General features: G+C 30.8%; 25 protein-coding genes, 2 long non-coding RNA genes, 4 other non-coding genes and 3 pseudogenes across 54 annotated transcripts in view; 20 read left to right on the forward strand and 14 right to left on the reverse strand.

Moving 5' to 3' along the window:
* The window catches only part of LOC137814585 (P-loop containing nucleoside triphosphate hydrolases superfamily protein), a 7,071-nt gene extending 4,185 nt beyond the window's left edge, over nucleotides 1–2,886 (forward strand). The window contains exons 15-23 of the mRNA XM_068617398.2: nucleotides 1–150; nucleotides 244–351; nucleotides 477–635; nucleotides 723–806; nucleotides 909–1,114; nucleotides 1,185–1,286; nucleotides 1,906–2,015; nucleotides 2,230–2,381; nucleotides 2,465–2,886. The exon at nucleotides 1–150 is cut by the window's left edge and continues 12 nt beyond it. Of these exons, the coding sequence (XP_068473499.1) occupies nucleotides 1–150; nucleotides 244–351; nucleotides 477–635; nucleotides 723–806; nucleotides 909–1,114; nucleotides 1,185–1,286; nucleotides 1,906–2,015; nucleotides 2,230–2,381; nucleotides 2,465–2,662 (1,269 nt within the window). The 3' untranslated portion in view covers nucleotides 2,663–2,886. The remainder of the gene's footprint in view (nucleotides 151–243; nucleotides 352–476; nucleotides 636–722; nucleotides 807–908; nucleotides 1,115–1,184; nucleotides 1,287–1,905; nucleotides 2,016–2,229; nucleotides 2,382–2,464) is intronic.
* Nucleotides 2,887–12,069: 9,183 nt separating this feature from the next.
* Nucleotides 12,070–14,271, forward strand: LOC137814586 (beta-fructofuranosidase, insoluble isoenzyme 1). The gene is made up of 5 exons (XM_068617399.2): nucleotides 12,070–12,926; nucleotides 13,049–13,207; nucleotides 13,279–13,517; nucleotides 13,606–13,699; nucleotides 13,809–14,271. The coding sequence occupies exons 1-5, from the start codon at nucleotides 12,075–12,077 to the stop codon at nucleotides 13,986–13,988; spliced, it is 1,524 nt and encodes a 507-aa protein (XP_068473500.2). The 5' UTR covers nucleotides 12,070–12,074; the 3' UTR covers nucleotides 13,989–14,271.
* A 2,368-nt stretch (nucleotides 14,272–16,639) lies between these two features.
* On the reverse strand, nucleotides 16,640–17,674 carry LOC137814587 (60S ribosomal protein L40-1). Its single transcript, XM_068617400.2, has 4 exons — nucleotides 17,530–17,674; nucleotides 17,255–17,444; nucleotides 16,924–16,990; nucleotides 16,640–16,834 (listed from the first exon to the last, which is right to left on the reverse strand). The coding sequence occupies exons 1-4, from the start codon at nucleotides 17,630–17,632 to the stop codon at nucleotides 16,808–16,810; spliced, it is 387 nt and encodes a 128-aa protein (XP_068473501.1). The 5' UTR covers nucleotides 17,633–17,674; the 3' UTR covers nucleotides 16,640–16,807.
* A 1,390-nt stretch (nucleotides 17,675–19,064) lies between these two features.
* Nucleotides 19,065–22,117, reverse strand: LOC137814588 (alpha/beta-Hydrolases superfamily protein). 2 transcript variants are annotated; one of them, XR_016523194.1, is made up of 5 exons: nucleotides 21,649–22,099; nucleotides 21,337–21,572; nucleotides 20,509–20,626; nucleotides 19,772–19,912; nucleotides 19,065–19,541 (listed from the first exon to the last, which is right to left on the reverse strand). XR_016523194.1 is itself a non-coding variant. In XM_068617402.2 (5 exons), the coding sequence occupies exons 1-5, from the start codon at nucleotides 21,887–21,889 to the stop codon at nucleotides 19,292–19,294; spliced, it is 981 nt and encodes a 326-aa protein (XP_068473503.1). In that variant the 5' UTR covers nucleotides 21,890–22,117; the 3' UTR covers nucleotides 19,065–19,291. The 2 variants fall into 2 exon arrangements, 1 of the variants encoding a protein (XP_068473503.1); XM_068617402.2 differs by having other exon boundaries at nucleotides 20,509–20,621; nucleotides 21,649–22,117.
* On the reverse strand, nucleotides 22,046–22,125 carry TRNAL-UAG (transfer RNA leucine (anticodon UAG)). The gene has a single exon. It is a non-coding gene; the product is annotated as a tRNA-Leu (tRNA).
* Nucleotides 22,126–31,095: 8,970 nt separating this feature from the next.
* LOC137814589 (protein S40-7) lies at nucleotides 31,096–32,195 on the forward strand. Its single transcript, XM_068617403.2, has one exon. It carries the CDS (start codon nucleotides 31,358–31,360, stop codon nucleotides 31,988–31,990), a length of 633 nt encoding a protein of 210 aa, XP_068473504.1. The 5' UTR covers nucleotides 31,096–31,357; the 3' UTR covers nucleotides 31,991–32,195.
* Nucleotides 32,196–37,787: 5,592 nt separating this feature from the next.
* On the forward strand, nucleotides 37,788–39,943 carry LOC150029674 (histone deacetylase HDT1 pseudogene; annotated as a pseudogene).
* A 1,492-nt stretch (nucleotides 39,944–41,435) lies between these two features.
* On the forward strand, nucleotides 41,436–42,289 carry LOC137816215 (histone deacetylase HDT1 pseudogene; annotated as a pseudogene).
* Nucleotides 42,290–45,035: 2,746 nt separating this feature from the next.
* LOC137816749 (small nucleolar RNA Z266) lies at nucleotides 45,036–45,135 on the reverse strand. The gene has a single exon (XR_011081864.1). It is a non-coding gene; the product is annotated as a small nucleolar RNA Z266 (small nucleolar RNA).
* A 209-nt stretch (nucleotides 45,136–45,344) lies between these two features.
* LOC137816750 (small nucleolar RNA Z266) lies at nucleotides 45,345–45,443 on the reverse strand. The gene has a single exon (XR_011081865.1). It is a non-coding gene; the product is annotated as a small nucleolar RNA Z266 (small nucleolar RNA).
* Nucleotides 45,444–57,680: 12,237 nt separating this feature from the next.
* LOC137814590 (NAC domain-containing protein 90) lies at nucleotides 57,681–60,096 on the forward strand. The gene is made up of 3 exons (XM_068617404.2): nucleotides 57,681–57,953; nucleotides 58,278–58,546; nucleotides 59,429–60,096. Exons 1-3 carry the CDS (start codon nucleotides 57,800–57,802, stop codon nucleotides 59,762–59,764), a joined length of 759 nt encoding a protein of 252 aa, XP_068473505.1. The 5' UTR covers nucleotides 57,681–57,799; the 3' UTR covers nucleotides 59,765–60,096.
* A 13,795-nt stretch (nucleotides 60,097–73,891) lies between these two features.
* On the reverse strand, nucleotides 73,892–76,476 carry LOC137814591 (Vacuolar protein sorting 55 (VPS55) family protein). The gene is made up of 5 exons (XM_068617405.2): nucleotides 76,286–76,476; nucleotides 75,191–75,242; nucleotides 74,726–74,765; nucleotides 74,566–74,650; nucleotides 73,892–74,332 (listed from the first exon to the last, which is right to left on the reverse strand). The coding sequence occupies exons 2-5, from the start codon at nucleotides 75,221–75,223 to the stop codon at nucleotides 74,149–74,151; spliced, it is 342 nt and encodes a 113-aa protein (XP_068473506.2). The 5' UTR covers nucleotides 75,224–75,242; nucleotides 76,286–76,476; the 3' UTR covers nucleotides 73,892–74,148.
* Nucleotides 76,477–78,168: 1,692 nt separating this feature from the next.
* Nucleotides 78,169–81,207, reverse strand: LOC137814596 (WD repeat-containing protein LWD2). Of its 2 annotated transcripts, XM_068617410.2 has the most exons (3): nucleotides 81,079–81,207; nucleotides 80,444–80,486; nucleotides 78,169–79,406 (listed from the first exon to the last, which is right to left on the reverse strand). In XM_068617410.2, exon 3 carries the CDS (start codon nucleotides 79,381–79,383, stop codon nucleotides 78,361–78,363), a length of 1,023 nt encoding a protein of 340 aa, XP_068473511.1. In that variant the 5' UTR covers nucleotides 79,384–79,406; nucleotides 80,444–80,486; nucleotides 81,079–81,207; the 3' UTR covers nucleotides 78,169–78,360. The 2 variants fall into 2 exon arrangements, with proteins under 2 accessions (XP_068473511.1, XP_090160924.1); XM_090304798.1 differs by lacking the exons at nucleotides 80,444–80,486; nucleotides 81,079–81,207 and adding an exon at nucleotides 79,495–79,614 and having other exon boundaries at nucleotides 78,235–79,406.
* Nucleotides 81,208–87,487: 6,280 nt separating this feature from the next.
* Nucleotides 87,488–109,098, forward strand: LOC137814597 (putative UDP-N-acetylglucosamine--peptide N-acetylglucosaminyltransferase SPINDLY). 10 transcript variants are annotated; one of them, XR_016523195.1, is made up of 19 exons: nucleotides 87,488–87,917; nucleotides 88,060–88,431; nucleotides 90,055–90,216; nucleotides 90,324–90,499; nucleotides 90,635–90,710; nucleotides 91,342–91,470; nucleotides 91,570–91,689; nucleotides 91,772–91,840; nucleotides 91,920–92,001; nucleotides 93,888–93,982; nucleotides 94,718–94,782; nucleotides 95,783–95,981; nucleotides 99,077–99,271; nucleotides 100,298–100,414; nucleotides 100,504–100,639; nucleotides 100,750–100,967; nucleotides 103,156–103,283; nucleotides 108,219–108,632; nucleotides 108,733–109,098. XR_016523195.1 is itself a non-coding variant. In XM_068617412.1 (19 exons), exons 2-19 carry the CDS (start codon nucleotides 88,060–88,062, stop codon nucleotides 108,750–108,752), a joined length of 2,751 nt encoding a protein of 916 aa, XP_068473513.1. In that variant the 5' UTR covers nucleotides 87,488–87,917; the 3' UTR covers nucleotides 108,753–109,098. The 10 variants fall into 10 exon arrangements, 6 of the variants coding, with proteins under 6 accessions (XP_068473513.1, XP_068473512.1, XP_090160930.1 ...); XM_068617412.1 differs by having other exon boundaries at nucleotides 100,298–100,392; XR_016523197.1 differs by lacking the exon at nucleotides 108,733–109,098 and having other exon boundaries at nucleotides 99,081–99,271; nucleotides 100,298–100,392; nucleotides 108,219–108,546.
* A 1,554-nt stretch (nucleotides 109,099–110,652) lies between these two features.
* Nucleotides 110,653–114,343, reverse strand: LOC137814599 (Cyclophilin-like peptidyl-prolyl cis-trans isomerase family protein). Its single transcript, XM_068617415.2, has 6 exons — nucleotides 113,419–114,343; nucleotides 113,208–113,303; nucleotides 113,055–113,116; nucleotides 112,651–112,784; nucleotides 111,281–111,365; nucleotides 110,653–110,942 (listed from the first exon to the last, which is right to left on the reverse strand). The coding sequence occupies exons 1-6, from the start codon at nucleotides 113,518–113,520 to the stop codon at nucleotides 110,897–110,899; spliced, it is 525 nt and encodes a 174-aa protein (XP_068473516.1). The 5' UTR covers nucleotides 113,521–114,343; the 3' UTR covers nucleotides 110,653–110,896.
* On the forward strand, nucleotides 113,666–118,431 carry LOC137814598 (fission ELM1-like protein (DUF1022)). 2 transcript variants are annotated; one of them, XR_011081659.2, is made up of 11 exons: nucleotides 113,666–113,801; nucleotides 113,881–114,010; nucleotides 114,082–114,148; nucleotides 114,240–114,336; nucleotides 114,902–115,051; nucleotides 115,179–115,305; nucleotides 115,803–115,915; nucleotides 116,151–116,214; nucleotides 116,306–116,399; nucleotides 116,533–117,782; nucleotides 117,931–118,431. XR_011081659.2 is itself a non-coding variant. In XM_068617414.2 (11 exons), the coding sequence occupies exons 1-11, from the start codon at nucleotides 113,676–113,678 to the stop codon at nucleotides 118,030–118,032; spliced, it is 1,179 nt and encodes a 392-aa protein (XP_068473515.1). In that variant the 5' UTR covers nucleotides 113,666–113,675; the 3' UTR covers nucleotides 118,033–118,431. The 2 variants fall into 2 exon arrangements, 1 of the variants encoding a protein (XP_068473515.1); XM_068617414.2 differs by having other exon boundaries at nucleotides 116,533–116,641.
* Nucleotides 118,432–121,247: 2,816 nt separating this feature from the next.
* Nucleotides 121,248–127,686, forward strand: LOC137814600 (mRNA-decapping enzyme-like protein). The gene is made up of 8 exons (XM_068617416.2): nucleotides 121,248–121,618; nucleotides 121,693–121,733; nucleotides 121,836–121,885; nucleotides 122,120–122,261; nucleotides 122,463–122,519; nucleotides 123,000–123,117; nucleotides 123,252–123,704; nucleotides 127,017–127,686. Exons 1-8 carry the CDS (start codon nucleotides 121,460–121,462, stop codon nucleotides 127,071–127,073), a joined length of 1,077 nt encoding a protein of 358 aa, XP_068473517.1. The 5' UTR covers nucleotides 121,248–121,459; the 3' UTR covers nucleotides 127,074–127,686.
* A 1,270-nt stretch (nucleotides 127,687–128,956) lies between these two features.
* On the reverse strand, nucleotides 128,957–133,933 carry LOC137814601 (sister chromatid cohesion 1 protein 1-like; annotated as a pseudogene). Its single transcript, XR_016523200.1, has 15 exons — nucleotides 133,196–133,933; nucleotides 133,040–133,097; nucleotides 132,884–132,928; nucleotides 132,285–132,666; nucleotides 132,096–132,202; nucleotides 131,522–131,592; nucleotides 131,303–131,455; nucleotides 130,947–131,112; nucleotides 130,777–130,856; nucleotides 130,610–130,687; nucleotides 130,443–130,518; nucleotides 130,177–130,295; nucleotides 129,989–130,070; nucleotides 129,792–129,904; nucleotides 128,957–129,201 (listed from the first exon to the last, which is right to left on the reverse strand). The product of XR_016523200.1 is annotated as a sister chromatid cohesion 1 protein 1-like (transcript).
* A 59-nt stretch (nucleotides 133,934–133,992) lies between these two features.
* Nucleotides 133,993–135,938, forward strand: LOC137814602 (RNA binding (RRM/RBD/RNP motifs) family protein). The gene is made up of 4 exons (XM_068617417.2): nucleotides 133,993–134,677; nucleotides 135,101–135,169; nucleotides 135,274–135,380; nucleotides 135,622–135,938. The coding sequence occupies exons 1-4, from the start codon at nucleotides 134,512–134,514 to the stop codon at nucleotides 135,727–135,729; spliced, it is 450 nt and encodes a 149-aa protein (XP_068473518.1). The 5' UTR covers nucleotides 133,993–134,511; the 3' UTR covers nucleotides 135,730–135,938.
* A 641-nt stretch (nucleotides 135,939–136,579) lies between these two features.
* TRNAK-UUU (transfer RNA lysine (anticodon UUU)) lies at nucleotides 136,580–136,651 on the reverse strand. Its single transcript has one exon. It is a non-coding gene; the product is annotated as a tRNA-Lys (tRNA).
* Nucleotides 136,652–139,906: 3,255 nt separating this feature from the next.
* LOC137816216 (uncharacterized) lies at nucleotides 139,907–140,503 on the forward strand. Its single transcript, XR_011081784.2, has 2 exons — nucleotides 139,907–140,039; nucleotides 140,134–140,503. It is a non-coding gene; the product is annotated as an uncharacterized LOC137816216 (long non-coding RNA).
* Nucleotides 140,504–141,301: 798 nt separating this feature from the next.
* LOC137814603 (F-box family protein) lies at nucleotides 141,302–142,973 on the reverse strand. The gene has a single exon (XM_068617418.2). It carries the CDS (start codon nucleotides 142,511–142,513, stop codon nucleotides 141,530–141,532), a length of 984 nt encoding a protein of 327 aa, XP_068473519.1. The 5' UTR covers nucleotides 142,514–142,973; the 3' UTR covers nucleotides 141,302–141,529.
* A 2,716-nt stretch (nucleotides 142,974–145,689) lies between these two features.
* On the forward strand, nucleotides 145,690–152,707 carry EMB2735 (embryo defective 2735). Of its 6 annotated transcripts, none has more exons than XM_068617421.2 (5): nucleotides 145,690–146,001; nucleotides 146,135–146,191; nucleotides 150,889–151,127; nucleotides 151,383–151,542; nucleotides 152,153–152,707. In XM_068617421.2, exons 3-5 carry the CDS (start codon nucleotides 150,990–150,992, stop codon nucleotides 152,347–152,349), a joined length of 495 nt encoding a protein of 164 aa, XP_068473522.2. In that variant the 5' UTR covers nucleotides 145,690–146,001; nucleotides 146,135–146,191; nucleotides 150,889–150,989; the 3' UTR covers nucleotides 152,350–152,707. The 6 variants fall into 6 exon arrangements, with proteins under 6 accessions (XP_068473522.2, XP_068473525.2, XP_068473521.2 ...); XM_068617420.2 differs by having other exon boundaries at nucleotides 145,702–146,001; nucleotides 150,918–151,127; XM_068617423.2 differs by having other exon boundaries at nucleotides 145,703–146,001; nucleotides 151,013–151,127.
* A 604-nt stretch (nucleotides 152,708–153,311) lies between these two features.
* On the forward strand, nucleotides 153,312–154,321 carry LOC137814606 (uncharacterized). 2 transcript variants are annotated; one of them, XR_011081660.2, is made up of 3 exons: nucleotides 153,312–153,435; nucleotides 153,696–153,847; nucleotides 153,991–154,321. It is a non-coding gene; the product is annotated as an uncharacterized LOC137814606 (long non-coding RNA). The 2 variants fall into 2 exon arrangements; XR_016523201.1 differs by having other exon boundaries at nucleotides 153,330–153,435; nucleotides 153,696–153,873.
* Nucleotides 154,322–157,448: 3,127 nt separating this feature from the next.
* On the reverse strand, nucleotides 157,449–159,461 carry LOC137814604 (B3 domain-containing protein At2g36080). The gene is made up of 2 exons (XM_068617419.2): nucleotides 158,408–159,461; nucleotides 157,449–158,068 (listed from the first exon to the last, which is right to left on the reverse strand). Exons 1-2 carry the CDS (start codon nucleotides 159,063–159,065, stop codon nucleotides 157,833–157,835), a joined length of 894 nt encoding a protein of 297 aa, XP_068473520.1. The 5' UTR covers nucleotides 159,066–159,461; the 3' UTR covers nucleotides 157,449–157,832.
* Nucleotides 159,462–166,928: 7,467 nt separating this feature from the next.
* Nucleotides 166,929–171,683, reverse strand: LOC137814607 (uncharacterized). The gene is made up of 10 exons (XM_068617425.2): nucleotides 171,141–171,683; nucleotides 170,805–170,994; nucleotides 170,532–170,665; nucleotides 170,335–170,447; nucleotides 170,124–170,250; nucleotides 169,319–169,468; nucleotides 167,604–167,759; nucleotides 167,439–167,518; nucleotides 167,296–167,345; nucleotides 166,929–167,223 (listed from the first exon to the last, which is right to left on the reverse strand). The coding sequence occupies exons 1-10, from the start codon at nucleotides 171,525–171,527 to the stop codon at nucleotides 167,090–167,092; spliced, it is 1,521 nt and encodes a 506-aa protein (XP_068473526.1). The 5' UTR covers nucleotides 171,528–171,683; the 3' UTR covers nucleotides 166,929–167,089.
* A 9,309-nt stretch (nucleotides 171,684–180,992) lies between these two features.
* Nucleotides 180,993–184,750, forward strand: LOC137814608 (golgin family A protein). The gene is made up of 3 exons (XM_068617426.2): nucleotides 180,993–181,751; nucleotides 181,849–181,971; nucleotides 182,954–184,750. The coding sequence occupies exons 1-3, from the start codon at nucleotides 181,320–181,322 to the stop codon at nucleotides 184,370–184,372; spliced, it is 1,974 nt and encodes a 657-aa protein (XP_068473527.2). The 5' UTR covers nucleotides 180,993–181,319; the 3' UTR covers nucleotides 184,373–184,750.
* Nucleotides 184,751–189,165: 4,415 nt separating this feature from the next.
* On the forward strand, nucleotides 189,166–191,355 carry LOC137814609 (secoisolariciresinol dehydrogenase). Of its 3 annotated transcripts, none has more exons than XM_068617428.2 (3): nucleotides 189,166–189,255; nucleotides 189,320–189,660; nucleotides 190,792–191,355. In XM_068617428.2, the coding sequence occupies exons 1-3, from the start codon at nucleotides 189,224–189,226 to the stop codon at nucleotides 191,238–191,240; spliced, it is 822 nt and encodes a 273-aa protein (XP_068473529.1). In that variant the 5' UTR covers nucleotides 189,166–189,223; the 3' UTR covers nucleotides 191,241–191,355. The 3 variants fall into 3 exon arrangements, with proteins under 3 accessions (XP_068473529.1, XP_090160963.1, XP_090160961.1); XM_090304837.1 differs by having other exon boundaries at nucleotides 189,167–189,255; nucleotides 190,785–191,355; XM_090304835.1 differs by lacking the exon at nucleotides 189,166–189,255 and having other exon boundaries at nucleotides 190,785–191,355.
* A 5,258-nt stretch (nucleotides 191,356–196,613) lies between these two features.
* On the forward strand, nucleotides 196,614–197,963 carry LOC137816217 (short chain aldehyde dehydrogenase 1). The gene is made up of 2 exons (XM_068619293.1): nucleotides 196,614–196,687; nucleotides 196,927–197,963. Exons 1-2 carry the CDS (start codon nucleotides 196,668–196,670, stop codon nucleotides 197,744–197,746), a joined length of 840 nt encoding a protein of 279 aa, XP_068475394.1. The 5' UTR covers nucleotides 196,614–196,667; the 3' UTR covers nucleotides 197,747–197,963.
* A 7,413-nt stretch (nucleotides 197,964–205,376) lies between these two features.
* LOC137814610 (TLD-domain containing nucleolar protein) lies at nucleotides 205,377–210,171 on the reverse strand. Of its 3 annotated transcripts, none has more exons than XR_016523202.1 (8): nucleotides 209,950–210,170; nucleotides 209,774–209,876; nucleotides 209,574–209,678; nucleotides 209,378–209,463; nucleotides 208,734–208,975; nucleotides 207,293–207,482; nucleotides 206,537–206,725; nucleotides 205,377–205,805 (listed from the first exon to the last, which is right to left on the reverse strand). XR_016523202.1 is itself a non-coding variant. In XM_068617429.2 (8 exons), exons 1-8 carry the CDS (start codon nucleotides 210,003–210,005, stop codon nucleotides 205,503–205,505), a joined length of 1,269 nt encoding a protein of 422 aa, XP_068473530.2. In that variant the 5' UTR covers nucleotides 210,006–210,171; the 3' UTR covers nucleotides 205,377–205,502. The 3 variants fall into 3 exon arrangements, 1 of the variants encoding a protein (XP_068473530.2); XM_068617429.2 differs by having other exon boundaries at nucleotides 206,537–206,720; nucleotides 209,950–210,171; XR_016523203.1 differs by lacking the exon at nucleotides 207,293–207,482 and having other exon boundaries at nucleotides 206,537–206,720.
* Nucleotides 210,172–235,210: 25,039 nt separating this feature from the next.
* On the forward strand, nucleotides 235,211–236,669 carry LOC137814612 (protein GL2-INTERACTING REPRESSOR 1). The gene is made up of 2 exons (XM_068617431.2): nucleotides 235,211–235,736; nucleotides 235,870–236,669. The coding sequence occupies exons 1-2, from the start codon at nucleotides 235,624–235,626 to the stop codon at nucleotides 236,213–236,215; spliced, it is 459 nt and encodes a 152-aa protein (XP_068473532.2). The 5' UTR covers nucleotides 235,211–235,623; the 3' UTR covers nucleotides 236,216–236,669.
* A 13,084-nt stretch (nucleotides 236,670–249,753) lies between these two features.
* Nucleotides 249,754–253,904, forward strand: LOC137814613 (ubiquitin-conjugating enzyme E2 variant 1D). Its single transcript, XM_068617433.2, has 5 exons — nucleotides 249,754–249,870; nucleotides 249,983–250,058; nucleotides 251,423–251,562; nucleotides 252,194–252,319; nucleotides 253,528–253,904. The coding sequence occupies exons 2-5, from the start codon at nucleotides 250,025–250,027 to the stop codon at nucleotides 253,666–253,668; spliced, it is 441 nt and encodes a 146-aa protein (XP_068473534.1). The 5' UTR covers nucleotides 249,754–249,870; nucleotides 249,983–250,024; the 3' UTR covers nucleotides 253,669–253,904.
* Nucleotides 253,905–258,518: 4,614 nt separating this feature from the next.
* On the forward strand, nucleotides 258,519–259,801 carry LOC137814614 (putative CCR4-associated factor 1 homolog 9). The gene has a single exon (XM_068617434.2). The coding sequence runs from the start codon at nucleotides 258,873–258,875 to the stop codon at nucleotides 259,695–259,697; it is 825 nt and encodes a 274-aa protein (XP_068473535.2). The 5' UTR covers nucleotides 258,519–258,872; the 3' UTR covers nucleotides 259,698–259,801.
* Nucleotides 259,802–269,961: 10,160 nt separating this feature from the next.
* LOC137814615 (transcription repressor OFP13) lies at nucleotides 269,962–271,087 on the forward strand. The gene has a single exon (XM_068617436.2). The coding sequence runs from the start codon at nucleotides 270,139–270,141 to the stop codon at nucleotides 270,994–270,996; it is 858 nt and encodes a 285-aa protein (XP_068473537.1). The 5' UTR covers nucleotides 269,962–270,138; the 3' UTR covers nucleotides 270,997–271,087.
* Nucleotides 271,088–288,358: the final 17,271 nt, after the last annotated feature.

Consider the following 288,358-nt stretch of genomic DNA (forward strand, 5'->3'; position numbering starts at 1 on the left):
TTTAAAAAGAAAGTGACATCTCTGAGGGCCTTGTATATATCTCATGTCGAGGCAGTGCAAAATGTTGTGCGCTTGCATAAAGCGAGCTCTGATGCTGCCTTTGAGGAGCTTACTTCTGTTATATCCTCCAATGGTGATTCAATTGAAAAAGTGTGTTTTACTTGTTTCTACTTTTATCTAGTGTCATGCGCATCTTTTATGCTTTTCAATACTAATATAGGACTGTAATTCATGGTGAATCAGTTTCTTGTATCTGAGGCTACCGAAGCTGGTTCAATATTTGATGATCTTCAGGGTTCCCTTTCAACTCAGCAGGGTGAATTGGCATTTTTTGCGAGCGAGTTACGGAATGTATGTACTGCAAGTTATGCTTTTCTGTTCTGTACAGAACCATTGTTACTTCATTTTTCTGTGTTCAGACTGATTTTTTTTAATCTTCTTCTAACTGTTATATTATTGGGTATTGTAAATCAAAGAAATTCAATCTCAGCCTTGAACAAATAAAGGATATCTCTGAGCGCTCTCAAGAATTTGTGGATAAGCTTTTTGAAGAATCAAAAAAGCTTGAAGATTACGCATCCCAGGCAGACCAAGTGCAAATGAAGAGTATTGACGAGTTTAAAAAGGCTTACGAGGTTGTAACTTAACATCAACTATCATTTTTTGAAAGATGGTTATGGCTGTTGACATCTGATGTGGACATCTTGTTCTATTCTGTTCAGGAGCAATCAATATCGGATACAGAGAAACTTATTGCTAATATGACTAGTTTAGTTTCTGATCACATTCGGCGACAAATGGATCTGGTCAGTTTTGGGTGTTCCTTTTTTGTGGGTGGTGGTTGAGGGGCAAGGCCTGCCAATTTAGTTTGTCGTTTATATAGATATGAAATGATGTTCGGCTTGCAGGTAGACTCAAAGCTTGTTGATCTTAGGGAAAACGGAATGAAGAACAAGTCCTTCTTGGATGGGCATTTGTCATCAATGGGAGATATTGTTACCAATGCAAAAAGGAAATGGCAGGCCTTTTGCGTGCAAGCAGAAAAAGATGCTAAAGACACCTCGGATTTTTCTGCTGCTAGGCATTGTCGTATGGAGTTACTCATGCAGCAGAGGTAAATGTTCTTTCTCTAAATTTTATATATCCAGATGCACTCACAATCTAACATTCTTTTAAATCCCTAGTTTTAAGACTGCTAAGTCGGCTTTTGAACATACAAAGAAGACACATGAGGCTCTGAATGAGATGGGGACCAAACATATTTCTGCAACAGAATCAATTGTCAGGTGCGTGGCAAACTGATTGTACCTTTGTAGAATAACGTGTCACTATGTATTATACGGCTTCGTGTCCCACAATTCTTAATCGTATTACATTTAAAAAACATTTTTTCCAACTGAGATACCACTTTAACATATTTTGGACATCTCTTCCCCACAATTTGAACATAAGTAAATATTGAACCGACACCACTGAGCACTTTCTAAAAACGTAAGAATAAATTAAAAGAAAACATGTAAACTTTGCGAGACTCATTATATTTTTGTGTGATGCTTGTTTCACTAGACTTATCTAGTTATTTTAACTATTAAGAGATATGTTTCTTACTTTTTTTTTTATGAGAACCATTATTTTAGAAAAACAGCAAAACTTTGTAAATTTGTTTCTACAGTGACTTTATATGAATTTTAATTGTGTTGAGATTTTTTTTCATGCAAATCATACACAGTCACCATATTTTATAATTTGGACATTAACCGTGTGTCGTGTCGGAGTCAATGCTTCGTATAATGAGTTTGTCTGTGCAGCCGATCTTTAAATGAGAGGCGGGAGGAGGGAGTGTTGCACTAATGTCGTTATTGTCTCTGTTTTTATTGACCCATTTTACCGATTACTTTGGTTCAGGAATGCTACTGATAGCAATGTGCAACATGTCGTTGAGGTCAATTCTGCACGAGTTGCAGCCGAAGAAGATGTGGCAAAGAATAGTGAGGATCTTATTGAGCGGTTTGATGGTGAGTTATGAGTTGGATCATGGTCCTTAGATTAACAACATCCAGCAAATTTACGTCTAGAGCTTGGGTTGTTTGATCATGATTTTTTCTTTAAGTGAATGCAAATACCGAAGCTAAAACAGGGCATGCACCACCAATATCTCTCACCCTTTTCTGTCAAAATGTGTTTGCATATGCATTTATCTTTTTTTTTCTTGGGTTACGTTTTTTGCAGTCACTTCAGCACAAGAGCGGGAGTGCATATCTGGCGTATTAAATGTGGTGAGAACTCATGAAAATACACTTGAGACGCTACGAGAGGATCACGGTGGCCAAGCTGCTTCGATTGAACACAGAGCAAGTGACGCTTTTCAACAGCAATTCAGGGTATGTCGACTCGGTTTGTACTTTGTTTTTAAGTTCAAATATAATCATTGTATAACATCATTACTTCTTCTGATGTCTTGCAGGACTATGAACCTACCGGTACAACACCAATAAGATGTGAACCTGATGTTCCGACAAAGGTGACAATAGAGTCTCTTCGATCCTTGCCAATGGAATCCTTACTCGAGGAATTCCGGGAAAACAATCCATATGAATCTTCTGATGTAAAAGAGTTGAAACCATCTCTTATTCCACGTTCGCCTCTTAGTCAGCTGAACTAATGGTGTTATAAAGTTACTCGGTTGGGTCCTTTATTGTGACAAATTTGTATTTCTATTGTAACATCACATTGCTTTTGTTACCCATATTGTTCGAAGAATGCATCCTTGGCATATAGGATTGTAATGTGATATTTAGAGCAATGTACTCTGTAAATCCCATCTTGGGATGAAGTATAGGTCAAAATAATGTTTAATTTTAATTAAGGCTCTCGCTTGTGGTTTAAGTTTTTTATTCTTGTCATATTTAGAGCATACTTGTATTGTTTGTGTGCAATCTGTGGATCTTCAAAAACATTTCCTTGCTGTCTAAAATTTGAAATATTTATTTTTGTTATTGTAATCAAACTGTTTAATTATTTATTAGTTCTATTATGGGGCCAAGAATATAAGTGATTGATGCGACGTGATTCGTCAGGTTTGCAAAATGTGATACCATTTTGCTGATGGTGAAGAAATGTTGATAATAAGAGTACAAGTTCAAGAAGACTTCATAATTATGCCAGAAAGAACAGTAGTTAAACATTTATCATTTGTTACTAATGTCTAATTCCAGTAAAGTGCATTGGATCAACTTGTTGTAGCAGCAGTAAGCCTGTACCGTAAGAAAATGGTGCTTATCTTCGTATAAATTCGCTTTTGAAAAAGATAAAGATAATATATATTTTCACTTTATAAACACAGCCATTAGGATGTTAAAAAATAATCTACGTTTATGGATTTTCGCAAGTAAATCTCCAATACATAGATTTATCCATAATATTCAGTGTGTGGATATTCGTTTGCTTATTTGAAAATTTCTAAAAAAGTCATATGATCAAAATAAAATTACTAATAAAAAATATTAAGAATTAAAGAAATTTAAAATTTAATTTTATATATTGATGTTTTTTAATTAAATTTACGAAATTAAATATTTTTTTAAAGAGATAAATTTTATTTAAATTTATTCTTTTCATTAAATTTGATTTTTTCAAAGATTAAATTTATTTATATTAATATTTTATTGTATAACTTTCTTTAGATTATATTTTAAGATTAACGTTTTGATTGATTTTCTATTTTAAAAAAATATTTTAAACTAATCTTACTTAAAATTAAAAATAATAAAGTATGTATATTTATCTATGGATGTTTGCAAATATAAAAAAAAATTCTTAATATGTTTCATGTGAGTATAATGAATCATTATGTTTTAGATGAAACAGAGATATTATTCACGTTGGCTCCGAGCTGTTTCATCTATAATGAAGATTATGATATATAGTTTCTTATCTAATAAACCATCTATTGTTTTTTTCGTTTATATATATCATTAAATCCAAATGTTAAGCGAAAAATAAAAGCTTAAATTAAATAGAAAGAGCCAATCTCATTTCGGTTTCTCGTATTTGAGGTCTCTTAATTTTTTTTTCTCAAAAAAGTTAATTTTCTTTTGGTCCATAATTTGTAAACAAAATTTAACTATATTTAGCAACTTTTTTTTCATGTTTACACGAACTTTAAATTGTAATTAAATATAGTAAACTAGGCTTATTTTAAACCTATTTATTTTTTATAATTAATTTATAAATTTTGTTTATAAATTTGAACTGAAAAGTTTAGAATAAATTTAACACAAAATTTAAAAGACATAAGCTGAGAATTTTGAAAAGATTGAATGAAATATGCGAAAGAACTTTAATACTGTATATAAATGTATTAAATATTAAATTCAAGAATTTGTATCTAACCTATTTTTTATGTTTTAAAAATAACTAATTTATTTTAATATTTTATATCTAATTTAAAGTGTTACTGGCCTTTTCATTGTTTATTATTTGTTTTTTAAATAAAAAAATTTATGTTAGGTATTACTATACAACTTCACATCTCAGCTATGTGACACCTCAAGTAACAACAATCGTTTATCATCAAATGAAAAAAGAAAAAGTATTATTAAAAAAGAAAAAAAAAAGAACGAAAATATAAAAAATATGAAATTAGACCAAAACCTATAACTAGAGTATATCTATTCATAAAGAATTCTAAGAACAGACTATTATACCAATGAAAAAATTCTCTACGAAAAAAAATCTTAAATTAGCCAACTTATCAGTACACGCATTATCTCCACGAAAAATAAAATATTAGTAACCCTAAACCTGATTTTCCCACAGTAATTGAGACAAGTATTTCATCGATTACGAAGCATCTAAGGAATATTGTTATGAGAATAAACGCAGCACAAACCAAAGAAGAATCACATTGCAGCCAGATATTAGTAAGTCTCATCTTTTGAGCTTCCTTCATAGTATATATAACCCCATAAAACTCAGGAACCAAAACAGTCCGAACTTTAATAAACATAGAGAAAACTCCAATAAATTTTTTCATACACTTCCACGTAAAATACCTCCACAAGTAGCAAGACTAGGATATCTCCTAGCAGCCTCAATATCAGTGTTAATTTTAGCTAATTTTTATTTAAAACATCTCTTTTATTAATTCAAATTATAATTTAGAGAAAAATTATAAAATTAGAATGAATATGCAAATCACAATAAATACTTCTAATTCTATTAATTTAGTGGGCACAGATAATAATTTGTTCAAAAAAAGTTACAAGTCATTAATGTATCCAAAAGTAGTCTTTATGAGCTGTTGACTTCGAACACAACTTTTATACATTTCATATATTACACGAGTTGCACACAACCATCGTTTAAGTTATTCTACATAATATATTTTTATTTATTTACAAGTACACATATAAAAAAAATATTTGAAAGTATATAATACTTTTTATCGTTCTATTTCTTTTTTATCATAGTTACATAGCTCAATTTTAAAAAATAAAAAATAAAAAGTCATGCCGCATAATATATTTTCAAGTACACATGTTAAAAAATATATTTAAAATTGTAAAATATAAATTTTGATTGAAGAGATGAACATATCAGTATAGAACAAAGAAATCTAGTTTTTGCGAACATTGAAAAAAATCATTTGCTTTTATGTCATAAAGAAAATAGTAGGTACAAGAATCTTCGGAATATACTTATTTTAAACTATCTTTATATATGTAGAAATTGATTTTTGTTTGTTTGTGGTAAAAAGGTATTTTTTTTTAATTAAAAGTGAGAACAATGAAAATTAGAAGAAAATTTTATACGAGGAAGAGACATAGAATAAAATGAGACCAAGTATAATAACATTATTAGATCCTACAAAATTTGAAGGATAACTTGTTAAACAAAATTGCACATCTCAATGCTTTTTTAATTCTATCTTTTCTTTTCACACTTTTTTTTTTGTCAGAAACAACTCTAAATTGTTTTTTAAAAAACATAAAACCCACTTTTTTCCTGTTCCTCTTTTTTAATAAATTTAACCAAAGTGACATGTTAAGAATAATAACGAGTAATTACTTTATTAGAATATCTTTTAAACTAATTTTTTTCCTGGTCTACTAATCATTTTTCACGTCTATATTGGAAATACTGAAAAGATTTTATGATACAATACGTTTCTAGTTTTTACAGAACACTTTTTTTTTTGTTTTTTAAATCTTTATAAATTTTTCTTTGCTTTCATTTCCGTTTAATTTGTTTTTTAATTTCTATAAAATAAATGAACTTTGTTTTCTGAGTCTGTAAAGTATTTCTACGGATTTTCATTTATTTTGAGTCGGAAATCACAAGTCGACACATACACGGACAGATGTTATTAAAGATAATTATTTAATTATTTTATTAAATTTATAAACAAAATATCATATAATAAAAAATTATAAATATATTTTAACTTTTCTACCAATGAAAAGTTATTGGGTCGGGAAGGACACCAACTTTAATTGTATGTTAATTTCTTTTTTTTTTGCAGTCTTTCTGTAATTAGTATTCCCTTTTTAATTATTGAATATAATAAATATTAATAAATTTGTATTTTGGGATGATTTTTGTTAACTTATTTATAGAAATGAAATGCGTTAGATTCTTATATTTTATAGATTTTTATTAATACGATTTTTATGATTTATTTTTTATATTATGTATGATTTTAGAATGAGATTTAGTAATATAGTTATTTGTGGTCGAGAGAGTCTTCACAGTGAGTGATACAATTTATTGTGAGTGATAAATTTATAAAAAGAAAAAAACTAAAATTAAAATCTTCTAAACTATATAGAAATGACAAATATTTTTAAATCTTACTCTTTTTAAATTAATCATCAATAAATGGAATTCTTAATTGTCTACTTTACAATACTGGACCACGTGGATAAAAAAAAAAGTTATCATTAAACTTAGAAAATGAAAATGGTAAATGTGTCTAGTTTTCAACGGAAACAAGGTACAAGGTGGGTGTTCTTTATTTTCTAAACTAAATATACAAAAAAAAAAAAAAACAAAACTATGACAACATTTTGGCTATGATTTTGTGGAAAGAGCACACTATAGTAAGTGGGTGCAGTGTCATATACCATTTTCACTTTAATCCTATGTGTTTTGAACTTGCCATGTGTTCAAACTTTTTATGAATGCCAATTTCAAATGTGAGTTATGCTGTTGTTAAATCTTTTTTATTATTATCATTATGTACCATTCAACATATATATCTTAAGTGCTCACGTATAATAATTTAATCATACTTTATGCCTTTTCTTTATATCCTTTCCATTTTTTTTCTCACATTCAAGTGAGATGATATTGTATAATAACATAACAACTTAAGTTCCTTTCACCTTTTCTTTAACTCAAAATATAACTTATAAAAACGTTTGTGTTGCAATGTCATCCAAATTTGCAAGCATTGTGTTGAGAATTTAAGCTAATTTAAAACCCTAATGATTAAGACATATATAATATTTAAGTAAAATAGATGTTGAAAATTTTGATAGTATTTTAAAATATAAATTTTTTTGGTCGTTATTGATTATATATAAATTTTAAAACTATTTTATAAATTTTTATTAATAAAAGAAATATATTTTTAATATTAATAATTTTTAATTTAATCAAATAATAAGTAATTATTTTAATTTCTAATTTTTTTTTATTTAATAATTTTTTAATTAATTTTTATTTTTTATTGTATATGATCGACATTATATTATGGATTTAATATATATATATATATATATATATATAATTTGTAAATACTGACAAATTAATAATAATTTTTAAATTATTTATTAATGTTTTGAGTTAGAGAATACATTATTCAAAACATAACTAATTAGATTATAAATTTAGTAACCAAAATTTTAATAGCTAATTATATATAAAAAATATTTATTAATAATAAAATTTAATTTAAATATTTTTTTAAATTTTATTTAATGGGTTTTTAGTGACAAGATTAAAAAATATAATATTCTATAATTATGTCGAGAAATAATATTATTTATTTATTTATTTATAGCAATGTTTTTATCAATCACTTAATTTATAATCGTCATAAATAAAGTCTCCGTGTTTTTTGTAATTGTCGGTAACATAAAATTTGACAAGCCAAACTGTTGACTTAATATTTTAATTGAATAAATCAAGTTTACGAGTTTTAATGTCGATAAAAATCTATTTAATAAACTCAAATTAACATATACTATTTTTCCCCAAAATAATAGTAGTTATTGATTACAAAATTATATAATTATAGATATATAAATTGGTTTGCTTAATCGTTGTGATTCTATCAAAATATTTATGGATCAGAAATGAAGTTAATAAGCAAAATAGTTTGCAAACTAAAAATATTGGGATTGAATTGATTTTCGAAACTAAACATCGAAACTCAGTTCATATCCAATTGATTGAGTCACATCAATTTGCCTTAATTACACTCTTAAGGTCAAAACAATTTGTGGTGTCTTGCAAATATGTTGTTTTCATAGACTTGATAGTTAAGTATACTTTTGCATATTGTAATAAATACAATTTTTATTTTATTTTACATGCAAATTATTAAAATAGATAAAATTTTAAAAAATTATTAAAGTAAATTATTAACATGATATGATTTCAGTTAATATTTGATTATAATTAAAATTGTCTCATCTTAACTTGATTTTAGTTCAAGTATGTTGACATGATTTCTATATTTTAATATTTTTTTAAATTTTCATATACTTTGATAATTAATGTGTAGAATTATACCTAAAGTGAAAGATAAATAATATGATTAATAACTTTTAATGAAATAGTTTTGAGGTTTTAAGTCAATTACCTTAATAAAAAATTATGTTAGAGTAGTATTGAACCTTTTCAATAATAGAACCTTTATCATTTCATTTCAATAGTATTATTTGTACACTACTAACAATTTTTTATATTTAGTGAAGCTTTTCAGATAAATGTTTTGTTGGAGTTTACAAAATTTACAGAAATTTATTTTTTGTACGAATTTTAAATTTTTTCACAAAATATAAAAATGTTATAGTAATGATATTGTATTTTAAAGTTTAGGATTTTTTTTACACGAATTATTTGAATGTTAGTTTTCATGTAAAGTCTATCTTAATAGGATTGTTCAACAATAAATATAATTTTTAATGTCATTTTACATGAAATGAATTAAAATACTGATATATTTTAAGTAAGCACTACTCTAATTAAGAAATCGCACCAATAGAGCAAGTGCTCATGATATAAACAAATTTAATTATATTAATGAAATTAATTAAAATATGTAACAACTCACTTGATCTTATGTACATAGAACATTTTTTTTTTTAAATTAAAATTTTAAAAATATAATCATCTTAATATTCTTAAATTTGTCTTAACCTAATATATATCTTGATGTCCGTAATTAAAAACTTAATCATGTATGGTATGTGAATTAAAGATATATATTTACAAAAATCTTTCTCGACATGTTATAATATATATATATATATATATATATATATGTGTGTCCTCTAATATTATTATATTTTGAGGCCTGTAATAAGTCCATAATTACTAATAATCTGTTTTATATATTTTTATGATTTTGGGACTGGAAAAGAATTTTTGTAACCTTATTTTTTTTTTAATTTGTGTAATATTATTATTATTTATGTAATTGTTGTAATTATTAATTCATGATACCATTATTACAGCGTATAACAACTTGAATTTATTGTTTTAATCATTAATCAAAGAAAATAATAAATGTAGTTGTCAGAAAACATTTACCTAAGTTACGTAATGACATAATTATCTTTTCCATTAACATATATGCATAGATAGATTTGCATATTTATTCTTCTTAACTACCTATTTTTTTAATTTAAAAAGAGTCATATCTTATAAATTTTAATCATAATATAATTTATACATAAAGTTTAAAATATATATAAATTTAGTTTTGTTACATGAATTAAAATAAGTATTTGGTCTCTATTTGTAGAGAGAGAGAATATGCGAAAATAATGAATATAGAAAAACAAGTGGAATTTTGTTTTAGCATATATTTTTGTTCCTATTTTTTATCTGAGTCAGCCACCTTATTCCATTGGAATCTCAATCTATAAATAATGGAATTCACCTTACCTCTCTTCACTCTTCTGTTTCCATATTTTTGTTTTCTGTTTTATTTCTCATGGTTTCCCCCAACTCTAGCACCATTTTTCTCTTCCTTTTATCCCTTCTGTTACTCATTAACAATGGCGTTCAAGCTTTTCATAAAGTATATCCCCATCTTCAATCTGTTTCAGTACTTTCCATTGGTGCACAGCACAGAACTGGATACCATTTTCAACCTCCTAAAAACTGGATCAATGGTACGTACCTTTAAAACTACTTTTTCCCTTCATATTGAGTGCAATTTTCCTTTTTTCTGTAATTATTTAATGTGATTTTGTCTTAGGTTTTTATGGCTGTTTTGACTTAAACATAATTAACAAGCACTTAATACTGGACAATCAATGCACTGCTTTCATAATATGAAAAAAAAATGATTTAAAAGTATCTTTACACCACTAGTATGATACCATATTATAAAGTGAACTTTAAGTCTAATTCAAACCCATAAAACCGGCTCATGAGATTGAGGTTTGCACCAACTTATATACCATGTCGATGTGAGATTTCTAACCGCATGGCTTGACGTGAAATAATAAGCATGGAAGGAACTCTTTTCTAAATAGAATTCAATATTTCTGCATTGAAGATGTCTTAGTTTAACCAAAATTATGGTAACAGTTTCTATTATATATCATCTCTATTTTTATATATCATAGTTAGGTATGATTGAGTAAAACCTAACAACGTGTTTATTTGCTTTTGATATCTCCATACTTTTATCATCGCCATAGGGTATTTAAACCAAAATTTTGATGCGAAAAAAAATCTGTTATAAATTATAATCTTTGGGTGTCTTTGTTGTAAATGATTTTGGAACATCCCTTTGAAGCTTTAATAATCATTTCTCATGCATTAAGTGGTTGTTGATACAGTTAGGTTTAAAGGTATTTGCTTCGTGACGTAGAATCATTGAAATGTACATATGCATGCGTGTGCCTCTTTGCATGGTTTTCTAATGGTTAAAAATGATGCATGCCAAACTATTCTATTAGACATCAAGGAAGGCATATAAAGCTATTTGGGAAAAGTTTGAACGATCTGATCTGACTTATTGAAAAAAGAAAGAAAAAAGTTAAATAAATATTTTTATAAATATTTGTGATATCTCATTATCACAATCTTATTGAACCAACCATAATAATATAAGTCACTACAAAATTCATAGTTTTATATGAGATTGAACCAGTTCTTAATAAAAGTTAAATCCCATACGATCTCTAGTTTGGAGAATATCAGTTTTTGTCCCAACACATCCATGTCGATCATATTCTATCATTCATCCAGTACAACTTCTTAATCATTCTATGGATATCATAATCAGATTACCTGGGAGTAAATACAAACTCATGGTATAAGTAGGTGATACCCCATTTCTACTATAAAAAAATTCTCATGATATATTTATTAGATGGCAAACAGTAGTTTGAAATAATGAGTATTTCTGCATACTCGAATTCCATGCAAACTCTCTGATATGCCTTTCTACAAATTCGCATAAAATTATCCATCAAAGCTGAGAATCCCTTTCTGATATGATTTAAAGCTTAGTAGTTTTTTAATTCGCATCGAATTTAGCAGAATAATGCATAATTGCAACCATTTATACAGTACAATAAAGGGAATGCATGATAGATGTTTGTTTAAAGATCTGATTACATTAACGTGCAATCATAAACATGTTGTACAAAATCTTGCTTAAAAAGCGCTAACTTACTTTGTTTTCATGATTCCTCAATCGCCGGGACGAACGCAACTATGGCAAATAGATCCAAATGGTAAGGCAAAACAAAATCTGATTTTTATTTTATGATTTTTGAGCAACAGCATGTTAAATTTGCAATTTTGCGAACAACACAGGACCCATGTACTACAATGGAATCTACCATTTTTTCTATCAGTACAATCCAAAGGGTTCGGTGTGGGGTAACATAGTGTGGGCCCACTCAGTATCAAAGGATCTGATAAACTGGGAAGCTGTAGAACACGCGATTTATCCATCGAAGCCCTTCGACAAATACGGGTGTTGGTCGGGCTCAGCGACAGTAGTCCCAGGTAAGGGACCCATAATTCTCTACACTGGAGTCAAGGACGAGGCACAAAATCAAGTCCAATGTTACGCTGTACCCGAAGACCCCAAGGACCCGTACCTCCGAAAATGGGTAAAACCCGACAATTTGAACCCGATTTTGGTCCCCGACAAAGAAGTAAACGGCAGTGCGTTTAGGGATCCGACAACGGCTTGGTGGAGCAAAGATGGGCACTGGAGAATATTGGTGGGTAGTAGAAGGAAGGAAAGAGGAGTGGCTTATTTGTACAGAAGCAAAGACTTTAAGACATGGGTTCGGGCCAAACACCCGCTCCATTCCAAGGGCGACACGGGTATGTGGGAGTGCCCCGATTTTTACCCTGTTCCGCTAAAAAACAATTTGGGGTTGGACAGTGTGGTGGACGGAAAACAAGTGAAATTCGTGTTGAAAAATAGTCTTGATTTGACTAGGTATGACTACTACACTATAGGAAGCTATGACAAGGATAAGTATGTTCCTGACAACACTTCCGAAGATGGTTGGGGTGGATTAAGGTATGATTATGGCAATTTTTATGCTTCCAAGTCCTTTTTTGATCCGAGCAAGAAAAGAAGAGTGATATGGGGTTGGGCAAACGAGTCTGATACCACAGATGACGATGTTCTTAAAGGATGGGCAGGGATTCAGGTACTCAATTTAATTGCCTTTCTACTGATTTATTCTTTAAGAACTTAAGATCCTATTGATTTGATGTGGAAATAGTTTATACACCATGTAATTTCAGTGTTTTTGTGTGTTAAACTAATCAGGCGATTCCGCGAACAGTGTGGCTGGATCCAAATGGGAGGCAATTGTTACAATGGCCAGTTGAAGAATTAGATAGTCTTAGAGGGAAAGAAGTTAACATGAAGAGTCAGAAGCTTGAGAAGGGAGTTAATGTTGAAGTAAAAGGAATCACTGCTGCACAGGTCAGATTATGTGTGTTTTTTCAATTGTTTATGAACAAAAGGATATAAAACTATATTATGTAACATTGCAGGCAGATGTGGAAGTTAAATTTTCATTCTCGAGTTTGGACAAGGCAGAGCCATATGATCCTAAGTGGGTTCATGCACAGGATGCTTGTGACCATAAAGGTTCAAAAGAACAAGGTGGTGTTGGACCATTTGGGCTTTTGACTTTAGCTACTGAAAAACTAGAGGAGTTTACTCCTGTGTTTTTCAGAATTTTCAAAGATCAAAATAAGCATGTGATTCTCATGTGCTCTGATGCAAGAAGGTTGGTCTAATTCAATTTTGGGATAAGGACTAATTTTGTATCCATTTTCACTCTTTCATTTAAAAGCTAATTGGTTATTTTGGTGCAGTTCCTCTTTGAAGAGTAAATTGTACAAGCCTGCATTTGCAGGTTTTGTAGACTTGGATTTGACAACTAACAAGAAAATTTCTCTTAGGAGTTTGGTATGTGCAAATGTAACCATTGCTGAATTTGGTCTTTGCGTATGACATTTGTTAGCACCAAGACACTAATAATCGATTAATGTTTTTCATTCTGTTAACTAAATGACAGATTGATCACTCAGTAGTGGAAAGTTTTGGAGAAGGAGGAAAGACAAACATATTGTCTCGAGTTTATCCACAGCTTGCAGTGGCAAGTCAAGCTCATCTTTTTGTGTTCAACAATGGCACTGAACCAATCACCGTGGAAAATCTAAAAGCATGGAACATGAAATCTGCTAATATAAAATGATAAAGTATAAATTAATTAGTTTGCAGGAAATAATATACTTTACCACAAAGTTTGTAAATAATTAAAAAAAAGTAAAAACAGTATCATTGTCACATCTTTTTATCACGCAGTGAATTCGCATTCATCCTATCTTAATAAGTATGAATGGGATCATGATAAAAGAAATTGTGATTAGAAGATACTGTGTTAGGTTTTTTATTTTATTCTACTTTGGTAGATTATTAGTTCCAAATTGTACTACCACTCTAGATGGGTATTAAATGACATTAAAGTTTGATTATCTGAATATAAAATAGTTGATATTAAAAACTCGGATCCTACAAATTTAAAAAGAATTACTTTTTCCCTAGCTCAAAAAAGACATAGATTGGACTTAAGTTATTATAAATATTCATAACTATCTTTTACATGTATTCAATAACTAAGAATAAAAACATCTGATCAATTATAACCTAAAATTGTATTAAAATAATTACAAAAATTTAAGAGAAGAGAGTGTGTAATAATATCATTGATCTAAAATATAGTTGTATAATTTTTGTGGGTATAAATTTTTTTTTCCTTGAAACATCTATCATTTGTTTTTAATCTCTATCAAATATTGTTTTAAACTAATTTAAAATTTACAAAATAATATAGAACTACTTTCATTTTATTTTCGAAAGTACAGTGTGTTTGTTTCCATCAATTTGAGTTAATTTATGGATGTGAAAAGGGCAGAGTATTTGTAAAATGATTTCCATCCAACCGTAGATAGAAATGCGAAATAAATCACGATTCTTTCCATCAATTTGAGTTAATTTATGGATGTGAAAAGGCAGAGTATTTGTAAAATGATTTCCATCAAAGAAAGACAAAGCAAACGAGTATGTTATTGATTTATCAGTGCATTTTCTAACTTTCAAAATATATCAAAATTTGAAAGATAAATAAATTTTTATAAATTTCAATTTTTAAAGTATAAATATTTAATTATGTTTTCATTATATATTTGATTAACAATTATACATAATAAAAATAAGTAAAAATTATTTTTAAAAAATTTCAACTAATAAAAATGAATCACATTTTATATATATTTTTATAAATAATTATTCAACAGTAGAAATAATTTAAAAATTAGAATTAAATCAATACACAATATTTCATATTTTATTATTCAAATAAATTTCATATTTTAAATTTAAAAATATACGTTTTATATCTTTAAATATAATTAATCACAATCATCCTATTTTACATAACTTTCCCCATCCTCAAATTATCACACTTCAACTCATTAATCCAAATATAACATTCAAATTCTCACACTTCAACTCATTAATCCAAATATAACATTCAAATTCTCACACTTCAACTCATTAATCCAAATATAACATTAGCTTTTATGTGAGAACTTTATTTCCAAAAAGATTTATGGGTCAAATTTTAAGAACGGTTTTGAATTTTTATTTCGAATAGTAAAGAAATGTAAGTTTTTCGGTGAGATTTAAATTTGAATTTTATGAGTTCAATTTCACTTGTTTTATAGTTTCTTAAAAGAAATAGTCCAGAAATTTAGGACAACTTTTAAGAACTTTATTTATTACCAGTGTTAGAGCAGAACTGACAGTATAAACTGTGGGGTTCATGAACCGTTTGGAAAGGAATTCTGAATTGTATTTGCTTTGTATAGGTGATAATGAATAAAAGAAGATTTTCAATGATGGAGTGTGTTTACTTTCAAATTATACTTAATTCTATTTACAAATTTTAAAATATTTTAACTCAACAAAATCGTATTCAACCCAACACAAATAATTTTTTCTCACATCTAAAATTTATATTCCCAATTTTTAATTAAATTACACATGCGCACAGCCACTATCTATCATCCGACATAAGAATTTCAGAACTTAGCATGCAGGAAGTGCCTTAAGATCTTTCAATGAAAGAAATTAAAAAACTGAGGTCAAATATTAATTTGAGTTATAATTACCACGTATAAAAATGAATGAAATTTGTAATTTAAAACCATTTCTAGTTGAGATAACAAATTTCATAATTAGATATAAAAAAGCTTTCAAACGAATCAAATCACTCATTGAAGAAAAACTAACATTTCAGATAAAACATATATAGGATTATTGAGTACAAAATAGATAAAAAAAGATTTATGCGGTACGATCAATTACGGTTTATTTAAGAATTTCATCAATTTGTTGTTTTGTTTTACATTATAATAATAACACATTTAAGGCTTTTTACATAGAAAAATATGTTGAATTAAAATTTTATAATAAAATACTTCCTCATTGAATTAAAAACGACATAAAGGATATCTCATTTGTTAAAAAAAAATTAACTATACATTTTAACTAGAAAAGAGATTATTTATATCGATACATATACCCAGTACAGTTCGTCATCTTGAACAAGATGTACAAAAAAATGTTCTGGATGTTATTCAAGAATAATTAACAAAATGGAACAAACCATTGCTTCATCTTTCAAACACAAAAAAGAGGCATCTATGAAACAAAAGGATGCAGCATAATTGTTTTAAGGGTTAAATTATAAAACACTTAAAAAATTATAATCTTCCCTTTCGTTGATCATGCAAACATTTAATGTAAAAAGAACACGAAAACAATGTAAAATGGAAACGGAGCTAATTTAATGTCATCATCATAGCAATATAACTGGCCACTACAAAAATATCCATCAAAACATTTAAAATTAACAATAAGCAAAAACAATTAAGGATAAGTATATAAATCAACAAACCAGTCCCTGTCCCAAATCCAAAACGAAAAGAGACCAACAACCTCAACCAAGATTTACTTGATCTTCTTCTTTGGCCTCAACTGAAAGCGTGAAACAATGTTCAAAACAAATAAGACTTAACCATTCAGAATAATAAAGGTTCAATTGAGAAAAAAGAACACAGACTTACCTGATTACTATGACCACACTTCTTCTTGCGGCAGTTCACAGCCCTTGGGTGCAGACGAGCATAACATCTAACAAACCAAAAACAAAGATTTAAGTAAAAACAAAACTACAATATTATAAGAAAAAGAACAATATGAAAAAACAATTTCAGTATTAACAACAAATAGGAATTTAAGTAGAATGTACCACCCATGAAAATCAACTGTGAATAAGACACAGTCAACAAAGTAGAGATGGATTTAATATAGGGAACAATTATAACCCCTCTTGCATGGTAAAGAAATAGGGGATAAGTTATTGTCCCATAAAAATATAGATAATAGAGCCCATACTTGCGGCAAATCATCTTGTCTTGGTTGTACTTGCGCGCCAAAGCCATAAGCGAAGGCTCAATGATGCCACCGCGAAGCCTGAGGACAAGGTGAAGGGTGGATTCCTTCTGAATGTTGTAATCGGCCAAGGTCCTTCCATCTTCCAGCTGCTTCCCAGCGAAAATCAAACGCTGCTGATCCGGTGGAATACCTGAGAATTTATTAAATGAGGATTTTTTAGGTTACGGAAAATTGAAGTTGGGATGCGATGAAAGGATTTTGGAATGGTGTGTTACCTTCCTTGTCTTGAATCTTGGCCTTGACATTGTCGATGGTGTCACTGCTCTCAACCTCGAGGGTTATGGTCTTCCCCGTTAGGGTTTTCACGAAAATCTGCATTTTTGCTGCTCCCCTGCTCTGCTGCTGCTGTTTCACTATCTTGCTGAGGAAATGCTAAAACAAAGATTTTATACTATCCTTTCTAGGGTTTCAAATTACTGAGCCTGGGCCTTGGTTTTTATGGACTGAGGCCCATTGGTGCTAGATGTTGTGTTTTGTTGGGCTGCAATTTAGTTAGCCTGATTAGTGACTAAATTGTTAGGCAGTCAATCAATAAAAAGTATTACAAATATTTATTCATATAAAAATTAGCAATCTTATCATGGCAATACTTAATTAGATAATGATTTAAAAACAATTACACTGTTGATCATTATTTGGTTTAATTCTGTTTGTCTTGTTTTCAACAATTTTTTTTTCATTTTTTTAAATATAAACTTCAGGAAACATGAAATAAATTGAATATAAAAAATGACTCTTTCAGGTTAAGTGATTTTTTTTCAAAGTATTTTTGGTCTATCATTTTTAAAAATTGGATGTTAGCCGCTGGATTTTGTCATTTATAAAAAAGAATTCCAATATATTAGAACGTAAAAAGTGGGTGTCACTTATTACTTTAGTCTCATTGACCCCTGTTCGAACCCAAAAGGAACACTTTTTTCTAGGGCATTCCAAATTTTGTAAGCTTGTTAAAGTGCATGCCCGCAAAGTTCCTGAGTTCAATACTTGTTTCATGAATATTATACGATTGAAAATGACATAAATAGGATGAGAATAAAAATATGATGTAATAGATAGGATAATAATAATAATACTATTATAATATAAATTATGTTTAAATGTGATTTTTTATTAAAATTATACAAACATATATATATATATAAAATTATTATTTAATTTTAATACAAGAATAAATAATATAATTTGAATTTATGAGTCACAATAATTATAAATATAAATGCATACAAAATGATATGTTAAATAAAAATTTATGATATAATATTTCATGTATATTAATATAATAAAATTTTACAAAATTTTTTTATTTTATATATTTAGTAACATTTTCTTAAAAATTATAGATAAATTATTCAAGTTTTGTAAAGTTAATATTATGATTCAAATACTTTTTAAATTATATAAATAATGAAAGATATTTTAAAATTTTAATTATCATTACAATTTAAATGAAATATATATATATATATGTATATATATATGTGTATATATATATATATATGTGTATATATATATATGTGTATATATATATATAGAGAGAGAGAGAGAGAGGATTGACACAACAAGTAATAAATTACAACGAGATATTATAATTATCATAATATATCCAGTCCAATAAATGAATTTTTAAAGTTTTAAAACTAATGACACTAATTTTTAAAATAACAGCAAATTTAAAAATGAACATGCATACATATATCATAACAATTAATTATCAATTAAAACACCTAAAATAAGAGTTGGGAAGTGGACATGACAGATATGATTCCTTATAGGTCTTATTTAGTAGTGTGTGGTTTCAAAATCTGGTCCAAGATATTCGCATATACAATGAATTGTATGAAAATTATTTGGTACTTGATAAAATTGTACATAACTAATTTTATTACCCGCCAACCTTTTGTGCTTATTGTTAAGATTTTCCACTCTGGAAGTAACAATTTTCAACCACGAAGGCCTCGAGCTCAACTAAAGCAGGAACTAGAGGGATGCTATCTTGGGAGCCATAATCTCAAGAAGTCCTTTTGGGTTGTCCACATGAACCCAATGACCAGAATTTGGAAGAACACAGAAGGAAACTTTTCCACAAGAGTCGGCTCCATGCTTACTGGCTAGTTTCTGGATTCTCTCAATAGCATCTTGGTCCCATCTATCACTTTTTTCAGCACGCAAAATTACTATCTCCATACCTTTGGGAGGCTTCTCCAAAAGATTCCAGTAAGACTTTTCACTGCATAATCGTAACGTCGGAGATTTGTTACTTTTGGCTGTGGAGGAAGATCGCAGAAAACACTCAAGAAAACAAAAGGTTTAAATGAAGTTTTAATGCATCTTTGTTTCAAAAATGGTTAAGTTGCTAGATATTCGAATAATTATCTTCTATTTCTATTCCTTATTTCAAATATTTGTGTAAAAGATCATTTGAAATGTTTTACTCAAATTCAACGAAGCTTCATTTACCAGTAAGAATCGAACATATCTTTAGCATTTTCAAGATCAAATATCCACGTCTCATGATCACCAACTTTTTTGATATTGGTGCCTATCCAGTCCGACAGTGCTTTAGAATAACCAAGTCCCATAAGATGACTCACAAGCCACCTGAAAGAAGGTTCAGTGTATATTTTAGTCCAACTGCAATATTAGATTGGCACGAGGAAGATTGCATATCGTACATCTTTTATAGTGTTTGGTAATTGACTTGACACACTGCATTTTCATCAAATTTTAAGACAGGTACTTTTAGACATTGGACAACCAATCAGATCATCAAAAGAAAATGAAGAAAGAACCTAGAATGTCCTTCCTTCGGCCATATAAATTACCTCAATCTCTTTGCTTAAAATGTCTAACAAGCATTTGTACATTTACACTGTCCATCAAACGCAATATCCAAAACTATGACCGGCACTTTATTTCATTATAAAAAAAAAGCAGATCATATGCATGAAATTGGGAAAATGAATAATTCTCTACCTACAGTCTCTAAGATTCCTTGGAAAACGTAAAATTTGCTTCAAACATATTGTTTAGAATGTATTCATCATATATCTTGTACTCCCAAAATGCTATTTGGGGAAGAAGAAACATATATCATGACATAGATAATGTCCACTCGGTACACCAAAAGTTATTATTGGTCCACTGCCAAACTACTAGCATCATAAGAGAAAAGGTTCAGGGATATAGAGTCTCACTTGCGAGATGGGAATTGTGATGGTAAACTTTGCAAGGTTGCTAGAACATCCCGGACTTCATCGTTTCTGTTTCCAGGGTTCACTTCTCCAGGCACAGAATCCAATACCCAGAGCTGTTCTTCAGGAGGGATAAAAAGAGAAACATAAAGAGGACGACTTCAGGCCTAGAGTACAAAAGCTTCATTTTAAAAATCCATCATATGATTCTTGAGAATTGTAGAATTTCAGACGGAGAGAGAAAGTGAGAGATTTTATTAAACTGAATTTTTTTATCCAAATCAATTTTTTCTAACTTGCACCATATGTCTGCGACATTACTATCCTCTATTTGATATAGCAGATTATCCACTATATGATATCTGCAAACTGATAGCACTGCAGTCCTCTAAAAGGAAGAGTTGTGTAGCTTAAGTATGACATCAATTAGTGTATTCTACTCAATATAAGACTCCAAACTCCTCTAATATGTGGTATAACAGCATATTTTGTCCCTCTTTAACATTTTACCATATAGGTGCTATACCTATTTCACCATAGACATAGGCATGTGCATACACTCACAACAATATAAAGCACGAATAAAATCAACTGCTGAATAACTTATCGTGTTATTAGGAACCGTTTTCTGTGTAGTTAGCTATAGATAGTTTAGAGTTTGTTATTCTGCTTTTTTGTATCATGAGCTCATATACAAGGCTGCTCCGTGTACCTTCTTTAGGTGTGAAAAAATGAAACATTTTCATCTTTCCGAGTTCAATACATCTTATTGTATTCAACTGTTAAAATTATAAATAGCTATTACAATAGAGAAGAGAAGAGAAGAGAAACCTGTTTAGGAGACAGAACAGAATGGCCATAGTCACCGTGGCTACAACTCTCAGCAAACTGCAAAGCCATTTTTCCACCCATGGAGTGACCTACGACAACCTCAGGCCAAGGCCAACCTTCAGCCTTCACCAAATCGGCCAAATCTTTGGCCGCAGATTCAATATTGTGAGGCGGATTCAATTCTCTCTCCGTCGATTTCCCGTGGTTCCGCATGTCCAACATCACCGCCCTCCAATCTGCACGGAAAGAAAATCGGAAAATGATAATTCGATTCAGGGTTACAAATAAAAAAATGAGAGTCGAGCGAGGTACTGGAAGAGGGCGAGGAATTGGAGAGAGCGGCCAAGAGATTGCGAGAGAAGGAGCGCCAGTTTCTGGAGGATCCCAAAAAGCCATGGACGAAAACGGCCGTTGAAGTGTAAGGCTTCTCCGGATGCGCTCGCAATTCTTCGTAGGCTACAGTTTCGAGCCACCTTGGACGGTGGAGAGTCGCTGAGTTGAGGAAGCGAGTTAGCCGGAGGGAGCTGTTTCTGATTCCCAGAGATGCTGCCATTCTCTGCTTTGCTTTTACTTTGACTGGGCTTTTAGTTCTGCTGTGACTTAACAGTTACGGGCACCTTAGCCCAATGGTGCCACCGAAGACGGAGGGTAACGGTACAGCCCTAGTTTAGGGTAGATGAAAAAAAAAATGATAGATAAAAAAAAAAATTGACAGCTGTGGGATTTGAACCCACGCCCTTTCGGACCAGAGCCTAAATCTGGCGCCTTAGACCACTCGGCCAAACTGTCACATTTGAACAGTCTGTACGCATTTTAATACTAGTCACTTAAGACAATAACTTGAAGTTGAAAATGGCTTACCTATGCTTCCAAATAATTATTTATGAAAAATGATGTTTTGATAATCTTTGAAATTGTATATAATTTTTTATGTGATGGATTAAAAATAAATATACATTAAAAATTAAATTTGTAATTAAATTATATGAAAAAAATATTAAAATAATAATTTTGAGAGCTATAATGTTATTATATATAAAATGGTTTGGAAGTGTATCATTATCTATTATTTATATAATATAACTCTACAAGAGAAGGTGTTGATAAACAGGTCTGAATAAAGAGAATTTGGAGTAATTTTTTTTATATAGAATAATGTTGGATTTTAATTTTTATAAGGACAAAAAAAAGTCATTTCAAATATAAAACTCATATGTTCAAGCTCAGTTTCTAAGAATATTGGTGACTTTATTTTCTTGTATATTTCTTTAAATATGTATGACTAAAATAAATTTTATTGTGTTTTCTTGTGGATCTTGACTGATAAATGAGGGTGTTTTCTCTTTATGTTAAAAGATTAAACTAAATTTTAAAAATAAAAATGATCACTGTCTGACAGAGTTTCAAACACAAAGTAATGGTGAAATCTTTTATATTTTTATTTTGTCTCTATAATTAAAAAATAATAATCATCCTTGTGCATAAAATAGTGGTATCTTTATGGATAAATGGTAATTTTTATGTAAAATTTATATTATCTATCCTTATTTTATTCTAACATTATTTTATGAATAAACTAGTTATATTTCAATAATATTATTCTAAACTGTCATGATGAGATTTTGATTTTCATTAAAATCTTAGTTGAGTTTCCAATTTAAAAAATTAGAGACTATTATAAACCAATATACATAATATTAATTTCTTTAAAAAGTCAAGAAAAATTCATCGTGCTTCCCCTAAATATGATGCTAGAACTCCATTAAATATATATATATATATATATATATATAATTTAGCACAATCTCTATACCATAATTAAGACTTGTGTTAATAGCTCCTTATAGAATGTCATCCATAGACATCTATAGAGTTAGCAAAGTTGAAAAATTAAATAGTGAATAATTCACGAGACTTTATGTTTTTTTTTTTTTCTATTGTTAGTTAATGAAAAAATAAACACACGAGGAGGTTGTGTGGGAATTAACATTAATGTTGGAGATCCCACATCGACTAGAGATTAGAGTTTTCATCGTATATAAGTGGGTGCAAACCTTAGCCTATGAACCGGTTTTATGGGGTTGAGTTAGGCTTAAAGTCCACTTCGTAATAATTAATCATAAAATTATCATTAAAAAAATGTACTCCCCATAATGATTGTTGCTTTAAGGAATCAACTAAAAGGTGTTGTGTTATATGTCAAAATTGACTTAAAATTTGTTTATCATTGTAAAAAAATGGAATAAGATACAATGGTTTTTTAATATATTCCAAAAGTCACAAAAAACATGAAAGACATTCGAGAATTGTGCTAAAAATTCTTATAGAAATAGTATAGTATAGGAGATGGTCAACATATGTATTGTGGTTGAAACAAGTTCAAATTTCAAGACATGTAATTATAATAAAGTGACATGGTTGTTGCCCAAGTTAAAGTTTTGTTACATTGGGAACAACTAAAAAAATATAACAGAAATACATGAGTTCTTAGTGTTAGGTGACTATTATAAAAAGGTGACTGAAGTTTATTTTTTTCAAAATTAGCATTTGAAAGAAATGAAATACATGAAGTTAGTTATAAAAATTGAAAAAATAAATTACTATATCCATTTGTCTTGGTTCTTTGTGACCTTACCAACGAGTTTGAGGTTTATTGTAATGCTTTTAAGGTAAGGATTAGAATGCATACTTGTGCAAGATGGGAGAGTGACAAGTTATGCTTAGGGACAACTCATACAACATGAAGTTAATTACCCTATGCATGATTTAGAATTTCAATCTATTTATATCTGCATTAAAGACTAAGGAGACATTAGTCATATACAAAAATATTTGAAGTTTTCACTAATCCTAAAAGTTTGAAATGCTTATTTGATCATAAACATGAGACAAGATAGATTGATGAAATTTGTTAAAAATGATGACTTTGAGTTGCAATATCATCTTGGGGAGACAAATATTGTGATAAATATTTTAAGTAAAAAATCTACAGGCATCTATGATGATGGTAAAAGAATTATATTTAAGAATAAACTTGAACTTAGTTATGGAACTAAGACCAAATAAACTATTTTTAGGTGTATTAAAAATCTTTTGTTGGAATAAAAGTTAACAACATGAATAAAAGGAAAATAATATGAATTTCACAATAATTCTAGTGGGATCATCAAATTTAGAGGTAAAAAAAGTTCTATTTAAGAAATAAGGTATGAAAAAACTAATACTAGGGGTGGTTCGTAAGGGTAACTTAAGCATTCATCCAAGTGTCATAAGGGTCTATCAAGACTTGAAGAAGATATTTTGATGGTATATGGTGAAAAAAGTAATGATAAAGTTTGTTGTTTGTTGCATGTTGTTTAGTGTGTCAACAAAAAAAAATTAGGACATAAAAATCACTATGTTGAAATAAGGTTTTATTGACATTATGACAAGTTTACCAGTTATTATGTCTACTTATCATGCAATGCGAGTAATTGTGGACATATTATCAAAATATGCTCACCTTTGATCTATTAACAACATATTTTTCTTACAAAATTAGTTCAATTGTGCATGAAAGAAATTATTAGGTTACATAGTGTACTTTCTAGTATAATTTCTTATGGAAATCTCATTTTACCTACAAATTTTGGAATAGTTTGCAAAGAATCTTATGAACAAAAGTTAGATTTGGTTCAACTTGCTACCCTTATATTGACGGACAATTTGGAAGGATTATCCAATCGTTAGATAACTTGTTAAAAGTTTGTCTTAAAACAAATTAGAAACTAAAATCAATTTATATTTTGTATAGAGTTTAATTATGATGTGAGTTGATTTTAGGATTGCACATTTTGTGGGTTACTCTTTTGTTTATGACTTTTGAGATTAACAATTATGGTGAAAAACCCAAAGAAGATTTTTACTGAACACAAACTTAACAAAGTGGTTAAGTGTGAAGGTTCACTTTTAGAGGTCAAAGATAAGACATAATTATATGGTGTTGACGATGAAGAGGTGTGGAATTAAAGAGCATATAAGGGAAATGAAGGAATGGAAAATAAAAAAGATGAAAGGAAAGAGAAGCTTAGGATGATGAAGGTGTAGCCACGCCACTTAGAGGGGGAGGAGACTCCAAGATGAGTGGTGTAGAGTCGCCACTTGAAGTGTAGTTCACTCAAGATAAGACCCAAGAATAATAGGAAACTCAGCTCACTAAACACTCTGACAGAGTTTCCTTACTTTCAAAATTTAATGTGTCAAATACATGAGGCAAGACACTCTATTTATAGGAGAGAGTATCTTGGAGAGCAAGATAGAGGGGTATAGGTGTCATTTGCGATAAACTTTCTAGAAGGTAGGTCAAAGAAACCTTAAACCTAGATGCACATGTCATGAAAGGTTTGACACAAACTCAAATTACTAAGCACACCATACTCAAATTACTAAGCACAGCCTAATATAGTTTATTCTTTTATTTGAATCCCCAAACTGAGTCCAATTTATTTACATAAACTTGTCTTTTAAAAAGACCAAAAGAAAGAACATTTGATGTTCTGGTCTGTCTCCAATTCTTCTTTTGTTGAGGTCCTTCTAAAGTTTGGTGTGACCTTATCTTAAATGCTGAGATGACTGACTTAATTGTGAAGTATTTGTTGTGTCATTAATCATCTGTTTGTATCAAATTATAACAATAATTTCGACAGACAAACATGAATGACTCAACATGAGGTTCTATATTAGAGAAGGTGTAGAACCTGTAATGTTGGTGTGAGAATGAAAATTGTTTAACTTTGGATAAATAAACAATTCACAATACATCTTATAAGATTAAAATAATTAGAAAAAAAAATATTTCATTTCTAAATAATAAAAGAAGTTATCATGACAAAAATGAAGGAAACCTTTGAGTTTTAAGAAAAGAGTAATGTTTTCATGAAAGAAAGTTACACATGTAACTCAGGTTGGTAGAGTTCTCAAATACTTACATCCAAATGCTTTGGTCCTTATTAATTCATTAATCATATTGATTGTTTCACCTTAAATTCTTCTTTACCTCCTTACATTTCAAAACTTCACAATATGTTTTATGTATCACAACTTTGTAAATATATTCCAATTCCTTTTCATTTAGTAAAACTTTATATAATACAAATAAATAAAAAATTATGTAGTGAAGATTGGATATTAGAAAATTAATTAACTTTGAGAAAAATAAATACTTCTAATCAAGGTATTGTGAAATTAACAAGAAAGCAATGATGCAAGTTAGAAATTTAAAAGTAATATAAAAAAAAAATTGTATAGTCTCTTTACAATTTCACAATAAAAAATTTAAAACAATACAAATGTGTATCATCTTTGTTTTTAAATAACTATATTATTTATTTATTTTATCTTTATTTTAAATATAAAAATTAAAATAAAATCCTAAGTTACAGTGTCTATTATAAAATTTATATTTTAAGATTTCTACACATGTTATACATTTCGTATTTCTACAGTGATAATGATAAAAATATTAATTAGTCTCTTTATGAATAAATATAATGAAATAAAAAAAAATCATGTTTAAAAAGTTAAATATTTTTTTAAAAAATTACTATTTTTTAAAATAATTGATATTTATATAAATAAATCTACTCTCATATCAAATTTAAAATTAAAATTTTAATAAGAAGAAGAATATGAAATTTCTTGCACAACGAGTTTTGTATTAAAAATAAAATATAACAAAATAATAATATCTTTAAAAATTAAAAAAAGAGATAAGGTTGAAGAGTGTCGGACAAGCACCACCGTCTCACCGAAAACTAAATTAAAAAAAAAATATTAAAATAATAATATAAAAATTATATAAATATTTATGGCACCTTTTTCTATTTTTTTATTGTGCGGTTATATTTTTAATACATATTCTTAAATAGCTGAAAATATGTTATTTACTCTTTCATTTAAATTTAGTAAATATATGTATATTTTATTAATCTTTTATAAACATTCTGTCTATTTTTTATTTTATTATTAAATTTATTTTTTTCTTGCATTTTATATTTTAATGATTTAAATTATTTATAGTACACTGCAGTTCTTTTTTTTTTTACGTTTTTGTTGTTTAGTTTTCTTATAGTTATCTATTGGTTCTCTTATTATTATTATTATTATTGTCATTATTTTTATATGTTTTATTATTTATTTTTACGATAATATACTATTTATTTTATTTTTTTATATTCTAATTATTTAATTATTTATTATTAATATATTATTTTTAATTAATTAAATTATTTATATTTTTGTTATTTAATATTTTATCTATTTTTTATGTTTATTTTTTCTAAATTATTTCTTGTGGTAATGGTACATGTACAAATATTTATTTAAAGTTTTTTGGTTTAAATTACTTTGTATTTTGTATTATGTAAAAAAATTTAAATATTATTTTTAAAACTCATAAATTTATGTAGAGAAGGAAGATAAGAAGTAAATAAATTTTGTTTAAAGAACTTAAATAAATAAAATTGTTATTTTCTGATGAATTGCTTAAGTTTAGGATTTAAGTTTTTCTTACATTATTTTTATTGTTTTTATTTTTGTTATAATATATAATTTGATAATTAAAAATTGTATGACATATTTTCAGTACTCATTAAGTTTTATAATTCTTTAATTTATATTAAGATGTCTCATAATATGTCATTTGAATAAAAATGTATCTTATGTTTACTTATCATGAGTTAATAACAATTCTAATAAATGAGCATATATATTTGAAAAATCATGGTGGAGTCTAAGGAAATAAATGTCAAATAGGTGAATATATGAATGGATTAAGGTAGCACCATGAAATGATATATTTATATTTCAAATTTAAGACTAAATGATACAAGCTCAACACTGTAAAAATTAGGCAGCGATTGTGAATTGAAAGATGTTGATGTTCTTAATAGAAAGAAATGTGAAAATACCAATATTTTTAGTAAAAAATATTCAACTAGTTAATTACTTTTCAAGTAACTTTTGATATTCATAGTAGATCATTAAAAATGATATATGAATCCACATGTTTGATAAAGTGAGATTGAGATTTACAATTGGAGGTTAAATGCCTAAGCCCTCATTGTTTGTTATTATATGTTAAGTTTACTAAGATTAATGTTTGAAACTTACAAAGACCTTATTATTTGCTATATTTTTCGTTTATATGTATGGTAGAAGCAAAAAATGAGTATGTTTAATCAAAGTTGTACTTTCACATTATTTTTTCTAAGATGTTGACTATTTGATGACTTAAATTTTAATATTATTGACTGGATTAAATATGTCGACAATCTCTTATCTTAATATATGGATTTTAATGACATGACTGATTCAGTAACATATATTTGTATTTTCTTATTATATACATTACACATAAAATATGTTATGGTTAATGTTCCTTATAGATATTATTAGAACAAAATTACTCCCACCTTCTAATTAAATAATATTTTCTAATATCAAGGGTGTTATAACAAATTGAAATTTGTACGGGTTTCATATATTTATAAACTTGGAGAGATCCACATGCATAGTAACTTGTATAGATGTCCAATGGTGCACACCGCCATAATTTGTTTCGCATTTGTTGAATGATACCAGTTTGAAAGGGTAAGATTACAATTTCATTTGTTTTAAGAATTTTCTCTCCTCCCTTACAATATTTGTCTTTGCAAAATTTTGATGATATAATAGATAATATCCAATTGAACATTGTTACGTGCTTTATTATAATAAATTAACATGTGATGGAAGAATCTTTTATTTCAAAATAGATTTCAACACATTAACCATACTAGTGATTAATACACATTTACATAATGTAATTAACTATATATAAATACAATAAATATTGCTAAGTAGACATGTTTCACATTAGATGATAAAATCACACTTTAAACATATAATTGTATCAGTTCTCATGATATTAGTGTTTACATGTGATGAATCTGAATGTAATGTAGAACATTTTTTGTGGCAGTAGTACAAAAGAGTTTTCCACAATACATCGATTGATGTGTCAACCATAAATTTATTGAATTTTGTGACTGTATTATTTATGTGTGGGGAATCACGATAGAATGTAATTCACCTTACTCACATGTCAATATTAAATGTTTTTATTCTCATGACGTTATTGTTCACACGAGACGAATCATACTACAATACAAAGTGTTATTTGTGATATTTCAAAACAATAGTCGAAAATGGATTCATTGACCAATGACCATTAATGCATCAGTTACCGTAATATGACTATTCATATGTCATAAATCATACTTTAAATTTTTTGTTTTCTGACATTACAAATAAACAATATAAATTATCATGTTCTTCTTATAAATAAATCATGAATGACATTAGTATACATAAACACACTAAAAAAGTTATAATTTAACACATTCTCTCGTTATCTCTAAACATCATCATGTATGGTGAGTTCTTCTAAAAACCCCAATCATATATGACTTTCACTATAGTACTAGATTATAGTGACAAAAAAAAAAAGCCATCAAAATAAAATATCAACATCTACTTCAAATCAGTTATGAAAAGTTCGTTCATAACCAAATTAGTTAAAATTAATATGGTGTATTCAATTCTTCCAATCTTAAATCAAGACACAACTTTCAAGAAATTGTGTAAATAATTCGTTTATAATGTTAATGTAATAATTTATTTTATAACTTGAATGACTTTTGTTACTAACAAAGAAAAAAAAAGTAATCAATATATAATATCTCATCCAGAATATAATATTTATTTCATTCTTATTTAATCGAGTATCCTGAGTATAATATTTATTTCATTCTTATTAAATGGAGTATCTAGTTAATGTTATACCTAATTTTCAATTAAACTACTTAAATTTGTTACCAATAAGTTTATCTTCTATACACAATCAATTACAAAATTTAGTCATGCCACTAATAATAAAATATAATTCACTTCAATATTTTAAATATTAATTAATATTAATATCATTATCAAATTTACTTTATACAAAATTATATTTTTGTATAAAATCATTGCTAATAATTTTACTCCAAATAAAATTTAAGAACAACATTTAATATTACTTTGTATTAAAATATTTATTTTAAAAGATTACAAGATCTAATGTTAATTTATATTTAGTTTAGTACAATATTTAATATTAGTTTTATATTTGTATTAAATTATTAAATTTATTAATCTATTAATTTATATCCAAATACATAAATATATCGAGACATGATCATTCAAATAAATTTGCTGACATTCGGGTATGTTTGAAAAAAAAAATCTTACAATTCACTATATATTAATTTAAAACAACTTTTGAAACTTGTATTAATAATGTTATATTAAAATAATTTTAAAGGTATATTTTTTAACAATATTTAAAAAATAAATTAAATATTAATAATTATTAATTACAAACTCGTAGTCTTATTAAAAATGTAAATAATAATTAATTATTCTATAAATAATTTGTAAACTCATATTAATTGGAACAGTGCGAATACGTCAAGTTCAATATATAAATTGACCAAAAGTTTATTGAATACTTAGAGAGAAAAAAAGTACCTTTTATGGAAAAAAAACTAGGAGAATTAAGAGTAACTTTTGGAAAAAGTATTAATCGAATTGAAAAATATATAAAATTACAGAAAAAAAAAAAAAATGAGTAGAAAGAAATTGAGTGTAGTTTGTTTGAAGTGGTAGGGTGGACCCTGTTGTTTGATTGAATGAGTGACTTGAATTTTTGAATTCTTGTGTTTGAATTTCAATGAAGGACCTAAACTAGGTAGGAGGAGAAAATAGGACACGTCTTTTGCCACGTCAGCGATGAAGAAGAGGTTACCCATTTTGTCATTCTTTTCGTTGTATTTACCACTCTGCTGCGACCCTCCGCCACATCACCCACATTATTCACCATCTCTCATTTTCTTTCCCATTCACTCTCTTTCACTCTTCCACTCTTTCCTATCCCCACACCAACCAAACAAAATAACAACTAATGGACCCCACACCCTCCTTCCACCGCCGATCCTCCTCCTCTTCCTCCGACCGCTTCCTCGGTCCCTATCCCGCCACCGCCACCGCTTCCCCCTCCCCTGCCGACGAGCTCAGCGAGGCTGAGCTGTTCTGGTCCGCCGATTCATCTGAATCGGAACCCCAACACCACGCGCCCTCGTCCAAACCCCGCCTCCGCAACTTCGATCGCCCCGTCGACTCCGGAATTCTCGTTGTGCTCACGGAGCCCGATTCCCGTGGCGGTGTGTTCCGCGGCAAGTCCCCTGTTCAAACCTCCTCGCGCATGATGATTCCGTCGCTGCCGAGGCCGCCGGCCTCGGACTACCTCGCGCAGTCCGCGCCTTCCAGGAAGTTCCAGCAATCGGCGCCCGTCAAGGTCCCTATTCTGATTGCGGCCGGCGCCTCCAGGCGCCGCAACACCGACGATTTCGCGCGCGTGATCGATGACGATGACGATGAGGAGATGCTGCCGCCGCACGAAATCGTGGCGAGAGGCTCTGGCGTTTCGCCCAAAACCACTTTTTCGGTGCTGGAAGGAGTTGGGAGAACCCTCAAAGGGAGGGATCTCCGTCAGGTTAGAAACGCCGTTTTGCGCCAAACCGGTTTTCTCGATTGATTAATTTAATTTGACCTATTTTCCATTTCTATCTCTCCTCCTGCTTAGGCGGCGAAGTTAAATTTTGATAGCTTCTCTGCTCTATCGATGATCGTTCCATGTAACTTCATTTTCGGATGCTCTTTTTGTTCTGTGTTTTATATAGAATCTGGAAACAATGTAAGTTGCTGGACCAAACTTGGATAAAGTTGATCTTTTTTTTCTCCCTCTTCCTCTCTCCATTTTTGTATTGGATTAGCGGTTTTGCCTTCGATTAAGTTGAGACATTTAAATGGCTAAACTTTGATGTCCCCTGTTTTTTACCACACTTCATTTGCACTGTATCTGAAAGTCGAATCTCCAGAGTTAAATTAATGAAACAATCCTGTGTTGATGAATGGAGTGAATACTCATCACATAATTGGTGCTTTTCATGTGATTGTAAACATCTTCTACTTGCTTTGAAAGGAGGTGAAGTACAATGATTGTGCTTTGAAAAGCTTGGAGAGTTGGTGAGATTGTTGTCCGTATTCGTGTTAACATGTTCCATTATGAATATTACACCAGGGATTAGATTCTTATTAAGTTTAATAAAGAACCATGATTACTGGTTGTTAGAATCTAAATGCCACTTATTTGGTTTGTAATTTTCTGATCTGGAATAGTTCTGATTGTTAATGGCATTCCATTTTTCTGCATGTTCTGTTTCTCTCTCTGCTTTCAGCCGAATTACGTATCGTACAATGCAGATGTTTATGGTGTAGGTAAATTGATTGGGTAAAATGTTCTTGGGGAATGCAGTATAGAATATTGGCATTGCTTGGGGAATGTACAAGTTGAAGATTTGGTTCATTGACTTGTGTTGGATAGATCATGAATTTTGCCCAGGTGAAATTCATTGTTTGGCCCACATAGGACAAAGTTGTGGGCAACTACATCGATTCACGGCCTCGGGAAGTTGCGTGTTGAAGTGGTATTACCAGTCATGGAAAATGGACAAATCGTTTTCATAATTTAAACTGTTTTATTTCTTCTTCAACCAAGGAAGCAAGTTCGACAAAAGTTTCATCGTCAATTAATCTAAACACATGTTCTGTGTTGTTTTACAGAAAAATAGAATGTTGTGTCACAAGATTAAATTTATAATACTGCCCCGTGATCATCAAACGGCTTAATGGAATAAATTGGATCTCAAGTTGCTCGCAAAAGGATACTTAAATTATTTTAGTTTGAAAAAGGTATATTTAGATTTAGATAATTCTCAAACCTCCAATAGTTAGATATATATTTGCACACACTTAAGCATTTGTTTTAAGGTACTTCTTGATTGTCGTTTAAGATTTAGGGATTTATTAAGTATCCGATTAAGATTCTTTTACACAAATTACAAAACGTGATATACTTTTTTTTTCAATTTTTCTCTCGTAAAAATCTTTTTTTAAGAAAAAATGTATAGAAAACACAACTTATTCACAATATATTTACCAAAGCCCAAACATTTTTTCGAAGTCCAAAATCAGGCTCCACAGTGCTGAATTATGACTTTTTTTAAATAATGTTTTGAAAATTATTTTCAAAAGTATATCAATATAAAATTAATAAATGAAAAATATTCCTTTTATAAGTTAAATCTATAATAGTTATTTTAATGTCAGACTGAAATTAATAAATTGGAAAAATACTATTATTATTTGTTTTAATTTTGAACATTTTATTATTATTGTTAATAAATTGTAGTTTAGTATATCTTTTTAAAGATTTTTTATTTAAGTTGTATTAAATTAGTTGATTGACAAAAAAAATCTGTTTTTATAAGTATGTATAGTTTTTTAACCTTAGTTTGATATTGTACTATTTATGTTATTCAATCTAACAAAACTATTTATGGAATGTATGGTGTCTCAAAACTGGAATAAATAAAAATTTAAAAAAAGTTTCTTGAGTATGTCACTTGTTTTGTTCTCTTTTAAGTATACTAGTGTTACTTTTTTCTGGTCTTGATTGCTTTTTTAGTATTTATGTAACTAAGTCTAACGATATCATTTATGAGTCTATAATTTTTGTACATAAACTTGTGAACGATGCATAAAATTTGAAAAACTAAGTTAAAGGTTTTATTGATTAAATAATGATTAATAATATACGAAAAATTATTTTGTTCTTATACTTAGGTTGACTTTTACAACTTATTTGTATTTTTATTGGAATATAATTGTGATCCTTAATATAGTGGCCAATAATATTTATGTCTTAATTTTTTAAACAAATTGTTATCGACCTTTAAAAATTAATCTAATGTGTGAATTAAATTATGGACATCTTGTAAATATGTTTGCATGTAACAATTACCTGTAATTATGATAAGTAAATCTTTTGAAACATTTCACAATCACACTATATTTAATATAGTTTTAGTGCAAATTTATCTTATGGGTTACACCTTTTTTAAATTTATCATTTTTTGTTTGAAATATTGTATCACATTAATCAAAGAAAGTAAATTTAAGTTTTCATCTTTTTATTGTACATCCTCACTCCATTGCTTGCAATTTTAGAATAGATATGTCAACTCTAATAATTGTGGTCACCTTCACTTTTGTCTTTTCACGAAGAATTTGTCACATTTTTTTTTTCATATAAAAATTACCAAGAAAAATATTGGGAGATTTCTGGTGGATTTTAGCACCAATTTGATTAAATTTTCAAGGTAAGTCATTATGTGTTTCTATTATTGTCTAATAAAACAAATATTTTTTTATTTATGACATGTATTTTATGCACATGTTATAAAGTACAATACTTACCAATGTATAAAAACTCTATTAAGAAGGGTATTATTGAATTTTTATATAAACAACTCATCATGATTCAAAATTAGACACATATCATCTTGTTGTTAGTGTAGCATACTTATGTAATAAATGATATCACCTTTTACTATAATAAACAATGGAAAGTATAAAATTCTTTTGTATTTAGCATAAAAAAAATTCTGTTAGAAGTGACTTCTAATACCAAAAATCATCACATAATTTAAAAGTTCAAAACAACTTATTAAGAGAAACTCTATCCTAAACTAACTTCCTCGAATGATATGTAAGCGTTTGTCTTTCACTAAAATTATAAATACAATTTGAGGTCGTTCAATAAAGCTGTAAGTTTGTGGAATGATTATTCTCAATTGTGATACATGTTTTCCATGATGCCATTACATTTAGTAACGTGCATATTACAACATGAAACCAGGATTAGGAATCAACATACAACAAAAAAAATGAAATTCTTAATAACTAAAAATGAATTAAAAAAATGTTTATTTAATAAAATAATGAAATAAGTTTAATGTTTTGTTTGGATGATTGAGTGAATTTGAGACATTTGAAGAAAAATGTGAGGAAAGTTTAGTAGTTGGGATTAAGGTAAATTAGTGAAAAATTATGAAAATTTGGGAGTGATGTGATGAGTGTAATCGAAATTTTAATTTTTTAATTGATAAAAAATGATTTTTTAAAAAATAATGTAAAAAATAATTTTAAAATGTAAAGAAAATTAAAATAAATAATTATATTTTAAAATGATAATAAATTAATTTAAATCTTAATATTAAATAAAATAATTTATTTAAATATATTGTTAAAATAAAATATTAATATTAATTTATTATTTTAATATTTATTTTAATTAGTTATTTACAAAATGTAATCATTAATAAAAGTAAATTATATTATACAAGATTAATATATTAAAAATAGTTTTTTAAACTTTCTTTACCGTTTTAAACAGATAGTTTAAGTCTTAGTTTTTTTATCAATTAATGTGTTTATTCTTCTTAAATTTTAAGTTTTTTTTCTCATCTCTTACTAAACAATATTTTTGCGTATTTTTATCCGCAAAAACAAACAATTTATGAAAGTTAATAAACAACTATAATTTATTAAATTAATTATCATAATTTTATTTTTCTTTTCTTTTTATATAAATCACATTAGGCATATATATATAAAGTAAAAGTAAATATAAGGGATCAAACCAAACTCACTGCAAAGAGAATGACTTCTACCCAAAAGGCTAAGGAAACCTAAATTATGAGAGGTTGTAACAATTCATAAAAAATATCCAACTTTTGGACCACGGGTAAAAAAAAAATAATAATAATAATTTATTTCAATATTAGCTAAAAGATAAGCATACCTATTACTTTCACAAAATATGTGAGACACTCTAACCTTCAAATACGTGAGACACTTTATTTCAAGAGACTTTAGAAGTCAAGGCACAATAGAGAAATTACGAAAAGTTTGAAATACTAATAAGGAATAACCAAATTTAGAATAATTATTTTGCTGTGAAATTTCCACAACAAGAATTGTTGCATTCAACTCAACATATAACATATTTGAATTTCCATATAACAAAAAAAATACAATGTGTTATCCTACGCTACCCTTGAATATACCCTCATTGGTAACATACCCCAAATTGCCTCTAACTCCATCCATATTATTTTGAATAGCCTTTTTTGCACTGGTCTGAATGTAAAAAAAAACTTAAAACAAACATATGAGCAATACCATTATTCATACTTTAGTAGAACTATTATCAGTCTTTTGAATATGTCATTTAACCAAATATAAAGCAAAATGAAAGGAATGCATTGCTTGATCTCTCATTATTACTAAGCTTCTAAATAATCCAAAAATGTAAGTAATATTGGCAAATCTAATATCCTTAACAATATGACTACTTGAAGTAGAATTAAAAACAATTATATGATCGATAGAATGATAAGTAAAGTCAGGAGAACCCTGATAAATCTAAGTCTATAACTTATTAGCTTAAGCACAATCAAAGAATAAGTGATATTTACTCTATTGAGCAACTCTACAAAGGCTACACATAGAATTGGATATGATTATCAATAATAATCATATGATTAAGAAGTTTCTAGAGAATCATAATACATGAGTTATATTAAAAGACCAAGCAACTGAGTCACTCAGAGGAGTTTTTCATCCCATATGTCTGCAGATAATACTCTCCAGCTGTGCATGCTTCTGATTTGAAAATTTTGTATCTTTAGTGAATTCGAATTCAATGCAACTGCTAGAAATTTGTTTCATTTTGATATACCTGCCAAAGTACGTGTCTGAATCTCCATTGTTCCCTCTTCCTCGTTAGCTGCATTAATAGCTTATCAACCACCCTAACGAATACATTTTTTATTAACTTGGTACTAAAATATTTACAATGATCAAAAACCAATAATACAATAATATTTACTAAAATATTTACAATTTCAATTTTTATTAATCATTAAAAACCAATAATCAAACAATTGCAAAAAGAGACACCCCATATTATAACAATGAGATTGCGAAAACTGGCATCAATCCACTAGTAACACAAAAGATCTCAAAATAAACATTTCTAAGAAATTTGTCAATGATACATAATAAAACCCATGTAACCAAAGTAAACTAATTGAAAGAAACTCATAACATCTATATACACGATTTTCAAAAATTTCAATATTCACACGTATAATATTAATTCACAAATCTCGTGCTTTGGCCAAATCTCCATCGTATAGAGGAAGTAAGATTTGTGACGAAAAACCTCTTGCTCGTTCTCCTGATCGTTCTCGTGAAGGGTTTGACATTTTTTAGAAAATCGGTAGTGGGGTTGCTGGGAGAGTGGAGGAGAAAGGGAATGAATGGTAAGAAGAATGGAATGATTAGAGCCTTCTTCCCCGCCAATACTTCTGATTTCTTTTACTCCTCAAACCCTACTTCTACTGCTTCTTTCAATTGTTCTTTGAATGGAGTTTTGGGGTGCTGAGGTTAAGGTTGGGGAGTCTGTTAAGGTAGACCCAACTGAATTTGAGGCATGCATACACCTTTCTCAGGTTGCTCTTGGTGAGGCAAAGAAGGAAAAACTAATAATCAAACAATTGCAAAAAGAGGCACTCCATATTATAACAATGAGATTGCAAAAACTGGCATCAATCCACTAGTAACACAAAAGATCTCAAAATAAACATTTCTAGGAAATTTGTCAATGATACATAATAAAACCCATGTAACCAAAGTAAACTAATTGAAAGAAACTCATAACAGAATTAGGAAATTGCACATGGAAGTATGGCTAAGCACTCTTTTTCAGCTTAGCAAGCTCTTGCCTAACAACTGCTGCCCTCTGCACAAATTGAAACAAAAATTGAAACAAAAAATTATATGTCAACACAATAGTACAAACACTTGGATTTTCCTATGCATAAAAGCCATTTCACAAACTATTAGAAGAGCAATACCAAAATCAAAAGAGTGAGAATAGCCATGTAGAATGAAACCAACTTTGATCTTTGCCAACATAATCTCTCTTCCCCTAGCCGGGTGGAAACACTACTACGGGTAGGTCTTTATATTGGCCACCATCATCATGGCCTTTGTATCTGTACTTCGGGTAACGAATTGACCTTGGATGTAATGATGAATTAAAAATCATGTTTTTGATCAATAAATTTTGTCTCATTTTCCTCACAAACCCGCACAATATAATAGCTTATAGTTATTGATTGATGATATTAGGGGATTATAAAAATAATATAAAATAAGATGTATCAAACCTTGAATTGTCTTCATGTGCTAACTGTGTCAATGTGTATACGATACATGATCGAATATATTTAGGAAATCTTCCCCCAGGAAAACATACTTCTTGTTGAGAAGTATATCAACAATTAAGGGTACCGTTAACAAAAATACCTCCTGGGGCAAATATTTCGTACCGATAATATTCACCCTGAGAGCCTGGTGGGAGTATAGCAGTGGAAGGCGTTGGTACCCAAGAATTGTTGGAAGTTGTACTAACAAAAACATATCTGGTAGATGGAATACCAAGAGGACCACATCCACGATGAACAAGTCCTTCAAATCATAGTAATTGGAGTTGGAAGTATGACCATCCCATCTATATACACGATTTTCAAAATTTGTACTCCTTTCCTGTACAAAACTTTTCTCAACCCTTTTTCTTCAATATTCACACGCTTGATATTAATTCACAAATCTCGTGCTTTGGCCAAATCTCCATCGTATAGAGGAAGTAAGATTTGTGATGAACAACCTCTTGCTCGTTCTCGTGAAGGGTTTGACATTTTTTATAAAATCGGTAGTGGGGTTGCTGGGAGAGTGGAGGAGAAAGGGAATGAATGGTAAGAAGAATGGAATGATTAGAGCCTTCTTCCCCACCAATACCTCTGATTTCTTTTAGTCCTCGAACCCTACTTCTACTGCTTCTTTCAATTGTTCTTTGAATGGAGTTTTGGGGTGTTGAGGTTAAGGTTGGGGAGTCTGTTAAAGTAGACCTAACTGAATTTTAGGCATGCATACACCTTTCTCAGGTTGCTCTTGGTGAGGCAAAGAAGGAAAAACCAAATGAGCTTGTGGTTGTGTACTTGAAGGTTGGTGAACAGAAGTTTGTCCTGGAAACCTCTCCAGAGAGAAAATTCCTCAAATTTCTTTGGAATTGGTTATGGAGAAGGAGTTTGAATTATCCCACAGTTCAAAGAATGCCAGCGTTCATTTATGTGGATACAAGGCTTATTACTCTGGCGATGATAGTGAGGAGCATGAATTTACTGATAGCGATGAAGATATCCCATTGGTTAACACAAAGAATGGAAAACCTGAAAAAAAAAAAGCTAAGGAAGTGAAGGCAGTTCGATCTAAAAAGCTAGATGCCAGAGCTAGTGCTCCAACAAAAAAAGTCAAGGTTGTTGAGCCAGAGAAATACAACCAGAGAAAATCGGTAGTGGGGTTGCTGGAAGAGTGGAGGAGAAAGGGAATGAATGGTAAGAAGAATGGAATGATTAGAGCCTTCTTCCCCGCCAATACTTCTGATTTCTTTTACTCCTCAAACCCTACTTCTACTGCTTCTTTCAATTGTTCTTTGAATGGAGTTTTGGGGTGCTGAGGTTAAGGTTGGGGAGTCTGTTAAGGTAGACCCAACTGAATTTGAGGCATGCATAAACCTTTCTCAGGCTGCTCTTGGTGAGGCAAAGAAGGAAAAACCAATAATCAAACAATTGCAAAAAGAGGCACCCTATATTATAACAATGAGATTGCGAAAACTGGCATTAATCCACTAGTAACACAAAAGATCTCAAAATAAACATTTCTAGGAAATTTGTCAATGATACATAATAAAACCCATGTAACCAAAGTAAACTAATTGAAAGAAACTCATAACAGAATTAGGAAATTGCACATGGAAGTATGCCTAAGCACTGTTTTTCAGCTTAGCAAGCTCTTGCCTAACAACTGCTGCCCTCTGCACAAATTGAAACAAAAATTGAAACCAAAAATTATATGTCAACACAACAGTACAAACACTTGAATTTTGCTATGCATAAAAGACATTTCACAAACTATTAGAAGAGTAATACCCAAATCAAAAGAGTGAGAATAGCCATGTAGAATGAAACCAACTTTGATCTCTGCCAACATAATCTCTCTTCTTCCCCTAGCCGGGTGGAAACACTACTACGGGTAGGTCTTTATATTGACCACCATCATCATGGCCTTTGTATCTGTACTTCGGGTAACGAATTGACCTTGGATGTAATGATGAATTAAAAATCATGTTTTTGATCAATAAATTTTGTCTCATTTTCCTCACAAACCCGTACAATATAATAGCTTATAGTTATTGATTGATGATATTAGGGGATTATAAAAATAATAAAAAATAAGATGTATCAAACCTTGAATTGTCTTCACGTGCTAACTGTGTCAATGTGTATACGATACATGATCGAATATATTTAGGAAATATTCCCCCAGGAAAACATACTTCTTGTTGAGAAGTATATCAACAATTAAGGGTACCGTTAACTAAAACACCTCTCGGGGCAAATATTTCGTACCGATAATATTCACCCTGAGAGCCTGGTGGGAGTATAGCAGTGGAAGGCGTTGGTACCCAAGAATTGTTGGAAGTTGTACTAAGAAAAGCATATCTGGTAGATGGAATACCAAGAGGACCACATCCACGATGAACAAGTCCTTCAAATCATAGTAATTGGAGTTGGAAGTATGACCATCCCATCTATATACACGATTTTCAAAATTTGTACCCCTTTCCTGTACAAAACTTTTCTCAACCCTTTATCTTCAATATTCACACGCTTGATATTAATTCACAAATCTCGTGCTTTGGCCAAATCTCCATCGTATAGAGGAAGTAAGATTTGTAATGAACAACCTCTTGCTCGTTCTCTTGATCGTTCTCGTGAAGGTTTTGACATTTTTTAGAAAATCGATAGTGGGGTTGCTGGGAGAGTGGAAGAGAAAGGGAATGATTGGTAAGAAGAATGGAATGATTAGAGCCTTCTTCCCCGCCAATACCTCTGATTTCTTTTACTCCTCGAACCCTACTTCTACTGCTTCTTTCAATTGTTCTTTGAATGGAGTTTTGGGGTGCTGAGATTAAGGTTGGGGAGTCTGTTAAGGTAGACCCAACTGAATTTGAGGCATGCATACACCTTTCTCAGGCTACTCTTGGTGAGGCAAAGAAGGAAAAACCAAATGAGCTTGTGGTTGTGTACTTGAAGGTTGGTGAGCAGAAGTTTGTCCTGGGAACCCTCTCCAAGGAGAAAATTACTCAAATTTCTCTGGAATTGGTTATGGAGAAGGAGTTTGAATTATCCCACAGTTCAAAGAATGTCAGCGTTCATTTATGTGGATACAAGGCTTATTACTCTGGCGATGATAGTGAGGAGCATGAATTTACTGATAGCGATGAAGATATCCCATTGGTTAACACAAAGAATGGAAAACCTGGAAAAAAAAAGCTGAGGAAGTGAAGGCCGTTGGATCTAAAAAGCCAGATGCCAAAGTTAGTGCTCCAATAAAAAAAGTCAAGGTTGTTGAGCCATAGAAATACAACGAGGACTCTGATGATGATTCTGATGAAGAGATGGATGATGTTGACAGTGACGAGGAGTCTGACAGTGATAAAGATGATGATGAAGAAACCCCTCTTAAAAAGGCGGATATAGGAAAGAAAAAACCAAATGAGTCTGCATAAAAAACTCTTGTTTCCTCCAAGAAAGCAAAAAATGCTACTCTAGAAAAGACTAATGGTAAGAAAACAGGAAATGCAGGAACTCCACACTCCGCGAAGAAAGGTGGAAAGGCTCCCAATAGTGAAGCCAAGAGTCCTAAGTCTGGTGGGCTCAGTTGCAAAATCTGCAACAAGAGTTTCAACTTCGATAATGGTCGGCAACAACATAACAAGGCAAAGCGCAATGGTCAGTGATATTTTTGCAGTTTGTTAGCTTATTCTTCATTATTTTTTCGCTATGTAATAAAGTATTTTAAGGACATGATACAACGCAACAATATGGCCAAAATGAAAATACACCTTAGCATAAACATGTGGGCCAGAAGGGCATAACAAACCTCTCAAAAGTGGATGGATTGAGGAGATCCAAAAGAAAACGGTTGGAGCCCAAATGGAAAAAGGACTACGTGAATATAAGGGGTGGGGAGCAAGAGAAAAGGCAGGCAAAAAGTGAGTCCCTTCCTTCCCTCAGAATATTCTACTGCATTACTTGTTTCTTCCTCTGTTTCTGAATGCTTAACCTTTTTCACAGGTGATTGAAATTATGATCCATGGGCATCTGCGTGCTAGCGGCTGCATATAATAGGAACCACTTGTTTTGTTTCCTTTAAATTTTGTTGGAACTTTTGGAATTTGCCAATAGACAGTGGTGGACGATTTCTTCATTGAAATAAACATTTCCAATTTGTTCTTTGTTCCCTGTTTTCCAGTATTGGTATTGGTTTTACAGGGTTGTTTCAGTGGTGCTTTCATTGACCCATCATGGCAGAAAACACACGGATGAAGGACATGCAAGCAAATGTAAAACGCATGATAGAGGTCCTAATGAACCATTCTACGCAGTTTCTCAAAGTTAGTCAAACCTTTGAAGCGTTGCAGACGCTTTTCCAAGGACACAATGATCGATTTGTGAAAGTTGAACAAGCACTAGACTCTATTTTATCTTTGCTACATCAAAGCGGCGACGCAACCACTTCGCAGTCGCTCTGCTCCGATGGGTCGAACTCTCAGTCCAATGTGGCTTCCCGTCAGCTATTTTCGGTGTTGCAGCCCCAACCTCACATGACCGTGGATATTCCTATATTTTCCACCGATGATGTCATCCAATGGTTATATAGCGTTTCTTTCTGGTATACTCCATTCCTGACGATCAAAAGGTTTCTATAGCATCGTTCCAATTTGATGGTAAGGAGCTGGCATGGTTTCAAATGTTGGAACGGTCCAATCAAATTCCAAATTGGGGTTCCATGATACGACCCAAATGTTAAGATCACTAATAGGAAGAACTTCAAGTGCTTTGGTCCTTGACCATTCCTCCTATTGATGGCATCTTCTTTTGCTTGTTGAGATGACCCTTCAAGGTTGACATTTATGGTCATCTTTTAATGGATTTGGGTAGTATCAGTTCCTTAGCGACAACGATTCACCTTCAATTTGCGCAAAATTACTTAAATTTACTCAAAATATTGCGGTAGGTGCATGCTGTGATACTTTCATTGAGCTTGCTAATCGAGTTGTTGGTATGGATGACTCGCTACTCATGGATTGTTTTGTGGCCAGTTTAATTCTACAACTGCGAAAGGAGGTTAATGCACGGATACCTTAATCCTTATCCCAGGCAGTGACGTTAGCCAAACTATTTGAGAAAAAATTTGTTCCTCTTTTGCCTTCACCTCAACCTCATTACCCATCATTCACCACGAAATCAACTTATCAACCTATATTTTCCCCATCCCAAAGTCAGGAGAAACCGTTCATATCTCCTTCCACATCCAACATTAATTCCTACACCACCAAAACCCAGTCACCTTAAAAAATTATCACCAACAGATATACAATTTCGTAGAGAAAAGGACTTGTGTTTTACATGTGATAGAAAAATATTCTCTATCATCAAAAGAAATGGACGGCCTTGTTGCTGAGTTAAACTACCCTCACTTAGCCACGACCACTCCACCAGATAATGGCTTCCATCACCACCTCTCGTACAATGCTTTGAAAGACGCATCAGCAAGAGGAACAATCCATTTTACAAGGTATATTAATGGCATCGAAACCCAAATTCCTCTGGAGACAACTGGATAATTTCGTACAACCTAAACTTATCAAATCTCTCAAGTTACCAGTTAATCCAACACCTACATTTCAATTGGGAATGGGAAAATTGGCTTGTCATGGTCAAGTTCATAACATTCCAATTCATATCAAGGTCATTGCTTATAGATTTCAGCATATTGTTGTTACAGATTTGGTTTTGGGCACCCACTAGCTACGTTAGACACATATTTGGTTACTATAATCAACGCTTCATTACCTGGTGCAATTGCAGAATTATTCACATTAGAACACTTACTTGGCTGACTAATGCAATTGCAAAATTATACACATTAGAACTTGGTTCGCTTAGTGCAATTAAGCTTCTGTGTTCTTAACAAAGATTTACTTATCTAAATTCTAATTTGATCAAGAACATTTACGCTTTATAAATGTTCAAATGTTCTTGAAAGGAATTTGCTTCACTGAATTCTACCTTAATCGCTGACCAGAAACATTTTACTTTCCTTTTAGTTATTAGTCATTATTGACAGTCGAGAGCATTTTCCTTTTACTAAAAGGATATGAATGTAATTATTTCACTATTATGAGTTCCTCATTAAAACCTCACTGACCAATACTACTATCATAATTAGGCTGACCCAACATAATTTCAAACATTCTTATGAAAAAAATATTTTCAGCAAATAATAGTTAAGAATCTGAAAAAAATATACTTACATTAGTTAGTTGGTAAAAGAGTAAAAGTAAAAATAAACCTTTAACCACAATGACTTAATTTCTACATCATTATATTACTGAAAATGAAAACAATAAAATGATTTCAACGAATTTAGGAAAATATAAAACATGTTTGTGAATTCTTTGGACTAGTGTCATTTTTTATTGAAGGCAAGTCAGGTATATGAATGGATTGCCTCAAGATTTTGAATTCAGAAAGGAATTTTCCTTTCATACATCTAATTGAATCATCATCCTTGCCTTATGAAATTTACTTAAATTGTTTAATCAAACAAACACAAGTTTAAATTCAACCAAAACCCATTTTAAAAAATCTTAATCTTCTAGAAAAGAAAGTAACACAGATGGTTTTCAGATCAGTTATATTACAAGCAGTATCGAAGAACACAAACCCAAGGAGAATTACGTTAACATCGAATTAATTGAATCATACCTTATCTAAGAAAAGTTAGAATATAGGCAAGTCAGGTATATGAATGGATTGCCTCAAGATTTTGAATTCAAAAAGGAATTTTCCTTTCATACATCTAATTGAATCATCATCCTTGCCTTATGCTTCCTTTGAAATAAATATATAAATAAACCGAACACAATAATAAACAACTCTAGAACAAACAAAAAACGAGTCGTGAAATGTTCCCACCAGAGACAGAAGCACTGATATAAGACCCAACAAAGGAGTTGAACTCACATTAGTTGAATCTAAAGAGGGCATACTGGGAAATTCCCAGTAGCCATAGAGATCAACAAAAATGGAGATTCAAACTCCAGTGTAATACAAAGGGTTCAATGAATCTTGATAAGAAAAAGGTGGAAGAAAGATGACTCAAAGGGAAACCCCAAAGAGAAACCTCAAAGCGTGTTGATATGGCGCTGCTATGACTCGACACGCTTCCATGGATAAATTGGGAAGGCGATCTTAAGGGCAGCGCTTATAGAAAATAGATTCACCAAACAATTACATTATTAGAAAACAAAAATGTTGTCTGAAAAGCCGTAAAGAACGAAGAACCCTAATGACTGTGGAAACGAAACGAGGGTATATATAGTCTCATGGATATTCTGAAAGACCAGATTACCCTTTTTGGGCTTTCTATATCATGGTTTGGCAAATGCTCCCCGCACATTTTAACCTGCACCCAACACAATTTTTAAAGTTCCAAAAATGCCCTTTATTCCGAAAATAAAAATCCGGAATTAAAAATAATATATTCCGGAAAAATATATCCGGAAGTTGTTATTGAGTTTTGGAAATAAAAATCCGGAAATAAAATTTAAAATTCTATTCCAGACAAAAAAATCCGGAATTGATAAATAATACATTCTGGAAAAAAAAATCTGGAAAAGAGATTATTGTGTTTCGGAAATAAAAATCCAGAAACAAAAATGAGAAACTCATTCTGGATAAAAAAATTCATAATATAAAATTTTGTTCCGGAAAAAAAGATCCGGAACACATATTTCGGAAATTTTTTTTAAGGATAGTTTCGTCTTTTCCACTGAAATCGGGTGCAGTGATATGGTGCAAGAAGCAATTGCCTCATGGTTTTGGTATATATGGGCCGCAACTAATTTTGGTTTCCTGTAATTTTAATAAATTTTAAGAAAATATATGTGGGAATTTTGTTCAGTAAAAATAATTTCCAGATAAAAATTAAAATTTTAGGAATTTATTTAATAAAATACATATTTTTTTAAAATATATAAATGGATCATGTTTTAGAAATTAATCAGTGAGCATTAAAATTAAGGCAAATTCTTCCTGCACCATATCAGTTTTAACCTCCACCATATCAATTTTATAAATTTCCAAAACTACCCTCCTGCACCATATCAATTTTATAAATTTTCAAAACTACCCTCCTGCACCATATCAATTTTAACCTCCACCACCATATCAATTTTTTAAATTTTCAAAACTACCCTTATTCCAAATTAAAAAATCCAAAATAATAATGATAATTGAGAAATAAAAAAATACATGCTGGAAAAAAAATTCTGAACACAACTAAACTGGATAAAAAAATTCAGAATTCAAAAATATGTTCCGAAAATTGAAATCCAAAATATTTTAGATAAAAATTTCAAAAATAATTTTTCCCATTTTTGTGTAAGGTTATTTTCACCATTTAGAAGGGTATTTTTGTCATCTTCTAGAGCTGATTAGGTGCATGCTGAAATTCATATGGTGGAGGGAGAAATTGCCATAACTCTTTAGTATTTATTTTTGCAGAATGTATTATTATCTATTCTGGATTTTGATTTCTGGAATAAAGGGTATTTTCGAAATTTTAAAATTGTATTGGGTGCAGGTTCAAAAATGTTGGGTGTAGGAAGAATTTGCCTAAAATTAAAATTTGAATACATTTCGAAATCTGGTTTTGGTATATATTAAATGCTCGTTTGGAATGGAACTAAATTTCAGAACCTGTAATCAAAATATGGTTTCAAGAATAAATATTTAAAACAGATATTTTAAACATTTTTAAGAAATAAAGAAGAATGTATATGTAAAACCATTTTTTAAAATAGATATTTTTTATTCAATCTCTGAGACACTGGTTTCAAGTTTTTCCCCATTTTTTATTGGCTTACAGTGTCTTTGTTTTTTCTCTTTTGGGTGAGTCATGATACCCTTCAAATTCCTGGACTGTTTCTTCTTGCCCATAGATTTTTCTTTCATTTTCATATATTTTCGTATTTTCTAAAATATCTGTATGTAATATTTTGAATTACATAATTCATAAGTCTTTTTTCGTATGCAATGATTAGTTTTCGGATTATATAATTTAGAAGTTTTTTTTAGTTTTTGAATTATGTAATCCAGAAGAGTTTTTTCAAATGCGTATCCAGATTACATAATTCGAAAACTACTCTACGGGACTGACACAAGAAGGATAAAAAAGTATTTTCACATTTTATATGGGGTGACAGAAGAAGATATGGAGGTGCAGGGAGAAACAGACTTCCGCCTCCTATGTTTAGCCCAAAATTTGTCTCTGGGCTTATTCGAGTTCTGCCTACTTGGATCTACTACTACCTCGTCCATTGAGTATAACAGAGCAAATGATGGTATAGCAATGAACATCGGGATGATACTAGGAAATATGGTCCGAAGAATCACGAATGCTTTAACAAAATGATAAATTTTACCATACTCCTTTGAGTTTTAAGAGTTTTCATACGATTAAATTTACTGTACTGGTAATTATGAAGTCATTCATATTTTAATTTAGTCTCTAATGGACTAAAAAGACTTTTTTTTATTTTAAATTATAGTTATTTCATTAAAAAACTTACTATTTTTTTTAAAATATCACAAGACAAGGGTTGGAGTTTGAAAACTAAAATATGAATAATACAACTCAATGAAAAATATATCTAAGCATATAAATAATAATAATATACGGTTCAGAAGTTTTGAAATATTTTTAAAACAATAATCTAAGTTTCAATTCGAAAATATATATATTTTTTTAATTAACTAGAGACTAATTTAAAATGAGCAAGTTATTTTAAATAAGGTGACGACATTATCCATAACTTAAAAATGATCGGTAAAAAGCTAGAAAGTTTCAAAACAGTTAAATTTGTAAGGATAGTGTCGCAATGCTAAAAATTGCTATAGAAGACTTGGAAATGAGATTGCGATGAAATGCAAGGTAAATTATGTTGTAATTAAATTTTCAGGTATTAATTTGATTGAATAACTAAAATAGATGTTCTGTAGTAAACTCTATTGACCAAAAAGACTTATATCCAGATTGTAGTTGATTCAGTCTATCCATCGTTAAAAAATAAAACGTCACGTTGTTTTCGACCGCTAAATGGTATAACTTGTTGCGGAAGAAAAAAAGTACTTCTCGGTCTATTTGAAAGAGACTCACTCAAACTTTCCAAGAAGATGAATGCATTTTGGTAAAGAAATTCAATGTAAAGAAAACAATTATAAAGATTAAAATTAAAATTTATTCAATTTATGAACAAAAATTATATTTAAATATAAAGGTATAAAACTTAAGAATAAATGCAACATAATGTATGTGAGAAAATACGGGTTCTTTTGACACCAACGAGTCATGATCATTTTATATAAAAAAATCAGTACATCACTTTCAATCCAAAATTTTTAAGATATTGAATATGCGAGTCTTCTTTCTTATACATTGTTTTCTAGACACATTCCTACTCAATTTGAGACAAATTCACTTACAATTATAGTAATAAATTTATAATATTGTTGTGATAGTTTATTCACTTAGTTTTTTTTTTTTTTTAAATCGTGATCTCGAATTATCAATTGATAGTAAAAATCATGTTACTTTTATTAAGCCATGTTTACTCCTTTTATTGCACTCTAACCATAATTTACAATTTTAATATGCCTAATAATACTAATTTCAATTTTTTCTTCTTCAAGTATTGTCTTCATGGTGCACCTTATAGAGCTTCGTATAGACTACCGCAGAACTTGTAGAGTGCCACTGCGTTGAATATGTATAACTGCAAGTCTTACAGTTTTCTTATATTAAAATATCAATTCATTACTACAATTTACAATAACTCATTTTTCTTTTCACTCGTAAATGTATTCTCATCCGATTTTTCTTATCAATGGGTGAGTGTATCTATAGAGACATCGAGTTACCTTAAAGAATAAATTAAAATAATAAATATATAATAAATTAATGGGGTATGTATTGAGATTGACTTTTGTCTATTCAACAAACTCCTCTTTTATAATTGGCTAATAGTAGTACATTCTCAACACGCTTATGAACATTGTCTCCCTTCACTATAAAATTTACATATATTTTTGTGTAGTTTTTCCATGAAGTACTTGACTTGTGATTGTGTAATGCATTTTAGAAAGAGTGCCAATGAGCCTCTTTTTTAAAAAGTTCCCTCCTGTGACGAGAAATCGGGAGACTTTTATCTTTATTGCCTTTTCTTCCTTTTCTTTGCTATTGATGCACCCCCTTCTTTGTAAGAAGTTAAATATTGGATTCATCAAGGTGTCATTGTGCTCTATTGTGAGACATTCATTTGTATCAACAGTTGGTGACACAAAATTTCGTCTAATCATATATGATTGTTGACCTTTCTTCTTTATGCTTGCCAATTTTGACAATAGATCAACCCTTGAATTATCTTATCGATAAATATATTTCACTATTCTTTCTTCTAAGTCCAGTAACATTCCAAATGATTTGTGGTAGTATTTGAGTAAGACTGTGTCATTTGCTCGAAACTCTCTTAACAAAATCTATTATGAGTTGGGAATCACTTTGACATAAAAGTTTGCATGCTGACATATCCCAAGTTATGACTATCCCGACTATTAATACTTCATATTGTGTTTTAAACATGACACCTACACTAGCACATTTTTTTGTTGAACGAATCGTCAATATGTGTTTCCGCCTCTATCTTAGTTGGACGTAACTCATTTGCAATCCATGCAACTAAATCAACATTTTTTCAATGGATTTCAAGAGTCATCTTTTCATTTTTCATCCGACAATGATGACCCTAACTTCCTATTTTGCTATGATTTGCCCAATTGGAGAAGGGTTGTGTCATCACTCGAATTTACACATACATATTGTTAACATAGGCCTTAAGGTTGATCATCACAATCATATTGTCATTTGCAGCTGGTTGTGGATTACAATGGACTTGGTAGTGGAATCATGTTCATAATGATTTTGTAGCATTCTTTAGTCATTTTTTGGTCAACATGTACCATGACTTTGTCTCCCAAGACTAAAGGGTGAATGTCATGGCTAGATGAAGTGTGAAAAAATGTGAAGAAGTATTAGCTGACAATGAGACATCCAATAATATATCAACCGAGCTTCCTTAATCAACCAATGTTTTTATTAAAAAAAATCATGTCAAGGGTGATAACCATAAACATCTTTCTTTTCATAGTGACTATACAACAATTGTATAAATAAATAAAATTTAAAAAATTAATTCATGCAATAACTATTTTTAAAAATATATATAATTTCTTAAAACAAATATATATAAAATTACTTTTTATCTTATAAAAAAAAATCAATTTTTTCCTCAATTTATACATTCCCATTACAACTTTATTTATTATTATTTTATTGTTATATAATATTTTATTAGAAAAATTAGTTGTTAATTAGATGTATTTAATGAAGGATAATGTTAAAGAAAACTTTTCATATCGAAAATGTTTATAGAATACTAATAAAAAAATTATTAAATAGAAATCAATTTTAGAAATTAAAAATAATTAATTGTTATATTGATAAAATTAAATACTATTTTAAAGATTAAAAAAATTATTAATTTTTAAATTAATTTATATTATTAATAAATAATTTTTAAATTAATATTATCTATAAAAAAATTGTTACCAAAATTTAGAATTTAAAATAGTATCTAAATTCCTATTGAAAACTGCAAAAACACGTATATTTGTCTTGTTTCACACTAAACAGTTCAGACACAGAAGAATTCAGGTCCCCATTCAAAATATTTATGGACAACACAACACAGAGTTTCCAAGTCAAAATTTCAACCCAAGTCATCAATAATTTCGTGGACAAAGTGCCATTGTCCACCACAATGACCAAACCCGTTATCAAGTTTTCTATTACACTTTTCATCTCTTTTGATTCATTTAACTTATCAAGCAGGTAATTCTTAATTCACATTTAACTTTCTAGACGTCACACTAACACGCCAAAATAACACTCAAACAGAGTTTTGAAAATTGAATAAAAAGTGTCTAATGTAGAATTCAAACTCACTATGCCTCATACCTACACACGACACTATTACAATACTAATTAGTTATGAAAGAACTAGAACTGAATATATACGATTTTTTGTATATTATAAATTCTATAATATTATAAATAAATAAATAAAATATATAATAATATTTTTAATATTATATCATTTATTTGTAATCATAACTGTATGTTCAATTTTTATTCACTTTATTTATATATATAACTAAAATATAATATGAGGAATAATAATATAATATAAAACAATAAACATTAATTTTATTTAGTGTTTAGGATGTATATTACGATAAAAACTAAATAAAAATATGTTGTGATAATGATAATATGATAATGAAAAATATAATAATGAACAAACCCTAAACTCTAATTGTGATGTAGAGATGGAGATTGAGATAAACCGTCAATCTTGTAGTGGAAATTGACGTATCTATTGGCCACATTAAAACAAAATCATTTAATAAAAATTAAATTTAGATACTAAAAATAAATAATTATTGATTAGATATTATTTTAAAAATTATTAATACATAAAGTATTTTTTATTATTAATAAAATTTATAAAATATTTTTTAAATTGTATTTAAATTAGTTATTAAAATTTTAACTGTTAATATTTTAAATTTTAAATTAGTTTCTAATTAAAAATATAAAATAATTAATAATTAAAATTTTGATAACTAATGATTAAATATAAAAAAAATTAATATTTAAAATTAATTTTTATTTCATAATTTTTCTTATTGAAGATGCTTTTACCATCACTTACATGGCGGTGGAGGTTGAAGTCACATTGAGTAATAAATTTTCTTGCTCTTTACCTAGTCCTATTCAAAATACACTGGAGGAGGGGTGGTGACACTGTCGTGGGCTCATCACAAAAGTTTTATTATTATTTTTTTTTCAAAATAATATTGTTTGCAAAAGTTTTATAATTAAATATTCTTCTTCTTTTTTATGTTCATTTGACAGACGCTACTAGTGTTCCAATGCACGCTAAATTACAAAAACATTTAGCTTTTTAAAACATTTTGACTACTTGAATGCAAATAACACATTAACGTATACTTCTTTCTTCATTTTATCCATTTTTTACCGACTTTAATATGTTACTTTTTGTCTTGTAGTGAATATAAAAAAAAGAGACACATACTAATTAAGATATCTTTAACATACATCTTTGTTTAACCTTTTGAAAATATATTTTTAACTCATGTATTTTATATAATAAACTTTGATCATTAGACTTGACTTAGTCACCAATATTTAATTGAACTCCATTGAATGTATTTTTATAAAAAAAAAATAACTTGAACTTAAATATTTGATAAACAAAATTAACTTGGACTTAAATATTTTATCAAAATAAAAAATTATACTCGGTGATAAAAATTTAAATCAGAAATAAATACTTATAATTTGTTAAGATTCCTCTTATGTTATATTATACAAAATCATTTTCAAAAGGGTTTTCTCTTTTGCAATACATCAACCTAAAAGGAATATATATAATAACTCCTGCGCACATGTTTTTGCAAGCATTTGTAGAGTTTATATTCAGTGATGATTAACAAAAGTCATAACTATCCAAGAGATAATTATGTTAATCACTTTTGTATTTTAATTAACCACAACAAAGTCTTTTATTTTCATAAGCTACACTACAAAATAATTAACAGGGATTAACGTCCAAGTTGGGACTACAATTTCAGATAGGTAAGTCTCTTTTTTGGTCAACAATACAAAATATCATTGAAGTGCATATAGGATAAAGATAGAAGGTACATATCCACCTAATAGAACAATTTGTAATAAGCTAGTTTAAGTGATGACCCATATACACTTTTCTAATGCAATTAAAAATAAGCAAAAAAGTTTCACATTAACACCACACATAATATCGATTTCGTATTTTAAAGTTTAGCTTCAAAATTTGTTTCATTTTTGTTGTGACGCAGCATAATGTCAATCACAATGAATGAATGTAAAACTAGTCAAATTTTATAATATAAAGTGCTATCCATGGAAAATTTGTTTTAGATAAAATGAACATAATTACATATAAATTAAGACTCTAATATAAACTTTAACTAAAGCCCCTAGATAATTTTAAATATAACTGTGTTCATTCAATGGTTTTTTTTCATTAAAAATTCAAAACACTTCCTCAGTAATCAAATCACAGCATAAAAGAAAATAAATTTTGAATAAACTAATTAAATCATTTTCAGAAGCATAATTGACGTCGCAATTACCGCCCCAAACGCACGAACATGGGAGATGAATGATGACGCGATAAATTATGGCCATGCCCAAGTAATAAACATAGTTATGTTATTGTACAGAGAAAATTATATTTAACTTTTACAAACTAAAGGAATATAATTTACTATTAGATATTTCTTTTAATAGATATTATACTCGGGCAATCGAATCGACTTCCGTGAGTCGGTCAAGAACTTAACCATTCAATCAATCAAATATCATGAGAAGGTCACATGATGACATGTGATCGACCGACTTATGGCGACAATCCATGAGTTGACCAAGTCAGCAGGATTAATATACAATTAAAGGTTATTTAACACAATCCTAAACATAAATCAACCCCATAATCTTGTCCACCAACAAAGAGTCATTAAGGTAATATAAATAGTACAAACCCCAAGAACCAGGTACGTCATTATCTATAGTACTCTGACATCCGAGTGTCGACACCCTGACCGAGTTGAGTGTTGAAGTGCCTTTTGCAGGTACCATCCCCGTCTATGAGATCAGACGACCGAGAAAAGAAAGAAGAAACATGAAACTTAGAATGATAACAACTTACCCAAAATAGAAACAGAATAGTCGTTCTCTATACCCCTACACTCGTTCCAGAACAAATATATATTTGAATTAAAAAAAAAAATATGTAATATGTTGTGCCATTTGTTGTACTTTCAAGTCTTTAAGATTTTTACGAAAAAATACTAAACGACCGGTAATGCATTTAGTTTATATTTATGTCAACATGAGAATGTAAAATTGAAACATAATAAAAGTAATTTGTTATAAAAAAATATGAAATCATGCTAAGTTAAATATATATGTTTGAGTTTTTTTTTATCATATGATAATTTTATAGGTTAATTATTAAAATGAAAAAATAGATTCTATATCACATTTATAATATCAATTAAGCAATGTTTGTTTTTAGCGCAGTAATGTTTCAGAATAAAGAAATGCACGGATACTATACATCTGTATCCACTTATCTTCTAGAAATTGTGAGCGTGGAAAGACGTGGAAGTTGTTTTTCTCCATTCTCCTATGTGCCTAACAAATTGCGAAGAAAAAAATAGATAACTTAATGTTCTTAGTTGTTATCCTTACTACTTGTGTATGATAATAATTGTTAATTATTTATAAATATATAAAATATTTTATTTATATTATTGATTCAAATTTCATAATACTTTTTAAATATAATATTTTTATTTATAATTTAATATTAAATTAATTTAAAAATATTATTTTTATATATATACAAATATAATCAATTATATATAATTTATTATATAATATAATATAATAAAATAATATTTAATAATATTATTAATAAAAATAAATATTAACAATTAATAATAATAAATATACATAATTATTTATAATAAAAACATAAATTTATACAATGATAATAATATAAAAAATTATTTTTAATTATTTTTTTATAATTATGATTATTTAAGTATTATTCATTTTTATTTAATAATTTTTCAGATATAAACAATTAATAATTTATATTTTTAAATATTAAAGTTATATATTAATCTTGATAATATTTATGAGTAGTGACATGCAATCAAGCATGACAAGAGGAGATGTAAATTGTCAAAATATCATATTATTATATTTGTCAGTTATTTATTTATTTTATTCTAAAAAAATGTATTTAATATATTTTTTATTATACTTTAAATGTTTTTTTAATGTTTTTTATAATTTTTAATATTATAATTTAATTTATAGCGAAACAATTTACTCTTATAAAAACTTTTCGTGTTTGGACAATGATAAACAATTTGTATTCCTAAAAAAAATATTTTTTCAACTATAAAAAAAAATTTACAAAATTTTAATTAACTTAAATCTACACAAAAATATCTTATATTTTATTATTCAATTATTTTTAAAGATAATGATAAATTTATAAACTTATATTTTAAATTTCTTAAAAAATTAAAAATTTTCTCACAATATTGTTGCATCACTGGCAAACTTAAATAATTTTTTTCTCATAACATACCTTAATTTAAACAATCACTTTATTCACACTTTTCTCTCAAATCGGTATAAATTGTTACACATTCTCTTTCCAATCTAAACATATCCTTAACCTTATTAGAACATATCTCAACTATTATTATTGAAAGATGGCAAATATAATTCACCTTAGTAAATTACAATTTTGCACGTAAATTTTTAGCTTTCCATAAACAAAATACACAATTCTTAAATGTGTAGTAATAGAAATAATTAAAAATATAATACAACAAATCAATTAAATATTGTAAGATTATAATTGATGAAAACTATTTAAAAATAATTTTTTTATTTTTAAATTTAAATATTGTAACAGATTACAATTCTAAATAAAAAGTGAATAAATTTAATATTTTTTTAACTCAACAAATTATCATTTAACATTACACAAAATTTAATTTTTTAATAAAATTAAATATAAATTTCGTAAATAAGTAATAATAAAAATAATAATTGAAAAATAATATACAATAAAATAATTCTATATATAAAAATGTAACTGATGAAAAATATTTGAACAAATTCAAATATTAAAACAAATATAGAAACAAAGATATTAGTAAAATATCATTTATCACTACATTAAATTTTTAGTTTTCAATAAAATCAACATATAATTCATAAATAAGTAATAATAATAAAAATAATTAAATACTTTAAAATAGTAATTGATGTAAAAATATTTATAAATAAATTTACTATTTTTATATTAAAATATTAAAACATACTTCAATAATTAAAAAATTAAATAAATATAACATTAGTCCACAAATTATCATTTATTTTTCACTTATTTTCACTTATACTTATTTAATTTTGGTTATAAAGATATCCTCGATGAAATACTTGTCTTAATTTTTGTGGGACAATCAGGTTTAAGGTAACTCATTTTTCGTCAAAGGAATGTGTGTGCTGATAAGTTGGCTAATTTAGGATTTATTTATAGAGAATCATTTCATTGGTATAAAGACTCCCAGCTAGTCTGTTCTTAGAATTCTTTATGAATAGGTATAATCTACATCGTTTTTGTTAACATATGAGTTTTGGTCTAGTCTTCCATATTTTTGTTTTTTCTTTTTTTTTCTTTCTTTTAATAATATTTTTTTCATGTGATGGCAGATGATTGTTGTTACATGAGGTGTTAGTTTAACTGAGATGTCAAGTTGCATAATGATGCCTAACACGAAAACTTTATATAAAAAAAAAAAAAACTGAACTATAAAAGAAAAATAAAAAATGGAATGCACCTAGCAGCATCTGAATTTTCAAAAGTACGGAAGCAGAATAATGGCAACGCGGTGTAAGCGCGTGGAGTGGAAATTTCCTGGCAAATTAACCAAAGTACGCTACTTCCTTTTCTTCTTCCTTTCACCCCGACGCCCCTTCTTGTCTTTTACTACCACCTTTGCCTAACTTTCTCCAGGCCACGTGCTTTAATTTTCACACATATAGCAAGTCAAATATAAAAAATATTTTATTTTTTATTTTTTAAATAATAAATAAAATCCCATTTATACAAATTTAAATTTTAATATAATAAAAATAATTCCCATTTTTTCAATTAACAATTTTTTTTTATTAGACTTCTCACATTTGTGGCTCAGCACCATGTTACTTCTATAGCACCTACCCTGTTAATTCTCTAAAACCGCTAGCAGTACCTGTTAATCTCTCTCTATATATATAACATCACTGAGAGGTGTAGTGCTTGAGAATGGGTCTACACCAATAAAGAAGAAAACAAATTTTCTCCTTGTTGGTACGGCACATATCGGTGAGAGAGAATACAAGTGTATGATAAAGTGATCGAAAGATGGAAATTATGCCACCAGGTTATCGTTTCTACCCTACAGAAGAGGAGCTGATTTCGTTCTATCTTCATAATAAACTCGAAGGAGAAAGAGATGACATGAATCGTGTTATTCCAGTGGTTGATATATACGATTACAACCCCACCCAACTCCCACGTAAAATCCTTATACTCTTCTTATCTTTCTCTTTTTTTTTTCCTCATTTTCTTTCTCCTTTCAATCAAAATGGAGCTAAGATTCTACAAAGGAAGATATACTTTAGTTTTGGCAAGTGAATTTGATTCACTAACATTAAGAAAGGTGCAAGTCAAGGATGTTTTTGGGTTTCCTCTGTCAAACATTATTTTCACATGCATAATTCTCGTTTAACTTCTTTTTTTATATCAATTGCATACTCACATACTTACCTTCCGGGTCAAATATGTATTGTGATTGGTTTATTAATACTTTGATTTTGAATTTTGGTGTTGGGTTTTGCAGAAATCTCAGGAGAGGCGAGTCTGAGAGACACGGCGGAACAATGGTTTTTTTTCATTCCGAGGCAAGAGAGTGAAGCTCGAGGAGGAAGACCAAGACGTCTGACAACCACAGGGTACTGGAAAGCCACAGGGTCTCCAAATCATGTTTATTCTTCCGACAATCGCATCATAGGCATTAAAAGAACAATGGTTTTCTACAGTGGAAGGGCTCCAAACGGAGCCAAAACTGATTGGAAGATGAACGAGTATACGGCCATCAAAGATTCACAGGTGAACCATCTTCCTCTAAAAACTAACCATTAGGGTATTATAATTCTTGCCTTTGCTTATTTAATTTCTTCTCTCGTTAATTCAATTTTCAACTTTTTCTTCTCTACTCTCTGCATTAATGTCTTCATCCTCCTCAATCACCAATACTCCACCCTTCTAAACCAAATATACAAAACAAATCGAGCATCCTTATTTCTTTCGAAAATAATCTTAGGAAACCAGCTGCACACACATAGGCCTTTCACTGAATTTTTTCAAGTAATAAAAAGAGAAGTGATACTCCATAATCCCATTTATTTGTCTAAAATTTCAGTTTTTTCATGAAATAAAATGATGAAAATATCTTCTTCTTTTTTCATATTATTAAGAGATTGTACAGTCAAGTAGGTTCTCATGATAAAATATGGTGATGAACTAACCGTACATTAAAAAAATCTGATCATAGCACGCCATATTTTTCTCACTGGGTAATTAGTCTACAATTATCAACCATTCAACAGGGGTTAAGGTGAAGTTTACACACACTTATTAATACATCTCTGAGGCTACCAACTCGTGCCGTGCGTGAAAATATATGTTATGGATGATCCGATAATGACCCGATAACGGGTGGCATGATAAACCCAACAAATTCTCGTTAAGAAAATGACTCTAATACCATGTTAAGAAATGAACTTTAAGCCTAACTCAACCTCATAAAATCAACCAACTTATAAAGTGAGGTTTGCACCACTTATATACAATAAAATGTACTCATTTATAGATATACAACATTATGTGTTACGTACATGATATGTAATGCAGTTTTTATATTATACACATTAAATAATATATATACATAACTAATCTTTTCACTGTATTATACATGTTAATTACTTGCAGTTAAGGAAGGAATTCAGTTTATGCAGAGTGTACAAAAAATCGAAGTGTTTGCGTGCGTTTGATAGAAGACCACCAGCGAGGAGGAACAAAGTGAGGTATTTCACTGGTCAAAGTGGTGAAGAGCAAGAAAAGGGTTCGATCTCAACGTCTTTTGATGATCATAAGCATCAAATGTTAGAGAGAAGTGCAACATGTTCTCCAGAGAGTTCTTCCTCCGGAGACCTTGACCATGACCAACCCCTCCTGCACGGTCAGGGAGAAACCCAAATGGATGTCGACAAGGACCCTTTTTTGGATTGGGAGAAAGTGGATTTGTTCTTGGGATCGGAACTATGAAGGGTTCGAATTAAGTGCAATTTATCAGGTATCTATGCCTTCTGCTACAACAAAGTTGACTCAACTAAACACAAGGAAGAAGTAGGGGTTTTTTTTTTTTTTTTACTACGATGAGTTATTTTTTTTTTGCTTTTTACTAAAATGGGATCCGTTTAAAAAAAATACAAATTTAGCAAGTCGTGCCGAATTGGCACGACTTCATATATACAAATCGTTTCAATTTGACATGACTCTGCCATGTTATACTGAAGTCGTGCCAACTTGGCACGACTTCTGCCACGTCATATTTTTGTATTTTTTAAAAATTTTATTGTTTATATATTGGGTAGTAAGTTATGTAATGTTAAAAATTAATTTGATACATAACTTTCTAAGAGTGTTAGTTTTAAGGAAAAAAAATTGGATAATCGTGTATGGATCATTCGGCGCCATTAAATATCAAAATATCAAAAAAATTGCATACATGATACATTAAATATTAAAATATATTTTTTGGCTAGTGGGAAACCATGTCCGGCGGCAATATCCTCAGGAGTTAATGGCTCAAAGTTTGAATAAGCTGATTATCCAAACATGATCCATACACAATTATCCATTTTTTTTTCTTTAAAACTAACACTCTTATAAAATTATGTATCAAATTAATTTTTAACATTACATAACTTACTACCCAATATATAAACAATAAAATTAAAAAAAAAATATGACGCGCCAGAAGTCGTGTCAGGTTGACACGACTTCAGTATGACATGGCAGAATCGTATCTAATTGGGATGATTTGTGCATATGAAGTCGTGCTGAATTGGCACGACTTGCTTAAATTTATAAATTTTTTTAAACAAACCCTATTTTGATAAAAAAAATAAAAAAAATAACCACATGATCAAAATCCCGAATAAGCACAACAAGGCTTATTATGTTAATTACAAATCTTGCAGAACCACTACTTTAATTTGTTTATGTTCTTGCTGGTTTTGTATAGATGTACGTAGTCCTACTAGTGACTAATTTTTCTGATAAAATATCTCAAGCTCTTCGTTCTTTGATCAATCGCACCGTCTTCATGCAAATCTTCATGAACATGTAATATTATGAAAGCTAATTTCGTTTTCTTCTAAATAATTTAATTAATGAAATCTTAAAAAATTTAAAAAATGATGAAAATAAATAAGTTATGACAAGTTGATATAAATTGTTGAAACTAAAATCGTGACAATGTGATATTACTCTAATGTAATAATAGTTTATGAAGACTATATAGTGTGACAATTTTTTTTATAAGTGTTGGAGTATCAATCAAATACTTTATATTATATTTAATTAATTTTTACTGATAAAAATAAGAAAAAAATTCTTTATTGTTTGAAACTAAACGGGTAATATTCTGAGTTTGGATTTATAAAAATAGATTACCTTAATTTATATCCATTTGTAGGATGAGATGAGATTAGTGTTACAATAAGAAAAATGTACCGGTACGGGGCGAGGTCGAGACCCATCTGGCTGACCGATGCCCAGTCAACCTGATCGAGACCAGGGGAACCTGGCCGAGACCTTAGAAGACTTGGCCAACAGGCCGAGAGACTTAGACCTTAGAAGACTTGGCCGACAGGCCGAGAGGCTTAGACCTTAGAAGACTTGGCCGAGAGGCCGAGAGGCTGAGACCTTAGAAGACTTGGCCGACAGGCCGACAGGCTGAGACCTTAGAAGACTTGGCCGAGGGGCCAAGAGGCTGAGACCTTAGAAGACTTGGCCGAGAGGCCAAGAGGCCGAGACCTTGGGAGACTTGTGCCGAGAGACCAAGAGGCCGAGACCTTTGGAGACTTGTGCCGAGAGACCAAGAGGCCGAGACCTTTGGAGACTTGTGCCGAGAGGCCGAGACCTTAGAAGACTTAACTAAGACGACCGAGACCACAAGGATTTGGTCGATGGCCGACCCGCATCAAGGGAACTTGGCCGATGGCCGAACCCTATCACAATTAACGCTCAAACCGATATCAGTGAAGCTAATCCACCATCAAGAATTAGGTAATGCAACCCTAAGCGGTATCCACCTCGATAAACGGGCCCAACAAGGTAGGCCCATTAGAATAATATAAATAGCGCGCATCCCAAGGAGTAAGGTATGTCATTTATTACTGTTCACCTACCTTAGAGTTGACCACCCGCTTTACTGACTTGAGCGTTGGAGTGACTTCGCAGGTACCCCCACCATCCGGTGTTCACCCGACGAGCGAGTGTCGAGTGTCGAAGGATAAGTAGGAGGACGAGAAGAATCCCAGTTCATCACCCAGTCACCTGCCCGACCGAAGGAAGGAGAATAAGGCTTCAATAGTTCTCTAGATCCCATCTCCATAGCAGGAAAAAAAAACATCATCACTTTTACTTTAAAATTCCTATGATTTTGTTTGCAAGTTTTTCATATGTGGATAATTAATTATAGGACAAAAGGATGGGATGCGAATTAATTGAAACAATTGCTTCACTGTAATTAATTGTGTGGTTATAACTTATACATTTAAATTTTAGATATATATATATATATATATATATTTATATGAATAAATATTGAAGGAAAGACTTTAATAATTTAAATAATTTTTGTCTCGAGACAATTCGTCTCATAAACAATACCTATATATATATATATATATATATATATATATATGAAAAAAAGCTTTAGTATAAATTCCATTTCACAATTTCAAACTCTAAATCTGACAATGATTTATATATATGTATTACAGCATTCTTTTATTCATTAATATAGAAAATATAAAATAATTTTATTATTTCAATGCATTGTGAAATTACCTTTTTATAAATTTTTAATAGAATTAATACAAAGTTCCTCGTGTACAATAATGATGTGATCTTACTTATATACTGAAATTTAATACAGATGATATTCACCGACAGATTAATAGCGATAAAACTAGTAATTAATACAGCGCAGTAATTTAATAGAAAGAATGGAATTTCATAGCGTGGTCTACTACTACTTTTCATTTTTATTTTGAAATAAACAAAATCTAAATCGAAAGAAAAAAAAAGTTGCAAAACAGAAGAATTATAAAGTGTTGTTTTATGATTTAATCTTCTCCTTTGTACTTAATTAGATTTCTTTCCAATTCTTTAACATAAGCTTTTTCTTTTCATTCCATTAATAAGGTTTTTTTTTATAAAATATCTTAATTTTAATTAATGTATAATTTATAAATAGTTAATAGTAGTAAGATGTGAATAGAAGAAAAAATGGAGCATATTAATTGACATGACACATAGCTAGGTACTGACCCAAAGCCACAACTCCATCCACCAGAAGTCTTTAGAAAGAAATTCAAAAATATTTATTGACTTCCCTAAAAAACGCCATTAGTATGCACCTCAAAACCCTAATTCCTATCTCCAATTGACCATAAATCAAGTTCAACAAACACCTTAAGGACCACCAGTCTTAAATGCAGTGGGAAGACTTGTGCATGACGAGCAATAATGTCAACACTGTTGCTAATATTTTATGAAAGGAAAATACAACTTTTCTTAGTATAAGTTAATGGTTTGAGTTTCTTACTAATAAAATAATATTTTAACACTAAAAGGAGGGTTATGGAACGTAAAATGATCACTTGAATATCCAACGACGAAGTTTGAAAAACAGCAGAACCAAGATTTTCGAGGAGATTGCCGAAAAACATAAAAACACATTTATAATAAAAGTAGCAAATTTGTTTTATATATATGTCTCACACGGACTCATCTGTCACAGCCTTTAAATTTGTGAAGTTTGGATAAGGACCAAAGTGAAAAGACAACATAGAACATGACATTGATGCATTAACGCGTTGCACTTTGAATATTTGATCATTGATTGACAGAGAAGAATAAAGAGGTGCAGGAAAATAGTTGTGGGGAATATATCATAGATAAAACAATCGCTTTTAAAGAATTTCTGAGTAGTTACTAGCTATACTGTCTCAATATATATCTGTAGAAATTTAGTGTTGACTCAAAGATCTAGTTGACTCACCTCATTGAGGTCCCTCTTGCAATTAGAAGGATGATTCTTCATTTGCAGAACGATATGTTACATTAATCATTGAAGAACTTAAAGAATATATACAATACCTGCCGTACCAGGTCAAAACAGATTAGTCATAAGAGTTCCATACATGTAGCAACACACTCTATTCACTTCAAGATACTGAAAATTATCTCAGATTTTGATATCTTCAAGAAGTTATAATGTTTCATCAAATATTGAAATATTATAACCATGGAAAAAATTATACATAGGCAAAAGCAAGATTAAGTAAATTTAGAACAAATGTGTTACCAAAATATCCTGCCATATTACGTTTTGACCAGTTTCACACAAACGATGAAAATACTAAAATATAAATTGCTTAGGTTGTATTTATCCATATATTATCAAAATATGATAAAATATAATTGCTTGTATTTTTTTTTTTTTCAGTTTTGTTCTGTTTGAGCTTTTTCTGTTTGGGCTGTCCAACACTGCTTGTTTTTCTTTTTTATACTCATTTTGTAACATACTTCCAGTAGATAGAATAATAATATCATTTTCTCCTTCTCTTTCCTTTCACGTTTCTTTTCTGTTATTCTCTGCTCTTACCGCTATTGGGTTTTTCTTTTCTAGTTCCTCTGTTCTCCCTTTTTCAATCAAGGGTTGCATATTCTTTTTCATCTCTTTTCTCTTTTCCGCAGGATCGGTGCCTACCTTGTTATGGTATCAGAGCTCTTCCTTTGAAGAGCTCTGCTGCGCGCTCTCTCTTCCTCCTTTTCTTCATCTTTATACCTATTTTCTACTTACGTTCCTTTCTTGTTTTTTTTTTCTTTCAGCAAAATCGGCTACAATGGAACCATCTGCAAACAGCTACCTTTATCTTCATCCTGGTGAAAACCCTGCGGCTTCACTGGTTTCACCGGTTCTTGACGCGACGAATTATCATTCTTGGAGTCGGTCTATCATAACAGCGCTAAGTGCGAAGAATAAAGTCTAATTCGTCCTGGGCACCCATCCCTGCCCACCAACGAGCGATTCCAACTATTCGTCCTGGGTCAGATGCAACAATATGGTATTGTCCTGGTTAGTGAATTCGGTATCCCTTCCAATTAGACAAAGTGTGATTTGGATGGATATTGTTGTAGATGTGTGGAATGATTTGAAAACAAGATATTCTCAAGGTGATCTCTCTAGGATTTCCGATTTGCAATTAGAGGCATCTTCTTTAAATCAGAACGATTTGTGAGTGACTGATTATTTTACGAAACTCAGAATTATTTGGGATGAGCTTGATAACTTTCGACCTAACCCTATCTGTCTTTGTCAACATAAGCCCTCTTGTTCTTTAGCCTCTGTTATTAGTCAAAGGAAATGCGAGGATCAAGCCATGCAGTTTCTTCGAGGGCTTAATGATCAATTCAACAATATTCGGTCCCACGTACTCCTCATGGAACCGATTCTACCTATTTCAAAAATTTTCTCTCTTATGGCACAGCAAGAACGTCAATTGGCAAGCAATTTTTTACTTACAAATATTAATCATACTAGTGTGAATCGTAATTCTGTTAAATGTTCTTTTTGTGGAAGATTGGGTCATGCTGAGAATGTCTTTTATAGAAAAGTGGGTTTTCCAAATCAAGAAAATAAGAATTTCAAATTCAACAACAATAAGAAAATTTGTACTCATTGTGGTAGGAATGGTCACACCATAGATACATGTTACAGGAAACATGGTTTTCCTCTCGGTTATAATCCTCCAAACAGTAGGACCGCTCCTTCGCTTAATGTTGTTTTAACTGATGATATTCCTTTTAAGAATTGTCAACAAGAACAGGATTCTGGAGACATGCGTTCTGCCTTCACAGCTCAGCAATATCAAGTCTTATCTGCCTTGATCAAGCAAAATGCAACAAACAATATTGCCACTCAGCCACCTGTGCAAGTAAATCAAGTGGGCTCTCTTACTGTTGATACCAATCACAAGGATTCTACAACTGATAATGTTACTATTTCAAACCTTTATACTAGTATTAAAGGCTCTTGGATCTTAGATTCAGGAGCGACTGATCATGTTTGCACCTGTTTGTCTGATTTCACCTCTTATAAAAGTATAAAACATGTTCTTATCAGTTTGCCAATGGACATCGTTTCTATACTAGTTGTTCTGGAACTGTGGCTTTCAGTAATAAGTTTTACCTAAATAATGTTTTGTATGTGCCTGAATTCACTTTTAACCTGATTTCCACTTCCAAACTTGCTTCTAATTTGAACTGTCACTTGATTTTCTCATCCAAGGATTGTGTGATACAGGACAATCTAACGAAAGAGAAGATTGGTATAGTTGAAGCCAAAGATGGCTTGTACATTTTTCATGCTTCTGTTTTTCAAAGACATACTACCAACAGATCTGTTCATTCTTTTCATTCTGTTTTGAAAGACACGAATGTGTGGCACAATAGACTGGGACATCTTTCTGATGAACGATTACATGTTTTGAGATATCGATACTCTTTTATTTCTGCCCATAAACCATATATGTGTGATACTTGTCATAGAGCAAAGCAAAGAAAACTTCCGTTTGCTTTAAGTGATTCCATTACTTCTAAATTTTTTTAGATTTTACATATGGATATATGGGGTCCTTGTTCTGTTATTTCTATGCATGGTTTTCGGTATTTTTTAACTATTGTAGATTATTTTTCTCGCTATACTTAGGTGATATCTATGCGCACAAAATCTGAAGTGAGAAATCACATATCTAATTTTTTATCTTATGCTGAAAACCACTTTCAAACCACTGTCAAAATTATACGTTCTGATAATGAGGCTGAATTTGCTATGACAAATCTGTTTTCTTCAAAAGGCATTATTCATCAAAAAACTTGTATAGAAACACCCGAACAGAATGGTATTGCAGAACGCAAACACCAGCATATTCTTAATATAACGCGTGCTTTGCTTTTTCAAGCCAATTTACCCCCTATTTTTTGGCATTTTGCTGTTTTACATGTTGTTCTTCTCATCAACTGTATTCCTACTCCTTTGTTGCAGAACATGACTCCTTATGAAAAATTAAATGGTACTTTGTATGATATCTCATCTTTACGTGTTTTTGGTTGTCTTTGCTACTCTAGCACTATTACTTCTCACAGAAAGAAACTAGATGATAGGGTTGTATCTGGTATTTTTCTTGGCTTTCAACCACACACTAAAGGTTATCTTTTTCTTAATCTTCAAAATCATAAAATCGAGATCTCTAGACATACTGTTTTCTATGAACATCACTTTCCTTATAAAATGAAAGATGATGAGAATGAGGGTCCCAACAATTTATCTTTGCCTGTTCCTCAACCTTATGTTTCTACCTATGATTTTTTCTCTGACAATAACAACACTGCTACTGAGATCATGATTCCTCCTGAAACTGCGGAACATACATCGCCACGGAGATCCACTCGGGTTAGGAGAATTCCTACCCACCTTGCAGATTTTCATACTGACATGTCATTTGCACATACTGTAAGTTCTAAATATCCTGTTAATAATTTTGTGTCCTATCATGCTCTATCTTCTAATTTTCAACATACTATTGCTTCTTTTTCTTCTTCAACTGAACCTCAAAATTATGAGGATGCTTCCAAACATGACTGTTGGAAAGAAGCAATGGCAGAAGAACTTACTGCTCTCTCTGCAAACAACACTTGGACACTGGTGCCCCTTCCCTTGGGAAAGAAAGCCATTGGCTGTCGCTGGGTGTACAAGGTAAAGCATAGATCAGACGGTACAACCGAACGCTACAAGGCACGTCTCGTTGCAAAAGGCTATGCGCAACTTGAAGGACTAGACTTTCTTGATACTTTTGCTCCAGTTGCAAAGCTGACCACCTTACGCCTGCTTCTCGCCCTTGCTGCATCACACAAATGGTTCCTCAAACAACTGGATGTTAACAACGCCTTTCTACATGGAGACCTTCTTGAAGAAGTATACATGAAGCCACCTCCTGGAATTGATGTCCCTAATCCACAAATTGTTTGCAAACTGCAATGTTCGCTCTATGGCCTACGCCAAGCAAGTCGACAATGGTATGCCAAACTATCTCAATTCTTACTTTCTAATGGTTATGTTTTGTATGCTGATGATCATTCGTTATTTATAAAAACACAAAACACTCACATAACTGCCCTTCTTGTGTATGTTGACAACATCGTCCTTACTGGAAATAATTTTGAGGAAATTACCCACATCACTACACTGCTGCATCAACATTTCAAGATAAAAAATCTGGGTGACCTAACTTTCTTTCTGGGACTTGAAGTAGCCCGCAACAACACTGGTATTCACCTCTCACAACGGAAGTATACCATGGATCTTCTACATGAGACAGGGATGCTTGATTGTGCACCTGTCCTAACACCCATGGTTCATTCTTCGCAGCTTTCAAGTACTCAAGGTGATCTCCTATCTGCTGCAGAATCCTCTTCATACCGACGCCTAATAGGAAGACTCATCTACTTGACCAACACCAGACCAGACATTGCCTTTAGCGTGAACAAACTGAGTCAATTTGTTTCGGCACCTACAACAATACATCGTCAAGCCGCTTTTCGCATCCTTCGATACCTCAAGAATGCACCTGGTCATGGTCTATTTCTGTCAGCAACAAGCACTTTTCAACTCAAAGCATATAGTGACTCAGATTGGGCCACTTGCCCTGAGACAAGAAAATCTGTAACCGGCTTCTCTATTTTTCTTGGTGAATCACTCATTTCCTGGAAATCCAAGAAGCAACAGACGATCTCCAGAAGCTCTTCAGAAGCCGAATATAGAACGTTAGCTGCAACCACCTGTGAAATCCAATGGTTAACCTACTTATTACAAGACTTCCATATTCATTTCACTCAACCTGCCATCCTTTATTGCGACAACCAGTCTGCAATACATATTGCATCCAATCAGGTTTTCCACGAACGAACCAAACATATAGAGATCGACTGCCATCTTGTTCGAGACAAACTCAGTGCTGGCCTCATCAAAATACTCCCCATCTCTTTCTCAATGCAAACTGCTGACATCCTCACAAAGCCTCTCCCTCCATCTACCTTCAAAGTTCTTCACTCCAAGCTGGGAATGAAGAACCTGTACTCCCAGCTTGAGGGGGGGTGATAAAATATAATTGCTTGTATTTTTTCTTTTTGGTTCAGTTTTGTTATGTTTGGGCTTTTCGTGTTTGGGTTGTCCAACACTGTTTGTTTTTCTTTTTTATACCCCTTTTGTAACATACTTCCAGTAGATAGAATAATAATATCATTTTCTCCTTCTCTTTCCTTTCACGTTTCTTTTCTGTTATTCTCTGCTCTCACCGCTACTGGGTTTTTCTTTTCTGGTTCCTCTGTTCTCCCTTTTTCAATCAAGGGTTGCATATTCTTTTTCATCTCTTTTCTCTTTTTCGCAGGATTGGTACCTACCTTGTTAAAATATCATGTCATCGTGTTTTTTTTATCAATCTCATACACATAATCTCATAAATGTACTAAAATATAAATCACTTTTGTTTTTATCCATATATTTCTTTAAAATTAGGTTTGTCAAGAGTTTACTTATTCAAGACTTTTCATTCTTAACAAACATCTTTCTGATTTTTACAAAGAACTCCTTAGTTATTTATGTTTTCAGAAATTATGTATTGGAATGCTTATGGAATGGATTTCAAGATCATTTTCATACAATTTGATTTCTTCCATAGTTTTATTTTCCTCTTATTTTCGGAGGTACTTTCATATGCAAGAGATGAAATGAGTCTTAACATAAGATCAAGATCCATTACACCAAAAAATATTAAGACATTATCTTGTTGGGACTTGAAGTTTAAGTTATCCAAAACAAAAATAGTGTCGATAATAACAATAATATTGATATGATGATTTTGAACTAAATTGAGAATAACAAACACAAAATACATTCACATGTCTCAATAAATTTCATTTTAAAATATCGTTAGTACATTAAAATTTTATTTTTGGATGAGTAATATGTTGACACAATAATAAAATACTAATAATAAGAATCTATAAAATAATAAACCTTATGTAATAACTGCTAACAAAAGTCAAATAATTATTACAAAGTTAACACTACTACTCCACACATGTAATACTAATTCTCCTTTAGACTAATTAATATGTACACATATTTTAAGTTTATAATCTTTTTATATTTTAAAATAAATTAATTTACACAAGAAAGGTCACTTTAGTGACATGTTATTTTAATTAATTAATTTAAAAAAAATAAGAAATAAACATATAATCATGATTGAGTAATTCATTTTTTTTATCATATTCTTTGTATTTCAATTGAAAACATAGACAGATATATATTTAAATATAATTATGTTATATCAAAATACATCCAAAATAAAATAAAATCAACCATCCAATTATTATTAAAATTAAAGTTCTATTTATTTATTCTAAAATTAAAAATTAGTTAAATTTAAAATTTTAATTAAAAATCAAATCCGATATTATTTTAACAAACAACATTATTCCACATATTTCACCTACTATAATTTTAGGTGAAGACTAACTTCAAGTTGAGTTAACAATTTGATAGTAAAAGTCACACAAAACAAAGCTTAAGTTTAAGTTAGAACTGAACGGCGTGATGAGGGTAAATTACCAAAAAACAAAATTATACTTAAATAAAATCATTCAATAAAAACTAATTTAAAAAATAAAAATAATTAATTACTATACTAATTAAATTAAATATTATTTTATAAATTAAAATTATTTAAAATAATTTTTAGTATTAATAAATAGTTTTTAAATTTATATATAATTAACTATCAAAATGTTTTAAATATAAAAAAAATTAATTACTATATTAACTAAATTATATATTGTTTTAAAGATTGAAAAATTATTAATATTTAAATTATTTTTTATTATTAATAAATAGTTTTTAAGTTATCAATTCTAACTATAAACTATTGTATATTTTAGAATTGATAGTTAAAATTTTTGTAACTAAATATTAATTTAAAAATTATTTATTAATAATAAAAATTAGTTTAAAAACTAATAATTTTTTGTAATTTGTAAAATAATATAATAATGAGGAGTGGAGAAGGAAAGTGAGTGCGAAGACCTAAGAATTAGAGTTGAAATATTGCACGAATTGGGTTGAGTGTGTCTATTAACGCGTGGAAATCATCATGAAATCATCATGAAATGATCTTTTGTTCTCACCTAATTCACTTCCAACTTACTGCGACCTTCTCTGCAAACTCTGTTTATGCTTGACAGCACTGCACCATTTTATAAGTAGTCTAATACTTTTTTTTTTCAAAGAAGAAGAAATAGACACTCTCTGGTATGCAGATGAAAAAAATATGAATCGTGCTTATTTTCTCAGAATTTGAATGAACAATTTTTTTAACTTTAGGATTTATTAACTTCATTCTCTTGTGACTACCTTATCAGTTATAACTGTTATCAGTTGTAACTTCCTTATCAACCGTTTTATTAACAAGTTTCACTTGTAACTACCTTATCAGTTATAACTGTTATCAGTTGTAACTTCCTTATCAACCGTTTTATTAACTATAATTACTTTATTAGTTATAAGTGGTCTATCAGTATTTTTTTTTTTTTTATCTTTTATCTTGTTATGTGCTATATAAATATAGCACTTATGGAAGTGAGTAACAATTCTTAATTAATAAAATATATAATTTTCTCCATTTTATCTTATCTCTCTAAATGAGATATATAAAACTAATATGGTATGTATCAGAGTCAGTACTAGAATAGCGAAGAGTATTAAGGTTTTTTTATACTACATGAGTAAGGCCTGCGGGAATGCTTGGTTGATATATGTTGATGACATTATGTTGGTTGACAATAATCTTCAGAAAATCCAGCGTGTTAAAACTCATCTGCATAACTCATTTAGTATCATACACCTTAGTACTCTTCGTTATTTTTTGGAATTTGGGATAAGTCGCTCACCTTATGGGATTGTTCTCAATCAACGAAAATATTGTTTAGATTTTCTGATAGTGGTTTATTGGCTTGCAAACCTGCCTCTTCTCCCATAGACCCATCATGTCCTTGTCCTCTCTCTGAGAGTGAAAGTACATTACTTTTTGAATCCAGGTGAATATAGAAGATTGATTAGACGTTAAAGAATCCCATATTTAATGAGAGAACGAAACACATTGAAATTGATTGTCATTTCTCTCATATTCATTTATTTTCGGTTTCTTCCTCTAATCAAGTGGCTGATATGTTTCTTTAGGAAAAAAAAAAGTGTGAGTCGTAAGAAAACAATGAACTTAAGATATGTGACAATATTTATTTTATAAAAAAAATTTGTTTTGACTTTTATTTAACAAATAACGTGAAAGTAAAAGGTTCGTGTCATTAATTTAAGTCATTAGTGTTGATGATGCCAATACAAAGAAGATTTTATTAATCCCTTTTTTATGACTCATTAGGAGAAAGATTAGTGAAATTTTCTTTTTCTATTATATTTGTTTCATTCACAAATATTTGAATATGAGAGATTGTTTAAGATATTTGGACCCAATTCTTCTTAAAACAATGACTTCAAGAAAAATTACATTTTAATTTTGAACTAAAAAGAACAAAAAAAAAAACATGACCATAAAAGATGTATTCAATTTATTTTTTGTAACTATAAAAGAACACAATATAAAATACGTACTTAAACTTTTTATTTATGAGAGCAGAATTCTTTTATTACAAAAGATAATTTTCTTTTATTTCTCTTTGGTCAAAGATTTATTTTTTATTAATAATTTTTCATTTACTTTTCAATTAAAATAATACTTTCTTACAAAATAAATTTTTTTAATTTGAACCATATAACCCTACATATGGTCAATATTATAAGTCAACTTGTGGTCACATGACTACTTATAAACATGTATCTTTTAATTTTTAATTTTAACCCTTCAAATGCATTTAACTGTGAAGATTTATAATACTCATTTCGCATTTTAAAATATAAAATTATAAATGTGTTTTAATTTATTAAATATTAAAATTAAACTTGTAAGCATTTTTAAATTTTTAATTATTAAAAATAATCAAAACATTAAGTAAAAATATTATTATTGAAACATTCAAGAAATATTTTAATAGAAACCATAAAAGGTTCAAGGTATAGAGGATGAAAAATTCTACGATAAAGGTGAATACAAATAATCATAATGATACAGTTTTATAATTTTGACATTTATGAAAAATATTTTACAATAAAACTTGTCCAACTTATACAATTAATAAAGTAACTTACAAGAAGATAGTATGATAAATTATTTATAAATAGTTTGAAATACTAAAATTTAAACAGTACATGTGAAAACATTAAATTTAATTTATAAAAAAAACAAAATAAAATACTAAAAAAATTCTTAAATTTAACTATTTTAAAATAATTTAATCATTATCACATTAGTATTAAATAATTTATCAACATTTTAGATTTTATTTATTATTACATAATACTCGTGTTTTGGGAAAACTTAAGTCATTGTAACTTGAACATTCTGACTTCTATGAAGTTTTTAAAAATTAACTTGTTAATAATGGCAATTTTGAATTCACTTTCTCTTATTCATATAAGAGATTTAGATGAGCTGAATTAACTACAGTCTCAAAGATTTAGAATTCCTTGTAAGACAGAAAGTGCATTAAAATCTTTCTGCTACAATAATGGTTTTATTAATATAGTCAAAAGTTGTTATCAAAGTGGTCAACATCCTGCACTAAGTTGTACAAGTCCTGAAAACATAGAACTATTTCTTTCTAGAATAGAAGAGAGCTATTTCTTCCGACTCTCAAACACAGCAGCAGACTTGCGTTGCAAATTACACCTAATAATCACAGTAGATAATAATCACAGTAGAACCATCTCCGAGATGTCCCTTCATATTTAATTGGTTTAATTTAAATGTTTCACACGTCTAATTTATCAGAAATTTTGAAACATTGCTATATAAGATAACAGATCACAATAAAATGGAATCATGTCACCACAAAGATAGGTTTATCTGCTGTCACAAGAGCATGGGCGAGCAAAAACATATACATAATGTTAACAGAATGTTATACATGAACATTATAGACACCCTATGAAGAATAAAGAAACCAAGAAAGTCAAAAGTCATGTGTTCTCCACCAAAAAAATCACAAATAACTTACTATATCAAGAATACAAATTGACAATAAAAGTAATTACTGCAGAGCTTTACAGAGGTTTGAACTCCCTTATATGGTAAGGAACCCTAGTGACTAGCAGGATGTCAGAACATTGTGAAATTTCCTATTTACCAATCATCGTCAAGGTTGGCTTGGTGGAAACATAAAACAGTACATATAAATATGAAGAACGATGCAAGCTCAATGACCATTGCGCCTGTCTCAATCATATGTGCGTGTTTGAGGATTATAGGAATGGCTATGCTCCCAACTGCTGATGCTCCAGTCAAAAATTTTGCAGCATCTATCCAACTGCAACACAAGAGCAGGTGTTACATTTACTGTTGCAACAAATAATATTTAAATATAACTCTCCATGCATTCATATTGAATTGCAAAAAGGTTATATAAACAGGAGCAGCACCGATTGCATTGCATACAGGTATACAACAGAATAGTAGTAACCCAAAAGCCAATGGCATGGAAATTATTTCTACATAAAATCAGACAGCTTTTCTGAGCTCTAAATGGCAACAGATACTTACCCCCCACCATCACGGCTCATTAGAAATTGAGTAGATCCACCTCCAAAGAATAAGCAAGGCATAGGTACCAGCACATACATCAGAGCTGCAGGTGCAACGTTCTGACCGTTAAACTTTTTTAATATACAAGACATTTCCAGATTAAAAGACTCAAATTTACCTGATAACATGGGCCACCAATTGTTATATATTACACATGCCTGCCACAGCAAACAGAAAGTAAATGGGATTACATTTAAGACTTGCTCTCTCAACAGATTGGATGACTAATATTTCAATTAGATCGTGTATCAATCGCATATAAAAAATAACTATTTGAATAAATCATCATCTTTTTTTCCATGTTTAACAAATTTGGCCCATAGATTATGGACTCGACCAGTATGTATTCCATTACATCCCACTGCATCCACAGCACTACAATCTTTTTTTCAGACTTATAAATAGCAATGTGTAACAATCAAAACCAAGCATAGAATAATCAAAAAACAAATTAAAGACCTCAAAATTGATCAAACCAAAGTTGGAGGAAACCTAATTGTGAACGAAAAAAAAAAAAACAGTCATTATTCATTTCATAACAAGCATAGGGCATACACAATCAGCCTTATGGTGAAAAACATACCAGAATCTGAAGCAAAATGCTAGCCGAGAACATAAAAGCCAGCCCAGCAAGGCTGCAAGTGTAGGAAAGAGAAATTTAAAAGTTGATTTAGCTTAGTTTGCACTATAATCAATCATCATGGTACAAAACTCAAGAGAGTTTAGTTTACACTTACACTGTGAAGACGAGAATAGTCCCAGAACACCAATTTGTAACATCAGATGCAGGACAGAGTCAGTAACATAATTTAAAGTATAAATTGAGAAATAAAACAATTAAAAAATAAAAGTAAAGGAACAGAAAAAAGGCAAGAAAACAGAAATCCTTAGTTGGAAAAGTGTTGCATGAATTTGGCCATATCCCATGGCAGTATATAATCCCCAAAAGACTAAATGAAATGAAAATAAATATACTGTGAGTGGGATTTATCTTTTCAAACTGGTACCCCAAAAAAATTGAGATTTTAACAACTTTTTTATAGTTTGTTATATGTGTATGAGTATACCTATCAGAATCTCCTAACTCCTGATAAACAGATATATCCTCTAAAAATGCACTCCTCTCACTTTGGAGGAGCCAATTCCCTTGAGGGTGATGGCGACACACACATACGCAGGTTACTATTTTGGACCTCTAACCTTACCATCCAAGCTACCCTGCAGCATGTGTTTTGCATTCTTACTTTTTTGGACTTGAACTCAATATTGCAATGGAAAAATCATCATTGATTTCTATAAGCAAACACGCAAGCACAAAGTCCCAATTTTATTACAGCCTGGACCATTTGCTGCTAACAAATTTGATGTTTAATTGTATGCTCTTAAAAATTTTCATAAACCATCGTTTCTGTGTGAAGAGACTGTCTTGGTATGCCCTAATCCCCATTCCCACCAGGATCATACGAAAACCCAATAAATGAATTGCTACCGAAATTTACTATTCATAACCCTAAGCAAATTGTGAACGAGTTAAGTTTTATCCGTTTGTTGTGGAGAAACCTGTTGCAACAATCGGTAGTGGAAGCGAAAGTAATTGCGACCTAATTAGAGTAATAAAGAGAATTCCAGTGAGGAGAATCGGTAGTGTGAGGAGAAAGTTGAAATAGAGATCAGTTACCGTGTATTGTCATTGCCATGCTCAAGAAGGGACTTTATCTCTGTCTCCGATTGCAATCCACAGAACAGAGATTTTTTCTGACGGAAAAAAGTGCAGAGCTGAGATGGGACTTGCTCCCAATTTTGACCCACCCACTCTTTCTCGCCTTAATTTTAATCAACGTTTTTGGACTTTCCAGTGATTCCAATATATTAGTAGCTACTGTGTCACAAGCAATTGCTAATAGCTAAAAAGATAATATATTTTCACCATCTCGTGATTTACTATTTATTATTTATAGGAATAGGATTAGGATTTAGTATGTTTATTTCACCTAATAAATGCTTATTTAAAACTGAAAATAATATTTGTAAATATAAAGATTATATTTTAATTAAATTTTATATCAACTAGATAGATATATATATTTGCATATAAAAGTTGTGTTCAAAATTTCTAACTAGAATTTAATAGGTATAAGTTGACAATGTAAAAAAGTATACTGTTAACTTATCGAAAGTATTTTTCTATAACTTTTTAAGATAATTATTATAATAGTATATACAATAGCTGCTGCTTATGATTGAATGTATAATTGAAAAAGTGAAAATAGTGAAAGTTTTGTTTTTCTATAATATAAAAAAAAGTAAGCACGGCATTAATTACATTTTAATTTTTCATCTCATGTTTAAGAAAAATCTTTATTTTAAGTGAATTAATATCACAGGCAATTTTATCGCGATAAATTGATGATAGCTATTTGAAGAAAAAAACTGTTGACACTCTTCCAAAAAATAACATTCACTAACAACTCGCTTTAATAATATAATAATATATATTAGAATTTTAAATTAAAAACTAAAACAGATATTATTAAACTATTATTATTTAGAAATATTAAGAGAGTGTTTTTTTTTTATGGGGTCAATGCATCCTCATCCCTATTTTAAATACCTGCTTATATTGTTTCTCAATATCAAAGCAATGATGTATAAATATTCATGTAATATAAATTTATTGATGTTATGCTATATTTTTTTCTAAGTATCTATGTCACATTCAATGTTTAATGTATGAATTTTATGGTGTTCATGCTATATTTTAAAAATTAATTGTATTTTAAGAAAAGGTCTAAAATGCAATATTGAAAGAATAACATCACAACTTTGTTTTATAGTGTTATTATATATTACGAAAATGTTTTATTAACACTTTTGTCCACTAACATATACTTGCCCTACACGTGTCATCAAGTAAAGATGTGGTAGTAGGGTTTTTTTGTAATTATGATGAGTAAGAAGCAGCGGTCTCGTCTAACATATACTTGCCCTACACGTGTCATTAGGTGAAGATGTGGTAGTAGGGTTTTTTTGTAATTATGATGAGTAAGAAGCAGCGGTCTCGTCTAACATATACTTGCCCTACACGTGTCATTAGGTGAAGATGTGGTAGTAGGGTTTTTTGTAATTCTGATGAGAAAGAAGTAACGACCTTCTCGTCGTAGAGAGAAAAAAAAGAAGGAACGACCTTCTCGAAGGAAGGTAGAAAGAAACATTGAGAAGCACAGAGCAAGCAAGCAAGCAAGCGAAGCACAAAGCATACTTTTTTTTGGTGTTGGACGTTGGAAATCAAGAAACGTCTTTCTTGTATAGTCGTCATTGCTTTGGGTGTTGGATAACTTAACCGGTATAATATATTGCACCAAACAAAAAACACAGTACCACCACGGATAACACATCACATCGACGACTACGTCAACGAACAAACCAACAACAACAAACACGATAACGGAAGAACGTCAGTATCACAAAACAAATGAACTGAAAACGGAATTTGAGGGGGACCAACCACTAAGAACTCGAACAAAACGGAGGCACCGAGAACAACGGCTGCACGGATAACTTGAACAAGAAAGTAAAAGGCAGTGAGATTCAATTTAAGCTAAAATTTTATTATTTCATACATTTCAACCAAACTTGCCACATCGCGAATACAATCTCACTGACCTCGGAAGCCTCAAAGTATCTTAGTGTAAATATATCGAGACTCTATATATTAAGTTTCACTCAACACATTACACATAAAAGAAAGAAAAACTAGACTTTGAGTAGTTGTAAGTTGTTGAAGAAAGCAAGGGCAATCCAATCCAGCTGCATTGGAGACCAACGTACGTGGTTGATTTCAGCTGATGATCCGTACCACATCACCGGCTCCACCTCACAGCCATTCCTTGAGTCCTTAACGTCCCAGATGAAGGCCCTTGCATCATCGCCAACAGAGCACAAATGTCGTCCAAAATCTGGGGACCATGACATCGCATTAACACATGTTCTATGTTTACTCAACTCCATAAATGGTGTGGTTGGAAGCCTGATATCCAATATCACCACCTTGTTGCTGTCCAATCCCACTGTGGCCATAAATCTTGGATCACTTTTATTCCATTCCAATCGGAGCAAAGGACAATCCTGCACAGGATTTTCATAAATTATAGTAGATTTCTCCTTGTCTCTTAAGTCAAACACCCTCACAGAACCATCACCTGACACGGAAGCAAAGACATTGAACCCACCCCATGAAATGTCATACACTTCTTTGTCATGTGCCACTAGCTGTGCCTTCATGACTTCCCTTTCAATGTCCCAGATGGTGCATGTGGTGTCTACACTAGAAGTGGCTATTAGACGAGTATCAAACACAGCCCAATCAAACGAGGTAATAGCCGAGTGATCACTAACTTTGTTACCAATGAGGGGGGACTTTAGTTGAATATGATCTTCGTGGATTTCCCATAATCTAAGGTTGTCACCTGAGGTGGCAATGAGGTCTGGATTGGTGTCATCCTCGGAGGGAAAGAACATGATGTTTGTTGGTGCATAAGGGTGGTCAAACGCAAAACGAGGGTCGGTGGTGAAATTGAAGGTGTCGTAGTTGAAGTGCACAAGTTCAACCTTGTTGGTGTAATCTTCCAAGTAACTGCCAATGGCAAGACGAGGGCTTCTGTCACGACGCATTGACCATGCTAGAGAGGAAATAGGCCACTGAGCAACATAGGTGTGCACACCTTGTTTTTCCTCTGTATGGCTTTGCATGGTGAAGTTTGCTTCAATGGAATCCATAAGAAAGCCAAGAAGCTACAATTCTGCAGGTTAGATTGACATGTGCAAGTCAGAAACTGTTCCATTTTTTGCTTTAAGTGATGCTTATCATGTTAGACATATGATATGTACCAGAATCAAATAACTTATAGCATTGAGTTGGCTTCATTCAACTGTTGTATTTTTCTTCAAAATTAGTTAGTGACATGTTTGCTGACTTAACAAGAAAGAGGATTTTACTGTAAAAAAACTAACAAAAGAACTTGTTCTCAGTAAGATAAGAATATCACTAAGTAATCTTAACGAAATTACCATCTATATAGGTAATTTGAAATTCTTTTAATTGATTCTCAAAATTTCATAATGACCATAATTGTATTTAATAAAAAATTAAATTCTTAACATTAATAAACATATACATATATATTTTTTATTATTAATTGTTATTTATAATTTTAGTAACAGATAAATTTTATATATAACTTTAATGTTTAATACTATATAATAATAATTATGTTAAATATCATGTTAATAATTATTTTCAACAATTTAAAACTTCAACAATATCACATTTTCTTATTCATCTTTAACCATATCACATAATTAAAATTAATATCTTCAAAATAATTTGAAATAAGATAAAAATATGTTTCTAATCATTCTAAAACTATTTAAATTTACTATTAGTCCCTCATTTTTTTACTAGCTTCATTTTTTATTTGATTGAAGAGAAAAAACAAAAGAAAGACCAAAAAATCCTATTCTCTCAGTTTAGACCCACATATTAAAAAAAATACACAAAAATAGTTATTATATAACTCTCCATTTCAATCCCTGTCTCTTAGAGGTCAGGGATCATCATCTATTCACCATCAACTTGCCACCTTCCTCTATTAATACACACTAATGGAATTAAAATAATAAATTCAAAGACACTTTTTCATGGCCTCTCAGAACAATGTCAACAGGAAAAGTAGAAATAAAGAACCGATTGTATAATCAGAGTTAGCCCAAGATGAGAAACAAAATGGCTTGTAAAATAATATAACCTTTGCCACTAGATGATAAGCAATGAACTTACATTGAAACTGGTGTTATTAGCTCAGCAGAAACTTGGTGAGGCTCTGCACATGCATCCAAAGCATTAGTAAAGTTAATTAGGATAACAAAAAATATTTAGGATCACAAACACTACTGCATAAGATGGTAGGCGATTTTGGATAGTAAAAGAGACTTAACATGATTTTCTACAGCTAAATGCTACAGCTTTAGTCTACAAATTCCTAGTATCAGAGGTTTTTCCCATTGGTCAGGCTATCCAATTACACATATCTACTGATAAATTAAGAATATGAAAAAACTTGTGATGATAGAAAACATATATTAATTTAAAAGGTATATACAAAAAAAAATACTATTCAGTGTGAAAGAAAGCATGTAATTTTTGGGGCAAAAATAAGTGGATGATGTCCAAAAAGGAATCTGTGTTTTAAGACTTTTGTAAGAGTAGAGACAGTAAAATGGTTTTAAGAAACTAAGAATGTTAGAATATTTAATAAATTTGAGTGATGATTTTTTGAGAAAACAGTGAGAAGAAATGAAGGGAAAAACTTGAGGAGCATAGGTATATAGAAGATGAAAGGAGGTAGATGATATATAGAAGAGACAGAGAGTAAACATTTTTCTCTTAAAAGAGAAGTTAGAAAAGGGGCTTACATTGCTCAGATCCCAAAGCCTCCGGTGCTAACTTGGTGCAGTGTGGAGTACAATTGCGATCTGTGGCAAAGCAAATAAATATCAGAGCACCACCAGCAGTTTGAGAAGGGAAGGGAAGGTGAAACTAATAGTCAATATTGTTTGGTCAGCTTTTGTAAGTAAGTTGTTCAAGAACTCACACGTTTGTAAAATCATTTTGTCCCTGTACTTGAGACAACTGTGAGATAGGTACTAGTTGATTCAGAGTTAAGAATATCTAACAATAAACACTGTGAGGGCCAAGGAATCTGTTCATGAATGGAATTCAAATACAATAAAGATGAATGGAAACTTCTCTAGAGATAAAATTATAAGCATAATATATGATATAATAATGAGATAAAAAGAAAACTCACTCAAATATTATTAGAAGGATGACATGTGCTCATATTATAACTAAAAAGATAATATTTTGTTAAAATATTTGTTAACTCACATTTGTAAAGGAGTATTTTTAATGTTGAGTTGTTTAAGTAACTTTTTTTTATCTCTTTATATAAGAGAGGAGTTGAAAGCTTCATCCCAATGAACATCATATATATATATATATAAAAGCGCTAACATTGATGATGAAAAAATACTAACAATGACCAAAAAAATGTTAGTATTGACGATACCTTAAAGAACATCATAAATATCATACGCGGTCATCAATGTTAGCGTTTTCTTCATCAATGATTGCTCAGACACATCACTATCATCTTCAATAATTGTCTCTGTATTGCAATTTTCGTTTGTTTACGGCGCTTTCATTAGTCTGATATTTTTTTATTTGTAGAAGACATTGTTGTTTCCGCAGATATGGAGGATTAAAAATAAGAAGATGCTGGTGATGGAGGATATGGAGGGGAATTGGTTGACGATGATAGTAAAAGATAAAACAATTTGACTAAGTCTCTATGCAAGTTCAAGACAAAGAAAAGATAAACATATTTAATTATATTTTCTTCTTTTATATATAATATTTTTCATTATTAATACTGATTGAACAATTAAAGATGAATTTTTTATTTATTAATTGTGTAAGATGTATTACATGTGTTATAATAATAGAAATAAAAAATCTTTCCCGCTAGTACACATAAAACTTTTTTAGAATCAAAGCTAAAACCCTCTTCTAACTTTCAACGTCGCAGGGTGTTACTTGTATTAGTTGAACCTGCACTTCTATTTAAATGCGCATAAGTTTAAATCTTTATGGAAGCCCCAATAATTGAAACCTTTTTTACCAAACTTTTAAATTTTTAGTTAAGCGTCAAAAAATACAAAAAAAAATTAAGTTGTTTCTTTCAATAAACTTATTCTTATGACTCTGTTTTAAATTAATGATAAAATTAGTTTTGGAATAATTAATATAGACTATAGAGTATTTTAAAATTTTATTTCAAATAAAAAAATGTAGTTAAAAAATGAAGTATAATTACTTTTAACTTTTAAATATCAAGTTATTTTTTGTAAGTTTTCAATAACAATTTGTATAATAAATTTTGCAATTTAACGGAAAGAATATTCGTAATAAAATATTAATTATTTGATGAAACTCGCGCAAGACCCATTAAGTAAAATATACCCATGTAAATTTCACTAAATAAATAAATATATGTATATATACTAATATTCTTTATGAAAAATACTATAAAAAACACCTTCATAAATTTGATTTCTCTTATAAACTAATGGGAACTAGTAACCAATTTGCCATATACAATTGGATTTATTTAGTCTAAAACGTGATTTTGTAAATATCCAATATTTTAAATAATTTAAAATTCCACGTTTTTTTATTAGAAACTTACAAAAACCGTCATAAATATTAGTTTTATATTATCATTTTTGTGTTTTTTTATTTTTATTTTATTTAACATATTTAATTACCCCTGCCAAAGTGAATGTTGACAAAAAAAAAATAAAGAATAACTTTTCTTTGACAACAAACTTACGAAGAATAAGATGTTTTCTTTTGTTTTTAGGCAAACTAATCATCCAGTAAAAAATTATTTAGTAGGGTTTTTATATGTTGAAAATCCAAATCCAATAAATATATAACGGATATAAATGTTAGATTCATTTTAATTCGATCAAATCAATTTGATTTTTTTCAATTCAATTTTAAATTAGATTAAATTTAAATTTAAATTATTTTGTCAATTAGATTAAATTTGATGTATGATTGACTTAATCGATTTTATGTGTATTGATCAGACATAAGTTGAACTTGACTTGCTTTGATTTGACCTGTCCGTCTTGATCTCACTTCAACCCTATTCGATCTACATCAAGTTGAACTCAACTTGATCTTGGTTTGACCTAACCTAATCTCAAACAAATTCTACACGACCTAAACCCAACACAACTCGATTAAATATGAGGCCAAAATGACTTAGTTCGACTTGGGAATAGTTTGACTCAACTTGACTTGACATAGATCGATTTAACTTAGCTTGACATGACCTCATCCTGATATGAGCTTGATGTCTTGGCCAAAAATAACCCTAACTTGACTTGGCCTAACCTTAGAAAATTCATCTTAATCCCACCTTATCCCACCTATACTTAGATTTTACCCGACTCGACTTGACCTACAGTTAGTCTAACCATACTTGGTCTTACCTAGGTCTTGCCTAACTCTATTGGACATGACCCACCCCGATGTAGGCTCGACGTCGCAGGTTAATAAGAGACCAGTAACTCGAATTGATCATACCTAACCTCATTTGTCCAAACATGGGACTGAGTTAACTCTACTCAATGATGGTTTGTGTTAGACTTAAGCCTGAGTTGACTTTGATTAAACTCAACTTGACTTAGGTATGGGTTGACTCGATCTATGTATGTGTTGGACTTTAGTTCGAGTTGACTTTAACTCCACTTAACTTGAGCTTGGGCTTAATCGGTTCAACTCGGGTATGAGTTATCCCTTAAGCTCGAGTCGACTGTAACTCGACTCGACCCGGTCCCAAGTTGTCTCGACTTGACTTAAGCCCAGTCTGACTCTAACTCGACATGTCCTAGGCTCAGGCTAACTTAACTTGACTTGGGTACGGGCCAAATTGACTTGACCTAAGCCAAGGTCGACTCTACTCGACCTGAGTTTGGGTCGAATTGATTCAACTTACTCCCAGGTTGACTCGACTCAATCTCAACTTGACTGACATGTGTCAATCTTGGCCTCTAATTGACTTAGCTCAATCTAGGAAGCTTGGGATGACTCGTCTTGACTTGAACCGAGGCTGAATTGGCTCAACCTAGTCTCAGACTCACTTAGCTTAACTTATGCTCGGGTTGACTTAGCACGACCTGGACTCAGATTGACAAAACTTTATCTGGATCAGGGATTACTTAACTTAACTTGTGCCCATGCCCACTTAGCTTGATTTGGGCCCAAACCACCCAGCTTGACCTTGGCTAGGTTGACTCAACTAGACCTGGGTTGAGATGACTTATTTAAAAGTCCGACTCAGTGTCACCTTACTTGGGTTTGGCTCAACCTACCATTTTATAATTTGAAACGATCGGGAGAAATCTTGATTTTAGATTTTTAAAATCCAAAAAATTATCTAATCTATATCTCTGACTCAAATTTAGTTAAATGGATTAGATTGAAAATCCAAAAATATAATTTTGAATTTAAGATAAATCCATTTAAATATACTTAAATTAATATCACAATTTGAATTTTTTATTTACCTTAAACTTCGAGTAAAAGTGAATAAAATATCTAATTGGGTCAAAACTGGTTCATTTTAATATTACTTAATATTTTCAAATTAAATTTCCATTTTATTTATACATAATATTGAAAATTATAAATTTTGAATTTCCAATCTTAAAATTTTTAAGATGGAGCACGAGAACCAAAAGCGTTAATCTCTCACGATACTAGACAAAGTGACTCTAGTGAGTTTCCATTTTCCAAACCATTATATCATTATATTATATGGTTTGTTTTTGTTACCTTTATTTTCACTTCCCCTCCATTTTTCGTTTGTTTTATTTTTAGGTTAAATCACAGTGTCACTACTCTTTAATTCATCACGAACAATTTTAATCAATTTTTTAATATCTTTTTATACTTAATCAATTAATTTGTTTTTTGTTATATCTTAAAGATACATGTTGGGATCTAAAATTCAATCAAATCAAAATAAAATAATAAAATATATGCCAAATTGAGAATAGGACAAATCATTAGTTTTTTATATTATGAAGAAATAAAATCACTTGAAAATATAAAATATCAAAATTATTATTTAACTATTTTTTGTCAGATAAATGTATGTTACCCAGTTCCATCTGATTTTAAGAAATTCTAAGGAAAATATTTTATTAAAGATATCATTAATGCATCTGCAAAATTTAATGTATTTGGCATGTGAATTTGATGATTTTTTATTTATTTATTTTACTTTATTTGTTTTACCATGTGTGTTTTAATAAAAAATACTTTTCTTTATCAAGAAACAAACACACCTACCTTTAAAAACATTGGTTATAATAATCCATACCATGTCTTAGTCGGTTATAAGACTAGTTCTTTATATCGAATCTCTAGTAAATGTAGAAATGTAAAAAATATCCATATTAATTTTGTTTATAGTAGTGCATAACTTTGATGAGAGGAAGGTAGATTATATAGAAGAGTGTAGTTTTGAATGGTTTGTTCCAGTGGTGGAGACAAGGAAAAGAAAAAAAAAATGAATGTGTTTTTCTTTTTATGAAGAAAAATATTTTTTAATAATTTTTTCATATTAAATATTATTATAAAATTTGATATTTCAATTAAGGAAGTGCGTTGAAAATTTTATATCAATTAAAAATAAATATATTTAATAGTATATAAATCTTCTCTTATAAATTGGTTCTATAAGTTATCAGATTAAATTAATTTTTTTTTTAATATTATAATTTTTTAATCTAAAAATATATACTGCATATATTTCAAATTTTATCATACTTGAAGAAATATGTTAACTTGTGTATTCTATAAATATATTTTAAATTACCAGATCTATAATAAATAAATAAAAAATATTACATACAGATAAAAATTTAATAATTTTGTAAATTAAATTTTTTATTACTTCAATGTTTAGATAATTCGAAACTTAAAAATTGAAATAATTTCAAAGAGCTTCATAAAATAAGGTTGAAACATTATAGAAATATATTTATTCTTTTGTCATGGATCTAATACAGTAGAATCCGTCGTCTCTAATAAAACACTGTCATATTTAAAAGGAATCTTTAAAAAAATTGCCAAAAAAATATATTAAACAAAATCTTATATTTTTAACTAGCAAGCATCCGTTTTCATTCCTTGACCTTCAAGAAATAGGAGGTTGTAGGTAGATATTTGAGATTTTTTTAGTTACATTTGTTAATAAAGTTTATTGAATACATTAATCATTTCTACTCAGTCGATTACTTACTAATTATGTTACTTAAATGTGTGTTTTCTTTTAGGAGTGATGGAGGTTAAAGATGGAGTGAATGAATGTCACCCTTATTTGTTTATATGAAAGAGAGATGTTGAGGGTGAGAGTGAATGGAAAGTTAAAGGTATTTAGGATCCTCTAATAATTAAAGAGAAATGAGAGTAAAATGAGATGAAAAGACCATAATGCCCTTCATACAATTAGTATTAATAATAAAAATTATTATTAATAATAATTTTGTATATATATATATATATATATAACATAACATAATTTAAAGAATCATAAATAATATTAAAATTATCTAAATAAATTAACTTAAGTAACAAAATTAATTTAAACTAATAAAATGAAAAATAATAAAATTATATTATTTAATTATTTCTTTGAATTTAATATATGTTTTTCTTTTATTTATAAATAAAACTTTAAATTATTTTGATTAACTAAAATATGCACAAAATTAATAATAATTTATTATTATTTTTATATATAAGGGTAAAATTGTAATCTTACAAATTATCCTATTTAAAATAATTTTAAATACTCTTACAACCATCACATCACTCACGTATCTTAATAAACTTTTTTCACACATCCACTATAACATACCATACTTCAAACACACTCACTTTTTTTCACATTTTCTTCTCACACTCTCTCTCCCACACCCTTAACTTTCCACTATCCAGTTCAAAAAAATATGAGCAACTAGTGTATCATATTTATCTTTTCTTATCCTCTTTTTTCTAATTATTCTTGTGTTAATTTTCAGATGATAGCAATGATTGGATGTAAGGTGATTTTCATGCAATTATCTGAAAAAAAACATCTTTTTCAAATTGAATTTGACCAGAACAACCAGTACAAACTCCATAGTTATTATATGACATCATTAGCATTATATAAAACTAGGGACATCCAAAAAAATAGAAATCCAAAGACCAATCTACCACCTCTTGAATATTTGTAAGAGAAAGTTTTATACTATTCCTTCTAATAAGATGAAAAGGGAAGAAAGCTTGAACGTGTATTTGTAGAAAGGGGCAGTGAGTTTGTGACATGTCCAAGTTGGCTTGTTGGAGGCAGAGAGAGTTACTTTCTATGCTGAGTTGCCAACTTTGACTACCTCTTTCTCTCTCTCCAATCGATTAAGTTCTTGATCACGCTTTACCCTTAGTTTTACTCATTTGAAAAAACAACACTCACTGTGTTTTGCTACGCTGTTTCTATTAACTCTTCTCCCTCACACGAACTCGCAAAACCCTAATCGCTTCCTCAAAACATTCGCTTCTTCAATCTTCCCGGTTCTGGCTCCCTCCTCTGCCGCCTCCGGACAGTTCCACCGCTTCTTTCATCGCTAGGGTACGTCCTCTCACCTTCCGCTGCGATCAATTTTGTGTCGATGATTTCTCACTATTTTCCTATAGACTCACACTGGTGATTCTTCAATTTCTTGACGTAGTTGCTGCAATTGCGAATTCTGTTACCTGCTTTGTTTGTGCAGATGACAGGGGCGGAGAATAGTGAGGGGAGCGGGAGTGAATGGGAATTAGCGGGAAATGGCGATAACGGTTTTTTGGAGTCTAGTGGTTCTGCTGGTTGTGAAGGGAACGACAGCGTTTCTTATGCGAACGTCTTGCGTTCGAGGAACAAGTTTGCTGATGCTCTTGCTATCTACGAGCGTGTCTTGGAGAACGACGGTGCAAATGTAGAGGCGCTCATCGGGAAAGGCATATGCCTCCAGATGCAGAATAAGGGAAGGCTCGCGTTTGAGAGTTTTTTTGAGGCTATCAAGCTGGATCCTCAAAATGCGCGTGCTCTCACACATTGCGGCATTTTGTACAAGGACGATGGTCGCCTAATGGAGGCGGCTGAGGTATGCCTATCTCTGTTTAATAACTTTGGTTGCTGAAATTGTTACTTCGCATTTTTCTTTTCTTTTGTATTATTTATTCAGAATGATTAACTGTTCGCGATGTGGATGATGTGTTTATCACAATAAAATTTTCCTTTTCTTTTTTGAGCCTGTATTTTTACTAGTCTGAAGTTGAGGTTGTAAAAGGTTTTATTTGTTGATTTCACGCCGTCTCTCTTCATATGTCGGGTTATTTATTGTAGTGGATTCACTGTGGCTTATAATATAGCTTTGTTTATGACCAGTCTTATTGTTTTCTGGATATGTGCTTGTTTCTCAAAGTCGTAGATGCCGCATATAAGTGTTATACTGAATGAAGTTCTCAATGAAGTTCTACTGAATGTAAGTGTTATATATATTGATGGAGATGCCCCATAAACTAGAGATATAACCAAATTGTAGTATATAAATGGGTGTAAACCTCATTTTATAAATTAGTTTTGCAAGTTTGAATTAGACTTAAAAGTTATTTTTCTAAATTAGTACTAAAGCGTATCCTAGTGAGGTTTGTTGAACTTATCTAGCCACCTTCTAAGAGGTTATTATTGGACCATTCATAAATATATATTCTCGTGAGACGAGATGTCCAATTTTTGGCATAAAAGAGTGTGTTGGAGATTTCTCGTTGACTAGAGACGTGACTAAATAATAATATACAAGTGAGTGTAAACCTCATTTGATAAACTAGTTTTGTGAGATTGAATTAGTCTTAAAGTTCATTTATTAAGATATACATACATACATATTAGTGGGAAGAAAATGTTGTGTTCTATGAACTAGGATAATTATGGCAGTTTATGCTAACATAACATAACTGAAATTATTGTCTGCTACTAGGCTGGGCTGTTATATACCTCAATTGCAAATGATTATTTTTCGAACTGTTAACTGTAGCAAATTATAATTTTCAATGACATGTTCAAATATAGTTTGAACTATATCATATATGCATGATAATATATTGTTCAATGTCATAATTTCAAATTACTTAATACAGTGCATAGAATAAGTTAGTAATGGAGTGAAATGAAACCCCTGTTGCAGAAGAATAAAAAAGGGCAGTGGAATATCAAATAGGGTGTGTATAGTAGTACTCTTCCAGTTCCTTTTTCATTTAATAATTTGTTTGTTGGGAATCCAAGGGTGAACGGGTAAAATACCGGGAATATCTCCACTAGCAAGCCACTAGCAAACTACACGGGTGAACTTGATGCCACACTCAATCCAAAATCTTAAGGCATAGATTTGCAAGTTTTTCTTTTTCTCACTTTCATGTTACCCAAGTTGCTTACTTTTACCCAATTTTGTTTGTATTCTCACTTGCACTGCAACAATGTACTCATATGGCTTTCAATTATTTTAATGAAAATTAGAATTGATGAAAGAAAAAAAAAACTAATGAATTGCTGAATCATGTGATTCTCATGAAGGACACTGAACTACACTTATTCATCCATGTATCTCATGATTCAAAGTCAAATCTTCATCACAATATACAAATTGATCTTTACCATGCTAGTGTTCATACAAGTTGAAATTTATGTGGAATTTATTACTGTTAATGAAATTATTTACTTGGAACAGTCATATCAGAGGGCTTTACGAGTGGATCCTTCATACAGAGCAGCTGCTGAATGCCTTGCCATTGTGTTAACAGATATTGGCACCAACACAAAGCTTGCTGGATTCACTCAGGATGGAATTAAAAAATACTTTGAAGCGCTCAAAGTAGATCCGCACTATGCTGTAATTTTCTTGTATTCTGAATACTTTGCTTTTATCACTAAAGCTATCAATTTTGTATAGATTTCAGTTTGCAAGAAATATATTTTTATTCTATATGGACTTTGCAGCCTGCATACTACAATCTTGGTGTGGTGTATTCAGAAATGATGCAATACGACATGGCCCTCACTTTCTATGAAAAAGCTGCAGCAGAGAGGCCAGTTTATGCTGAGGCATATTGCAATATGGGTGTTATTTTTAAAAATCGCGGTGATTTGGATTCAGCTATTTCTTGTTATGATAGGTACTCTATATATATATATTCAGTCATGTGTTCTTTTCTGAGCCAAGAACCTGTAGATAATTTTAATTTAATTTGTTATTTTAATGACTTGACTTCTACTGTTGGGTCTTATAATCAGGTGATGTTTTGTGGCAGGTGTTTAACTGTTTCACCTAACTTTGAGATTGCAAAGAATAATATGGCTATAGCTTTGACAGATTTAGGAACGAAGGTGACGCATCTGAAATTCTATATTATGATAATTATGCAATAGCTATTTTTTTACATCCTCTTTATTTTCCAACTATAAAAGGTAAAATACTTTAATCATCATCTTGCTTTTATAGAATTTGTATAGTCATTTTATTATCGATATCTTAATGCAATATTGGTAAATTTATAATGGAGATTGTCATATAAAAAAACGATTCCCATGCAATGTAAAGTTGTGTGTTTGGTAGGGTTGGAATGGAAACATTGGGTTTGTTGCTTAAGGGCTAGCACTTTTAACTTATTTCATCTTAATTTTAAAGGGGCTTTGAGGAACTACAAATAATTGTTTTGTTTGTTGTGGATTGAGAAACAATTTTGGTAAAATCCAAAGTTATGGCTTGAGACCATTAATTACTGCTTGCCAATTAATGTTCCTACTTCCTATTTTCCCTTGTGACTTGGTCTCTTAAACAGCCTCTTCACTTGCTTTTTTGTTTTTTTTTTTGGGGTTGGAGGCTGCAGTTTGGACCCTTGTAGAATCCTACAGTGGTCACATAATTGCAGCTCCATTCTGTTGTTCTCCTTGTTTCCCATCCTTAATACACTTTGGATCATTTCTATCTTGCTAAGATTATTATTTTGGTTTATAGGTTAAACTGGAGGGCGACATCAACCAAGGTGTGGCTTTGTATAAGAAAGCTTTGTATTACAACTGGCATTATGCTGATGCCATGTATAATCTTGGGGTTGCTTATGGTGAGATGCTTAAGTTTGATATGGTACGTTGAATACAGGCATGCCTATATTCTATCACACCTCTGATATGTTCATATTAGTCTAAACTAATTATATTGTTGGAAATTCAATCTACAAATTAGGCCATTGTATTCTATGAACTCGCCTTTCACTTCAATCCACATTGTGCGGAAGCATGTAACAATCTCGGTGTTATATATAAAGACCGTGAAAACCTTGATAAAGCTGTAGAATGCTACCAGGTAGCAATGATGACCCTCTCATTTTGTTTTGGCATTGGTGGATTGCATACATTTTTAACAATTTATTATTCTTGTTATGCAGCTTGCTTTGTCAATCAAACCTAATTTTTCACAGTCATTAAATAATCTTGGTGTTGTATACACTGTCCAGGTTAAGTATTTCACCATTCCTGAACTTTGTGAGTTGTCAAATATCTACAGTAAGTGATAATGTTTTCTTTCTTCTCCAGGGTAAAGTGGATGCTGCTGCAAGTATGATTGAGAAAGCTATTATGGCAAATCCGACATATGCTGAAGCATACAATAACCTAGGTCTTATTTTCTTTTCTGTAGTTATTATATGTTTGGTTATTGTGGTTGCACAGCATTTAGTAGGGATTGTCTTGGTCAAGGTTGTGCAAATTTATGAATGACAACATACCAGCATAATTTAGAGTAGGTTATTCTTTGATCAGATGTGAATTGTATTATTTGATTCATATTTTTCTATGTTTCCTGGTTGCTATGAGTGAGTTTAATGGTCATGTATCACTGAACGTTTTTATCTATTGTATTAAAAAATTTCACCATGTCTCCCAGCTTCAAATGAGAGGTGAGGGCAGTGACACTGATATTGTTGTTTGTTCACCTTGGACTAGTCAAAATGATAGTGCACAGCTAGCCTGCACGGGCATGGGAGCTGTGGATCATAGTGTGGTGTTAGGACCTATTGCATGGAATGGGACTAGAGCTCCACATTGGAATTGTGGGATTTAGATGCGCAGTTTATAAGGGCTCTTGCTTAACTAACTATTAGAATAGGCATTAAATAGAGGTAGGAAGTAGTTATATTGGAAAACTACTGTATACTGTACCTAGGAATCTAGTTTTAATCTTTGCTCTTCCGTTACTCACAGTATCAAAATTCTATCATTATAAATCTGAGAACATGAGGAGTGATCAAGCTCTCTCAAATATAGTCTCTTTTATTTATCTCAACTTGGTATTAGAGCGGGTTGATCCTGGTCTCAGTCCCAGGAAGAATATTCACAGTTCACCATCCGCCATCGACATGACTTTCTTGACAAGACAACATATATCTCTAAAACCAAAGTTGTTAAACCCAAATTTTCTAATGAAGAATATCAGTAATATCTAAGGTTAAAATCTCATAACTCTCAATTATCTGCAAATCCCAGTTTGTCAACAACTTGCATCTCACAATCCATGGAAAGTCAAAGCCCATGGATAATTTAAGGTGCTTCTGATCACATTTTTGGTAATACCTCTTTGCTCTCATCCCTTTCTATTTCGAAAAATCCTCATTTCATAACCTTACCAATGGTTCTAAAGTTTCCTCCGAGGGAGTTGGACAAGTTTCCCTTTCTCCTTCCTTAAATCTTCAATCTGTTCTTTTTTTTCCTGCTTGCCTTTCAATCTTATCTCTTTAAGTTAAACCAAGTCTTTAAATTGTTCGGTAACCTTTGATGCCAATTCCTTTGTTGTACTATATGCTGTACCTAGGACTCTAGTTTTGATCTTTGCTTTTCCCTGTACTCATTGTATCAGAATTCTATCAATCTAAATATGAGAACATATGAGAGGAGTGCTTCAGCTCTCTCAAATATAGTCTCTTTTATTTATCTCAACTCTTGTCATTTTTGTGGCGTGCTTCTTCCAGGATTTTAATAATGAAGTTCCATTTTGGACTTTTATCATGGTCGGAAAAGATGATGGCACATAGTGCTTGAATACTAGTAAATTATGCTTGTTTTCTTATTGGTTGGGTCTTCTCTGTTGTGGTTAAGCAGTTATTTAATTGATGTTGTTCCTAGAGATTAACCAAGTAGCTGGTTATAAATCTTATCTTGAATAATGTAAAGCAAAAGAATTCCTATATTGAAATGATATTAGTGCTGCTGAAGCTAGGGTAAGATAAGTAAAATTGCTTTGAAACATTATTTGGAGCAATATAAATGTCCTATGCAGTAGTTTTGGAAGATATAGTGTAACTGTGTTTGTATTCTTTGCATTGATTTATGGAGGTTTCTGCAAGTCTTCACCCTTCTGCTCTGTCCAAAAAAGCTTTAATTGGTTTTTGTTGGTACTGTCTTTTCCTTTATATTTAATTACAAAAAGGAGTTTTTGCAGAGGGAGTATGGCAGTCAAATTCTGAGCACATCTTTCATTATATGCTTATCTTCTCTATTTTTGTGCAGGAGTTCTTTATAGGGATGCTGGCGATATATCTCGAGCAATTGATGCTTATGAGCAATGTCTTAAGATTGACCCTGATTCTCGGAATGCTGGTCAGGTGTGGTGCATAATGGGTGATTATTTCGTCCTTTGTGTTCTATAAATTGTTTAGACGTGTGCAATCATGCATTAAATGCATAGCACCAAATCTTCTGTTAGGAGTTGGTTTATATATGAACTGGGGTTCAACATAAACTAGATATATTGTGGTGGTGCCTATTATGTATTATAGTTACCATGATGTAGGGTGTTGAGGTTAAGTTTTCTCGCGAGAGGGTGAGCTTCTAGTTTGGGACATTGGTTGTAAACTGATAGAATAAAATTGGTGTGTAAAAGGTGAACAAGTTTCTGGAATAGATGTGTAAAGTTGCTAAAATTTTGGGCCCGCAACAAAAGTATTATGCTTTGTTTTGATGGTGTGATGGATAGTGAGAGTGGAAAAGGACAGGAACGGAGGAAAATTACAATGGAAAGTGAAATTGTTCCAATTAGTTGAAAGAGAAAGAAATGAGTTGAAAGTAAGATGGTTTTATTTGTTATTAATAATTTTACTTATTACTTTTATTGGGTCGTTCAGCAGCACCAGCTGGTTGTTATTAGTATGGAGAGTAACCTTTTTATTTGTTCAATTTCAAATATTTTGCCCATAATTTGATTTTTTTTACACATTCAAATCAGTTCTGATGCAATGGATGGATTTATGTATTTTGTCCTTTGCTAAAGTTATGTCTTGATTGTTGGAGCTTTTATGCTTTCTATTCAATGTCTCATTTTAATGTACCATATTATGCAGAACCGCTTACTTGCAATGAATTACATAGATGAAGGAATTGATGACACACTTTTTGAGGTTCACAGGTTACAGCTTTCTCGAATGAACTTCTTTTATACTTGAGTTTTTATCATTGGCAGTATTTAATCTACTTCATTGATTTCGCATAAATGTTCAATTGCATGTAACTTCCTTAGGTGTTGGAAAAAAATACATGTTATTGTCTGCTATCCACATGGTTTTTACTTTTTTATTAGCAGTGGTCCCTGCTTATATCTATGTTTGAAGCAGGAAAGAGTAAACAAGTAACATGCTTTTCTAGATAGGTTCTGTTAGGAAAGAAACACAATATTATAAATTCAACGCTAGTTAAGTTTTTTGAAGACCAAAAATTTGGTGGTTATCAACTTCTAAGCTCAAAAATACTTTGATCACAAATTTTTGAGGGAAATGTTTGTTATCCTTTCTAGACTTGAATGCATTGTTTGAAGCGTGTTTGAAGCATGAACGAGTAAACAAGTAACATGCTTGTCTAGTTAGGTTCGGTTAGGAAAGAAGCACAGAATTATAAATTCAAAACTTTGTTAAGTTTTCTGAAGACCAAAAGTTTGGTGTTTATCAACTTCTAAGCTCAAAAATTCTTTGTTCGCAAATTTTTGAGGGAAATGTTTTTTATCCAATCTAAAAGTGAATGCACTGTTTGACACATGAGGTGTGATCACTTTGTCATTGTGATATAAGCTGTTTTCTGGGACTTCTCAAATATCTATTTGCACTGAAGGAATGTGCTAGTTTGATACCTAAAGAGTGGCAAGATAGGGTAATACTTGTGAGTTCAGAATAGTAATTTCCATTTTATGTTGAACATAAATCTTTAGGAAATATTTAATATTATTTAATTTATGATGAATTTGGACGCAATGCTTCCTATGTTATCGAATTGCTCCAGGGTTTCTTAATGAAGGATAATTTCAATTACCAATTCATCGATTGTAACATTTACAGTTCTTGTGTAGCAATATACATTATGTGCAAAAATTGGATTTGTAACATGTAAACTATAATGAATCAAATGTTTATATGCAGGAACTGGGGTAGTCGATTCATGAGACTATATCCACGTTACACATCGTGGGGTAACACAAAAGATCCTGACCGGCCCCTTGTGATAGGCTATGTTTCACCTGATTATTTTACTCATTCTGTGTCGTATTTCATAGAAGCACCTCTTGTCTATCATGACTACTCCAATTTCAAAGTGATCGTTTATTCTGCAGTTGTCAAGGTATCAATTGTGAACCCACACACACAAATTGCAATATAAACTATATTAATGCGGTTTCAAAGCTTTTCACATGACATATATTCTCATGCTCTCTTGAAATTCAAACATCAACAAAATTCATAGTTGGTTGGCTTACAGTGATGCATATTTTTCTATGTTTCACCTCCTTCATATTGGAAATGTAAAACTAATATTGGTAGAGGTTGCTTTTTCTTCTCCTTAACCAACAGTTTTTTTGTTCTGGGTGACCATTAAAATTATTAGGAGGAGAAAGATTCTCAATCTATGGTCTAGTAGATTGAAATAATTGCTTTTGGAACTGTTTACCTTGTTGGAAACCAAAGTGACCCAGTGGAAGGATTTTCTTTTGTTGTTCAGTTAGTTATTGATCCTTTCCAATAGGAAAACTGTTATGGATCCATAGATATTTATATTGAATATAAAATATAGTCAATTGAAAAGAAAATTGGTCTTAGGTTTCATTCCCCATTGTGGTTCTTTTTTGCAATCATAATTAATTTGTTAGGTTATATACAGTGCTAAAATATTCATAATTTTTACTGAGAAAATGTTTGTTGAGCAACAAGTGTCTGATATATTGGCTGCTTGCCAATCGAAATATAAAATGGAACCTTGAAACTTAATTTAGGATATTTCACAGTAAAAAAGCCTTCCATTGTGGTTATGTTCTAAGCGTAATTATTTTTGATAAGTTGTACGATGTTTAAATATTCAGAATTTAACTGAACAAATATTTGTTAAGCAACAGAGTCTGATAAACGTAAAATGGAACCTGAAACTTAATTTTGGATATTTTATAGGAGAAAAGCCTCCCCATTTTGGTTTCTGTTTCTCAATCATTATTGATTTGTTAGGTTATACAGTGTTAAAATATGCAGAACTTTAACTTGGCCAATATTCATTAAGAACAAGAGTCTGATATTGGCTGCTTGCCAAACAAAATATGAAATGGAAGCTTGAAACTTAATTATGGATATTCTACAGAAAAAAAGGTCTATTGCCATGGTTACGGCCATCATACTCTAGGAAGCACTGACAATTCTATTGAACATGTTGGCGTGTCAGAGATTTTTTTGATATGACACTTGTTGGATATGTTTTCAACATATGTTGCACATGAATAACAGGGTTGCAATTCAAAAAAAGAAATTTCGGTTGAGACTACATTGACATCTCTCCGATTTAGCTTAGCTGGAGCAAGAGTAGTGTGAATGAGCTGATATATATATATATATATATAATCTTGGTTAATGCTATTCTTAGTTAAACACTTTCCAAACACTCCTATCATAAAAAGAAAAACTAAGTATATATTGTTAGAGATATGATTTGACTACATCAAATAGAAGATATGGTATGATTTGATAGGGAAATATCTTACCACATATTTCACATAATTAGATAGAGTATCTTTCTTATTATTGTACCTTTTTTTAAGAGTATTCATGTTGTAGCCAAGACTCGGAATTTATTATAATTCTTCTTGGGTTCTCTCTTTTCAACATGGCACTAGAGCTGTACCATCATCCATGACCTGTTTTCTCACTAGTTCTTTCAACTCAAATTTGTGTTTTTCCCTTTGGGCCCACGCGGAGTAAATATTTTTTAGAAATTGTGTTTTCCGGTTTCTGTTTTGATTTTCCTGCCATCACTGTTCACACGGATACTCTAACAATTTTCCAGCGAGGTTATTTCCTGTCTGTGTTATTGTTTACCACCGACGAGTACTGTTTCACAGATCTTATTCACTTGCCTCTATATTTTCCTTTTGGGCTGATATGATTCCACTGACCAGCTGTTTGTATGCCTTTTCCCAAATTCACTCTTTCAACAGCTTTTTTTATTTGTCCCCCGTTCCTACTCTGTCCCTCCAAAATTAATTCTTTTTTTTTTCATGTGTGGGGGCGAACAAGGAACAGAAGCGTAATGCTCATGCATCTAGTTCTTGTTATATATATGAATTATTGACCATGATAGTTATGTTTTTTTCATAAAACACATGTTGGGCATTACTATGAGACTCAAAATCCCAATTAGGTTGACACCCCAAAGCTCAACAATCATACATGAGAATCCATAATGAAAACAAAAAAAAGGAACACAAGAAACATGGGGGCACAACATCAAAACCTATGCAAAAGAAAATTCACCCAAAGACAAAACTCTAGCTCAACAAGAACTAACCCATTAAAACATGGTAACACATAGCACCCAACCCTTAGCCAAACCTAAACTCAGGAAGGCCATATCTAATCCTCAAAAACATCAAGACTCAAGACAAGAGGTAAAACATTAAACCAAGAAAACTCAATCCAGTTTTCCACCCCAAAGTAGTTAACCAATCAACACCCATGTTGCCTTCTCAGAAGATGTGAGAAACCCTGAGATCAAGAGATTTATGTAAATCTAAACACCTAAACCATTGCCCCAAGATTCCAAGGAATAATTTGGAAGTTTTGAAAGGCTTGACAAACCATAGAAGAATCACATTCCGAAAGTCACGGGCAACATATTTTCCACCGCCATGGTTGCAGTCATCTTGATATACGAATTTGGTTATGTTATTTTTATATAAGATCATACATTTTCTCAATTAAAGTATTTTTTAATGCTTACAGAAAAAGTTTTATTGTTGTTAAGGGTTTAGGGTTTTAATCTCTATTTAATTATTTTTATAATGAAAATTTTATACAAATTAATTCAACTTTCATTCCACCTAATATTAATTTTGAATAAACTAAATTTTATGGCTTTTAATTTTAAAAGAGTTAAGAAAAAGTGAAAGTTAACAACCAACTTTTACTTATTTTTAAGCTTTTATTTATCTTTAAGGCAAAAATAAGTATGACCTAGCAGTTCAGGAATAGGATTTCATGGAATCAGCTGTTACGATTTACCAAACAACCAATTATCAAGATGGCTCAGCACTAATGTCTAGCATGGTTTAGAGTTTAGGGTTAACATTCTGACTTTGGTTACATTAACATAATTTGCTGGTCTTTTTAATTTGTAATAGCATAAATCTTTGTTTCCTTCACTTTTCATATATTTTGGATTTGATTTTCATGTTGTAGGCAGATGCAAAAACCATTAGATTTAGAGAGAAAGTTACAAAGAAGGGTGGTATCTGGAAAGACATTTATGGAATTGATGAAAAGAAGGTTGCTGACATGGTTAGAGAAGATCAAGTTGATATTTTGGTAGAACTTACAGGTCATACCGCAAACAATAAATTAGGAATGATGGCATGTCGACCTGCACCTGTTCAGGTGTGCTTAGGCTTTAGCATATTTATATATAACTTGCTCTTTTTGTTTTTCAGCATGTTTTTCCTTTGTTACTATATTCTTTTATCTATGTTTTCCTTTCAACCTTTGTTAAGTTGGATGTTTGATCTTGTGAAGCTGAACATTTGGATGCTGCAGCTGGATTGTTAACTAAAAACTTATCATTTTTCCTATGTTGTGAATTTATATGATTTTAATTTTTTCAAATTGAATGGTTTAGAGATGTGTTTATGTTAGAGACCCAAATGTACAAGAATAAACACATTGAGAAAATATATGTATTATTCCTGAAAATGAAATAGAAAATACAGCAGGATAATGATTCCTACTGCTGCAGAGCAGGCTTCTCTACAGAGCTTCATCTCTATCTATCAACTCCCTTTTCACAGCTTCCACTCTTATATCTCCTGGCAGAAATCGAAATATCAGAAGAGGTTTTCTGCCATAGACAACCTCAAAACACCTTTTGGAAGCATGACAATTGGTGATATACCAATATTCTGACCGTGAAAGCCAATGCACCCACTGGTATGGTTGGTCTGCCATGAAAAGTGCAAAAGGGTCTCCAAATAGAAATTGACCACTTTTGTGTGACCATTAGTTTGTTTGTGGTAAGCAGTGCTCATTTTGAGGGCTGTCCTTGAAGCATGAACAAGTCTTTCCACAACCAGTCAATGTACTTAAATTTGTTAATATTTGATGAGCTGCAAGGCCAAAATCCTGAAGATGTCCTTGCATACATCCATACATTGCTCACACACACTCACACTTCTAGTAAATTAATTCTGAATATATACAAAGTATGTACGTCATTGTTTTTTTATTTCAATGAAACATAGGACAATGTCAATGTATGTATGCAGTACTAATGTTTTAGTTATCAAAGTTTGTGATATGATGTGGTATGTATCATTCATAGCAACATTCTTTATGCCATTTGCTATCATTTTATGTTGTGTATTTATTTAATCTCATGCAAAATTGTGACTTGTGTTGCTTTGCAAGTAGGTGACTTGGATTGGTTATCCCAATACAACAGGATTGCCTACAATTGATTATAGAATCACCGATTCTCTGGCAGACCCTCCTGAAACAAAGCAGAAGTAGATCTCTTCAAGAACTTCAGTACTTTCTTTTCATTGACCTATACTATAACACTTTTATAAAAGTCCTGTTATTGGTTATTGTCTTATAGTACTTTTCTTTAATTATAGACACGTCGAGGAGTTGGTTAGATTGCCCGAATGTTTCCTTTGTTACACCCCTTCCCCTGAGGCTGGTCCTGTTTCTTCAACTCCAGCACTTTCTAATGGCTTCATCACATTTGGTAGTTTCAACAATCTTGCCAAGGTACGATTATGTGTTGAAATATGTTATGTATTTGTTCTTTGTTTACCAAGAGCAAATTGTTAAAGATAATAAGTCATGTGTTTCTGATGTGTGTACTTCTATTTCTTCAGATTACACCAAAGGTATTGCAGGTCTGGGCAAGGATATTGTGTGCAATTCCGAATTCCCGCCTCGTGGTAAAATGCAAACCATTTTGTTGTGACAGTGTGCGACAAAGATTCCTTTCAACACTGGAGCAGTTGGGCTTAGAACCACTACGTGTTGATCTTTTGCCCCTTATTCTTCTTAACCATGATCATATGCATGCCTATTCTCTAATGGACATCAGGTAATATCTCTATTTTGTATTCCTTGAGTATTTTTATAATGCTGCTTTGACTCGGATTTTCTTAGGTTTGCATACATCTAGCATTGTTTTTGCTACATGTATTTTACTATATGGGCCTAGGTCCATTGTTGAATAATTCTATGCACACACACATACACATAATGTTCCTTTGCTTTGCTCTAGACACACAAGGATTCCTTCATATGACTCCATATCTTTTTATCTCTAGATGGTATCTAAAGCCTAATACGATTCCATGTTTTCTTAGTGGACCCAATGTCCATTGATGTCTATTTTTTTTCCAGAAATTGTCTCTTTCCAATTTTTGGCATCCCCCCTCTTCATTGTGCATTTTCCAGCCGTTTTCCACCATTTTCACTACTACCATTGTCGTTTCGTTTGTTGCTGTAGTTGCTAGCTTTTTGAGTAGCCCTACCCAAGTGACCACTGCTGTTAATATTGTCTCTCGCTTTGTTGTAATCTGTCACATGTGGTAGTGCATTTGGCCACTGTTTCTGCTGTTCTTATTGGTTTTGGACTCACCTTAGTCTCCCCTCTCATGATCTGGTCCCGACTTTGTGATTGGGGCTTGTTATACGTATCTCCTCTCTTCTGGTGACATTTTTCTCATGCTTTAGTTTTTCTCTCTTTCATGCATGACTTCTGTTAGTGTTAGGTCTGAATCCTCTATCTTTATTACTTTAGTTAATGTCCCATTCACGTTGATAAGTTATATGACAGGAATTATGACACATGGGCCAATGATTTAAAGTTGACTTAAGGGACATGATTATGTTTACCATCTAACCTAGAGAATGACTTCTGTTGATGAAAAAGATTGTCCTCGTTGGTCTAAAGTTCATGTACATTCTTAAGTCGTTTACTTGTCCTTCCTTGAAGTAGACCTTTTGGAGCTTATGATACATGTGTTGGAATTTAGGAACTGATGTGGTTGTTATACACCAATGATACTCAACGTCTACATAGCGTTTGCCAAAATCTCTAACTATCATCATCCTAGATGCCTTGATGGCCGAGTACTTGGGAAAAGTTCATGGTCTTCTACATGACTTCAATGAAATGTTCCTCCTTTTGTAGCTCCTACCCAAGAACTAAAGTAACGACAAACCTTCTTTGTGTTGATCCCCTTGTATAGGCTTCCTAGCAAATATTTGTCAATTTCAGACCAGGTTATGGGTTCAATGACTGTGTCGACATTGAACTTTATTTGGTGCTTGTTATGTCATGCAAGTTGTCCCTTTACATATCTTTTTTTTCCCTCGATGACTCATTTGTTGAAGGTTGCAGCGTGATTACCATAACCACACTATCCTAGCATTGCCAAACTTAAACACCTTGTACCATGTCTGTCTAAGTTGTCTTCTTTGTCATGTGATGTGAGTCATGTCAATTAGGAAAACATAGTTGTAGTCTTTTTCCTATGAGTCCAACAAATCTTTGTGTTTTTGCTTTAGTTCACTTAATAATTGATTATCCTGGATGTATTTGGTTGTTTTAATAAAAATTGTTTTGTTTTTTTTTTTCATATTTGAATCCTTTTATAATGAAGTTAAAAATTAATTTGGGGTTTCTATTTGTATTTCCGTTGTGATAATGCCTGTGAATACCTCTTATATTCTTTTCAGACTTTCATGGATTCCCTCAGTATTCTTCATCAAACCTCCTATAGCCATATACCCCACAACAAAATGGGGTGGTGAAGTGCAATGATAGATGCCTTATTGAAACAACTCAAACTCTTTTACACTATGGTCATGTTTGGGTGATGTTGTTCTCAATGCATGCTATCTCGTCAATTGATGCCATCTTTTGTCCTCAACAACCAAATAGCTCAATCTATTTTTTTCTCTCATAAACCTTTCCATCCCTTGAATCCCCAAGTCTTTGGTTCGAATCTTCCTATTTTGTTCTCAATTGTAGTCTTTGCCATGACAAATTGTCATTTAGATTGTGCTTAGGATTTTTTTATCATAGGTTTTCTACATGCAGTGGGTTTAATCTTTAGTGAATCATGATTAATATTCTATTATTTTGTTGTTGATTGTTTGTATTTCTAGAAAAAATGATAACTATGAAAGACATATCTCTGATTCTGGTAAAAGGATACCTTGCACTTTGTTTGATGTTGTGATACCTTGTAACAAATCTCATGCCTTGTTTCATGTAGTTTGGATACATTTCCATATGCTGGAACAACAACAACTTGTGAATCTTTATATATGGGAGTTCCATGTGTCACTATGGCTGGTTCAGCACACGCACACAATGTTGGTGTCAGTCTTCTTAGTAAAGTTGGTAAGAAGCTCTTCATAGTTTTTATTTATTGTCAATATATGCATATTCTTCTACAATTTTAGATTTTTGTATACCATAACCACCATTCTAATTCATGTGTGCTGCATTCATAGTAGTCAATATGGCAGATAGTGTTGAGGCTGCCCCCTAACTTCTATAGTGGGTTAGCAGTGGTGGGAATGCTATTTGCTGAAAAATGGAGAAAACACCTACTATTTAAAATATTTTGTTTAAGTTTCATGACCAACCAAGTGATTTGACCGAGTAAAAGCTGCAAAAAAGACAATCACCAGGTCCAAAACAGCAAAACAGACAAACATGATGTCCACAATAGCAAAGGAAATCAAATTAAAAAGTTCAAGCCTACGAGAGCCAGTTAGTAGACTCAATTATAAACATTTAAACATCATGGTTTTCAGCTGCAATGACATTGCACTTCCTCTCATCTTCATCACTTTCATAGTTAAAAAATTATTCATCCTTTTCACTAACCTCCTCTTCACTAAATTGGGTCACAAACCTCCTATAAGTGGTATGATCTCTTGCATTTTTGGCCGGACTACGTGGTGCAATAAATGATGACCCATAGGTATGGCATGACTTGATCATCTGTTGTGGGGAAGCCATTACGCTCCCCACCAGTGCGACAATAGCATGACAAAAAGCTTTGAGTATTTCTATTTGGTCTGATCAACTGGAGATGGGGATAAAGGATACATAGACATCTGAGGGATTGTCTATTCTTTTCCTTTTGAGGGAAAGATAGATGAACGAGATCTCTTTTTCTATTTATCATTGATTCAATCTATGAACCAAGTCAAAAGACTTCTTTGGGTTCCCCAAATCTAGATGGATTTTGGATCATTTTTGCCAACAAAATGAACGTGGAGTCCATTTCGAATGCTTCTTTGACCTAGATGTTCATGCAATGAGAAAAAGATCTTGCTCTTCCTCCTTTTGTCTTTTCTCGCTTTGCTAAATGGAAAACAAGTAGAATACTACCTTTACAAATGAACTTAAAAGTACTACTATAGGAGGGTGGGCTTTTCTAACTAAAAAGAAAAACAAATAGACCAACAAAATCTACTAAAAAGAAAAGTGAATAGACCAACAAAATCTACTAAAAAATAAAAAGATAAAAGTTAGTAAACAAAAGTCTAAAAGATGAAGCAAAATCCAAAGATATAGTTCTTTAGGTTATATATAGCCTACTTCATTTGTTGACATGGTTTAAAGTTAAATCTCAAAATAAATTCTAAAAATAGGCTAAGGCCAAGGTGGACCACCATCATAGGCAGTCCATCCTACTCTTTTTTTTTCCTGTGAATTAATTGAAGTCTTGCAAAACCTCTTTATGAAATCTTGTCCTTTTCCATTTTCCTTCTTGCTAAACCTCCAATCTTGTTTGTTTCCTCCTTCAACATCTTCTCGAGTGACTCTCCAACAAAACATTGCAAAAGTCTTCTTAGATCTCCCTTTGCCTTGCAAACTACTTGTTACTCAAAAGGGGGGATAGAGATTTCCAAGACAAAAAACTAACATTCACATATCAAAAGAATAATTCCATTCCAGAACTAATGTTTCTTTTTGAAGATGGTGCAATATCAAATCACAAGAATGTCAAGGTTTCAATGTTAGAGATTGCAATTCAATGACAAAGATCTGAAATTGAATATTTGATGACGATTTGTTGGAAAATGTAGATTTCATTTGATGTTCAAGAAGCTCTCACGGGCAAATAGAATGCAAATGCAATTGTCTTTTAGGTAAGTTTTTCTATTTGACTATGGTAGATTCACAAGCTTTTATGATGAAAGGGGATTGTCACTATTTGCATTCTAGAGACTTCATTGTTATCGCACATGTAGGGACCCCACCACAATGCTCATTTGCAAGATATTTTAGGGAGGGAGAGAGGGACGAAGTGTAATTTGTGCGTTGAAGGGAGATTAGGTGCCAAAAGGTTTGTTGATGTTGTAGAGGGTGACATTGAGGAACGGTTACACATTGGAGATGATGGAGGGATTGTTAGAGACTACCAACAACGACCAAAGGATTGGCTAATGGAGAGGGACAAATGTTTCAATAAAGAGGAATGTAGAATAAACACAAGTACTTGGAGACTACAAACAATGATCAAAGGATTTTTTGAAAGAGACGGGAAAATGTTTAGGTAAAGAGGAATGTATAATAACAAGATGAACCAAGATAAATCTCACAACTCACAATTTTGTGTATGATGGACCACATATAATGGTGGTCAATAAGTAGAAGCTATTTTATAGTTTGTTTTATTAGGCTAAAAAGTGTTGACTGGTAAAAGATTGGGATAAGAAAGGAGATGGTCAAGAGAATAGGAAGAGAGAAGTTTGGTTTAAGTACAATTTAGACGCAAAGTAATCCTTAACAATAGACACCTAAAAAAAGTTTGGCCTAGCTTTTGTTTAGACACAATAAATCCTAAATGTAGTGTAATTGTCTCTAATGTAAAAATTTACGCTATGCAAATTGTAGAAGAAAAACTCTATTTTTGAGAAAATAATATGTACAACAAAGTAACTTTCACAAGATTTCACTCTATGAAGGAAATATGATTCTTATTAATTGTTTTTTTTATGATAAACATTGCTTTCTTTATTTACCAGACATAACTACATAATTCAAGAAAAAAATGAGACAAATCTTTCTTTATTAATTGCTCTTTTGAGATAAACACAATCTTTTCGCTTCTCGTTCTCAAATGATCTCCTCGCCAATGATTTTTTTTGTCAGACCCAAATTATTCATCTCAAATTCACCACTTAATTGTGTCTTTACCTTGTTTATCTCACTTATTGACTTACATTCAATTAGCATGCCATCAACATAAAGAAGTGAGTACACATAACTTGTAAGAACCATCACATAATTTCTTATGATAAACGCAACTATGATACTCGCTTTTTATATAACCAATGTCAATCATAAATGAGTTGAATCGTTTATACCTTTGTCTAGTTAATTGCTTCAAACCGTACAAAGACTTCTTCAACAAACAAACTTGATCTGATTTTTCAAGAATGACAAACCACTCTAGTTGTTGCATGTCACTTCCTCCGAATCACCATGGAGAATGGTTGTCGTCACATCAAGTTGTTCCAACTCCAATTCATGTAAACACACCAAAGTAAGAAGCACTCTAATAGAACTATGCTTCACAACAATAAACAAAATTCATTAAAGTCATTACTCTGTGTAAAGCCTTTTTGTACAAGCCTTACTTTGAATCTTGTTTCATTTTTCTTCTTAAGTATCCACTTACATTCCATAACCTTTTGACCAATCGGTTTCTCAACAAGTTTGGAAGTTTGATTTTGTAGAGGGATTCAAGCTCTTCTTTCGTGGCACCAATCTTTTGTGATGCTTCATCACAATTAAATGCTTTACGGAAAAAAACTTGGTTCCTCTTCATCAATTCTTTCTGCCATATTGAATGCAAAAGCAACAAAATTTTCACTAGGTGGTCTACTTTGTCTTGAACTATCCCTTGCCAATACATACTCAGTTTCTATTGATGGGACATCTTCATTTGTCTCCTTTAGTTCTTGTTTAAGAGAATCTATTTCAAGATCCACCTTTTTGCTAGAACCATGTACTTCCTCATGGATAGTGAACTAAAACCATAAATTAGTGGCTACTAAATTGTCTTGATAAGCTCTTGGCAAAGAACTTAGAAGAAGAATAACTTTGTCCTCGTCATGCAGTGCAACATGAATGGTTTTTAAACTAAGAATAATTTGGTTGAAATTGTCAATATGTTTATGAATGGACCCACCTTCATGTATTTGCATTGCATGGTATATTGTTTCTTCAAACATAAATGATTGTGTAGAGACTTTGTCGTGTACCTACATTCTAGCTTTTCCTAAACCTTGTCAGTGATCTTTTCTCCAGCGACTTCTCTAAAACTTCATAACCTATCGCAATGTGCCTTCTTCATTATCGCACTCTGTTGTGCAACTTAGAACAGCTAATAACTTTGCTTGTCCTTCCAATACCAATTCACATGCTTATTGCATGAGAGCTAACATCTTTACTGCAAGTTGAAGTTATTCTTGCTGGTAAATTTCTTGACGTTGAACTTTGTGTATGTTCTAGCTTTGATACTAGCTGTAATGTAGTTGTTTCTAAAGTAGAATTTTACATAATGCAAATTATAGAGAAAAGAATATGTACAGAAAAATAACTGAAGATTTCACTATACGGAGGAAATGTGACTCGTTAATAACTTACAAAGTTTGCTAAACATATGGTAACAGGGACTTTTAGTTCCAATACTATCCTTTCTATTATGAATTTTATTTATTTAACAAATATAACTAGTAATTCAAGGAAAAAACATAACGCTGAATAAAAAAGTTATAGTTTCAAATCTAAATCCATCGGTAATATCTGATATATAACAAACCAATCTACATCAGTATTCTATGTTGTTGAACTTCAAAGTTCAAACGTTTCCTCTATTACCTGATATTGGCCTTGTGTTGGCTTCTCTTGGTTCCTGTTGATGTTTTTTTGTTATCGGTCCGTTAATTTGGTCTTTTTTGTGATCAATTTTATTTTAATCCTCAATTTTTCATGCCTTTTATTTCCTTTATTGTTGCCTAATTGAACACCTGACCTACATTTTTTATTAAGGTATCATGGAAAATAATTTAATGAATTGAAATTTAAGATTAAAAGAAATAAATGTAGGAAAAATTGAGGATTGGACCAAAATGGTCGGTTTTCCAAAGTCTAGGTTTTAAAACTCTGGAAAAAAATAGGACCAAAATTATAATTTACCTTTGTTATTTCTTCACTATTATTGTAGCTTTTACTTTGCAAGCATCATTTTTATTTTTCATTTTCGGCTGTACCAGCAAAATTGTTAAATATTTTACTAATTACAACCAGGGATGGAGCATTTGATTGCCAAAAATGAAGATGAGTACGTTGAATTGGCTCAGAAGTTGGCTTCTGACATTTCCGCACTACATAATTTGAGAATGAGTCTGCGAGATCTCATGTCTAAGTCCCCTGTCTGTGATGGTGCAAAATTTATCTTAGGTCTAGAGTCAACTTACAGAAATATGTGGCACAGGTATTGTAGAGGAGATGTTCCATCTTTGAAACGCCTGGAATTGTTAGAAGAAGTTGCCATGGGTGACTTGTTAAATAAGAATTCTGAGCCAGAAAGGATTGCAAACTCAAGGGAGGACAGTCCTGGATCTGTCAAGGCCAATGGATTTGATACAATGCCCGTCTCAAAGCTTAACATGGACAGCTGCGAAGAAAACGGTGGGCCATCAAATCGCAGTAGTAAACAAGGTAAAAGAAAGGTTAATGTTGAATTTCATCCGAAAATCCTTTTGTAGTGATTCAAGGATGTAGAACTTCATTACAATAGTTGTACCATTATGATGTATAGTTGCTGTTGGAAGAAGCTGAAAGCAATCATTGCATCGTATAGGGGGTGTGGGCTTATAGAAAGTAAGTCATAAGAGCCCTTAAGTGCGGTGGATGTGCAAAAAGGTGAAAGCTACTTTGAGCTGTCTGTAACAAGTTTTTTGGTAGCCGTTGCCTGCTGGATATTCCCTCTTTGATTTTAATAGATATAGCGTGGCAATTTGTTCTAAGTGCTTTTGAAAATGCCATTTTTTTAGGTGCCTCAACGTGCAATACCTTAATGGGATTGCTTTTTCCATTCTCATGGTTTTTTCCTACATCCTATGGGATGTATAGAAGACAAACGATCCTAAATTATTAAAAACCTAATTTTATTTCATCCTCTTTACATTTTCTCTCTCGTTGGTTGGTTTTGTGTCTCTGCCACCAATTGTCATCCTTCATTGTTAACACCATTATTGTCGTCGTCATCCTAATTGTTCTTGTCACCACCATTATTGTTGCTGTTGTGAACGGTGAAGGAGTCTAAAATTTATGGATCTTGCAATCTGTAAGTTATTTTATATATTAGGCAATAATATTCTTTTGGATATGGGGGTTTATTCCATATTGTAAAATTTGAAAGTTTTTTTTATGTAAAAATTGTTTTCTATATTGTGGTTTGGATTTCTCGATTCAAAAGATTTCTCCCTATACCCCGACAAATGATTTCCTGCACCCCATCATTCTATTATGGAAACATTTTGTTTATGGAACCTATTTTGAAAATATCTTTTGCTTATAGAACTTTTATATTGTCAAGGATAATTCTGGTATACATAGAATGTAGGGGTGCAGGAAGAAATACTCTATATTTTTTGCTTAATTTTTTGTTGGAATATATAATATGAAAATACTCTATTGAATTCTACCATCCTAAATAAGTTACTTTTCACTTATAGAATACACAATCTAGAGAACTTTCAATCCGAAGAGTTTTCAAATTAGAAATCCATAACTGTTCAAAATAATGAGTTGGAAATTTCAATCCAATAAATGAAAAGAACCACGACATTAAGAAATTTAACAAATCTTTGATAGAAAAAGGGACAAAAACAACTATTGACCTGTAAAGAAGGTCATAGTAAATCAAAAGCTAATTTGCGGGGATTAAAATTTGTTTCTTTTCTAAATTAAAAATAACATTTAAAAATTTAATATCACAAAAGCTAATTTATTTAAAGGATCAAATAAAAAACTGTAATGTCACAATCTATACATACATAAAACAATGAAAATATATTTTTAAAATTAGAATACAAATTTAATTAATTCGTTCATTGAAGTTTTTTATATTATCATAATAATTATGTGTACCAAACTATGCATAATTATGCATACTTTATAATTAATATTTACATATTTTAAATATCATTTTATACCTTAAAATTGTGTAATATAATAAAGTTAAATTAAGATGCCATGTAAGTTTAGTAGAGATTGTTTTTAAAAATAAGTTAAAATTATATTTTATTAAAACTATTTATTTAGTTGTTCTTTTATATAATGATACAAAATATTCTCTGCGTATCATGGACACAAATACAGATATACATGGACACAAATACAGATATACGTATAATTCATAAAATGTAAAACAAAGAGAAACAGATCTATATATTATATAATTATGAATTATATAAAGATTTATGTACACTAAATATGTTTTAATTTTTTTTATCAAAAAAAATATTTTTCATGACTAATTCAAAAAAAATAGTTCTTTATTTTTATAATCATAATAACAATTTATATTTTTAGAAGTATCATTCGAATGTTAGTGTCCAATAAATTCATAAAAGGTAATCTTATAATTTAATTTTCTTATAGTGACAAATTAATGTCGAAGAATTTTGAAAGGACGAAGAGTCCATGTAACTGAATTGGACATCAGCCAGAAATATGCAGATAGAAACATGCCAGTACCACTTTTCTACGTTGTGTCCATCAATACAAATTACAGAAGTATCTATATAAAATCCAAATTTCTTTCCCAGCCATAAATAGTGCCAACACTACTGCTAAAAAATCAGTCTTCAGCATATGAGTGATTAGTGCAAAAAAATACAATTAACAGTTCTGAAGACCCTTCATAGCACTCTCAAGTTATGTATCTCAATGCCATTTTTGTTTAGTTTGGTCCATTACTAATCCTTCACTGAGGTACGCAGTATCTTCACATCATGGATGGGCCTGAAGAAATAGAAAATGAGAAAGTGCTTCCATACTTTTCTATGCATGTTCATAAAAAGTAAGATCATAGAAAGTCCTCATTTTAACTTCAAAGTTTTCCTCAAATAATTTCTTCATAAAATTATGTTTTTCATGGCAGCCCCATTATTATAAATGTACTCTACTTATCAAAATACACACTATAGCCTCTTTAGGCGCTCATTAGCCATTATCTTCCCTGTAATAAAGTATTTCAGAAATACAAATAAAAGTTGTGAAATGCACCATTCTCCAGGAAATTCAGCAAAACGCTTAACACAATATTTTAAATGGTTATCTTAGAAAGATATTTGACATACCTATCGTTGTTATCTGTTTGGACGCTGCCAAGTCGTTTGATAATTTCCATACCGCTGCACACTCTTCCGAATATTGTGTGTTTTCCTGGAGGGAACAGAAACAGGAATTGAGTATCATTAGACATTCCATACATTTCCTGATATGAATTAAAATAATCGATCACAAACTAAACAATATGATTGGAACTGTTCATCATTCTGATGCCACCAAGGCTATGCCTAATTATTTACTTGAGTCAACTCTAGTAATTAATAAAAATATTAATCAGTAGGACTGTAGGAGTATTTACCTTAAATGCAGAAATTATATTAGAGAATTCACAAACATCTTAAAAGAGAGAGAGAGAGTCCCTTTCGTTTTAGCCTTCTTATGGATTTAGTCATGGGAACTAACCTAAGATACACAAGTAAAAAAATACACTTGAATGAAGAAATGAGCTTAACTATAATGCCTAAAACTGTATCTTCTCCAAAAACAAAAGAAACACAAACAAGACACTCTCTTGTTGAAGATCCTACACAAGTAAAGATAAGATTAATTTTTAGTATATAAGTGGAGACAATCCTTACTTTACAAGCCGACTATATAAGGATGAATTAGGCTTAAACTCCCTTCTTAATATAATATTAAAGTCTATCATAATGAAGTTTAATGAACCTATGCCTATCGTGTCATTCACTATCAGACCATCCATAAATATCTAGACCCATGCACAAGATGTACATACTTAGGCATGAGAGGGAATGTTGGAAATCTATATCAAAACCAATTTTCAGTATATAGGTGAGGGCAATTTTCACCTTACAAGTCAGTTTTGTGAGGATGAATTAAGCTTAAATTCTCTTCTTAATATTTCTCATATTCTCTGCCTTAGAGTTCTTTAGAAAAGTGAGTTACGGACCAGACACAATCAAGGGACTGACCCGTTGTTAATAGTCTGTATTGATGAGGATCAAGAGGTTTTTATAAAAATGTGTATGATAAAGTAGTCATACTGACAGAATATTTTACATTAATTGTTGTGATTATCGGGACTCAGACAAATGAGAAAAGGAAGGGGGGCATATGTAATTTTGCATTTTCTTTTTCATCTCTCAAGTGAGACAGGGATCATATTCATCATTCTTAGTTTCCAAGAGTGTAACAGTTTATGCACAATGTGAATGGAGCTGCGACCACAAAGCTACTTATGGCAGTGCATCTTCAATTTTCAATTTACAAGGACTGAAAAAAAAATCCTTTAGAGCTGAAAATTCTCCACATACCAGTGGGTTACAAAACAAAGATCCACAACCACAAGAGATTATAAATTTTAATAACAGAGGCTTGTTATCTCTAAATTCTGAACGGTAAAAAACAGAGGAATTACCATCGAGAGAAGGGCAAGGTGCCAGAGTAATAAAGAACTGACTACCATTGCTATTTGGGCCAGCATTTGCCATGGATAAGATACCAGCACCAGTGTGTTTCAACTCTCGTTTTATCTCATCTTCAAACTTTGCACTGTCGTAAACATAATACCATGAGTATGAGCAAGAGCAAAGCCATAAAGCATCACCATCATCATCATTCATCAACTACAACACTGATAAAGTTAATCTGTTCATTAACCCCTAAAATTGTCTACATTTTAAATTCTGTCTCATACATAAAAATGAAGCTTGTCACATACATCAGCAGTATAAAGCTGCTAAAATAAAATTGTCTAACATAGAATTAAATGAATAGTTTAACCTAATAATACTAAAAATACAAAAAGCTTAAGCGAGGTACCCGTATATGGATTCCCCTCCTCTTCCAGTTCCAGTGGGATCTCCACCTTGTACTATGAAGTCCTACTCAACAAACCACACAAATCTATGTAAGAATATATCACCCAAACAGAGGCTTCACACCCAAAGACAAGAAAGAACCGAACATAATCACCTTAATGATCCTGTGGAATTTAACGTTGTCGTAGTAACCTCTGCGAGACAGTTCAATGAAGTTCCTGCAAGTTCTGGGCGCATGCTTGTAGTACAGCTAAACCCAAAATTACGGTAGCAATAAAACCGTTTAATTTAATTTAAAAGAAAAGGAAAAAGAAAAATTAGGACCTTAGACTAAGAACGTAGAAAGAGGGAGAAAATTGAAGTACCTCCACTGTGAAGGACCCCATAGAAGTTTCCAGATTAACCTCTGGAGCACCACCTTCTGCGCTTGCCCACATTTTCCTCTCACACCAAATCTCCTCTCTCATTCTCTCGCATATAGAATGAACAAAATTTAAACTCGTTATTTTGGGCCGGGTTGATCCGGGTCGGGCCGGGTCGGATCGAGTATTCTACGCAAAGGACTTGAACATGGAAAATAGAAAATCCCCTTTTCCCTCTCATTTGAATTGATGTAAAAACAATGCCGGAGATTTTGGACGGTGCAATTCGGCGAGCTGTAGTGATCGGAAACGGCTTCGCTGGCGCTGAGAATCAGTGCATTGGTTTGGTTCGTGCTCTTGGTTTCTCCAAACGCCACACCATATACGTAAGCGTTTTTTTTTTCATGATCTTTCTTCGTTTGTTTGTAATATAGGTATTAAATTGGATTGGATTTTTGGTTGCAGCGTGTCACAAGGCCTCGAGGAGGAATCAATCGATGGCTTCAATGGCTTCCGGTTTCGCTTCACAAAAAGTTAGAGTCCGTTATTAGAATGATCTGTGGCAAATCGCGGTTTCGAACGCCTCACACGATCGGTAAATAACGCTGTTTCTCGTTCACGTTGTTGAGAATTGTAATGCAATGCCATGATGATAGTTTCGTTTAGGCTTATCCAACGTGTTGGAAGCTGATGCTTACCAACTTGCCACCATGGCTCGCGAAACGTTTCACAAGTACGTTGTCTTGTGATTGTTCTCGTCTCTTTAAATTGAAACCCGTCGGAAACAATGAATTTAATGAAATGCCCAATCAATCTATCTGTAGAGATGGACCTTTGTTGGTGGTTGCATCTGGACGAGACACCATTTCTGTTGCCAGCTCCATTAAACGGTTAGCTCCAGAAAATGTTTTTCTTGTTCAGGTTAAACTTTTCACTTATTCTTTATTGTCCCTTGATATATATATGAGTATAACTTGGTGTGAGTGTGATGATTGACTGTTATCGAAGCTCTTTTTTTGTGCTTGTATGATAATGAACGATTATAACTTTTAGCTGAGATAACCAATTTCTATGAAGGTTTGGTTTTTAACCGAGTCCAGTGATATTGACTGATCTATGCAGTCATCCTCACTTAGTGGGACAAGACTTTTATCAGATTTTCTTGCCCTTTGTGGTTAACTGGCAATTGATTCTTTTTTCTTTGAAACGGTAATAGCAAAGATATTGTACGTTGCTTGCATTTTATAAATTGTGATCAGAAACATTATTCATAAGAGCACGTTGCAGCCACACGTTTGCAAAGACTTACCTGTTGACTGTAGCTTATTTTACTTCCTTTGAGGTTTTACCAAATTGCCTATTGCGCCATTTCTCTTTATTGCTAGTTGTAGTGAAGTGTTTTTCAATTGCACGGATTCCATAAATATGTAATGATGAAGGCCTATGTGTGTTGCTGTCTAACTCTCTTAGATGTTGTCCAACGCAGATACAACATCCAAGATTTCACCTGAATAGGTTTGATCTTGTTATCACTCCACGCCATGACTATTACCCGCTGACTCCACATGCCCAGCGGCAAATACCTTGGTTTCTTCGAAGGTGGGTGACTCCATGGGAACCTCCAGGCCGCAATGTGGTAGGTAGAGTGATTGTGTGGTGGCTATTGATGTCACTTCCTAGGAATAACATTTATGCCATCATGTATAAGTTTAAATATTATATTTTTGTTTTTTCTTGAGGGAGACATTTTTATATTATTACAGGTCCTCACTGTGGGAGCACTTCATCAAGCTGATTCTGTTGCTCTTAGGGTTGCTGCTTCTGCCTGGCATAACGAGTTAGCAACTCTGCCAAAGCCCTTGCTTGTGGTTAATGTTGGGGGACCTACTGGTATTTTACTTTGCATTAAGGAACTTATAAGTTATAATGCTTTTCCAGTTTTATTGTTTAAAATTTTATCGTGTTAATTATTAAGATTGCTGTTATTATTGAAACGCCCTTCTTTCATCTGATTTATGTATAATTGCCTATTGAAGACTCTTTCAAAATGACTCTAACCTGATATTTAATAGCTGGAAAGAAATTGCATGCCCTAGATACAATGTTGGGCTCGTTTAAAACTTTCAAATGTTTGTATTTTACAGGGCATATAGTTCAAAACTTAATGAAGATTTTGATTTTTGAGTATATCAATGGTCACTTGTTTGAAACTTTGAAGTTGAGTTGAAAATTAAAACCTTTGAATGTTTATATCCCTTTCGCATGATATTTTATTCTTTCAACATTTTACTCCGCATATTATATGCATGCTTTCTTTTTTCAAATCTTTTGTCACACTGCACCATACCTTCATCATAGTTTCTTTTTTGGGGGGTGGGGGGAGTCAGGCAATTGTCCCTATGGTGTAGATCTTGTAAAGAAGTTAGTGGTTATGCTTCAGAATGTTCTATGGAGCTGTGGGAGTATCCGGATATCTTTCTCCAGAAGAACTCCTGACAAGGTATAAATGATTATGCAATTAGTAAGAATCTTTTTGCCTATTCCTCAAGTCGTGTGTGAATCAGTTTTGGTTTGTAAGCATGAGCATGCTCCTGGTTTTTCATTTGTCTAATTTGGTGTTGGCAATGGCAAGTATAAATGATGTTGCCTGGGGGTGTGCTGTCCTCAGTTTAGGTCTCCTCAATAACTTGCTGTCTTTGTTTCAATGAATTTATAATATCCCTTTTTTATTGTAGATCAGCACAATTTTGGTTAAAGAATTTTCCACAAATCCCAAGGTCCAAATATGGGACGGTGAAGGTACTTATTTTCCGTATTTTTAAGAGAAGAAATTTATACTTATCAGTCCGGTATTGGAGATTGCTTGATGTACTTTATTTTTTGCGTTTAGGTCCAAATCCACATATGGGACATCTAGCCTGGGCTGATGCCTTTGTTATCACAGCTGATTCAGTTAGTATGTTGAGTGAGGCGTGCAGTACTGGGTGTGTATGATCAAATAATTAATGATGAGGAGTGTCCTTCTCACAATAATAGATAACAAATAAAATAATTCTTGTTTAATCATTCCTTCAAAATGAAATCCATAATCTCATGACCCTCTATCTTTTACAACAGGAAGCCTGTGTATGTAGTTGGAGCAGAGCTGTGTACTTGGAAGTTTGCTGACTTCCAAAATTCTTTGCAAAAGCATGGGGTAGCTCGATCACTCACTGGGAAGGAGAATGTGAGTTGCCAGTTGTGCTGTAATGTTCTGTGTGGGGTTCTTTTGGGTGTGTCTATCAAAATAACTCGTGATAACAAACAGGGCATAAAAGTAAATATCTAGCAATTCATTAAATGATTAATCCCTTAAGCATAATGCTTGGTTGCATTTCTCTTGGGCTTGCCTATTCCAATTGGGACTGTTTTTGGTGTTGAAAGAGGCCCATCAACAGCTTCCTTGTCAGTACCTACCCTAGCGAAACCTACCGTGTCCTCAAAGTGGAAGGAAACACAAAGGTAATCCCATTTCTCCCAGCTTGAATCATTAGGAGTAAGACCCTGCCATTGGACCAGTACCAAAACTTGAGGTGGAATAGAAGCGTGATCCCATTTGGACTATAATATAGCCAGGCTATGAATAAGTGGATGATTATCATGGGAAGTAGGAGGTAATTCATCAGTGGAATAAAACCGTTTTTAATGTTGGAGATCTCACATTGATCTCTAACAAACATCTTGTGATAACTAGAATCAGTTAAGAAAAATTGGCAACAGGGAAGTAGTTGCACATAAACCCAACGATTCACGACATACTTACCATCACAACATTTCTTATCAGCCTGGATTTTCATTTGACGTTGAGCCTTTTCCAGTTTCTGCTGGAGCACAATTAACAACCCCTACATCTGAAAAAGCAAATGATCTACAACCTCAATTTGAGAGGATCCCATCAAGTAGTGAGGGATATAGGTGGTGGCTTGCCAAATGTGATATGGAAAGGGGAAAAACTAGTTGTTGAATGGAGAATTGTGTTATATGACCATTCAACATAAAAAAGATACTTGACCCAAGGCTATGACTGTGAATGAACAAACCAACAAAGGTATTGTTCCAAAACCCAGTTAAGAACTTAGGTTGACCGATTATCTCTGGATGGTATGAAGCACTCATGCACAATTGAGTGCCACATCAGAATTTGCTAATAAAGATAGTATCACGGCCTGAAACCAAGTTATGAGGTAAACTATGGTACTTGCAAACAATGTCAAGGAACAATTGAACAACCTTTAAAGTAGTAAAATGACTAGGCAAGGTACCAAAATGAGCCCCCTGAGCAAAACGATCAACAATGACCAAAATAATGGAATTGCTTGAAAATGCAGGTAAGCCAATGATAAAATATTTTGCAATTGAATTAATCCAAACCCATGTTCTAAGACTTCCTAGAAATATTTTTGGGGTATTTGTCGCAGATAGATGTTTTGTTGAATAGATATTGCTTTATGCTTATTTTTGTTTCGAAAAATACAGATAAGCGAAAGCTGGAGTTATCCTCCACTGAATGACACAGCAGAGGCTTCAAGCCAAGTAATTGCTGCTCTTGCTCAGCGAGGATGGACCATTCCCGCATAACGGATTTTCCTCCCAATATTTCTCGGTTAACTCTTGGAATTCATAAATGATACGTGATTGAGGAGGAAATATTGTGGCTTGTGTTAAGTTTTCAGAGTGCTTGTTAACTGTGGTTGTTTCCTTTTATTGGGAAACTTGTAATAGTTAATAGCGAGGTTGTTCATATAGATATGTGGACAATGGTCGGTTTCACCAATTTTTGCTGGTAAGAGAAATTGTTGTTCTGTTATTACCAACAATTTTTGGAACTCTCCTTTTCTAACTAACTCCTGTGAGCTTTAGAATAATGTAAGCTGCGTACCACTTGGGCATGTCAGAGATCTCAAATCTTTTTTTGGCTGCCCAGGAACTGTATCATAATGACAAAGGAATCATATTAAATGAGATATTTTTGCTCCACTTTTTACTCTCTGTTTTGAAGTTGAGTCTCTCCTTGATAACGATATGTTCTTTGCTTATTCTTTTGCAGCATGTGTTACTACTATATGGTGTTGGTGTGGTAGGGTGATCTATTTGTTTGTGTTGTGTAACAAATGTAAGGTATAGCTTATAACTAACTTTTGGTACATACCAGAAGCTAATATATTGATTATCTTGTCATACCATACATACAATTGCTTATTATAGATCCCAAAAATAGGAAAATTAAATAACTATGCTTGAAAGAAATATGTTTTTATTATTCTGAGTGTATTTTAGATTTTATCTTGTTCTTTTCATCATATTCTTGTTAGAAGTTAATTTTTAATATTCCTACATGAAAGTTTATATGGAGAAATAAGCATCAATATGAATATAATAAATGTATAATAGACTTAAATAAAAAAATTAACTGAATTAAAGGCAAAATATCGCTATATTTATCTTTATATATAAAATTAAAGCAATTTGTATTTATTTATTTAGCTTCGAAAAGAAATTTGTATGGTACTGGAAACAATTCTTTTCACCCCAAACAGAAGAGTTATTCTGAATTTAAAATTTAGTTTAGATATTTTCACATAACAAATTCATTATCCAATAATCATCATAATGGTCTTTCATCTTAAAATTTACCATTAAATTAAAATTTATCATGTATAATGTTATTTTAACCTAAATCGTTTTATTTAATTGATATACATTAAATTGATGAAATACTTTTAAAATAAATATAAATAAGAACTTTTAGAATATATTAATTCTTCAATTTTGATCAAATTTTACCCAAAAAATATAGATAATATACAATTATAATTCAGTTATTAAATCACTAAAAATAATATTCTACATAAAATTATTTATAGTGTACTCATTATTGTAATCTACAATCCTGTAATTTTATCTCCTTATAATTTAATCAGAATAATCATCCAATCATGGATTGCCATCAGATTACTATTTTTTTAGTAATTACTTTAAAAATTATTCATACATGATTCCTAATCGATTTATAGTGGAAAAGTTAATGTTAAAAATCTGCAATCTGAAAAATCTTATAAAACTAATTTATATCACATCTTATAAAACTAATTTATATCACATCTTATAAAACTAATTTATATAGTTCATGTGGGATTCCAATACATTATTTTCATGTCAAGATTTATCAACTCGTAGGTGTGATAACGAATATTTCATAGTATATAATGGTACAAATCTCACTTTATAAGCGCGAGTTTTATAAGATTAAATTAGACTTAAAGTTCACATTTTACTATGATATCAAAGTCATTTAGAGCTTATTCTAACAAAAATATATTGATTTTATCAAGTCACCCGCTATCAGGTCACCATTGAACCACCCATAAATATATAGTTTCACGTACGAGTTCACAGGTCTCGACTTTAGGAAAGTGTTGAAGATCTCTCATTGATTAGAGATAAGGATATTTGGTAGCATATAAGTGGATGTAGACCTTATTTTATGAACTGACTTCATAAGGTTTAGTTAGATTTAAATTTCGATTCTGAATAAACAAGATGTAAAAATTATATTCTTATTTTATATGTAGTCATATGATTTTTTTTATAATGTATTTAATTAGAATATGAAGAGTTTTTATTACCTCATCCATAATATTTTGTCATTGATAAATTTTTTGTAATGTAGTAATTATTTGAAAAGTCATATAAATTTTTCTTTAATTATTCATAATGTAAAAATTATTATAATGAAAACGTATCAAAATCAAAATTAAACTCTTTATTTAAGTAAGCTAAATAATTATATTATTTTACCTCATTGAAAAATAAATGATCCCATCTCTGCAAATGCGCAATGAATTGTTATTATTTTATTATAGTTTTTTCTTTACGTTTTATTAGGTGAATCATGACTAAGTTGAACCAAACTGTGATTTAGTTTTTTCTTTGTGACTGCCCATTTTTCTTTTGAAGAACTCGGCTTAATCCATAGTAATTAACATTATTAAATTTAGGTTTAAGTATCTCTCCAGTTCAAAACAGTCAAATTCATCCCTATTCTTAGTAACAATATTTGCAGCATAGAGGACATTCATACCACACGGATACATAAATTGATAATAAAGATTTATGTGCACAAGTATGTTCGAGATTATTTTTTGAAGCAGAAAGATGTTTTTCATGACTGGTTCACAAAGATTTGTTTCTTATTTTATAATCATAATAACAATTTATACACTAAAGTTTGAATTTTGAGAAAATTAATGTATTTTTTCTTTTTAAAATTGTGTTAGAACCGTACTAGAATTATCAGAAATCTAACAAATACTTTTTGAACTTACACTTCACGGATACGTATCCTACATGTGTCATACAAGTGTCGGTGTCGACACACTATTTAAAAAGAGTGTTTGAGCTTCATAAATGGCAACTAAAAAATTAAAATTAAAATTCACTCATAGATGCCAACTAAAAAATTAAAATTATTTTTTTGTCAAAATACAAACAAATACATCTCTTATAAATTTTAATAAGTTTCTATCCGTTTATTTTTAATTGTCAAATTTCATAAATATTTATTTATTATTTTCAGAGTTCAATAAAGCATTAATTATTTTTAATTTCAAATTAATGTACCCTTATATATTTACTTTAAATAAAATGAAGACTTACTAAATTTTGTTTTATTAGAATTAAAAGTTGATTATATTTCTTCTTTTTTTTACATAAAAATACTAAGAACAAATGGTACATAATACGCAGCAAAAATAACTAAACTTTTTAACTTGTGTTGTATTTGAGAGTGGTTGTTCACCAAATATTTGTTTAAGAATTAGGATTAAAAATAAAGACACAAGATTTGTAAATTTTGATTTGTGAAGGAGTAGATTAAACTCCGAACATTGTTCTTTGCTTGGAGTGAGTGAGAGTCAATTCTTCTTTTCGTCTCTTTTCTTTGGAAGAAACAACGAAACGAGTCAAGATAAAATCCCGAGCGGGAGAGGGTTTGAGAGAAATTGAAATGTCTCAGACGAAGAAATTGACGCCGAATCTGGATCAGCAGAGCACGAAGGTGCTGAATCTCACCGTGCTCCAGCGAATCGATCCATTCATCGACGAGATACTCTTCACCGCCGCTCATGTCTCCTTCTACGACTTCAACATCGAAAGCAACCAGTGGGTTCGTTCTTCTCTTCTCTTCTCTTCTCACTTCGTCGCACTTTCTTCTCTCATCTTTTTGCTCACTCACTGTAGAGTCGCAAGGATGTCGAAGGATCTCTCTTCGTTGTCAAGAGGTGAGTTCATCAACAACACTGTCTCTTCTCTCGCTATTCTTTGTATGCATTGATGCATTCATATGCACCAAGATCGATCATCATTTTCTTTTTTTGATTCAGGAATTCACAGCCACGGTTTCAGTTTATTGTGATGAATCGACGAAATACAGGTTCAGATTTGTTTTGAAACCGTATTATTACTATTACTTTTATTCGGAAAAATAGTTTGACTAGAAGAAACAAAGAACGGTTTAGGGGCTAGATTCAAGTAAGCTAATTATTGATGTAAGTAAAAAATGCTGTTTTTGGTAATGCAAAATTTATTATTGCCGCATTTCTGAATCTTTGGCATCTATTATCTACTCAACAACTTTCTCTCTGAATTTTGCCCCGAGTCTTGACAGATAACCTGGTGGAGAATCTATTGGATTTTGAGTATGAACTTAAAAAACCGTACCTATTATATCGGAATGCAGCTCAAGAAGTTAATGGTATATGGTTTTACAATCCAGACGAATGTGAGGAAGTTGCAAATCTTTTTAACAGGTATGATATTTTTCGATTTTTCTCCATTCAAGTTACTTTAGTGTTTTTTTTTTCTTTAGTTATTTACAGTTACAACTTACAGCATGCTAACTTCAACCAATCTGGTCTAAACTGTTGTGTGTGTATGTTTATTTTTCTGGTTAGTGATGCATGAAATTGGGTGCAGGATAATCTTATTTATTTTCCAAATTCAATTTACAGAATACTTAATTTGTACCCAAAGGCATCTCCAACTACAACACCGCCTGCTAACAGAAGGTAAGGATTTTTTGTAAATTTTATAAAATGTGAAGTTGTTTCAATTGCATAGTTATCGGCCATCATGATATAACGATTGAGTGACAGCCTTTGGCAACTAAAAATTTCAGATTGTTGACCACTTTTACATTTGCAGAAGCCTAGTGTCCCTATTTATGTGTAGAACAGATTATTTAGCGAGATGTCGTTCAACTATGTGGAGTTTGGGGTCGATTGCTCTGCACCACTGTGTTGTGCTGCTTATATATTTGAAATTCCAAACAACATCGACTTTAACATTTCATTTGTGAAGAAATTTCTTATTCAAAATGAAAAATTACTTTAATAGAGTACTTTTGTTTGGGTTTTCTTGTCCAACGAATGTGCTTGCTCAAAATTCAAACTACATTTATTTATTTCCCCCACTTAGTGATCTCTGCTGTTGGATTTATAAGTAATAAAAGTTGCATGTCTAATGTCTGATGTTTTTATACATTACAGTGAGTTTGAGGAACACCAGCCAGTGTCAATTATACCAGAAAGCTCTCTAGAATCGTCTTCAGCTGCTGCTTCTGCAATTGATTCTGTTGAAGATCCTGTATTCACAAACTTCTTCAGCGTATGTAATGTTGTTAAATGTCTATTTTCTATGCTTTTTGGCTAATACTTCCGCAATTTCTATGTTAAGTTTCACTTCTTATTATATGATGATGTCTGTGGCTTAAGAATTTATTTTTAATTCAATTGTTGCAGACATTGAAGGCTACTGGAAATTATGCTTCCAATGTAGAAAATGATAGGCAGCATTCTACGACCGTCACTTCTGCTGCTCCTAGTGGTTTATTTTCTCCTTCACCTATCGTGCAAATACCTGCCTCTCATTCAACCTCATCTATATCAGGTTTCCCTGTTGACTCTCTTGAAACAGTCAAGAGTGGCAATCAAGCCATTAGTCTTGTTAAGCCTTCTACTTTTTTCACATCCACTTCATCTTCACTGTTAGCTCCACCTATTTCTTCATCTGTGCTGCATAGTTCAGTTGTGAATCATTCCCTGAATCTACCACGACCATATGGCACACCAGTACTTCAACCCTTCCCGCCCCCTATTCCTCCTCTATCTCTTACCCCTATTCCAAGCTCCAGTCCAAATAGACCTGTAATTGGCAGGGATAGCGTTCGCGATGCACTTTTATCATTGGTTCAGGTATTTCACTATTTTCCCATCTTTGTTTAGTTCCCTTGTGTTTCTTGACCGGTATTAATTTAGTTCTATTTTTAAATTGTCATTCAATTCTTTTATTTTGGGGTTGGTGCGTAACTTAAATAAGGGGGAAATAACGACTACCAGTGTCCTCCTGAGTATCATTAGGGTGTGTGACAAAGGATTATAGGAGTTCTTCCCACTGCAGAAAGTCCAGTTTGAGCCATAGTCATTGTTAAGGGGTTGCCAGTTGCTTCAAGAGAGACGTCTGAATTATCTATTTATTTTATTTATAATTTTGTCTGGGCACTACTAAAGAGTCCGAACTTATTCAGACATAAAAAGCAGACCAAACGGGTCGTAAACCTTCGTATGTGGAAAATATTCTAGTTAAGTTAATAATGACTATTTAGCTTGCTATTAGACTGGAAGTGTGCACTAATCCTAATTATTATTATTATTGAGATTTTGTTTCATATAACAAAATTCCGGAGATGCAATTTTTGAAAAAATTGTGAATAGTTGAAGAAGGGCGTAACTAAAATAAGGTTTTTGTAAACCTGACACATAGGAACCCACCTCTACTCTTACTAACTAGTATTAAGGGTGGGCAAATTCAAATTACAAAATCCAATCCATAATTATCCAAATCCATATTAGTTTTAATCCATTTAAATGGATTTATCTCAAATCCAAATTCATATTTTTGGATTTTAAATCCAATCCATTTAATTGGATATGGATTAGATATAGATTGGATACATTTTTGGATTATCCAAATTGCATTTTGAGTTGGATTTTGACTTGGCCCGATCCAGATTGAGCCAAGACAATTCGGGCCCAGGTTGAGCAAAGTCGGGCCAAGTCCACGTTGAGCTGAGTCATCCAGGCCCAAGTCGAATTGAGTCGGTATGGGCCAAAGTTGAGCCAAGTCATTTCGGGCCAAAGTCGAGCCAAGTCAACCCTCGGTCAAGTCAAGCTGAGTGGTCGATATTGAGTCAACCCCAGTCGGTCGGGGTTGATATTGAGCCGATTTGGCCCATGCCAATGTCTAGTCGAGCCAGTCCAGGCCCATGCCGAGTTGAGTCTTTCGAGTCCAATATTGAGTCGAGCAGGCCCGAGCCAATATCCAGACGACAGAGCCAGGGCTAATGTCGACCCGAGTAGGCCCAGGTCGATGTCGAGTCAAGCAGGTCCAAGTCGATGTCGAGCTGAGCGGGCCAAGGCCGATATTAAGTCGAGCGGGCCTGGGCCAATATCGAGCCGAGTAGGCCCAAGCCGATGTTGAGTCGAGCGGGCTTGAGCCCATGTCGAGTCATTCAGGACCAGGCCGATGTCGAGTCGAGCGGGCCCAAATCGATGTCGAGTTGTTCGGGCCCAGACCAATGAGAGTTTTATGGGCTCGGGCTGATGTCTTGCTGAGCGGGCTCGGGCCGATGTCGAGCCGAATGTGCCTGGGTAGATGTCCAAAAGAGCGGGTCTGGGTCGATGTCGAGCCAAGCGGGCCCGTGCCAATGTTTATCCGAGCGGGCCTGGGCCTGATGTCGAGTCGTTCGGACCCGGGCTGATGTTGAGTCGTTCGGGTCGAGGTCGATGTCAAGTTGTTCGGGCCCGAACCGATGTTGAGTTGTTCGGGCCTGAACCGATGTCGAGTTGTTCATGCCCGGACTGATGTCTAGTCGTCCAGGTCAAGGCCGATGTTGAGTTGTTCGGGCCCGAATCGATTTCGAGTTGTTCGGGCCCGAACCGATGTCGAGTTGTTCGGGCTCGGACCGATGTCGAGTTGTTCGGGCCCGATCCAAATTGAGCCAAGACAATTCGGGCCTAGGTTGACCAAAGTTGGTCCAAGTCCACGTCGAGCTGAGTCATCCAGGCCCAAGTCGAATTGAGTCGGTATGGGCCAAAGTCAAGCCAAGTCATTTCGGGCCAAAGTCGAGCCAAGTAAACCCTCAGTCAAGTCGAGCTGAGTGGCCGATATTGAGTCGAGTTGGCCCATGCCAATGTCTAGTCGTGCCAGTCCAGGCCCATGTCGAGCTTAGTCTTTCGGGTCCAATATTGAGTCGAGCAGGCCCGAGCCGATATCCAGATGACAGAGCTAGGGCTAATGTCGACCCGAGTGGGCCCATGCCGATGTCGAGTCAAGCATGTCCAGGTCGATGTCGAGCCGAGCGGGCCAAGGTCAATATTAAGTCGAGCAAGCCTGGGTCAATATCGAGCCAAGCAAGCCCAAGCAAATGTCAAGTCGATGTTGAGCCGAGCGGGCTTGAGCCCATGTCTAGCCAAGCAAGCCCGGGCCAAATTCAAGTCGAGCAAGTCTGGGTCGATGTCGAGCCGAGCGGGCTCGAACCAATGTTGAGCCAAGCGAGCCTGGGCCGATGTCGAGTCATTTGGGCCCAGGCCAATGTTGAGTCGAGCGGGCCCAAACTAATGTAAAGTCGTTCGGCCCCAGGCCGATGTCGAGTCGTCTGGGCTCGAGCTGATGTCGAGCCGAGCGAGCTCGGGCTGATGTCTTGCTGAGCGGGCCCGAGATGATGTCGAGCCGAATGTGCCTGGGCCGATGTCGAGCCAAGCGGGCCTGGGCCAAAGTTGAGTTGAGTGGGCCTGAGCCTAATTTCGAGTTGTTCGGGTCGAGGTCAATGTCGAGTCGAGCGGGCTCGGGGCGATGTCAAGTTGTTCGGGCTCGAATCGATGACGAGTCGTCCAGGTTGAGGCCGATGTCGAGTTGTTCGAGCCCGGACTGATGTCGAGTCGTCTGGGCTCGAACTAATGTTGTTTCGTCTGGGCTCTAGTTGATATCGAGTCGTCTGGGTCTGGGCCGATGTAGAGCTGAGTTGGTCCGCGTCCAGGTTGAGTCGGCTTACGCCCAGTTCGAGCCAAGTTAGTTTGTGTTATCAAAATGGATTTAATGGAATTGACAAATTAGATTTAATCTAATTAACAAAACTGAATTTAATATAGATTTAATCCACTTTAAATGGATTTAAAAAAAAATTAAATATATTTGATCTAGTTAAAGGGGATATGAATTTTAAATCAAATAAATGAATTTGGATTGGATGGAGATTGAATTTTGACTAGCCCTGACTAGTATAAACATACGATTTTTAGTTAGAAATCATAGATTTTCATGTTTTGATTTTCATGTTTTTATTACTTCTTTTTTGTGTTTTTGATTTCAATATGAATTGAACCTCTGGTCTACAAATTGAATTAACAAAATTGTTTTATCTTTTTTTGTCTAATGCTTGCAATATTTTGACGCCTCTTGTTAACTTTTTATATAGTTTCTCTACTAACGGAATTTTGCTGTGTTAGGATGATCAATTCATTGACATGATGTTCCAGGCATTACTGAAGGTGAATCATTCATGAGTAGTAAAACTCTTGAAGGTCTTGAAGGTTGGATGGAAAATGCATATAAATTAGTTGTGTATATAGTTACACACCGACACGTCTAACAGGAGGTGTAACTTAGTATATAGAGACATCCGTCGTCTTTAGCTTTAGCCACAACTTTGCATGATATATCGGTAATGGCCAATTCCACAATATACTAACAAATCATATGGTGCATATTAATACACTATATTACCTTCACCACTTAGTTTGTGTGTGTATACGTGGACAAGTTCTTAGTGAAAATAATGGTTAAAATATAGCTTGATTTTAATTGCTATGTTGATCTAAAGATTGTTCCACGTTTACACAAAATAAACTAATGGTGAAAGTAATGTGCATTTTTACACTGTAACTCTGTAGTGTATTGTAGAAATAGCCGTGTATGTTTCTGCACAATGATAAGTGTTTCCATGTCAGTGTCGCCTTATTATTACCCTTTGTTGTATGTACTGTGTTTTTAAATTCAGTTATGGTTCTGTCGGACAAGTCCTCTCTCTATGGACTAATCAAGATATATGTACAATCCCATGTTTAGCATGCTGTTAGATATAAATCAATAAAAATTTATGTTAATTTAATCCTTAAATTTGCTGAATGTGAAAATTTGAAGACCCATTGTTTTATCTCTTTTCGTCATGAACTTGAGCAACTGATGCTTCTTATTTGTGAGCAATACAATTAGGGGCAAAAGCAACGAAATGGTTATTTTTTTTTTTTAAATTATAGTGAGTCATATGTGGTAGAATGACTTTAGAAAGAAGTCGTATTTTTAAATAAAATTTCATTTTTTTCTAGTTTTTAATATTTTTAAGAAGAGGTAAAGATACGATTGTTACTTTTTTTGTGTGCAAAAAGTCGTATGACTCATGAAATTAATTTCAACAACACTGACACCATAATAATGTGATGCCACAAAAAAGAAAAAAAAAATGTTATTATTAACAATAATTGCATCCATTCTTTTTATCTTTAGAGATTTTCAAGATTCAATTTTTTTTTAATTGTATTTTCTTCATCATCAACCTCTTCAATGAAGCATTGTACTTTACCACTTTTTTTTTAAAATACAACCGTAAGACACAGTTTAAATAGAATAATAAGACACAAATAAAGACAATATTACACATCCAACTAACCTTTAGAAAACAAAACATAAAACACAAAAAAAGTCTCTTTGTTTTTTAATAGAAGGCTTTAATTTCCTGCATCCTCATTTTCTGAACTTGCACCCCCACCCACAATTAGGTTAAATGACTGAATTGTTCCGTACACTTCTTCCTTATTACATCCGTCACCACCACCACCGCTTCAGCACCATCGCCACTCGAGAAGAAGAGGAGAATCCTACATCTAATTCTTGAAAAATTCTTTCTGAAAAACTCATTATAATCTGAAAAGTATTATATATGTTCTAGAAAAGTAATTATGAAGTCTTGTATAAGAAGCTTATTTTGAAATATATTATGAAAATCTTACTATTCTGAAAAAACATGTTTTAACATGTATTTCATCAATTCTTTAAAGTATGTTATGAAAAAAATTAAATCAGACAATTAAACAATCATTAAAATAAATAAAGTGATCATTTTAAAAATTATGGAGTCGCAGGTTCAAATATGGAGTTGCAGTTTCAAAATTGGGGTGGTAAAAGTCTAAATAGAATGATAAGACATAAAATAGAATCAAGGTTACACATCCAACTAACCTTCACAAAACGTAAACACAAAGAAAGAAGAGGCAATGCAAATTTAATTCATAAAATAATTTTCAAGGATAAACACACTTGTAATCATGATGAGAAAATTTAGAAAAGAAAGTGAAAATAAGAATGAAGAATTTTGTAATCCTTGATAATCGAGAGAAGTTATGTCTATTTTAAACGAGTATGTCATAACTAATGATTCCACACTAAATTATACTTCAATATAATTTGGTGATAAAGAGCATAAGTTGCATTAAAAATAAGACTTCAAAGGAGAAGAAGGAAATTAGAGGAACATAGATAATTGAAAACTTCATCACATCTTTAATCCTCTAGAGAAGAGAATATCTCCATAGGGCACCTTTTGCTCCACTTTCAACGCATCACCGGAAGCAAGAACTATGCAAATGAAAGAATTAAATTAGACTTTATAACTTAGAATGTTGATTTTAGAAAAAGAGTTTAACTTTTATTCTTTTAATGAATTAAAACCTTAAACCTTATAAGTTTTTGAAAGTTTACCATAATTATTCTAAATGTCTTAGTTTATGCTTGAATGATGGTACGTAGTGAATATAGTCATTAAACTACTATTTTAAAGATTTAAAGTAATATGTGACCATTTTTTTTTTTAAGCATCCATAATTTTTTTCTTAAATTAACTTTTCTAATTAATTAATAAAATAAATATTTTAATCCATTTTATCATAACAGTCATACAAACATAAGACATAAGAGTCGTAATATGTATATTATATCTTAATACAAAAGATCATATTACAATATTACAATATTTTAATTTAACAAACATACAAACATGTGTGGAATAGAATTATCGGAGTTAATACCGGATACATAAATCAGCTTTTATTTATTTATTAGATAAATAATTTGAAAAAATATTAAATATTTCAAATAAAAATTGAGAATTTAAATGTATTAAACCTATTTTAAATATAGGATAGATAAAGGAACTAAAGAATAAATACCACAAATTTGATAGAAAAGTTGTGATGCCGATGTTCGTGTCATTCCAGCAGCTAGATTATGGAGGGATTCAACGGGAGGAGTTCCAGGCGTGTCAAAGTGTGCCTTCAATTGTCTGTTCAAACACAACAAATATGCATTATTTTACCTAAAATTAAATCTGTAATGATGGTTAATAATTACTTAAAGAGATTCATACGCTTGTATGGAATAGGTTATCCTGTCACTGGGATGATTGATGTTAACTTGCGTTTGCGTGGGTCCTGTTTCCACGAGAAGTTCTGAAAAGGAACTTGTGAGGTTGACTTGTGTCATAAGTAAATAAAGAATATATCACTGCAGGTGGTCCTCTTCCAATCTTAGAAAAAGCCTTAACAAGTAATATACCTTGATCAGGCGTGGGACCATCTTCATAAAGCCTAGCTAACTTGAAATTTACATCCTCCACTAGTGGCTCAAAACCTCCACTGCTGTTTGCTGATGGAGAATACCTTCTGTTTTTTAATCTGTTAATATTTCTGAAGCTTCAGACTACAACAAATCTTATTCAACAAATGCAAAACTACAATATCTTTTGTCCTTTAGACATCAAGGTGGAATGGACATTTGAAACTATGACGAGTATGCGATAGGTTATAAATTGAATCAACTACCTTCCCGAATCAAAGTCTGAATGTGAGGCAGGACCATGTTCAGACGCTGGTCTTGGAAAGGAATGTGCACTGTCTCCTAGAAAAAACATATTATGTCGTATTTTCTTAGTCATAGAAGTCCATTAGAGAATTGAAAGATCCAATATAGAAATCAATAAAAAAAATACCGGCTTTCCTTGATGAGACATGCGGAGTAGATTCATGCCCTCTCAATAGACTAGCCTACTATCAAAATCTTCAGAAGGCTTCACATTTGGACATTTTATTAGAAATAAGCTACATGTCCTCCTAAAATAAAGAAAAAGCAAATCAAAAGATGGAGTATAAGACTAACAAATTGCATGAAATCTCCATTGTGTACTCCTTGAGGCGATGAAAATGATGGTTCTGGAGGATGGTAGGCTGAAATCCTTTCTGGCATAAAATTGAGTTTGTTACTTTATGCTAAATTCCATATAAAGGTTTATTACTTTCTTAAGATCACCAAAGAGACTTTATGCTCACCTGAAGGTGAATCGTGGGGTGGTTGAATGCTCTTAATCCATAAGTCAAGAATAGGTGCTGGATAATATATATTATTATTTTCAGCTGTAAATGAATCACCAATTAGCGCAACAGGTGGCAGCTTCATGAGGTTGGCTATCTTTGTTGATGACAAAACATTGGTTTGCTGCAACAGAGAGAAGGTATTCTTTATAGTGGAAGCATTTTGTAGAAAATATAATTAGATTTCAAATTTTATCTGCTTCTCTTCTCTTTTCTTTTCTTCTTTTTTATGATATTGGACTCTCCCGTCATCTTTCTTTCAAAAATTGTCTGGTTCCTAAAATATCAGATATAGAAAACAACATATGAAAAACCTTTTTCTTTCTTCCCCTTCGCGAGACAATATCAGAAGCATCCTGAAGCCAGTGTTGGTATATGTGAACAGGAAGAATGGTTTGCTCATAATCCATTTCGATACCCAATCTTTCTCTTCTTTTCCTTTTATTTGGTCCTCGCCTTCTAGGTTCCTGTTGCATTGCATTTCTAAGGTCAATCATTTCTTTTTCTCATCGTAATGGTCATTGTAGTAGTACCTGTCTAGGTGTCACGGCTTCATTAGGTTGTTGATTGTTCTGTTGTCCCGGAAGGTCTTGAAACATATCAGCTGCACAAGTTATATGTCAGCAAACAATTTTCATTCTTTCTTATTTACTTTTTATATTGAAAAGGTTTAATTATTTTCACAACACGTCTATTTTAATATTCACCTGACTCATAAGGAAAAAACTATATCTTATATTGTCTTCACACTAAATGGTAATACCATGATCACTAAATTCTAATCATAATACTTCAGTTTCTGTGCTAAATATGCCCTTTTACAAGTCAACTTATGATACTAAAATAACATTTTACCTACACGCCACCAACTAAAAGTTAAAATTTTTTATCTTCCATAGTCATTTGTCAAGACTAAATCTCCTCTCTGTTAGGAAAGGTAGAGCCGGACGTGGAGTGATACGCAGGCTGTTCATACAATTCAGTATGGAAAGTCCATTATTCCCCTACAATTCTTAAGCTATATGTACAAATCTAGTCCAATAATTAAAAAGACAAAATGTTAAAAACGAAAGCAACATTATTGTAAATGATTATTATCCTAATCACCTCTGGTGGGCTGGTCTTCATGAGGTAGGGAGGGTATAAGCATGCTTGGAATTTGATCTCTAGAAGTTATATTTACCTGTGTTTCCTCATCTCCTTCAATATCAAACCTGCCACAATCATCCAAAAAAATAAATGGATTTTGCAAGAAATTAAAGACTACTATACAAAGTAAGATGATTTAAACTAAACCTCTCAAAGCAATTTAATGGATCCGCATTAGCTTGGAATGTTTCAAAGCGTTCAAATAAGGTAATATTCTCTACGTCAGCTGAGAATGGTAAGAGTGAGCAAATTGACACTTGCATGAACTATACATATATGTTTAGCAAATCCAAAGAAGACAACCTTGATGAAATTTAGATGGATCTTGGTCCTCTCTTGCTTCGTTATTAGTGAAGGGTAAACCCACACTATCAAGTCGCTGCAATAAACAGGGTTTGGATTAGCCTAACCTCTCAATGTTTATTGATTAGTTTTTTTCCCTTTCTAATTCCATATAGTGAGACCAGGTACGTATACCATAGCAAACACGTTTGTCTCACTAATCCCTGGCAGAGTAACAGCCTCTTTCCTGTCAAAGAGAAAGAGTTACTATAGATTAAATATGGATTAATGATATACAGACAATTTTCCTTAAATCTTTGAAAAAAAAAATAATGAAATTACTCACTGAAAAAGATAAAATTAAAAACTAAAAGTAAAAAATTCAGATAAAATCGTTGTTTGCTGAAAGGACATTCAACATTTTAATGTTAAGTTAATCATGAAAACAGGGATTCAAAGTTTACCATAAAGGAGCTTCACTTTTCTCTCATACACAATCACCACTCCTCCTGATAAAAACGCAACAACATTAAGTATAGGCGCGGAGATATGCTATATTTCTACCTATAATCTGAAATAGAAATTGAAACTGAAGATAGCATTGGATCAACAGAGAGCACCATGAGAATTCCAGAAAGTCTAAGAGCCATGGGAACCGATGGGTTCAGAATCTCTTCGCTATGAAAGAAGTACAAGAAACAAAAAAATAATATATCAGCTCCCTTGGCAATGTATATGACTCTAGGCTACAAAAAAAAACGTACAAGTAATATTACCAGATCTTAATGATGTTGAGCTTGTCCAGCTTTTTGCGTGCATAGTCGCAGCCATCCTTCATGAAGAACCAGTGAGAATGCGACTAATATTTTTATTTTTCATTTTAGAAACAAACGCAGATGTTAAACAAAATTGAAATCCATAATCACCGATTAGGTTACACGGATAAAAAAACGAAGCAACAACGATGCAGTTGGTTTTGCATGATCACATTTTCTACATAGAATAGATATATAGTGCTCGTACTCGTATATAACAAATACAGAGTGGAAAGCAGGATGTGAAATAAATCGAAACTGAGTTACCATATTTGGCCAAGAGGAGCCTTCCGAGCAAGAAGCTGGTGTGAGTAAAACATCTTCAATACAGGAGAAATTCAACTATCTGTATATACATACATATTCACCAAATAGCAAAACATCTGATTATCTTAAAAGAAGAATTTGAAAGCAAACCTTGCAAAAAAGAGACTCACTAATAGCTTCGCATTGCAACACTTTTTACCCGCCAAATGCAATGGCTTGTAATGTAATGTGGCAAACAAAGACCTACCCGCGGTGCACCGAATTTCCCCATGCTACAAAACATGACTATAACACGTGTCAGTGGAATAGCAGTGTTAAACGCACTCCTGACTGTTTGAGTGGGCTCCACATGTCAACGATTTTTCTCCTTTTTTTTTGTTCATTGAAGCTTAATTCGTTAGAAAAATGTGAAAACCCATAAAAATTGGACACGCGCCTTGAGGGACGTTTGGTTTACATCACAGTGTCGTGACTCTCATTTTCATTGCTCCATCTATATTTCACTCACCAACTACCAAGCCCAATCCCAATCCCGGACAGAGAATCGAGCTTTGGGAGATGGAGGAGGCACTGGTGGAAGTGTGCGAGCCCGCAGATGTGCGGATAGAGTTCGCACTCAACTGCAAGTGCCGAGCTGCGGCTTCGTTCTCTAAACCCAACCTCACCAGTGGCCTTCAAGATCAAAACCTCATTGCCAAAAAAGTTTCTGGTCAACCAACTGGGTGGACTCATTCTCCCTTTATCCTTCGACACCTTCAAAGTCATCCTTAAGCCGCAGTCTCGTCTCCCTCGCTCCCACTCCGACCGCTTCCTCGTGAAAACCGCCGAGTTCGCCGCGAACTCGTCCGTGTCCAACATTTAGAATATTTGAAAGATAGGGTGCAGATTCAAATTGGTATGGTGCAGGAAGAATTTGTCATGCTACGTAGGTAGGAGGTGGGCCTGTAGCAACCTAAGCCCAACACTGAGTTGGGCTTCTGGTGTATGTTGAGCCCGTTTGCTCTGCGAATATGCCATGCAACATAAACTCTTCATTTCCCTTGTTCACTGTCTGCAACATCGAATTGAATTCCATGGCGGCTGTGAGAAAAATAATTCAGGTCAATAAAAATAAAACCTTTGCGCCATCTCTTTTAGCTTTTCGCCGAGGAATTGCTTACAAGCTTTTTGTTGGAGGTATGAACTCTCCTTTTCTTTTCCGCCGATGAAATCACTGTATGTTTTGTTCCTTCAGGCCAAAATTAAGGAAATTAATTTATGCTGTTTAATGCCCTTTGTTTCTGTTGATGAAATCTATAGAATAGTTTCATGTTGCCTTTTTATTTGCTTCTTGATGTGAATGATAAGCTTCTTGATACTCTCAGCAATAGCAATTATTTAGACTGTGTTTCTTGAACTGAGCATGCCCTAAGGTTAAGTGTTGTGTCTTGCATATCTTTTATGCTCATATATTGGAAATCAGATTTGTCCAAACATTTTTTAAGTAATTAGCCTGCGGATTCTGTTTCAAATTCATTTTGTTAATTTGAAATGCATGAATCGATCTTAATTTGGAAGGGGGTTATTTATCCATGGAGCTGGTTCCTCATTGTTTTTCAGGACTGTCCTTCTACACCACAGAGAAAGCATTGTCAGATGCATTTTCCAACTACGGGCAAGTTATTGAAGGTATCAAATCAACAATGAAATGCACTAACATTAATCCACTCTGTGTCATCTCATTGTATGATTTTTCTGGTCTTTGACAATTCTGCTGAGTTTCTGTTTTGCAGCAAAAGTTGTGACAGATAGGGTGTCAGACAGATCCAAGGGATTTGGGTTTGTCACCTTTGCTTCACCAGACGAGGCTGAGAATGCCATAACAGAGATGAAAGGAAAGGTAATGATGAAATTTGGGTTTTTACACTAAAATAGTGTATTTTTTAAAAAAAATTATGATTTTGAGTAAAAAAAAGTTGTACTCCATGCATGGCTTCAACTTCAGACTACACATACCCTGTGATACGACTTCCAATCTGAAGAAAAAAAACACTACTTTGTGCAAATATTAAAATTTGGGAGTCTTGTGTTCTTTGTTGGGTGGGGACTTAGAAGTGAGGACTAACAGAAACTTTTTACAGACAATAAATGGACGTGTTATCTTTGTTGATTATGCAAAGCCCAATATCAACGGTAATGCTGCGATGCCAATTGCCAGAGGACCTCCCGAACCAACACCAGACACTTGATATTATATATATAATGTTTAATATGGTTGAAGCAGAGACAGAGACATTTGTAAAATGGTATCAATCCTTCTTTTATCAGCGGAAGTGATAGGATTCATGAATTATAATACTACAGGCTGTGAGGATTTTATTGTTGTCACCAAAACAATGTACAATGTTATTGGAAAAAAGTGTTTTTGGATAAAGAAAAAATTATTATTGTTTTGAAACGGTGATCGTATTGTATCATGCCCAATCACAATAAAAATTATGATAATGAACATAAGATCATAAACTAAAATATGATAATGATGACAAGATATAATATAGATCATGTATGTTTATTAAAAATAAATTATTTTCTCAAAAACTCTGGTTTTTAATTTATATTTTTATGAATTATGGAAATTGTAAAAAGTATAAATTTGACTAAATTATGCAAAAATATATTTTTATTAATATAAATACCTTTAATATTTAAAAATTTATGTAATATTTCAAAATTATTAATATCTTAAAAAATATTTAAATGACGTAATTCGAATGTGTTACAATAATTATAAGTGAAAAGGCATACAAGATAATGTCTTAAAACAAAAGTATGATATACATTAATAAAAATAAATTTTATTTATATAGTTTTTTATCAAAAAATTATAAACAAATTATATAAGTTTGCTGAAATTAATACTATGATTTAAATGTTCTTTTAAACTATTTCAATAAAAAAAAAGTATCATCATAATTTAAATTTATATGCTTTCCGTGTCTTAATAAAAATACATGAATAACGAAAATAAAAAAAACACTATTTGATATACGATTTCAGCTAAATGGATATTTCCAATTCACAAAAAAAAATAAAAAAAAACGCCGTCTGTGGGGATCGAACCCACGACCACGTGGTTAAAAGCCACGCGCTCTACCGCTGAGCTAAGACAGCTTTGATATTATTATAATTTGTAATTATATTTATGTATTATAATGTATATATTGTAATCACTATTTGAAGTTGGTTATTATTGTCCTATCAATTTCTATTGTTTGTAGATTTAATATTTTGTGGAAAGGTAGATGTTTTTTAAACTATCTTATCGAATACGTCATCTTACCAAAGTAAAAGGTATCAACAGTAACAACATGATTTGGAACTTTCATGCTAGTTGCCTTCCATCTCGGATTTCTTATCCTTATTACTTGCAAGTGTTGAATGAAAATATTGACCACAAATTGGTGTAAGTTATTAATTCTTCGTTAAGATATTGTATAAGTACTCCACTATAGATGCGTCAATTAGTAGTTGGTGGTTCAAAAACAGATTGCAATTGATCAATTAACATAGTACAAGTGGCAAATGGAATTTATTTGTTGTTTGTCTTTGGATTTTGAGAAGATGCGTTGTCCTATATTAAATAAAACAGGGTGTTATCGGTTGGTTGGGAAGCTCATTTCAATCGAATTCTCTTTGCTTCTCATAAGCATCATGTCTTCCAATATTATCATGTGTGATCTTTTAAGAAAATATCCAATTCAGGGATTTGTTGCTTCTGTAAGAATAATTAAGGTCAAAATTAGATATTATTTTTCTCTATGGGATTATACCAATTTAGTTAACGAGACGTCATATCCGTTAAAAAGTTTTAAGGGTACCAAAAAAGTTGCAGAAAGATGGAAATATAAAACTTATGTTCTGTGAAATAAAATAAAATAAAAATAAGCTACTGCATTTATTATGATGTGTAAGTAGTAAGTAATAAATAATTATCTTTTAATCATGAATCTAAAAGTCAAAATACATTAAAGGAGCTTGAAAGCCATAAAATATTGTAATGACATGCCGGCAAGATCTAACTCATGATCAACTATCGAAATCATATTGTCCATGAACGGAATCTTCATAACCTGTTAATAACAGATTATTCATTTTACCAAGAAAATGGATTTTAAAATTACTGCAGAAGGTTCGTGCTTGATTGTGAAATCTAAATAGTAAGTAATAAATAATTGTCTAAGTATGAATCGAAAAAGTCAAATATACATAAGAGAATTGAAGGGCCTTAAAATATTGTGATCGTGGCAAGATCTATTTTGTATGGTACAACTCAACAATCTATCGAACTCATAAAATCAACGATCTTGAAAAAGGCATACACACTTATCAATCTGGTCAACTCAATCCAGCATGGTACATCACATGAATATTCATTCCAAATCCCATGTTTTTATAACTAAAATTGTTTAAATATATTGTCATTCCAATATGCTAGAGTGATGCTTCTTCCAAAAATTCATCAAGACTTTGATCAACTCGAAATTTAATCCTTTTATTTAAGATTAATTTTCTTAATTGAAGTTTTTATCATAATGAAATAATGAAATGTGATAAAAAAAATTAAGTATTAAAGATATTGTGAAATTACAATGTAATAAAGTAAATACTTACTTACTTGTGACCAATGTAGTAAGTATCATCATGAAAATGGAAATGTAATATTTGCAAATTTCAATAATTATCAATTATCTTCTACATTATTTTATATCTAAAGTTTTGATTCTTAAGATTTGATGTAAATCTTATAACAGTTGATTGTATTTCTTTTAAAATGTTTTTTAAATAGGGTTAGGATCAATGAGTGACTATACATTATTGTGACTATTTTTTATATATTTGTAATGATATTATAAAATAACAAGAGTTGATCATGTCTTCAAAAATTAAATAAAGACAATGAGATTATAAGGAGATCACTTTTAACATCCTTTTTGTTACCACAAAATCAGAGACACCATTTGTCACAACTTGCACAACATTATTATTCTTCCAAATTCTTTTATTACTATAAATAGATTTTAAGACAATTGTTTCACTTGATTTATCCACAAAATGTTTGCAAGAGACACCATTTTCCATTTGTTCAATCACCACATGTCGAACTACAACTCATTTATTCCATTCAATCATATATTTCTCTAAATGAATTTAAGTATTATCAATCGCCATCTCAAACAATGTACTCGAACTTCATGATAAGTTGGGAGCTTTGAACCCTTTCCATATTCAACAATAAATTTTAATATTTATATAAACGAAAAGTTTCTTACCAAACTAAATGATAAAAACATTGTAATATACGTACTTACAAGTGTCTAAAACCACTAACTCAACTTTTAAACATCTTATTCATGTTTTTTTACTTTATATTTTCTTGAACAATTCCATAAACATGTCTTTAATATTGTCAAGAACAAAGGGACAAACAATGTCATTCTTCTTTGTTCTAACAAGATGATGTTTCATTTTTACAATTCACCCTTACAAATATGTTAATAATACTCACCCTTGACTAAAAGCATATTCATAATAACCCCATTTAATATTTATTATGACAAAAACTCTCATAATAACCCCATTTAATATTTATTTTTTTCTTTTACTTTGTTTGACTCATTGTTTCCATTAATAAATTCAAATAAAGGTGAAAATCTTCATAAGATAATAAACATTTTTTTTAAAACAACTAATTTTCCATAAAAAATAAAAATTATATAATAATTCAAACTGATTTTTTCAAAAATAAATTAATAAAAATAATTATCAAACATTAACTAATTTTATATTAGAAAATAATAACAAAAAGAAATAAATATAAAAATAATTACATACTAATTTAAACAGTAACTTCAATTTTTTTTTCAAAAGAAATAATAAAGAAAAAATCATTTAAACAACAACTAATTCTATATTGAAAAATAAAAAATTAATATATATATATAATAAAAAATACATATTAATTTGATTAATAATTAAATTTTAAAAATAAATAAAATAAATCTTAAACAGTAATTATTTTTCTTATAGGAAAAATGTAAAATAAAAAAAGTTAGGTTCACATGTTAAATTATTAAAACAAAATAAAAGATGAAGTGCTGTCTCAATGATTCTTGCAGAAGAGAATCACTGCTGCAAAATATTAAGCTTGAGTTGTTAATTTATATATTAAATTAATAAAATAAAATAAAATAAAATGGTGTGTCAGTAATTCAGAAGAAGCATTCATTAATGCAAAATATTAAAGTTGTGTGAGTGACTTAACAAAAATAATATTATATTATATTTTAAAGTTAAAGCAGCATTTGGCACAATAAGTAAATATGCATTTTAAAATATTATAATGGAAAAACATTAAAGAAACAGTATTCTCCACTCACTGGGCTTCTTTTTCAGGAAGCTTCTTCTCCACAAAGCTTCTTCTGCATAATGCCTCTTTTGCACAGTGCCTCTTCTATGTGAGTTTCTTCTTCGGGAGTCTTCTATCTGCGAGCCTCACAGAGTAACCTTTTCTTGCCTCTTCTCTCTCTTTCTACTTATCAATTTATAGAAAACTTCATTCCAATCACCCTTTTCATCTATTTTTGTGTGTAAAGCTTTGTTTCGTTCATTGAAGGCATGCATACATGAACGGATCGTGCTCGACGAAGTTGATTCACGAATTACACCATTCAACTTCGATTCAAATTATGATTTCAACAAGATGTATCGCTTTGAAAGATTTTTGAAATAAATCACGATTTGAATCATACGATTCTTACGATACTAACTACAGTGTCTGGAATCACTTCCTCTTGTCCATATCAAGCAAGTGCACTATTCAAATCTATATATGAACTCAAACGATCTAGTAGATAATGGTTTTCTAGTCTTTCTAACTTTCTCATTTCTGGACTATATTCCTATTCTGCATCTTGTTATTCGTTGTTTATCAAGCATGCTAATAAATTCTATATTCTTTTACTGATCTTCCTAGATGATTTAATTCTTACATGTAATGATTTAGAAGAGATTACTACAATTAATTTTGATCTGTACAACAGGTTCAAAATGAAGCGCTTAAGTCACTTAATTAAAATACTTTCTCAACCTTAAAATTGCTATATCTAAATTAGGAATTCATTGTTTATCAGATATAAAGGAACTCTCATGATTAAGAAAACTCACCGAACTTAATAACGCTCGTCTCCCTAACTACATCCCATATTATAGGTTAATCAATAAGTACTCTTATACCTAACTAGTACAGTATTGGATTTTGTATATGTTGACACTATCAAAACGTCTCATTTATCAACTACTCATTTCTTAGTTTATATAACATCTATTAATTTATCTTTTACCATATCAGCCTCACTTAATTTATCACAAGGACAGTGTTAAGTGAAAGTTTTTTTAAAATAGTGTCAAAATAAACGTTTTCCACAACACTATAAAGCAACCATTTGTGTTTAAGATACATCAAAATTCACCTACAAGTTTGTTTTTTTCCAACAACTTCACTCCTTGAATAAAACTTTTAAGGATTAAGATTGGACCACATGTCTTAATTCACGCAAGTGTGTAAGTAGATATTGCATCTTCCTTCCTTCATGACTCTCTTATTAGCAACTATTACTTGTGAAGTCCAATAATTAACGTTCTCATTGTAAGATATGAATTTTCCTTTCCAATTTCCAACCTTATTCTGTAATGTGACAACGAATCTAAGTATCATATTAACGTTCTAACTAAGCCATTGGAGTAAGTTGGAGCTGCACAAACTCAAAGCAAAACATTATTCTTTAAACCCAAAATGTAGTACACTAATTAACAAACTCCACCTATTAGCAGATTGATTACTGTTTTAAGTAAGCAGTAATTAAACCACTATAGGACGTTACATGATGAACAGAGCTTAGTTGGTTTAGTTCTATCTGTACAATTTAATTTTGGCTGTGTTTGTAGATGGGTATTGATATTGGTATTGAGGTGTGTATTATAGTATTATATTCAGAAGAAAAAGAGTGTAGAAATAGCCGCAAAGGACAAAAAAGCTAGAGTCACGCACACCATGTCCAACCTTCTTTCATCTCTCATCTTCCTTTCCTTTCTCTCCGTCTTCTTATTTATGAATTCCAAGAATCTATCTTTTTCTCCGTCCACAAATAATGTTCCCCTTTTACCCTCCAAAGCCCTTTGCAAAATCCCCAAACTCTCCCTCCCATTCAGGATCATTCCGTCCATGTCCTCCATCTGCACACACGCTTCCCTCACCTGCATCTCACTCCCGCAAGTCACAGTCACGCTGCACAGCACCGCCTCCCATGCCGAACCCCTCTCCCCGCCGCCCACCACCGTCGCGAACCGGATGCGCACCTCCCCACTCAGCCAGTGCCGCTCAACCGACACCGCCCTCCCGCTTGACACGTTCACCGCGCGCTTTCCCTCAGGATCCACCACTATCCAGCTCAGCCTCAGTTCCTCCCGGAGCCTCTCGCACGCTTCCTCGCTCCGCGGATACTCCATCGCCGTCGCCACCGCCTCCTTCGGATCCAGCACGTCAACTCTAAACGGCGAGCACCGGAACCAACCGGACTCTGTCTCCGTCTCCACCACCCGCGAAAGCACCAGCTGCCTCCCGTGGAATAGGTCCACCGCCGTGACAAGGTCCGGCGTACACTCGATGCTCGTGTGGCGACAAGTGCCTGCAGCAGCAAATGAAGGGAAGCAGTCGGAGAAAAAAGAACGCGAGGCGCGTGGGAACGTTGAGATTATGTGGCGCACCCGTGGCGTCTTGGTGGATGGCCACGTGGCATGGCAGATGTTCTCCCAGAGCTGCTCGTGTTCTGAGAGGGTATGGAGTTGGGAGCACGTGCTGGCAATTGAAGCTAGCGCGGGGCCGTCCAGGCACGTGAGGATATGGGTTTGAATTATATCGGGATGCACAGCGGAGATGGTGGTGGCGCAGCCTCCTTGGTCGATGTCGGTGGCCATGTTATTTGTGCAAGCCACAGTGTCCTTAGTTTGTTTGAAGCAATTACTTCTTTGGCCACTTTATAGAGAATATATAGAGAGAAAGCGGTGGGAAGGAATAGCCAAGGAGAGGGACGATTAAAGGGTCAAAAAGAATTCTCAGACACCTCTTCTTTTTCACTTTTTACAAGACTACCCTTTCCTACCACCGTTGACTCACACCACCATCATGTGAGACTGACTTCACTTATGGCCGATTCGGTATTTCTCTGATTGCCGTCACACACTTGAAATTTGAAAAACCAATAACACATAATTTATTCATGGAAGTGCGAACCCTCATTACAAGCTTATCACACTACCAACTAAAAACCAAAAGATGAAGATGAAGGTAGATTATGCTTGGCCTTTCCCTTGTCAAGTATCAAACTTTAAATACATAGAAAATACTTGTATAAATAGACTCACCACTTAAAACCTGCACTTTCTAACCATATTCACTCAATTTATTGCTATTTTGTTTTTTGTAATCAAATAGTTTTTGTCAACTTGCATTTAATGCAGGTAAAGTATAGATTAGTTACAAAATTATTTAATTTTTAAACATTCAAACCAATAATGCATAAACGTGTACAAGTAATATTAATATTTTTTTAAATGATTTAAAATATTAATATTTTTATTGTTTTTAACTTAAGAAGAATAAATTGAAATTAACTTGTTTTACTTTTCTAACTGTTTTTATTTTGAAATAATACAACAATTTCTTTTTGTAACATTACCTGAAATAACAGTGTGATTTTTTTTTTCTGTAAAAAAGCAGTTTGACTTTTTTGTTTTATATTATCCAATACCATTCATTATTTCATCATTTTTGTTTGGTTTAAGATCTATTATAATAATGTCCCCGACCTGCAATTTTTTGACACATGTTAGGCATTTAATGGAATAAAAAACTCGTTCTGACTAGAAAAAATTGATATCTAACTATAAAGATATTGATATGAATCTGTAATTGAATTAGATAGAAAAACTTCTAACAAGTCATAATGTTACCCAATTAGATGAAATTTGGAAGTGGAAATTTGTGGCTATTTATAAGAATATATATAATGAATCATATTATACAACGTGTCTATAACTTTACTGTAAGTACCTACATTAAGTCATTGATTATTGCTAAAAATCAATATTATTTTACTCTATACACTAGAATAAAATATTTTTATGAGATTAGTCTGTGTTATTAGATCCAAATAAACCATGGACTCAATAAAAAATATTATGTTGTAAATAAATCATGATAAAATAAAATTTAAAAATTGGTAACGCTTAAATTTTATACTTTTAAAAACACAGTCAAATCACATTGATTCCACAACATTTTTAGTATTTATCATAATCTTTATAAGTATTTTACTAAGTGCTTCATTTATTGACATACATATTTTTATATTTATATTAGTTTAATATTTAAATTAATGATTTGTTAAAATAATAATTTTATTTTTAATCAATATTTTAAATTTTCAATCAACATAAAGTGCAACAATATACTTCTAAATTATTATAATCTATCCTGTTAATTTTTTACTGAATATTTATGATTGGAAAATTTATATTTTAATTACACTTATACTTTCCGTGTTATGTGATAAGTATTTATTAGCACCGTAATAACAAAATTATTGTATTTTATGGCCTGACACTTTTTCTTATATTATTAATATTATTTTGCACGAGGCCCACGATGTATATATGCTGTACACGCAAACAATAAAATAATAGAAAAATGATTTGAATAGAAGGGTCCATTCCCTTTCCTGTTCAAATTCCATATGTTAGTACGGTAATACTGAATCTAATGTATTATACTTTTATTATTTAGGTTAAAAGCAATTTGATTGTGTATTTTTATACTTGTAAAATATTTCAATCTCATCTTTTTATGTGAGCAATGTTAGTTCCAAAATTTCATCATTTATTAAATTTTGGTTTTTTTTATTAACCTCATGTCTATATAGTAACCAAAATACTAACATAATCAATCTTTTACTTAATTAAATACTTGATGGCTAAATAATTAAGAGATGATTATTATAAAAAAAGTTGTTAAACTGCATGAGTAATCTTAATACATGAATCTTATAAAATCTTCTCTTAATATATATTGATATAGCATAAAATTTAAGATACTAAACTAATATTTTAATAATTTTAAAAAAAATTTCCTTCTATAAGCAACTGACTTGAAAAGAAATAAAATGTATTTTATAAGTAATTATATGTCATTTAAAAGGTGATTAATATCAACAAAAATAATTAGAGTATCTCTTTTGCATGGTTGTAAGTTTAGCATATAAATCTAATAAGACTTTCTCATGTTGTTATGACATCAAATTCGACAAGTTTAGTATATAAATCTTATAAGAATTTCTCTTGTTTTTATGACATAAAATTTAATATACTAGGTTATTAAAATAATAAAAAAATATTTGTATATCTTAAAAACATATTTTACTGCTAACAACTAAATAAAATATCAATTAGAGTGTTATCTTTTAACATCCTTTCATTAAAGTAAAAGTTTAAAAAATATATATCAAAATACCTACAAAAAGAGTAATGTAATGATCCTTATAATATAAATGACCATCTAAAAATCCAATTTTAATATATTATAAATTCAAAGATTAAAACCCAGCCATTGTAATTATGGAGACAACATTTAAGTAAATTTAGAAAGCATTTTCATATATATTTTCTAATGAAACACTTATTTTTCTATAATAACAATACGATTAATATTTACGTATGTCCTTAATATCTTATTGATATTAAATTTATGTCTTATTAATATGTTGAAAAAATGTAAAGAAAATACCACAATATTTTTTCTTTTAAGTGACATTGACATATTAACGGATAAAAAATGTTATCCAAAGTAGTAAAATTTACTTGTCTTTGACTCCAAAATATTAAGAAGAAATGTTGCTTATTTATTTTAATCAATATACCTAAACCAACATTAAAATTATGAGTATTTAAACAACATTTTTTTAATTGTAGATGATTTCATTAACCTTTCGGACATCATTTTTTAAATTATAAGTGTTTTAAATAATATTTTAGATCATATTTATTAAAATATATATAATTAAAACCATTTATTATAGGTATATTACCTTTAATATATCATATAGTTTAGCTATTCTACTTGGACACTTTCACCTCACTCCACTGATTTCAACACGTTCCAACCTAAACCCATTCCAAAACCTCGCTCCAATCCCTGAAAAGCCTTGTTCCAAAACCTATATATTTACCAAATCTCCCAAATCGTACCCTTCGAAACCGAGATCCCAAGAATCCGAAAAATCCAAGAAAACAAGCTCAATCAAGTCAGAATCCTGTTCGTCTGCTTACAGCCACTGATACTCGTGGTTCGTCTGCTGTTCGTTCTTCCAATCTAGCCCCTGTGACGGAAGCAAAACGATGTGAAATTCAAGGTTTAGCTACCTTTTTTCCTTCGATTTTCTCATGGGTTAGGGTTTACGTGTGACCTTGTTTGCATTAGATTTCTTTTTTTCATTGTTTGGATTTTATTTTGAAATGTTTGGTTGAATCGGTCCTGTTCATTAGCATTCCGAGGACGCTCTTTGAAGCTCGCTGATTGTGGGCAGTTCGTGAACGATTCTGGTGAGTCCCTAGTTTTAAACATTGTCTGGTTGCACTCGATATGTTTAGCATCTCAAATACATCAGTACGGGCTTTTGGTATGCTGATGAAATATGTGCTTGTAGCATAGAAATGTGCATATAGTTTATTTTGTGGTTCCGTTCAGTTCTTCCTTGCAAAGCATACTGTGCGTTTCATTATATTGATCAGTTGAAGTTCCCAACAAATTGTCACCACGCATTCTTGCTTCTCTTTCTCAAATATTTCCCATTTTAATGAATAACAACTATCTCTTCAAATTAACAATTGCAGTTTATTATTCCCTGCTTAATTTTGGGAAAATCGTTTTTAACAAATACAAGTCAACTCTCTTGTAGAGTTTTAGGACTAAGGAAACTAGGTAAAGATCTACTCCTGGATTTTCGATTTTTGCCATCTGGCGAGTTTTCTCAGTATTCATCATTCAATTAATCTACTATTATATATTTCATGTGTGTGTTAAGACAATGGAGAAATGATTTTGAAGTTGTAAATAATAATTATAAATTAAATTTTATGCAGGTTAGGTGTGTGTGTATATTAATTCATGAACTGGTTATTTAGTTCATCTAAATATTTTTTTACTGAATATATAAGGGATGCTGATTTTATATACATCAGTAAATAGAATTGTTTTTTGGAAGCAGAAAACACATTTATTAAAGCAAGAAACGTGATTTTACTCATTAGAAATAGGGTACACTGGTTTTCATATTGTTTCCTGTTGCTCATTAGAAATAGGGTACATAGAGTTAATATTTGGTTTCCTAGCTTGGAAGGAACTCGAGCTAACCTTAGCATTTTAAAATTGGGTATGATAACCCTGTTCATTCGCAGCTATGCATGAATCCGGTCGGTGATATTGGTAAAGCAGTACTTGTACAAGTTCTTTGCAGAACTTTTTTAATGAATTTGATATTTGTTGGATGTCATTTTCTTTTTGGTGATGTTATGTAAAATACAATTAAGTTGGTATTATTGTGGAAAACATATTGCATAGGAAATATTTACATAGGAATCCCTAGTGTGAAAAAAGTAGACTTCTCCAAAACAGTATTCTTTTGGTTCATGATGTTGTTGATTTTACAGTAGCTTAATCATTACTATATATTTGAAACATTTGGTAATGCAGGTTGATTAATATTTTAAATGTGCAGGTTATTTTAAAAACATTTGGTAATGCTGGTTTAAAACTATAATTTTTTATATTATTAGAATATAAGTGTTAATGTAAATTATCACATTCAATAAAAAATAGACAAGTTATGCACCATATAATTCAGAAAAACCCACAAACATAATGTAAAAAAGGATTTAGATTGATTGTGGTGTGAAACAAAATTGGATTCTGGGTATTCAATAATTAAATTATTTTAGCTTAAATATTTTCTTTCCTCTTAAAGCTACAAGCACATGTGGTTTAAATCATAGAGCAGTGTTTTCTGGTTTGGATGAAGAGAGGTATTTGGTTCAGGAAGCTCCAAGAAAAAAAGAGAAAAGTAATAAGATTTTATTACCTAAACTAGAAAGGTTGAGAAAAATTGACTTCCTTATCTCTTAGCCATGTTGAGTGATTGGTTTTGTTTGTAGAATGCCAAGTTCATCTGCAGAGGGATACAGAGGTTAGTGAAGTGTTTGTGTTTTGGTTGGTCAAGAATAGTCCATTGATATGGGTGAATGAATAAATTGATTAGTTTTTAGGCAGGCAGGCTGTGAATCAAGTCAATGATAAATAAATTTTGCAAACATGCTTTAATCTTTGGTAGTATTATAACTTATTTATACTATTTTAAACCAGAATATATTCTTATCAGATTCATATATACATATCTACATACATACATATACCTAGTTTATGAAGTAAAACTAGAAAGCAAAGAAGAATAAGGTAACAAAGACTTGAATAAAAATTAACGCATTAAAAGGGTGACAAATGTGAAAGTAAAGAAAATTGATATTCCGTGAAAGTGTTGGAAGCGAAAATGTTCAGGCCCTTCTAAATAGATGTAGAGGAATTTGGAGGGTAATTAGTCATAGATCTTTTACAGTACTTACCAAAATTGAAATCATGATCTTGGCCCAGTTTTGCAGTAAAATTTCATTAGCATGAGGGTTTTGGCTTTCTCATGGTCATGTTCAATGAGATACTGAATTCTTTGCATAATAAATTTGTGTGGAAATGAATTTTGAAGAGTTCTCAAATGAAAAACCTATGCACTTTAAACTCATGTAGCGATAAAAGGATAGAGTGCAGTAAGTAAATTTCAGCATAAGATGATGCAGTGAAGTGACAGTTAAATAAGAGAAGAAAAGAAGTTTACTCCCAGTCTGTTCTGCATTGTCAAACAAAAGTTAAAACTAATTATTACGTTTCCAGTTGCATACTTGGCATTTTATGCTATTGGAAAACAACACTCATAGTAGATCATACTGATGTCAAGGGTTTTGTTTGCATTCTTTGTCTGAATAGATGGATCACCTAAAGCTAATTTCAGCATATTTTTCTTTTGTCTTTTCTTTTTTTCCTGATCAACACTTAAGATAATCAACTTTCTTTTCCATGTTCTTGGGTAAACTGAAACAGAAATTTTGCTTCACTTTGTTTCTTTCTGATGTAATCATTCCCTTTATCAAATCTTATGATTTATTGACCATCGCCAATTAATATATATTGCATTCATTTTGTTGCAGTTTTTCTGTTTCTCATGTAATCATTGAAAATAAGTTTAAAACTTCAGTCTAGTGTGTGTAATCCTCATTAAATTCAATATCAGAATAGTTTGTCAAGATAAAATATCAGTAAAGTTAAATATGTTAAATATACATATAGAGCCGGGGGGGAGTAGGCACATTTTATCTCCATTTGGATCATTACAAGGTATGAAACGAATATATTTCTACTTTTAACACCGGATTCAACGATGTCGTCTTTGTGCTTTTTTTTTTTTGAGATTTTTTTTTTAGGAATAACAATGATTTTAATTTCTTTTTTTAAATGACTTATTTATTAAAGAATAGAGAGACACTGAGAAAATCTATTTTGTAATTTTGTCTTTTAACATAGATATAGTTCTTAAGCCTTTCATTCACTATAAGCACATATTATTAACATAGATATTGTTAATTCAACAGTAGGAGAAATAAGACCAGATCGAAGATGGATGTTATGGAGAAAGAAAGAATCATTTTGGCCTTGTAAGTGAAGAATTTAGAAATGAACTAAATGTTGACCTTTGAAATAAAGACTACACTGTCAATATTGTCATGCAACTAGCATGGCAGCGGATAAGCCGTTAGACAGCATGGTCATAACAGAAAATAATATTAGTTGCACACTATGTACAACTAGCATTGGTGATTATGCACAGTTGATATTGATGGAACTTATGTGAAATATGTGACTAACTTTTTACATTTACATAACATTATTATAAAAAATATTTGTTATTCAGCCGAAATTTCTAGGAGAAAAGAAACATAAATCTATTTAGTTTTAGCTAATGCGCCAATTAATAAATATACAGGGCAGTCCATCAGGCCAGTAGAGCTGGGTGTGGCCCAACGTTTGTTTGGCCTTCATTTAGCTGTTGACATATGACCGATAATTAAGGATCATTATGTTTCATTTCATGCTTTCATGTTAGACATCACTATGTAACTTGACATCTCAGTTAGGCTGACATTTCAAACAACAACCATCTTCAGCCATTTTGATGGGTTCCTTTAAACATGTCTGTTTTCCTTTTTTAAAATATGTAATTCTTTTAGGAGATTTTCCTTAATTAATTCACAACAAGCCTTTCCTTATATATTCTCAAGCATAACTGATGGGTGTTTATCATTTTTCTTATTTTGAGGTATATTTGATTGAAACTGAAGGTTGTGACGTAGAGAAACTTATATTGGTAATATCTGAAGGGTAGAATGACTAGTATGTATGATCACACAATCATGCTCTCTATATCTTACATGGAAATAAAATGAGTAGAAATATATAAGAACTAATATAAAAGTTAAAGGTGTTTGGTTAAAGAGAATAAAGAAGCGAGTAAAAGTAAATTATGTGCAATTCAATGAATTCTATTATTTTTTAAAATTACTCTTCTCTTTCGCCAAACAGTCTACATTAATTTCATAATCTTTTATTCTCTTTAGTCCTCTCCAACAAACACACTACGAGGGAATTCTTACTAGCTTATAGTGAATTTGACACTACCAAATTTGTCATGACATTTCTTTTATCTTTTAATTTTTCTAATGAGGTATGAGTAATTTAGTTTGTACTTCAATGAAATAATAAAAGAGAAGGAAGGAGAGAAAAAGTAAAATAAACTTCTTTCTATTTCATGTACTTATGTTTGGTAAAGTCTCTAACTCCATTGGATGTGGTTTTGATCTTCATGTGCATTAAATATGTTATTTTTTATAATAATTACTTTTAAAAACATATGCGTGTGCATTATTGTTTAAAATTTGATGAATTCACAATCAATAGAGCTATGAAAAAATGTCATGTTTTTTTTGTAATAATCAGTAATAAATCAATAAATTTTTAATATTAATTGAAACTTGAAAACATTAAATAAGTTTTATATTTTAATTTTTCACTTGATGATTTTAAATTTTAACTCGATTTAGTTTAGTTGTTTTTTCAGTGAACTAATTGGAAGTCAATTCAGTGCCTTCGTACTTTTTTTTCTCTTTGCAGTTACTGTTACAATCTCGCCCCTGGTTAATAGTTGCTACTACTCCATCTGTGTTCACATTTTGGAGGTTTCAAATGAAAGTGAGGGTTGTGTGCAGGAAAATTTACGACTATATACGCTATGATCTCAAAGAAATCGCTTTTCCCTCTTCTTTGCCAGACCCTCCTCACATGAAAAAGCGTCGCAAATTGACCTGGAATGATCGTATCTGGGTATGGCCTTTTTCACTACTGCTTATGCCTTTCCAATGTTTACTTTCCTTCTAATTGAACACACTTTTGCTTTCCGTGTAATGGATGTGCATTGTTACTTTTCTTTTGTTTTGATTGTAACAATCAGAAAGAGCTTATTTGCTTGACGTTCATGGTTAATGTTGTTTGTGGATTAAGTTGCAATTTGGAGATACTGAACTGTAGTTAATTGACCGAGTTAGTAATTTAGATTGTACTGAAACATTCAATGTCCAGGTTTTGAAGAGAGCTTCCAGGCTTTATGCTGCAAGCTGGGTTCGTGACATTGGTCCTGACCTTCGGCCAGATGATTATCCGAAGGGTGACATGACTGATGAAACATATGCTGAAAAGAGAACAGCTAAAGGAAAAGAAGCCTCAACACTAGAGGATCTTGGTACAATCTTTTCTCTAGTTTAAAATCAGTATGTTATTTGGAATTGATGTCAAAATTAGGATTGTTATGATTGAAGTACAACGGTTCTTGTTGCTGAGGATTTATTGAACAGTAGTTATGGTGTACCTATACTCTTTGGTGTATCTAACTCGGTTGAGCAAGCGCGAGTTGTTGTAAATTCCCTCACCTGTTTCCAATTCCAACTGATAAAAAATACTGTGTATTCATCTAGTTATGTGAATTACTTAATCAAACTAGAGTGTATTAATGATTTGGATGAAGAGAAAGCAATGAGGATTCTGCCGAATATCTAGTGAACAGTGATTTGGAAGAAAAATCTTATGATTAGCTCGAGCAATTAGTAGAAGGTTTTTCATGGACTAGTATGCCGCCCAAATTGAGTAGAATTATTTTTCCTTGCTATATTTGCAGCTCCAAACCTCTGTTTTCAGATTTTTATGCTGTAACCTCCCTCTCCTTTCTTTTTTGGTTTTAGTTTTCCTACCATTTTTTTCTGGTTAAATTTTCATACCATTGCTTTGAATATTGAGTTTTTAAAGGTATGTTTGAATTTTGACCAAGTGCGTGCATTTTTACTGGAAAATTACAGCTGTAGCTGCTAGAGGGGGGATGGAGACCCTCAGACCTGCTTTACAGCGTGTGTACATGACCAGAGCATCTGCATACAGAGATGCTCTTAAAAGTTTCATAGAAGGGTACCAAGAGGGTGTTCAGCAAGTGATGGAGAAGAAGGAAGATTCCAAAACGCAAGAAGATGCTGATCTACCCCCCAAAAAACCAACTTGAACTTGCTTGTAGAAACGGTGATGTTTCTTTTCTGGCAGACCTACCAATTTTTTGGACTAAGGCATGAAGTTTGACAGAAATTAGCGGCAATTCTCTCTATTAAAGGGTTTTAATGTACATTGCCTGAACATATAGAATCGTATATTCCAAAATGGGTGTATTTTGGATACTACTAAACATCTAGTGGTAGTTCTGAACTTTGTTTTGGCAAATTTTGTTTCAGTTTTTATTTATTTTAGGTGCTTATTAGTGATGTTAAAGGTATGTTTGTTCTCCAAATGGAAGCATTAGCCTATGTTCGTGCCATGTTTCTTTAACAGCTAGCTATAATTAATGATGTATTATCTATTGTCATTTATATGTGCTTCCCTAAAGATTCACATGAAGTTATGGTTTCAATTTACAATTTCAAGTAATAACATCAAGTTATGGTTTCTATCTTACCGTGCTTGATCCTATTATGTGAAAGATTTTGGGTAGAGATGGGGTGGTGGCGAAGTTCTTTAATTTGATCCTCCCCATTTGTGGTTATGGATGCATATAATACAATCACTATATGCATTTAACACAGTTAAAGGTCACTATTGCATGCTTGTTATGTTCACTTAGAGATACGTGAATTCACCTTCTAAAAGATGATATGAGGAAAGCTTCATATATGATTGATTCTGGGTAGGGTTGTATGGTATCTTTGTCTAATACTGTTTACTGGAGATCTTGTTATCATTTTTTATAGATAGAATTACTTTGGCACTCTACGAGATTCCTGGCTAGGTGGACTGAATTATCAGCTGACTCTTGATGCAGCACTTCTACCACGGGTTGTCATTTTTTATTTAAAAATATGTATGTGGCAGACAATTTGGGTCATGAGATGCTAGGTTGAATAGTTTTGGCTTCGTTGTGGAGATTGAGATGACTGAAAAGACTTTTATAATGAGAGATAAGACATAAAATTAGGTCCCCACAAAATGTTATTGATTCTATCTTTCGGTTGATAAGCCTGGTATATGGGTCTATTTCTTTATGAAGATTGCATCTACAGTCTTGGTCTGAATTATGGAGGAATAGTTCTTAGTATTTCAGGTACGAGTTGTATGCTTAACATTATAGGTAGGGACTGTATTCGCAGTCTTCCCTCACGGCCACAGTTTGCGGGGAATCTTTTAAATACAAGTTTTTTATCACTAGTTCTATGATATTGAAGGGCTTGATCTAAAAATTGTCATACATTTTAGTTTTACTATTCTGTAGTGAGAAACAATTTATCAGGATGAATCCATGTGAATGGATGCAGGAAAGAGCATTGTTTTCCTGATTAATCTGTTTAATTTTGTTTTTGGTAGTTCATATGCTGAAACGTGAGGGGGGTTACTGAGATGCAAAGGGAGATTTAGTTGGTGTTGATGCTAATATGAAGACGTACTTTATTCTTCAAGAAGAAATCAAATTCCCATTTGTGTTCTTTATTCTAGAGCTCACCTAAAGGAGATGCAATGTGAGATTCATCCCTGACCTCTCAAAGTAATGCCTAGTGGTGTGGCATGAAAGATACACACTCATAATATTGCTCTCTAATTTTTCTCTTTAATGTCATCTGTACTGTATTACTATCTATGCATAACTGTATCACTCCTGCAGGTCAAAGCTTTCCATTTCTTTGATAGGCCATTATGTGTAGGCCAATGATAAACACCACAATCTGAGGACCCTCCCACTTGCAGAGCCAGTGTGAGCCACCGAGAGAGAGATTGGACGCCTTCTCTAGCAGGAGTTCAATGGGCCTCTTGTGTAAATCTTTATGGGGCCCTAATAATCGCATGACACATTATTTGATTACTCTTAAAGGTATTCTGCACTCCTGTCGTTCTTTTGCACAATTATTTTTCAATAACTTGGATGAAACTTGTATCGATCATATTGATTGAAAGCTAAAAGCTTTGTTGAAGCCACTGTTTAGACACAGTGATCAGTTCAAGCTCTTCTCTCTTCCCCTACGTCCTACAAGAATTTGATTATTCTCTTTCTTCTTCCTCTGTGAGAGACAAGGGGCAAGAACTTGTACTCGAGTTTTGGTAATTAAGTGTGTTGGATCATTGATTAAAAGCACTTCACTGACGGGTCACATTCTCGTTTCATCAGCCCCTGCTCGTCGTCTATACAGGCAGTTGATTGTACGACAGCTAAAACTTCAGTCAGTGAAACTGTCTTTCTTCTCCTGAAAATACCTGTTGTACCAGAAGTTTGGAATTTTTTCACCTTGGATCCACGTCACCTTAATGGAATAAAAAAACACTAGAAAGAGCGTGTACGTGCAGAGGAGCTATAAACTTAGTGATGGAAATCAATCAACTCAAGTGGACCAAAACTATTTCACTCATTGTGCCTTACCCATTAATCAGTTAATAAGCCAACAAGGGAAACCTGAGGTTGCTTTGCCTCAATAGCGTTGAACTAGGTTTTAGAGAGTACTTCTAAGTTGTGAATTACACAATTAATAATTAATAGCTGATAAAAACAGCATTCAATGTGAGCCGTACTGCATTGCCTCGAGTGACATACTGCTTTTTACTTGCTTGCTCGTAAGGATATCCCTGTCTCCCTTTTAGTTTACGGTCTATATTCTCCATTTTCCCGTCTTTGTTTAAACATTTTACCCTAGTTACGTTGTGAAAGTTTTTCTCTTCCCTTTTTATTTCATTGCGTGTTGTTTATAGTTTGCAAAAACTTACAACTGCACACAACAGACCATAAAAAACAGGTCTGGCCACAACCGGGGGTGGGGGGTGGGGGGGGACCATGGTCTGTTGACATGCACAAATTTATTTGTCTTCAGCTTCCCCAAATAAATGCGTCATGAGATATTTCTACCTGAAAATTTGCACGGAAACAAAATTTGAAATATCAGGTCTTAGGAGGAAGCAAAATCCAAAATATCCCCCTTGGAATGATGATCATTCCTGTAGGCTCTAGCAGCTAATATATATCTGCGTATATACTATGGATATAGGTTATCTAAAATAAGTAATATTAGTAGTTGATGATACAGTCATAGTTTGTTATGGATGGTTGAAATTACATACCTTGTGGAATAAGGGTTTTGTTGTTTGTTTGAGATTACCTATTTTACCAACATGCTTAATTTTAAGATGGCAGGATCCATAAAATATATGCTTTGCTGAGTTGAGATGTGAGTACCACCACTACTAAGAGGTGGAAGCATATAGCATGTGGTTTGTGTTGCTTAACTAGAGGAGTGGGCTTAGTAGTACGTCTTTGGCCGTGTTATCTATCAAGTCAAGTCAAGTCCACCCACCCACCCATTATACCCACCAATACCAACCAAATAGCAGCACACCATCTGTGGCACCATGCCTTACCTCCCACGTATATTATGATTAGCCTTGTGAAAATCTTGAGGCAGAATCCCAACAGTAGTAAATTGATTCCTCATTTCTGATTTCCAATGACCTAAAATTCTCCATCTAGCACTGGGATGACGTCACCCAGCTCTCTCAGTGGGCCCATCAATACCACTCCATACCTTACCTTCTGAATCTGCCCTCTGGCTGCAGTCTCTTTTCTTTTCCCATCACTACTCTCCACCTTCGGGTTTACTCATTGCTACTCTTCTGGTGTGAAAGTTTGGTAAGAAAATCAGGGATTCGTTTCCTTTTCTCCCTTCTAGTTTTTCTATCATTTTTCTTTCTGCCCCTCCCACCTTCATTTCCCTTTCCCTTTCCCTTTTAGGCAGGGTTTGAGGGGAACCTGACAAGTGGGTTAATTGGATCAATTATGAGATGTCGCATCCACCTATCGTTGTCCTTGGTGATTGCTCTTCTGGTTGACATCCTGTTGCAATCACGCATCGACACATTATGTTAATTCCTACTTTTTTTTTCCACTACAGTTGAAAACATTTAAATAGTTATGACACATACCCCATAAAGAGTAAGACGTGCCATCGATTTTACGAAGAAAAAATGATAGGAATGTAAGGAAAAGAAAGGTGTTGATCAGTTTATGTAAAAAAATTTGAGTAAATTCGAATCATGTTTGATTTTCATTGATTATCATGTCCATGTTATATTTTTCCAGCTCGTATTGAGTGTATGCTTGTGTAAAGTGTATACTATTTCGACTGTTTCTCCGATGAGCTTTTTTCCTGAGGACTCGGAAGTTAGCAACTCAATTAATACCATTTTAGTGGTTAATTCCGTGCCATTAAAAATGTGGTGTGAACGTTTAGATAGAAACTTTTTGTACGTGAAAAGTTTGTTTAAAGAATGAATAGAACATCTTTCCCGGATACCAAAATATGTACGAAGGAAGTAATCCCATAAATTCAGGATTCTGCAGTGAGCTAAACAACTCGAGTGTGAGTCGAAGAGACACTAATTAGAATAGCTTTGTCACCATGGAAAGGCTAACATAGTTTGGTTGACTTCCATGTGTTGCAGATTTATTGAGTTTGCTTTAAGAGAGTTTTGGATGGACTTTTCAACCAAATATATGTCGGAAAGGTAATTCCACGGCATTCGTTATGTTTAATGATGAAACTTAATTAAAAGGTTTTCTTTGGGATAGATTGAATTATAATCCGTTCTTCCCATGCTTCAAACTTCCAACTCTGTATGTCTATCGGTTGGTATACCACACCACCACGTACACATCACACAAGGTGGACCAAAAAAGAAATGAGATTACCCAATCAATTATGGTCTAAGGTTAATCTGTTTGCATTCGTTGCCCTTCAACATTTAATAGTAGAGAGAGAAGGGTGTTTTCAATTAAATAGATAATGAAGCTAACTCGGTCGGGGTAAAAGGAAACCAACAGTAGTTTTCCATTCATGTTAATCCAAGATGCAGAATCAATTAAATGAATCGAAGACAATCTTGACTTAATCAAACCTCACATGACTCAAATTAAGTCTACTCAATTAATGTTATATTTAGTTTTCGTATATACTAAAGTATGTAGAGCTTTCCCCTACGCCCTTTTTAATATTATATAACGGGTGTCACTATCAATCAATAAAAAAACCAAATTAACATGAATTTTGAAGGTGATTATTGTAAAATTAAAAAGAAAACATATGGAAAAAACTGTAAAGTGGTGACATTTAAAGTCTGTCTTGTATAATAAGAGGCAAAGTTGATAGAAAAGGTGTCCAATGATCCATCTGGCATTCACAGCTTGGTTTATAATAAAATAAATATGCTGGAGTGACAGGGAACAAGAAGATCCGGTAAAACGAATAAAAAGGCATTTCCATTTGCATGCATCTCCCTAATTGAAGACAAGAAAGATCGTCTACAATCTTGAACGTCAACCTAAATATACCTGTAATAAAGAGGGGTTCCTTTGAGGAGTTGATGTTAATGAGAAGGTGATTAACTAAAATTAATTAAGGGCATAGCTTAACCCTGAAGGTGGAAAGGGAAAGAGAGAGAATCTAATTGTAATAGATTGTAATTGTATTATGGTAGTTGACGTAGCATGTGATGGTGAGGGTTTGGGGAAGAAGAGTAAGAGGTTTGACGGTGTAAGTGGTGGTGGGAAAGCGTTGAGGAGAGAGTGTAAGAGCATTGTGGCGTGGAGTTTTGGGAATCATTATGAGGTTGGCATTCCATGTTCACCCCAAACAGCCTCAGCACCCTGCCACCTGAACTGTTCCCTCCCGGTGTCGTTTGGTTCTGTCCTTGGGACCCTCCACCTGTAAGTAAAAAACATTACAACACGTGCAAATGCCCACGCTTTAATCATACACATTTCATGTTCCAATCAATTCTTTTAACCATACCATATTCAAATTCCGCCCCACCTACCCAACAAAAACATCTGCTAATTAACAACACAACACCCCTTATATCTTCAAATTCTCAATCCCATTTTTCACCACCTTCCTCACGCGGCACACGTTGCAGAGACCCACTTCTCTACGCAATCTCACTTAATTCCAACCACTCCCAATTCCTCCCTCCAATGTTACTTCTACCACTACATTATTTTCTATTCGAATCACAATAAATGAAATATACAGACCATGACGTACCTGGTGCTGCATGAAGAGAGAGAGGTTGGTATGGGAAAGGGAGGTGATGCGCAGGATAAGGCTGCGCAGAGTAGAAGGAAGCTGTGGCGGTGGAGTTAACGTGAGCGGGGGGGTTCGCTTGGCGGCGGGTGGAGGTTATGAAGAACCGTTGGGGATGGGTTCGGTGTCTGTGGAAGAAAACGACGTCGCCAGCGTGGAGGCGTTTGTCCTTCACGTAACGGCTCCATCCTTTCGTCAAAACGTAACTCTGGCTACTGTTCCAATAAGAGTAACGGAAACGCCAGCACTTACCGGACTCGTCCTCGAAACTCAGTAACACACCTTTCGCGCTGTCACCGCACGAAGACGACGACGACGAAGACTCCAGCGGGAAGTGCTTCTCCGCGTGCTGTTTCGGGATCACCAACCGGTTCAGTTTCCCCACATCACTCGGCGTTAGCGGCTTCTCGAACATCGTTTCCTTCTCCTCTCCCGCCGCCCCACCACCACCGTTCTCCGCCGCCGCCGCCACCACCACCTCCTCTTCCTCCTCCTCCACCTCCTCCTGGTTGTCGTTCAGGTTGAAACGAGGAGTGTGAGAGTTTCCCAGCCACGTGGCTGCTTGTTGTTGCTCGCTCCAGTATAGTCTGGCTTCTGGTGAGTAGTGGTTTATCGACATTGAGAGCTGTAAAGAGAATAAAGAAGGAAGAAGCAAAGAGAAGAGAAGAGAAGAGGCGTGGTGATGATGATGATGATTATGGGTTCATTTGATGTGGAAGCTGGGGGAATCACTGCCTGTTTTGATGGACCTAGCAAAGATATGACAATGAGATAGAGAGAGAAAGAGAGAGAGAGTACGAGAGTACTTCAAGGTTATGTAATGTGCCAAGTGCGTTACTATATGAAGAAGAAGAAAAATAAAAAAAGACAGTCTTTTTTTGGGCTGTTTCGAATTTCGATGCTGTTTTTCGGTTTCTTTTTAAATTAACGTTTATTTTATTTGTTTCCGTGTGAACTTGGTTGTATTATTAGGATTGTTGGTTCTTCTGTTAAATGGAATGATAATGAAAGTGTGTGATGACATCGCAGACGTTGTACACTTGTATTTGTATTGTATGAGTTGTAAGTGAGACATGGTGAGATTTTTAAAATGAAATAATTACCGAATTGGACCGAACATGTATGTTTTATGAGGATGAGAGAGAGATTGTAGAGTACAGGTGAATAATTTGGTGTAATTAGGGACATCCCATGTTAGTAAATTGGCTTACAAATCAAGTGATGGGGCCCTTCTCCCCAACCCAACCCTCACCACTCCTCACACCCTCACCTCACCTCACTCACTCTAACCACTCATCATCATTTATTTCTTTCATTCATTCTCCATCCTATCCAATCCCACCATTTAATAATATGTTGTTTTTGCTCATATTAATTTATGCTTTCAATCTAATGTGAAGGTTACAACTTACAAGGATACGTCTTACATTTTATTTTTCTTATGTTTACTAAAAAGCAACGATTTAGTAATGGACAAAATAATAATGTTTTTTAATGTGATTGTTTGGTGTGTGCCTATAAATTCTGGCATGGATGGAGGGAAAAACTAACGTAGAGTGGTCCACGTACGTCCTCCACAACTTGTGTGTTGAATCTGAATGATGGGCATGTATATGAATGTAAATGAATATAGGTCTGATTCATTTCAAGTCTTCTGAAAATGTATTATGTTGAAGATAATGAAAGAATAGTGTTGTGTCACGTGCATGACTTCATTATTGGTGTTTGGCCATTCCTGGTTTTCAAATTAAGGAAGCTATACATCAAATTGAATGCGTCATGGAGACAGGGAAGAGAAAAAAAAAAAAACAGCACAAACAAACAAAGGCATGGGTGGAGTAAAATTTCATTTCCACAGATCATAAGTTTCTTCTCTCCTTTCCAATAAGCAAAGAGTAACGAGATTTGATTTGGCCAATTAGAGAAGACACAAATCCTGCATCATAGTCGTGTTTCAATCCCCACCTCGCATATCTCTCGTACACAACATAATCACACACTCTCTCTCTCTACTTATTATATGGTCCTATTGCTGTCTACTCATCTTTATATTTTTTTTATACATACTTTGTATTCTATATATAATAATTTCATTAGTTAGATTATGTCTTTTCTATGAGTTGGAAACAAAACCCACCTCAGTTTCCAGGTAGATTCAGACACCTTTTTTGTCCTACAAAAGGTTTAACTCATTTGTTTAGTTTAAGTGTATAAATATGTTGGGCACACACCTATGATACGATAAAAAAAAGTTGTTGACTGTTCTTTTTCTTATTTCTTTTATTTTCAAATTAAATAATTCTCTTGGCGTAGTATAAACCTTGGATGCGACGGTCCCATAAACCAGAAATGCTTGGCGAGTGCAATTAATTCCCAGAAGGGACCATCAAAATTGCGGGTCCTGTAAATGATGATGCATGCTTACATGGAAGAAAATAACAAATTTCAATGTCTTCTCAAAAATATTATTTCTTCAACTATTTGCATAGTAAATTTTGCAATAATAAAAATATGATATATAATTGTTTATGGGATTCATTGAGAAAAATAAGGAGAGAAAAAACATTATCAGAATTATTTTGTATACATAAAAGCATCCCAAAGATGTTGGTAGGCTAATTGGTGGAATGATTGAGCATGAGGAAATTAAGAGAGTGGGCTTTGAGTGTGGAGTGTTGTATATGATTCTGCAAAAAATGTTAATAGTTTTTGTGACAGGCAATGTCAATAGTTAATTTCAGGGGAAACTGTGACACAAGACAACCCCCACGAGGTATTTAAGGAAAGTGGGGTAGGAACACCCACATGGAAATCAAAACACAAATTTAACTAACAATATATACATTCATGTATTAACACAACTATAAATTACAGCAAAAACTCTGCTTTCTTAATTTTTGTTTAATTAAATTAAACTCTTAATATAAACATAGTATGTTAATATAAAATTCCGGGGACTGTATTAATTTAATTTTTGTTAGACCAAGTCAGTTAATGTGTCAAACTGCTAGTGCAAAACTACAGGCACATAAAGTTTCGAACAGTACACTAAACAGCGTTCACATAATTTTATATACTGATGAAGTAAACATTTTTGCCAACTAGGTTTTCGAAGCAGTCAAATAAGTTAAGTGTAATTTTAAAGTCTAGTCAACAATACTTATTAACATATTATTTGATAACATAATACTTCAAAACACATTAACTTAATAATTAATTAACATGTTGCGTTGATCATTAATTTACTAATCACTACCAAAAATAATTAACTTACTAATTAAATAGTAAATGTTACTAAACAGTAATACAATTATGATTCTTGTAAAATAAAAATAATATAAAACATGGGCAAGATTTTCCTTCACCTCACTTTTTCCTTTCTCTAGAAACATGAGGTATTCTTTAACTGAAAGTTGTTTATATTTTCATATTTTATTGAGATTAAATATATTTTTATTTTATTTTTTTTACATGAAATTAATTTTTCTCACTGATTTAAACTTTAGATCCTATGAATAAGTAAACTATTAGAATGTGTTTTTAGTATACACTAAGATGTTAAAACACTTTATGTTGATTTATAACTAACGTGAATGTTATAATATAATTTTATTGAAATTTTCTTTCTTATATAAAAAATTATTAATAAAAATTTATCCTAAACCTTAAATCTATCTAACCCTTTTATTATTACATACAAATGAAAAGATTGATCTTCTTATCACATCCTAAATTAATCAGGAAGAATTTTGTATGAATCAAATATATGATATTCTTATATTTTGACATATATAAGGCTGGAATTTGTGTTTGTTTTAATTTGAAGAAAGTGAGGAAGGTTTGGTGAAAGAGATGGCATGATCGGTTGAACTAAATATTTTGTCTGATGCAGGAGATCTGAGAGAGTGTTCCAGATTGCAAAACTTAGTTCATTGTAGCAGTTATAAATTCCGAAAGCAACTCGTGAAGAAAAGGCCAAGAACAATGTACGCAATCTATTATCTTGATACGCATCCTACACTTTGAGTTTATCGTACAAAGAGATTAATAAACAACTACTCTAGTGTATTGTGCTTGAATATTATGGCAGAATAATTAGCACACTTGTCAACAACTTTATTAACATTCAATTTATTGTTTATTATTAGTTTGAATTGACACTAATTTTGCTAACACACATGCATATCCGTTAGACAAGTGCAGATTAATTCATCAAATTTGTGTCTAGAATATGCTAAAACGCCAGTAGTTAAAGGTTTGTTTAAGTGGGCCAATCGGAGTGCACCTCACTTGGAACTTATCACATTAATAATTATAAATATAGTAATATGTTTGCATGTGGCTATATTAAAGTTCCAAATGGTACAAGGATCTCATATGCATCAATTATATATACTGTGTGTGACCCTCTATCTCCAACAAAACCATTGCATATGCTATTGCCAAAACAGCTTGCTATAATCAAGTCAAACTCCACTATATATAAGTCCATGCAATAATTCACTAATATAAATTTTCTGTATTTGCTCCTTCAAGATATCTAATTCACTGGGGACCCTACTGTCCTTAAGTCTATACTTAATTGCCTTCACTTTTGTATATACCTTTACTTTCCTTCCTTATATGTATTTTTATAATAATGACAACAATGACTATTGAATCTAATTAAAATTTTATACAAATTACCAAAATTTGTTATCATCAGATTGATACATTGAATGCAAAATGTGATTCATATATATACTACAATAAAATAATTATTAAATAAAAACTACTAATTAATTATTGTATTAACTAAATCAAATACTATTTTAAAAACTATTTTAAATATTAAAAAGAAACATGTTAGAAAAGATGTCTAGAATTAGAAGGGTTGGGGAGGAAACATGAATGATTTAGCAATAAATATAGTGGTGGTGAAAAAGAAAGTAGAAAAGATATGATGAGAGTGTAGTTTAGCACGCCAAATGGCAAGGTGGCCTGATACTTAGGAAATTGATGATTCATAGGGTTGATAATTAGCCATAATTAAGAACATTGAACTGAGGAATACACCCTGTTTAAAGAATGCTTTTCATGATGCAGTATTTGCTCTATCTATTTTGTGGCAATGAGTGCCTCAAACAACATGTTATGATTTTGCTTAGTTATACAAAGATCACTATTAACTAATCATAGGTTAACAACATTCAATTGTAGGCATGCAACTCTAATATTCTGCTGCATGATGTCATATTTATGCCGGCAATAACATATCCACTGTTCCCCCACTCTACACCGACTCCTCTCTTTTTTTCTCCCTTTTCTAATCAGTTGTTGCGATAACTCCTTCGCATACACGAAGGATCAGTATTACAGTATAGGACAAAAATAAATTTTGATGTTATTCATTTGAGTATTATCAAAAATATGCTAGGGTTTCGACAAGGATCAATTCCTCCGATTTGCTTTTGTAGTTATCTATAAACAGATCTCGTTTGAGGCAAAATGAAAAATGAAAAGAGTTGCGTTAAGATCAATTGAGTTGGACTAATTATATACGTGAGTGAATTTAATCATTGTACACAGTTGAAACGTAGGTGATATTGTTCTTCAAGTGGAAATTGTTAAGTATGAAGTCATGACCAATTGGATTGGGCTGACTAGGCATCATGTTTAGTTTAATGAGTGAGCTTAATTATTGTGTCCCTTTTATAATTTCTATTTGAAAAGATTGTAATTGATTGCAAAAGAATATAATGAAAATATAATAGTTGTCCATGTAGAGTGTAAATTACAGTTAAGGACCGAACCACATTAAATCTTGTGTTATTTTTTTTTTTTAAGTTGACTCCGCGTGTGTTTTTTCTATTTTTTCTATCATTAATTAGATATGAGTAGATTGTAAGAGTGAAGATACGAAATTTGTATAGACAGAATTTAAAATATCTGGAATCAAAGAACAGTATATGTGGGGTCCCCATTTCCGTAATAAGGTTGTGAAATATCTGGCACGATGGAATTAATCACTGGGCTACACTCTAATGCAACACACACAGCCTACACCTATATATCAACTTACATATAGATACTGTGCATAATAATCTTCCTGTTCAATCAATTAAATAAACAGTTTCCAACCAAATAACTGTATCACAAATTAATTTGGATTACCAAATTTAGAATCCCACATTGAAATTTATTTAATATCACCGACACATTATACGAGTATTTTTATTAAATTTTATGTATAATTAGTTATTATTTTGAGTTTTAATGTGGAATTAAAATTAATTATGAGACATAAGAAAGAAAAGGTTGTGGTTTTATCATCCCGAGAAGAAATGTTTAGGCAAAAATAGTAAAACAGGAAAGTAAAAGGCTCCACATATAAACAAACACACAGAATGAAATACAAATAGTGTGGGCAGAAAATGCCACGTCAGCTATGTATGAGTTAATTTTCTCACCCGTCAGGGAAGGCATGCGTGGTGGGCTGTGGCCCACAATGTAAATGTGTAAATGAAAGTGGGCCCACTCTGGCATTCTCCTTCCCACATTTGTCAAACCCTCTTTATTCTTTTTTTACCTTTTTATGGCTGGCAAGGAGCATTTTCTTTATCTGCTTCAGTTGTGTGGTGTGAAAACTGCAACAAAAGATGGGAGTTGCTCAGAGTGGTGATGGAATCGGGTAAACGGCACGTGCCACGTGATTTGTGTAGCTCTGTGGAAGAAGAAGTAGAGGGGTGGATCTAGACTTGGGACCATTCCACCACCATTTTGACTTATCTTGCAGGCCCAATACAATGGTCCACTAGGCCCTAACTAACCCTCTCTCTTCTTCTTCTTCTTCCTTTTTAACTTTTCATTTTACTCCCACTCTTGCTTCTTACTTCTCACCAACAACATCAACTTTGACTTCCCATTTATAGACCAATGCTAAATTCTCTTACACCTCACCAATAAGAACAAATAATATGAACCAACTTCTAATAAGAATATTTAGGAGACAAACATTATAGTAAATCTTGTCTTGGTTAAGTCAAAGAAAATATTTTAAGAAAGTTAAACTTTGTTTTGTGTTGGTGATGAATCGTACGCACAACCCATCAGGGTCAAACATAAGTAGTATGCTATATTTACAAGTATAGATACATAATCTTTAACGTGGAACTAACTTATTATCACTATGAAATTAGCATGCCTTTAGATTTGGAAGCTAGCATTTTTTCTTTTTTCTTTTGAGGTCTTTTAATTAATAGGGATACTGAACTCATATTCATTTATTTCCACGTGTAAATATGATACATTGTTAAGATTTCATCCGTTTGAGCTAGTTTTTGAAATTGGATTTTTTTTTTTATTTGCAAATGTTTAATCATGTATCACTTATTAAAAAGTTTTTTTTTAAAGTGCAGGCATTGCGACCACAATGTCCAATCACGTATCAATAAGTTAAAAAAAATGTGAAAATTGATATCACCGACTTGTCATAATCTTGGCCTAACTTTTGAACAATGAAACTCAACAGATTTAAGAGACTGAATGAAAGACCGCGTGTCTTATTGATTTTCATGTCTATTATCATCTACTCACTGCAATTAATATTAGACCGGAATAATTAATTGTCACTGCACTTTTTATGTTTCATGTTTGGGAGATTCTAGAGTGAACTCTCATCAATCTTGAAAATCACAAGATAACGAATGATTTAAGGTTAATATTTCTATCCTAAATTAATTAGACTTCGGAGGTTTTTTGTTTTGAACCTCTCTGGTTTTTCATCACACAAAGCTTATTCTACTGGGTAATCCCCTCAACAAAATTGTTAATTGGGACAAAAAAAAATTGGTAGCCGTTAATTTAGACTTCCTTATTTAGATTTGAGCTTCCAAAGAATGTAAACAAGTTGCACTGAGGATGGCAGTATAAACCACTGTTCTGAATAAGCCTAGCTCTTTGACCAGTTTGGTCTATACTGTTGTTCTTGTTCACTTTCATTTGAAGCAAATTTTATTTATGGCTGTCTTTGGGATCTGTAATAGTACATTTGATGTGGCTGTGAACATTTTATTTACCTCATCTTTGAATTACTCTATCTAAATGGAGATGGGGTCTTGGGTAATTAATCTGGACCTTATTAACTCTCCTCATAAGCTTTAGGTCTAGCCAGGACCATTAAACTGTGTCATACTTTATGAAATGGACCACAATTATCCAAGGACAATTTTCCTTTCAAGGTTTTGGATTGGACCACCCCTCTTAATTTGACTCTCTTGACCCATAAGATGGTGTCATTTTCTTCAGGGGCTAGTGGTCTTTTACTTTTACATTTTTCAAAATTAACTAGCTGCAGTCCTACAGTGAAACAAACAAAAATGGACAGTTATCAGATTTAATAATAGGACATTAAATATTTTTTCACATTTTATCGTTGTTGTTTTAATCCGCTGAGTAAAAGAACATTGTAATCAAATAAAGCTTATAATATGGAGTCTAGGCATTGGGATGAAGGAGCCAGAGAAGGCAAAAATGAACTAGGTTTTTATGACTCACAAGCACTTAGTATGTGTTACTATTGTTATTCTGGGTATCCATTACATCTATTTCCATTTGACAGTAATTGCAGTGCCTCCAAAGATGTCCAAAAAATGAGAAGAACCCTTAGTTATTGGAGTGTAGGTCTTGATAGTATTGTGAGATCCAACTTGCTATGATATTTACCTCCTGTCTCCTTACATCTTTAAGCCACTTTGGATCTTCCTTAGCAGAATACCTTAGGTCTACATGATGAGCTCCTGCTCACAAAAATGTTCAAATAAATATAAGAATATTGATATATTGAGAACCACTGATAGTTTGGTACTAACCTCTTTTTTCAACTATAGCAACTATTGTTTTTGATATATTCTTTAACACCCTGCAACCAAACTCATAGATAGTGTGGTTTTAATAATTGCTTTTAGCATTTTTGAAATTATAGTAATTAAAAAGAAGAGATGGCATATTATACCCTCCACCACTCCAAGGATCTCTTAAACCATTGAAGAATATAATGTTGCTTGCAGACCTTTTCAGAACTGTCTGAATAGCCTGCAGAAAAGATAATGTTTGAACATGTAGTGGTGTTAAAAAAATCAAAATGGAATTATAAAAAGACTTGATAGTTAACACTCACATGGCCACCAAACTCAGTGGTAATCCAGTGTGGTCTTGGGGTAACGTTGTAGAAAAATTGGCATGCAGAGGCTCTGTCTTGGTATGACCACACATATTCTGGGAAGATGCTGTGCTTATTGCTTCCACCTACGGGCATTATCATCTCTGTGCAGGCCTGCATGCACAAAACTACATCTCCTCATTACCTACATCTTTTTATGTATATTATATTATATGCATTTCACACTTTGTCCTTGTAAATTAGTTAAAACAAATCTCTTTCAATCATTTTAAATTACCCTCATTTTATGTTTAAGTGTACATTTCATCTCCCTTCTTCTTTTACACTATTTTGTTTTATATTTATTTATAAACTAATTTCCAATATTTTTTTAGAATAAATTAATTTCCAATGTTTGTTATGAATCTAAAATAAAATTTATATACATATATATTTTAATTATAATATGAGTTAATCTTAAAATGTTTATTTATTATATAATCTTTAATTATATAAGTGCGTGGATATACATGCTGGGCCTGCTCAGCTTGTAAACAAATGGGTCTATTATTATTGGTCTCAGGGGCAAGATTGGGCGATTTATTCCAGTATCTTATTCTTTATAATTTTATTTTTTATTAAATATTTTTTAAAATTTTATAATGTGAAATTTAGAGATTTTATAAATCTAAAAGTTAAATTTATGATTTTTTTACAAATTTTTCATTTCAAAATATAGAATCTAAAATGAATATATTTAAAAAAATTGAAAGTATAAGTGTAGGAGATGGGAGTGCAGGAAGAAATTGCCGGACGATTGTACTATAGCTTATTTGTTTTTGTCCAAAACTATTGGGCTGGTACTTCTTAATTGGTTCACAAATTAAAAGAATAGTTTTCGTTTTCCTTTTAAAAAGCTAAACGTCCATGGTTGAAAAGATTTGAATTGGAATTCAGTTTAAAATATTATGTTGTGAGTATTAAGGGTAAGAGGGATTACCAAGTAATTATATAGTAATTTTTAGAGTTATATGAAAGGTGATGGTTTTATAATTAAGAAGAAAAAACCCACCACTCACAATTTTACAAAATAGGAAAAGAATAGTCCCAAAATTTGAAATACCCTAATATTATAAATGAAATGCATATAAGAGAGTAAATCTCTCATATTCTCCATTTTTATAAATTAAATATAGGTACATTTCATGTGTTAGCTCGCTAATTAATAAAGAAAAATCTTTCAATTGGTCCAAACTATTATTTTCTTATTTTTATCTATATTATATTTATTTACTATTAATTTAATTATATAACATATATTTATTCAATGCTCCTACTAAAATACTAGTTCACGAACATTTTGAAAGAGAAAAAAAACCTCAGATAAACACTAACTAAAAAAGTTAACTATAATAACTTAACAACTAAATCATTTAATTATAATAATTAAAAATTATAAGATTAAACCCCAAAAAAATATTAAACTCGTTCACTGGGTTATGGAAAGTTGAAACACAATATTAATCAATAACGTTGGAATAACCACCGTTAGCACGTTAACACGTGAAGCTGTCACGTGGTCTTTCTTGGATTCTACCATTATTTAAATATAATATATCTATTTTATCCATTTAACTATTATTATTATTGTCGACTAAAAAAACTATTATTATTATTATTATTTTATATATATATTTTTTAAATGGTAATGGAGAAATTTAATTAGAAGTTACCTGCCATTGCCATCCTCCAAGATCGTGAGGATCTGAATCGTCATCCAAATCGAAACAAGTTGCAGTGCCTGTATAGTTGTAGTACACACTAGCTGCTGCATACAACTTCCCTAATCCATCATTCTTTTCCCTATCTATTGCCTCACACATCTATATTCAAACAAACAAATCAATACATCTTTCCATTAATTATATATTAAAAAATAATTTTAAATCTAATTCAATCTTATAAAACTAAATTAAAAAAATTAAATTTTTATTCATTATATATTATAATATATCACTATTTTCACTTGAGATTTCCAATAATATAATATATTTCAAAATCCTACAAATACCATTGATTATTTCTCAAGAACTATTATTTTTTTAATTATTTATGTAATATTATCTAAATAAAATCATTCTTAATTTTATCACTAAAAATCTTCATATTCCATTTCATTGTCGCTGTCATTACAACTTCGAAGCCACTCCACCACATGTTTCAACAAGTCTTTTTCTTAAAGGTGTGTGATATTAGGCATTGAATAATTGTTCTTCTTCATCAAATATATGCCACAAAAATCACAATTTTGTAAAATATAATCGGGATTATTTTATCACATCACGATCCTTTAGTCAAACGGAGTTAAACAAATAATTTGCTATGACTAACGATTTTAACAATGAATCTGAAGTTTGTTCTTTCAACAACAACAAAGAAACAATATCCGAAATATGTAACCAAACAGATAGAAGTGAATCACTGAAAAAAAAAAACAGTTTCCTTAAAAAAAGCATTTAAAAAGTGTAAGCTGGTAACCTTTTTTATGGGATATGCTGGTAAGGGACTGAGGAAATTGGATGGTGTGGGATAATCTGTCATAGCTGTATAAACCCACGCTGTCCTAAGCCAATTTTCCAGAAAACCTGGCCCAAAATCATTGCTTCTGAAAAATACATATATTAAACTATAATCACCTAAATTAATTAATCATTTGAAGTAAATGGTTTTCCATTAATGATGCTCTCACTTGCAAATTCTGAATGATTTCTGTAACAGTTGCAGTCCTCCGGGTTTGTTGGCTGTGTCGTCTATTAGTTTCCATGACCCTTTTAACACTTTGTAACAATTCTCACTCTCGCTCTGTGGTAATACATGAAAAGGAATCTTTTATCAAACAGTTACATGCACGTGAGTATTAATTGCAAATTATTAAGAGAATCAAACCCTGAAGTCTTGTGAGATGATGTTGTTGAAGATATCTGGTGAAACCAAATCCATGAAATGGAGAATTGGAGCGGAGGATGCTAGAGCTCCAATTGCAACGTGTGGATACTTCATCCTGAACCAAGCTGCCAACACTACAAAACAATACCCAATTAGATTTTAGACTCATCTCAACTTGGGAGATTCAACCATTGAAGTCAACAGAATAGAAGCAAAGACTTAATTATTGAAAGGAAAAAAATGATGATGATGACTGGTGAGATTGGTTTATACTTCCTCCATAGGATCCTCCAAACACCACAACTGGAGAATCAGTTGCTGACAAATTCTTCTTCAAATCAATGATGAGAGTGGCATAATCAGCTAATGCCTGTGTGGAGCTCAAATACCCCAGTGTGCTAGCATTTGCATATGCAACCTTCCTGTTTCCCCCAAATGGTATTGATTTTCCGTAGAATCTATGCTGCAGTTCAGTTTGTGATACATCAAGTAGGGTATGTTATTAAGTTAATTTTGAACAGTTAAAAATCCCAGTTTGAGTGATGAAGCAAAAAGTTTACTCGACCGATACAGAGACAGAGATCCATGGTTTTACAGAGGAAATCTTACCTCAATAAAAACCAAAAGGGCATGAAAAGAAGGAGCATTTTCGAACATAAAGCCTGTGTTCTGAGTGAACCATTCTATGTTCCCTTCGTTTCCCGTGTAGACAAAGATTGGAGCATTGTTTTTGGCACCACCCCAAAAGGTATCATTGATGAGATATCTTTGTTGAAAAACGTGATTGCTCTGGGGATTGAAATTGAAGTGATCGAGTATTTGGGTGAAGAACTTTGTTCTGTATAGGCTATTTGGAGCAGAGTTGGAAGACTGCTTTAGCTCTGCACTAACTGCTGAAGAGGGAAATCTGGGAAGGATAGGGGACAAAGCAAAGGTGGAAGAGGTCACCAAATACAGAGAAAAGAGTCTGAGTATGAAGTGCAAGCCAAGTGCCATTATTTTTCTGATGAACTGTGACTACAAATCAGATGTCAATTTGAAGAGGAAAAATATGAAAACAGAGTCTCAAATTCAGAGCTTCTGCAGAATAAAGCCTTGTTGGTTGGGCTACATACCAACTATTAGTGGACCATTGCCAATTATTATAATCTTTTTATCCACCTTTTCATATACAAATTTATAGCCTTGGATTAATTTAACTTTTGTAATCTTTGAAAACAAATATTAACTTGTGAGTGAAATGTTTTACTATAACAGGTCTCTTATATAACTTTTAGTGCATTTTTATATTACTTGCAATGAAAAAAATATATCTTCTAAAAGTAGAAAATTATAACTTCCATACTTAGTTTTTTATTTACACAAATTCAATAATTGATCATTTGTGATGTTGCATATCCATAACTCTGACATTTTGAATTTTCTCTATTAATAAATAAATGATAAAATTTTGGTGGATGACCCGTACACACGATATTTTGCGTTTTCCAAGTAAAATAATAAAAAAATAATCTAATCTGTTTCAGTCTATTAAAAAAATATTTTTTGGAATTTAATAGTACTATATTTAAATGCATGTTTAATCAACATAATTTAGAGAATGCTTACTTTTTAAAATACTTTTAGTATAAATTATTTTTAAATAAAAAAGAATTAAAAATAATTTATTTGCCTTAACATGTGCTTGAATTAGTTAATTTATAAAGAAAATCTTTAAATTATGTGGAGATAACATCACACATCCACTTTGAAAGCATATACAATGTTTCCGTTTATAAATCATATATATATATATATATAATAATGCATATGTTTGAAAACACTAGGTATTCTCACGGGTTAAGAAAAATAATTTTGACTAAAAGTAATTTAAATGAAAGATAATTTTGACTCAAAACTATGTAAAAATATTATGAACATCAAACTTTTACTTTGATTATAAATTATTTTTCCTAACCTGTGAGAATACATAGTGTTTTCAAACATATATATATATATATTATGCATGCATATTACCCTTCATTAAAATCTACCTATTACAAGTACCAAATTGAATTTTAAAGTCCTTGTAAAATGGTGACTGAGTATAAGTTCTTTATATGCAATCATTGTGCCTCTTCTTTGTCCTATCTACCTCCACTCACCCCAAAAAAAAAGCATCTTCCTTGTATTGTTCAATTTCGACTTCTCCAACACATTGTAATTAAATTCATAAAATATAAATATAATTAAGTAAAATTGAATTAATTAATATTATATTAAAATTTTAAATTATATAAATGTTCTCGCCGACTCGAAGTCGATCGGAGTATGGATGAGCTTTTCTTGGATTTCTTTCCGGTGGTCGGTCGACTAGTGGATGAGGTGCTTAGGAATAACCTCCAGGTTTCAGCAAACTGATCTTCTCGAGATTAGGGAGGCTCCACCTGTGATTACACTCCAACGCTCAAGTCAGTGAGAGCATTTGGCGCCCACCGTGGGGTAGGTAAAACTGTCCCTACTACCACCAATCACTTAAGATATACGCATGATTTAGATATTGATTCTGCAAATCTTATTTCAACATTTAAATCTATTGAGAGATTATTCTTGTAAGAAAAAAAGACGAATTGGAAGAGATTAGACAAATCTCTATAAATAGAACATGAATCCAAAAAATAAGATAAGTATTATTTTATGCAATACATATTTCAATGACATATTTCATGCTCTTACCCACTTGATCGTTGGAGTATTGACAACACGTGGAATCTAAGGAGAGTACTTTACAGTTATATATTCTTGCTTATTTATACTTTCAACAAGAATCCTACCGACTCATTATCGCCTTGCGCGACCAGAGAATATTATTATCGCCTCGTGCGATCAAAATTATTATTGTCCCAATATAATTGTTATTTAGATATATTATAATTATAATCATTTAAATCTGTTGAGATTTTATCTTGGAAAAAGCGAACATAATTGTTGTTATTTAGATCTATTATGACTATAATCATTTAAATTTGGTTGTCCGACCTGAATAGTTCAATATAAAAAATAACGAGTTTTTAATTTGGTCACTAGAATAACGAACTTGAGTAGTTCGGTCGCCACTAACCAGAGTTTTTAATCTGGTCGCTACACAACGAACCTGAGCAGTTCAGTAATCTGCATAGCGAACCCGATTAGTTCGGTCTAAATCTGACACTAGAATTCAATCTGGTAACGTACATAACGAACTTGAGAAGTTCGGTAATCTGCATAACGAACCCGAGCAGTTTGGTAGTTTGCACAATGAACCTAAGCAGTTCAGTAATCTGCATAGCGAACCCGAGCAGTTCGGTTTAAATCTGACACCAGAATTCAATCTGGTAGCGTACATAACGAACTTGAGCAGTTCGGTAATCTGCATAGCGAACCCGAGCAGTTCAGTAGCCCGCACGACGAACCCGAGCAGTTCGGTAACCCACACAACGAACCCGACCAGTTCGGTAGTTTGCACAACGAACCTGAGTAGTTCGGTAATCTGCATAGCGAACCCGAGCAATTCGGTAAGTTTGCACAATGAACTTGAGCAGTTCAGTAATCTGCATAGCGAACCCGAGCAGTTCGGTCTAAATCTGACACTAGAATTCAATCTGGTAGTGTACATAACGAACCTGAACAGTTTGGTAATCTGCATAACGAACCCGAGCAGTTCGGTAGTTTGCACAATGAACCTAAGCAGTTCAGTAATCTGCATAGCGAACCTGAGCAGTTCAGTCCAAATCTGACACCAGAATTCAATTTGGTAGCGTACATAACGATTCTGAGCAGTTCGATAATCTGCATAGCGAACCCGAACAGTTCGGTAGTCCACACAACGAACCCAAGCAGTTCGGTAGTTTACACAATGAACCTTAGCAGTTCAGTAATCTGTATAGCGAACCCGAGCAGTTCGGTCTAAATCTAACACCAGAATTCAATCTGGTAGCGTACATAACGAACATGAGCAGTTCGGTAATCTGCATAGCGAACCCGAGCAGTTTGGTAGCCCACACAACGAACCCGACCAGTTCGGTAGTTTGCACAACAAACCTGAGCAGTTCAATAATTTGCATAGCGAACCCGAGCAATTCGGTAACTTGCATCTTTTGTAGTATATTTTATCATACACATTATATTTTGTACTCTTACTGACTTGAGCGTCAGAGTGTAATCGCAGGTGGAGCCCCCTCATCCCCAGAAGATCAGTTTGCTGAAACCTGAAGGTCATTCCTAAGCACCTCATCCACTAGTCGACCGACCACCGGAAAGGAATCCGAGAAAAACTCATCCATAATCCGACCAACTTCGAGACGAAAACAATAAATAAATAAAAAATTGTATCACTATTAAAGATGCATTAAGTAATATTTCTTTTTACACAAAATAATTTTGGAATACACTTGTTCTTTATTTATTTTTGTGACTACATTAATATATGTGATATTAACATCCTTTCTTCGTTTGGTACCTCTTTCTAAAATTTGTGCGCGTATTTTTCATTATTTATATATCCCAATATATACCATGATAACCTCTTCATACAAATAGAATTCCACTAAACGCCGAATTAATAACGTCTCTAATTCTATACTGGTTTAATCAAATCTTATTAGATTCAAAATATGTTAATTTTGGAAATAACCACTTCTATAATTTTTTTGGATTTTTTAGCTTCAAGGATTATGATTAGTTTAAATTTCTTACATAAAAAATGATTCGCCTTTATTCAAAATTCACAACTGTGACACAAATGCAGCAAACCTAGTTAGCATATTCACATGTCATAATGTATATATTTCAAGAAATAAATAGAATCCTATGAAATCGATAACCAGGTTTCATGAAAATAGAATAAATAACCACCATTCTGAAATTGCACTTTAATTTATGACTTCTATATGGATGATTGTACAAAAGTGATGGAGAAGCAAAAAAGAGAGAAAAAAAAATCATATAGTGGTTAACTGAAAACTCCATTCTTTACACGGAATTTGCTTGTGAAAGTACATTAGAAGAAAAAATAGTTTCATGTTCATAACAATGGTATAGTTTTCTTTCTGTTTTGGAGAAAGGTGGTGTATAACAACTGTGTATCTCAGAGCTGATGACTGAGGATTGATGTTATTTTTAACTACTGAGAGTTAGTATATTAGTTAAGAAATTATAAAGTTGTTGTGAAGCTTATGAAGATTTTGTTAAAAAATAATTGGTAATTATAAATACGAGGGGGCTTGGGACATTTATAAAGGAGATTTAACAATGAGTGAAAATCATAAAAAAATTCACACTATCTCTAATAAAAAAATTTTAAGGTAACAAACTTGTCGATTTTTTTATATATTGTTTAATTTTCTCATTTTTACTGGATATAGAACTTAAACTCGTACTTTGGATTAAGAAGCAGAGTTTTGGATTCGATCCATATGTAGCAATTATATTATAACGAAAAGGGCAGAATAAAGTATTGGAATTTATATATAATTGAAGTTTCAGGTTCTGTAAGAAAAAGGTTAAAAGAACATATAACTAGAAAAAACCGAGGAATTTATAGTTTTACAAGTTAAAGATGATATGAAGTTATTGTGTTGTTAATTGGTAGTTGATTGGTGAAGATATGTGTCAAAGTAGAGAGGGAAAAAGTGCATGTGAAAAGTGGTAAAAGTATGAAGAAGTTGCTTTAAGTTAAATTTGGCTTTTTCTGTCCTTGAATTTGTGGTTGTTTAAAGTTTGTGACAATGAGTATGGATTGAATGATTGGCACAAGGGGTGATGGAGGAGTCATAGATTCTTTGAATACGTGTAAGTCCAAATTGGTGTGCACTCCTTTCGTCATAGCGTAGGGTGGCAAGTACTCACTACTAAGTGTATATATGGAAAAGAAAAGGAATAACTTTACATTTAAATAAATTATTATTTTATTATAATATGATATTTTGTTTTTAAAAACAGTGGTAAAGTAATTGTTTTTTATTATTAGAATGTAGGAATGGCAAAACCGATAGCTCCTATTGATCCGATTCTTTTAAGTCATCAACTCGATGGATCATAAGGTAAGATAGGACGGGATAATCTGTGATTCTTTATTTTTGACACTTTTGAAAAAGTAATATTGTGTTCGTTAAATTAAAATGGATGATGATTAATGTTTTATGTTACATTAATTTATTTATATATTATTTTATTTATCGAAATATTATTGATATTTTTTTTATTTTGTTAGCCATTAAATTTTTATCATCTATTTAGAATGTGAAATAAACTTTATTATGACGAAAAACAGAAGAAAAAAAATAGATGCTTGAAAACATTGATATGCCAAAATTTTAATTTCATGTACAATACTATTTTAACATTTATAACCGAATAAAATAAATATTTATTTTGATTATAACTTATAATAAGTAATATATATTTAAAGGTTTGTGATAAATAATTTATATTGTATTATAATATTTTTATTTTTAAAATATTTAAATTTATTTTTAAAAAAATGTAGATTGAAAAAACAGAAAAAAATTATTAAAAAAATCCACAATAAATACTCTTCTCTGATTCTAAAATTGTTATCGTCCAACAAAAGTCTTAAATTTTTAATCTTAATATATATATATATATATATATTATTTTTTTAAGATTTAAAAAATTAAATTTGATAAAAAAAAATATAGATATTTTAACAAAATAGTTAATGTATGTTTGTTTGCTATCAGAAACTTTTATTAAAAAAAAGTAATACAAATAGTATTTAATTAAATTATGTACCTTAAAAGTTATAACTATCTCATTAAAAATATTCATTTTTACCTTAATTATATTAATTAATAAATTTTATTTTTACTGTTAAACTAATCATAATTAGTTATGAAAACTAAAATATTTAAAACTAATAATTTTTTTAGAGAATCAGAGACATATTTAAATCTCGATTTTATTATAGTTATTTAAATAATTTTTTTTTATAATTATTTTGAAAATTGTAACACACATAAAGCGATATTTTAAAAAAAGAATTAGTTATTTGATGAAAAAAAACTTGAAGTCCATTATTTTGTTTATCCATGAGTAAAACGCAAAAGTAGTGCTTTAAATATGAAGTTAATTTATTAATTATTTTTTTCCTAATAACAGTGCCCTGTTGTTTGGAATATACCAATGTTATCATTTATCGTTCACAATATCTTTTCTTAGTAAGCTTATAGTTTGATTATGAGTTATTTATAATTTATTTCATTTATGTAATATTTGAATGATTGTGATACTCTAGCAAAATTAAGCTAATATTTTCCCTATTTTATTAAATTTGTATTTTGTATCATAATACTCAGTTGCTTGAAATACTTCTTCATCTTTTTAATACATAGATTTTGGCAATTATTTGTTGAACAAGTTTTCGTGTATTTTAATTATTAGATTTCTGTTTTTATCTGACTGATATGCTTTAATGTCCAAAAAAACGAAATTAGCAGTTTATGATCACCATTATTTTTAAGATTAGCGCAGTTCTCCTTAACTTTATATATAAATTTTAAAAACATTAATTTTAAATATTTTATAAATTTGAGTATTTTGAATTATTTTTTATTAAAAGATTTTATTATATTGAGGATTTAAAATATTTATTATTATTATTTAAATATTTACTGTTTAATTTTACCGTCAATGATTACGTGGTATTACTTCTATTTTTTAGTTTCCAACTTATTTATTAATTTCTTTATTCATTCTATAATTTCCTCTAGTTCACCAATTAACTTGCTTTTAGAAAGGAAAAAAACGTAGAAAAACGATTGGAAGACTTAATTACAATAAACCATCAACAAGTCGTATAAAATATCGAAATTACTTTTAAGATAACGAGTTATGTGACTCTTCATTTTTATAATCTTAATCTTGTCCATTCTTATTAGTCAATATAAAATTTAAACTAATACTTTAAATCCTAATATTTTTTATTTAATTAATTTTATTAAAAAGTAATTTGAATTTTTTTTTTGTTTAAATGAAAAAAAAATACATTAAAATAGTACTGTACAAACTTCAACGACATAAAATAATTTTTACAATAATGTAACATTCCTATTTTGACCTATTTTTAATAAAATAAACTGTATGTAATGTCTAATTAACATATACAAATATTTCATAATATATATATATATATATATAAATATGCTAAAAATACATGATAATTTTTGTACATCCAAATATAATTATAGTAAAATCATAAACATAAAGAAAATTTAAGGATGAGTTAATTTTTGAAAACATATAATAATTTGAAAATATCTCAAAATATCATGGAGTTAGCCTAGATTTAGTCATATTCTAATTATAAATATTTTTTCAAATAAAAGATAAAAAAATAACTTAAATAAATTACAGAGAGTATAGGTAAATATAGAAAAAAATTAAAAAGATAATAAATTTTTAGAAATAAATAACTATAAACAATTAAAAATGTAATTTATATTCTTAAACCTAACTTGTAATTTTAACATTTATCTTTATAAATTCTTCCATTTCAAATATGAAAAAACATTGTTTCTTACTTTATCTATACAATAAAATAATTAAATAGAAATAAAGTTTAAAAACAAAAAATAATTAGTTGCTATAGTGACTAAATTATAAACTATTTTAGAGACTAATTTCTAAATTAATTTCTATTATTGATAAATAGCTTCTAAATTGATATGTAATTAGCTACCACCCCAATTATTTAGATTCTAAATTTGATAGCAAAAACCTTGATAGATACAAATTTAGAAGCTATTTATCAATAATAGAAAGTAATTTATAAACCAAATTTTGTTTTAATCTCTAAAATAATTTATAATTTAATTAATATAGCAATTAATTTATAATTTAATTAATATAGCAATTTTGAAAAAAAAACAATTTTTTTTTCTGATAAAAAAAATTATTTTTGATTTTTAAAATTGATTTCAATTCAATGATTTGATAAATTTGTTTTTTCATTCTTAAAAAAAATGTTTATTATTACCATAATACAGTGTTAGTATCATGCTGAAAACAGGAATACCCTGATTTCAGTGACATTTGAAGGTACTGTTTAAAATTAGTTGTCTGCTTCTGTCCGCAAGCTTCAAACTATAAACTCCGGAGTAATAGAGCAACATAGGATAACTTTTTTTTACAGATATTATATCGAATAATATCAATTTAAAATATATAAATAGAAGTAATTGTTATTTTAATGTTAATTTTATGATGATAAAACAAATTTAAACTCGTTTTTTTTATAGAAGAATCCGATTTTTAAAAGATAGCGCGTGCATAAAAATATTACTCTCGAAAATCATAAATAAGATTATTTATAGAAAACTAATAATTAATATGCAAATTTAAAATGGTAACACAGTATGATAAAGATAATGACGTTAATAAACGTTGAAAAGAAATACACGTTTAAGAGTAGTGAAGACTGGGAAACACAAAATTCCATGTTAAGACCAAAAAGAATATTTATACTAAAATTAAAATCTCCATTGAAGAACAAACAAAATAATAAAGAGTAAGCCGTAGCTTAAATGAAGAGAAGATGATAGTTGCTAACCTAAGTAGTTTGTGAGATTGACAAGCTCAAATCAGGGGATGTGATGTGTAATCTTGATGAACATGCATGTCCCCACTTCTCAAGATTCTCACTCCGTTATCTTTCTATTTTTTTTGTCTAATTCTGTAATTGTCTTTGTTTGTGTGTACTTTGGAGTTGGAGAGTTAGTGGGAGTGGGGAAGACGATGCTTTACGAGGAGGACTTGTTTGAGGTTGTATTTGTGGCATGAGTTGACCACGTGGTGTGTCATGTTCTTTTCTTCCTTTTTCATTTTGTTTTCAATATTTTTATAAAAGTTCGTTTTATGATTATTACATGGTATAAGTTAATCACTTGGAGAGGATTTTCTAAAAATTTTCATGACTCAATTTGGAGAGAATGCGTGTGAGATACGTTCAACACCATTTGAAAAGTGCACCAACGATCAAACACATTATTAATTGCTATTTTTTATTTATTTTTTATTAATTGCTAATTAAGATCTAATAACAACACCTGCTTAATCTTTTAAGCTTTGATTTCAAAGAGGCTATATAGAATTTTGATTTCCTGTTATACTCATTTATGTATCATTATACTTTTTGTTATTATAATTAATTTCTCTTTCCATATTAGTTAAATTAAGAGTATACAGGAAAAATGATGTTTAATTTTTAAAAAATAACAAATATTGACCGATGTCTGATGTTTTCAACTAGAAAATAAATAGTAATATTTGATTTAGAATGCTTATGGGAATAACTTTGATACTCCATTGGAATAAATAAAAATATGCAGAAAAATAATTTAATAATATATTTTTGAGAATGTAGTAAAATGAAATATTTTTGTTAATGTGTGATTATATTTAGAGTAGCGGCGGCAATGAGGATTTGAATAAATAAGTAGAAAAAAAGGAGAGTGGTGAATGTGGGAAGAGAAGGGAAAATGGTAATAATAAATGGGGGAAGAGATGTGAAAGTCAAATGTAGTGGTGATGATGATTGAGATATGTGAATGAAGGTGCCAACTGCCAAAAGCGGCGTACATGGTGTCGCTATAATACCCTCCACCACCCAATCTTCGCTAATACTCCTAACTCTCTTTCTCTTCTCTGCCTCCTTCCCACCACCACTCACAACCCGACACGTGTTCCATCACACTTTCCTCCTCCTCCTCCTACTCCTCCTGCACTCGCCCATTGCTATGTCACTGTAATCTCATGCCCAGGCACCAAAACCCAACCTCCATGGACATGATTCCTGGCAAGATCAGAAAACGAGGTTGTTCTTCCTCGGCCTCCTCCTCCTCCTCCCTTCTGCACAACTACCGCTTCAAGAGGACTATTCTGGTGGGGAAGCGGGGGGGATCCACTACGCCCGTGCCCACCTGGAAGCTTATGAGCTTCAGATCTCCTCTCCGCCCGTTGGCGTCCTCCCCCAAGTACCCGCCGTCGCAGACCGCCGCAAAGCCTCGTCTGGCCCCGGTGTCGGCCAGGAAGCTCGCCGCCACGCTCTGGGAGATGAACGAGATTCCTTCGCCCAGCGTGAGGTCCAAGAAGGAAGTCAGAGCTAGAGAAAGGGTTGCTAGGTCCATGCGTTCTGGCTCTTTGCCTCCCCATTTGTCCGATCCATCACATAGTCCTGTGTCCGAGGTACTTTCTCTCAAATTTGTGTTTTTTCTTTTCTTAACTAATTAACTAACTACAAATTATATCACTGTATATGTTTCTCAGAGTTTTCTTTTTGTAGAGGATGGATCGATCTGGAACTGGGAGTCGCCAGAGAAGAACTCCTTCTGTTTCTCACAGACAGAGGATCACTGAACACCATGTTGGCCCTTTGGACTCTCTTAGCAATGCCAGTCTCATGGAGGTATTTAATCTATATTAATACTATCTAATATAAAGCCTTTATATTAGGAGAATGGTTCTGGCCTAATTGCGTAACAGATTTTCGTAAGGTATTAAGGTTGGTTGAGAATTGTGTCTATCTCTCTTTATGAACGTTAATGGGTGGGCTCCTGTCATACCTGGGAGATGGACCCTCTCTTTGGAGATTTTTATATAAAAATGTTATGTGAAAATTGTGTCTATTTGTCTGTATGTCTGTCTCTTTGTTGATGATGAATGGGTCCTGCAATCTGGTGTCTATAAAGAGAGATATAGACACAGATGTGAGATCCATTTACAGAAACAGAGAATTACAAATTTTACATGATCTTGTCATGTGAAAATGTTACATGAGAGAAGGCATTCTCGTTAAAGTTATTTTACGTTCTTTGTTTTTTGGATAGAGGTCTTTTGCGTTTTTAGTTGTTTAAAGATATTGAAATCCCTCCAGTGTGAAATGCTCTGTCGTGTATAACTATAGCACTTTTTTACTTCTCAGTTGCTTGTACGTTTGCAGTATATTTTGGAAAAGTTAGGAGCTTCTTTCGATGAAAAGGGCTACAAATGATTTGTGTGCAGTGCACCAATTGCACCCAGCTCCTTGTCGATACTCTTACTAGTAATTATATTTTTAACACATCTGTTTGTACTTCGATGTTTGGTGACAGATTAATATTTCTTCTTGATATGTGAATAGAAGATCTATACTGAAACAGATATAGCAATGCAAGATTTGTATTCACATCTGAATGGCCAAACTGCATAACAAACTAACTTATTGTTCTGTTACCTGAGTGGAGATTCAGTTTTGTTCTGTACTTTTGTATAGTTTGAAATGTACATTGTACAAACACCAAACGCCTGTCATGCAATTCCCCCATTTAGCTTACAATTGCATTCCGTTTTTCTCTCAGTTTTGTGATGTCCATGCCTCCTTACAGTTCTTCTTGGTTTTTTTGGTGCAGATTGAAACTAGATCCCGAGCACAGACCCCTGCTTCATCTGCTGTTGGAGTTAAATCACGTTTAAAAGATGTTAGTAATGCTTTAACAACATCCAAAGAGCTACTTAAAATTATAAACCGTATGTGGGGTCATGAAAGTCGTCCTTCATCTAGTATGTCCCTTATCTCAGCTTTGCATACTGAGCTGGAGAGGGCTCGCCTACAGGTCAATCAGCTTATCCAGGAACAGCGCTCGGACCAGAATGAGATAAATTATTTGATGAAGTGTATTGCTGAAGAAAAGGCTGCTTGGAAAAACAAGGAGCAAGAGATTGTTGAGGCTGCAATTGAATCTGTTGCTGGAGAACTTGATGTAGAGAGGAAGCTCAGGAGACGTCTTGAAAGCTTGAACAAGAAGCTTGGGAGAGAACTTGCTGACACCAAAACATCCCTTCTTAAGGTGGTGAAAGAACTTGAAAACGAGAAAAGAGCAAGAGAAATTATTGAGCAAGTATGTGATGAGTTAGCAAGAGATGCTGATGAAGATAAATCCGAGATCGAGCAACAAAAGAGAGTGTCTACAAAAGTTTGTGATGAGGTAGAGAAAGAAAAGGAAATAATGCAGCTGACTGATAGGTTACGCGAGGAGAGAGCTCAAAAGAAACTCTCCGAGGCAAAATATCAGCTTGAGGAAAAGAATGCAGCTGTGGATACGCTCAGGAATCAACTTGAAGCTTTTCTAGGAGGCAAACAAGTTAAAGAGAAAGGTTTCAGCTCCACTCATTTGAATGATGAAGAAATCGCCGCTTATCTGAGCAGAGGCCGATTAAGTTCCCACTTCATTGAAGATAAAGAAGATGATGGAGGAGAGGTTGACAATGGAGTAGAGTGTGAGGAGGAATCCGCTGAAAGTGATCTGCATTCTATAGAGTTAAATATGGACAACAACAGCAAGAGTTACAAGTGGTCCTACCCTCCTGAAAGCAGATTTGATACAAGAAGATATCCAATTGAGGAAGAAGTGAAAGTTAGTAGGAGGTCTACCTCTGGGAGGGCTTCAAGGAGAAGCACATCCCTGCAAAGGAGTATATCAGACGGAATGGAATGGGGTGTCCAAGCTGAGAAGGTTCAGAATTCAGATGGGATTGATTGGGAAAGCTTTTATGAGCTGGAAAGGCAAGCACAAGGAAAAGGATATGGGGATGAAATGCAAGGCTATAAATCAGTAAAAGGTTTAAGGGATCAGGTATTGGCTGCTTCGAAGCTGGGATCTTCAAGAGGTTATGCCAGTCCCACTAGACAATTTTCTCAGCCTTGGCCATCACGTGATCTCACAAATAACTTCCAGGAGAGACCTGCTACAGCACAGGGCAATGGTCCAAAATCAAGGTTAGGGGAAGTCAGAGGTGAGGGCCAGAGTGTAAGAAAGTCCAAAAGGTGAGTTAATACTAATGTCTTTTGACACAATGGCCTTGATTGTGAACCGCATATCCATTTGCTTCTGCTATCATGGTGGCTGGTCAAGGAGAATATCATAGATCCGCTAGCCTAGTAGCTGAAAGAACCTTTTCCCCTTTTGAGTTTTATCTTGTTGATAGCCCATGTCTGCTGAAGTTGCAGCACTCGCTCGCTGCTTAAATTTTCGTTTGACCCTATGTGTAGGTATAGTATGGTCGTGTCTGTAGAGTTCAGAACATGTGTTATATAAGTATAACCGGCGAGTTTTTTGTTTTCTCCTGTAATATATGCTGAAGGTGCTAAGAACATTTTGTATTTTCTCCCTTCTTTATCTAATACGCTACCACTTTTTCTCCCACAATGTGTTTAATGACCCAGGAAGATCTAATTGGCAGGGATATGATCATGGTTGGGTTTAGGTTCTGTCTCTTTTCACAACTTGCAAATTTGAGAAATGCTACCCGAGCAAGGGGAATTATAGCCATTGTTATTAGCCTCCTTATACTCATGTTGCGATAAAACAACAAAAATATATCACGTCAAATGAATTTAATAAGTCAAACCTTTTTATTCGAGAAAAAAAAAATTAGACGTTTCAAATACCACTCAACACGTAGCAAGAGAAAAAAGAGAGTACATATTGTATAATAAGTGATATGAATAATAAGAAGAGATAGACAAAAATAAAATGGGTCAATGAGGCAATTAGAATAATTGTGTGCCTAAAGATTTTACTCTTAATATTTTTTTATGATTTTTTAAATAAATTAATTCAAACAACTAAATGATTTCAAATGTGGAAATAAAAAAGTTAATTATAAGCTAGTTAGTTAACTTGCAAGATGTACAACAATTGCTGATGTACCATAATAACTAGTTAATTGATTGTGTACTCTATTTTACTCATGGATCTTTATATTTTTGATTTTTTCTATATAGTTTTTAATGAGAACAGTTATGATATATTTAGTTGATATTTTCAGTAAAGAGAAATTCAAGAACTTGGATGGTGTCGAGTATAATGTTCGATCCAATTAAATAAAAATCATCCCAAGTCAAGAACTTGGATGGTGCGGAGCCCAATGCTCTCGATCCACTCAAATAAAATCATCACAAATCAAGAACTTGGTTGGTGTTGAGTTCAATGTTCAACCCACTCAAATAAAACCATCAAGTCAAGAACTTGGATGATTCTGAGTCCAATGCTCAGTCTACTATTAAGAAATCATCTCAAGTTAAGAACTTGAATGATGTCGAGTCCACTGTTGAGTCTAATCAAAATAATCACCTAGTCGTACATTTGGATGTTGCCTTTTTTTCTAGATATGTTTTTTTAGATTATTTTGGTTTGAGCAAAAGTAATATATTATAAAGCTTAGGAGTTTAAAAGATAAAATATATTGTATTAAGTATAAAATTTCAGTTTAGAAAACATAAAAGATAGAATGTCAACTTGATTAAAGTATTCACTCAGGCTTGGGAGGGTTGTGTGGTGTCATAGGTCGGGTCCAATTAGTAAACCTCTAAGGCTCGAGTCTGAGGTTGAGGGGCTATGCGATATTAAATGTTTGTTCCGATTAGTAAGTCTTTAAGGCTCGGGTTGAGGCTAAGAGGTTATGTGGTACCATATGTCGGGTCTGATTAGTTAAAATATTATACAAATGGAATAAAGGTTGTTCTTGAAATAAGAATCTTAACGAATAATAAATATTAAATATAGTAATCTCGTTATTTTTTTTCTCATATTAAAATAGCTTAAAGACCTGAGATTAACCTGAAATGAGTAATTGACATTTAATATTAAGGAAAGACTAAAAACAAGTTCACATACAGAGAAGAGAAGGTAAGGAGGAACACGTAAAGCATAAAAGATATGTGAAAACTCGATTTGAAATCCCCTATATCTTTTATTTAAATTTAATGCTCTAATTGAGATTTATCATTCTTGACTAGAACAATAAAATAAAATAAATAAATAAACAAGGTAACAATAAATAAGATAAAAAATAAATAAACAAGGTAAATAGAATAACAAAAATATTATGATGAGAATATAATTGCACTAAAGAGAATATTGGAATTCACCCATGCATATTCTCTCTTCTTATAAAATTTTATACACTATTGGCTAAAACATTCAAAATCCTTAGTGTATTTTCGAACTTGAATTTTTCCTCCCCTCTAATTTATTGGACCAACAATCACGTGTCCCTTTAGTTGAATTATCTAAGGTTTCTTTTACCCTATCTTGTATCTACACTTGTCTTGTCACAAGATGGTTATTGTTGTTGAATTTGGATGTGTTCGTGTAACACTCAGGTTGGTAGAAAAGACTTTATCAAACCTCTTTTTCTTTAATTTTGCAATGACATGTCACTAAGGTAGAATATATATATATATATATATATATATATAAATAGACTCAAAAAATTTAGAAATGAAATTGAAATTGAAAATGCACAGGAATAAACAGAAACAAACGAGGAGAGCAAAAACGCAAAAACAGGACACATAAACGAAGATGAAAATGATGTTGAAATAAAAAGTTGCATTTATTTCATCTATTTTCCAAAGAACTGTAGTAATATTTCATACGTAAATAAATAAATAAAATCAACTGTGGTGCATTGGTTATCCTTGGACCCAATGTAATTTTTCTAAGTGTAAATAAAAAGAAATAACCCATACATATATCACTACAAGAAAATCATGAAATAAAAATCAATTTTTAGAAATCAAAATAATTAGTTGCAATAGTAACTAAATTAGAGACCATTTTATAAACTAAAAAAATTTGGTTTCTAAATTAGTTTACATTATTGTTAAATAGTTTCTAAATTTGGTAGAAAAACCTTGGTTTAACAATAATAGAAACTAATTTAAAAACCAATTTTTTTAGTTTATAAAATGGTCTCTAATTTAGTTACTATTGCAACTAATTATTTTGGTTTTTAAAAATTGGTTTTTATTTCATGATTTTCTTGTAGTGTATATTACATAATTTATCCACTACGAAGTTCAGCATTCATATTAAATGATGTGTTTGTGTCACATATGTATTAGATACCAACACTTATACGATACTTGTAAGACACATATGAAGTGTTCAATTCAAAAAATATTCGTTGATTTTGTTGACAATTCTAGCAGGGTTCTAACACAATTTTAAAAAAGAAAAATACATTAATTTTCTAAAAAAACTCAAACTTATTATATAAACTTTTATTATAATTATAAAAATAAAAAACAAATCTTTTTTAACTAACCATGAAAATATTTTTCTGCTCCAAATTTTTTTGAAACATACTTATACACAAATCACAAATCTTTATTATTAATTTATATAGTTCATAATTATATAATATATAAATTTCTGTAAGCATATCTTACATGTTATTCGCAAAAGTGATATAATTTTTCTCATTTAAATTAAAAAAATTGAAGTATAACTTCACATTTTTCATATCAGCAAATAAAAACTAATTAATATTAAATTAACATATTACATCAATTCAAAACATAACCAATATAAATATTTGGAGTATTACTATTTTGCCATCACATCCTATTTTATACCGGTTCGAAATTAAATTGTGTAATATCTTGTCATTAAAATTCTATTTCGCAGTAGTGAATTACATAACAAATCAATACACTAATTGAGATTATATCACTTGAAAACAATATGTTGCTAGCATTACTTACTCTCACTGCATAATGAAACTTAGGGTTATATATTGAATAATAATGTGCAACACTCTGAAAAACAAAACACGGATATAAGAATTATTAACCAAATTCTTCATTGTGATATGTACGTAAACTTCGGAAAATGAATAGGTGTAAAATGAAAGAAAATATGACCAAATCCCTATTTATATACGAATGAGTGATTCATGATTGAATTTTAGAAGATTAAGTCTAATTCTCACTTTTAACTTTTTTTCCCTCTCCACAAGTACATTTTATTTTATTTAAGTTTATTTTCATAAAATGTCTTCATTTTATTCTCTACATTTAATTAACCAGTTTAGTTAAGCTAAATAAAAAAATATTATTTTATTTTAGAAAAAAATAGGACATTACAAAAACTAGATATCGAATCATTCACGAAAAATAATTACATAAACTTATTAATTTATTTTATTGTAGATACACAATAAAAACTAAGATTATTAATTTCTACAAAATATTTTTAATTTAAAAAAAATCTTCATTTCCATTAATATGTTGCTAATAAAAAAAGGTTCAGTTTTGGTCTTAAAATCGAAAGGAAAAAAAGCCTATCGTGTTAAGATTCCAACCTGATTATTCCCAATCCATAGTGGGAATTGACCTTGTCGTATATGAAATAGAGAATATGAATAAACCGATGTTAATAAGCTACCAAGATTGTTTTTATCAACTTCTATATAAAAAATTCATGCAGCCTTGCTAACTTCAGAATCCCTTATACTAATTAATTCGTTGTTTACATTATTGATACATTGGTTAAAACAAAACAGAAAAAAAATATATAATTTCTTTTAAAAATATACTTTAAATCTAATTTAACTTTATATATATACTATAAAATATCACATCTACCTCTAAAAAAACTAATTATTTTTAATTTTTTAATTTAATTATTATTTAACAAATTTTATTGTATTATACAACCATTCTTAATCTTTATGTATACAACCAAAGAATCTGATAATAAAATATGAGGAACTTTGTCCTACCTGCTATCGCTGGTATTATCTATACATGAAGCTTGTTTATATAATTTGGTATCCTAAGTGGTTGTTGGTTATATCCTTCCATTTTTGTTTTTCTTAGGTTAGATTTATCAATGGCAAGCTCAAGCTCTGTGGGTAACAGAAGGTACGTAGATGAAAGCAATGGTTGAAGATGTGAGTGTGAATATAATCCGTTTAGTTTTGTGCAGGTTGGAAGGAAAAGTTGCAGTGATAACAGGAGGAGCTAGTGGGATCGGGAAACGCACCGCAGAAGTGTTCGCCCAGCACGGAGCAAAAGTAGTGATCGCTGACATCCAAGACGAACTGGGGCATTCGGTGGCTGAGTCCATAGGGCCATCGACGTGTTGTTATGTCCACTGCGATGTCACCGATGAGGATCAGGTCAAAAATGCTATCCACAGAGCAGTGGAAACTTATGGCAAGCTCGACATCATGTTCAACAACGCCGGCATAGCTGATCCCAACAAGCATCGAATCATTGATAACGATAAAGCAGATTTTGAACGTGTACTCGCCGTCAATGTCACAGGTACAATCATTATTTATTTCATTAATTACAATTTATGTTATTAATTATATCTTATATTACACAAGATAATACATTTTTTTAATTATTCATTCAATTTCTTTTAATACATCTAATTACAATTGATTTAGGTAATGGTTTTTAAACTCAATAAATTTAATCTAACTTAATTATACAATAAAAATTTCATATAACTTATTATTATAAGTAAATATTAATATTCTAATAAAATATTTGAAATAAGTTTTTTTTATGATGAGTTAAATGTACTATTTTTTTTGAATTGTTCGTTCTAATCATCCAATCCAATCATAATTGTTAAGTTACTAAATAAAATGAATTTAATCCAACCAATGAAGTTGAAAAAAATTGAATTAATGATTGATTAACTCAACCAAATTCAGACTAGGCGAAAAATTAAATCACCAATACTTAAACAAATTTTAATTAACATTAATATTTTTTATTTTAAAATTTTGTATAGCAATACAAATTAAAAAAGAGTGATTGGGTTAAGACATGATAGGATAATCCTTTAGACAAAAATACAAAATTATGATCATCATTCTACCGTTCTTATCTTTGTGTCTCTATTCTAAATAGACAATGAATGAATTAAGTAAATCAATATCCACAGAGTATTGTGGATCGACTCTTAGAAATCCAATATTATGGATCAATTTCTCGGAGATCCAATGTGAGAGATTGATCCCTATCAAATCGATCTATAAAAATAAAAAAACACATTAGAAATCTTATCAGTTGAAAGATTTTAATTGATGAATACATCCTAATCCTTAAAAAAAAACCAAAATTAAATAAACCAATCCCCTCCCCATAATGTTTTTCCCTGTAAAAGTATGGAGTTAATAGGAAAGGTATATATTTTATTTAGACTATTAGAGATAAACTTTTTAACATTATTATAACCCATAAATATTTTTGAACCAGAAGAATAATTAAATGGAGTATATTTGACTATATTTACCATAAATTATAACGAACATGTGAGTCAACTATGTGAAACTTTGTTGGGTTAAGCTTTTGACAGTCATATTAATCTTATGCAGCAATGGTGCCAAAGTGTGTGTGTTTATATATTGTTGTATCTGATATGTGGTTTGAAGGTGACAGGTGTTTTCCTTGGGATGAAGCATGCGGCACAGGCGATGATCCCAGGACGTAGTGGCAGCATTATCTCAACGGCGAGCATTAGCTCTTACGTTGGTGGTGCAGCCTCCCATGCATATTGTTGTGCTAAGCACGCGGTGGCTGGTCTAACTAAAAATGCAGCGGTTGAGCTTGGACAGTTCGGAATCAGGGTTAATTGTTTGTCACCTTACGCTCTTGCCACTCCCTTGGCCACCAACTTCGTCGGAGCTAATGATGAGCAGCTTGAGACTATCATGAACTCACTCGCTAATCTCAAGGGTGTCACCCTCAAAGCTGATGATGTGGCTAATGCAGCACTCTATTTTGCTAGTGATGATTCAAGGTACGTTAGTGGCCACAATTTGCTCATCGATGGAGGCTTCAGCATTGTTAATCCTTCCTTTCACATGTTTCAGTACTCCCAATCTTGATTTTCTATATTATGAAGAAGCAAGAGTAAGTAATAAGAGCTCATATATTCTCAGTTGCTCAATCATACACTCTGCTAAATAAATAGTTTGCTGCATTCTATGCACTTTAACACAACTCTGTTCTTCTGCAATTATCAACATTCCTGCTCTTGTATTCTCATCACATTGAATTCTATCTTAATTTTAGAAACTCAAGCAACCAAGTTCACTCCTATACATACAGAATTCACAACAGAGAGAATAATTAAAACTTTATAATTTTTTCTTCAACCAAGATCACGACCTTGATTATACCAATTCCATGTGCTCTTCTATATCACTTCTCTTTAAGAAGAACGACAGTTAATATACAACCAAATTTTCCAAATGAGTGGGAACATATCACCTACAACTGATTCTTTGTTTCTTCTATTATGTTCCTGTCTTTTTTACTTTTCTTAACAAAAAAATATGTAAGCAATAATGTCAAACACGTGATTAGCTTTTGCAATTCTCATTCAGAAAACTTCCTTTCCAATTCCAAACCCAACACCAACTTCAAATTTTGCAAGGAGACCCATTTTTTCATTACTGTTTGAGGCAAAATTAATTACACATCCTAGGGAACATAGTATCACCAATTTAAGTATCAGTCTATACCCACTCCTTTTTCTGTAATTCTGATCAAATCCCTCACTTCCTTTATTTGAACTAAAAATTTTCAGACTTCAACCCCTGTTTCTCACAAAAGACTCCTTTTTTAAGCACCTAATCATATCTTGACATGAAAACGTTGTTCTGCAACCTATCATTCTCAACCCTGAACCTCCATCTTCGTTTACCTAATAAAGCATTGTTTCTCTTTAAATACAGTCTCGTGTTGGAGCCTTAAAAAAATGAAAGAAAGTAGATGAAAGGAGACGATAAAATTAATGGACTTTAAGAGAGCAGTTCTCCTTTGTCCTTGGTAATGTCTCTTTATCTTTCTCAACCTTGAATCAAAGTTGACAATTTCTTAGGCCAAGTCCCAACAAGAATGCAGAGGTAATCAAATGGCATACCCACACCACAAATTTACAATTTTAAAAAATCCACAGCCTTCTTCAACCATCTCACTTATCTGCATTACAACGGCATTGAATAAAATAAATAGTTTCATTTTAGAAATGGTGTTGGAAGCCATCAGATCACACGTCCACTAAAAAAAATAATATTTTATTATATATAAGTGAATGTAAATCTTATGCAAACTTCTAATGAGTCAATTTTATGAGTCGATTTTATAAGATTGAGTTAATCTCATGAGTCGATTTTATAGAATTGAGTTTTATAGGATTGAGTTGGACTTAAAATTCATTTAATAATAAATACTCACAACGATTACCTTATGTGTCATGCTTTTCTTACCTAAATGACTACTTAACCAAAACATTCTTATATCACCGTCTCCATTTAATTATAATTAAGATCCAAAATTTCTTATCAACGAGTCAAAATCAACTTAGAACTCTCCAACATAATAGTACTCAAATTCATAATCAAAATTTCAAAAGAAAACATTTATTGTTGCACATTTTTCTCTTTGACTTGTTTTATACTCTTCAAAAAAGTCATTACACCGACAATTCATTCATAAAAGTGTTTGTTTCATTGTAGTTGAGAAGTTCTAAAGTGGACTATTATTTGATAATGCGAGTATTTTTTCCTGTAAATAATCTTTATGACAAATTTTCAAAATTGAAAAGGCCAAAACGATTAAAGTCAATTTTACTTGGGAATTTAGTCCCCTCCACGTTCTTCATTTCCAAGCAAATGTTGCCAAATTAGGTGACAAAATTCGCAATGAAAGGAACACAATTCACAATTCGTACTGCTCAAGTGATAAAAACAAAAATACCGAATTCTTACAATATAAACTCAGAAAACTAAATAGGAGCAGGAAGAGCACTTGATCAATTGTTTTATGAACAGAAATTATTGTATATGCCAACATAGCTATTGTTTGTGCCTGTTTAACAAGAATTAATATTTTATTTTGATAATATATAATGCCATCAAGAAAAGACACACACACACACACAATTTATACATATTAAATTGCATTAATTTTAGTAATATTCTGATATTCTTCTTAAAATAATACCCTGTTATTGATTTCGTTAAAAGAAAGTGTCCACCTTAATTACTGCAGGAGAAAACATTCTATAATGGTAACTGAATGTCGTATATTAATTATAGCACAATATTTAGTTTTGTTTGATTTAAATATTTCTTTAGTTTTTTTAGAACGAGTGAGTTTTGATTTTAGTACTTAGTAATTTTTTTTTATTGATTTTGTAAGATAGTAATTAGATGTTAACACTACGTATTCCACAATCTATGGCACGATAATTGACACTATAGTTGGAAGCACGATAATTCGAGGGGATTCAACATTAAAAATTATGCACAAAATTATTAATTACTAATTAGTTCACACTTCGTTCTATTTTTTTTTACACTCATTAGTATATAAATATTAAACTTTATAATTATTCTTTAGTATTTTTGTCACTTTAATCTACTGGTAGATTAACCAAAGTTATAGTACGAACTTATAAAAAACATCTTCTCCTTTTCACTAGAAAATGCTTAGTTTTTCACCTCTATATTTCTCTTGTTTCATCAATTATTGACTAATTTAAAATATAAAGTATCAAATAATTTATATTATAAATAATTAGTAATTAAAAATTTTCTAATTAATATTAAATATTAATTTAAAAGATAATTTATATAAAAAAATATAATTTTTTTTAATTTATAAAATAATATTTAACTTAATTAATATCATAACTATTTTTTTATTTTTAAAATTAGTTTTTATTATATTTTTTTTATAATAATCATATATTTTCTTTTGTGAATTTTAAGTTCAAGATGTCGACATTCAAATTAATTTTAATATAAAATAATAAATATAGTGTTATTTTAAAATATATGGCTCATGAATTTCATTATTACGTTTCCCTGCACTATACATATTATCCTTAAATTGAATATATGATAAGATTGATTATATACCACACACGTTATATTTTCCTGTACTATATACATATTATCCCTACATTGAATATATGATAAGATTCATTATATACCACACTCGTTATATCTTAATTAGGTTTAAATGAAACATAAAAGAAACCTTGTATTTTATAAAGAAAAAAAAAATCTTGAATTAAAGAGGAAAGTAGAATATTTTTCTCTTCTTACTTTCTAATTAGAAAAGGAAAATGCATTATTACTTTCCTTATGATTTTCATTAAATTATATATCTCTTTTGATATTTTCATTTTTGCTACCAACATGTGACATATTCTCATATCAAGTATTATTATAGCAGCTTCATCATATATATGTAAAGAAAACTAATAATTTAAACAATCAAACACAACATTTTCATTTTATAAAATATTTCAACTAATTACATATGAATTTTCCTTTTATTCAAGACTATACCGTAATCGTATTTCAATTATTTAAATTAATTTGTCACACTCGAAGTCTCCTATCTAATTGAACATGTGATTTATTAGATACACTAAAAATTTATCTTCATCTTCTTGCGTTAAGGTGGTTTGTTACGTCTATTCGCTAACAACTTGATACATATATATTCTTTAACTTCTCATAACTTAATGTTTTAATCTACGTGATCATTAATGAAGTTAGGATATCATATATGTATACCATATAATCACATATATAACATGCATCTTATGATCATCGTTATCGTCGTCATCGTCATCACACAAACACACATACACTCATAAAAACACAATCACAAACATGCATAAAGAGACAAATATGCACACACGATAAATACACATGTCATTTGAACGAACTCATCTCATTTGAACAACTTTACTTCCTCTAGCAAAGGAAGATTTTTTGCTTAAGCAATCTTACATAGAGCAACACCAAATCCAAATGAAAGAGAATTGATGTGACCTCGTTCTTCCTATAACATACTCTCATCACATTTCTAGTTCATGTGGTCATGGTGCTCTTATACCATCTTTAAAAGGTGGAATTTGAACAAAACCAAACCTAACAAAACCGACTTGATAAGGTGAGATTTGTATACACTTATATATTGTAATTTGATTTTTTTCTTTAGTCAATATGAGATTTCTAACAAGTCTTAAATCATAAATTGAGTGATATGTTCTATTGGTTGAAGCATTTATAGTGATGCTTGAGTTATATATGTGTATAATTGTTACTCACCGTGTTTGAGTATTAATTGAGTGGCAACCCACCACTCATGTAATACACACTTAAAATCATAAATTATATATTTTTTCATATTGAAATACTAGCACTACCCATTTATACCTTATTTTAATTATCTACAACATCTATGATAAAAAAAACACAATGATACTAATTCCTTTTTAAACTCCATAGTAGCATTTCAGTATACATAACATTTCCATACAACTATACCAAAGTGTATATAATCATATACTATAACAACCATATTGCTTCAATACCTATCTAATTCAATACAAACAATTATATGTACTTACTTAACTCACGTCACCTCGAGGTAGCGCGTGTGCTACCAAAATTATTTTTGTATACCTCAAAACCCCAAAATGTGCTACTAAAACTCCCAAAAGTTTTAATTTAAGCCCTGAGAAGAAAAGAAGAAGAAAGAGATTAATCAATAGTAGCAAACTAAATAGAAATCAATGATTTATTCGAACTATCTTGATCTCCTAGTTCCTACCTTCTTAGAATTATATCCATTATAGAAACATATAACTCCGTCATTAAAACTTTTAGAATTTTTTTATAGAGAAATAAAATTATTATGAAAAACTTATTTATAACCTTTTTCATTTTTCATTTATTTAAATTTATATTTCTAAAAAGTTCAGATCTTATTATATTTATTTCCACGTTTATGAGATGTAAAAAGATTAATTAGTTTAATGAATCTCGTTCACAATTATACAAGTTTAATAGAATTCAATTAATTAGAAATATATATTGAAATAAGATTTTAATTTAGATAAATCGTTAGAATGAAAATTAATGCTAAATTAAAGTAATTATTATAAAAAGAGTCATGCTTATAATTTCATAAATACATAGTATAAACATCTGTAGCCTCTGAATATATTATGATTAAATTAAAATTCTTAAAACACTGCTCATAATGTATAGTTTAAAACCTGATGGTTATCTTATGTCCCTAAGTTTATGCTGTTCTCACTTCACTTGACAGCATTGAATGAAAGTAGTTGTTTGATGATGTTGGCCGGTGGTCTTCATTCATCTAACTCTGCCATTTGGTCCCTAAACCCTTTATAAAGTCTCCATATATACACTACCAATACCATTCATATTCAACCTTTTCACTGCTTCCATTGTTCCTCCCATATCATCAACTCTCTCTCCATGGCTTCACTTGTCAAAAGGTAATTACTCATATTAAGCCTTGTTTCTTTATTCTCATAATCTATTTCCCAATCTTAAGAGTGAAGTTTTTTTATAAAAAAAAATGCAGAAGATTAAAACGGGAAAAAGAAACAATTTTTTGGTTGATTGATAGTTGAGACTCACGTCAACTATTGACATATCCTCCACAAAAATGGTTTTGAAAAGAAAAGAAAAGTTGTGTGTTGTTCCTAATGAAAATCTGAAAAAACCTTTGTAGACTTGAAGGAAAAGTGGCGATAATCACAGGAGGAGCTAGCGGCATAGGAGCTTCCACCGCCAAACTATTCCTCCAACACGGTGCCAAAGTGATCATTGCCGACGTGCAAGACGCGTTAGGCCACTCCCTCTGCAAAACCTTCAGCACAAACACCCCCATTCACTATCTTCACTGCGACGTAACCAGCGACTCGGACATAAAAAACGTGGTCGAAGTCGCCATAACCAAATACGGAAAACTCGACATAATGTACAACAATGCCGGCATCTCAGGAGACTCAAACAGATCCATAGTAACATCCGATGAGGAAGAATTCAAAAGAGTTTTCGAGGTTAATGTGTACGGAGCTTTCTTGGGCTCCAAGCATGCGGCGAGGTTCATGGTTCCAGCGAAGAGAGGGGTGATTCTCTTCACTTCGAGCGTTGCTTCAATTCTGGGTGGCGAAACGACGCATGCTTACGCCGTTTCAAAGCACGCGGTGGTGGGGTTGATGAAGAACTTGTGCGTTGAACTGGGGCAGCATGGGATCAGAGTGAATTGCGTTTGTCCAGGTGGCGTTCCCACTCCGATGCTGAACAAGGCGTTGAAGATGAACAAGAAGGAGACGCAGGAAGTGCTGTGCAAGGTTGCGGTGTTGAAAGGGACGGTTCTCGAAGCTGAAGACATAGCCAAAGCTGCGGTATATTTGTGCAGCGACGAGGCGAAGTTCGTGAGTGGAGTTAACTTTGTTCTGGACGGAGGTTATAGCACCACCAATATGTCATTCACTTCAGTGCTGAATGGTCTCATGGATAACCACATGGACAACAACCATGCTTAGTCATGGCTACCAATACCCCTTTTCTGCATTTGCTGCTTCTATTGATATATGCTGAAATAATTAAGCTATGGTTTATCTAGTTTCTCGATGCTTTCTGGTTTTTCTTCTAGATCACAAAGATGGAAAACTGAACACAGTTTCCTCTCTAATGCAACAATGTAGTACTAGCTAGCTAGTGCTTTTCCTTAAATGAAAATGTGTGTTGTACTTTAAAAAATTGTTATATGTTAATATATATATATATATATATATATATATTAAAATTATTTTTATTGCCACATTTTTATAATAATAAGAAATAAACTATTAATAAAAATGCTACCAATTTTAATAATAATATGATGTATATGTTAACAGTGATAATTTCTTTGCACTGTAATACAATTTTTTACTAGTTTATAATATATATGATATATTCTGAACGTAAATGTTTAATATTTATATTGAGTTTAATTGTAGTGTCTAATCGTTTTATGGTCGTGTTAGCTTTTAATGTTTTTAATAATCATTCTTATTCAAATTATCTTTAAGGCTAAAGTTTGATGATTGTTCAAGTTATAAGAATTCTAAATTAGATTTTGAGAAAAATGAACTTATGAACTTCCGATTACCAAGAAAATAAAAGAAAACACGTTACTTCACAATTGTCACTAAAAGAAAAGAAAACGAGAATCACAAAAAAGACTTTAAATTAAACCACCACCATAACTTATGTTATGTTTGTCACACGAGGTTATTTTTTTCTTAGATTTCAAGTCGGTATATTGTCTGAACTCAATCTTATAATTGAGATGAGGGCGATGTTGTTTGATAAGGACAATCTTGACCAACTGATGAGGTTGTTTTGCTTCCTGATAAGGTTAACTTGTTGATGTAGTTTGATAAAGTTAACTTGTTGCCTGATAAAGTTAGCTTTTGCTGATAATACCTTATAAGGTCGATTTGTTGCCTGGAAAGGTCAGAGTTGTTCGATGTTACCTGATAAGGTTAACTTTTGTTGATGTCACCTGATAAGGTTAACTTTTGTTGATGTCACCTGATTAGGTTGACTTGTTGTCTGATAAAGTCAGTTTTTGTTGATGTCGCCGGATAAGGTTGACTTGCTGCCTTATAAAGTTAACTTTCTTGGAAGACTTTATTTTGGGAGAACTTGTTCTACAAACATTTGGGAGAAATTCTGAAAAGAGGTAATTTTTTCATTGGGAACCCTACTAAATCAATGTAAGGCAATTCTCGTGAAGATACCCACGAACATTTTACATCAAACCTCGTCTTGCCCCCTTAGATTAGCATGAGTTTGGAAAGATTTGAGGTGGGTCTCAGGTCACCTAATCTAGAGAGTGCTCTACAAGAAAATTATTGAATAGAAACTAATTTTAGAAAAAATAAAATAATTAGTTATTATATTGACTAAATTATAGATTATTTTAGATACTACAACAAATTTTGGTTTATAAATTAGTTTCTATTATTGATAAATAGTTTCTAAATATCTAATTATCTACCAAATTTAAAATCTAAATAATTGATAGTTAAAACCTTGATAGCTAATTAGATACCAATTTAGAAACTATTTATCAATAATAGAAACTAATTTAAAAACCAATATTTTTTTAACTATCTAAATGATTTGTAATTTAGAAACCAATAAACACTACTTCTTATGATATTGAGATTCGTTAACATTATTAAATACTAAATATTTATTTGCTTTATTTTATACATATTGCAACAAATTTAGGAAATCTGTATTGAACGTATAGTTCTTCGACGCACATAGGGGTGGCAAAGCGGGCCAGCCCGCCCCGCATAGGCCCGTCCTGCTTAGGTCCGGCCCGCATGCAAAATGCGGATTGGTTTTCATGACCCGCCCCGCATGCGGGTTGGCCTGCGGGCTTGCGGGCCAGCCCGCTTTTTTTTTTAATGTAGAAGAAAAAACAATTGAGTGTTGCAGAAACATCTAAAAGAAAAAAAAAAGATTACAAAATTAATGATTTATTATATTCTTTTTAGAAGTTTATTGTCTAATCCTACTGAGAGGTTGGAAACCAATGTTCATGAAACCAAGCTTAGAACAAACGCAACAAAGGATTCAGGATATAAAATTTATGTATATGTTTATACCAGTTACTTAATAGAGAATGTTTTTTTTAACGAGATTGATTCCCGTGTTTCATGCGCTCACAAAATATAAAATTAACTGTATGTCTTGTTAAATCATTGTCTCAATATAAAGGGATGATCACTTAAAAGGAACCTTCAAATTTTGTAAAAAATAGTTTAATCACACTGGATTTAATTAGAACCCTTAGTGTTGTAATGTAATGAACCACTATAGAATAAATTTTAAGAATTGATGAACAGAGAAAGTTATATTCTAACAAGTCAAATCAATTATTTTTTTTATTTTTTTTTTGCGGGCTAGCGGGCCAGCCCGCCCCGCCCCGCTGTTGGCCCGCGCGGGCTGCGGGTTATGCGGGGCGGGCTAATACGGGTCAGCAGGTTGAAAACGTCAACCCGCCCCGCATTTTTTACCGCGGGCCGCAGGCCGGCCCGCATGGCCCGCCCCACTTTGCCACCCCTATACGCACATGTTATCCACGATAAATCTAAAACAATATGCTCTAGCTTCATTTTCAAAAAATTTATATCCGACTTAACATTCAATATTTATTGAAGGAAAAAAATGTCTTTATTATTCTCTAACAATTTTTTTCTTGTTATTGAAAAGTAAAAGATGATCAAATTGGTGCTGATGCATGAGAGATTATGGTATAAATAAAGAGAAAAATATTACAAAAGAGCTATATATTCTAATTAGTTTTGGATTTCATTAATTATATAAAAGAATTATTTTATTTTTATGTATGGTCATATATATATATATAACCAAACATAGCACATGCATGTAAGATCAATCAATCATTTGATGAAAGGACTGACAGTTTTAAATAAGAAAAAAAATAAAAAATAATTTTATTTTTAAAGGATATAATATGTTATTTTAATTAAAATTCAAATATTCTTAATCAATTTAAAATAATTAATTCTCATTTTAAATGCAAGTTGATGATCAGTATATATAGTGTTTATTTACCTACCTATAAATATATTTTCGTAGGAAATATTAATGTCATAAGAGACATAACGTTGTTACTCAAATTAAAAATAAAATCTTCTTATATATGTTAAAATTATTTATAACTTTGTATTTTGTTTTTATATTTCTTTTATTTATAACCTAAGCGTACGGCAACAGCTGGTTAAATGAGTATGATTCAATGTCTTTTCCTTATAATTAATAAAGGAAAGGTTAAATGAAGAATAAATATATTTGAACAATATTGTTAATTTTTTTTATCAAATTTTCGAAATTCTTTAGAAAAATCAAAAGCTGGATTTAAATATAAACATAATGAAATTTGATATCATTAATTAGTTATATTCCAAACTTATCTACTTTAGCGAACAATGATGAAGTTGAGATAAATACTTCACATATGAAATTTGTAGATTTTTTCCTCAATAAACCAATCGTAAAAGAAATTCCATAAATAAATATGTGACAACATTATTTATGGTAATAGACTTTATTCATTATCGAGGTTGTAAAATAATGTTATTAGTACTGCAAAATCTATTGAAATTTGAGTTTAAAAATTCAAATTTAATTTCCAATTTTCTAAATTCTTTTTTTTTGGAAAAAATTAAAAAAAAAATCACTCAAATTTAATTTTCTGGAAATCGAATACCGGATAAGTTTCCGGAAATAACATTATTTACAATTAAGAATTCTCTTTCTTAAAGGTTAAATTCTTATTGAGTTTCCAACGTTCAATAATGTTATTTACAGTTGATAATTCAACTTTCTAAAAATAAAATTTGATTAGTTTTTCAACATTAATAATATTATTTATAGATAAGAATTTGACGGTGCAAATTAAATTTTGATTAGGTTTCTAATATTAATAATATTATTCCACGTTGTGAATTCGTTTCTCAACTATTATAATATATAGTCTATAGAATTTTTTTAAAAAAATTATGAAAAAAAATCAAAATTTGTATGTGCCACATTTCTCAATTCTATTTTGAATCTTTTCCTTCTCGGCAGAAAGAGAAGGACATGAATAATTTTATATTTTTTTTAAAACGATAAATAATAAATATAATTGTCATTCTTTTATTAAAAAAAAATATAAATATGATAACACAATTTTTTTTACGAAAAAAACAAAATATATAATATAATTATAATATTCTTTCCTTTTAAAAGACCTACACAATTCCTATAAATAGATTCCTACGTAAATGTTTTTGCCATTATAAATAGCAGTATATATCAAGCATAATTTTCCTATTAATTTTTATTATTTATTTTTGTTTTTTTTAAAAAGAAGTATAACCATTTTAGAGTTCCACAGAATAAGTTTTACATTTTTTATATAAAGCTATAGCAAGCATATACGTTATTGTCTCTGTATCTCTATAATTTTTATTAGTATCTGATGTTAAAGTTTAATATTTACATTAATTTTCATTTTATATATTTATTTAAATTTAAATATGTATTAAATCCAAAATAATCCTCCTAAGATGGATTTTGCACTTAAAAATTGCATTTGCATAGCCCCATGAAACCAGACTTTAATCATTTCATCATTACAACGGTACATCTGTCTAAAGTTTGTATAATTATTTACTAAAAAGATTCATGATAAGAATGTTAATTTTATTTATTTAGAGTAGAAGATATTTAATTCGTCTACTTATTTACTTCCACTTTCATTTTCTTTTATGCATTCTTTTTCTTTTCTTTTTTATTCATTTAAAAAATGAAAATTCATTTTTTTTAAAAAATATTAAATATTGACCTGGGATATTTCTATATTTATTTATAAAAAGTAAATTACACTGAATAAAAAAATAGTAAGTTTTTTTTACTGTAATTTGCTTAAATATTATATTAATAACGGTTTCTAATTAATTGAAAATATGAAAGTTTTCAAAGTGATCGTCGTGTATACATCCATTAAATTATTTAGTCAGTGACAGATTTTTTAAAAAATCATTTAAGAAAAAAAAGTATATACCAATCCTCTTAGTTAACATTTCTGGAGTTATTATGAAGTTAATTATTGTGCTGTATTTTAACGGTTGCATGATTAAATTTATTAGACTGTTGTCCATGCAACATATCATTTAAAACATTCATCTAATATAAAATTTAAAACTTAACATTGTCTTTATTTTCTTTATTTTGAAAAAAAAAATTATAGAGGAGTATTTTTTTTTTTTTTATTGTGTTGTGTGTTTTGAGTAGAGGTGGTGGTGAAGTGGGTTAATGTGATGGTGGAGCGAAAGCATTATTATTAGGTGCAATACAAATCTCTTATGAAGTAAGGAAATCATTTATGTTTTGCAATTTAGTTAAGGAATCCCGATATCTATAAGACTTCATGTTTGTTGTTGTATATTCCGTATTTAAACATCCGAAAAAAGTTATTTTTTGGCTTCATTTAAATTTTTGGATGACCATATCGAAAAGTGAGTTATTAGTTTTGGATTTTCATGTCCAAAATGATTTTGAGGATCGAGATCTAAAACTCATTTATGTTTGCTTACGGATCTTGATATTCAAAATGTTATTTATGTCGCTAAGTAAGTTTTTAGATGACCAAATTCAAAAATGACATATTAATTCCGGATTTACATATCCAAAACTTTGTGATTTAAATGAATATTTGAAAAATAAATTTTTTTAAATCATTGAAGACAATTTTTGCGTAATAGATTAGGTGCATATTTGATTTGATATGGTGGAGGAGGAGAATCAGCCAATTTATTATTACCGTAAACTACGGAAATATGTAGGCCCAAAGGATTAAGATATCACGTGATTGTGTTGGGCTTTTTAAGAGCCCATTTTGTTAGGTATAATTAAGGAAGGTGTACAACGAATATAGCAAAATAAGGACTTCATTTTATTCAATTCATCTAGTGCAATATATTCCATATCCATCAAATATACGGTTGTTGTTCCCTCTCATGTAAATGCTACTTTTATAAACTAAAATAATTCATATGCTTTCTTTTTCCTTTCTATAATTAAATTGTAGATGATTTAACTGTCAAATTGCAGATAATTAAAAATTAAAGAACTAAAGTTATAAAAAAAAATTAAGAACTAAAAAGTATTAGTAACATATAGGAATATAGTTACAATTAAAACTAAACAAATATAAATATATTAATATCTCTTCCTACATATTAAATTTAGTATGGGTACAAATATATCAGATATTATACTATTTTTATATAATCTTATGTGTATTTTAAATAATAAAACGTCAATTAATATATATATATATATATATATAAAATATCAATTCTAAGGTTTTGTATTGATCTTAATCATTGACCGTTGTTACCATAAATAAATTTAATTCCCTCAAAGTTTAAAATATTAAAATTAAGAAATAAAAAATAAATTTTGAAATGTAAAATTTAAAATACAAATTTTATATTTTGTATAATTTAAAATACAAATTTATATTTTAAATTTTTTATTTATTTTGTATTCTGGAGTATACATTGTTACTCTATTAGGTAAAAAAGACTGATTCTTCTTACACCTCTTTACGTTATTCGTGTTACTGCCATAAGTTTTTTATTTCCAAAATATATTTCTTTAATATTATGAATTACATAATCTAGTAGTCTTTTTCTATATTTTTAATTAGCTTTTGGATTATGTAATCTGAAAGTCTTTTGTGATTAACTTTCGAAATACATAATTAAAAAGTTTTTCCTATATACAAGATTAACTTTCGAATTATATAATTTGGAAGATTTTTTTCATATGCGTGATTAACTTCTGGATTACATAATTTAAAAGTCTTTTTTATATGATTTTAGCTTTAGGATTATATAATTCAAAATATATCTAGATTACATAATTCATACGCTTATCTCAAATCAAAAAAAAACTTCCGGATTTAATAAATCTAAAGAACACTTATGGATCCAAAAACATCTTTTAGATTATGTATGCAAATGACACAAAAAGGATAAAAAAAAGTATTTTCACATTGGAGTGAGAAAATAAGGTATGGAGGTGCAGGAAGAGGCAGTCTAGGTAACTTAGCTTTGGACTACATTGGAGCAAAAGCAATGATTTTTAATGAGAAATGTTCATCAAAATTATTAAAAATTATATTTTTTAAAATCCCGCTTTTTATTTATTAAATATCATTTATTATTTAAATTTTTTAATAAATTTTAACAATGATAAAAAACATAATAAGAAAAGCATGTCAAATAAGTATATCAGTAACACTCTGTAATACACTTTGTTTATCAGCTAAAATTTGTTAAAAACTATAAAATCCTGAGTGATTCTCACGTTTGATATATATTAAACTCAACTTTATGATTTTCATTAAAATTCACTTAATATTAAAAGCGTGTAATTAAAAGGTAAGTTACTCCCATTTCTCATTAGAAATTGTTACTAGCACTAATTTTTAATTAGCAAAGAGAGGGTGAAGAAAGTTTAGCGGCAAGTGATAGAGGTATTTACTGAGGGTAGCCATGCATGTTTAACTATTCTCGACGTACAAAAAAATAATTAAAAAAAAACAGATTCACAATATGTTATTTAACAAAGATTTGCTCCACAAATTTGTGTTTTTCATGACATATGAACAATGATGAGAATGCCTATGGGTATATATGACACTCATGCAATAATACTCTACTCACTGGAATTTGCTAGCCCAACCATTTTGAGCATATTGCGATCTTCCTTGAACCTCTCCAGAACAGAGCCTTTGACAGCATCATGCTTGTCTTGTGTTGCAACTTGAGTCACTCCCCAGCATTCTATTACTTCTGGCAATATACGATTAGTCTTGGAGAGGCAAGGGCTACCAAACGTGGTACACGAAAATGTATGTCCTTGATCAAAGTTTGCTGATAGAAACAAACCAAAGTGATTGACTCGTCCCCCAAAACCAATGCCATTTGGAATGTCCTCTGAACTGAAGTTGATAGCACACTACAACACATTGCCATTTTCAAGAGTTAAATAAGAATATAAAAAGTCTGCAAAATACATTAGCAATTAGCTATCTAACTCAACCGAATAAAATCCAATGCAAAGTGCAGAGTGTGATCACTATTCTGCCCGTGGAATGAATGAATGGAATCTGTTATCAATCTTACTTTTACAGTTGATAAGTGAAACCATCTTATACAATTGTTATACAATCTTGCTCGTAAAACCTGGCTAACCACAGAGCTACCTTTCTGCTATATAACACTTAAAAAAAGTCGATTATGCTAACCTCCAACATACAAAAAAGCGGTGAAACTGATAGGCGTGTACAACATACTATTTACTACAGTGTGAAGGACTTGTTTCCCTTGTTCAAATTGTAGCACCAATGTTACTTGGAGTTTTATTAGATAAATTTCTTAACAAGTTATTATAGAAGAACAAAACAAGAAGGTAAAATTAATAAAACTTTCATAAGTTTAGCATAAATTATAATGCTTTTGGAGAAGTTAGATGAATGAACTCTCGTAAAAAATTGGACCCCATAAGTTGGTTTTAACTTATAAAATAAGATTTACCTTCTTATTTTCTTTTCTCTTTAATATTTATTGAAAATTTTAACCAAAAACAGAATCTTAATCAACTTAGTAACACAGACACAGTTTAACATATAATAAGGGGACGTTAAGACTAGCATTTTAGAATCTTTAATTCAAGTAGACAGTAGTTACCCATTGTAGATTATTGTTTGCTCCAGTCGGCCTGAATAGAGAAGCCACTGGATTTAGTTGAAAAAGGTAACATTTCAGGTCTCCATAAAAATCAGAATGTCGCTCCCATGGTTGAGAAGCATACCCTCCATATATATAACCCTCTTGGTCCTTAATAATTAACACAGTTGGGCCTGCGTGATTTCTGCACTTAAAATTAAAAGTCAAATATGGATTTCAAATTTCCAATCCTACATTGTGATTAGTTGGAGTAGAACAGAGACTGAAATGAATTTAACTGGAACTTTTAGCATTTACAGCCTCGGAGAACAACAGAAGTCACTAAATTGACAAGCTATGCCTCTTTCTATTCGAGAAGCCTTTAACTTTGTATTGTAATAGCAAAGGTCCTAACAAATAGTAAAACCCATGCATAACTATTGAATTGTAAATCTAACAATTAGCCAATTATAGTCCATGAGTAGTACCAAATGCTAGCAGTATTTTAGATATCTCAAATGAACACTTTTTAGGAATATACTGCATTAAAAGCACTAAACGAACTAGCAGTAAGCCTGCAACGCTTCATAGGGTACTCAAATGCAATCATTTTGTGTTCTGTTTCTTCTAGATTCACCCCCCTTGATTAATTAAAAGGTCAAGCCATTCACAATCCCCTTTGGCAAATTTCCACAATTTGTTTTTATGTGCAAAGTTGCTAGAAATCTACTAATTTAGAGCAGTAGGGTGCTTCAAAGGCAAAAATGATATACTTACGAAATGTTGCCCAGGAATGTATTAAAACTAAGACCATTAACAGAACTATGATACAAAAGATTCCAATCTTCCAGGTCATGCTGAGAAAGTGCGCCTCCAATAAGCCAAGCATATTCCTTTCTTAAAAGTATAATGTTAGAATCAATAGCCGTTGAAATTAATAGTTTAGGAATCTGAGAACCAGGTCGTCCTAGAAAAAAAGAAAAACATTGGAATAAGATATGTTAATCATATTCGCGGAACTTTTCTGAAAACTAATTCAGTAGCATTTGATCTTAGAAAATGGTAATGAAATGAATACAGTCAAAATGCGAAGCCAATAGTTTAATGAAATTGCATGTGTCTGTGTAACAGTCTAACAGATACATTTGAGTTGTGCAAAGAGTTAGAAAAATAAAATTTACAATTTACATAATATGTTTTTGGAAACTATCAGAACATTTTCCAATATTATATATCCGGCAAAGAATTGTTCTTAGGTCACCAGGATCAGTTTAGTCAAGCTTCTCAAGTGCGCTACACAGATCATCACCATTAGTTTCTATTTACAATTAATATCACTCAATAGATAGTCTAGCAGAAGAAAGATCATTAATTTGATCAAAACGTTTTCGTTTTAGATAGGTCAAATAAATTGCAGTAAAAAAAAGGGTTGCTAATGAGAAGACTATCACAACTATAGTTACGAAAAAACATCAACCAAGCCTTATCCCACCAAATGGGGTTTGTCGGATGAATCAATAAATAGCATTGGGCTCTACAAACACCAAAGTTTCTGTGAATCGTTATATCCTTTGCAATGGTTTCTCCCCCTTACATTGCCCACGTCATTCTGTCAAATCTTAATTAACAATACTACCCACCCTATTTCTTCTTCTAACTTTACCTTACCTATGAACCAGTTAATAAATCTTGACATCTAACTCTGTAGCAAATTTTTTCCATCCCACGTGATTTCTGAAGGCATATGTAGCTAATTCTCATAATCACGGTTCCAGTATTTCAAGTTCTGAAACAAATCATATTCTTATGACACATCCAGGAAAAAAACACACTAGTTAAAACTAAATCGGGATGCTAAATAGCTAATATTTAAGAAAACTTCAGCTTAATCCATACAAAGCATACTTAAAAGTAACAACCTAACATTAGCATAGTTGTATCATTGATCCGTGCCACAAATGGTTAAACAAAGTGTTACACTGACTGTTGAGTGCCCAACACAGCTTCCTCTAGTATCCCAACTTCAGGACCGACTTCGTACAATTTGGGGGAGGGAAAATCATAAACAATGGGAAAGTACGATTTTGTATGAAACATACAATGCAACCAATCTGTCTTCTCATAACTCCGTGATAACGATCTTGTTATGTCATATTTCAGATAAAATTGTAAGAAAATAAGTCAATAACAAAATGTTGGAAATTAAGTGCAGCAATACCTGAACCTGGTGGCAAAAGTAGGCTTCCAAGAAGCTTCTTCACAGATGGAAGATGAGTACACCAGTTTCTGAAATCTTCTAAAGACATAGTCTCCTCAGTGCCCCCTTCATTATGCATGGAGAATTTTGCAGCATTCAGAAATATGTTAATAATGTCCTCTTGTGAACTTGATCTATCCTGAGAATCTTTTATGCATAATATGTTGTTAAAAATGGCGATCATAACAGTTTCCAAATCAGACCTGCATATCCAATGTAGCATATACATGAATTTAAAAGGGGATAACCCTATCCATAAACAAAAAAACTCCAACAGTTTATAATCCTTTGTCCCTTGTTAGAAACACAGACAGAACATCAACCAGACTGACAACAAAACTTCTAAAGAAATATCACTTGTAGAACTGAATCAGAAACCCCAAAAAAAAATTAAATCCAAGGAATGAAGAAACTTCGCTACCCGGAAAAAGGTATCTAGATAAAACTTCAACGGAACGAGAGATATCTAAATATAAAGTGACTGACGTTCTCTTATCCGCGAAGAAAAATACATGAATTCAAACTAGCAGATAGGTAAACTAGCTTTATTGCTCAATTATTTTGAACTAAATGGAGGCTTGCATATGATCAGACCCGCATCCTACCTCGTTACAAAATTATCTCCGGATACATCTAATAAGCGAAAGATGAATTCTTCAATATCATCTTTTGTCCCTTTCTCATAAGTAGCCTGCAAGATTAAAAACCAACCCGACATGTATTGGATACATGACACCACGATAAATGTCCTAAATTTGAGACAACACCAACAAAAAACGATGATGAAAACCAATAACTCACTTTAGCAACAACGAGGTCCTCAAAGGTTAACCTTTGATCCTTGCGCTCCTGAGTAACTACCTCAAAAATCCTCTCCCCAAGAGGTCCACGAAGTCCAAAATATGACTACACCCCCCGCAAAACAAATCATTAATGGGTTTTAGGGATAATAACAAGTGGGTTATTGCGAAGAAAATTAATCATTGGACTGCAAAAGGAACCTGAAAAACTGAGGGAGATATGCATTCGGCGTTAGTCTGGGATTGAGCTGCCAGATGATTGAACAGAGACCTCAAGTCTTCAAGTTCCTTTTGAGTAAAAGCTCTGCAAAGATTTTGGACATCAATCTATGAAAATGATTTTGTGTAATTAAGTGTGGTGAAAGAAAAAGAGGAACCTGGTTGCTGAAACATATCGAGGATCATTGATGGAAGGTGATTGAGCGTTGCCCATTGCTTGCTTTGCCTCCAAATTTGTTGCGATTGCAGTCCAAAACTCGTGGGTTCTGCAAAGTTTCTTGGCACCACCTTCCCTTTTCACGCTATTTCTCCCTACCAATCCCCGTCATCAAGTTTCTAGATTTCTGAGAATAATAAACTGCTGTATACGTAATTTTCCATTATTGGTATTGCTACCTTACTGTGTATAAAGTGAGAAGAGGACATTTTTATTCAAAGTTTAATATTTTAAGAATTTGTAATTGGTATGAGTTTTGAGATAATTATTGTATAAATAAATACATTATACACAATAGATTTGTAAATATAATGCACACTAAAAAATATTTATACCGTGAGTATACATACTATTTATTTAATATTTAATATTATTATTAATATAATTTCAATAACAACATTGATTTACTCATTTTTAATTATTATCATTTTAAAATATGTTTAATTATCATCTTAACGGAAATAGACAATATAAAAGTATATGTATTCAATAAGTTTGATATCTCATTTAATCATTGATATAATTAAATTTAGCAAATGAAATTAATACCCGAATAAATCATAATTAGGCTATATAGCATTTGAATTTGTTAAGCATTTTGGTTTCTATTTGTTGCAACAATAAATAAGTTCGGACTCATTTATTAAGTCTTCGAAAGATTATTTTCCGATGCAACTTTTATTTTATATTTTTAAATCATATTTTAATTTGTAATTTTTTAGGTTTTTAGATACTACTAACAGTGATAAATATTTTTTCTTGAAAAATAATTTTCAAATATATCGAGTTAAGAAGGGGTTAATGACGCTATAAAATCACTTTGAATCCCGCAACTCCTTTCTTGTGTTATGTATTATGTGACTTTATGTTTCTTAATGAATTTAAGTTGTTTATCAGTTGTTTTTGTATTGTTTGAAATAAGACTAATATAGAATAATGTAAATATGGCAAATTTGAATAAGGAAAAGAAAAGAACCAAAGAGGGAAATCAATAAGGATAGAAACTTTATGGAATTATTATTTTGTAGAGACTAGAGTCTAAATTCATGGTTGTGTTTGTAGTTTTATATCATTGTGTCCTTTTTAGACTATGATATAATTTTAGGACTATTAGACTAGCTTTTTGATAAATTCTTACTGGGGAAAAATACGATTTTTTATAAGTTAAAATTAATTTATGTATAAATTAAAAACAAAAACAAGTTGTATATATGAGAAATGGATAAATTAATTTTAATTTATAAAAATCATGGGAAGTATAATTTAATATATTTTACTAGAGAAAAACTTAATACAGTTATTGTATATTTTATGTTACTTGGCAAATGCACCAATGTTATAGGAGTTCATAGTGTGTTTGGTAATTCATTTGAGATGTAATTTTTCATAATCGTGTTTAGAAAATTTTTTTTCTTTCAAAAGAATATACTATAAGCAATTCTAATAAGCAACAAATCAGAAAAATTTATTATGTTTTAAAATTATTAAACTGAATTTTTAATTGTTTAACTATGAGATAAACAATAGTAGTTTGTGATGCTCTTAAAAAATATAGATTTCATTTTTTTGAGATTGCGATATAGCTTCTTTATAATACCTTATAAAATTCATAACCAATCTGCATGCACTTGCGTCAAGATTAGTGCTCTGTATTATTAATAATAGCATTTTTTAAATATCATTATAATTTTATACTATAATTTATATTAATCGAAACTTATAAAAAAATTAAAAAATGCGAAAATACAAACATACTCACTACTAAAAAAATAGTTAAATAAAAACTAATTTTAAAAATAAAAAATAACTAGTTACTATATTAATTAAATTAATACTATTTTAAAAATTAAAAAAATTATGGATATTTATACTAGTTTTTATTATTAATAAAATTTATAAACCAAAACTAAATTTATTATTGATATCAATTAATTTTTTTAGTTTATAAATTTTATTAATAATAAAAATTACTTTAAACACAATAATTTTATTAGTCAATAGTATATAATTTAATTAACATAATAATTAATTATTTTTTATTATTAAAATTGATTTCTATTTAATAATTTTTTTATTAATTCTATTTCTAATAATAATAATAATTAAATAAAATAGGCTAAAACAAAAGATAAGAAATGGAGATTAAATTACATCCAGTGAGTCATTATGAAAAATAGATCACAACAATTTTGTTGAAAGGAAAAAAATATTACTTTTAAATTTTGTAAGTATTTAAGTATGAGTTAAAAGTTTTATAAACCGAATAAAAAAAAAACACAAACACCTTGTCTTCAAGATTTATGGTTGATCTCTTATATAACCTTTTCATGATTATTGGTGTTAAATCTGCCTTGTGTATTTTTATAGAAAAAAAATTTAATATAAATGAATTTTAAGAAAAAGTTATTTTTATCTTTTAATATATTTATAAGGAAACAAGAAAAAAAAGTTATTAGAAAAACAGAAGAAAAGTTAAAATTTTAATAATGGGACTTCTATTTCTAACCAATCATCTACCTGTAATACGTTTCTTATAATATAATATGTATTGAATCAATGAATTAATGAAAGAGTAGAGTAAGTTTTGATGGTGTAAGAATCATCAAGAAGAGACATCTAAAATAAACTCTTATTTACTCTCATTCAAAAACCTTATCATCAGACTCATTTGAATGCATATAACTAAAACAATAAAGTAAACAAGTTGATTTCACGATGTACAAAGTCTACGTATACTTGAGATGTTATACCATGATGAGCACTTCCAAATAAAAAAAATATTCAAGACTCAATAAATGTTTATAACTAAGTCCAACCAATAAAATGTAGTAGTCACGTTCACTCACAAGGTCTATTTTTTAAATTATTCTTTTATGAAAAAAAAGTTGTGACAAACACCCCATAATTTAGGTTACTCTTAATGAGTAGCTTAATTTTCGTTGACACTATATATATAGAAAAATATAAGCCCCCAATTGCATTTACATATTTGTATGCATACATAAATACGCAGTGACATGATACACAACACAGTGGAGCAACATTAATTGAATGTACTAAAAAACTTGAAGCATCTTAAAATCTGAGTTAATGTTTTAGGCGTAGGCTAAGTTGTCTATAATAATATCTGCAAGGTGGAGAATCTAATGTCACGTGAAAGGATGGATCTAGGAATCTGTCAAAACAATTTTATGCTTACTGTGTTTAATGTGAGCATTGAAGGATTGTTCATTGAAAACTGCAACTTCAATTAAAGTTGAATGCCATGTACCTTTTTTCCTACAAAAATACAATTTCAAATGTACGTGTAGATATATACTAAGAATTTGGAGGGAGATTTGAAAGTGGGGTATGTTAATAGAGAGCAGAGGCATTTGATTTTGATGAGAAGTTTCTGGTGAGTTTGGTTGGCACATGAAATAGATCTGTTAATGGCGTTTGAATGCTGCACTCTGTTCCGTAAGAGTAATCAAAGAAAAGTGGCAACAGATACCTTCTCTCTATGTCTGGCTCCATATTTAGAGGCTAATCTGTAGGTATGCAACTAAATGCTTTGCATGCATTTCAATGAGGGGTTGAGAATTCAATTCATATTTTCATCAATAGGGTATTAAAATTTATGGCTTGGATCTGCTTCGATTGTACTATACTATATCTGTGTAAATGCACCAATTTTGATTCCTTACGTTCCATTTGATTCCTTTTAATGAACACTAATTTTACATTTTCAGTTTTGAGTTTTTCACAATCTCTACTCCCTCTGGAGGCCTTGTTTGGTATGGGACTTATGCAAGTAAAGTCTTGTAGCAGTAATGCTGCTGCCACGCAAAATTCTTCTTTCAAACTTTCATCCACCAAATTGTTCATACTCATTATTATTATTTACTATCACCTATACATACATAATCCTCTTATTTCTGACATAAACAAAGACTACCATTTATGGTAAGTTGAATTTTACTTTTTCATCTACCACCAAGGAACTGCTCAAGTAAATGGCTAAAAAGTTAAACAAATATTACATAACAAAATCTAATTCACTCATTTATATACTTTTCATTCATGAAAGGTTTTTCTCTAATATTTTGAGTCCTCGTTTCACAATAGTAATTTGCTTTAGATTATATGAGGAGATAGTGAGAAATTTTAAAAATTGTACAGTTTTGTTTTTTACTATATAAGTAACATTTTTCAATATTTTATAGTTTACTTACATATGAGAAAAAGAAAACAAGAGATCAATAAAAAAATTAAATTTAAGAGAAAAAATATTTTTTTCTTATTTTCTTGGCTCATAATATTTTCAAATTTAAAAAATTTTATTCTTCTAATATTGTTTCATGTTTGTTTCAAAACTGAGTTTAAGTATTGAAATAAATGAATAAACAACGGTTAATACTATAAAAAATATTAAATAAAAATTCATTTATAAAAAAAATATTAAATAAAAAATAATTTTAAAGGTGAAAAATAATTAATCATTGTGTTAATTAATTAATTAAATTATATATTATTTTATAAATTTAAAAATTAAATTTGATCAGTGGCGATGGTTTTGTTAATAAATAATGGTGTAGTGATCAACTTAAAATTTAAGTCTGACATGAGGATTTGTCTGACGTATATCTTCTTTTAATATAAATATTTGTATTAATTAACAAAAATAGTTAATATCATTTTATTTTAGTAATTATATTTTAAAAATATTTTTTAAAAATTTTCATTGAAATTTGAAATTAAAATAAAATTGTTAAAACAGAATAACAATTAGCTAAATAATATTTGTATATGATATTATTAAATACAATATAAATAATTAAATTTATTTATATTTAACTTTTTTTCTTAAAACTCAATTCATAAAAATATGTTATATTTGAAGGAAACAACACTGGTTGGTACAAATAGTAACAATTTGTGATTTTTTAACAAAAATATATATAATAGATAGATTATTGATGATGTGACTTTGGGTACTTGAGAATAAATCATATTGAAACAAAATGAATGTTTTGCTAAGTTTGCAAGGCATTCTTATTTTGACATTGATTTAAGGAATATTGGGATAAATTTATCTATCCATTATAATATATAAAAGATGATACCATTTTTTGCAAAGAAAAATGTGTATATAATATTTTTCTACGATTTTACCTTTGTTAAGTGGTTTTGCATTATAATAATTGATATGGTATTTGTAGTAACTATTTTCTTAAGTAATTATGTAGGATTTTCTAATTGTGTAACAAAAATTATGAACTCACATGGCACAAGTATTTCCACTTTTAAAGTTTAAAAAATGATAAATTAAAACTATTTTTAAAAGATAATATAAAAAAAAAGAAGGAAATGAGATATAAGAGAAAGTAAATGTATAATAAATGACCAACTCTTTTAAGTTGATGTGTATAAATTATATAACTGACTAAGGATGTTACATATTCTGCTAGTGTGGAAATAATTTATGAGTTGTGGCAGATACATTTGAGTTGTGAGAGTTCCAAAATTTAATCTTCTGGTGCATAGTTAATGGGAGACACATATAAGATTAAATGTGAGTAATAAAAGAGGTATATATTGTTATGAAAGTGAATACTGTGATAACCATAGTCCAAGCCAGGCTCATTCTCAACTGCATTCAATAAGCCCTAAATTCTCTCTTAAAAGCTTCCACCCAATCTCCCTTTATCCACAACACAGACCTTCAATTTATTATACCAACAACTTACATAAATCAAATAATTTTATTTGCCATAATTTATTTGACTTTTAGATAGTATATATCACTACAAGAAACAATTAAAAAATAAAAAAAATTAAAATTAAAAAATAATTAATCACTATATTAATTAAATTAGAAATTAAAAAAATATTGATATAAAATATATATAATTTTTATTAGTAATAAAATATTATAAAATAGTTTCTAAATTAACTACCAAAATTTTAGCTACTAATATTTTATATTCTAAATTAGTTTTATAAAGACTAATTTAGAACCTAAGTAGTTAGTAGCTAAAATCTTGATAGATAACAGTAAGATGTCAATTTTAAAACTATTTTATTTTTTTTATAAATAATATAAACTATTTTAGATATCAATATTATTTTAGTTTATAAATAATCTCTAATTTAGTTAATATAGTAATTATTTTAATTTCTAAAATTAGTTTCTATTTAATAATTTTCTTGTAGTGTATATATATATTTTCTTAAAAATATTCACTACACAAGTTACAAAAATGTTTAATTTTTTTAATATAATTTTAAGTGAGTCTTATATTATATATTTATCATTTTTTTACTATTTCAATATACATTTATATGTCATTGTAATTTTATTTTTATTACTATAATTAGTTCTTATATACTACTAAAAATCATTAAATAAAAATTAATTTTATAAATAAAAATAATTAATTAATATATTGATTAAATTAAATATTATTTTATAAAAAAATATTGATATTTAAAGTAATTTTTATTAATATAATAATTTATAAATTAATATTTAATTAATTATCAAGATTTTAATTAGGTTAATAATAATAAATTTAATATCTAATTAGATTCTAATTTATAAATTATTTATTAATAATAAAAATTATTTTAGATAATTTAATAATTTTCTTGTAGAGATATTTTTATTCAAACTAATTTAAAACTAAAATTATAAAAGTAATATGTTATCTTGAAAATTAAAAGAATTTAATTAAAAAAATTATGGAAGTGTATATTATAAAGATTAGAATATAAATATATATCTATTTAAATATTTAATGAAATTTAATAATCCCTTGATTTTATAAAATATAAAATATTTTGGAAAAAAATTAAAAATCGGAAAGACAGAATATATGAGACAGAGAAGGTACGTGATTTTTCATTATTAGTATAAAGCTGGCTACGTGCATGTGTTATATATTTATTTCACGTTCTTTTGCTGGTACATATTTATGAGTCGTGTGAGAATTAGACACAAACTTGCAACAATGAACTAAGAAGTTGGATAAAAATAGTTAACATGTTGAATTAAAGTTCAAATTATATATATTATGATATTGTTTGAGTTTTAATAAAAGTAATTTTTGTCATAATTTGTTTCTCTTTGGACCTAGTAGTATTAGTGAGAGACAATATTAAGATTCTGATCAACAATCTGTCTAAAAATGAAATTTTTTTAATTAGTTAGTTTTTTAATATCACACTTTCAATTAGTTAAATTTTTAATTCAAAGGCAATTAAATAAAGTCCATTTGAATTACAAACATGGCAGGTTTAGGTTGTGGTCTGATTTTTAATATCCGGGTTGAAATCTGCAAATAAATGATACATATGGTAATTATATTATATATCATACAAATTGTTAAGTTATTGCATACTTAAAATTTTAAGTAAATGGAACTACAATTGCAACATACATATTATTTAATGAAGTTAAATTGCTACCTATTGCTAGGTTGCCACACGTGATTAGTAAAGGATCATTAACTTTTTTTGGTCTACCCTAATATATAAGCCACCATAGGATTTTAACTTCAAATTCCTTAAATTTATATTTTGATATATGATTACTCATATACAACTATTATGTTAATGTGTGAAAATAATACAAAATAAAAACTAGATTTAAGTGAACTTCAATATGAAAAAGTAATTTATAAAATAGAATTATCTGATGATTTGTTTACACCTTTGTATCAGATTATAATAAAAAAAAAATTAGTTATAAACGAGCGAGTTTCACTTGTCAAAAAGTAGGTGTTCTATTTTTTTTAGATAATGATATATTGACAATTCTACTTTTTTATATAATCACATTACAACCTTCAATATTATTATTTTAATATTTTTTTATATCATTTAACTACAAATTTATCTGTTATTATATATATTAATCACATCAAGAGTTATATACAACTTTCATGGTTGTCAAAGTATCATTTCTCCTCTCTTTGTTTTTTTTCATCAGTCATAACAAATATATAAATACAAACCACTTCAAAGGTGGATCAACCTTTATACATACATAGTCCAACATCTAATAAGAACCACGAGACCAACAAGCAAATACACTATCCAAACAAAAAACCCAAAAAACATCAAGCAACAAATCGCATACATTCCAAAGGTTCTAAACACCAACTGAAAAAGGAACCGAAGTAGAGCGGGATTTCTCATCTCTTTTTGATGACGTGGGAGGGATTATGAGTTAAACATGCATGGGAGTAGATTTGTTGAAGTATGGGAAATTGATGATTGAGATGGAATGGTTAGGCAATGACTCTCTTGAACTTTAATTGTTCTTTTTTGGCTGAGGCACCACAGTTGAACTGCTATAAAGATTTTATCAAACAGCAGACAACCTTACTCTCCCTCTTAATTTCTATTTCTCTCATTGACTTCCGAATAGTAATACTCATCCACAGTGCCACATTTAGAAAACCAGCAAAACAATTTCTTCAACATTGCCTCCTCCGTGGACGTTCTGTTTCTTTAAATAATGTCACCCTAATTATTATACACCAGCAAAACAATTTTCATCTCACTCATTCTCTTTCACTTTCCCCTCTATTTTCATAAGCTCTACTTTCATAACTTGTCTACACAAAATACAAATAATCGTACGTACATCAATTCATACATAAAGTTGCCATAAGTAAAATAGAATCATCTGATGTACTAAGAAGAAATGACATCTCAGAATAAAACAAAAAGGGCCTGTGATAACATGTGATGCAGTCTTCAAAGTCACTCACATCTAATTGCTTTGTGTTATCAATCCCAATATAAGACCATCAAGGCTCAATATAAAGTACACTCAGAGGAGTATTGGTAAGAATACCAAGTTAATTGCATGTAAATAGTGAGGGAGATAACATGTATAAAATGAGGTGAACCACCATAGGAAGGTTTAAGGGTGAACCTATATAAAAATCTTAACTAAATTAGTTTAATTTTTTAGATTACCAATAATAAACACTAAAAAAATCATTAAATATAAACTAATTATAAAAATAATTAATTAATTAATTACTACATCAACTAAATTAGATACTATTTTAGACACTACAAAAATTATTGGTATTTAAAATAGTTTCTATTATTAATAAAAATTTATAAACTAGTTTCTAGATTGATATCAATTAGCTACTAATTTTACAATTTAAATTAATTAGTAACAAATTATATATCAATTTAGAAACTAGTTTATTATTAACAATACAAACTACTTTACATTTTAATAATTTTTGTAATCTCTAAAATAATATCTAATTTAATTAATATAATAACTAATTATTTTTATTTTTAAAATTAATTTTATTTAATGATTTTCTTGTAATAAAAATATTATTAATATTTTTATTATTTCGTTGAATACACTATATAATCACATTTTTCTACCATTTTTAATTTAGTATAAGCTTATTAAAATAAAAACATGTTTACAACATTTTTAATGACAAGATTATGTGTGGCTTTTTTTAAATAAAATAATACATTTTATTTTTCCTTTTTCTCGAAACAAATTTTACACATTTGTATAGTAGGAGATCCAATTGTTCTGAATTAAACAAATGTATTCTTAATCGGGTTGCTTTGTCGTTTAAGTTAAGCTAAAATTTTGAACTAATTTAAACCAATGAAAAGATTGATTTGGAATGATTGTTTTTCCAAAAATTTGATCCATACTTGCGAACAATTTCAAGAGTGGTCGTTACCAACCATAGATCAAAAAGTACAAAAAGGACACTAAAAGTAGCATGCCCTGGAAAAGTACTACTTGAGATCTTGTCATATTCTCACCCACCAAGTGGGCTATTGAATATGCATCGATCCTCCACATGATGGAGTAAAATAATCTCATATTTGCAAAATAAATACATACAAAAGGAAAAAGAGTGGGGTGATTTAATTTCTAAATCACTTTCACAAGTTTGTAGGATTAACTACAAGAATCATTCATAAAACTAACTCAAAACAGCGAATAAGGAAGTACCTAATTAAGGTTTGTCTTAAGTTTTCATGTCATACTATCTCAATAGAAGTATGATTCTAGAAAGGGATTGAAATGTTACATTAGAAATCAAACTTTGTCAAACTGTTACAAGGAAATGTGTAAACTCTAAATAGTATTGTTTGTGAACCATATATGGTGGCATACACTAGATAGTGACAATGTGTTATAGTGATAATTGCGTATAAAACCACGAGTTTGAGGGTTTAATTGTTGTTGTGTGAACTATATATCAAGAGCATGTGTGTTTTGATAAGATGAGAAGTTATTGTTTAGTAAATTGCAATATTTAAATGCGGTCTAGAATAAGATCGAAGGCAGATTCATATGAAATTTCAGTCTTGGTGGTGGAAAGACTTATCAAAAGTATGTGGTGAGGGTGAAGAAGCATGATGGTTCCAAGAAACTTTACTATGTAAAGTTGGATCAGGGAACAAAGCTAGATTCTGGAAGGACAATTGGATTGGCAAACATTAACTTTGTATCTTGTATCCTAAATTGTTTTCTTTGTCTCTAGATCAAGGAATGTTAGTGGGAGAGGTTGGTGTATGGGAAGAATCGGTGTCGCACTGGAGGTTAAGGTGGAGGAGGGTCAGGTTTGAATGAGAATCGTTACAAGAAGAAGAAATGTTAAGGCTTATCTCTACGGGTATTCAAAATAGGGAGGCAACGAACCGACAAGTGTGGGGAGGAGATATCACAGTGGAGTTCTTAGTGAAATAAGCTTATGAGTGCTTGGATAATCATGTCATTATCCATCATGATGACATTTTCAAACAGTTGTGACTGGTTAAAGCTTTTCCCAATGCATTGACTACTGCTTGGAGGATCCTTCTGGACAAAATGCTAACATAAATCAGCTTATTAAGAAGAGGAGTGTTAGTTGAATTATCTATTTGTGGGTTGTGCCAAGCTATAAAAGAGATATCTCAACATTTGTTCTTGGGATGCATCATCGCATATCAGGTGTGGTCTCTATGCTTTAGATGGATAGGGATTTTGTCTGTTCAATAAAAGTACTTGAAGTCTCATTTTGAAAACTTTCACTTGGTACATATGAATATCAAGTAGAATCTAGTTTGGAAAGGTATATGGGTGGCAGTGGTGAAGGGTAATTGGGAACAAAGAAATTATGTTATCTTTAAGCAAGAGGTACCTTATGTGAAAGAAATTTTCCATTTGGCACACCTAAGAGCGTGACTATGGATGAAACACAGGGTGTGTTCTTTCAATTACTCATTTTCGGATTGACAATTGAATCTTGACCTGTGCTTTAAAAGCTACAGGTAATAAGGAAAGGTAGGCCTCCGAATGGATCACTATTCTCCTTGAATAAATGCAAGGTGGAAAAGGAAGAACTATTCATGTGTGGACATGCAAAAAATGGTGTGTGAAGATGCAGTTCAAATATATAGCGTGAATGAGTAATGCTCGATGCACCACCAATCTTATCTTTTGATGCTTTATGACCATGCATAAAAAGGTGTTGTTCATTGTTGCTCAATCTTTATGTAACATGATATGCACAGGGTAGTCTAGTGCCTTATACATGGTCAGATATAGGCAGAGTGGATGCTTTTTAGGATTGTTGTGTGCTAGATTATGCTTTTTAAGTGCAGGGTTTTTGTAATTCATATGCTATAAATCACGGATGCCTTAGTTGTGCCAACCCAGCGATTTTGTGCCTATGTTTTCAGCAACAATGAGGAGGTTTTTTTGGCAGGGGTGCACAAAACATATGAAGTGCTTCTAGTGGAGTAGTTTTGTTATGGCTTATGCATAACTTTATGGCCAAGGAGCAGGATGAAATGTTTGTTCACTTATAATTCTATTTTAGCATATATGTAGTTTATGCTCTTTGCACCTGTTCAATATCTTTAGAAGCTACCCCAAACCATTAACACCACATGTAATGGTTATTAGTGCCTTTAAAAATCTTAATAATATAGAGAAACTTGTAGATATCATCAAAGTACGTGAAATTATGCAAAAAATACATAAAAATAAGAAGAATAAGCCTTTAGTGTTAAACTCTTAAAAATAAAAAAGGATCTTGTATGTTAATGCTTTCAACATAAGGCGTCAAATAACTTATCAAATGAAGCAAAATCATATTAGGAAGACAAATTCTTCTTTATCATGAAGAATAGACAATATATGGAGAAAGAAAGAAGGCTACAAAGGTAGAAAGATGTATCATATAAAATATAAAAAATACTATAAAGAAAGGTGTTGCATGTGACATCAATTGTCCCATGGCACATATCAGGTGGGTCAAATCACAATCAAATGTGACATTTGGGTTGCTACGCTCTTAAGTATAAAAATTTACACCCTGACTATTAGTTATAACTTTTGTCCTAATGATAAGTATTCAATCTAACAAAATTATCCAAGTAGTGTGCTATGATTGCAAAAAGCCAAGACATTTCATATAAGATTTTCTATATCAAAAGAAGAAGAGGTGAAAAAGACGAAGGGAAGTCTCATGTTAACTTAGGAAGACCTTGATTTGTCAAAAACTAAGAGAGAAAAAGAATAAACTTAGATTTGTTACATGCCTAACATAACATTTGAACAACTATTTGATGAATTTAATGAAAATGTAATTTCTTTTAATGATTTACATTTTGTGTGTGAAGTGTACAATAAACTTCTCTCTACTACTTCATGACTTTCATAAGCTTATAAAAGTGTTAAAGACAAATTTAAATATTATAACTAAAGAATTCGACGCTTTAAAAATCAAGTACGAACGATCTCAAATGATCTAATTAAAGAAACTTCAAATTAAAGTAAAAAACAAAATATTGTATAAAGAAAACAAGAGTCTGCTTATGAATCGAAGTAAAAAAAAATTAAAAGGAAATGTTTTCAAAGAGTTTATCTTAGTAGATGCAAAAGGAAAACAGTAGACGGTCTACTAGCTGAAAAGGAAAAGGTGAAAAAATTCATTTCTTAAACTACCATAGGAATATAAGATTTTGGTATTGTACCGGTCGGCACCGGACGACCGAGTGGTTCGAATTAAATTATTTAATTAGGCGAAGAACGTGGTTACACGTGGAATAAACGGTTATAATTCCCGCTGAGCAGCAAACACACGTGAGCACTCCCTGGATTTTCGGGAACACCCCCTAGATCCCAGGAAACCACCTAACACGACCCAGAGACCACAAAAACACGTCGCAAGCCATCAACCGCTTGGCCCCAATGGCCCAAGCCCATGTGAACTTACAAAAGGGAGGGGGAAAAGGAAAAAATGTACGTTTTTCATACTATGAGAGCTTCTCACTTGGAAACATCGCTGACTTGAGCGTCGGAGTACAATCGCAGGTACCCCCACCGGCCGACCAAGGCACGCGAGGAAGTAGGAGACTTGAAGAATAGGACAACCGAGAGTGAAATAGACACCTTGTATCGACGTGGATCAACATTACTCAGTCTCCAATATTCATACAAGTACAGGTATTGTAATAAGAACGTAAATAAAATCCACAATAAAATAAGACTGGACCATGAGGAAGAGAAATCTCATTAAAAAAAATCATGCATTTATTTTGCATCACCAAGAAACCACATATCTCTTTCTGATTTACATATACACGTCTCTTTATATATATATATATATATATATATATATATATATATATATATATATATATATATATAAAGGAAATGAAAAGTTTTATTCATTTACAATTCTTCATTTTTTTTCTTCCTTTCTCTATACTTATAATACATTTATATTGCTTGGGAGAACATGTTAAAGAGTTGTTGTGGATGGTGGGTAAGAGATAAAATGTGACCACTAATGACGCTTTTAAAATTATTAGAGCTTCTATGTTTGTATTCCAACGGGTATCTGAAAAATTGCTAAGAATGTTCTTAGGAAAATTTGATACTTCCATCTATTTAAATATTATTTTCATTTTTATTAGACAAGAGAAAAGAATAAAAAAGTGATAACAAATATAATGCAAATATAATATTAAAATAATATATATATATATATATATTACAATTTTATCAATATTTCTTTTATTTTATATTAAAAAGATTTGAATTAAATTTTGTAATGATTATTAAAAAAATTAAATATCACCATGATTAAGAGAATAACATAAAATTAAATAATATATAATCATTCATATTGGTAAGGTTAAACTTCCAACTACAATTTTATTAAATCTTAAATATTTATTAAATAATTATTAGGAGAATTTATCTTTAATAAAAATAATTATTAATATTTTTATATGAAAGTATAAAAATTAAGAAAAGTATTTAGAAGAAGAAAATGTTTATTTATCAACCAAAGAAAGAAAATGAATATTAAAAGAATAATAACAATATATAATATATAAATCAAATAATAATATGAAGTAACCAAATAAATAAATAAGATGAGATTAAGATATCTTGCTCAGTAAAAATACTTATAAAATTATCAAATAAATAAAAAAATGGAATTAGAAATATCTCACTAAAAACAAAGACAATTATAAAATAAATAAATAAAATTATAGAAGTTTACTTTCTTACCTTAATGATTGTAGTTGACCCTAGTAATGCTTTTTTTCTCACTGTACTTTCTCTCCATCTCTGACTTTGTTCAAAAAAATTATCTGACTTTGTTCAAAAAAATTATCTTGCATCTTTTAATTTATATGTAATGATGAGAAAGAGATATTTTCATCTTTTACTTATCTTTTGTTGTACGAAGAGATAAGTTTATCTTATTCCTTTTTTAACTTTTTATAATAGCAAAAATTTTAAATTCTTAAAAGATAATACCATTCAATGCATGCATTGTATTTGAAAAAAAATATATTATTATAAATTTTGAGATACTATAGAAACAGTTACGTTCAGAAAAAAAAGAGTAAAAATTGGAATTGTCCAAATAAGTACGAAACTTCCACTTTCTATATTTGTTAGTACAAGTCTAAAATATATATTTTTAGCATAAATCTGAGTTGTTATAATATTGCTTCTAACTAAAATTAGCATGTAATAATTTTATTTTGAAGAAATTATGTTATTTATTATCAATTGACAATGTAACTCATATAAAATTAAATTATAATGAACTCAATGAGTCGTAGGAAGAATATATTGAAAAAAAATAAGTAGAATAAATTAAATATGAATTATTAGAGAAAGTAAAATTATTTTAAAATTTGTTTTTTGATGGTTTATTTTTATTGGTGTAAAGTGAGGAGGTGAGAAGTTAATAGATGTGTTGTTTAAGAATGCATTGTATATTAAATATATCCGAAACCCCAATTTGCAATCCTCTCACCCCTTTTATAGCACATCATGATTTCATACACTTGTTGTTTCTGTCTACAAAGACGTTTACCTAACATGCATCCTCTTTGCCCATAACTACGAAATTAGAGCTTCTTATTTTTACTCTTTCCTTTTTAATCTTCCTGTTTAAGTTTCAACACTGGGTTTCATATTGTCGTGTTACATCAAAATTCCTTCATAGATTGGAAGAAAATTAAGTCAAATTGAGATTTTTAGATCCACAAAACTAGGGTCAAATTAATAATGCACCTCAATTCATGCCTTTGGAAGCGTCAAAAGTCATACCCTTTCTTATATCCTAAAACTGCACTTTTAAATATATTTGGTGAGTTTTAATTTTTTGTTGCAAGTAGAATAAGAATTAATAAGAACCAAAATGAATGAACTGAGTGTTGGATTAGTTCATCCTCAAAGTACGGCACATTAATTGCAACTTGTGTGATCAAACCCAAGTTTAATTCCCACCTAGACTCACATGAATTTTGTAAGCAGTGTTCCTGGATATTCATTTATTGAGAGTTGAACAAATACATGTTGAATTTGCACCCTTCATTGTGTGCTCAATTTCTCATTTTAAAAAGAAATAGACTTGTTGCTAATATTTTAGCTTGGAAACCCCAACAATTCTAACAACTCATCCATGCTATTTGTTGAGGACCTTAACTACACTACTCATTTGCATATTCTTCACAGATAAAAGGTGATCCATTGTCTTTTCACCTTTGGATTTGAGAATTTGAGACTGAAAACTTCTGAGAAATTTCTAGGTCTTAAATAATTCTTAAATAAATAGACAAGAGTGGAATACAAATAATAATAATTAGTCACTCACACTTAATATGCATTAAATATATTATTAGAGAACTCACATTAATTATTAATTAGAAATATAATCAAATTATTGTCTATAAATATGATATGAATATTACTTTTAAGAATTGGACTTGTGAGGTTAAACTTGACGTATAATTATTTACTAAGAATTTGAGACTGAAAAAGTTGTGTAATTTAAAAAAAAAAAAAAAGCAAACAAAATAACACTTTAATACTTTTTATTATTTTAACTGATTAAAATATTCTTAAGTGTACACTACTTTAGTGAAATTAAAATTAATTTATAACTATAAAATGATCTAAAAAGATATATCTAGCTAAGGTAAAATTACATTTTAAATAAATTAATAAAAGAAAAAATGTCAAAAAATTAGCAACTTATTATCTCATTAATTTATTTTATATAAGCCAAAAATAGTTTATAAGTTTACATATATGTTACAATTTTTTTTTGATAAAATTAGTTTATAACTAAGCTGAAAGCTTAAAATTTATATACAATTTGATAATAGTCTTTCTTTTCAATACTATTTTTTTTTTCACAGAAGTATTTTCAGATTTTGTACAGACTTTCATAATCAAATGAAAAGTATTACAAACCAAATATCTTAGATGGATGAATATAAAGATTTAACCTTAAGTTTCTTTAACAAAAACATCAACGATAGATAATATAATACTTAAGCAAAACTTTAACATCACGTAAAAATTTGCAAATACATTCATGTTCTCAATTTTTTTTTTCCTTTTTTACTCATGACTGTTCATACAAGAGTTTTCTTTAAAGATAGTCATTGTATTAAGAAAGTCTTCTAGCAAAAATCTACTTAAACTATCTAGAGTGTAAGTTTGGTAATTGTTATTAGGAACTGGTTGTGACTATTTCAATTTACTACACAACATGATGGAATATGGCATCAAGGGTAGTGCTTTCTATGATGTAAAATAGGATATGTGGGTTTAAGATTATTTCTCTTATATCCTTTTATAAAGGCATCCCTCTATTATAGAGGTCAAAAGAGAAATTATGAAACAACTCATTGTGGAATTTATTTCTAAGATGTATTTGACTCTCTCTATGACTATTTTGGTGGTCAATAGCATTAGGAAAGTGATTCATATTATAAATTTATTTTTATAAAAAGTGTTTGAAAAGCACTTGAGTGGGTTTTTTTATCAATTGATAGTTAACTGTAGAAACCCGTGTATGTATTGAAACTATTAAACTAGTAGAGAACATCTCAAACATAAAAAAACATATTATTGAAATAATATGACGGAAGGACATTTCTTGAAAGAAGTTAGGAAAGGAAGATATATATATATAAAAAAAAACATAAATAGCTACAAGGAAAAATAGAAATTGTTAAAAAAAAAACTATAACCAAACAAACACATATGTTAAGAGGTGAAGTTGGTTTTGGGGGAGGCGGACAATTGGGTCTGGAAGGTTGGGGGTGTCAAACATTCACAGTTAACTCAGTCTATGTTTAGGTAAGGAAGGTTTGAGGAGGGGAGTCTTCTCCGGTGTACAATAAGTTGTGGAGATGTAAAGTCTTGCCTTCGACTTTGTTCACTGCTTGGAGGGTGTTGGAGAATAGGATTGTCTCTAGGTTAATTTAGTAAGGCGCAGAGTGACGGTAGAAAATTCCTTGTGCTGTTTGTGTGGGAAGGAGGAGGAGTCGTCTTGTCACTTGTTCTCTGTTTGCAGGTTTGCTTAGCGTGTCTGGTGTTTGTGTTTTGAGTGGCTTTGAGTGTCGTTCGTAATTCACAAGGACCCTATGTCAAATTTTTCACAATTCAGGATGAGCCAGGCTTCTGATTCGGTTAATGATGTTTGGAGTGCAATTTGGGTTGGTATAGTGAGCGAAATCTAGAAACATAGGAACTCGGTCATCTTCAATAGAGGTGTGGCAGATGTGTCGGAAGTGTTTGCATCGGTGCAAGTAAAGGTTTGGTCTTGAATTTTTGCAAAGTCTCAGTTTGCTTATTTCCCTTATTCTAGTTGAATTTTAAATCTTTTGTTTGATCTGGTTGTCTCTTTGTTAAGCTGGTAGGCGCTCTAATAGGAGATTGATGTCATGTATTTTTGTATAAGAGTTGAACCACCCCTGAAGTGGTTTCTATTTATTTATTTTTTATTGTTGATAAAAAAAAAATCCTTCAAGCTAGGAGTACAAATCAAATATTTTTAGGTTGGAATATGTATTATTGAACATGGTTAAAGGTAGAGTCTTTGTAAGAATATCCACGAGTTGCATGTTAGAAGATATAGGGAGAAGTTTCAGCAAACCATTATTTAACCTTTTCTCTCACAATGTGATAACACTCTTCTAACCACATTCAGAAGTAAGTGTATAATTCATGACACAACCATATTATACATATATGTTAGATTAATTAGTTCTTTTGTATTGTTGTACACGAAATTTAACTTGTTTTTAGTATTAAAAGCCGTTTCATTGATTTACTCCAAAAATAATAATCATCACCATAAAAAAGAATAGTGAAAACAAAGATATGTTTGAGGATCCTCACTTAGGTTAATATATAAGTAATTTGGTGCTTGATGAAATTCGTCGACTATGGAAGAAAAAAATAATAGACCACAGAAAATAAAAGAAAGAATAAAAAATAAGATAAAGATGAGCGTAGGAGAGTTCTTAGCATATTATTGAAATAATACTATTGAAGAATAAGAAGAACCAAGAAAAGAAAATATATTTCGACTTACTATTCCGTAACTTTATACAAAATATCATAAAAAATGGATGAATTGTGAAAAGTTGTATTCCCTTCTGTAGCAATGTTTTTCCATTTGACAAACTTAATTTACATCGTCTGTTTTTTTCTTCATCTTTTTTTTTCTCAAATGAAGTATTTTGATAGTCCCTGACTCATAGTTCTTTGTTTTCCACGTGGACACTCTTGTCATAAATGCTAGAAAGACATTAAACTTTAAAAATAATACTAACTGATATTTACTGACATAAAACACTTACATTTACATATTTCATGGATCATTTAAGTTGTAGATGCTCATTTGTAAAACCAGACTTCACTTTAAACAAATGGTGTAATGTTGAGTCTTAAACAATACTTTATATTTAAGATGTATTTATTTATATGTTATTCTTTAAAATAATAATTTTTGTTTTTATATGATAATAGTGTTTTCTATCTTTTTCTAATAGGGACCTATAGCATATCTATTTCATGTCACGTCGATTTTTTCCATGTTAATCTAATTAAAATTAAAATTTTATAAAATTTTATTTACTAAAAATATAAAATCTTAAGTTATTAACAAGTCTTTTAAACCTAACATACAAGTCTTTCTAAACAAATATAAACATGCACTTAAAAAAATAATTAAATACCAACTAAATTTGAAAAAAAAATTATTAGTTACTATATTAACTAAATTAGATACTATTTTAGAGATACAAAATTATTGGTATCTAAAGTGGTTTCTATTATTAATAAAAATTTAGAAAATGGTTTTTAAATTGGTATTTAAATTAGTTACTAATGTTTTAGCTACTAATATTCTAAATTCTAAATTAATCTCAAAAATACTAATAGAGATTCATTTAGAATATAAGTAACTAGTAAATAAAATCTTAGTAGCTAATGGCTAGATACCAATTTAAAAATTATTTTATAAATTTTTATTAATAATATAAACTACTTTACATATCAATAATTTTTTTAGTTTATAAAATGGTATCTAATTTAGTGTAACTAATTATTTTGATCTCCAACATTAGTTTCTATTTTACAATTTTTGTTAAATTTGTTATAACTAATATATTATATTTATTTATCTTAATTATTAACATGTTGATTTAAAAGTCAAAGTCATATTACTATAAAATAATTTTTAAGGGTTGTATAAAAAATAAATTTTGAATACGTAATTTATTTTGATATATTTTACATACATGATTGTATAAGATAAGATTGGATATGTTAGTTAAGATATGGTCAAATATACCTCTATTACATAGCAATATCACACACTTGTAATCATTAATAAAAAAATTATGTTAATAAGTCAACTACGTACTATTTAAATGTTTCATGTTAAAAGCAAATCTATTCATGATAGATAATACGTGAAACTCTCTATATTTATTTTTTTAGGAATATAAGATCCAAATATACTAAAATTGGTTCAGTCTATCGTATTTATTTACATTCTATTGATATGGTTAATTATATAGAAAGTTTATATATTTCCAATATTTGATGAGCTTGTACTACATATTATGTTAGTCATTAATATTTTAGATTGACTTAACATGAATTATTCAATTTAATGTTTTATAAGACTATCAATAGAAAAATAATATGGATTTAATAAGTGAAAATCAGTTTGGTTCATTAGAGTTTGGTTTATTTGAGGATAACGAGAACTTTAATAATAGGTTAAAACATGATATACCATTATGGTCTCTAATAACCAAATAATTTTTATTTTTTTTTAGTTCGAAGGAAAAACGAAAGTCAGAACAAGAATTATGTGATTAGTTTACGAATATCATAAAATGATTTTTTTATTTTGAGTAGAGGTTTTTCATTGTACACTTTGATGCACTTTATTTTCTTCGTATTTTGTTATCTAGGTATTTTTCTTCTTCCTTTTTTAACACAATTTATTTGTGCTTATTTAATATTTTACCTGGTTAAATTAAAATTACAATAAATTTAACTACATTTCAAATTTGATCAGCAGATTTATAGTTTAAAATAATGTGAAATCATAACATAAAAAAAGTCCAATAAAAAAATTATTTATTTATTTATTTTCAAATTGCAGCTATTATTCTTTTATTTTCTTTTCTTTCGTCTTCATTTTACAAAATTTTAATATTAGATAAAACTTTTCCATTAACATGAGTCTCATACTGTATCCAAAAGAGATATAAGAGTCTCTCTAGCCGTAACACTTAGTGTGTTCTGTCTATCTTTTATTTTACAAAGTCCTAATGATAATTAAGTATTTTACTTGTAATTACTTTTTTAGGGTTAAGGTTTACATCCCTCCCTATGTCTGTCTTATGTATTGATAATCTTATTTTGTTGATTATTATCTTAATTTTAAAGATTTTTTATTTTAATTACACATTACAAGGAAATCATGAAATAGAAACCAATATTTAGAGATCAAAATAATTAGTTGCAATAGTAACTAAATTATACACCATTTTAGAAACTAAAAAAAAATAGTTTCTAAATTAGTTTGTATTATTGTTAAATAGTTTCTGGTATCTAATTAGCAACCAAGATTTTTGCTACCAAATTTATAAACTAAATAATTGGTAGTTAAAACCTTGATGGCTAATTAGATACCAATTTAGAAACTATTTAACAATAATAGAAAATAATTTAGAAACCAATTTTTTTTTCTAGTTTCTAAAATGGTCTCTAATTTAATTATTATTGTAACTAATTATTTTAGTCTCTAAATATTGATTTTTATTTCATGATTGTCTTATAGTGACATGTATTAAGATTTATTAAACTGTTTTTAAGATTATGTTTTTAAACTATAAAGTTTGGTATAAGAATTTAACTTTCTTTCCTCTCTCAATTTAAATATTTTTATTTTCTATTTAGAGTGTGTATTTCTCACTTTCTCCACAATTAGTAAAAAAAATTCTACACAACTATATAATTAAACTAGTTGTGTATATCCTACAATAAAATCATTAAATACAAATCAATTTTAAAAATATAATTAATTAATTATTATATTGATTAAATTTATTTTAGAGATTATAAAATTATTGGTATTGAAAGTAGTTTCTATTATTAATAAAATTTATAAACTAGTTTCTAAATTAGCTATCAAAATTTTAACTATCAACTTGTAAAATCTAAATTAATTGATAGTTAAAACCTTACTAATTAATTGGATACCAATTTCAAAATTAATTTAGAAATTTTATTAATAATAGAAGTTTAGATGTCAATAATTGTTTTAATCTCTAAAATAATATTTAATTTAGTCAATAATAACTAATTATTTTGTCTCTAAAATTGGTTTTATTTAATGATTTTCTTTAGTGATATTTGATGTTTTTAATTATTTATTGCTTTAATTCTATCATATTTTATTTTCATCTCTAAATTGAATTTTAATATATTTTAAATAATTATCAGTATTTAAAATAATGTTGCATTACAATTTGAATTATTAATTACAAATGTAAAAAATATTTATATATTTAAATATATTTATTTGTTCTAATTATATACAATTTCTATTAAAAGCATTTATTTATTATAGATTTTAACTATATAAAAATAAATAAGTACTCTACATAAATCATTAAATAAAATACTGATAAATAAATAACGACTTACATAACATTTTAAAATATATGTTTTTGTTATTTTCCAGCGATCTTATCCACTTGAACTTTTTTTTTTCATTTTGGTACCTTTCATTACATTTTCTTTGGTCAAATCTAATGAAAAGAATCACATGATAACAAATAGTAAATGAAAAATTATAAAAACAAAAAATGTAAGTAAAAAACAGTTATCCAAATGTGTAAAAATTGAAATATTAAAAATACTCCTATGTTATTAGACTGGTTCTAGTATAACACATCCAACAACAATCAATATTATGTCTTTTTTGAAATGATGACATGTAAATGTGGTAAAAAAATATTAATTATTAATTAAAGATAAAATTATAAAATAGAGTTTGATAATAAAAATAATAATTAATAAACCTATTATGAAGTGAAGATAAAGTAGTAGATGTATTGGAGGCTTTTGTGTTGGTCCAATTAAAGACTTAGTCTCGGGTTTCATCCAAATCACAGTCTGCGTTTTTTTCCTTTTTTGATTGATGCATAGATACGACGGTTTGTATGGGAATGATCTTATGAGATATTTACTTAGTATGTCAGGTGACTTTCTCTGAGTTAAGTTAGAAGTGTTTTGTATATACATACATAGGAGTATGTCTACGAGAAGTGATTAAGGTTGTTATTATTTATAAGGGTTGAACTACTCCCAAAGTGATTTATATTTATTTTATTGACAATAAAAAAAATAAGTTAAGATAAAGTAATGAGTTTATTAATTTCATTGGTAATTAATATAAACAATAATGTAATTAATTTAGTATTTAGATAATTAATAAATACTTAAAAATTAGAATTGATTTAAGTTTGGGAAGATTCTGCACGTAACTCAATCCTCATCCTATGTGTGTCATATTGAGAAGTAGACAGCATATTTCGTATTGCTGAGAAAAAGGTCAACAAAAGAGAAGTGAAGTAATGAACGATAGTGGAGAGCGAGTTGAAGATAGTTTCTCGTACATTTTGCGTAAAAACAATTATAAAAAGTAAAAGTTGATTTAAGCATAAATAGAGGAACAAATTTATATTGAAAAATAGTTGATTGGTAAAATAATTAGAGAAATATGATATATCACCGAAAGTGATAAGTGTGTTATTTGGAATGAGTTGTTGATTTTTGAATTGTAACGAAGGAAGCATTGGTCAAATGGTTGAATCGTGGATCCATATTCTTCTTATCTATATGTCATAGATGAGATGCTGAATTTTAAAGAATGGGAGTGTCTATTTATAGCAAGTAGAAATGCATCATTTAAAGCATGTTTCATGAATATATGCCACGTTGACCACAAAATTCTACATATGGAAAATAATACTGCCCTTTTACAAATCATTTTCTTTCTTCACCACATTTCATCATTTCCTTGACCTAGCATTCTTTCTTTTCTTTCAAAATAATGCTCCAATAATCACATCTTTTCACATGCAACTTTTCATACTTTCTCCTTTTAAGTTTACAATCTTAATCTTTTGTTTAGTACACTTTAATTGTCAAATCAAAAATCAAAAATAGATGAAAAGAAAATTACAAATTTGAGACATTCATATATTTTTATTTCTTCTTTATGTATTTCAATTCAAACACAATCAACCACGTGAATATTAAAACCCATTCAATAAGTTTTTTTATTCTCAGGAGAGCCGTAAAATGTTATTATATATGAAATTTAAAAGAAATTAGTTTATTTGGAAGTGACATGTGTAAATAAACTATACTATAGAGGACCACTTTGATTTTGAGTCTCACTATCCAGTTACTCGAAAGCATTGTTATTTAGAAGTATACATGTAAATGATCTGGCTAATAATTAGAACGAGTGAACTATTTTAATTGAATAAATAAAATTTTGATCCACAAAACTTATAAAATTTAGATACTAAAATATATTTCATTATTTAGTATAAAATGAAAATAGATGTTGTGATATAAATTTAAAAGCAGTGGTATTAAGCATTAAAATTTAGAAAGAATGTGAAAAATGAAGTTGAAAGTATAGTGGTAGTATATGATGAGTAAATGTTCCACAGGTCTCTTCCCGGCTCTGTCGTTGCATTGTCAAATCACGATCAAGTTCATGACAGAAAGCATTCTTTACTTTGTTTTAATGGTGACAATAATGTCTTCAGAAGAATCAATGGTGCCGTGACAATAACACCACGAGATCCTGTAATGTCTGTTGGACGATGGACATGGATTGTACTTTCCAAACTATGAGAGAAGAGAACAACATACTTAGTCCAAGGAAAACCACCTCAGAAACTCAGAACACGGGATGAGAAAATTCTCGACCAGAACAGAACACCACCGTCGCCACAAAAGGACCCTCTAACAAAGAATAGTTTTTTTATATTTATTTTATTGATGAGGATGATGTTGAGATAAAGGGGTGGTGGTGAAAGAGGTAAGTGTGGTAATGGAAGGGAAGTATGTGTTGGTGGAACATTGAACAGTGAAGATTGAACATTGAAGATTTAACATAGAACATTGAAGGTTGTCATTTCATTAAATTGGGTTTCCTTTTCTCGGGGCACTGTTGAATGGTACTGGTAATATTTATTTAAAATGGGGGCACTTGATTTAAATTTCGTTGGAAGGATTTAATAAAGAAAAATGGGTTGGGTTATTACTAGATGGATGGTATTAAATTTTGTTGGTGAGGGGTTGGATTTTTAAATAAGGGGTTTAGCTTTAAAAGCCGTTGGATTTCTCTTGCGCTGTGTTGCTCGGAGACTTAAAACACCGACTCTTCCTCAAGCAATGAATGAAGAAAGGCCCTCCTTCTGCACTTTGTAATTGCAATATTTACTCCAAATTTCCCCTTCCTGCATACTTCTTGGGATTTTTCCAAACAATTAATACATTTCCTGGCCTCAATTTACACTCTCCTTCTACCCAATACTTCAATTCAATTCAATCCAATCCCATCGCTCTCTCTTTCTCTCTCTTTCTCCCTCTCTCTCTCTCTCCTCTCTCTACACACACCCTACCCCCCTCCACCTCTCTCTCTCAATTAAATTAAGCCTTAAATCACTCCCTTCATTTTCCTTATATAAAACGCCCATGAACCTCCACCCATTCTTGCAACAACAAAGATCACCAACACTTTGCTGGTGCCACTCTTTCTCACCACCCCTTTTTCTCCTTCCAAAACATCCTCCTCCAACAACCTTAACGTGAGTCATTCTTCTTCCTCTTTCAATTCTAATTTCCTCTCCCTGCTACTCTCTCATTCACCCTTTTCCCCTTTCTTTCCTGTCTTTATCTGCGTTACGTATCTTTTTTTTTTCTTCTTTTTTGTGGTTGCAGAAAGCAGAGGAAAGCCATGAGCCGCAGAAACGGAAGTGGTCCACAGCTTGACTTGAAGCTCAACCTGTCCCCGCCGAGGGTTGACCGGAGACTGGAGTCGCCAACACGATCGGCCACGGCTTCACCGACTTCACCGCCGAGCTCGTGCGTGTCGTCGGAGCTGAACCAAGAGGAGAAGAATTACTCCAACAGCCCTGAAGCCACTTCCATGGTTCTCGTGGGTTGCCCTCGCTGCCTCATGTATGTGATGCTCTCCGAAGATGATCCGAAGTGCCCCAAATGCAAAAGCACCGTTTTGCTAGATTTCCTCCACGACACCAAAAACCCCACCATAAGGAGGAGTTAGAGTAATAGAGTTAGGATCCTCCGTTCCTAGCTCTGTTTTCTTCTGTTCCTAGCCCTGTTTTTCTCTGTTCCTAATAGTAGGACATATTATTATATTATATTATATTAGCTAGTAATGCTTAGGAATTAATCTCCTTTTACCTTTTTTTACTGTTTTAACTATTCCCCCTTCTAGGAGTAGTGCTATGTGCGCTCCACTTTTACCCTCTCTCCCAACAATTTTGTCAAAGCAGGGGATGCATATTTGCAGAGACAGAAAGAGACAGAGTGGAGCGTGAATAGCACTATTTGAATCACCTATAGAAAGAAAGTTACTGGGCAATTCGGGAATGTTAGGTATCTATAATATAGGAGCTGGGTGCTCTTTAGCAGCGGTTAAGAAAGTGTAAGAGGGCTTATAACCTCAGGTGCCCTCTTAGTTTGCTTGTTGAAATCCAACCTCGGTTTTCCTTTCACTCTCTTTTTCTCTGCATCCACGATGTTAATGTTAATGTTAATGTTACTGTTTCATCCAACGGCACACACATGCTGTTGTTACTCTTGACGTTAACCACCATAAAAAGGTAAATAAAAATAAAATAAGTGAATAAAAATAGCCGCAACAGCGAAGTTGTAAGACAGAATGTAGATCTTCTGTACTTTGTGTTAACAGTTGAAATGGTTTGAAAGTTAAGGCCCACCAAACCGGTGTTAACTGCTCCATCTACTGCACTCTGCGATGTTGTGAACCACTCAGCATGCTTGAGAAAAATGAAAAATCTGAGTGAGCACAATGGGCTAGTTGACTTTGTTGTAGATTTTGTTAAAACAATTGGGGATATGATGACTGAAAAATGAGGTGTGTAATTTGATTCAGAATTCAGATCCCCTGACACGATGGAATGGAAAAGTTTTGCATGCGATAATGACCTGATTAAAAAAAAGGGAGAGATGGTTCCAACTTCCATGTTACAAAATTCAAGTGTCCACGAGCATAATGAGAGCAATGGCGTGAAAGTCGTATGTCGTGTAGCATAAGAAAATTATGTTGTGGGTTAGGAGGAGATGAAGGATGAGTGAATCAAGGGATGGTAGAAGGTGGGTTGGGTAGTTCCGAGCATTGAAAAAAAAAGGCCATTCTATTAAGGCCATTTAAATCACATAAATGCAAGAGTAATTGAGACGGTTGAGAATAATGTGGGAGATATTACGTCAGATGATAAATGCTCTATTTTTTCTCTCTTTTCCACCTATTTTATCAAACACCTTCTTCTCCTTCTTCTTCATCCTCCTTTATCTTTCTATTTCTCCTCCTTCAACACTTTCAACACTATCTGCACTTTGCCTTCATTTTGTGTTTATATCTATTTTCCCATTCGCAGACACCATAATTGTACCAACTAAGCCCCTCCTTTTGTCAGCTTCGTTAGTAAATTGACATTCAAGGTGTGACAGACCATTAATCCATAATTTATAAGCATTAGATTCAAAGCTTCAAAATCTGAATCATTATGATTCACCCTTAAATATGTAAACTTATAGGTTAAATCAGGTGAGAACGTAGTGGGAAATGGCACAATTAATTGTGTGTCATCAATAAAATAAGAGCAAGTTGAACAAGGTACACAGCTCATGGACATGGTCATCAAGATGAGGGGCCTAAGACTCCATTGAAACTCACCCCAGAAAACATTACTATTAGGGTTGCCCTTAAATCAAATTATATAAGAAGGAAAAAAAATGGTAACAAAACTACATCAAAAATCAAAAGAAAACATCGTGTGATAAGAACAAACTAAAGCCAAAAACCTTGACTGAATTCGATGATCTTAATGCCTAAGAAGTGTTCCGAAAAGAGGTTAGGCACTAGTGCAGTGCATGTCATTTCTTGCTTCAATTACATATATATTACCTTATAAAAAAATTAGTTTAATTAGTTACATTATTCATTTTTAATTGAACTGTTTTTTATTTCATAAATTAAAGTAATTTAATTGTCTAGGTTGTATTTTATTACACTCAAAAGACATTAAAAGAATTTATCATTCTATTTCTTTCAACTAAAATTGATATATGAATTTATTTATTAGGAATGTATAGTTGTCAACTTTTCATATCTAATAAAATGATATATAAATCAAAGCTAACAAACCATTACTGAAAAATAAACTTGTGTTCGTAAAAACATAAAAGGGGTTGTCATTTGTCACACAAGTTGTTAATATAACGAGATGCATTTCTAACACTGAAACAATTTTTTACAAACAATATTTACAGGATTATTATGTAAATGATCAAATTTTCAACTCCGATAATGCTTTAACTCTTGCACTAAAATATTTTTAGCAGTCCAGTGATTAAAAATTTATCTAAAAGTGAGTTTATTTTAGTTTTTAATAAATATGGTTTAGTTCAATTCAAATAACTGTATATTTTTAGTTTATTCTAACACTCCTAGTTAGCAGTGATTTTCCACAGTTAAACACTTGACATTTCCGTGCGTATTTATATTAATAAATAAAAATTAAACTTAAATATTTCTTGATATAATATTAGATGAATATTTACATGGTTTTTCATATGCGAATTGATTTTGAATTTAATATTTATTTTAAATTGAAGTAAACTTGAATTTGTTTATCATTATCATTATTACTATTATATATTATTAGTATGTTTATTATTATTATTATTTTATCTTTTATTATTGGTATTATTATTATTATAGCAATAACTTTGGTTATCGATGTATGATCCAACATTTATTGCAATTACCACTTATCCTTTTGCTACTTGTCAACACCATCCACATCTTAGTGTCTTGCATTGCATCACATATGGAACAAAGTAATGAATTAATAATTATATTTATCCTTATTTTTTGTCATCATAACAATGGATATCTATGCATTACTCGCGTGCAATCAAATTTCGTCTTCTAAAATAAAAAAATAAGAGAGAGAGAGAGAGACTTCCTAATATTTATGTTGATCATAAATCTAATTTGAACCAAGGTACTAACTTCTATTTAAAGATAAATTCTTAATCACATTTTTTAAAACCAAGGTTAATCACCCATCATATGACATGTTGGTGCTAAGTATCAAGTTCATTCATAACACACATGTTAAGTAAAGCAAATTAAGCTTAGTTATGTATATTTATAATTTAGAGTTCTGTTTTCCAAATTAACTACAACTCTAAACAAGTCTCTCTCTTTTCGCCATAATTACTAACATGCAACCTAAATAAAAACCAACTACATGTTACTTGATTTTAATAAATGTGTGATATTATTTTGTGAGAACAAAAACAAGGCATAACTTCATAATAAGTATATTTCACACAATATTTTATTGAGCAAGAAAATAATATTAAAATTAAATTGAAATTAGAGTTAAATTATGCAGAGTATATAAAATAAATCTAATTTAAAATAATATAAAAAAATATGTATATTCTTATTATAGGTTAATTATTATTATTTTATCTTTATCTTTGATTAATTAATCTCTTTTATGAGTATGGTTAGTATCTATAATGATATTTTAACTTATATTTTAAAGTAAGTGGGCTTATCGACCTAAACTGTATGGATAATTAGTATATGAAAATATATGTGGATAATTATTATTTGAAAAATTTGGAACCATAGAAATAGAATAATTTTTCAACGGTGGACCTGATTGATATATTTAATATAGTTGAAAAGAAGCATCATGCTTGTTTTGAAGTCATCATGTTTTATATGATGATGGCTATGGTTTAAAATTGTTGTCAATTTTTTTATAGATATGTTATGTTGTATATGGAAAAAATTGATTTTGATTGTGAACAAATATTTGTAATAAAAAAAATGAAAAAATCTCCTTAATAAAAATATAGGCAAAATGTAAAATGTTAAAATATTTTTTAAAATTAAAATGATCAAAATATTAATATGTTTTAGGAAAATATCACATTTTAGGAAAAGATGTGGGGTGTAAGGTGGAGCATGAGGTGTCAAAAAATCATTTTCCTTTTTGATACCTTCATCTCTTTTAGATTGACGTTTGTTGTAAATTAATTGGAGTATCTCATACTCTCATTTATATTTGTTTTTTTATTGTTGATTAAAAAAAATTAACCCAAGTTAAGTAAAGTAAATCAATGGTGTAGGTCTTTGTGAAAATGAAAATAAAATAAAAATCAATGGTGTAAATTATTAAGATATAAAACATATTTATTGCCCAGTGTGTATATATATTCTTCCACTTCACATCAACTATTTGAAAATTGTCATGTTTTTTTTTATATCTTATCAACTCATTTTTTTTCTTTTAAAATTGTTTTGTTAATGCTTTTAACTTTCACTTAGATAATTACAGATGTAATCGACATTAGTATGTTTTAGGAAAATAATTTACAACCTTGATTCAACTCGATTAATCTAAAACTTGCAAGTTTACTTGTGAGGAAGAAAATTATTTTCTTATTTTTTTAGAAAAATATTTAACTCAAAATATTAATATCACATTTAATCCAAAATCTTGATGTAATGAGGTTCAAATTTCTTCATTTAAGATTTATATTTATATTTAGATTCCTAATAAATATAAATATCTAATATTTATTTTTAAATGGTTTAGATTATTGTAGTAATATTGTTATAGAGAAAGTGGTTTTATGAACCACAATAAATCAAATCAAACACGAATGGTACTGAGATGGACGGAGAAAACTTGTAAACAATTAAAGAGGTTTTCATTATTTTCACTTTATATTTTTTCTTTTAGTGAAATATACTAAATTTATTTATTTTAAAATATGAAATTAAATTTATCTAATATATTTATGTTTTCTTTACTTTGGAATGTGAATATAATTACTTAGTTCTTTTGACATTACCATGCTTTAGTTTTTGTGTCCATTAAAAGTTATTTTTCCTCTGCATTAGAATTTCTTGAATGTGTTTTTTTTAAAAAGTGTCATTATCCCTGATAGAATTAGAAAATGTCTATAATGTTTAATGAAACATTTAATAGTTATTAACTTCCTTTAAATATTAATACATTTTCATTTTTAAAGATATCTTCCACCTTTTACTTTCTCTGCATGATCCCTTAGAATTTGTATTATTACAAATGCTTGAAAAGATCATCAAAATAAAGTGTCACATGCAAGATTACATGAATGATAGATATGAATTTAACAACAAAATCTTGTTTCATACACAAGAGATAAATAAAATAAAAGAACGTTTGAAAAAATTAAGCATGAAGAAAATTTTGAAAATTTAAAGGATAATATAGTTAATTTTGTTAGAAAAGTCAAATTATATAATTTTATTATGAATCCAATAAGCAATACAATTGCAGTGCCATGGAGTCAGCATAATTGATGACAACCCTTGCTAACACATGAACTACCATATTCGCTTGCCTCGTAACAAGCTTAACACTATAGCTTGGAAGTTGGGGAATAATAATAATGATGATGAACTTTAAATTTACTGAAGATCATACCACACTAAGAAAAAATATGCATTAGAAAGCCAACATTATCAACCACTAGTTTGCAATCTAATTAAAAAAATACTTATTAACCAAGACATATTATTTATGCCAAAGTAGTAAGTAAACTCATGACTCGAATATGTGACACCATATTATCCATTTGTTACCTCAACATTTTCACAAATAAATTGGTACGAGTTATCACACTAATACATACCTCATTTTTCACAAATAAATTAGTACGAGTTATCACACTAATACATACCTCAACCAATTTTATTTTGATTTTTTTTACAGAAACATTATTGTCACATTTAATTTTATCGGAACAAACTCAAATTACTAAACAATATATGTACGACCAAAAAGTGTTAGATCACACTCCATGATAAGGGAGTCTCGTCACATGACCGAATACATCTTGATTGTCAAAAGTGACATCACCATTAAGATGTAATTAGATATCATATATCAGATTAATACAAAAATTTAATATTGATATTCATATTATCAAACCAAAAACTTTTTAGGTTCAACTAGTCCTATAATTAAGTTGAACATACTTAGATCAAAATACGCATTTAAAAGTCTTTAATATCTATAATCACTAAATATTAACTTGCGTTAGAGGACCTTTTGTACACATCTTTTACTACGACCGAGTCAATATCTATTAAATATTGATATTAAGGAGTTTAAATAATACTAGTAACTAAAAAATGAGAAAAAGACCATTTGATTTAATCTCTTTTGCAAATTTCCCATTAATAGTTACTTTTTTTTATAAACTTTGATAAAAACAAAAAGCTTGTTCCCTTCCTAAGAATGAATTTAACTTAGACCAAATACTCCATGTACGCATAAAATCACATGTTTTATCTTGATCACTGAGTTAAAAGATTCTTAATAACATTTTACATATAAAATTTATCTTAACACAAATGACTAAAAACACAACCACATAATATATAAAAAATATTCTCTGGTCCATTTTTGCATAGTGGGCAAACAAATTATCAATCCACTCATTTACTCCTTAGTCCCACTCTAGTTGGAATACAATTCCCACTTACAAGGAACTTTATCTTAGATAACATGTTTAGCTTTCATATTCTTCCCATCTACCTTCCACTCTAAGTTTAGAATACTACAATTTAGAGATTATAATATACACTCTTTTTTTAAACTACCCATAAATCATCGTAGTATGTGAGAAATAAATATATTTAAAAAATAAGTAGAACACTCCACACTTTTTTATTATGCAATAACAATTTTTTACCACACAAATAATGTAAATTAAAATCCCCCCCCCACCCAACTTTAATACTCTTTCAATACTCTATAGGCTTCTTTTACGAAGTTTTGAATGTAATTATGAAGTTAATACCTTTATTTTTTTAAAACAATAAAAAAAAAACTTTAGTGTGCTGAATTTGACTTCACGTGTATTTGTTTTTTTATTGTATTGACATAAAGAAAAAAATGATAAAATGGTATCTTGAAATTGTACTATCACTCGGTCAAGAAAGTTTATGTCATAAGGACAGTGTGACCGATTTCGGCAGGATAACTAAATACATATGGGTCATGATATAGTAAATTGAGTAAGATTTTCTTACGATAATTAAAGATTAAATCGTAGTGTCAAATTAATAATAAGATTAATAATAATTTTTGTACTAATTTAGGTGTATTGACATAGAAGTTCAATATAATTTTGTAAATAGATTAACTACGATTAAAGGAAAACACACTTTTATTAATGTATATATTGATAGGGTTTATTAATGTATATATTGATAGGGTCTAGATAGTACCTAAAATTGGTTATACAATTGCTGACGTTTCGGCTGATTTCTCGTTCTTTATTTTAAATCTTCTCCTTCAATTATTGGTGTTCGGTCGAGGTTGACCTGAAAAAATGTAGTTCAACGACAAAGTAAGTACATTGTATTAAGAGTGTGGTGATAAATTGATTTAAAAACCTTACACCTATGTAAAGGGTTTATTCATAGTGTTTTGTAATGAACCCTTGTTGTGATGGCCGAATAAATATCAGTTGTTACCTGATGTGCAACTTGATCCCTGATTTAAAGGAATATATATTGGTATATTCATAGTCGGAGAATATATCCAATATCTTTAAGTTAATTTGACTGATTTTTAGGACATGTCAACCTCATTAAGCAGGACATGATTATGACTCACAAAGAACCCTCCATAACTATTGTTGTCATTTATTAAGTGTCTTAAAGTATATTTTGACACGATCAATCACCAATATCAAATAACTGATTCATCCGATATAATTAAAATTCTTTAAATATTCAAAAACCGACTCAATGAAATAATCTTTTATAAAAATCTCATAGCGATACTACGATCTAACTACATATTACATCATATTAAGATAGAGATTAAAAATAGATAAAATTACTTCAAATCCATATAAGAACAAAAATAATTAATAACAATAGAGTATTTTGAGTGCGGATAAGTTACGAATTTTTAGTGAACAACATTTAAAAAAAATAATAAATTTTTTAGATTATTACAAAATATCTAGTAATGTTTTTTTCTTTTTAAAGTTCATGTAGATTTTTTTGGAGCTTTAGCTTATTTTTTCTTCAATGTGTCCATCAACCACATCATCGTTTTATGAAAAAGCCCTCAATAGATAATTTAAAACTATTATTTTACAATTTCTTAAAGTGTAAAGATTGTTAGAATTTTTTTTCCTAACTATCTTTTCCACATATATAATTAAGAGTAAAATTTCTAACAACATATTTAAATATTTAAACTATATCTATGAATGAAATGTATTGAATTTTGTTGTTTAAACTGTAATTGTGTGTGAACAGAGTCCACAAGCATGTGCTATCTATATAAGTCCCGAAGCAATTAACACCCATTTTATACGAATATTTCAATGAAAATTAATTTTTTATGTTCTCGTCAACTTGGAAACAACGAACATTTTGACACACGAGAAGGAATGAGATGGGAGAGAATGGAAAATTTGAGGTTTTAGTGAATTATCTTTTTCAATTCATTGAAAGGAAATTTTGTCGTACAAGTAAAACACGTGTAGAGCCAAGTTCATGTTTATGCAATAACAAGATTCATGTTTGAAAATTCTTTCTCACCTAAAAAAATGTAATAATTTTTTATAATTTAAAATTCCTTTATATATAAATAAATTTGTAAAAAATTGTTGCATGATATTTTTAAGTTTTTTACAAATTAACTGAAATGTATAAATAAAGTTTTTTTTAGAAAAAAAATGTCCTAGACTATTTTAACATAAAGTTATTTAAATTTAGAAGTTTGAGTCTTATATATATATATATATATATATAAAACTTCTTCTCGTAATATTGTTTTGGATAAAAAAAAATTAATTTTACTTTAATTAATATATTTCATTTTAATATATAAAAAGGATTATTTCATCATTTTATATGAATTATTTAAAATTAAAATTCTTTTTTAAATTAACATTGAGAGTCACTTTTTACATATAATTAACCTTCCATTCTTTTATAAGTCCTTATTTTAAGGACCTAACGCAATTTTTATGGGAAATGTTTTATTAAAATAGAAAAAATAATAAAATAAAATAAAAAATTTGATTGATCAATTTATTATTTTTTTATATTTTATTTTTTACTTTTTCAACTTTTGATTCATTAAAATTAAGAAATACGCAATTACAATATCTTATTCTTTCCACTAGTAAATATAATTATCTTATAATTTAAAAAGAAAAAAAATGCTATTAATAAATAATGTTATGATTCCAATAATATTATTTTTGCTAAAAAAACTACACGTGTTTTAGAAAAAAATTTGTATCATAATAGAAAAAATTATGGATTTTACATTTCAAGCATAAAATATAAAACATTTTTCTTTACAAAATTAGAGTTTTTCAAAACATTCCTAATACATGATTAGGACATATAAAAATACAAATATTTGTAACATAAGTTTTAAAGTCAACACCCTAAAGCTCTTCAGACCCTTCGACACCTGTAATATCATCTGCTCGTGTACGTAGTACAATCATCGCAGTTCAAACACAACAAGAAAAGCAAGGGTAAGTTAGTGAAAAGAAATTACATATCATATCTAATTCTTGCAAAAAGAACCAACCAAATAAATCATTTATAAACATTTCTATAAATGTTATCATGTAAAATTTCAATATCAATTTCATCATTCATATAGACCACACATGGATCTATTTTCAATGACAATCATTGGATTTCATTTCAATCCCACTTCATCTTCCGGAAGACTCATTAAGTATGCCCCTACCATAGACTAACACCTGATCCAAAGAATCCAATAGAAAGGATCAGGGTAAGTTCAAACATCCAATACCGAGTGTCTACAGTGGGACCCAGTGTGTATGAACTCCCTCTCAGCTTCTCACCACCTAATATCTTAGTCTACATGACTTAGATCATTAGTGAAGCCAGAGGATCTCCGTTAAACATAGGCTTTTCATACTTAACGTACCATCAAACAACAACTCATACATTATCCCAAATGTATGACATCAATTTCATACTATTTACATCATTCGTATATAATACATATCATTCAATCCCATAACATTTAAAAATTCATATCATTCCAGAACTTTTCCAATGTTAAAAACAATATTTAACTCTCAAACTATCAAAGTATAGTATTTATAAAGTTTAAATAATATATAAACAAACACACAATATATAAACAAATAACACCTCTGCAAGAGAAAATAATATTGGGACCACGTCCCTTCCGCATTCAGATCTTTTATCCTAGGGTGTTATTAAAAATTAAGTTTAGCTTCCCTTATCTCAATTACTTGTTTTCCAAGCAACTTCTATAATTTTATTCCCCACAATCTGGATAAACTTCAAGATTTACGGGCCTAATGCAAGTTATCCAAACAAAACAAAAATTCAGTATATAATAAAATAAGTTGAGAGGATTAAACTTCTCAAGTGACCCCACCAAAATTGATGACTAAATCATAAGGAAAAACAGAGAACAAATGATATTTAGAGTAAAAATGAACTTACTCTGTTTGAAAATTTGATCGGGTAGAAATGTTCCTTAACTCCTCAGTTACAGCGTGGTACGATCAGATTCTAAAATAGATGAAGATTGGGAGAGAAAATTAAGAGGGAGGAAGATAAGAGAATTGGAGAGAGAGAAATGGAGATAAGGAAGAAAAAATAAATGGCATAGGGAAAAGGGTTATATGGCTTCTGTGTTTTTTCTTTCTTCATAAAAGTTACGTCGTTACAATTAACAGTTTATTTTGTAAATGTAAATGACTAATACACCCTTTCTCTCTTTAAATGCAAGCTTTTTATAACTAACTAATGGAAACACAGGCGCAATTGCGTATTGTGTATCCACATTTTATTTGTTTACTCAATTTTCATGAGGATAAAAATTTAACATATATACAGAAATAATTTTGGGTGAATCGAAATTGAAAAGCAAAAAATGGAGTATAGAGAGTGATTAAAAATGGAGGATTATTTTATTTTATATATGAGATTTGATGTAGAAATATGTGAGAATATGCTCTTTTTTTCTTCGTGTTGTTGCCTTAAAATAAGGAACTAAGGGAAGAGTGTGAAGTCATATAAAAATTGTACATTAATATTAATTTAAAAAATTAAAAAATAATTTTATTTTTTAAGTAATTCATATGAAATGACATCATACTTAATTATATTAATAAAATTTAAATAAAGATAAAATTAAAAACAAATTATTACACTAAAAAAAACGGTTATAATATAAAATCTTCTTTATATATAATTTCTTTATATATATAGGTATAAATTCTGTCGAAAGTTATAACTAATAAGTTTATCTAATTAAAAATAGTATGCTTGTTTGTAATATTATTTTTTAAAACTTAAAATTTCAATTAATTCAATATTAATGAGAGAGATAAAAACTATTAAAAGTTTTCACTCTTTATGTACTAAGATTATTAATGATAATTTAGTCAACAAATAATTAATGAACAGAATAATTAAAAAAGATTCTTGTAAAAAACTTTAAGACCTATTTATGATGAGCAAGAAATAATTTGTCAGTGTTTGAATGAAAAGGATTTTCTAATAGCATTTTTTTTCTGCTTAACTTGTTTCTATCCATTGTTTAAGATTGGCAATTAATGAAATGAGCCAAATCATTATTAATGGAATTTAATTTTCCGGCAACATGTCAGTTCACGTTAGAATGAGTGGTGTAAGATTAATAATACTATCATACAATACTAAAAATATAATAATTATGCAAAATAATATAATCAAAATATTATTTTAATAAAAAAATATGATAAAATTAAAAATGACAAAGTGGATCAATACTATCAGTCACTAATTCATTCTGACCAATTAATATTGGACCACAAGTACAATAAGATATATGCTGTACTTTAAAAAAAATAAAATTATATATGTAAAGTATAAAATTAAAAAAAAAGTACTCGTATTGGGTAAAACAACTTCTTTATGTTTTATGTTTCTAACATTTCAACATATATTTTTTTACGGACTCAATAGTTTACTTATTATATATTTTTAATTCTAAAATGAAATACTTTGTATTCTAAATTTTATAATTTAAAAAGTATTTTCTGGGTTTGAAAATTTATTTTGAATTCCAAAATTCAAAATATAAAATTATATTATATATATTAGCTTCTTATATTTGGGCTCATGTCTGCATCACAGGCCTGTAAACTGGACTGTAGACCAGCCTGTAATTTTTTTTTTTTCAAGTCACATATAGTTAAATCTGATATTTTAATAGTTATACAAGATGAATAAGATAAACTACAGAAAGAGAAGAAGAAAAGAGATAGAATCATTAATAAAGAATAATATACTTACTTTGATCAATAATCTCATAAACTAGTTTTCACCATCACCTTGCTACCTATTCTAAATGAGTACCTTCTATTACTTATTACACCTACGTAAACAATAAGAACTTCAGTTATTGACAAAAGTCAGAAGATACAGACTATACTCAATTAATAATATGATTACTTCACTAAAAAATTACTATCTCATACTTTATCAACAATTTCATTATATATATATATATATATATATATATATATATATATTCACACATATTATCTCCTTAACTTATAACTCATGTAGTAGCAAATGATGATTTGCATTTCTCTTAATATATAAAATTATTATATAAATGTCCATTATTTTATTCTTTTATGTGAGTTGATTTTAATAGAATAAAACAGTACTTTGAATTTGGAATAACTTACGAACCTAAAATAATTTTCAACTAATTAAGTAACTCATTCATTTCTTTAGGTTGAAAATCTCATAAAATTCGAAATAAAAATATTTCATAATATATAAGTGATGAAAACTTCATCTTATAAGACAGTTTTATAAGATTGAGTTATGTTACTATTTTTTATATGATAACAAAATCATCTAAAGTTTATTATAACGAGAGTTTATTAGTTTCATCCGTTATTGGATTACTCATAAATATATAGTGTCACGCGAGTTGACGGTCTCAATGTGAAGAAAATGTATTGGAAATTTCACATCAATTAAAAATAAAAATATTTCACAATACATAAGTGAGATTAAGATTGTGTTAGACTTAAAGTTCACGTCTTAATAATTTAAGTCATTTAATTAAAAGAAAATTTACAATACATAATCTCTTAAAAGTTAAATTAAAATAAAATATTAAATTACACCTGTTTTAATTTCCCGTAATTAAAATAGATATAAGTCTAGTCTGAAATTAATTTATGTTTTTTTATAAACTAACATGAAAAATCTTTTACAAATACAATTTATCTTTCTAACTATTCAAATCAGAAAGTATTAATTACATGCAAACTAAATTTGATGTCTAAGAAATTAAAATACGAAAGGACTATCTACAGTCTATTGTTTTTGTATAATTACATTTTTATCTTAATTTTGTTGTCCTAAATTCATTAATATTAGCTTAAAAGTACAAGGATATTTTAATTACGGTTAAAGTGGTAATTAAAATTAGGAAATTAGGTATTTTTATCTTAAACGCGAGAAGATCTTATGTAACAGTTCGTTTGGTCGTGACAGGAGAAGCGTGGACTGAGAATACGCGTGGTGTAATTGAGGTATTACCTTTCCCCATTCGACCACATCGTTGTTGTGTCCGCTTCTTTTTCTTCATTATTATTCCGAAATTTGCCTTCAATTTTTGCTTACGCCGATTCCCCCTTTCCTCAGACATTTCGATACTTTGATCAGATCCACAACAATTGTTCATCCATGACGCTTGGCTCTGCAGGATCCAGTGTCGTGGGTTAGTTTCATATATCATCTTTCTCTTCTTTTTTTATTTTTCATTTTTCTATAACTGATTTTCTTTTCATGAATATGCATGCTTCTATTAGTTACTTGTTGCCTTGACTTGTCGCCCTTGATGAACTTGAAAATTGCATGTTTGTTTCATTTTTATTGTGGTTAATTTTTTTGTTGATGGAAACAGGGTGGGGTTTTCAATCCATACTGCTGTCTGGAATGGGGAATTTCTTGTAAATATTGTTTTTTTGGATACCCTAATTATAATTTGAATCAATTTTCCTTGTTAGCACTCGTGTTTATCATTCTACGCTTCTTTTGAAATTCATACCTCATTTCTTCTGCTTACTTTATAAGAAAGCCCAGGTGAGCTGGCTCTATAGTCACTTTTTTTTTTTCTGTTTTAGCCAGTCCTCTATTATTCCTCAATTTATTGAAGCGTGTTCACGATAATTAGATAACAAACATTTGTATATGATAACATGAAAGAAGACAGAATCTTTTTTATAATTGTAGGTTTAATATTCTAGTAAAATTCGAACATTCAAAACTTGGTTTTAGCTTTTGAAATGTAGGCTAGGACCTTTTATTATCACATCTCTTAGGAAAATTGAATAGTAATTACCAGATTCCTAAGCATAACTTCCTAGAGTGCAACTTACTTGAAACCATTCTCAAAATGTATTTTTTGATACTTACTCCCAACCCAATTCCATTAGTAATCTTAGGGACTTACAAATATGACACTATAACTCTTTAAGTGGTATCATCAATCAGACATAACAAACTCCTTGTAAATAGAAACCACAACATTAGATAAATTATCTTAAATTTGTGAAGTTATAAGCCAATTATTTGCTATATTCTTTTGTCCTGCTCCTGCATGAAGGAAGATGCCCTGTGAACAAAGAAATTTGCCATGCCATCAGCTGGATAAAGAAATATGGAACATTTTCACTGGCTCTGGTCCTTGTGTTCATGACTATAAAGTTGTGTTTTGAACCTATAATTGATATGGGGAAGAAGAAAATAAATATTTTATTAATTTAATGAATTAGGCAGAACTATAGAGAGAAATCTTTTCTTTAAGGGTTTCCCCTTCCACACAAAGTTAATGCTACTGTTTACATTTGATACCTAACAAAATGACCCTCGTCCCTTATTCTCCTATTTATATAAAATTAACTCCTTTTAAGTAACAACTCTGACAATTGCTGACTGTTTTTTCATTCTGTCCTAACTCCTAACATCGTGACTAATATTTGGTGAAAGGATTATATATAAGTTATAACACTATTTTTTGCACTTTTAGAATATACAATGCCAATATGAGTGTGTATCTAAAAGGTTTGTACCTTAATGTAGTTCCAAGGAACTTCAGATTGCTGGAGGAACTTGAAAAGGGAGAAAAGGGAATTGGAGATGGCACAGTTAGCTATGGAATGGATGATGGTGATGATATTTACATGCGCTCTTGGACTGGCACTATTATTGGCCCCTATAATGTAAATATTTATCTATCACCAGCTTGATTTGTTTTACAAATATGTGCTAGTTCAATGAGCTAAATTCTATTCGAACTAGGGAATTTTCATGTAGCAATTGATTTAAATTTATTAGAACCATTTCAATAGTGGAAGTAATCCATTCTAAAATGAACTTCTTACTTTTCGGGTAATACAAATTGACCATGTTACTAGTCCTTAAACACATTTTTGTGTCTCAATATGTGTATACTAGTATAGTGTTCACGTTACTAGTCATATAACAGTACAAAGTTCCTTATATTTATACATATGTACTTTATCATTATACTGGGAATAATATCAACAACTTTTAAAATTATTTTTGGAAATGTTATTATGCTGCTGAATTTATCTGATGGTTTTAATTGTAACGTTTTTGGCTTTCTATTCTGCTCTTCTAATAGTCTACTGAATCTTTATTTGACCTGATTAATGTAGCTTCTTTGCTTAATTTTTAAGAAATCTGAAGTATGAATCGCTCTACCCTTGAACCAGGGAATTGAGTTATATTATCATTTTTCCAAATAATGTAATTTATTTTTATTTACTGTGTAAATAATAGGCTATTTGCTGGTTCAGTAATTGTGTTTTTTTCTGTTTTTTCTACCAGACTGTACATGAAGGGAGAATTTATCAATTGAAGTTGTTTTGTGATAAAGATTACCCAGAAAAGCCTCCAAGTGTTCGGTTTCATTCACGGATCAATATGACTTGTGTTAATCATGAAACTGGAGTGGTACAATTCATAGTTTTTCACATGCTGTTTTTTACATGTTTTAATGCAATAGGTGTTGGTCTGGGAGAGAAAGAGTATACACAAATCTAACTAAAGTATTTTTGACTTGATTTCTTAATTGATGTTGGGAATAAATATGAGATGTACATTAGAGAAATGTATTCAAGAGTGTATAAAAAATCTCACATTGATTAGAATGTAGCCAAAATAATGAAAATAAGTGGGGGTAACCTTACTCCATGAGCTAACTTTGAAGACAAGTTAGGTTCAAACTCAAATTCTTAGATAGTACTAGAATTTAACGTAATAGTTGTTGTTGGATATAATGATCTATTGGGACATATGTTATCATGTTATGATTGAACCATCTATAAATGTCTTGTAAACTCTAATTGTCTAGTTATTGATGTGAAAAATGTGGGGTTGGAGATATGACTCAAATGGTATATATGACCCTACGAGCGATTTTGGGTTTGAGTTAGGTTCAAACATAAATTCTAGGAGAGTGATTTGGGTTCTAAGAAGGAAATATACGTAGAAGAGTGCTAGGAAAACAATTTCTAACACATTCTTTCTAATACACTCTGATTGGTTAAAAATTTGAAAAACTAAAGAGGTATGTTAAACAAGACATGAACTACAAAATTTTGTCATTTCCAACAAATAAAAAGTATTGTGTTAAAAAAAGATGTATTGAAGAATATCCCGCTATCATTTCTCATATTATTGATTTCACCATGCCTTGATGAAAAAAATACAGGGTTGTTTCAACTACATACCATTACCATCCTATTTTTCTTAGAATAACATAAAACTTGGTCAATACATCCTTGTTTCAAATGTACTGGAAATTTGGAACTTTGAAAGAGTAAGCAAGTGTTGAATTTGGATGGCCGTGGAATGCGATTGGGTCATATACCCAAAAAGAAATAAGGGACACAGTTTATTGTCAGGGGAGAAAGGAGCAAGGGTTTTAGAGATTCGGAAAGACTGCAAGATTTGAGTGCTTTGGCATTTGGAACCCCCTTCTTTATTTTTCTCTAGATTATTTTTTTCTTGTAACTATGCATTTTATCAGGCCTCCCTTTCTATCCAGGAACTAGTTTACCAACACGCATCTATGTTTTCACCCTTCAACCTATCATTAGTCCATTTTGCAAACTTGATAAATTACCTAACTAAGATTTATGGATTTGCTATTGAAACAGGTTGAATCAAAGAAATTTGGTCTTCTTTCAAATTGGCAACGAAAGTTTACCATGGAAGATATATTGACCCAACTGAAGAAGGAAATGGCAGCTTCACATAACCGTAAGCTTATCCAGCCTCCTGAAGGTACTTGCTATTAGTGTCCAAGATCATACCAGTATTAGTCATATTGCACTTGCAGTGTGCAATATATATTATGTAATACTCTGGATCCTTCTATGTTCAAGAACATATAGGGGATGCCCAAATGAGCTTAATCTTTACCTCTGTAGCTTAAGAGTTGTTTTGTTGCCTTACATTCATACATTGTCGACTATGTTGAACTCTCTTATTGATGCTAAATATTGAAAGCAACTCTTAAAGTAGTATTTCCTAATTAATGCTTCCCATTTTGATCTTCTTCTTTTCTATTCACTTGCTTTCTGGCTTTAAATTTAGTGGGAAGCTATATTAAAAATGTGGCAAATGTTATTTGGGTGTAAGCATTGTCTTCAATTGGTACTTGATGTGTTCCATAATTTTCAATGTCAACGTGATTCTATTCGTGGATTTGGGATCCAATTTTAGTATTGATTGGGAGCTAAGTTTATCTCCTAATGTCTTGGATGAACATCGGTGTGAAAACCAGTAGTATGTTTGAAGAAAATTATTGCCAATTTTCATTGAGAATGCTTGACATAATTTCTGTTGGCTTGAACAACTTGAAGCGTTATAAACAGGAATAAATAAAACCCTTCTAACATGTAATCTCTCTTTATATTATTAGTGCACAGACTCCTTCTTTCTATACATTAAGTTTTGCTATTTGATTTAATATCTTACATTAATTTAGGAATATTTTTTGTACAAACATTTATCAGTACAAAAATTACTGACTTAATCAACAGCATATTACATAATGTGAAATCTTGATTAAAAAACACAAATCTTATCACATAAAGATTTATAATGACTGGTTGATGATTTTGATAAAAATGATTTCTTTATTCTCTGATATAAAGATGTTATGACATTCAACAATTATAAAAATATTTAAATTATTAATATCTATAATCTTTTTATCCCATCTAACACAATTACTCAAACTAATTTTAATGAATTTAAGTTTTGGAAATATTTATTACATTGAAGTTTGAAACACTTCTTGGTCGAAATTGAATTTAGTCTTTTTAAGTAAAATTTTAGAGTTGAGCATTATGGATGAAAAAAATGGAATTAGGAGGAGAAATTCTACTTAGTCTTTGTGGAGTGATGAAAGTAAGAGAATAGAAAAAAAAAGTGAAGTTTAAAATGAGTATAAATGTGTGAAAGTTTTTATGTGTATGTCATTGATTTGATATGAATGAAAGAGTTTTAGTTTTAATGTGTTTTATTTTTGTAAATTCCAATTTTTTTTTTATGTAATTTAAAAAAAAAAACATGTTATGAAGAAAATGGTGATAAATAAAGTGTAATTTACTACAATGATGGAAACATTAAACTTCAAATGATTGTTATTATTGTTGATGTATGGATACACCACATTGATGAAGTTAAGGTTTGGTGTAGAACTCCTCCTTTCCAAATTTCTATAAGATTTCTCTAATGAATTTTTATCACCATATAGTCTTTTTTATCATCTTTATTAATATTTGAAAATTCTTGAATAAATATTGGAGGAACTATAATCTTAATTTCGTAATTAGGCTTATTTTTAAACTTTTGTATTTTAGGTATCAACAAAGTAGTTTGGGAATAAAATGGGTTAGATATTCAAATTTATTCACATATTTATGAATAAATAGGTTCTCAAACTTAATTCTGGAATTTTTTTAATTTTTTCAAATATTTTACACTGTCATCAAATATTATTTCAAGTATTTTCATTTTGAAGTTTGTTCTAATCCAATGTTTCTCTTCGACTTCCATCATATACTACATACCTTTCCACCAAAACTATGATCCATCTAATATTTGTAAAATGTCATCTTTTTCCCATGTTTGAAGAAGGTGTCATTCATACCATCCAAAGAGAAGATAGCTTGAATTTTATTAAAATACTTTTAACCCAATCCTAGAAAAATTAACCAAAACAACTATCTTAAACTTATTAAATACATATCAAAAGCTTAGAAGATCCTTCAAATTTTTCGTTGGAAAATATTAAAAAAAAATTATATAAACAATATAAAAAAATGTTAAAATTTAGGAAGAAAGATTACTTGATCCAATGATAATAATATATACAAGATAGTTCACACATAAATCAATAATAATAATCATTCCACAACAATTATCATGAAGCATCATTATCACAAATATTCCTTACTTTGATAAAGGTCTAAGGAATCAATATACACTTTCATAGTCTCTATAAATATTTAAGAACCACACACATATCTTTAGTCTCCATGAAGGTACAAAGAACCACATATACATCCATACTTTTCAAAAATGTATAGGAACCACACACATATTCTTAACATTCTCAAAGTTATAAGGATTAAGACGTTTTCTAGAAAACTCATATTGAGTAAGATCCACTAAATCATAACACCCAGAAATAATAATGATCCATAAATAGTAATTTGATGTATTAGAATGAAGTATTTTGTCATTTTATATGAATTACTTAAAAAATTAAACTATTTCTTAATTTAATATTAATGTACAATTTTTATAGGCAAATTGACTTCCCACTCTTTCTTTAATTCCTCATTTTAAGGCAACAACATGAAGAAAGAGAGAGCAAATCTCACTTATCAAATAAAATAATCTTCGATTCCAATCACTCTCTTCACTCCAAAACCATTATTCTTTTGTATCTACCATTAAGTCAATCCTAATTTTAACATGAACATAATCACACACTCTCATTCCAAAACTATCAATGGAAGAAAAAAAAAAAACTTGAAGAAGAAGAGAGACTCAAAATCGGAGAAGAAAAAAAAATTGTTTAATCAAGTTTAATCAATTCATCATTTTTCTTTTACATGTTATTTTTTTATTTTTCATTTTTGACTCATCCAAAATTATTTCTATATATATGTTAAATTTATATCCTAGTAAAAGTTGAGTAAAAAAAGAAAATGCGGAATTTACTTTCTTATCCTTTTTATTTTAAACTCAAATTATTATTATTTTTATTTAAAATAAAATTACAATTTGAACATAAAAATACAATTAAAATTATAAAAAAATAATTATTATAAAATAAATAATTAATCATATTATATATAATAAATTATAAATATAAAAATAAGTTTTTATCAAATATTTATAATTATAAATATTTAAATAATATTTTAATTAAAAATAGTTATAATTTATAAATAAATCAATAAATTATTTTTTTAACAATTTTTAAATATAAGGGTAAATTTGTAAACTTACATTTTTATCAATTAAAATAAATATAATTTCAATCATACCCATCACATCATTCACAGCATATGCTTTTCCTACATTTTCCATTCTATTTACCTTAATCTAAACATCTTACATTTTTTTACACATTCTCTTCAAATCATCTCAAATTCACTCCCTCATTTCCATTCCCTAATTCAAACAAAGCATGAATTTGGAACTAGAAATTTGAGTAATTTTCTTTTGTATTGAATTCAATTCACCCATAGAAATAGTATTTACTTAGTGAATTATTCAAAAAAAAAAAAAATAACACTTAGAGTTTTATGCATAATTCATCTAAACAAATACTATTCAACGATTTGAAACTTGCCTAGTGGATTTTTAGTATTACCTTTATGTTTTTTGTGATCTACCCAACAAATTGTAACCATGTCAAATTTCAATAACTCATAATAGTTTTTCTTTCTTAGAAAAAACACAAAATAGAACATAAAGTTAAGAGAATTCCTTACTACTCAAGGCACGAATGTCTCAAGTTTCTTCTTCTTCCACCTTTATTTGCTTCTCCATCATCCTTCTTCTTTCTCCTCGTTATCTTTTCTTTATCAAATTGTTGATTTTTGTGATTTGGTTATTGTGTAGCTTATTTTTATTTAAAATTATTACTTTCTATAAATTCTAAGAGATTAAAAATTTGAGAAGTTACTATAAATACTGTATTTGAGAGTAATTCATATAATTGTAAGACGGTAAAGAAAATAAAATCATGTTTGTTAAAGTTTATATAACAAATGATATTAAGGTTACCGTAACTGAATAATATTTTCTTACTAAATAATCTTAAGAAAATATGAAACTTCCTAGATTTAAATCCAAAGAGAAATATAAACATCAAAGGAGACCTCTCAAACTAACATTAGACCAACATGAGAATAAAATAAAAGTTATTTTTTTTATATTATTTTACATCTAAATAGGACTTATAATAAACTTACTAGATTTAATGGATACAATATGGTAGTTTTACTTGTTTTTATTTTACTCCTTAGCAAATCTCACATAGAATTATATAAGTTTGTTTTTTTAGAAGAGCATGTTATAGTTAACCCAATAAAACTTGTTGTTTTAGATATAACTCTTTAAATAGTTTTATATTTTTTTTATGTATATTTCTCACTTGTACTAAGTTATTTTTTCATCATGTAACAATTACAAAAATAATTTACCTTAATTCTTTTAACTCGTTTATAAAAGAAGCATTAATGCATGAACATTATCTACGTTATTTTAAATGTTTCTTTTATCATTAATTTTATTATTTATATATTTAATTATATATGTTACAACTAAATTCTTTTAGCACATTACAATTCTGGCCATGAAATAAAGTCACCTCTATCTAAAATAAAATGGCGAATCAATTAAATTAAAATGTAAAACAAATATATTCTAGATCTGTAACGAGTGAAAAAAACACCAGGAGATAGTGATTTTTTTTTTTTTAATTTAGAATCTGCAGGAATCTGATTTCTTAAATCATAGTATTCCTGAATATGTAGGAAGAAATACTAAGAAAAAAAAAGTAATTTAGTAAAATAAATAAACATAAGATTCAGTTAGCAGCATTAAGATAATCAAATTGTGAAATTTGAACGCAATCTCTATCCCTCGCCCTCTTCCCTCCCTCTCTCTCTCTCTCTCTCCATGTAAAGCCAAATTTTAACCTAACTTGCTTTACAAGTCCAAATCAGATGGCAATTATTCCTGTATTCGTGTTATTCTTTTTCATTGTTATCGCCACAAAAAAAAATAAAAAGACGAACGAGAAGAAAGAACCTTTCATCACTGTGTTGTATAAAAAGTTGTTGATAGCAGTGGCTTTTTCTCTCCTTCGAATCTTTCTTCTTCTTCTTCTCCCTCTTCTTCTTCTTTTCTTTTCCTTCACCCAAACCCTAAAATAAGTGATTCGTAACTGCAAAAGCAAAACCCTAAAGCAATGGCCCTGCCCCGTGGATCAATCCTCACTCGATCAGTGTGGTCCTCCAATTTGGAATCGGAGTTCGACTTAATCCGATCCGTCATCGACTCCTTCCCTCTCATCTCGATGGACACCGAGTTCCCCGGCGTCGTCGTGCGCCCCGACACCTGCGACCCCTCCTTCCGCCACCGCCAACCAGCCGCGCACTACGCCGTGCTTAAAGCCAACGTCGACCGCCTCCACCTGATCCAGATCGGTCTTACTCTCTCCGATCAAGTGGGAAACCTTCCCACACTCGGCACCTCCAACGCCTTTGTCTGGGAGTTCAACTTCCGAGACTTCGACGTATCGCGTGACGCCCATGCCCACGACTCCGTTGAGTTGCTACGGCGTCAGGGCATCGATTTTGAGAAGAATCGGGAGTTTGGGATCGACTCTGTACGGTTCGCCGAGCTCATGATGTCTTCTGGTCTGGTCTGCGATGACCCGGTTAGCTGGGTGACGTTTCACAGTGCCTATGATTTCGGTTACCTGGTGAAATTGTTGACCCAGCGCACTCTGCCGGAGGAATTGGCAGAATTTCTCTGTCTGGTGAGGGTGTTTTTCGGTGAGAGAGTCTTTGATGTGAAGCACTTGATGAGGTTCTGCTCAAATCTTCATGGAGGTTTGGATCGAGTATGCCAGTCGCTGAATGTGGAACGAGTTGTAGGGAAAAGCCACCAGGCGGGTTCTGATAGCTTGCTCACTCTGCACGCTTTTCAGAATATAAGAGAGGTTTATTTTGGCAAGGCTGATGGACTTGTTCAGTATGCTGGGGTCTTGTATGGTTTGGAGGTTTTCTAATTTTCTCGTATGAAATAATATATCAGCTTCGTGTAGGTTTCTTTTTCTGCGTTAGTTGTAAAGCTTGCACATTCTGGCTTATCAATGTCATTAGGAGTTATTAATTTTTTTTTTTTGGTTCTGTTTCACCTGCATATGAAAGAAATTAGGAGAAGGCAACGCATTGTTGACTGAGTGTGTTAACATATAGAGTTAGAGTATGGTCTTTGGTTAGATAATATATACAAGTCTTAATTTCCGAACGGAGTGATAATTTTGCATCTCCCGCCTTATCTATTTTCTATTGATAGTTAGTGGTTTTAACATTTACTTTTTGAAATCTTTGTGTTCAAAGTGTTCTTGGTTAATGTTCATTGATCAGTTGCAAAGTGTCAGTCATGAGGCTTCCATTCCTATCAAAATGTAAGGATAAGGGATACACCCCTCATGGTTTCCTCCAGTTGTTAGAACTCTATTACTATTCGAATGATTTTTTTCATGGGGTTTTAGAAGAGCATAGAATGGATGGTAGGTGGTAAATGAATCTTTACTGTTTCTACTGTTTGTTTTTGTTGTTTCCTATGCTAATTTTTATATCCTCCATTCTAACGGTAGGAAAGTCTTTTCTATCTCACACGCACTGGCAATTGCTTGGTTGGTAGGATATTGCCTAAAAATTTTGAGTTTGTGGAGAAGGCATGTAGTAATCTCAACAAAGATTAGATCAAATAGAGGGTATTTCAATCCTTAACACAGTATATGGTTTGAGGGAAATGGAGGGGAGAAAGAGGGAGGGGTTTTTATGATCTTTTGTTGTTTGGTTCAATTTTTCGAAGGGGTGGAGGCTATCAAAACCCCTTTTCATGTAATTTTTCCTCTCCTCCCTTAGTGGAGGGATTTTGTGGGAGGAATTTGTAAATGACTAAAACATGTCTAAATATGTTTTAAAATTTAAAATTATAAGATACCAAAGTAGATTAATTTTAAAGTTCCTCTGCACCCCTTGTTAGCAAACAAAAAAATGGTTATTTCCCCTCCCCTTCATTAAAATACCTCCTCTCCCTTGCTCTCAACCAAACATAATGTCTAATCAAAATCACTCTCCTACGTTCCCCTTCCCTACCTTTCCCCCTCCTCCATTAAAGTCCCTCCCTTCCCCATTCCTCCTTTGAACCAAACTGTTCCTAAAGGCAAAGGAGGACTGAGAAAACTATAGGTGAAACAATCAAGGCTTAAAAAGACCAGTATTTTATTTGTAAATGTGATTTACAACAACATTTTTTGGAATTGTTTGAACCATGTGCTCAGTTCCACTTGCTGAAAAAAGGCTTGGTTGTTGTTGTTGTTGTTTGTACTGCATGCATTTACGTTAAGTACTGAAGGGTGGTGTGCTCAATGTGAGACTTAAACCAATATGACTATGGCCCTTGATATTATTAGAATGTTGGGTTATTGGCAATTATGTTTTGGATAACACATTTACTCTATTTTATGTTGTATTAGTACACTGGGAATTATAATTATGATATTTGTTAGTTAGCTAGAGGTTTGTGAGTTGGATAACTTGAATGTAAGGGGGAAGGAGGCATTCTATTTTGGTATCATTTGTAGAGTGAGATTTTGTGATCTGATTATGAGGTAATCCATTGTGAAGGGAAAACAATTCCTTGGGAGAGGGGTACTTTATTGAGTTGTGTTCAATTTCACTCAATTAAACAGTATTTTGACTTATAACAATTGTCCAACCTGCTGGTTCCAAATTCGGGACAGAAGGAAACTGATCCTGAGGATGCAGGATATGGAGTTGGGGAATTTCTTAAGGGGACCAGGAAACCTAGCTGTCAGCTCTCAGAAAGCAAGAAAGTTGATGGATGTTAAGAGATCAAACAAATGCTTCAACAGTTGAAGAAACAAAACATTATTGTTGAGTCAGGAGAAGAGGACACATACCCAGCTGATTTGAGTCGACTTTGCAGCTAGTGGAAAGGAATTCAAATAAAGGCACTGGGGGCTGATATATGAACCTGAGAACGGGATCTTGAGAAAAGGTGGTCACAAAAGGGTTGAGGGATGATTGTTGTAGAACACTGAAGAGTCAGGAGAAGAGGACAAATACCAGCTGATTGGACCTGACTTTGCAGCTAATGGAAAGGATTTCAAAGAAAGGCTTTAGGGGGTCTATATATGAAATTGAGAACATAAAAGAAAAGGATCTTTAGAAAAGGTGATCACAGAAGGGTTTAAAGATGAATGTAGTAGAACACCAAGAGTGTTGCTTTTTGTCAATAGAAGATTATGTTACCCAATTCCAATAGCAGTTCAGATAAAATGAAGTGGAATTCATGTAACAAGAATCATGCTTTTATTCATGGATTGTTGAATTGCCTGATAATTTGGAATGAGCTACTGGATTCTTCATGTGAGGCTGCTGAGGAGATATTAGAACAATCCAATACACACATAATTATGGCTAAATTTTAGAGATGGTCAAGATGTTGGTGTTTCCACAGTTTTTGAAGCTTATTTGTTATTAATTTGAGAAAGCAAAAACTGTTGGGAACAGATTTGTGGATAGAGGTGGGTGAAGCATGAATTACCTACAAAATTTGAAGCTTTAAATGGTTGGTCAACTCTTTTTATCTGGGATGCATGCAAAATTATAAAAACTTTGCTGGGGTGACGTTGGACATCAAGATTATATGTAGTTTGACTGTTCCACTACCACAGTAACTGCTGGATGCAAGCCAATATGGGGGGTGGCCATTACCAGAAGAGCCACTATGGATGTGAACTAGTGAGACATGAGGTGCTTTGCCCACAAACACTTTTGCAGAGGATAAATAATAGGAGAAGGGTAGCCTCTGCAATCTTCAAAGTAGGTCTGATTCATGACATGCAGAATACAACCCAATTGGTCAATTGGTTTCATCGAGCAAGACAAGGATGAAAAGTAGATCCTAAAATGTGTACTGGGTAACCAAGCATTTTTTGGGACTTAATGGATCACATAATCAATCATGCAGAGTATGGAGTAACTACAACCATTTCTTTCCGGTTCTGGCAATAGCAAGCAACATATCATGATTCCTGAATTGCTTCTATTAAAATTGGCCTGTGTGCTGTCAGGATGGATTCTGTATCGGGTTTAACCCGTATTGAGTATGAGGAGTTTTTCTGGGAAGGCAAAAAATTAATAACAATTGCTTGTTCTCATTAAGCAAGAAGTATTTCCTATATTTTTTACTTCAAATCCTAAACTTGAGAAGGTTGAAATTTCGAAAGGATGTTATTGTTAGTATACATAGGGAAGGTTAGTTTGGGATATAAGTTATGAGCAGTAAGATAAGGGAAGGAGGTCATTTATCCTGTTATTATGTGTAGATTGAGCTTTTCTGGTAAATCCTTTGAAAAAGATAACCCTTTGAAAAGAAGGAATAAGATAAAATTAGTGTTTTGGTTGGTAACAATTGGATTCTGCCGCGGACTTTCCTCTTTTCCTTTTCCTTTTCCTTTCATAAATATCCAAACAAAGTTTATACTACCTTGATCTTCTATGTTCATCCTTATTGCTTTTTCAATAAACATATGACATTATAATTTAACATTACATTTCCTTTCAATCTGGTAATTGATGGATGAATATGGACAATGGAATATGGTTAATAAAGAAGTGTTTTTATGTTTAAAATCTGATTGTAATGTTTGAGGATGTAGTAGGTCTATCAGTTAAAGGTATATCTTTTTTATGCATATGCTCCAAGTATTGCATGCATCTTGCTTGGCAAGTTGAGAACAGCACCAGTTCAGGAAAGAGACTATTATTTGTACTTGTATGATGAATTTGACTAACCATGTCCATCTTATTAAAATCATTGTGATTAGAAATGTGACCACAGTTTTGACTAGACTTCTTGATGGATAGATTCAGCTAATATTGTCTTGCATGCATGGCTGAATGAATGTTAAGATGTATTAAAACTGAATATGAATTATGAATTCAAACATTCATGTGGTGCAATAAAGGAAAATTGAAAATGATATTAGCATGTCACATTCAGGGTGGGTCAGTGTGTCTTAATCCAGCATTAATCAATCCTCATGCTCCATGAAGTGTGACAGTGTCCAATGTCAATAGCTGGTGGTCCGTTCATCCAGTTGGATGCGGTCCACCTTTTTATTCTTCTTCCTATTGTATTTGTTTTTGACACCCCGACCACGTGATGACATTAGCTTGAGAATGTTTCACGGTCTTTCGTTGTTGAGATAGTAAGATCCTTAAAATTATGTTTAGCCAAGTGAACAAAAAAAATAAACATAATATACAAACTGGAAATCTGGCCCCAATGATGTGACACTGTTCTAAATACAGAATAAAACTTTTTGTATGAAATCAGTAGTGAAAAACATGAATTAAAACTTACCAAAAGTAGTCATTAAAATTTTACCAAAATTAGGAATTGATATTTTTTTAAGCAAGAATAACATTTTTATACAATTACTCAACAGCTAAGTAAATCATTATCTTATTTTAAAATTATATATATATATATATTATTAAAATATATATTCTATTATTAAAAAATATTTAAAGAAGTAGTCTTGTTTTAAAAATAGATGAGTGTTAAAATATATTTTTTTCTGATGGTTCTTTCTGTATCAATTGATTTCCAACTTCAACTATTACAAATAAAAGGTAACTGAAGATAGAGTTAAGGAAGGAGATAGTTTGATTTGAGATGAGTTTTGAAGATGTTTCAAATTCCAGTATTGAATAACTAGAAGGAGTAAAAGTATAAAGCCTTTGAATATGTTAAAGTTCTAGGATTGAATAATTAAGAGACTGTAAAAATATAAGCTCTCAAAGTTGCTGTTCCAGTTGCAAATAATAGTATCCATAAGAATTTCGTGAGGTGGTGGGGACTGGATATACATATATTTCCTCTTCATTCTTGTTTCATTGCAGTGTGGATAGGATTCCATAAAAATAATTTGCTCTTCCATTTAAAAGTTGAAAAGAAAATATAAGGTCCCCACTATTATTTTCTATTGAAACAATATTACAGTCTAATCAAAAACAAGATAGGACCGGATCATGGTCCATTATATTCATTACACGTCACAACCATGTACATTCGCATGCATTGGTTAATTTAAAACACATAAATACTATATTTTAAACTCTTCTGAATTGACTTAAAAATAATAAATTTTAGTTATTTTGATGCTCATTAATGTTTGGATGTTTCGGACAGACCCAAAAATAAAGAAGAGAATATGAGAGGCCATTGCCATGGGCAAAACCTTTGTATATATCTACTGGTTTAGTATCAATCAGTTCATCTATTTGCAGTTCTGTGACTTTATCTCAAGGGTCTCCATCTACTCTCTGGACCTTTTTCGTGAGACACGTGAAGAGACTTCTATCATAACAAGTTACATAATATTATGTATCCCCACATACATGGTTCTTAAGTATCATGTTATTATTTATGAACCAACTATCCTTTTAATGATTTTCTATTTTAAAAAATATTTTCTGTTATATATGTTTATTTCTTAATATAATTTTTTTAACAAAATCTTATCACGTGAAAAGTGTAGTGTATCCTATTGATGTGTGTGTTTACATTAAATGTGATATATATATATATATATATATATATATATTAAAATAATAATTTGATATGGGATAAGGAAGAGATTTTTGAAGAGAAGAAATGTATATGGTAGAACTATTTTTTAGAAATATTTTATTTATGAGAAAGTCAGATGTTTCTAATTAGAAAAAGAAAAAATTATACTTTGCATAATACAACTTTTATATTTATTAGTATATATTTTTTATACTAATTTAGTTCATGAAAAAAATAACTGAAATTATATATAGATGTATATAAAATTTATTATAAAGCATTTGATATTTTTTTACTGAAAGATATTTGTTAAGATATACAAGAATAAATTGTTATCATTCACACAAAATATTTTACTGATATTTGTTTTTGAGATAATAGTTAAGAAAGTAGAATTTAATCAAAATATATTGATAATATAAATATTTTTTCACTATTACATAAATATATGAATCATTGTATAATGTAAAATAGTAATTAATTTTAAAATCACATTATAGTAGTTAGTTGAGAAAATTAAAAACAAAATATTTATAAGTTTGAAAAAATAAATATGTTAGAATTTATTTAAATCTCCATGTTCTTGGTTTAATTTGTATATTATTTAACAGCGGCAAAGAATAATAATTTAAGTGAGTTGACAATATATTGATGGAAGTCATGATTTAGGAATAAAAATGTAGAAGAATTGAGAAGAGTTTTTTTTCTAGTAATTAGAGTTTCAATTAGAATTGCTACAAACTTTTTGAAAGTCTATAATGTTAAATTAGGGTAAGATTTATTCATATTAGATATAAATAGGAAGGAACAAGAAAAATTTAAATAAGTGATAGAATAATATACTTAGAAAATACGATTTGTAGTAGAAAATATTAGAAGCTATATATTCTTCTACTCGTATACTTGTTTTGTGAGGGATTTTGAGAGCTCTTATATATTATTGAGTGATTAATTTACACAGTTTAAAGTATTGATAAACTATTATGAAGAAATGATAAATATCTAGAGTTGGTATGATTGTAGGTTAATGATTGTGTTTACAACACATTCAAGAGAAGAATGAGTGTTAATAAAAAATTAACATGATGATCTTGTAATTGTTGACCAATAAAGCAGAGTGTTTTGCAATATGGCAGATCAGGAGTGATGCAGCATTATAATTTAATTTTGTTTGTTTATTTGTGTAAATGTGTGCAAATAGCACAAATGGTTGTGAAAGAACCTATGTTATTTTAAATGAAGTTTGAGTTTAATATTTATTTATTATAAATTTCTCTTTTATTAGTTGAGATATATTAATAATTCTTATTTGTTTGCATGGATAAACTAAATAATATAAATAATAGTATTAATAATAATAATAATAATTAATTTTTAGTATCATTACCATTATTTTAGGAATAATGATTAGAATGAAAAAAAAGGATTATAAGGTAAATTTATCCATACACCATTGTAATCTTTTATATAATTATTCAATTATATAGTTACAAATTTCAGAGTAAATACTATATTTTCTCTCATGGGTTCATTTATATCCTCTCTATTTTATTATATTAAAATAATTTTTTAATATATTTGTATTCTTTTGTTTTAATATGTTAGAATGACGAGTAAATTATTTAAATTATTTTTAGTAAGTGAAATTAACAAATTGAAATAAAATTTCAATCTATTAAAAAAATAAAATTTATATAACTCTTTTATTTCTAACCATTTGTAATGGTATCAAAATTAAAGCTTTTAATATCTTTCCTACTACGGAGAGATAGTTGAAACTGAGTTGTTGAGAATGTTTTTGAAACTTTTTTTATCTAAATTTTGTGATCCATGATGTGTTTAAAGAGAAACATATCTTCACCTGGTGTATTCTTTTCTGTTGTATTGATCATGTTATATGTAATATCATGTTCATTTTTTGAATTCATTTTGTGTCTTTAGAATGCATGTTGATAGGGTTTCCAGATACAGTATGATAATAGATTTTACTAGTTGTGCAAAACAAATTTTGTAAGATTCAAAATCGATTTGTTTAGGTTCATTAGTTTTGTTGTGTGCTTGCAAAATCTTTGATATTTTAGTGAGTTTGGTTGGTGTGGCCGAGAAACTTAATGTAGATATTGGATATGATGAAATAATAATAATAATACCATTGCTGATAAAAAGAAAAAAAAATGAATTAATATAAAATTAACTGTGTGCATCTGCTCTCTCTATCATTAGTTTCTTGAAATATTTTTAATTTTGGTTTTGTACATAAAATTGAAAGCAACCAAATCTTGTAATCAACTGTTTTAATAAAGATCTCATTCTAAGTTTTGTGAAGATTTGAGATAGTTCAATTCACTTCCCTTTTGAACTCAACCCCATAAAACTAACAAGCGGCATCAAAAATTGGTTTCTAGAAAGATATTAAGATCTAATCTTCTTTTTCGAAAAAGTTTCCTTTTATTGAGGTGTATCTATTTATAGATCACGAATGTTTGGAGAGGTAAAATATCAATTTTAAAAAGGAAACACGAAAATCTTGATTGAATACTTTGATAGAAAAGATATAGACTATTATTACAGATGATTCTATATGTCATTATTCAGACTGTCTTTAGTGGTGGCAAATAAGTTAATTCAAATACAAAGGAATTTCCTTTTGGGCTGGGGTTTTGAAGAAAAGAAGATCGCTTGTGCCTTTTGAAAAAAGGTGTGTGAGCCTCGTGATATTGGAGGCCTAGGTATTATCGATTTAAGGACGTTTAACTTGGCGCTCTTAGGTAAATGGATTTGGAGGTTGGGTTCGGAAAAGGGAGGTTTGTGGAAGGAGATTCTTTCTAAATACGGTGGATGGAGAAGTTTGAGAGAGGAAGGCACAAGTAGGAGAAGTTTCCTTTGGTGGAAAGATTTGAAGGAGGTGTGGGCGTCGGAGGGCTGGGGGAGGAGTTTTGAAGACGATTTTGAGTTGAATATTGGTAATGGAAAGGATATTTCTTTTTGGGAGGATAGGTGGTTGAGTTGTGGAGTTCTGAAGGGAGTATTCCCAAAATTATTCTCAATTTGTTCGGCCAAAGATGCAAAGGTGGCTGAGCTTGGATATTGGTCTAATGGTGTTTGTCTGACGTAAACCCTTTTTTGATTGGGAGAAGTCTTCGGTGGAACATTTGATTCAGTTGTTACAAGGGGTGAAGTTGGATCTGGGAAAGGCGGATAGTTGGGGTTGGAAGACTGGGGGTTGTCAAACTTTTACAATTAATTCTGCTTATGCTGAGGTAAGGAGGGATCGTGTAGGGGAGATTTTTCCAGTTTACAGTATGTTATGGAGGTGTAAAGCGTTACCTTTTGCTTTGTTCACTGCTTGGAGGATGATGGAGAATAAGATTGCTATTAGGGTTAGTCTGGTAAGGCGCGTGATGGTGGTTGAAAATTCTTTGTGTTGTCTGTGCGGGAAGGAGGAAGAGTCTTCTAGTCATTTGTTTTCTACTTGCAACTTTGCTTAGTGTGTCTAGAGTCTTTATTTTGAGTGGCTTGAAATTTCGTCTGTAATTCATAAGGACCCCAAGTCAAACTTTTTACCATTTCAGGTTGTGTCAGACTTCAAATTTGTTCAACGTTATGTGTTGTACAATTTGGGTTGGAGTAGTGAGTGAAATTTGGAAACACAAGAACTCTGTCATCTTCAATAGGGGTGTGACAGATGCGATAGAAGTGTTTGTGTTTGCGCCGATGCAGGTAAAGGTTTGGTCTTGGATTTTTGCAAAGTCCAGTTGTGTTGTCTTTCCTTACTCTATGTGGGTGATGAATCCTTTGGATTGTATGAGGATGATTCATTAAGACCGTTTGAGTTTCTGGTAGGTGTCTTTAGTTGGGAGGTTGGTAGTAAATTTTGTATAAAGATTCTACCTGTGAAGTGGTTCCCATTTATTTATATTTTATTGCTGATAAAAAAAATTCTAAACATGTTATTGAAAATGAACTTGTTGAAAAATCCTTGGTTTGATTAGTCTTAAATTGAAAATAAAAAGAACTTAAAATGACTAAATGATAAAAATATTATATTTTTTGTTTGGAATCTTTTGAAAAAAAAATTAGATCTCAGGATAGAATACAATCTGTTATAGTATATTTAAGAAATAATAATTAAAGTTCTACATGAATGTTGTATTGTATGTTAGTTTTGAATATAAAATTTATTAGGTAAGTTATGAAGATGGATTTATTATAAAAAATATTAAAATTACCAACAAAATTAGGTCAAATTGATGTTTTTAATAATGCAGGATGAGATAAAAACCTGTGTTAAGTTGATATATGGTATAACTTTTGATGTGAGTTAATGAATACTTATTGATATTGATAGTAGGGATACATATCTAACATCCTTCTTCCAGCTCCAAATAGAATAAACTCAAAGTGAGGTAGTGAATGAGTTAGGTTTTGATGATGGAAAAAATTGGAAGAGTTACACTTTCTTTGTAAAAAAATTATAAAGACAGATTATAAGATTTAAAATAAGATAGAATTGTAGTATAACAAAAAAAATGATTCTTAAATTTTCCCTTTCATTATATTTTTGTGATACATGATAATAATATGGTATTTATTTGATTGAGTGGTAAAGGATTTAAAAAATGAATAATATGAGAGGGGAAGTAGCAGCAATAGTGCTTTCTAAATTGACCCACCACTCCTTTAAAATCTTCCCACCCAAACCCACACACCACCGAACCACATCTGACTTCCCATTAATGCCCCCAACCCAACACAATACCAACCTTCATCACTTCTCTTTTCTGAGAAACTCCCAATTTCATTTCATTTGAATCTGCATTTCATTTCCCATGGGTAAGAAAATGAAGCTTCCTTCCCTCCTCCACAAGAACTCACACCCCAACACCACCGCCAAACCTTCTTCCACTTCCTGGCCCTGGCCCTCTTGCCACCAACCTCGAACCCTCTCTTTTCGAGCCCCAAACGACGTCGCTTTCAAAACCATCAACCCCGCCTACTTGGACATGCCCGAGAGCTCCCACTCCTTCTTCACTGTCTCTCCCGACTCCGGAAGCTTCTCAACCGCTTCAGAAGAAGATTCTAGAAGACCCGATTCTCTTGAGACCCTCATTCGCCCCTTGCGTTCTGACCGTTTGTTCTTCCAGCCCGACCAGACAAGTTCCATATTAGAGTCCAAAGCAGGAACATCAGCACCAACACCAACAGAAAAACCAACGGCAACAACAACAGAAAAACCTACCGCAGCAACAACAACAACGTTGCCCTTCGAAGACAGCGTGGTTATGTCTGTAGAGTCTCAGGACCCTTACGTGGACTTCCTCAGGTCCATGGAGGAGATGGTAGAGGCCCAGTGCGTTAAAGACTGGGATGGTCTCCAAGAGCTTTTGTGTTGGTATTTAAAAGTCAATGGAAAAAGCAACCATGGTTATATTGTTGGTGCTTTCATTGATTTATTGGTGACTTTTTCTTCCTCCACCACCGGTTCTTCTTCTGATATAAACTCTCATTCTCCTTCCTCCCCTTTATCATTCTACAGCTCTTCTCTCTCTTCCTCTTGCAGCACTCGCTGTGTTTCCTGTTTGGAAGCTGAGGACGAGGTTCATATAGCTACCACTAGTTCTTCTTTCTTGTTAGAACAAGTTAGGAAAGACAGGACTTCGTCTTCATCTTCATCCTCTTTGAATTAGATACTCATTAAGGCAAATATTAATTATTGTGTTTGTACTTTATCATACTTGCCACTTTATGTTTATAGTCAGTAGTATTTTTTTTGTTTGATGGCGCTTCCATGGTTATTTTTCTCCTGTATAATCTCTGTGTTTATGGGAGTCACACTTATGCAGGAAATGCAACCGTACCAGGAAAATGGAGCTAGGTTGTCAATTTTTGTTTCCTTTACTGCATAGGAAGCCAAGGATTAGAAATTTCTTTATTTATCCTAAATTATATTATTATGCTTACAAGAACTGTAATGTCATTATCTTATTTTGTTAAATGACATCAAATCCTCTATTGCTTTCATTGAGATAGACACACTCTCTCTTTTCTCAATCTGAACATCGTTTTTAGAACAATCTTAAAAGTTGTTTTATGGTAAGTAATTAATAAATATAGACAGGTATTTTGGAACTCAGTAGAGTTATGACATTATACGGAATGAGGTTTTGCTCAAGTGTATTCTACAAATTATTATGAGGTTTGTTTTGCTAAAAAAAAAGTACACGGTTCTACACAGAACTAGTTAAATTCAAATCAAACTTCCTCAACTGAACTGCTAAAATCAAAGAAAAGTGTTAATAAATTTACTTTAAAATATATTATCAACAAATAGTATTATACATCAATATATTCTAGTCTTTAAAACTTTTATTAATTAATTTTGAATCAATATAAAGTATTCCTTTTACTTGTCTGAAACCATTATTGAATTTGGCAAAAAGTAACGGCGAGTAGAGACAAATCTAAGACACCAAACAAACAAAAATTCTATATAAATCATTGAATTTTCCTGCAGTGAAAACAATTGATGTTTTCTCGGTATAAACTAATGTGCTAAATAATCTGTAGATGTTGGTGTTCTTAATATTGTAATGACATTACTTAATAGTTGTTTAAAAGAAAGTATGTGACAATTAATTTATCTAACACATTAGAAAGAGATAATTAATATGAGAGTATAAACAGGTGTATTGTTGTTTCTCTAGCTAGATATCGACCCTTGGATATGTTGCAGTTGAGTTCATCAGAACTGACACAGTTAGGGAGATCAGAGCCGTTAGTTTTTTGAATTAGGCAGTCATTATCAAATGATGGGTACAAATCCAGCGCAGAATTTTGGCGTGGTCCTGCTGAACTTATATCCTGTGTGCCTGCACCAAGCTGCATTATCAGGGTGTTTTTTGGCCAGAAAACTGAAAACATTAATACATGTAAGTTTATGTATCTACATATCATATGCTTGTGTTGGAAAACATTGTCTTTATAGACATCTTTATTATAGGAATGTAATTCGTGTTTTCGAATTCAATATTAGCTGTCAGCAGAAGATTCTACAAGGTCACCAAAAAAATTTCTTTAATTTTGCAATGACTGCTAAACTTAATAAAGTATTCACATTCAATCTTTATATTTGAAAAATCTATGTTTTCACAATAAATATATGTGTTTTTTAATATATCTTGATCTCTTATAAACCACCTAACAGTATAGAAGAACATAAATCTTTGTCACTCACTTTCAACAATACCCGTGGTTGTTGAAAAAAACAAGAGAAGTAAGATGATGACATGTTGAGGATGAAGAGAATGTCAAGAATGCACCTCAATTTATAGTCCCCAACAAATTAATAGTAACAAGTGAAAAATCTTATCTTAAATCCGCTACTACACATGTTTCTGTCCTTAACATTGGTCCCAACCATCTAGAAATGGTAAAAAAAAAAATAGAGAAAGATGAACATTGTTGAACATCAGAAATGGGCAAGTTGTAATCAAGTCAACCATGTCTTCTGTTAATTAAAAATAACAAAAATAACTATTATACAAACCATAAATAATATGGTTAAAATAAAAATAAATATGGAATTATTTTAAAAATAATAAAATTAAAAATAAATACTATTTTTGTGACTTTAAAACTAATTTAATTATATATAGTTTATAATATTATAAATTAGTATGATATATTATTCCTACTTAATAGAACTTTAATTACAATCTAAACATGAACTAAAAAAGATATTTTATATATGTTGTTTCTATAATTCATTAAAATGTCACTTCAAAAATCTATAATAGGACTCAATATGCAAAATGTAATATATGATTTCTTTTACATATACTATTTTAATCAATTGGGGGTGGAAAACCTTTCTAAAAACCTCCATTGCAGCATGTTATAAAGAAAGGATTATGATTTTTATTTATGATTTTGAATCTATCTCCATTTGTTTCATCATCTATGAGACAAAGAAAACAAAAACCTGTGCCTTCTACTAGACCAGATAATGAAGAGAGTTGGGAGTCAAACTTTACAATAGTAGGTTGCTAAATTCAAAGTCATGGATCTTTAAAATAGGTGCCTTGAACTTGCTTTGTTTTGAAGTAAAACACACTTTACAAAGACAAAAAGAGTTTGATAACAATGAAGCTAGCATAGATTCCTCCTCCTCTATGACTCTTGTTCTTGTCTAAAGAGAACCTTCTAAACCTGACTTATTTTTTAAATTTTTATTTCTCAGATAACCAAGTAAACCTAAATTTTTAGCATAGTAGATTCTGGTACCCAGGGAGAGAGACACAGCTTTAAATATTTTATCTTTCAGTTTTATATATTGTTATTGAATTATTAGATTGAATAAGTTAATCACCCTCTTAGTAGGTGAACCCAAGACAAAGACAACGCATAGAAAGTTTAAAACATTTCTCAGATATTATTGATCTTAAAACAAATTAATTACTCATCCTATATGTCCTTATAATAATGTACACAAATTTAATTAGTCATCAAAAACTAGGAAATAAAAATTAACCCTACAACTGTAATGGGACTTGTGTAAATTAATAATTTGATTTATTATCATCACCTTAAGCATCAATCCCAAAAATGTTGATTTTTAAACATACAATCCATTTTTAAAGTAATTTTATGGATTTCTTCTTTTAGAACTAAAGTTGTATCCTATTATTTCTGAAGTTTTTGTTTTATGTTCTCTTTGATTTTTTTTTTATAAATATTAAGAAGTATAATAATTTATAAATTTAATAAAATATTTAAAATTTATTTATTAATTGCTACATAATAATGAATACATATAGTTAAATTAATTAAAAATTAAATGATCAATAAGTATCTAATTGATAATATTATTCTTGAATTAGAAACACAAATCTTTTAAAAATATAGTACTTAAAAGTAACTGAAAGAGTAAAAAATTTATATTATATTAACCTCCTTGATCCTTGATGAGACCAGTAAACAGACATTGTGATTTTTACTTCCCAAAGAAATTGGGGAAAAGCATCCAAATCCAAACTTTAAGACGATAATCAATGTTTGGTCAGTATTTAGTGAGATAATGACGTTACAGTGACACCTTCATTTTCCGAGAAATTGAATTTGCATGAGAAGTGTGACGAAATGGTTAATCAAACAGAAAAAATAGAGAAGTTGGTGTTCCTGGGCTGTAGCTCATTGCTTTCTGTGGCATTGCATTAAATGCAGCTCAGAACTGATGAAGGCGATTCATTATCCCAGAATCGCCACTTTCTGGTTTTTGAAAAACGTGCACCAGAACTTACCTCATTGCACTGCATTATTTCTTCTTCTTCAAATATGCATATAACAACACGGAACATGTGTGACTTTAAAATTCATAAATCATATTTCAAAATCGGAGTGAGAGTTGTTAGTTTACAACTCTGATGAACAAAATTCAATTTTAAAATTGTTTAATTATCTGAAAAACGTCCAATAAAATAAATATTTAAAAATGAGATTTGAAATATTTAAAATTTAAAAAAAAATTAAAACTAACTTTATATATATTTTTCTAAAAAGTTTATTATTTTAATATTTAAACAACTTAAATATAAAGTAATTAGATAACAAACTTAAACTTAAAATTATAATATAATTCAATTTTAGTTATAAATATATTTTATAATTAAATTAAAAATGTAATTAATAATTTAAATATAGACATTATTTAAATTATATATGGAAATTAAAATTGTAAAAAATGTTGTCAGATGCTTACTGAAATCCAATAAAACTAACAAAGAAAATGAGAATTTTAATGAAGTAAAAAATATTTATATAATTTTTAGATTTAAGTATTTTATGTTCTAAAATATTTTACTTTAATAAAATAAGAATTTAATAAGAGTATTCACGGGTATCACACAAACTATTAAACACTAGCTATGCGCCTCCTTCTCTTCCTACAACTCCCACATCCCTCACTTCTTTGAGGTTACTAACTTTACATTGCTTTAATTACTCTATTATTCTAGTAACTTTTAATTACTAACTTTTAATTATTCTTAAAATAGAAATCAAACATGGAATTATTATAAATGTTCAAAAAATATCAAGTTTATAAAAAAAAACATAAAATGTTCCTATAAATATAGAAAATACACCACTTTTAGTTATAATTATTGATATACAGTGCAATCAAGTCTAATTTCTTTGTAGAATTCTAAATATTATTCATGTTCAATAATATTTAGATTTTTTTAATTAGACATGTTTATTGAGATTGAGATTGACGTTGAATCTATTAACTATTGAAATTTAATGTTATATTTAATTTTCACAAAAAAAAAATAGATTTTGTGATTTTTTTTTTTTAAATTGATACCATTTAATTGATTGATTAAGTTATTTATTTTTTTTATATTTAATTGTTGAACAAATTCATCCTTACTTACTTAATAGGTATACATCACACATAATCTTCATGAAATTTGAACATACATATTTGTTTTGTTCTTTTAGTCTGCACTTGAATTTGATGAGTTTAATATGATTGTTTTCATGTCATGCACTAATGTAGTAGGATATCAATATGAAATATTATCCATAAGGTGACCTCTTTCACCTAAAGAGGATATTATCACATGCTAAAATAATTATAAAAGGATGCTTTTCATAATAAGATAATGTGACCTTTTTCAAACAAAAGTGAAATGTAAATTCATTATATTAATTAGTAGGTTTTTACTAGTGTTTGAAAATAGATCATAGTTGGATCAATTTAAATTACAGGTATGAAAAGTAGAAGAAAGAAATTGAATAGTTTTTTTTTAAAATTTATCCAACAATTGATCTAAGAGTAATTAACATTTGTATTTTTCTTGGATTAAATATAGAAGTGAGTGACTATAAATAGACATTATAGAAAAATATCTTATTTGTGATGAATTGTACTACATGAACATAACCCAATGCAATGATTGATATTCCAGAAGTATCTCACACTAAGAAAAATGATGTCATTATAGAAAATCATATAAAAGATATGTTTTATGTTTATGTCAAATACATGTTCTTGTGTATGATAAATTTGAAGAGAAATTCATAAACACATTTGTCTCCCGGATGCTCAAGATCCACGTGTTTGTCATATATTTTATGTCTTGTGAATTTGAAGACAAAATGAGTGGAGTAATAAAGTTTCACCAATTTATTATAATATTGGAATGAGATTCTACAAATGATAACATCTTCTTGCCCAATTGCATATATTAGGTAAGTAAGATACTTTGTTTGATGGGTTTGCACTACATAAACTACATGTTTCTCAAGATGATGCAAGAAACTTCTAGTTTGGTCTAGTTGCATATAAAATAAATTTGTTTAGTAACTAAGACACTGATCATAATGTCTAACATGAAAGCTTTTAAAAAAAAACTAAAACACTTATCACAATTCATGATTCACTTTGTTGACCATTTACAATCTTCCATATATATATATATAAAATGTTATCTATATCCTTGATAAATGGTTTATATTTAAAAAAAAAAAAGAATGAGTGATTTCATCAATATTACCATAACACTTTATTATATTAGTATTTAAGGTACATTTAGTATAAAATTTCACTATTTTAGTAAAGATGTTTACTTTCACACCTATTTACATTAATAAGTCAATGATAATTAGTACAATTTTATTGTTATGTATCAAGTATGACTATAAAAATACTTAAAGGCATCATTGATAACTTTTAATTATGTATCATAAGCATAATAAATTGCTATTTATTTTTCATAATAAAGTAATTATACTTTTATAAATATTTAGGATAAATTCTTTTAATATTTATCAAATTTTGTCTCATCAAAAGTGTTTTAAGTGTATCTAATATTATTGATGGAAAAAAACACACAGTACAAGTCAAAATATGAACGTAGTAGGACAAGAGAATGATAAATAAAACAAAGATATATAAATAAGTGACGGTTCAAAATAAAAAAAAGTGAGGGTTAGATACCAATTTAGAAATTATTTTATAAATTTGTATTAATAATAGAAACCACTTTAAATAAAAAAAATTAGTCTATAAATTAGTATCTAATTTAGTTAATATGGTGACTAATATTTTTTTTTTCTTAATTTTTATTTAATAATTTTCTTGTAGTTTTAATTGTATTTTTTAGTAAAAAAAAACAAGAGATTTAAAATATATTTGACAAAAATTTTAAAATAGTTTGTAAATGATTTGGAGAAAATTAATTCGAGTGAAATATTATATAGAAAAACTCATTTTTCAATAGTTTCCTATTCATATTAAAAAATTACTTAAATTATATAAAAATGTTGTCATATTAGACATTATTATGCAATTTGACATCTCAAATAGGTTGACACCTCAAAAAGAGGTATTTTTGAAATGATAGTTCCAAATGAGGAAACCAGTTTTTTATTGATGGTTTACTCTGCTTTTAGAATTGGGTTAAAGAATTAGGGTTTCTTGTGCGTGCGTGGCGACAGCGGAACGCCTCCGCATCTTAGATTTCCGATGCAAGGCGGCAGCATTGTGCGTGACGGCAGCGGAATAGCTGGAGGTGCGGCGCGGCAGTGCTACAGGATGACATCTGGAACACAGAGCACGGGAGAGACCTAATTAGGGTTTGTTGTGCGTGCGTGACGGCAGCGGAACGCCTTCGCATCTTAGGGTTTCCGGTGCAAGGTGACAGGATTGTGCGTGACGGCAGCGGAATAGCTGGTGCGGCGCGGCGGTGCTACAGGACGACGACGCGGTGCGGCAGCGTGGGCAGCATGCGATTTCCGTTTGTGCGACGGAGCGCGGTGGTTGCTGGGCTGCTGCGCGGCGTCTGCAGGTTCGGTGAAGGGGGTGGCTCTTGTGGCGGCGGAGTGGTTGGCTCGCGCGGTGTTCCGTGTTCTTGTGGAAGTTCTTGGCGGCAACTTTTTAGCCTTCTAATATGACGGAGGGTTCTGCGGGTTTTCTCATACCATGGGCTTGTTTGATGGATCGGAAAGTATGTCCTGATAAGTATATCCGGTCAAAGGAAGACTTTTGCTCAGGCTTTGGGAAATACATGTGACATTCCTTTGTCCCCGCTACCTACTCCTTGTATTAAGGGTGACATGATTGCTGTCCGGATTGATGAGGCAGATTACTTGGCTGGTCTTGAGGATTGCAAAACCCATCTCCATGGTCAGATTATTCTATTTAAGGGGGATAAACCTCTTACACACCTGGATTTAACTAAAAAGTTGCAGCCAGTGTGGAAAGCTCTTGGACCATGGAAAGCAATTCCTCTTGGAAAAGGTTTCTATGAGTTTGAGTTCGCTTCTATAGAAGACATGCGATGGGCCTTCGGGATGGGTTTGCTGAAGTTATCTCCTGGTTTATTGAGATTGTTTGCCTGGAAAAAAGACTTTGTCCCAGCTACCATGAAGAGTATCAAAGCTCAGACATGGGTCAGAATCTACCATTTGCCTTTGGAGTATTGGAAACCAAGGACAATATATTCCATCGTTAGAGGCCTTGGTACTCCTTTGTCTTTGGATGAGCATACTATGAGGAAGAATAGAGGTATGTTTGCTAGAGTGTTGGTGGATATTGATCTACTGTCCCCTCTCTCCGATCAACTTTTGGTTGAACATCTAGACTTTGCTTTTGTAGCTGGTGTGGAATATGAATGGCTCCCTCCATTCTGCTCTCATTGTAAGATGATTGGGCACGAGCTTGCTCAGTTTCGGGCGATCCATGACCAGGGTCGTGTTCTTGGGCCTTAACATAAACCTTCTCAGAAGGCATCTTCTGATGAACAGGACCAAGGGAGGACCGTGATTCCTAAACAACGTAAAGAATATAGAAAAAAAATCCGGAGACAAAACTCGTGGAAGGCCTCATTGATAAGTTGAAAGTTGATGAAACAGGTGGAGGGGAGGATGATTTTGCAGATATGCCTCCTCTTGAGGATGCTTCAGATCATGATAGGTCCTCACCCAAGCAGGGGTTGTCCACTCCCACTTTGGATTCACTTGTTGTTATGCAAGCTAAGGACTCAGAGTCAAATTCAACAACTTTTATTGATGATCATCATGTGGAGGTATCTGTTCCTGTGATTGTACCATCTCCGTTGCGCTCTCCTCGGAGGGTTAAATCACACGCAGACACTAATGCACCAGTTCCTAATGTGGAGGTCTATGCTATTGTGACTGTACCATCTCAGTCGCCTCATACCTCCCCACGGAAGGCTAAATATCTTGGGGATGTTAAAGCAATATCGTTGGTCCTTCAAAATCACTTTTCTTCTCTTGATGGTTTGGAAACTACAAATGTGGGAGGTGATTCTCATATTGGAGCGTCAACTATTCTGCCTACCATTGTTGGAATTAATTCTGATCATATTGAAAATCAGGTTGTTTCAAAATTTTGGGCTGACTCTAATGACATGGAGGAGGATGGCAATGATAATGGGGAGGAAACAGTTCGCACTAAAAGAAAACCAGGGAGACCACCTAAGGGGACTGGTAAATCCAGGAAAACTGCTAAGGCAGTTCTCTCTACAACGTCGCAATGAAGGTCTCTTCATTTTTTTGGAATGTCAGAGGATTGGGAAACCACAAAACTGTGGAGATGTTGCTTAGTTTACTTAACCTACATAAACCTCTCCTGGTTTTTCTTGCTAAACCCATCATGTCGTACACTAATGCTTTCGACGTCCTTTTCAAATCTGTTAATATGCATTTGGTGGATACGTCTCCTATTGTTAATAAAGTTGTTAAGCTTTGGTGTTTGTCGGTTCCTAATCTTGTCCAAAATTTCTTGGTTAATGATCAATTTATCTCTGTAACTTGTCGTCTGCAAGAGAAAAGTTTTAGCTTTGCAGGTGTTTATGGTGCTAACACATACTTGTCTAGACGATTTTTATGGAGGGATCTTAGTCTCTTCACAGGGCCTTGTTGTATTCTGGGAGATTTTAATGTTGTGCTCTCGGCGGATGACTGTAAAGGGGGGGGGGGGGGGGGGGGCGTGGCTCCTAATCAGGCTTCTTGTAATGAATTCCTGGACTGGATTAATACTAATGATCTTTCTTGTATGCCTTTTACTGAATCTTGTTATACTTGGTGTAACGGAAGGAGAGGGTTGCATAGAATTCACAGAAGACTGGATAGGGCTTTATGTAATGGAGTGTATTTGGATGAATGGGAATCTTGTACTTATCAGCTTCTTGTTAAAAATTGTTCTGATCATTCCCCTATTCTTGCTAGTCTTGCTAGTAATTCTTTGCGGAAGGTTAGCAATTTTCGTTTCTTTTCGATGTGGCTTCAGGACACTTCGTGTCTAAAGCTTATTCATGATTTTGGGCTAATAAGGTTGTTGGTTGTCCTATGTTTATCTTGCAACATAAGTTAAAAAGGTTGAAACTTGAGCTCCGAGACTGGAATAAAAATTCTTTTGGTAATGTTCATAATGGAGTTCTTCTTAAGCAGGGCATCCTTCTTGGTATTCAAAAAAGCTTAGAGACTGCTAGTTTGTCTGATAGTGATGGACTTCTCTGTCAAGAAAAGATTGCTAAGGAGGAGCTTGATCATGCTCTTCACTGTCAATATTTGTTTTGGAAAGAAAGGGCTAGGATGTTATGGTTCAAGGATGGAGATCGAAATACTGCTTTTTTCCATGCGGTGGTCAAAAGGAGAAATAATTCTAGTGGGATTCATCGTCTACGGATTGATAATGAGGTTACAGAGGATCCTAAAATCATTGAGGATCATATTTTGGACTTTTATAAAAATCTTTATGCTGAGTCTATTTCTAATGTTCTGGATACTGATAATATGGAAGATTTTATTGGTACTTATATTCCTGCGATGGTTTCCTCTAAGGAGAATATGATGTTGATTAAATGTCCAGATTTTTCTGAAATTAAAAATGTTGTTTTTAATCTTAACAGTAATAGTGCTCTTAGTCCTGATGGTTTTGGTGGTGTTTTCTATCATTCTTGCTGGGAAATTATTGGGACAGATGTTTGCAATGTTGTTCAACAGTTTTTTAAACAAAACTGGGTTCTCCATGGAATGAACAATAATGTGGTATCTCTTATTCCAAAGGTTCAGGGTGCTGATTCCATTAAAGATTATAGGCCAATTGTTGTTGCTAATTTCAAGTTTAAGATTATTTCCAAGATACTGGCGGATAGGCTTGCACTTGTGGCTGCTAGAATCATTTCTCCTAATCAATATGGATTTGTGCAGGGTAGACAGATTCAGGATTGCATTGGTATTGCTTCTGAAGCTATTAACATGCTTTCTAAAAAGGTTAGAGGAGGTAATGTGGCTTACAAAGTTGATATTCATAAAGCTTTTGACACTCTGAGTTGGAAGTTCTTATTATTAGTTTTAAAACGCTTTGGTTTTCACCCCTCTTTTGTCGGTTGGATTAGTACAATTCTCCGTTCAGTTATGTTTTCTATAAGAATAAGTGGTAGTTTGGTGGTTTTTTTCCTTGCAGTCGAGGGGTAAGACAAGGTGATCCATTGTCTCCTTTACTTTTCTGTCTTGCAGAGGAAGTTCTTAGTAGAGGTCTCTCTAAGCTTGTGAATGATAAGAAGATTTTAAATATGGCCAGTCCGCAAGGTTATCTCACTCCCTCTCATATTTTGTATGCTGATGACATATTTATATTTTGTAGGGGGGATATTAAGTCTCTTAGAAATTTGAGTTCTTTTCTTAAACATATGGTGATTTTTCTGGTCAATATATTAATAACTCTAAAAGTAGTTTCTTCACCATGGATAATTCTCCAAGATTTGTCACCATAATTCAAAATATTCTTTCTTGTAGTCATGGTTGTTTGCCTTTCAATTATTTAGGAGTGTCTATCTTTGTTGGTGCTCCAAAGTGTCGGTTTCTTCAACCTTTGGCTGATAAAGTTAAATTGAAGTTAGCATCTTGGAAAGGTAAATCTCTTAGCATGATGGGTCGAATTCAGCTGGTCAATACAGTGATTACTGGATCTCTAGCTTATAGTTTTAATATGTATAAGTGGCATGTTTCACTTATTAAGCAAGTTGAGCAGTGGTGTCGGAATTTTATTTGGACTGGTGATATTTTTAAAAAAGGTATTGCTACCGTTAATTGGGGGAAAATTTGTTCACATCTTGAGGATGGAGGCTTGAATATTATTAATTTTCATCATGAAAATAATGCATATCTTCTTAAGCTTGCTTGGAACTTTGCTTATAGCGACAAACCTTGGTCTTTACTCTTGAAAGCCAGGGTTCTTAAATCAAAATATGAATTTAGAACGGTTTATAGATCTTCCTCTCTTTGGCCTGGAATTAAGCAATTTTATTCTACCATACTTGACTATACTTCTTGGACTGTTGGTACAGGTTCTTTTATTAATTTCTGGAATGATAAATGGTGTTCTACTACTTCTTTAGCGAATATTGCAGGGTTATCTGATGGTGTTAGCATTCCGGATACAGTCTCTCAATTTTGGACAGGTTGTGATTGGAATATTCCCTTATCTTTACAGCAGATGCCTCATTTTTTTAATCATATCATGATTAGAGAGGAACAGGATATTCCTAATTGGATTCTAAATGAGTCTGGTCGTTTCACTCTTAAATCGGCTAGGACTTTTTTCTTGGAACCAGGAGTTCCAGGTGGTTGGGGTAAATTCATTTGGTCTTCATCTATTCCGCCTTCCAAAACTCTAGTACTCTGGAAAAAATTTCATGGGCGACTTCCTACAGATCAACATATTCAGAATAAGGGTTTGCATATATGTTCTATGTGTTCGCTTTGTGAAAAGCAAGAGGAATCTATTCAACATCTATTTTTTTGAATGTTCTAACGCACTGCATATTTGGAGTTGGGTTCGACAAATTTTTCTTACTTCTCATTTCTCTAATAAGGATTATCTACTTTCTTTTATTAAGAGTGATGGTAGTCCTTTGGTTAAATTGATTAAGCTTGCGGTGATAACCTTTTCTATATGGATGATATGGCGTATGAGGAATTATGCTAGATTTCAGGATAAGATTGGGGTTTCTAAGGCTATTTCGATAATTAAAGATTTAACTTGTCTAGTGGGAAATTCGTCTAAAGCTTCAATGAAGAATAATATGTTGGACTTCAACGTGATTAAGTTTTTCGGTATTAAGACTCGTAGTGGTAAAGTTCTTCGTCCTCTTCCTATTAGATGGGATTTTCCTTCACCAGGCTGGGTCCAAATTAATACTGATGGGGCTGCTAGGGGTATCCTGGTCTTGCTACTTGTGGAGGTATTTTTCGTGGAAGTATGGGAGAATTTATTGGTGCTTTTTCAGCGTTTCTTGAAGTTCAAACTGCTTTGGTTGCTGAGTTTTATGGAGTTATACATGCTATAGAGGAAGCTCAAAAATGGGGCTTACTAATGTCTGGCTTGAATGTGATTCTGCCTTGGTTTGTGCTGCGTTTACTACTAGGACTAATGTTCCGTGGATGCTTCAGAATCGATGGAATACTTGTCTTAATTTTTGTGGGACAATCAGGTTTAGGGTAACTCATATTTTTCGTGAAGGAAATGCGTGTGCTGATAAGTTGGTTAATTTAGGATTTATTCATAGAGAATCATTTCATTGGTATAATAGACTCTCAGCTAGTCTGTTCTTAGAATTCTTTATGAATAGGTATAATCTACCTATGTATCGTTTGTGTGAACATATGGGTTTTGGTCTAGTCCCCCCATATTTTTGTATTTTTTTCCTTTTTTTTAATAATTTTTTTTTTCATGTGATGGTAGATGATTGTTGTTACTTGAGGTGTCAGCTTAGCTGAGATGTCAAGTTGCATAGTGATGCCTAACACAAAAACTTTATAAAAAAATAAAAAAAAGTAACAACAATCATATGTCATCACATGAAAAAAAATATTATTAAAAAAAATACAAAAATATGAGGATACTAAACCAAAACTCATTACTTTAAAAATTACTTAAATTATTCTAATAATATTTCTTCCCTTTTTCACACATTCACCTTTTTAATTTATTTAAAATATTTTTTAGTTTTTTCTATAATTTTGAACTTCTGTTTTGCGTACGCCACTTATAGTATCATATTTTATTTTTCAATTTCACATTCAAGCAGTATATCTTCAATGCTATTTATGATAGACTTATGAATCATCACTCATTATTCCCGATCTATTATAATATAAAATAATTACACTTTTTTTTATAAATCACTATATGTTATTTTATTTATTAACTAATCTAACTAAACACTTTAAATTCAATTAACTAACTTACATCTAACTTAGAAGTTAAATTTATCAAGAACCTTTTCAAATCTTAATCCTGAGTGACTCATTTAATTAAACTGAAATCATTTTTCCACTAAAGTTCAAAGTTTTAACTGATTAATGTATAAAATCAAAGTATTTTTTGTTACCAAGAATCAGTATTTCTCATATTTTTTGGATTTGATCAAAGTTTTAAAAATTTAATCATTGAGTGATCTGAACATAAAATAATTATTTAAAATAACTATACAACAATTTAAGGTAAACTTGCATGGACTAGAAAATAATTTAATCATGATTCGAGTATTGGTAACAAAAGAAAAACACTCTTACACTATTATATTAAAAAATTATTTAAATCTATTTTAATAAGTGTTACACATTTTTATCCCAATTTATTATCACGATTGTAATCTACCTGCGGTGTAACTGTAAACAACATACTATGTTAGTTAGAATTAAAACTAACATAAAAAATACTTAATATAGTTTTATAATAACTTATTTTGATGGTTGTAATTGACGAGTCACAATGAATTAGACAATACTATTTATTATGTCAGTTAAAATATTATCCTAAATTTTTGCATTCAGTAATACTTGTCATCTATTTTTTTCAGGTAACATTGTGCTTCTTAATGAAATTGAGATTATTTTTCTTGTTGAAGATGTGATTATTTTTTCTGTGGAAGATGTGATTTTATTGAAAATATTTAAATATAACTTTCTTTAATATTTTGGAAATGGTATGGTGATCCAACAACCCTAATGGTATGGTTACATTGAGATTATAGATCCTTTAAACTCATAAACACATCCGTAATGAGTTATTGTGTTGTAATGCTGTAAATTTGTGATTAAAAAATAAAAGTAACACTAAAAAAATAAAATAAAAACTAAAATAGTTAAAATATGGATAGTTAATTAAATTGATATATATGTTTTACTAATAACAAAAATTACTTTAAATATTAATAAATTTTTGTAGTTTTAAAATAATATTTAATTATATTAATATAATTATTTTTATTTTTATTTATACAATTAAGTTTTATTTAATGGTTATTTTAATGTCTGATAAAGCGTGTCATTTTCATTCATATTAAAATCTCATAGTATGAAAAGTATGGTGATCAAAATGTATGAATTTTGTTTTCACTATTGTAAAACTAAAATAAAATTTGAAAAAAAAATTAATTACATGATAATTTACTTGAATATGTAGGAACTAATTGAAAAAAAATAAGAGAAGACAAAATGTTGTAGCAACTGATTGAACACAATTGCACAAAATTGTAAAATTGATATTATTCATTTTGATTTACTCAATCATATATATATAATAAAATTAAAATTACTGAAAACTATAAAATAAGAATATTAATATACATGTAAACTGACCACTAATACAATATAATATAATAGTAAAATAGTTTAAGGGTAATAAAATCAGAATTAATAATAATAAAATTTGAATTAATAACCAACCGATTAGAGAATAATTATATTAGAACTTGAATAAATTTAATTAAATTAATTTGAACTAATACAAATGATTTGAAATATATAAATTATTTAAATTATTATTTACAAATATTTTATTTAAATTATTTTTAAATATTATAAGTTATATAGTCTAATTTAGTTTAATAATAATTCGGTTTTTAAAAACTAAATTAATACAATTTATTTTTAAAAAATTAAAGTAATAAAATTTAGTTTTTAAAAACTAAATTAAAACAATAAATTCAGTACACTATTTTTAAATAATTTAAGTTTTTATTACCATTCAATTTAGTTAAATTGACTTCATAATTTTTTTTAAAGATCCCTTTCTATTACTATGGCTTAATAATTCACCAAATGGTTCATTTAAAAATGGAGTTGTTAAACGAAAGTAATACAAGTTTTTAAAATAGTGAATGAGGAAGCAAGTCTTGTAAGCATTGTAATTGAAAAAATGAAAGGAAAGGTAGATAGGGAGAGATTTTTAGAAAGTAAGAGCTGATCCCAAGAAAGCTATGCCCTTCTTAGCATCTATTAAGAATCTGTTTCTATAAGACAATGATCTATGCATCAATAAACTTTCTGAAAAGGAAAAAACATGGATGGTGATCTTTCAACTCATGCTGACTGTGACTTCTGCATCAGAGTTGAGACTCTCACAAATTTTATCTTCCTCAATTGCTCTTCAATACAAATCTCATTCACTAAACAACAATATGCTATACACAATAAAGTGCCTTTTGCTTTTAAATGCACTGTCAGAATCATATACTTAAACTATATCATATTTCTTTCTTTTTAAAAAAAAAAAAATTACACTCTTTGGTATATAAACAATAATTTTTTTATAAAATCATATTTATTAAAATTAATATTTTAAAATATTTTTATCTCGCTTTTACTAGTAACATTCTTAAAATAAGATTTTGGTAAATTAAAATTTTAGAGGAAAAGAAATTTAAAAAGAGACTTACTTAATATTGAGTCATCACATTTAAGATATTTGTCTGCATGAAAATGAAATTTACTAATAATACAGAAGAAGAAACAAGTTCCTTCATGGGGAACTCAATTCATCTATAACTTTTATTGGGCTTGTAGGTTGTACGGCAGTCCAAACAGATTAAATAAATGTTACATATTTTTATTTTTAGTTTTTAATAAAAAAATTCTGCAGTTGTCAGAGTTACTGGACATTTTCTTTTCTTTTCTGTTAACGTATTTTCAGTTAACGGTATTAGTTTATTTGATGATGTAACAAATTATATTGATCTAATTATAACTACTCATGTTATTTAAGAATCTGTGGAGATAATTATATTTTTTCAGTAAATTTTATTTTTAATCTCTCATCAACTTAGTTTGAATATCTTAAGTTGAAATGAGTTTAGGAATACAAACTTTTAACTTATGTTTGGATTGAACACCCTTAACCATTTTCATCATCAAGTCACATGTATTATAAAAACTGTTGACGGTACATATTTTTACTTTGTTTTTATAATCATTGTTATCAGCAATTTATTATTTATCCAAATGGTAATTAATTGAAAAAAATGTTATATTATGCATAATTTCCCATGGGAGCGTATGTGAGTGATGGGATTATTACTTGTTTGTGTGGGTTGTTTATTTTATGAAGAATTTGGCAGCTTTTAACAATGGCAACATTAATGTACAGATTTTGATGTTATCTCATGTCTTATTATTTGAACATCTTAAGTTGAGTTAGGGCAAGACAATGATGTGACCAGTTGGGGACCCAAAACACTACTATAGGTATGATTAAAGATTCCCATCACACTCTTGGCCAATAAGAGGGATAATATACTAATCTCCATCTCATACTTTACATCTTCATTGCTTCCTATATCATATTCCACATAGAACGTCGAATCTTTCACTCACCAACAAAAACTTCATACTTCACAACCACACAAAAAAGAGAGAGGCCAAGCTCCAAATATTTGTCATCATGTTCCTCACTACAACATTTAAAAGGATTGTGGAAAAGTATATTTATTAAAATTTTATTTTGAATTCAACTATGGATTAAAAATGGGAGGAGTGTGTGGTATATACACATTGGTGATCAAATGTAAGAGACGTAATTTATAGAAGTAATTTTTTGTATTAATAATAAATAAATAAAATATTTTAGAAGTGTGGTAACTCTTATACAAAATCAGAAGAATCTATTCAGTATCCTGTTATAACAACTTCCCAAAAACCTAGAATGTGGTACAAGTAGATGTAGGGCTTATAACT

The sequence above is a fragment of the Phaseolus vulgaris genome, chromosome 1, assembly GCF_051622355.1.
Source record: "Phaseolus vulgaris cultivar YP4 chromosome 1, ASM5162235v1, whole genome shotgun sequence".
Lineage (NCBI taxonomy): Eukaryota > Viridiplantae > Streptophyta > Magnoliopsida > Fabales > Fabaceae > Phaseolus > Phaseolus vulgaris.

Excerpts from the sequence above, each read along its gene's own strand:
- LOC137814590 (XM_068617404.2), top strand. The coding sequence starts at position 57,800 with ATGGAAATTATGCCACCAGGTTATCGTTTCTACCCTACAGAAGAGGAG. Across the intron at positions 57,954-58,277 it reads CAACCCCACCCAACTCCCAC|AAATCTCAGGAGAGGCGAGT; the intron begins GTAAAATCCTTA and ends TGGGTTTTGCAG. Across the intron at positions 58,547-59,428 it reads CGGCCATCAAAGATTCACAG|TTAAGGAAGGAATTCAGTTT; the intron begins GTGAACCATCTT and ends AATTACTTGCAG.
- LOC137814587 (XM_068617400.2), bottom strand. The coding sequence starts at position 17,632 with ATGCAGATTTTCGTGAAAACCCTAACGGGGAAGACCATAACCCTCGAG. Across the intron at positions 17,445-17,529 it reads CAAGATTCAAGACAAGGAAG|GTATTCCACCGGATCAGCAG; the intron begins GTAACACACCAT and ends ATAAATTCTCAG. Across the intron at positions 16,835-16,923 it reads AGTGTGGTCATAGTAATCAG|TTGAGGCCAAAGAAGAAGAT; the intron begins GTAAGTCTGTGT and ends TCACGCTTTCAG.
- LOC137814589 (XM_068617403.2), top strand. The coding sequence starts at position 31,358 with ATGGACCCCACACCCTCCTTCCACCGCCGATCCTCCTCCTCTTCCTCC.
- LOC137814608 (XM_068617426.2), top strand. The coding sequence starts at position 181,320 with ATGCCCAGGCACCAAAACCCAACCTCCATGGACATGATTCCTGGCAAG. Across the intron at positions 181,752-181,848 it reads CACATAGTCCTGTGTCCGAG|AGGATGGATCGATCTGGAAC; the intron begins GTACTTTCTCTC and ends TTCTTTTTGTAG. Across the intron at positions 181,972-182,953 it reads GCAATGCCAGTCTCATGGAG|ATTGAAACTAGATCCCGAGC; the intron begins GTATTTAATCTA and ends TTTTTGGTGCAG.
- EMB2735 (XM_068617421.2), top strand. The coding sequence starts at position 150,990 with ATGAAAGTGAGGGTTGTGTGCAGGAAAATTTACGACTATATACGCTAT. Across the intron at positions 151,128-151,382 it reads CCTGGAATGATCGTATCTGG|GTTTTGAAGAGAGCTTCCAG; the intron begins GTATGGCCTTTT and ends TTCAATGTCCAG. Across the intron at positions 151,543-152,152 it reads CTCAACACTAGAGGATCTTG|CTGTAGCTGCTAGAGGGGGG; the intron begins GTACAATCTTTT and ends GGAAAATTACAG.
- LOC137814604 (XM_068617419.2), bottom strand. The coding sequence starts at position 159,065 with ATGTCGATAAACCACTACTCACCAGAAGCCAGACTATACTGGAGCGAG. Across the intron at positions 158,069-158,407 it reads CTCTCTTCATGCAGCACCAG|GTGGAGGGTCCCAAGGACAG; the intron begins GTACGTCATGGT and ends TTTTACTTACAG.
- LOC137814612 (XM_068617431.2), top strand. The coding sequence starts at position 235,624 with ATGAACCTCCACCCATTCTTGCAACAACAAAGATCACCAACACTTTGC. Across the intron at positions 235,737-235,869 it reads CCTCCTCCAACAACCTTAAC|AAAGCAGAGGAAAGCCATGA; the intron begins GTGAGTCATTCT and ends TTGTGGTTGCAG.
- LOC137814588 (XM_068617402.2), bottom strand. The coding sequence starts at position 21,889 with ATGGCAGCATCTCTGGGAATCAGAAACAGCTCCCTCCGGCTAACTCGC. Across the intron at positions 21,573-21,648 it reads CAATTCCTCGCCCTCTTCCA|ATTGGAGGGCGGTGATGTTG; the intron begins GTACCTCGCTCG and ends CTTTCCGTGCAG. Across the intron at positions 19,542-19,771 it reads GATATGTTCGATTCTTACTG|TGAAAAGTCTTACTGGAATC; the intron begins GTAAATGAAGCT and ends ACGATTATGCAG.
- LOC137814596 (XM_068617410.2), bottom strand. The coding sequence starts at position 79,383 with ATGGATTCCATTGAAGCAAACTTCACCATGCAAAGCCATACAGAGGAA.
- LOC137814607 (XM_068617425.2), bottom strand. The coding sequence starts at position 171,527 with ATGGCACTTGGCTTGCACTTCATACTCAGACTCTTTTCTCTGTATTTG. Across the intron at positions 170,448-170,531 it reads TCATCTCACAAGACTTCAGG|AGCGAGAGTGAGAATTGTTA; the intron begins GTTTGATTCTCT and ends GTATTACCACAG. Across the intron at positions 167,346-167,438 it reads GATCCTTGGAGTGGTGGAGG|GGTGTTAAAGAATATATCAA; the intron begins GTATAATATGCC and ends GTTTGGTTGCAG.
- LOC137814614 (XM_068617434.2), top strand. The coding sequence starts at position 258,873 with ATGGCCCTGCCCCGTGGATCAATCCTCACTCGATCAGTGTGGTCCTCC.
- LOC137814599 (XM_068617415.2), bottom strand. The coding sequence starts at position 113,520 with ATGAGAGAGGAGATTTGGTGTGAGAGGAAAATGTGGGCAAGCGCAGAA. Across the intron at positions 113,304-113,418 it reads TGGGGTCCTTCACAGTGGAG|CTGTACTACAAGCATGCGCC; the intron begins GTACTTCAATTT and ends TTTTGGGTTTAG. Across the intron at positions 111,366-112,650 it reads ACCTTGCCCTTCTCTCGATG|GAAAACACACAATATTCGGA; the intron begins GTAATTCCTCTG and ends TGTTCCCTCCAG.
- LOC137814591 (XM_068617405.2), bottom strand. The coding sequence starts at position 75,223 with ATGTTCTCGGCTAGCATTTTGCTTCAGATTCTG. Across the intron at positions 74,766-75,190 it reads GCATTTTGCTTCAGATTCTG|GCATGTGTAATATATAACAA; the intron begins GTATGTTTTTCA and ends TTGCTGTGGCAG. Across the intron at positions 74,651-74,725 it reads TTGGTGGCCCATGTTATCAG|CTCTGATGTATGTGCTGGTA; the intron begins GTAAATTTGAGT and ends TTGCACCTGCAG.
- LOC137814610 (XM_068617429.2), bottom strand. The coding sequence starts at position 210,005 with ATGGGCAACGCTCAATCACCTTCCATCAATGATCCTCGATATGTTTCA. Across the intron at positions 209,877-209,949 it reads CGATATGTTTCAGCAACCAG|AGCTTTTACTCAAAAGGAAC; the intron begins GTTCCTCTTTTT and ends AAATCTTTGCAG. Across the intron at positions 209,464-209,573 it reads AGGACCTCGTTGTTGCTAAA|GCTACTTATGAGAAAGGGAC; the intron begins GTGAGTTATTGG and ends TTAATCTTGCAG.
- LOC137814598 (XM_068617414.2), top strand. The coding sequence starts at position 113,676 with ATGCCGGAGATTTTGGACGGTGCAATTCGGCGAGCTGTAGTGATCGGA. Across the intron at positions 114,149-114,239 it reads GCTCGCGAAACGTTTCACAA|AGATGGACCTTTGTTGGTGG; the intron begins GTACGTTGTCTT and ends ATCTATCTGTAG. Across the intron at positions 116,215-116,305 it reads CCAAATATGGGACGGTGAAG|GTCCAAATCCACATATGGGA; the intron begins GTACTTATTTTC and ends TTTTGCGTTTAG.
- LOC137814602 (XM_068617417.2), top strand. The coding sequence starts at position 134,512 with ATGCCATGCAACATAAACTCTTCATTTCCCTTGTTCACTGTCTGCAAC. Across the intron at positions 135,170-135,273 it reads CTACGGGCAAGTTATTGAAG|CAAAAGTTGTGACAGATAGG; the intron begins GTATCAAATCAA and ends TCTGTTTTGCAG. Across the intron at positions 135,381-135,621 it reads TAACAGAGATGAAAGGAAAG|ACAATAAATGGACGTGTTAT; the intron begins GTAATGATGAAA and ends AACTTTTTACAG.
- LOC137814600 (XM_068617416.2), top strand. The coding sequence starts at position 121,460 with ATGTCTCAGACGAAGAAATTGACGCCGAATCTGGATCAGCAGAGCACG. Across the intron at positions 121,886-122,119 it reads GATGAATCGACGAAATACAG|ATAACCTGGTGGAGAATCTA; the intron begins GTTCAGATTTGT and ends GAGTCTTGACAG. Across the intron at positions 122,262-122,462 it reads GTTGCAAATCTTTTTAACAG|AATACTTAATTTGTACCCAA; the intron begins GTATGATATTTT and ends TTCAATTTACAG.
- LOC137816217 (XM_068619293.1), top strand. The coding sequence starts at position 196,668 with ATGGCTTCACTTGTCAAAAG. Across the intron at positions 196,688-196,926 it reads ATGGCTTCACTTGTCAAAAG|ACTTGAAGGAAAAGTGGCGA; the intron begins GTAATTACTCAT and ends AAACCTTTGTAG.
- LOC137814609 (XM_068617428.2), top strand. The coding sequence starts at position 189,224 with ATGGCAAGCTCAAGCTCTGTGGGTAACAGAAG. Across the intron at positions 189,256-189,319 it reads AGCTCTGTGGGTAACAGAAG|GTTGGAAGGAAAAGTTGCAG; the intron begins GTACGTAGATGA and ends AGTTTTGTGCAG. Across the intron at positions 189,661-190,791 it reads ACTCGCCGTCAATGTCACAG|GTGTTTTCCTTGGGATGAAG; the intron begins GTACAATCATTA and ends TGAAGGTGACAG.
- LOC137814586 (XM_068617399.2), top strand. The coding sequence starts at position 12,075 with ATGTACTACAATGGAATCTACCATTTTTTCTATCAGTACAATCCAAAG. Across the intron at positions 12,927-13,048 it reads AAGGATGGGCAGGGATTCAG|GCGATTCCGCGAACAGTGTG; the intron begins GTACTCAATTTA and ends TAAACTAATCAG. Across the intron at positions 13,518-13,605 it reads ATGTGCTCTGATGCAAGAAG|TTCCTCTTTGAAGAGTAAAT; the intron begins GTTGGTCTAATT and ends ATTTTGGTGCAG.
- LOC137814603 (XM_068617418.2), bottom strand. The coding sequence starts at position 142,513 with ATGGCCACCGACATCGACCAAGGAGGCTGCGCCACCACCATCTCCGCT.
- LOC137814615 (XM_068617436.2), top strand. The coding sequence starts at position 270,139 with ATGGGTAAGAAAATGAAGCTTCCTTCCCTCCTCCACAAGAACTCACAC.
- LOC137814597 (XM_068617411.1), top strand. The coding sequence starts at position 88,060 with ATGACAGGGGCGGAGAATAGTGAGGGGAGCGGGAGTGAATGGGAATTA. Across the intron at positions 91,841-91,919 it reads GTGTTGTATACACTGTCCAG|GGTAAAGTGGATGCTGCTGC; the intron begins GTTAAGTATTTC and ends TTTCTTCTCCAG. Across the intron at positions 94,783-95,782 it reads ACACTTTTTGAGGTTCACAG|GAACTGGGGTAGTCGATTCA; the intron begins GTTACAGCTTTC and ends GTTTATATGCAG.
- LOC137814613 (XM_068617433.2), top strand. The coding sequence starts at position 250,025 with ATGACGCTTGGCTCTGCAGGATCCAGTGTCGTGG. Across the intron at positions 250,059-251,422 it reads TGCAGGATCCAGTGTCGTGG|TTCCAAGGAACTTCAGATTG; the intron begins GTTAGTTTCATA and ends ACCTTAATGTAG. Across the intron at positions 252,320-253,527 it reads TTAATCATGAAACTGGAGTG|GTTGAATCAAAGAAATTTGG; the intron begins GTACAATTCATA and ends CTATTGAAACAG.